This window comes from Schistocerca gregaria, chromosome 7 (genome assembly GCF_023897955.1).
Source record: "Schistocerca gregaria isolate iqSchGreg1 chromosome 7, iqSchGreg1.2, whole genome shotgun sequence".
Classification (NCBI taxonomy): Eukaryota; Metazoa; Arthropoda; class Insecta; order Orthoptera; family Acrididae; genus Schistocerca; species Schistocerca gregaria.
The window spans coordinates 532,217,250-532,505,607 of NC_064926.1; the positions used below are offsets into that span (position 1 = coordinate 532,217,250).

Sequence of the window (288,358 nt, forward strand, 5' to 3'; positions counted from 1 at the left end):
CTTTTCTTAAATAATTATAACCATAAAAAAATAATGATCATTCTTCATTGAACAGCACTCATATTTCTTGCACTAATTTAATCTTATGATCTTTTGTTAGCTTAATTTGCATCAAACATGCTGTAATAGTTTCACTGTTGGGACTCTTGGTTCCTGCCTGTGAGAGGCAGGCAAGGTAAGACAATATCGCCTACTGCTGCAATGGAGGTAACATGCGATTAACAATATGTGGCTTTGAAATTCTGATTTTGTCTCAACAAATCAATTGCCCATTCATGTAGTTCAGCAAAGTAGAGGCAGTTTTTATCAGTAATGTCACCTGCAACCTAGCCAAATTCGGACCCGTCATGAGCCACCTCAACTAGAGCTGCAATGCTTAAGTGGGAGACATCATCACTACCTTGTCATTGCAGTCCTTGTACAAATGACTGAAGGAGGAGCTAATCTGGAGCAATTCATCATTGAAGGAACAATTCATGCATTAGTTGCTACACCAACAGGAACACAGCAGCAGGAGACCATACCAGTTCCTGTGACATCTGCACAGGCTCCCACAGTCAGGCATAGTCTCAGACTCACTGTTGCATGCAATCATAGTGTGCAACCTACCAGCTCAAGTTCAAGCAGTCATTGCAGTGCAGACAGAAATGCAGGTGGCTGCTGTTCCTGACCAGTCCAACTTGGTGCACGACTTGCTGGCAACAGCACACAGTAATGTAGCTGCAGCAGCTTACAAAGCTCCAGGTGTAGCAATTTTCACTCCATGGTGACACACGCCTTCTACACCTCCAACCTCAGATGTTGATCTGCACCACCTAATCCAGATTCTGGCTCTGCAGATGGCAGCACTCACATTGTACGTAGACCAGTTGGTATACTCTTTGAGAGGTCTCAGCAGACTCTAGCAGCAACCGATCCAGCTACCAGTGACCCGGCTTATGCAAACAGCAACACAACACCATCTATTGTAGCAATACTTCGCCAATGTCAGAGCAGCAGCCAAGTGATTTTTGCTCACACTATGCCTGCTTCGACAATCACATTGCTAAGTGTTGGCTGCCCAGCATGCACCCAAATGCCAGCTGCAACTGCGCGTATTTGTAGCACTATGTCAAAGTGTGTCTTCTTGGCAGAATGGGCTGGCAGTGTCAAATAACTTGTTAACAGGGGTTCTACCCTCTCAATATTCTGGAAATCCAAGCTGAGGGATGCAAGACATTCGAGGCACTATCTCTTGTAACTGCAAACAATTCAACCATCAAAATGTGTGGCCTATATCACTGAATTTTTACTTCAGACTACACTGCACATCCGCACAGACTTCCACTGTGGCTGATGCTTTTGAGTTCATCCAGTGTGCAAATTTCTTTGGCCACTGCAAGCTGCTAACCAATATCGCAAACACCCAGCTGGTCAATTTGATAACAGGTTTGAAGACAGTAGGACAGCAACAGCAGAATGCTTCCTTCAGTGTTGAACCCATGACAACAAACTATTGTATCTGCCCCAGCAGCAATTTCACAGGGTGCCAAATACATACTCTTGAAGAAAATAACATTGTTTCACGTAGCACCTAGCATCCAGGACAAGGTGGTCTTTCAATTGTTCATATGATTTTGAAAAGCATCCCTGTCAGTTTTTGAACATGTTTGAACACATTCTAATTTGATTTACTGACAAATCCTAAGTTGATTTTTGAATGTGTGCATAATGTGCATGATGTCTCTGCCAGGAGACTCCCCATCGCATTTAGAAACGATAAAACTTTGCCCCAGACAAAAAGAGATGCAGCTATACAAGCTGGGCCAAATAAATCTGAAAGGGTGAATACCAATCATGGTTTGTTTATGTGGTTGATTGGGTATGTGAATGATCACCATTGTTATAATTACGAGCGAAATCCAGAGATTCAGACAACCAGAGTGCAACTAAATGACTAACAGGATTAACAGGTAAGAAAGATTATATATTTTATACTAAGTATATCCCAGAAAATTAAATTTTGACAGAAAATTTTTGCCAGATCGCTACACTATTAAGGGCCAGTTGTACAGTCCCCAGTTAGCAGTTGCTGAAGTTCTATTCTCGGAATAGCGCCTTTTACGAACATACAATAATGCCTAACTAGAAATAATCACAGGGTAACTTAACCTGTCATTCTGGCAGGGTTAGTAACGTTAACTGGAGAATAAGTTTTGATAATTGCAGGAACAGTTACAGATTTAGTGATTACAAGATTGCTTGTTAACACGAGCAAGGAGAAGAAACAGGGATATTAAAAAAATTATACAGAAGCATATGACAATTTCAAATTTATATACAAATTTTGTACTGCTACTACTTTTTGATCTCATGCTTGAGAAACTGTAGCATACTAATGAAATATGAAACTATTTTGTTACATAAAACATTTTGCTTGTAGTAGAACTAATAGGCATTTGATATTGGTACTTCATGAATTATATTCTCTCATGTTATTTAGGTAAATAAAAATGATCATTCTTGCAAAAACATTCTCACTTATTTGGCCTGTATTATAAGTGCTGCAAAATTAGAAAGGCCAATTTCGTTTTATCTAGCAGACAGTGACAAAATAGACATGATCAAATCGAGAAACCATCCCCGTATCGGGTATTGTTCGTATTAACAGCTTTTTCAGTATTAGACAATGATAGTTTGATTTTTCACACAGAAAAACAGCTGAACTTTGATGAGGTAATAAACTCCTTTGCAGAAAGGGAAGCATGGCATGTAAAGGTGTACCAAGATTAGACAGAAAAAATGTTGAGTCTTAAGGATTGAAGAAATGTGTGCTGTCTTGCTTGTCTCTTGTCTTTACTGCTTTTATGTTTCCTACATTTAATTTTATATCACACAAAAGACAAAGTTACTAGCTAAAAGGCAATAAAGAGTGCAAATTTTCTGAAGAGTTCTTATTCTCCTGGTCACAAACAATGCCACACAGTATTAATTGTGAGGCCTTTTTTTCTTTTCTTCAAGAGGTTAGCATGTCAGACCATCCAACTAGGAGCAGGAGAGGCACCACAGGACATTTTAATTTCTGCTTTCCTGAATAAAGATTTTATGGCTTCCATTGCAAAATATACACATTTCAATATGACAGAGCAAAGTACAGTGACGTGTAATAGAAGCGTGCTGAGTGAAGAGGTATGGCACTGCACTTCGGCACACTTAAGACCAAATAACTTGTCTAACTCTTCAGAAAGATGTGTGCTACAAAATGAACATACTTGAGAAAAATCAGTTCTTTTTTTAAATTTTTGACATCCCATCTCAAACGCTCAAGGGGGAAGGGGGGCTACCACTATCAAGTTTTTGCCCCAGTTCAGAAATATTATAGATCTGGGCCTGATGGTGGACCACTTCACTTTCTCACCAAAGGTGATGCCTATAGCCAAGACCATTGTCACTGCCTTTGTTGAAACCTAGATGGTGCGTTTCAGTTGCCAACCCACAGCTGACCACATTCATCTGTGCTGTTCACACATGTTGCCTGGCTGTGAGGTGTACAGTTGCACAGAACTACCAGCTACCACCCAGCATCTAATCGCATGGCCAAGCGACTCCATCAAGCACTGAAAGTCTCGCTAACATGCCATGACAACCTGGATGAAAGCACTCCCACTGGTACTCTACGAGTAACACTGAAAGCCAAGAAAAGGTATTGGTGTCTACCCTGTTAACCTCATCTATGGATAACATCTGACCATCCCTGGTGATTTTGTGGAGGTGGTACAACTACCTCATGATGTCTCGGACCCACCAGTGACAGAACATCTGCGCACACACAAATGGCCTCCCTCCCCCATTATGCAGTGATACAGCATGGCACGAGCAAAGTGTTTGTACACACCAAACTACCGCACTGTATACATGTCATGTTATGCACAAAGTGGTACAGCCATCACTTTGGCCACCCTGCTCAGGGCCACACCATTCCATCACCCAGGGCGAGAGAATTCTAGACATCAAGTGCAATGGCAAGCTGTCCGAGATGTCAGTCAACAGAGTCAAGCCAGCTTACATCTTAATTGCTCCAGTTGCCATTCATTTCTTCAAAATGGTGGACGACCTGTCAGTGAACAATGTTTCCTCTGCCACCATTCAGGCAGAGCCCATGCCCATGGCCACCAATGACGCACATATCCTGCCAGCTGTCATCACACTGCCATATGTGCCTCAGCCCTATCTCAACTTGTCTCTCCAGCTAGCACAGCCACGCAGACTGCACCCACCACAGGTGCTTGGGGCACCTCCACATCAGCCATCAGTGGACTATGTCATTTGTGCCAGCTGCTGTGTTCACTTCACATGCCTGTGCAGTCTAGGAACACCGTCCCGCCATACAATGTAGTCCACATGTGCCATAGCCAAACAATGGGTTACAATCTGATGCCACAGCCATTGCCTGCTGTAGAGACCATACCTCCAGTGGGCCATCTAGTCATCTCCAGTCGAGCTCTGGGCACCACCACCCGCAGCTCCTGTATGTGCATTCATCTCCCTGTGCCTTCGCTGCATTGGACATCAAGGTTGGATCTACTTCCACACTGGTTTCCATGTTCTGTCCCATGGAGCTCTGAACATTTCCCTCTACAGTGCCAGGCTTATCCGTCACACTCTGAGGATCCACATTAGAATTCCAATGAAACCATACTCACATTAGTATATATACTTTGTGTAGTCTCTGTGCCTCCACTGTGTTGAAGCATCATGGCTGGATCAATCCCATGCCATGCTTCCGCAACCGAGTGTGTCAGTGGACTCTGAATAGTATGATTCGTCAATGCAGAAATACCCATGTTATTTTGTGTCATCCTGAACAATGCACCTGTTAAACAGTTTATCTCATTATCTTGTATTAACTATCAAAGCATCAATGTTCTTCGTGGTTACATCTTTTCATGTGACTCTCCATCTTCAGAACAGCCAAACATCATACAGACGTTTTGTAGCCAGCACTGCCTGCAACTGCTGTCACTAGCCAGCTGTGTGAGTACATGCCCACTGGTGGTAGGACACCAGCTTCCATGAGGGTTCAAACAGGTGGCTCCAGTTCCCATCCACACACTACTGTGGTGGACCAGGTGTAACAAACTCAGTACTGATGGTGCTGCCAACCCAGAAGTAACATTTCAATAGTGTGGGTGGCATAAAATCAATGCTTTGTAGAATCACAGAAGAACCATTTGGTACAAGCCCCAGGAATTGTTTCTGAGAAATCTGAGTGTATTAAGTTTCCTCATGCAATCTGCCTTGAGCTGGCATACATGTGTTAATTGTGTTAACTTATTTGCAGATAAGAAGCCTAAATAGTTTGAAGTTTCAACGACTTCCAGTATCTGGTTGCTGAGGTACAGTTCTGGGTGCAGGTGCAAAGTCCTGAGTTTACAAAAGTGCATGACGTGAATTTTCATGGGAGAAAACTGATAACCATGATTCAAATCCCCGTAAAGTACTTTCTGTATAGGCCACTAAAGATGACGTTCAGTGGTGCACAATGAAGTATACCTACAATATAGGAAAAGGTCGTCCTTATATAGGGAAGGTGAGACCGTGGATTCCACTGTAGCCACAGTACTGTTGGTGGCAATGGCAAAGAGGGTTACACTCAAAACTGGTCACTGAGGGACCCCAGTTTCTGTAGATATTAGTTGCAGAGGGCTATCCACACCCGAAACAGTCATAGAGAGTGGAAATTCTGGACAGAGATTGATAAGCAGCACTGGAAGCACTGCTTGTGCTGACTTAATAGGATGTGATGGCACCAAATGGTATCATACACTTTTTACAAATCAAATAACATAGTGAACAGGCATTAGCAATGCACAGAAGTTTTGCACACTGCACATTCCAGATGGACCAGGTGGACTGGAATTCCTGAAAGCCACTTTGAAATTGTGAATAATGTCCTGTACCATCGAGCATCAACACGTCATTGGTTGAACATTGTTTGAAATAATTTACAAAGACTGTTCGTTAAAGGAATTTGTAGATAATTGGACAAAACTGGAAGGTTTTCCCATTTCAGGATAGGAATAATAATCTCCTGCCACAGAAGGGGACTCGTTTTCCTGCCAAATTTAACTGAAAAATCTGAGGGTGTATTTTATGCTGTTGTTGCCAAGATGTTTAAACACTTAATTATTGATTTATCATGCCCTGAGGTTTGTCGCAATACTCTGCTGAGGCACTTCAGATCTCCCCTTAAATAAATAGACATTTTATGATTCAAAGCTTTGTGCACAGAAGGACAAGTAGTCTCACCCTGCTGCATGTCTCCAGCTAAGGAAATTAGGATGGGAGTTACTTCTCATGGAAACTTTGACAAAGTGTGTTGTAAAACATTTAACAATGACGGCAGGATGAGAATAAATGTTGCCACTGAGGGAGATGCCAGGAACTACTGTGGATGGTGGGTGGCTGCAAATTCAGTGGAGTTAGTCTATACTTGAGACAACTGTGTGTGGACTCTCATAGATGATAGATAATATTTCCAACACACTAGCTTTCTCTTCTTTATTAATAATTGGGCCTTCGTGTGAAGTCTCTTGAATGTTATTAAATGTTAATCAGAGGATGTCGTTTTTGTTATGCCCTTCACCACTCTCTGATAACTGGACCAATTTCTTCAGATCACCGTTTTACTGGTATTCAGTTGGAAGGACTGAAGAATAGGGTACTGTTGCTTCGGCAGTGTTTAAAATGACTTCTGGGACAGAGAGGACCATTCTTCCTACGAGCCCAAGGCCTGTGCCTCTGTCAGCCACTGGTTTGTTGTGGACCACATGACCATTTCACTGTGGGAGAGAGGCACTTTGGCATGTGTCCTACTCCCTAATGATACCAGAGAAAGACATGGCGTCTCTGACTGCACTGATGGGGCTGTTACCACTGGTGCTGTGCATTTGAGGCTTGAAGGTTTTTAAGTTCTCTCCTCCAAATGAAAAACAGGCAATGACATACACTAAGCGATCAAAAGAATCCGGACACCTAGCTGAAAATGACTTATAAGTTCATGACGCCCTCCATCGGTAATGCTGGAATTCAATATGGTGTTGGTCCACCCTTAGCCTTGATGACAACTTTCACTTTCACAGGCATATGTTCAATCAGGTGCTGGAATGTTTCTTGGGGAATGGCAGCCCATTCTTCACGGAGTGCTGCACTGAGGAGAGGTATCGATGTCAGTCGGTGAGGCCTGTCACGAAGTCGGCATTCCAAAACATCCCAAAGGTCTTCTATACGATTCAGGTCACAACTCTCTGCAGGCCAGTCCATTAGAAGGATGTTATTGTCATGTAACCACTCGGCCATAGGCCGTACATTGTGAACAGGTGCTCAATCGTGTTGAAAGGTGTAATTGCCACCCCCCCCCCCCCCCAAAATTGATCTTCAACACTTAAGCAGTGGAAGGAAGAAGGTGATTAAAACATCAATGTAGGCCTATGCAGTGATTGGACCATGCAAAACTACAAGGTGTGCAAGCCCCCTCCATGAAAACACGCCCACATCATAACACCACCGCCTTCGAATTTTACTGTTGGCACTACACATGCTGGCAGATGACATTCACTGGGCATTCGCCATAGCTACACCCTGCCATCAGATCACTACATTGTGTCCCATGATTTGCCACTCTACACTACATTTTTCCACTGTTCAGGCATCCAATGTGTACGCTCCTCACACCCAGTGAGGGGTTGTTTGGCATTTACCGGTGTGATGTGTGGCTTATGAGCAGCCGCTTGACCATGAAACCCAAGTTGTCTCACCTCCAACCTAACTGTCATAGTACTTGCAGTGGATCCTGATGCAGTTTGGAATTCCTGTGTGATGGTCTGGATAGATGTCTGCCTATTACACGTTACAACCCTCATCAACTGTCAGTCAACAGATGAGGTCAGCCTGTACACTTTTGTGCTGTATGTGTCCCTTCACGTTTCCACTTCACTATCACATCGGAAACAGTGGATCTAGGGACGTTTAGGAGTGTGGAAATCTCACGTACAGACGTGTGACACAAGTGACAGGCAATCACCTGACCACGTTCAAAATCTGTGAGTTCCACGGAGAGCCCCAGTCTGCTCTCTCACGATGTCTAATGAATACTGAAGTCACTAATATGGAATATCTGGCAGCAGGTGGCAGCACAATGCACCTGTTATGAGAAACATATGTTTTAGGAGGTATCTGTATACTTTTGATTACACAGTGTAAGGCTAGGGCCAGCAGTTGCTGTTTGAAACCTTGTCATCATGTTTTGTATGGATTTTGATGCATTATTTGCAAAATTTGATGTCATATCACTGGGATGGGGTCATTCAGACTTTTCCTTACATCTTGACAAGACAGGCAGTCAAATGTCTTATATTCCTGGATTTCCTTCCCTACCTTAAAAAATGAAAACGTCATGAGTTCCAGTTATATCTTATTCCAAATCAAGCAAGGAAAAATGTCTTAACATGTACATCATAGTATACATCAGAAAACTCATTTTAATGTCACCTCCAACAAGATAAACTGATCAAGAACCATGCAATACGTTATGAATTCTAGAGCTGACTCAGTAGTTTCCTGCCCTTGTGGTGGATTGTAGCAGCTGGGAAATGTATGGACTTTCTGTGGTTTGAGGAAGGGACACACACACACACACAAACACACACACACACACACACACACGTGCGGAGGAAAAAACACGCACGCACGCACGCACGTGTGGAGGAAAAAAAAAAGATTTCTTGCACCTACTTCCTCAGTGATGCATTTGTACACCGCAAAAACAATTTTATTAGTCAGCTAGGATTCCAATGAATCACATGAGTGACTATCTGAATGCACAAATGAGTCAGCACAAGTAACATTACAGTTAATTCTTATGTAGATAATAAACAGCTGTCATAGTGAGAGCGCATCCAAGAATATACACAAAGGAACTACTGTTATGAGATACAAACAAAGAACAGTCCATTACATGGGCTCTATATACATGATTGATAGATACCATTCCGGCATTCACTCTGTGACCCTGCCCACTGCTCTGTTAGGCAGTGGAGTAAGAGACTGTGGAGTGTAATTTTGATACCTCTTATGGTTACAGTGGCTGACTGTTTACATGCGTGTCTTCAATTTTAGGCTGGGTCATTTGATGCTTACCACTCTAAATTTGACACATAGGGTCCAAACTTGCAACATCTGTTGCTGTGACAGCAGGCCTCGTACTGGAATGGATAGCTCTGTGGCATACCCAGTACAGGAGTCGCCTCATGTTCTTACGAGGAGACCACGCCTTCTTATCATCACCTATTTCATCGAGATTTATGGTATATGGAGGGTGTGGCCAGAAATGAAAGACAGAAATGGGAGGTCAGATGCATTTTTGGCATGGATCAGGTGAGGCATTAGCCACTTACGTTAGTGTACTTACCATACAGACAGCAGTTGGCCACTGCAGAAAAGGGTACAGAATGGTGATCTGAGGTTCATGGGGTCGAGTCCCTATGCGGAAACTTCTTAAATTCAGTTTTTACATTACTTACACTGAGAACCATGCATCCATGGACCTTGCCATTGGTGGGGAGGATTGTGTGCCTCGGCGATACAGATAACCATTCTGTAGGTGCAACCACAATGGAGGGGCATCTGTTGAGAGCTCAGATAAGTGTGTCCTTCCTGAAGAGGGGCAGCAGCCTTCTCAGTAGTTGCAGAGGCAATACTCTGGATGATTGACTGATCTGGCCTTGTAACATCCACCAAAATGGCTTTGCTGTGCTGGTACTGTTAACAGCTGAAAGCATGGGGAAACTACAGTCGCAATTTTTCCAAAGGGCATGCAGCTTTATTGTATGGTTAAATGATGATGACATCCTCTTGGGTAAAATATTTCGGAGGTAAAATAGTCCCCCATCCAGATCTCTGGGCGGGGACTACTCAGGAGTACGTCATTATCAGGAGAAACCAAACTGTCATTCTAGGGATCAGAGCGTGGAATGTCAGATCCCTTAACCAGGCAAGTAGGTTAGAAAATTTGAAAAGGGAAATGCATAGGTTAAAGTCAGACATAGTGGGAATTAGTGAAGTTTGGTGGGAGGAGAAACAAGACTTCTGGTCAGGTGAATACAGAGTTATAAATAATAAAACAAATAATGGTAATGCAGGAGTGGGTTTAATAGTGATCAAAAAAATAGGAACGTGGACAAATAGGAACGTGGACAAGCTACTACCAACAGCATAGTGAACGCATTATTGTAGCCAAGATAGACACGAAGTCTATGTCTACCACAGCAGTACAAGTTTATATGTCAACTAGCTCTGCAGATGCTGACGAGATTGAAGAAATGTATTATCCAGTAAAATAAATTAGTCAGATAGTTAATGGAGATGAAAATTTAACAGTCTGGGGGAATGGAATGTGACTGTAGGAAAGGAAGAGAAGGAGAAGTAGTAGGTGAATATGGACTGGGGGCAAGGAATGAAAGGGTAAGCCACCTGATTTAATTTTGCATGGAGCATAACTATGTCACAGCTTTCACTTGGTTTAAGAATCAAGAAACAAGGTTGTATGCATGGAAGAAGCCTGGAGACGCTGGAAAGTTTCAGATAGGTAATATAATGGTAAGGCAGATATTTAGGAACCAAGTTTTAAATTGTAAGACATACCTGGGACAGATGTGGATTCTGACCGCAATTTAATGGTTATGAACTGTAGATTATAGCTGAAGAAACTCCAAAAAGGTAGAAATTTAAGGAGATGGGACCTGGATAAACTGAATAAACCAGAGGTTGTACAGAGTTTCAGAGACAGAATTAGGGAACGATTGACAAGAAAAAGGGAAAGAAAAACAGTAGAAGAATGGGTAGCTTTGAGAGATGAAATAGTGAAGACAGCAGAAGATCAAGTATGTAAAAAGATGAGACCTAGCAGAAATCCTCGAGTAACAGAAGTGCTATGGAAATTTAATTGATGAAAGGAGGAGATATAAAAATGCAGTAAATGAAGCAGGATAAAATGAATACAAATGTCTTAAAAATGAGATTGACGGAAAGTGCAAAATGGCTAAGCAAGGATGGTTATAGGACAAATGTATGGATGTAGAAGCGTGTATCACTAGGGGTAAGATAGATACGGCCTACAGGAAAATTAAAGAGATCTTTGAAGAAAAGAGAACCACCTATATGAATATCAAGAGCTCAGATGGAAAACCCATCCTAAGCAAAGAAGAAAAATTAGAAATGTGGAAGGAGTATAAAGAGGCTCTACACAAGGTACTTGAGGGAAATATTAGTGAATGGAAGGGGACATAGATGAAGATGAAATGGAAGATATGATACTGTGTGAAGAATTTGACACAGCACTGAAAGACCCAAGTCGAAAAATGGCCCCGGGAATAGACAACATTCCATTACAACTACTGATAGCCCCAGGAGAGGCAGCCATGACAAAACTCTTCAATCTTGTGAGCGAGATGTATGAGACAGGTGAAATACCCTCAGACTTCGAGAAGAATATAATAATTCCAATCCTAAAGAAAGCAAGTGTTGACAGATGTGAAAATTACCGATCTATCAGCTTAATAAGTCACAGTTGCAAAATACTGACACAAATTCTTTACAAAAGAATGGAATAACTGGTAGAAGCCGACTTCAGGGATTCCAAAGAAATGTTGGAACATGCGAGGCAATACTGATCCAATGACTTATCTAAGGAGATAGGTTAAGGAAAGGCAAAATTACATTTCTAGCATTTGTAGACTTAGAGAAAGCTTTTGACAATGTTGACTGGAATACTCTCTTTCAAATTTTGAAGCTGACAGGAGTCAAATATAGAGAGCAAAAGGCTATTTACAAATTGTACAGAAATCACATGGCAGTTGTAAGAGTCTGGGGTGATTAAAGGACAGCAGTGGTTGAGAAGGGAGTGGGACAGAGTTGTAGCCTATCCCTGATGTTATTCAATCTGTATATTAGCAAGCGGTAAAGGAAACAAAAGAAAAAATTGCAGTAGGAATTAAAATCAATGGAGAAGAAATAAAAACTTTGAGGTTTGCTGACGATACTGTAATTCTGTCAGAGACAGCAAAGGACCTGGAAGAGCAGCTGAACGATATGGAGTGTCTTGAAAAGATGAACATCAACAAAAGCAAAACGAGAATAATGGAATGAAGTCAAATTAAATCAGGTGATGCTGAGGGTACTAGATTAGGAAATGAGACACTTAAAATGGTAAATGAGTGTTGCTATTTGGGGAGCAAAGTAACTGATGATGGCTGAAGTAGAAAGGATATAAAATGTAGACTAGCTACGGCAGGTAAAGTGTTTCTGAAAAGGAGCAATTTGTTAACATCAATTTAAGCGTCAGGAAGTCTGTTCAGGAAGTCTGTATGTAGTGTAGCCGTGTATGGAAGTGAGACATGGGCAATAAACAGTTTAGACAAGAAGGAAATAGAAGCTTTCGAAATGTGGTGCTACAGAAGAATTCTGAAGATTAGATGGATAGATCATGTAATTAATGAAGTGGTACTAAACAGAATTGGGGAGAAGCACAATTTGTGGTACAACTTGACTAGAATAAGGGATCGATTGGTAATACACATTCTGAGGCATCAAGGGATCATCAATTTAGTACTGGAGAGAAGCGTGGAGGGTAAAAATCATAGACGGAGACCAAGAGGTGAATGCATTAAGCTGATTCAGAAGGATGTAGCTTGCAGTAGTTACTTGGAGTTGTTGAGGCTTGCGCAAGATAGAGTATCGTGGAGAGCTGCATCAAACCAATCCCTGGACTGAAGACACCAACACTGAGAATAAACTGAAAATACTCAACATATTGCATTTATTAATATTTTTGTAAAAGGCTTCGAAAGGAAAGGTCAACAAAAATAATAATTCATCACAAAAACAAGTGAAGCAGAAATTTTTTGTCGCAACTTGCGTATGTTACGAATGCTGCATTTCAACAATTTCATGGTGGTTTGGGAGTTTCTATAGAAAAACCAACATGGTTAACATTAGTAAAGGGTTCTCTCCCATCACACAGTGTGGCTGCAAACAATGCATACTTCATTTCACCAAATACTGGCAATGGTATGTATTTTGACCTAGTCTTCCTGATTTCTTTCTCTCTCTCAGTGAGATGGGATAGGAGCAGTTTTTAAGCTTTCTCATCAAATTCTTTATCTAAAAATAGTCACCACACGGTTGCACTAGCAAGTGTGTTTAGAATGGGGGTTTGGGAGAGTGGGGGAATTACTTTACTACTCCATATAGCAATCCTACAGCTTTACCAAATTTTCCTTGGTCTTTCCTTTTAATGTCTTTTCTGAAAATAAAATTAAATACAATATACTGAACATTATTTCAGTTCATTTGTAGTGTAAGTAGCAAAAAAATGAAAATTTTAAAAAAATTTCTGCCTCACTATTTGACACTACAGCTCTTGGCGTTCTGTTCTCTTTCTGCTATGCCAACAGCTGCATGCAAAATACGCTGCCACAAAATGCTCATGCCTCATAAATCCAAGCCTAAAATAAAACAATCAAAAATCAAGGATGGAATGTCACAAAATTATGAAAAGGAAAGTTGCTACTCACCATATAGCGGAGATGCTTATTCGCAGCTAGGCACAACAAAAGGACTCACAATTGAAACTTTTGGCCATTAAAATCTTCGTCAAAAATAGACAAATAGACAACAGATACACACACACATATACACACAGCCACACACTGCAAACACATCACACACATGACTGCAGTCTGACAACTGAGTGGCAATGCGATTTAGTTGTCCGAGACTGCAGTTGTGTATGTGACCTGACAGAGAGAGAGAGAGAGAGAGAGAGAGAGAGAGAGAAGAGGGGGAGGGGCTGAAAGCTTGGATTGTTAGAGTCTTTTTGTTGCGCCTATCTGCGACTCAGTATCCAGGCCCTGTACATACCATAAATTTGCATTAAATTGGTGACAAGGAGTAGGTACAGATATCTTGCTTCAGCAACATCTGCTTTTGGGGTAACGTTTGTGCTCAAGCATCTCAATGTAAACTCTACAGTTAAAAAGCCAGGTAGTCAGCTGCCCCTTCATTATCGACAGGTCTGCAGCACTTGGTGAGCAACAGATACGAATATAGCTGCTGCACCTTACAGGCAGGCCAGTACTGATTTCCATTGTGGTTGCTGATGCTCGCAGTGAATGCTACTCGGGCACTTCTGCTCTCCCATCCAAGTTAGGAGATTCAGGTGACATTGCTGAGCACAATATCATTGATACATTTGGCTTGAAAGTAAGACAGTTTTGAAGACAGTCTATGTGCTGTTTTTGCATTCCACCTGTTGTTGTTGTTGTGGTCTTCAGTCCTGAGACTGGTTTGATGCAGCTCTCCATGCTACTCTATCCTGTGCAAGCTTCTTCTCATATCCCAGTACCTACTGCAACCTACATCCTTCTGAATCTGTTTGGTGTATTCATCTCTTGGTCTCCCTCTACGATTTTTACCCTCCACGATGCCCTCCAGTACTAAATTGGTGATCCATTGATGCCTCAGAACATGTCCTACCAACCAATTCCTCCTTCTAGTCACGTTGTGCCACAAAGTTGGTTGGTTTGTGGGGGTTAAAGGGACCAGACTACTTAGGTCATCGGTCCCTTGTTCCACGACCATAATAATACACGAAGAAAAGTCCAACAAGCAATAAACACATAACGGAGACGACAAGGGACGACACAGTACAAGAAAGACATAGACGAAGACCAGAGAAAAGAGATTAAAAGACACACAGAGTGCGACGGTCATTGGCCGACCATGAAAATAAAACTGGAAAGGCCAACAACCAAGGGACACATTAAAACACCACAAACTAAAACCCCAGGCCAAAAGCCACAGTCGACACTAAAAAAAAATAAAAAGGGACTCTCATATTGAATGATAAAAACCCCTGCTCGAATAAAACGGAGAACTAAGTCAGCCATAGTAGAGTCATCGGTTAAAAGAGCAGGGAGTGTATCAGGCAGCGCGAACGTCTGCCTGAGGGCAGTTAAAAGTGGGCAGTCTAGTAAGACGTGTACCACGGTCAGGGCCAATCCGCAGCGACAGAGAGGCGGGTCGTCACGGCACAAGAGATACGCGTGCGTGAGCCGGGTATGTCCTATGCGGAGCCGGCAGAGGACGACAGCGTCCTTGCGAGACCCCCGCATGGAGGAGCGCCACACACTGGTTGTCTCCTTGACTGCCCGAAGTTTGTTGGGAGAGGGCAGGGTGCGCCACTCATCACGCCAAGCAGCAAGGACCTTCTGCCGCAATACGGATCGGACGTCACTCTCTAAAAGACCGATCTCCATGGCCGGGGAACTGACCGCCTGTTTCGCCAGTTCGTCAACCCGCTCGTTACCCGGGATGCCGACGTGACCCGGGGACCAAACAAAGGTGACAGAGCGGCCGCAACGGACGAGAGTATGGAGGGACTCCTGGATGGCCATCACCAGACGGGAACGAGGGAAACACTGGTCAAGAGCTCGTAAACCGCTCAGGGAGTCACTACAGATGACAAATGACTCACCTGAGTGGGAGCGGAGAAACTCTAGGGCACGATAGATGGCAACCAACTCGGCAGTGTATACACTGGAGCCAGCTGCCAATGACCGTTGCTCACAATAATCCCGTAGAGTGAGAGCGTAACCAGTGTGACCAGAGACCACCGAACCGTCGGTGTAGGCCACCGCCGCGTTCGGAAACTCGGCCAGGATGGAAAGAAAGCGGCGGCGGAGGGCCTCCGGAGGCACTGAGACCTTCGGACCCTGTGCCAAGTCGAGCCGAAGGCACGGTCGGGGCACACTCCACGGGGGCAGACGGAGATTGGCCCGGAAAACAGGCGGCAGAGGAAAAAAGTCAAGGCCACGGAGAAGGTCCCGGAGGCGAACCGCAATGGGACACCCTGACCGGGGCCGCCTGTCTGGAACATGGACGATCGAGCGCGGGAACAGGAGACGGTAGTTTGGATGCCCTGGCATGCCATAAACGTGCGCGGCATAGGCGGCCAGAAGGCGGTCACGCCGGAACCGCAATGGAGGGACACCAGCCTCCACAAGTATGCTGTCGACGGGGCTTGTCCGGAACGCTCCCGTGGCGAGGCGGATCCCGCAGTGGTGTATGGGATCCAGCAATCGCAATGCTGAAGGCGAGGCAGAACCGTACGCCACACACCCATAATCAAGGCGGGACTGGATCAGCGCTTGATATAGGTGGAGGAGGGTGGACCGGTCGGCACCCCACCTGGTGTGGCTTAAGCAACGGAGAGCGTTTAAGTGCCGCCAGCATGTTTGCTTCAGCTGCCTAATATGGGGCAGCCAAGTCAACCGGGTATCGAACACCAGTCCCAAGAACCGATGCGTCGCGACCACAGCAAGAGGTTCACCGTCAAGGTAAAGGCGCGGCTCAGGGTGAACCGTGCGACGCCGGCAGAAATGCATAACGCAGGTCTTCGCGGCCGAAAACTGGAAGCCGTGCGCTACAGCCCATGACTGCGCCTTGCGGATGGCACCTTGCAGCTGCCGTTCAGCAGCGGCGATGCCACTGGAGCTGTAATATAGGCAGAAGTCGTCCGCATATAAAGAAGCCGCGACGAACGACCCCACCGCCTCAACGAGCCCATTGATGGCAATTAAAAACAGGGACACACTGAGGACAGACCCCTGTGGGACCCCGTTCTCCTGGACCCGGGAGGAACTATGCGACGCAGCTACTTGTACGCGGAAGGAACGATACGAAAGAAAATTCTGAATAAAAATCGGGAGCGGGCCCCTAAGGCCCCACCCATGAAGTGTGGCCAGGATGTGATGGCGCCAAGTCGTATCGTATGCCTTCCGCATGTCGAAGAAGACGGCAACCAGATGTTGGCAGCACGCAAAGGCTGTACAGATGGCAGACTCCAGGGAGACCAGATTATTGACGGCAGAGCGGCCTTTACGGAACCCACCCTGAGACGGGGCCAGAAGGCCCCGAGACTCGAGGAGCCAACTCAACCTTCGGCTCACCATACGTTCCAGCAACTTGCAAGGAACGTTGGTGAGGCTTATGGGGCGATAGCTGTCCACCTCCAGCGGGTTCTTGCCAGGTTTCAATACGGGGAGGACTATGCTTTCCCGCCATTGAGACGGGAAAACACCCTCGACCCAGACGCGATTGAAAAGATCTAGGAGGCGTCGCTGGCAAGGCACTGAGAGGTGTTTCAGCATCTGGCTGTGAATGCGGTCTGGTCCGGGAGCCGTATCAGGGCAAGCAGAAAGTGCGCTCTGGAATTCCCATTCGCTGAAAGGAGCATTGTACGACTCCACGTGGCGCGTGTGAAAGGAAAGCCTCCGACTTTCCAACCGCTCTTTCCGGGAGCGGAAGGCCAACGGGTAGTTCGTTGACGCGGAACACTGAGCAAAATGCTCTGCTAACCGGTCCGCAATCGTGTCGGAGTCGGTGCACACTGCTCCATTCAGCGAAAGCCCAGGGACAGAGACAGGTGGCCGATAGCCTTGGAGTCGCCGAATCTTGGCCCAAACCTGCGATGCAGAGGAACGGACGCCAATGGTGAAAACATAACGTTCCCAGCACTCCTGCTTCCGTTGGCGAATAAGGCGTCGGGCTCGGGCGCGGAACTGTTTAAAAGCAATGAGGGTCTCCAACGACGGGTGCCGCTTATGGCGCTGAAGAGCCCGCCGGCGATCTCGAATCGCCTCTGCGATCTCGGGCGACCACCACGGCACAGTCCTCCGCCGAGGTGACCCGGATGTACAGGGAATCGCAGATGCCGCCGCAGAAACGATGCTGGTGGTGACCGACTGAACCACCGCATCAATCGGATCAGTGGAAGGAGGTGCGATCACTGCGACAGATGTAAATAAGTCCCAATCAGCCTTATTCAGAGCCCATCTGGAGGGGCGTTCAGAAGAGTGACACTGTGGCAGTGACAGAAAGACGGGGAAATGGTCACTACCACATAAGTCGTCATGGACCCTCCAGTGGATGGATGGTGAAAGTCCGGGGCTGCAAATAGAAAGGTCAATGGCCGAAAACGAGCCATGGACCGCACTAAAGTGGGTCGCCTCTCCCGTGTTTAAAAGGCAGAGGTCAAGCTGTGACAGAAGAGTCTCGACATCTCTGCCCCGGCCAGTAATCGCGGCGCTACCCCACAAGGGGTTATGGGCGTTAAAGTCGCCCAGCAACACAAAGGGAGGCGGCAGTTGTCCTATCAATGCAGCCAACACATGACGAGAGACATCACCATCCGGCGGAAGGTACAAACTGCAGACAGTAATAGGCTGAGGCGTCCACATCCTTACAGCGACAGCCTCTAAGGGTGTATGAAGAGGCACACACTCGCTTTAGATAGAGTTAAGGAAGTAGACGCAGACTCCACCAGACACCCTCTCATAAGCTGCCCGGTTCTTATAATAACCCCGATACCCTCGTAGGGCAGGGGTCCGCATTGCCGGAAACCACGTTTCCTGGAGGGCAATGCAGAAGAAAGGGTGACTGCTGACGAGTTGGCGGAGCTCAGCAAGGTGGTGGAAAAAACCGCTGCAGTTCCACTGGAGAATCACTTTGTCCATGGGCGAAATAGGCGTGAAGGGACCGAGGAGGCAGATCACGTCACTGGGTCACCTGCTGTCACCGATCGAGGACCAGTACAATCGGCGTCCTTGGCGTCTGAGGGTATGGCGAGATCCAGGTCCTCAGCGGACACCAGGATCTCCACCTCATCCCCAGACGCAGAGCCTGTATGGAGCGGTGGGGTGGATGCCACCGCGCGTTCCTTGACCTGAGAGGCCTTCTTCTTCTTCGTCTTCTCTCTCTGCTCCTTGGGCTTTACTGGCTGGGAGGGCTCCACCGAGGCAGTCTCCGGGACGGAGGAGGAGCGGGAAGCCCTGCGACCAGCCGCTGGCCTGCTTTTCAGCCATTGGCTGACGTCACCCTTCCCAGAGGTGGAAACCTGGGAAGGGAGGGACCCGAGGGATCCCTTGCGAGAGAGAGTCGCCGAAGAAGTTGGACGCTTCTCCGGCTTAGAGTTGGGGACTTGTGTCCCCGATGGTTGGGGGGTCGTTGCTCCTGAGGTAGGTGGTGCAGGAGCAACAGATGGGGAAGTGCCCCCCACCATCAAGGGGGCAGGTGTAGTATTCCGGCTCAGAGTGTTCAGTGGAATCGGTGCAGCAGATGACAAAACTACTGTTTTGGCAGCGGTGGCATAGGAGCTGGTCAGAGCCACAGGATGTAGCCTCTCGTATTTCCGCTTAGCCTCAGTATAGGTCATGCGGTCCAGGGCCTTATATTCCATGATCCTTCGTTCTTTCAGTAAAACCTTGCAGTCTGGCGAGCAAGGGGAATGGTGTTCGCCGCAGTTCACACAGATGGGAGGCGGCGCACATGCAGTATTAGGATGTGAAGGGCGTCCACAATCTCTGCATGTCATGCTGGAAGTACACCGAGATGACATGTGGCCGAACTTCCAGCATTTGAAACACCTCATCGGGGGAGGGATATAGGGCTTCACATCACATCGGTAGACCATCACCTTGACCTTTTCGGGTAGGACGTCACCCTCGAAGGCCAAGATGAAGGCACCGGTGGCTACCTGATTATCCCTCGGACCCCGATGGACGCGCCGGACGAAGTGAACACCCCGCCGTTCTAAATTGGCGCGTAGCTCGTCGTCTGACTGCAAGAGTAGGTCCCTATGGAATATAATGCCCTGGACCATGTTGAGACTCTTATGGGGTGTGATCGTGACGGAAACATCCCCCAACTTGTCACAAGCGAGTAACCGCCGTGACTGTGCAGAGGATGCCGTTTTGATCAATACTGCCCCAGAGCGCATTTTGGACAAGCCCTCCACCTCCCCAAACTTGTCCTCCAAGTGCTCGACAAAAAACTGAGGCTTGGTCGCCATAAACGATTCCCCATCGACTCGTGTACAGACTAAATAGCGAGGTGAATAAGGTTCGCTGCCAACCGTAGCCTTTCGTTCCTCCCATGGTGTGGCCAGGGAGGAGAACGATTGTGGATCATATGCCTGAGCGTTGTATTGAGGCCGAGAACGCTTAGAGACTGCTGGCGGCTGACCGCCAGCAAGAGATGATGTACCACGCTTCATCGCGGGTCATCCGCCCTGATGCCACCTACTCCGACCAAGGGCCCTCCCCACGGGCGCCACCCAGCCTCAGCAACGACCACCTGGCGGGATGGCCATTGCCGGGAGTCCCGATGCCCCACGGAGACAGGCATCTACTCCTTGGCATACGCGGGGAGTTAACGGCGCAGGCATCAGTAGAGCGATCCCTGTGTTGTCAGGGGGCTACAACCGACAGGGTACATGGCGGCCCCACCACAACGGACTGGCTACCGTGCTGGATTTCAGGTGAAATGTAGCCCATGATCGTCATTGGCGCATAAAGCGACACAGCAGAGCAGACTGCAAAAACCGCACCCAAGAACAAAGCCACGCCCTAGAGATGGTGAGTGGGCGGGACAGCTATGCGACGACGACCAACCAAGCTAGAGATGGTAATGAGCGATGGACACATTGCACCTTGTAAGGCGCCCTTCCCCAATCAGCTCGCTCTTCGGAAGAATTTAGAAGATGGAGGTCAAACCCGGTAGGGGACCATCACATAAGGCCGAAACGTTTGAGACTCCTTTTAGTCGCCTCTTACGACAGGCAGGAATACCGTGGGCCTATTCTTACCCCCGAACCCACAGGGGGGTTGTGCCACAAACTTCTCTTCTCTCCAATCCTATTCAATACCTCCTAATTAGTTATGTGATCTACCCATCTAATCTTCAGCATTCTTCTGTAGCACCACATTTCGAACGCTTCTATTCTCTTCTTGTCCAATCTAGTTATCGTCCATGTTTCACTCCCATACATGGCTATGCTCCATACAAATACTTTCAGAAACGACTTCCTGACACTTAAATCTATACCTGATGTTAACATTATTTCTCTTCTACAGAAACGCTTTCCTTGCCATTGCCAGTCTACATTTTATATCCTCTCTACTTCGACCATCATCAGTTATTTTGCTCCCCAAATAGCAAAACTCGTTTACTACATTAAGTGCCTCATTTCCTAATCTAATCCCCACAGCATCACCTGACTTAATTCGACTACATTCCATTAACCTCATTTTGCTTTTGTTGATGTTCAACTTATACCCTACTTTCAAGACACTGTCCATTCTATTCAACTGCTCTTCCAAGTCCTTTGCTGTCTCTGACAGAATTACAAGGTCATCGGCGAACCTCAACATTTTTATTTCTTCTCCGTGGATTTTAATATCTACTCCAAATTTTTCTTTTGTTTCCTTTACTGCATGCTCAATATACAGATTGAATAACATCGGGGACAGGCTACAACCCTGTCTCACTCCCTTCACAACCGCTGCTTCCCTTTCATGCCTCTCGACTATTATAACTGCCATCTGGTTTCTGTACAAATTGTAAATAGTCTTTTGCTCCCTGCATTTTACCCCTGCCACCTTTAGAATTTGAAAGAGAGTATTCCAGTCAACATTGTCAAAAGCTTTCTCTAAGTCTACAAATGCTAGAAATGTAGGTTTGCCTTTCCTTAATCTTTCTTCTAAGATAAGTCGTAGGGTCAGTATTGCCTCACGTGTTCCAATATTTCTGCGGAATCCAAACAGATCTTCACCGAGGTCGGCTTCTACCAGTTTCTCCATTCGTCTTTAAGTAATTCGTGTTAGTATTTTGCAGCTGTGACTTATAAAACTGATAGTTCGGTAATTTTCACATCTGTCAACACCTGCTTTCTTTGGGATTGGAATTACCATATTCTTCTCTAAGTCTGAGGGTATTTCAGCTGTTTCATACATCTTGCCCACCAGATGGTAGAGTTTCGTCAGGACTGGCCGTCCCAAGGCTGTCAGTAGTTCTAATGGAATGTTGTCTACTCCCAGGGCCTTGTTTCGACTCAGATCTTTCAGTGAAAACTCTTCACGCAGTATCGTATCTCCCATTTCATCTTCATCTACATCCTCTTCCATTTCCATAATATTGTCGTCAAGTACATCGCCCTTGTATAGACCCTGTATATACTCCTTCCACCTTTCTGCTTTCCCTTCTTTGCTTAGAACTGGGTTTCCATCTGAGCTCCTGATATTCATACAAGTGGCTCTCTTTTCTCCAAAGGTCTCTCTAATTTTACTGTAGGCAGTATCTATCTTACCCCTTGTGAGATAAGCCTCCACATCCATACATTTGTCCTCTAGCCATCCCTGCTTAGCCATTTTGCACTTCCTGTCGATCTAATTTTTGAGACGTTTGTATTCCCTTTTGCCTGCTTCATTTACTGCATTTTTATATTTTCTCCTTTCATCAATTAAATTCAATATTTCTTCTGTTACCCAAGGATTTCTACTAGCCCTCATCTTTTTACCTACTTGATCCTCTGCTTCACTACTTCATCCCTCGGAGCTACCCATTCTTCTTCTAATTTCTTTCCCCCATTCCTGTCAATTGTTCCCTTATGCTCTCCTTGAAACTCTTTACAACCTCCGGTTTAGTCAATTTATCCAGGTCCCATCTCCTTAAATTCCCACCTTTTTGCAATTTCTTCAGTTTTAATCTACAGTTCATAACCAATAGATTGTGGTCAGAGTCCACATCTGCCCCTGGAAATGTCTTACAATTTAAAACCTGGTTCCTAAATCTCTGTCTTGCCATTATATAATCTATCTGATACCTTCTAGTATCTCCAGGATTCTTCCATGTATACAACCTTCTTTTATGATTCTTGAACGAAGTGTTAACTATGAAGGTGCATTATCTAATAAAAACCGCTGATATAAGTGGAGCTGATAACTGTCTCGGAAGTGCGAATGTTGACTCGATTTCATGTCATAATCAATGTTTCTGAAAGCCTTCAGCTGTCATTCATTATTTAAATAATGAAATACTGCTCTATTTACATACTTTTTCACGCTTAGCATGACACGATTCAAAAATTTTTTGTCGTCAGGTGTAAAAATCTACATAAGTATTTTGTATGGTGTTTGAATGTGTGTTATCCTGCATCTCTTGGACTGTAGTTGTCTTTTTGAGGTTATCAGGTACTGTGCCTCCTCAGTTATGTAGAAAATGATACACACACACACACACAAACTATCTCTCACATTGTTTGTGTAACATCACAAAAAATATGTATGTAAATACTGCACCTAACAACAAGAATAAATTCTTGAAACATGCTTTGCTCAGCATGAATACAATATGTAACCGGCACTGTCTCTACAAAAAAAAAATTGAGCAACACAAAGTGAATGACTGTGTAAACTAGCACTCCACGTGGCCATACACCGAAATACACCCATAAGGTGCGACAAAGGTGTCATGATAATCGCAACAGTCACGAAATTGCATTTGCGCAACAGAGACAGTTTGGAAATGGTTGCGATTGATCACGATATCTTCATTCGAATGAACCTAGTTCCTCCCATCAGCCACCATGCCAAGTGGAGCTTGGCAGCGGCGGGAAATACGACACGAATTGTTACAACTTTTGCTCATTTACTGGTTCAAATTCAATGAGGAGAGTGCCCTGGCATCAAGAAACTTAACCACGTAATATTTGTAAACTCTACTGGACAGCCAACTTCATGCCAGCATCATATTTTCTCCACAAACATTTTTTCATAATGCATAAATCGTTGGAAAATTATAAATGTGCTGATGCAAAATCATGGGCAAATTAACATTGTGGGCATAGGAAATTTCACGGGATCAATAAAAAAATGTCGTAAACGGCAGGAAAACGTTAATTCCAGAAACGTAAAAGCGGGGTTATACTGTATTCTTTCCTCACTGATTCGGCAAACAGCCTCCTCATTCCTTACCTCACAGTCCACCTAATTTTCAACATTCTTCTGTAGCATCAGATGTCAAATGGCTTGATTCTCTTCTGTTCCAGTTTCCCCACAGTCCATGTTTTACTATCATATAATTCTGTGCTCCAAACGTCCTTTCTCAGAAATTTCTTTCTCACATTCAGGCCATGTTTGATATCAGTATACTTCTCTTGGGGAGGAATGCCCTTTTGGCCAGTGTCAGTCTCATTTTTGTCCACTTTGCTTCATCTGTCATGGGTTATTTTGGCGTCTAGGTAAAAGGATTCCTTAACTTCATCCACTCATGACCGCCAATTTTCATGTTAAGTTTCTCACTGTTCTCCTTTCTGCTACTTGTCATTACTTGTCCTTCAATTTCTCTCAATCCACATTCTGTACTCATTACTCTGTTCATTCCATTCAACAGATTCTGTAATAATTCTTCACTTTCATTGGGGATAGCAATGTCATCAGCAAATCTTTTCACTGTTATCCCTTCACCTTGAATTTTAATCCCACTCTTGAACCTTTTATTTCTGCCATTGCTTTTTCTATTTATAAATTGAACAGTAGGCAAAAATACTGCCTTGTCTTATATCCTTTATAATCCAAGCACTTCATTTTTGGTCTTCCAGTCTTATTGTCATCTCTTGGTTCGTGTACATTACTCATCTTTCCCAATAATTAACCCTATTTTTTTCAGAAATTTACACCATTTTACTCTGTCAAACTCTCTTTCCAGGTCGAAAAATCTATTGAATGTGTCTTGATTTTTCTTTAGTCTCACTTCATTTATCGAACGCAATGTCACAACTGCCTCTTTGGTGCCTATACCTTTCCTAAAGCCAAACTGATTGCCTCCTAACAAGTCCTCAATTTTCTTTTCCATTCTTCTGAATTTATTCTTATAAGCAATTTGGATGCATGTCTGTGTAATAATTCTTGACTTGTCAGCTCTTTCAGCCTTTGGAACAATGTGGATGACATTTTTCAGAAATGTCTGTGACTATATTGAAAGTCTCATACATTTACACATCAATGTGAATATGTTTCATTGCCACTTCCATCAATGTTTTTAAAAATTCCAATGGAATGTTATCTGTCCCTTCTGCCTTATACGATCTTAAGTCTTCCGAGGCTATTTTAAATTGTGATTCTAATACTGAATCCACTATCTCTTCCATTCCGATTCCCGTTTCTTCTTCTTGTCATCAGACAAGTCTCGTAATCCTTCCACCTATTCGCTCTCTCTTATGCATCCTTAATATTACACACCTTGCTTGTAATTCCACCTAAGGTTGTTTCAACTTTCCTGTATGTCAAGTGAGTCCTTCCAACAATCACTTCTGTTCCTATTTCTTCACATTTTTCATGTAGCCATTTCACATTAGCTTCCCTACACATCCTATTTATGACATTCCCAAGATCCTTGCATTTCTATATTCCTGAATTTCTCTGAACATTTTTATACTTCCTCCTTTTGTTGCGGAGTATTTCTTCAGTTTTCTATGCTTTCTTTGCACTTACCTTCCTAGTACCATTTCTCTTTCCAACTTCTGCGTTTTCTCTTTTTTCAGATGTACATTTCCATTTCTCTTAAACTGAACTACCTACTGAGCTATTTGTTATCGCAGTACCTATAGCCTAAGAGAACTTTAAGCATATCTCATCATCCCTTAGTGCTTCTGCAGCACATTTCTTTGCACAATGATTCTTCTTGGTATGTCTCCTAAGATTCAGCTTTTTCTTTAGCATTACTAATTTGTGATCCATGTCTATAACTGTTCCTGGGCATACCTTACAATCCAAAATCTGAAATTTTCCCATACCTCCCGGTCTTTTACAAGTGTATCACCTGCTCTTGTGATTCCTGAGCAGTGTTCGCTGTTGCCATTCAAAATTTATTGCAGAACTCAGTTGGTCTTTCTCCTCTCTCATTCCTACTACCAAGCCCATATTCTCCCTTCAACCTTTCCTCTACTCCTCCTCCTATAACTGCATTCCAAGCCCCCATGGGCATCAGATTTTCATCTTCCTTAATGTATTGAATTATCTGTTCACTATCCTCACATACTTACTCTTTCTCTTCAGCTTCTGCTTGGGACAATGGCACATACAGCTAAACTATTGTTGTCAGTGTCAGTTTGCTGTAGAATCTGATGAGAACAACCCTATCACTGAACTGTCCGAAGTAGCTCACACTCTACTCTTTCTTCCTGTTCATAACAAATCCTACAGCCGTTATACTATTTTCTGTGGCTGTTGATATTCCTGACATCCATCCAACTAGAAATCTGTTTTCCTTCCATTTCTCTTCAGTAACCCCCACTGCAGCTAAACTGAGTCTTTGCATTTCCCTTTTCAGATTTTCTGTCTTCCCTACCATGTTCAAACTTCTGATGTTCCATGCCCAGACTCTTAGAATGTTACTCTTTCATTGGTTACTCGATCTCTTTTTCATGGTCACCTCCCTCTTGGCACTCCCTTCCTAAAGATCTGAACAGATAACTAGTCTGGAATCTTTTGCTAATGGAGAGCATCAAGACATTTTTGCAACTACAGGCCATATGTCCAGTGGAACACAAAATGTCTCTAATGCAGTGGTTTCCATTGCCTTCTCCATTCTCATGCCATTGATCACTGCTGGTTCTTCCATCTTTTAGGGACAGTTTCCCACCATAAGAGCAAGGCAGTGCCCTGAACCTGTGCCCCATCTTCTGCACTCTTTGACAAGGCCGTTGGCAGAACGAGGGTAACTTCTTATGCCAGAAGTCTGGAAATTTGCCTTTACTTTTTGTCCTATTACATGTTCAGGATATCTCGGTTTTTATTTATACATACCACAATAAGAATAATACGACTAGCATTTGGATAAGGGAGGAAATGTGCATTTTAACAGAGCAAATGCAATAATTTTATGCACATACATTTTCATGAACAAACCGTGTGGTTTGTGAGCCAAATAAGGTGGACAGTTGTCACGGGAGAATGCATAGAGCAAAATTTTGATAACCACTCCTCTCGTGCACAAATGGCACTGTTTGTCATAATGCTAGATTTCTCATGTGTGGATCTCCAAGTTAGCTGCTTCATGTCATGTGACAAAAGCTTAGGTGTTTGTGTTAAGTTATTTAATTGGTGTGTAAATTAAAATGTACATTTTTTTAACTTTTCACTTTATTAGTGAGGATGTTATTCTTGTGCTGCTGCATTCTCAGACAAATACTCTAATCAATATGTCAAATGCAAATTAAACGTGTTCAATACTAGATGAAGGTGAAATTTTCTAAATGCATATTCTTTAGATTGGATGTTGATATCATGAATATTAAATCGAAAATAATCGGAACTTTCACTTATACATTATTACAATTAGTACCTGAATGACAATTTTGCTTAAAAATTTACTCTAGGTGTTATTAAAAAAATCGTAGCAGTTCTAGAAATACTGACATCATAATAGTTGATTACATTTGTTTATTAGAACTTAAGCATAACAGTGTAACAAAAATTAAACACTTAGTTACTTACAAAAGCAATTATATGATAAGTCTTTTAAACTGACTGTAATTCAGTAACCACTCAGCAAGAGTAATTAATATTTTGAGTGTGGTATAAATATGTTAAAAACTGTTGAAAAGCTTTCTTCTCTGAAATGCAATGGAAAGAAAGGAGGAAAAAAAAAACTTAAATTAACAAAATGTTAACAACGACCACGGTCCTGGACACGTTTGCGGGGTGCAGCTTTTATGATATTGTCCACTCTAAGAATCATCTCTGCAGCCTCAGATGCAGAAAGAACAACTTGACGCTTCACAACAAAAGATTCTGTAATACCCAGAGCTTTCATGCAACCAATTCTTCCATTTTCCATATCTGTGAAAAGAAATTCATTCTGTAAAAGATGTACTTAGGTTTTACAATGCAAATTGTCTAAACATCAGGTGTTAAGCTCACAATCTATGATTGTTTTTAAAAGAAATGCTGATGTTAACAGCAAATATAGTGGTTAAAAGGAGCTTTATTAGATCTAGAGGAAAATTCTACTGAGATAATTATACACTTACAAGATGGGATACTTGGCCGGGACTTTCTTACAGGAGGTAAAAGTCTTAGTACTGCTTACAAGCAAAAATGGAATTACAAGAAATTATCCTAGATTCTGAAACTATTACTTCTTTTCTTTGTGGGAAGGAAGGGTAGATGAAAGGGCCTCTTAAAAGGATGAAGTGAGGAAAAAAAAAAAAAAAAACAGTATGTTGGTAAGCACTCCAGTCCATAAATGGTGAGGACACACTTGAGAACTAGAAAACTTTATTTCTAGTTGAAGTATTTTGACAATACTGAACAATGGAAAATCCAGGATGGAATAATGACAATATTATGAAAAGGATAGATTTCTACTCACAATATAGTAGAGATATTGAGTCACAGACAGGCACAACAAAAAGACTACTGAACCCCTTAAGCTTTTGGTCAGAAGGCCTTCTACTGAAACGCGCGCACTCGCTCGCACGCACACACGCACACACACACACAGAGGCAAATGCAGCTCTCACACGCATGACCACTGTCTCTGGTTGGCATCAGCACCCTTTTTGTTGTGCCTGTCTGTGACTCGACATCTCTGCTAAAAAAAATGGTGTGTAGCAATCTACCTTTTTCATAATACTGTCATTAAACAATGTACCGATAATTAAATGACCCATTTCTGTCCAGCGTTTGTCAGGCACTGGACACTAGGCCATATTGTATTGACTGCTACTTTGCACACTTTGATATGTAGTATGTTACCTGCTCCACTTTGACAGAGACATCCGTTAACAATGATGAAATCAGACAGGCCCAGAGGGACTGCAAATACCATCTTCTCCAATTATTTCCCTACTGCAATAGGATTCTTGTGACTGGAGTTATTTTTTACAAAAATTTTAAAAACTGATACAGTGACCTGTTCAATCTCTGAATAAGAAAAGGAAGCATTCCTCAAAGCATTAATGAACTGCCAGTCTTAAAAAAAACTACACATCTGCTCACCAGTCTCCTTTCTCTTAAAACAATTAACACTAACCAATCAACAGCTACCATAAAACTGAAAGGAACAGCTCAAGCCCTACCTAATGTGTGTGCATGGTTACAGAGTTGATTCAAAAATAAAAAGGAGTAAACTAAAGTGGATTAAATTTGAATAATTTGGCCCCTCTGTGGGCTGAGTATGTGTATCACTTTATAATAAGATGACTCGTCTTGTGCCCAACTAAACATGGAAATATCTCTCCCCCCCCCCCCCCCCCCCCACACCCTCTTTTACTCACCAAGACCCATTGTATGAGATCCCTGGCTGTGTGCAGCCCTCAGCTCTGAAATCAGCTGCGCCGAATCATAGCCTGCATTATCAGCTATTGCTGTAGGCAAAGTCTGTAGTGCACGGGCAAATGCCTCCATTGCCACAGCCTCTTTGCCAGGTGTTTTTGAAGCAGCTGTCATCACTTCACCAGCCATAAGCATTTCACTGCAACCTACCCACATACAAATAAAAGAATATTATATCAATTATGCTCAATATAATGTTTGATACTCAACAATAATATAGTTTCCATGAGTCACTAACACAAAATGGCTTAAAACCAATGTAGGAAATGTCATTGTTTACCTCCCCCATAGACTGTGTGAGATTCTTTGACTGTTGCTGCAAGTACACACAATGCATCATGAAGAGATCTGTCAGCTTCATCAAGGATTTGCTGAGTCGCTCCACGGATCACAATGCTGCATGCTTCACCCAGAGCAACACCTCCGAAGTGCAGCAGTGTGTCTTCACCAATCATGACCTATTATAAGAGCAAAACATTTTCACATAGATTTTAGCTAATTAGCTAAAAATATTAAAAATACAGAATCATAGTTGCTGTTAAAAATCTCCACCATAAAATAGTAATCAGCCTCTGACAGTTTATAATGTAACTGTTAGTCATAGAGTTTCTCTGAAGTGTTTCTTTAGAAATTAATAAGAATGACATGAGTACCCACACAGAAAATATTCTTGTTAATTCATACTACTAATTCTGTCCGTACTAAAATGGCAATCAGTTCCTTATTACAGAAGTTTTGCATGAGAATAATGCTCCTCTAGTGTAAGTGTTTTTACTTTTTAGCATTACACTGGGCATTTATTACACAACATGAACACAAATCGAGCTTTCGCAACCGGCGGCTGCTTCGTCAGGAAAGAGGGAAGGAAAAGGAAAGATGAAAGGATGTGGGTTTTAAGGGAGAGGGTAAGGAGTCATTCCAATCCCGGGAGCGGACACACCCACACCCACACCCACACCCACACCCACACCCACACCCACACACACACACACACACACACACACACACACACACACATGTCTGCGCTCATGAGTATATACCTATCCTTTTTTCCCCCCTAAGGTAAGTCTTTCCGCTCCCGGGATTGAAATGACTCCTTACCCTCTCCCTTAAAACCCATATCCTTTCATCTTTCCTTTTCCTTCCCTCTTTCCTGACGAAGCAGCCGCCCGTTGCGAAAGCTCGAAATTTTGTGTGTGTGTGTTTGTGTGTTATTTTATTGTGCCTGTCTACCGGCGCTTTTCCGCTTGGTAAGTCTTGGAATCTTTGTTTTTAATATATTTTTTCCATGTGGAAGTTTCTTTCTATTTTATTTACATCGAAATATTAAATTTGTTACACCGGTTCAGTAAAAAAGAAAATAATAGGGCTGCTTGTAAATGAGCAACTTCCATGAAAGAAATGTCTGATGTAACATTAAATTCTTCAGGCATTTCCTGCTCTCTTGCCTTTTACCTGGTAGATCACAACCAGGATAATGTGCTCTTTATGAAGACTTATCTCACCCTATTCACAAAATATTTCTCTGTTCTGAAAGAACAGCCACCTCAGTTGCCTTCCACTCTTGTGCAATGTGATTGCATTCTTTTTAAATTTTATAATAATAATGAACAACAACAACAACAATAATAATAATAATAATAATAATAATAATAATAATAATAATAAATAATAAATAATATAATAGTGAAAAACATATTTCCTATGCTCCATTTTGTTGTAGAAAAGGCAGATGCAAGCTAAGACTCATTAGAATTCTAGTGGAATGTAATACGCCCACAGGAACTGTTGTACTGCCAATTTTTGAGTACATCTCGTCAGTCTGGGATACCTACCAGAGATGTTTAATACAAAATGTGGAGGAGCTCAGATCTGAATCTGTGTATTTCCTTAAGGGTTCGTTAGACGAGCACAAGATGTTCAACCAATAGCAGTGGCAGACACTGCAAAAGAGGTACTGCGAATCTCATTGCAATATTCTATCAATATTCAGAAGACGCACATTCTAAGAAGAATCAAACAATATAATTATTATTTCCTCCATGACCACAGCAGTAAAATAAGAGAAATTCGAGCTCATATAGAAGCTTTTAGGCAGTTCTTCTTCTTCTATTATTGCCAAAAATTTAAAGTGACGCGGACCTTGATCAAGCGTGACTTCCTTTTAACTGTACGGTATATGTTACATTGCATTTAGGAACTTTCGGGTAATTGAACGTGTATCAATAATTACAGATTTCTGTATATATATATATATATATATATATATATATATATATATATATATATATATATATATATATATTAAAAACAAAGATTCCAAGACTTACCAAGCGGGAAAGTGCCGGCAGACAGGCACATGAACAAAACACACAAACACACACACAGAATTACGAGCTTTCGCAACTGGCAGTTGCTTCGTCAGGAAAGAGGGAAGGAGAGGGAAAAATGAAAGGATGTGGGTTTTAAGGGAGAGGGTAAGGAGTCATTCCAATCCCGGGAGCGGAAAGACTTCCCTTAGGGGAAAAAAAAGGAGGAAAAAAAGGACAGGTGTACACTCGCACACACACACACACATATCCATCCGCACATACACAGACACAAGCAGACATATTTAAAGGCAAAGAGTAAGGGCAGAGATGTCAGTCGAGGCGGAAGTACAGAGACAAAGAAGTTGTTGAAAGACAGGTGAGGTATGAGCGGCGGCAACTTGAAATTAGCGGAGGTTGAGGCCTGGCGGATATCGAGAAGAGAGGATATACCGAAGGGCGAGTTCCCATCTCCGGAGTTCGGATAGGTTGGTGTTGGTGGGAAGTTCTTTCTATTTTATTTACATTATATATATTAAAAACAAAGATTGCAAGACTTACCAAGCGGGAAAGCGCCGGAGACAGGCACATGAACAAAACACACAAACACACACACAGAATTACTAGCTTTCGCAACCGATGGTTGCTTCCTCAGGAAGGAGAGGGAAAGACGAAAGGATGTGGGTTTTAAGGGAGAGGGTATGGAGTCATTCCAATCCCGGGAGCGGAAAGACTTCCCTTAGGGGGAAAAAAGGACAGGTGTACACTCGCACACACACACACACACACACACACACACACATATCCATCCGCACATATCTGCTTGTGTCTGTGTATGTGCGGATGGATATGTGTGTGTGTGTGTGTGTGTGTGTGTGTGTGTGTGTGTGTGTGTGTGTGTGTGTGCGCGCGCGCGCGCGAGTGTACACCTGTCCTTTTTTCCCCCTAAGGGAAGTCTTTCCGCTCCCGGGATTGGAATGACTCCTTACCCTCTCCCTTAAAACCCACATCCTTTCATTTTTCCCTCTCCTTCCCTCTTTCCTGACGAAGCAACTGCCAGTTGCGAAAGCTCGTAATTCTGTGTGTGTGTTTGTGTGTTTTGTTCATGTGCCTGTCTGCCGGCGCTTTCCCGCTTGGTAAGTCTTGGAATCTTTGTTTTTAATACATTTTTCCCATGTTGTTGTTGTTGTCTTCAGTCCTGAGACTGGTTTGATGCAGCTCTCCATGCTACTCTATCCTGTGCAAGCTGCTTCATCTCCCAGTACCTACTGCAACCTACATCCTTCTGAATCTGCTTAGTGTACTCATCTCTCGGTCTCCCTCTCCGATTTTTACCCTCCACGCTGCCCTCCAATGCTAAATTTGTGATCCCTTGATGCCTCAAAACATGTCCTACCAACCGATCCCTTCTTCGAGTCAAGTTGTGCCACAAACTTCTCTTCTCCCCAATCCTATTCAATACCTCCTCATTAGTTACGTGATCTATCCACCTTATCTTCAGTATTCTTCTGTAGCACCACATTTCGAAAGCTTGTATTCTCTTCTTGTCCAAACTAGTTATCGTCCATGTTTCACTTCCATACATGGCTACACTCCAAACAAATACTTTCAGAAACGACTTCCTGATACATAAATCTATATTCGATGTTAACAAATTTCTCTTCTTCAGAAAGGCTTTCCTTGCCATTACCAGTCTACATTTTATATCCTCTCTACTTCGACCATCATCAGTTATTTTACTTCCCAAATAGCAAAACTCCTTTACTACTTTAAGTGTCTCATTTCCTAATCTAATTCCCTCAGCATCACCCGATTTAATTTGACTACATTCCATTATCCTCGTTTTGCTTTTGTTAATGTTCATCTTATATCCTTCTTTCAAGACACTGTCCATTCCGTTCAAATGCTCTTCCAGGTCCTTTGCTGTCTCTGACAGAATTACAATGTCATCGGCGAACCTCAAAGTTTTTACTTCTTCTCCATGAATTTTAATACCTACTCCGAATTTTTCTTTTGTTTCCTTTACTGCTTGCTCAATATACAGATTGAATAACATCGGGGAGAGGCTACAACCCTGCCTCACTCCTTTCCCAACCACTGCTTCCCTTTCATGCCCCTCGACTCTTATTACTGCCATCTGGTTTCTGTACAGATTATAAATAGCCTTTCGCTCCCTGTATTTTATCCCTGCCACCTTTAGAATTTGAAAAAGAGTATTCCAGTCAACATTGTCAAAAGCTTTCTGTAAGTCTACAAATGCTAGAAACGTAGGTTTGCCTTTTCTTAATCTTTCTTCTAAGATAAGTCGTAAGGTCAGTATTGCCTCACGTGTTCCAACATTTCGACGGAATCCAAACTGATCCTCCCCGAGGTCTGCATCTACCAGTTTTTCCATTCGTCTGTAAAGAATTCGCGTTAGTATTTTGCAGCCGTGGCTTATTAAACTGATAGTTCGGTAATTTTCACATCTGTCAGCACCTGCTTTCTTTGGGATTGGAATTATTATATTCTTCTTGAAGTCTGAGGGTATTTCGCCTGTCTCATACATCTTGCTCACGAGCTGGTAGAGTTTTGTCATGACTGGCTCTCCCAAGGCCGTCAGTAGTTCTAATGGAATGTTGTCTACTCCGGGGGCCTTGTTCCGACTCAGGTCTTTCAGTGCTCTGTCAAACTCTTCACGCAGTATTGTATCTCCCATTTCATCTTCATCTACATCCTCTTCTATTTCCATAATATTGTCCTCAAGTACATCGCCCTTGTATAAACCTTCTATATACTCCTTCCACCTTTCTGCCTTCCCTTCTTTGCTTAGAACTGGGCTGCCATCTGAGCTCTTGATATTCATACACGTGGTTCTCTTCTCTCCAAAGGTCTCTTTAATTTTCCTGTAGGCAGTATCTATCTTACCCCTAGTGAGATAAGCTTCTATATCCTTACATTTGTCCTCTAGCCATCCCTGTTTAGCCATTTTGCACTTCCTGTCGATCTCATTTTTGAGACGTTTGTATTCCTTTTTGCCTGCTTCATTTACTGCATTTTTATATTTTCTCCTTTCATCAATTAAATTCAATATTTCTTCTGTTACCCAAGGATTTCTAGCAGCCCTCGTCTTTGTACCTACTTTATCCTCTGCTGCCTTCACTACTACATCCCTCAGATCTACCCATTCTTCTTCTACTGTATTTCTTTCCCCTATTCCTGTCAATTGTTCCCTTATGCTCTCTCTGAAACTCTGTACAACCTCTGGTTCTTTCAGTTTATCCAGGTCCCATCTCCTTAATTTCCCATATTTTTGCAGTTTCTTCAGTTTTAATCTACAGGTCATAACCAATAGATTGTGGTCAGAGTTCACATCTGCCCCTGGAAATGTCTTACAACTTAAAACCTGGTTTCTAAATCTCTGTCTTACCATTATATAATCTATCTGATACCTTTTAGTATCTCCAGGGTTCTTCCACGTATACAACCTTCTTTCATGATTCTTAAACCAAGTGTTAGCTATGATTAAGTTGTGCTCTGTGCAAAATTCTACTAGGCGGCTTCCTCTTTCATTTCTTAGCCCCAATCCATATTCACCTACTATGTTTCCTTCTCTCCCTTTTCCTACACTCGAATTCCAGTCACCCATTACTATTAAATTTTCGTCTCCCTTCACTATCTGAATAATTTCTTTTATTTCATCGTATATTTCTTCAATTTCTTCATCATCTGCAGAGCTAGTTGGCATATAAACTTGTACTACTGTAGTAGGTGTGGGCTTCGTATCTATCTTGGCCACAATAATGCGTTCACTATGCTGTTTGTAGTAGCTTACCCGCATTCCTATTTTCCTATTCATTATTAAACCTACTCCTGCATTACCCCTATTTGATTTTGTGTTTATAACCCTGTAGTCACCTGACCAGAAGTCTTGTTCCTCCTGCCACCGAACTTCACTAATTCCCACTATATCTAACTTTAACCTATCCATTTCCCTTTTTAAATTTTCTAACCTACCTGCCCGATTAAGGGATCTGACATTCCACGCTCCGATCCGTAGAACGCCAGTTTTCTTTCTCCTGATAACGACATCCTCCTGAGTAGTCCCCGCCCGGAGATCCGAATGGGGGACTATTTTACCTCCGGAATATTTTACCCAAGAGGATGCCATCATCATTTAATCATACAGTAAAGCTGCATGTCCTCGGGAAAAATTACGGCTGTAGTTTCCCCTTGCTTTCAGCCGTTCGCAGTACCAGCACAGCAAGGCCGTTTTGGTTAATGTTGCAAGGCCAGATCAGTCAATCATCCAGACTGTTGCCCCTGCAACTACTGAAAAGGCTGCTGCCCCTCTTCAGGAACCACACGTTTGTCTGGCCTCTCAACAGATACCCCTCCGTTGTGGTTGCACCTACGGTACGGCCATCTGTATCGCTGAGGCACGCAAGCCTCCCCACCAACGGCAAGGTCCATGGTTCATGGGGGGAAGTTATATTCCAAGACTTACCAAGCGGGAAAGCGCCGGCAGACAGGCACATGAACAAAACACACAAACACACACACAGAATTACTAGCTTTCGCAACCGATGGTTGCTTCTTCAGGAAGGAGAGGGAAAGATGAAAGGATGTGGGTTTTAAGGGAGAGGGTAAGGAATTATTCCAATCCCGGGAGCGGAAAGACTTCCCTTAGGGGAAAAAAAAGGACAGATGTACACTCGCACACACACATATATCCATCCGCACACACACAGACACAAGCATCTTGTATCTATGAGTATAACAGCAATGCCTGGATGGCATTTTAAATCTTTACAAGATTTCTCAGGTACTTAGGTGCCATGATGGGTGCAGCAGACATGAAAATAGCGCTCATTATTTACTGATAAATGTAAATGATGTGATTCTTCAATTTCTCCAGGCGTATTTTATGACCAAATAAATCTCGGGTGAACAGCCTGGTATGAGTATGCATAGGACACAATATTTCGGCAATCGACCACGTTGCCATCATCAGGTGCGCTGATGATGGCAACGTGGTTGATTGCCGAAATATTGTGTCCTATGCACACTCATACCAGGCTCTTCACCCAAGATTTATTTTGTCAATGTAAATGATGTATTCCTTCCACCGAATAGCAAAAATCAGCATCAGTAACTGGGCATAATACACATTGTTAAAGACAAAATTACATTCCCTGAGAGGAAAGAAGTGATGAGAATCAACATTCTGCAGACTATGCATATGGTTGGTGGTGCCTGGAATTGTGCAACACAATCAACTGTGTTAAACTGTCTCCCAAAGGTTAGTTGTGTCACATCAGTTGCTGTTGAGGACGACATTGCTCCTGGAGAAAAATGGAGTAGAATCACAGATGTTCCCAAAAAGGTGGCATTCCAGAACTGTCGTGTGATAACATCCTGACTGCCATACCCTAAATGGAAGTTAAGTGAGATGTGTATAATGCTAGTGAAGGAAAATTTAGGTAAGTGGTGGTGGTGGTGGTGGTGGTGGTGAGGAGGAGGAGGAGGAGGAGGAGGAGGAGGAGGAGGCAGCTGTTGAATCTGATCACCATCCAATTGAATGTGAGTCCAGTGTCTTACCATTGTGCCACTTCACTCAGTCCAGCATAAAGAGACTCCATCAAAGATATGACAATGAACTTGTGATCACAACAATTTACTATAGAACACTAAATGGAACAGAAAAACTTCTCACCTAAATTCTACATACCTGCTCAATAACATCACAATGTCCCAGTTTCACTAGTTCTGGGTTGTCAAAAGTGGAAACAATTTCACCTCCAGTTACAAGTGCTAACCGTTCAATGCCATCGAAATCTGCATGTTCTATAGCCATAACCCCAGCATCTGCAAAGAGCTGTTCTGGGTAGTTATAGATGAGCTGCCTGTAACAAAATGTAGAATATGTAAGTAACTTTTTCTACACTGTTTCAATGCAAACATATAGAAGACACTCAGTTTCTCACCAAAACCAGCGGTATTCTCAACACTACAACTGTAAGTAATTTGAAGTGTATCAACAGCTGTATTAAATCACTGTCAAGTCAGCCTGACTGCAGAACTGCTGATTATTATAGTAATGGTTGCATGCCTCCTGCATGACTATGTCACATTTTATTACAGGTTATATATGCAAATAAGAAAAAAAATTCCCAGATTTCACAGTTAAAAATACTTGTTTCCCAAGTGAGAAAACATTTTTCACTGGTAAAAATACATTTTATTCTGTGTTAAGTAAAAATATATTTCCCCTCAGAGCTGTGAAACTTATCAATCCTTTGAATAGTAAAGGTTTTATACACCAGCACAAAACTTCCTGGCACTTCAGGGAACAAAACACGGCAAAAAATAACATGCTTCGGAAAGATCTTTAATGCATGGAAACATGTAAATTGCATATTTTGTATCGTGAAAGTCTAAATGTGAATTCCATCAAGTACAACATGGTAGCTTCCGAAGCACTGAAATCAAGGTTGCAATGTGATTTTCTCAGTCATTCACATCTGATGTCAGGTGATCTAGCCAGCCAATGACAACAGACATTCAGAGCAGATGACATGTAGTCAAATGAGATGTAGTCAGCAAATAGCAACATCACTGTCAAGTAACACAAACATGCAAATAGGAAAAGTTGGTTTAAATTAATACACATATGGTATAGCTATAACAAAAGCTAAGGTTTCACTTACAGTGTTGATCTTTTTTAGCGTGTATTATCCCTTAAGTTATACCAAACACAAAAAAAAATGTGCCATTAAAATTTTAAATAATGGTATAAATAGCTGGTCTTCTAGGTCCGAAATTTTTCTAGCTGGATGCTTAGTAAAGTGTTAAGTTTTGAATGAGAGTCAAATGATCCGTGAAATTAAGAAATTCATCACACATTCTCACATGTAACATAATTTATCTTGTGTAAAAGGAAATTTACTTTGAGACTTTGAAAGCAATGCTTCTCAAACTACCATTCGCATTATTTTCCTGCTATCTGTTAAGAGCCCACACACTAGTGACGCATGTCAGTGACCCATCAACTGCGGTATCACTTAACTGGTCACTCGCCTTGACACACCAAGCACGAGCAATTTGTGAAGTAATTTTGATCAGTATAATGAACATAATTGAGTCAGGAAATTCTGCTACAGAAAATGAACTATGTTTACCAGCAGTTGCAGCTGATTTCTGTATCCCCATGAATACTTGCAAAACAAATTTAAAATAAAGGAGAATTATAATTTATTAAACATGTTTTGAAATGCTTTTCCTGGGAACTGCAGGTTACTTTACACAATAGGTTACATTTTTTATCAATGACAAATGGGTTGTGCAGATCGTTCCAGTGTGCATAGAGATGTCAATAGCAGCACTACTTATTACTGTAACTCTAGTTATAAATTGTATGAAAAACAATTAGATTAACTGAACAAAAGGGACTTGAGTTCAACTGTATAATATAAGCAGGGACCCAAAAATTACTGGAATCAAAGAGTCGCACACACATGCTTTGCATTTATACGTTGTGCCAGTAGGTGGTGTTAGTTTGGGGTCTCCCATGCCACTCGGTTAACAGGCGTCAGTCATAGTTAAAGTGGTTTGTTTGTGGTGCTCTGTTGATAGTGTTAGTATTTCAACCCTTTGGCGATTAATAATGTGGTCATCAAGAAGGAATAAAGTGACTATTTGAAATTTTGTTTTCTGTTAGGAAAATCTGCAGCCAAGGCTACTGGTATTCTGTGGCAAGCCTTTAATGATGATGCTTTGAGGAAATTGCATGTCTAACAGTGGTTTTCGTATTTCAAATCCAGCATGTCAATTAAAAACATGCGAGGCCCCTGTCCCTCGACAGCAATAAATGACAAAAATATTGGCACAAACATGCAATTGACGAAGATTGTTGAGGGCCTTAATTTCTGAGGAAACAAGAGTGTCATGGAGCACGGTCCAGCAAATTTTAACAGAAGATATGCGCATGAGAAAGGTGTCTGCAAAATTTGTTCCTCACTTGCTCACAGACGACCAAACCAAAGAGACAATCATGTGTATATTTGCATGACTTGAAGAGTGAAACGCAGTGAGAGAAATTTTCTTAAATGAATAGTGAATGGGGTGAGAGTTTGGGCTACAGGTACATTCCACAGGCAAAGCAAGTGGAAAATTAAATCACCACCATGACCCAAGAAAGCACATCAAGTGTGATCCAATGTGAAAAGAATGTTGATCTGTTTTCTGACATCGAAGGCATTGTCCACAGGGAGTCCATTCCTCCAGGACAAACAGTGAAGCAACATTTTTATCTGGATGTGTTACGAAGGTAACAAGTGCATGATGAAAAATGGCCAGAACTGGGGAGAAATGGGAACTGGTTGCTCCAACACAACAATGCTCCAGCCTACATAGCTCTGATGGTCCAATACCTCATGGCAAAAACACAACATGGTGCTTGAGCCTCAAGCCACTCTACTCACCTGATCTGGCTCTGTCTACCTTTTTTTTGTTTCCACAGATGAAAAACTCTGTAAGCAAAGTGATTCAGTGATGTGGATGACATCAAAGAAAACACATTAACTGCTTTGAACAATATCCTGCCTTCCTGTCTCAAGAGTTCCAGAACTGTTTTCAGCAGTGGCAAAAGCATAGGCACAAGTGCTTTAATGCACATGGACAATACTTTGAAAGGGACTACGGTATTGTGAATGTAAAGTTCAATAAAAATACGTAACAACCGAAATTCTGGTTCTTTTTGGATCCCCCTTCGTAGATTTGCCCTGAAGATTTAAATAAAAATGTCCTCTTAACATTACAAGAGGCACGAACATCATTCAGTTTGAAGTTAAAAACTTTAACACAGAGCATAATTATTTCATAAATAATTCAAAACCATTGTAACAAGAATATGAACTTTCCATCAATTCTTCTACAGCACAAGCTTCAAAATGCTAATCACTGCACAATCTATGGGTATATTTTGTTTTGCAACTCTGGCTTCCACTTCACTTCTCTAGGAAGTTCATTGTCCTTACATAACCATGAATTCTAACGTAAATTTCTCACTCAAGTCGGCAATGAGAAATGAAACAAAACTGCGCAATCATGCTTAATAACTAGAGAAACAAGTTACTGTCATACTGCCACACACTACTCTTAACCAGCCAAGCAGCCATTTTGCGTGCTCGAATAGCATGTCTTAGCGATCAAATTGTCTGGGATCATATTATTTGGGATTTCCACACAAACAGCTACTGGTGACCGGTCACTTATTTGCTCACACACAAGCGATCTATGAAGCAATCATTCGCCCATGCGACAGATTGCTGTGATCCATTGCTTGGGCATGGTACCCTTTAGATACATAAATAGCTGTGATGTCTTGCTCATTGAAAGTAGTTTATTAATATGAAGGATTGCATAGTCTTCTTATCAAAGCCTGTGACCCTTTTTGCTGTCAGCAGACACTAATGTGTGCATTGTATTTTGTTGTTGTAAATGGAACACTTTCTTTGCAACTGAAGTTCTGTTTTGGTGTTATTCTCTCATTTATGTACTACTGCTGCAGCAGTGTGCTAAAGTAAAATTTTTTGTTAGAGAATCAGTTCATACCAGTCAAAGTTACAAAGATTTACCTGAAAACAAACAATGAACAGAATTCTAAAAAATTCCTGAGTTTTTCCCAGTTGTCCCAGGGCATATACACATTGTATTAGTAAAGATGTATCTGGAAGTAGACACACATTCTGTTACCCTAACTGGCTGGTATAAGTAAACAACTAAGCTTCTGACATGGTGGTTAGTGGCACCCATTCACTGGTAGTGTAAGAGCGTGTGAGCGTACTGACTGCTCCAAATCTTCTTTTGGTGTTAACGCGATTTGTACAGGAGCATAATTAATTTTTAATAGCAGGCAGTTGGGTTTTTGAGAACTATGTCTCTTTAAGTGTGACACCAACTGCAAAGTGACCATAAATTGTAGTTCAGCCAGGCAGTGATAAGATCCAGTTCCACTGGAGGAACATCAACTTGGTATCTGAGAAAGCAGAGAAGGCAAAAATGGGACCACCAGCACTCATAGACTCAACCTCATGGGGATGGACTGACTGGAGCAGCACAATTTGGCTAAAATTTCAATTTATTATTCTGGTTCCTGTGAGGTTTCAGTTTCTGTTATGATTTTCCTGTCTTGACTTCTAAGACAGGAGAGGACCATTCTTTTCTACAACCTGCAAACTGTGGATCTGTCAGCCACTAACTGATGGTAGACTGCTGGTGTGGGGCACTTTAATAGGTGTTCTCTTCAGAGACGCGAGAGAAGGATGAGGCATCTCCGTCATGATGTCACTCATCTGATTAGAACTCCCCATGGGCACCTCCCCGCCAGAGTAAAGACTACCAGGCACAGTAGCTGTTGCCTTGAGCTCTGATGCCCCAGATTAGACAGGCACCTACTCCTTAATGTACAAGAAGTTACAGCTCAGGTATCTGCAGAGTAATCCCTGTGTTATCCAGAGGCTACACCTATATGACGCCTTCTCCACAATGGATTGGCTACTGCATTGGATTTCATGTACAATCATAAAACCATTATTAGCAGGATACGATATGAACCTTCAACAATGGCAAGTGAAAAATCTTTCATGGGAACCATATGTAATCAAATCAAAATGGTGAAGTGAAATGTAGTGAACTGAGCAAAACAGAAAGATGTACTAATAAAAACTGCGTCATCAATGTAAAATCTTGACTAGATATAACATCTTTTAGATGCTTCCTATAACAGGCAAGGAATAACTGCGGATATATTCTAACTGCTGACACTACAGAGGGTAAAATATAACCAAATACAAAGCAGTCAACAATTTGTGGTGATTGCTATTACCCTTCAATTTGTCTGCAACAATTTAGGCTAACTTCACATACCAGCCTAATTAACATTTTTAGCAGAGCTATACTTAGGAAATTCACACAAACCCATTTTTGGAACCGTAACACACTATTTGTTTTTGTGCCTCTAATTAAATATTTTAAGTAATTTCCATGAGGCGGCAATGCTACACACAGATTTGGAGAGTATCCTCCACCTTAAAAATATTTGTCAGCACTGTGTCCCTGGCTAAAGGAAGGAATAATATCCAAATCTGCAAATAGGTCAACTCTTTCACACCTACCCCACTTCTGCCTTACAGATCTAGCATGGTACTCTCAAATATACTGTCTCATCATTCACATTAAATAGCTCAGAGACACAGGAAACTTAAAATCTGGGTGACAGGATGTGGATTTGGAACATGCTCTTTTCAAACATCAAACCAGTGTCTCAACTTTGTGACAGGCTAAGAGGATGATGTCATGGTGTAAAGTGTAACCATCAGCACATGATGATCATCATAAGTCATCTTGTGCAGAGTGACCCTGTGTATCAAGTGTCTTCATCCCGGAAGGTTACCAGCTTTTCGTAGAGCCTGCTGAAGGAGTAGATCAGGGATTTTGATCTGATCTATCCACCTGCTCACTGTTCTTCCTCTTGTTCTTCCATTCCATAATTATCTTCCTAAATTTTCTCTGTCTCTTCTCACAATATGGCCAATGAACTGGAGAATTATCTGGCTGACATGAGAAGAAAGGTGCCTGGAAATACTGAGTTAATAATGGACACATCTTTTGGTCCATTTTAAGCACAGTATACTGGCCAGCACCAAAGCTCAATTTCATCAATACACTGCTTGCCTCTGATCTTAAGGGTTCATATTTCGTAACCATAAAAGATGGAAAACAAAAAAATGTTTCAACAACACCTTTGTGGTGTTTGTTATTGCTTTGTTCAGCCACATATTGCTAAGCTCCTTCTTAACCATTCACCTTAGCATGATCCATAGTCTTCTCATCTTCACAGCTTGCCATGTTGCTGATGGCTGACCCAGAGCAGGGACGTTTGCGTCTGACGCCACTAGGCCTGCACCAATTGCGTACATTTTGGTATGTGTGTGCTCGGCAGATCAGTCGGCATCCATCCATGACAGTGGGAACATCTCTGCGCGTTAGGTTTTTCCAATATTCATATTTGAAATGTGTACTGCATTCAAAAATCTCACCAGTTGTAAGGTGCGGTCTATGATACAGTTTTTGTGGCGGTCTGTGATACGGTTTTTGTGGCAAAAAAACCTAAGACCCATCGAAATTTATTGTGAACTGTGCGAAGTATATGGACACAACATAATGAGTGAATGTTCTGTCTGCAAATGGTGCATTCGGCTTAAAAATGATCGAAAAATGTTCACGATGAAAAGGAGAGTGGACACCCGAGCACTGTGAGTGACGATCTTGTCTCTAAAGTTGATGAAACTATTCGTGAAAACCGTTGCTTCACAATAACGGAGCTTTTGCTTCCTTTTCCACAAGTTTCACGGACTGTGTTGTTTGAAATTATCACTCAATAGCTAGGCTACCACAAATTGGGCGCCAAAAATGCTTACAGAACACCATAAAGAACAGCAAATTGGGGCAATGTTGACATTTCTGGAGGCCTACCACAAACATGATGATTCATTAGTGGATCGAATCATTACCAGTGACAAGACTTGGGTGAAACACGTCAATTGTGAGACAAAATTAAAGTCCATGGAGTGGGGGCACAGAAGATCCCCCCCAAAAAAGAAGAAAATGTTTGCAAACCTTGTCAGCAAAAAAGTTGATGGTGACAGTGTTTTGGGATAGACAAGGTGTGCTTCTTATTGATTTTCTTGAACGTGCAGCAACCATAAATTCTGCCCAGTACTGTCAAACTTTGCACAGCCTTAGAAGAGCAGTTCAAAACAAATGCCGAGGAAAGCTGATGTAGAAAATTTCGTTTTTGTGCAACAATGCCCGACCTTGGATGACAAACCGCACTAAAGAACTCCTCAATTCATTCAAATGGGAAATTTTCCTTCACCCGCCCTACAGCCCCGATCTTGCACCAAGCGACTTCCACTTGTTTCCCAAGATGAAGAACTGGCTTACAACGCAGTGCTTTGATGACAATGCCGAACTCCAGGTGGGTGTGACTCACTGGCTGAAGTCTCAGGCAGCAGAATTTTACGACAAAGGTATTTCAAATCTTGTCCACCGCTATGATAAGGGCCTCAATGTGTTTGGTGACTATGTAGAAAAGTAGTTTGTCAGTTGTTCTTTCAGAACTACATAATAAAATGTATTTCTTGTACTTATAATTTTTAAATGCCAAAACGTTCCCTACTTTCTGAATAGCTCTCATATATGAAAGAATGCTTGACTTCCAGTTCCCTTAACAGACCAGTGAGTTGAACATGTGCTCTTCTATCAACTATCGTGAGTTTGGACTTGTTGAGACTGATGTCTAATCCACATGATACACTTACATCCTATACTTTTGTTAATAGTTCAGTAAGTTTGTCTTCACGGCTAGCAACAAGCACAGTGCCATGAGCAATCTGCTAGGTCATTAATAGTTTATCACCTATTAGGTTGCCTTTAATCCAACCATCAAGAGCATTCCTAATGACATGTTCCGCATAGATTTTGTACAGTTGGGGGACAGAAGAACCCTGCCCGCCACCTTTTGATACACTGAAGCAATCAGACTTGCCAGCACTTCGTCTTCACAGCTGGAAGGCAATTATTGTACAGACTTCTGATCACAGCAGTCAGGTGTGGTGGGACACTGAACTCTGCCAGCCCTGCCACAACTTTTCCCAGACAAAATAGTCAAACACTTTCCTGTAGTCAACGAAGTAGATAAAACAGGAACTCTTGTGATTTCTCAGTTATTTGTTATGTTGGGAATCTGTTCACAAGTTCCTTTTCCTCAACAACACCTTCTTGTCCTGTTCTTATGTGAGACTGAAAATACAGTTTCAAACACTAGTTCAAAATTTTGCTTGCTTGGGATGTGAGGTAAACAGTTCAGTAGCTAAAGTGGTTCCTGATTGACAATTTCTCAATTAGGGGGTTGAAGATGGACTCCCACCCATCTTCTGGCCACTCCTCAGATTCCCTTATTCTTCTACACAACGAATGCAATACATCAACACATTCCTTACCCATTTCTTTGATCATCTCCCCAGATAAACTGTCTAAACAGGGGATTTATATTTCTTTAGATCTGAAACTGCACTTTCTCTTTCACTGCATGAGACTCTAGGTTACGATGCAGAGTGCTCAAAAGTGTGATTGCTTGTACTGGTGCTAGTTCCAGAATACAATGTTTCACAGGAATGTTTCCACCTCACAACGTACAACCAACAATAAATGAAAAGCACCAGTTTGCTTTTGTTCCACAGTGTTACTTTATTATGTTAACCGGTTTTTGGCTTGCAAGGCCATCTTCAGACATTTACTCAGTACTGTCAGCAAAGAAGTAACAATGTTACGAAGTAGAAAAACTACAACTAAAAACACAGTAATACCTGCTTGCTCACAACACCCCATAGCTCACAAACATACAGCTTTCCACTCAATGGTACACTTCTCATATCTATCCCCGTGTCCAGAGATGGTTTTGAAGCAGAGTAAGGTACAATAAAATGTATTGCCACAACCAATGGCTACAGTCCACAGTTATTACTGACCACATCTTGCACAAGAAACAAAAACAGAAAATTATACCCCTCCTCTATGCCCCAGTTGCTTCCCCATCCTGTGTCTGCAAGAAATGGTGTACACTACCATATCTAGGTGTGGTATCACAGATTGTAGCCAAAGCACTGAAAGCCTACAAGTATAGGCTTTCCTACTACGTTAAGAGCACGGCAGTCCAGTGTATTTTTAATAGCAAAGATAAGATCCAGTTATTAGCCAACAGTGGGGTACACAAATCCACCTGTCCTGATTGTGAAAAATTTTACATTGGTCAGTCAGGCAGAGGCATAGCAACTAGGCTGGCTGAGCATGAACGCAGCTGAAGGTGTCGCAGAGTTCTGACTCCGCATTTGCCGAGCACGTACTGAGTGAGGGTCGCAACTACCACCCAGTGTCCCAAGTACTTCACTTAGCAAGCCAAGGCAATAAACTCAACTTGCTGGAAGCCCTGGAAATTAACAAATGTCTAGCCCACAGTCCAGATCTAATCCTAAATGACCAGACACAGCTCATCACTTCCCTCTCCTAAACTTCAGATAATCATCTCTGGTGTTCTTTACTTCCCACGCTGTCTGTTCCTACATATTCCCATTTTCCTGTATTCATTAAGTTCTTTTGTTTTATTGAAGTTGTCTATGTATTCCATACGTACTGTAGTTTTAATAGTTAGGGCTTTCTTTTAACTGGTACTTGTATTACTGTCCATGTCTAACACCTCTTGTAGTCGTCTCATCAGATATTGTTTACATTTTACTTGGTTCATTTATTTAATGCAAATTGTTACATAGCCACAGTTTTGAATATAATGTTAATGTTGAAATGCAGTACCACCACACTCTCAAAGATTGCATTTACTGTATGTTCCCTCAGACTACTCCACTTCCCAGCATTCATTTATTTCTGTTTACCTTATTGATATGGCTTAAGTTCCTTATGTATTCTGTAGCTATATTGATTATTGTTTCTTCTTTTAATTGGTTTATGTATCACTCTCCGTGCTTTATATCTCCTGATGTAGCCTTGTCAAGTACTAATTTTATTTTATTGGTTTTGTTTATTAATATAAACTGTTATGTAGGCATGCTGTTCCTATTTTGTGTTAAAGTTTTTTTCCCGTTACTCCATTTTTATTTATTTATTGTTCAATTTTCTACTTTTTCGTTGCACTACCACCACACTGTCAAAGATGTTACTTACTTTATGTTTCTGCTTCAATCTAGACATGTTACTTTTCTTCCAATGTTGTTTGCAAACATTGTAACTTCTATGGTGACAATACTCAATAAATGTCTGAAAATGGCCTTGTAAGGCAAAAACCGGTTAACACAATAAAAGTAATACTGTGGAACAAAAGCAAACTGGTGCTTTTAATTTATTATAAGGAACAAAAGCAAACTGGTGCTTTTAATTTATTATAATGTTGTTCCACCAAGAACCGATGCAAGATTCTGTTAACATAATACAACCAACAATGTTTTCACTTGCATTTTTCTCCCAAGAACTTTGGTTCTTGAATATCCTGGTGACATATGACTGACCTCTGTTCAAAAATTAGTGAAGTATTCCAACAGCATATTAGTGGTCTTAACTGGTCCTCTGGCACATTGTCTTTATATGAATCAATGTAGTTCTTGAATATAAAGGAAAATTCACTTGAGAAAACTATTACAAGACAATTGCTGGGCCAGAAGTTACATTCGAGAAGTGAAATTGCAGCACTGCCAATAGATACATTAAAATACATGTCACAGCTTTCGGAGCTAGTATTTCCTTCTGTAGGGAAGAAATAGTGGGGCATCTTTCTAAGGTCTGTGAGGAACCGCATCAGGAACGGATCTTGAGCCTGAAACCTTTGCCATTCACGAGCAAATTCTCTACCAACTGAGCTATACAACACGACTCATTCCCCTCATAGTTCTACTTCCACCATCACCACTCTCTTGCCTTCCCAAATTCATTTAAGTTCCGCATATGTTTGCAGGACTAGCACTCTTTGAAGGAAGGATACTGCAGAGAAATGGCTTGGCCACAACCTCGGGAACTGTTTCCAGAGTGAAAAGTTATGGGTTCGAGTCAGTGTCTGGGAAACAGTTTTAATCTATCATTTTGGTAGTTTGGAACCACAACACCCCAATTCAGTAGTTAACCTTTCCTCCAAACCCCTCTCCCAATCCGAAACCTCTGTCCTATCCAAAGGCCTCACCTTCAGCCCCACTCCCAGGTTCAACCAAACTGCCCTTGTCAAAGATTTACTGTCCTACACTCGTAGTCTCTGCTGGAAATATCACTTTGCCACGAAGAAAAATAATCCTGATCCCACTCCTAATGATCCAACTCCCCAAGACACTATCCAAATTGAACCCTGCCTGGAACAGTTCCGTCCTCCATCACAGCGGGACCCACCTCCTCTTCCTCAAAATCACCCTCTCCAAACCTTCCAGGAATTTCTCACTTCCAGCCTTGCCTCTCTATCTTTCTTGAAAAACCTTAATCCTACTCCCAACATCACCACAGCCAAAGCCCAGGCTATCCGTGATCTGAAAGCTGACAGATCCATCATCATTCTTCCGGCTGACAATGGTTCCATGACTGTGGTACTTGATTGTCGGGAGTATGTGGCTGAGGGACTGCGTCAGCTTTCAGACAACTCTACATACAAAGTTTGCCAAGGTAATCCCATTCCTGAGGTCCAGGCGGAGCTTCAAGGAATCCTCAGAACATTAGGCCCCCTACAAAACCTTTCACCTGACTCCATCAAACTCCTCACCCCACCGACACCTCGCACTCCTACCTTCTACCTACTTCCTAAAATTCACAAACCCAAACATCCTGGCCGCCCCATTGTAGCTGGTTACCAAGCCCCCACAGAACGTATCTCTGCCTATGTAGATCAACACCTTCAACCCATTACATGCAGTCTCCCATCCTTCATCAAAGACACCAACCACTTTCTCGAACGCCTGGAATCCGTACCCAGTCTGTTACCCCCGGAAACCATCCTTGTAACCATTGATGCCACTTCCCTATACACGAATATCCCGCACGTCCAGGGCCTCGCTGCAATGGAGCACTTCCTTTCACGACGATCACCTGCCACCCTACCAAAAACCTCTTTCCTCGTCACCTTAGCCAGCTTCATCCTGACCCATAACTTCTTCACTTTTGAAGGCCACACATACCAACAATTAAAGGGAACAGCCATGGGTACCAGGATGGCCCCCTGTATGCCAACCTATTTATGGGTCACTTAGAGGAAGCCTTCTTGGTTACCCAAGCCTGCCAACCCAAAGTTTGGTACAGATTTATTGATGACATCTTCATGATCTGGACTCACAGTGAAGAACAACTCCAGAATTTCCTCTCCAACCTCAACTCCTTTGGTTCCATCAGATTCACCTGGTCCTTCTCCAAATCCCATGCCACTTTCCTAGACGTTGACCTCCATCTGTCCAATGGCCAGCTGCACACATCTGTCCACATCAAACCCACCAACAAGCAACAGTACCTCCATTATGACAGCTGCCACCCATTCCATATCAAACGGTCCCTTCCCTACAGCCTAGGCCTTAGTGGCAAACGAATCTGCTCCAGACCTGAATCCCTCGACCATTACACCAACAACCTGAAAACAGCTTTCGCATCCCGCAACTACCTTCCCAACCTGGTACAGAAGCAGATAACCAGAGCCACTTCCTCATCCCCTCAAACCCAGAACCTCTCACAGAAGAACCCCAAAAGTGCCCCACTTGTGACAGAATACTTCCCGGGACTGGATCAGACCTTGAATGTGGCTCTCCAGCAGGGATAGGACTTCCTAAAATCTTGCCCCGAAATGAGATCAATCCTTCATGAAATCCTCCCCACTCCACCAAGAGTGTCTTTCCGCCGTCCACCTAACCTTCGTAACCTCTTGGTTCATCCCTATGAAATCCCCAAACCACCTTCCCTACCCTCTGGCTCCTACCCTTGTAACCGCCCCCAGTGTAAAACCTGTCCTATGCACCCTCCCACCACCACCTACTCCAGTCCTGTAACCCGGAAGGTGTACATGATCAAAGGGAGAGCCACGTGTGAAAGCACCCACGTGATTTACCAACTGACCTGCCTGCACTGTGACGCTTTCTATGTGGGAATGACCAGCAACAAACTGTCCATTCGCATGAATGGACACAGGCAGACAGTGTTTGTTGGTAATGAGGATCACCCTGTGGCTAAACATGCCTTGATGCACGGCCAGCACATCTTGGCACAGTGTTACACCGTCCGAGTTATCTGGATACTTCCCACCAACACCAACCTATCTGAACTCCGGAGATGGGAACTCGCCCTTCAGTATATCCTCTCTTCTCGATATCCGCCAGGCCTCAACGTCCGCTAATTTCAAGTTGCCGCCGCTCATACCTCACCTGTCTTTCAACAAATTCTTTGCCTCTGTACTTCTGCCTTGACTGACATCTCTGCCCTTACTCTTTGCCTTTAAATATGTCTGCTTGTGTCTGTGTATGTGCGGATGGATATGTGTGTGTATGTGCGAGTGTACATCTGTCCTTTTTTCCCCCAAGGGAAGTCTTTCCGCTACCGGGATTGGAATGACTCCTTACCCTCTCCCTTAAAACCCACATCCTTTCGTCTTTCCCTCTCCTTCCTGAAGAAGCAACCATCGGTTGCGAAAGCTAGCAATTCTGGGTGTGTGTTTGTGTGTTTTGTTCATATATATATATATATATATTAAAAACAAAGATTCCAAGACTTACCAAGCGGGAAAGCGCCGGCAGACAGGCACATGAACTAAACACACAAACACACACACAGAATTACTAGCTTTCGCAAGCGATGGTTGCTTCTTCAGGAAGGAGAGGGAAAGACGAAAGGATGTGGGTTTTAAGGGAGAGGGTGAGGAGTCATTCCAATCCTGGGAGCGGAAAGACTTCCCGCTTGGTAAGTCTTGGAATCTTTGTTTTTAATATATTTTTCCCATGTGGAAGTTTCTTTCTATTATATATATATATATATATATATATATATATATATATATATATATATATATATACGACCTTAAAAGTCTCAATATCTCTAAAAGGTGCACTGAGATTTTGGTCACTACCTAGACTGGGTAAAGTGGAACTTACATCAATACAAAACATAGTGAAAGACATGAAATAATTATAAATAATATTGCTGTGGATTAAAGAAGTGTTACTCATGAGCTCATTTCTTGAGGATGAACTTTCACATCAGATCACTGAGCACAAGCTTGCCAAGATCAGAATTAATATTTCTGAAATCCACTAGAGAACTTCTCTAATTTAGGAATTATCAGTATAATGAAACATTGTCTCTAAAAATGAAAGCAATGCAAATGTTACCTGTTGATGAACACATTGCAATTGTGTTTCAAGATCTTGGCTACTTTGTCCTTCATTTTTTCTTTCTCAGCAAGTTCCATCTCTGCAACTTTGGCCATAGAATCTACTCGTACCCGTGATCCAAAGACCTTGATTTTGTCTGTGTCCATTGGCGTATTTGCAATAAGTATTCGAGCATTTTCAACACGTTTTGGTTGGTGAAGACCCACTTTCTTGTCCAGTAGAAAACCTGTAACATGTATATTGTTATAGGCTTTGCCGGCATATGATTATTTGAACAATGGAAACTCCACAGTGGAATATTAACAATAAAAAGAAGCTTCGATGGTCTGAGCTACTGGAGATGGCAATTGTGTGTGCGTGTCTCTCTTTATAACAAAATCGTTAGCCAAAAGCGAAACGTGTAACAGTCTTTTCATTGTGCCTGTGCAACTCAGTATGTCATCTTTATGGTGAGTAGCAATCTATCCTTTTCTGTATGATTATTTCAAAATGTTCTTAGATATTTAGCCAGATTACTAATGACTAGGGACAGGAAGCTTTCACATTAACTACAACATGAGGGCAAAAAAACATTTTTAGCAACTTATCACAAAATTAGCTCTTTTTAACAAGCTATTGTGAAATTTGGCATTTTTCCAGTTTCTGTATAAAAATTTCAAAAATATTGGTGCAGCAGTATATTGCTAATGGTAACTGATAAGTTATTTAACACTAAAACTGGATCTTAAGCCTGAAATTCACATAAACTTGAAAAATGACCATTTCTCACAAAAACATCTGATGTCTTACAATTCATTTAAAGTGTCTGATGGAAGACCAAAGAAATCAAGTATACATCTTTGACATTACTTGGAGGACAAAAAACTCCGTTCCTATCACAGTGTAAACTCAATTTAAAACATATATAGTAACCATCGAAAATGATGTTTAATAGGAACTGGTTTGTGTGGACATCACCACGGAAAGTAGTTTGATGACTTTCTGTGCCAAAAATGAATTATTTACAACTATATTTACCAACTGAAAATTCATCTCACTCCAAGATCTCTGGCCATGCAGAACAGTTGCTTTGTCTCACATTTTTGGCCAAATAGTGCACAGTAGTGTCTATTATTTCTTTCTGCTTACTTTGATCTCGTTCACAGAAATAGTTTTCATAATTGTAAAAAAAAGCCAAAGCATGTAGTTACTACCAATGAAAGAACACAGAAGTTTGAAGCTGATGTTCTGTATGCTCCCAATAAATATACAGTATTCTGTAAATACTGCAACAGCAAGATATTTTGGGACAGAAAAGATAATGTACTGAAACATGTGCATAATGAGAAGTACAAATGAAATAGATCCAGGATTTCCAATGTGAAAACAAAGTGCAAGCTTCAATCAGGGGCAGCTTTCAAGTCCCAAGAAAAAGAAAACCTACTGCAAACATCTGGCTTGAAGGACTGTGCAAACATTTTCGAAACTGAACATTGTGCTTCACAAACTGGAAAAATAAAGATTTTCGCCAGTGGATGAATGAATTCATCCAAGGTAATCTGTGTTTACTGATAGAACAGAGCATGATAAACTAGTTTCCAGCTTCATCAGATTACCTTCCATTAGGAATGTGGGTGCACTCAGCGACTCTGATATGATTTATAAATTATAGAGCGCAGCAATCAGTTGTCCTTTATTTGCAGGTTTTATTTGGCAAATCCAGATTTCAGCTAGTGCCTAGTCATTATCAATACACTATTTTCTAGTCTCAAAGCATGTCAGTTCCCTGTTGTTCGGGCACCAGTCAGTATTCAAAGAACTGTGACTGACACTCTAACAAGGAAATCTATTCATCTACATCTACATCTACATGACTACTCTGCAATTCACATTTAAGTGCTTGGCAGAGGGTTCATCAAACCACAATCATACTATCTCTCTACTATTCCACTCCCGAACAGTGAGCGGGAAAAACGAACACCTAAACCTTTCTGTTCGAGCTCTGATTTCTCTTGTTTTATTTTGATGATCATTCCTACCTATGTAGGTTGGGCTCAACAAAATATTTTCGCATTCGGAAGAGAAAGTTGGTGACTGAAATTTCGTAAAAAGGTCTCGCCCCGACGAAAAACGTCTATGCTGTAATGACTTCCATCCCAACTCGTGTATCATATCTGCCACACTCTCTCCCCTATAACGTGATAATACAAAACGAGCTGCCCTTTTTTGCACCCTTTCGATGTCCTCCGTCAATCCCACCTGGTAAGGATCCCACACCGCGCAGCAATATTCTAACAGAGGACGAACGAGTGTAGTGTAAGCTGTCTCTTTAGTGGACTTGTTGCATCTTCTAAGTGTCCTGCCAATGAAACGCAACCTTTGGCTCGCCTTCCCGACAATATTATCTATGTGGTCCTTCCAACTGAAGTTGTTCGTAATTTTAACACCCAGGTACTTAGTTGAATTGACAGCCTTGAGAATTGTACTATTTATCGAGTAATCGAATTCCAACGGATTTCTTTTGGAACTCATGTGGACCATCTCACACTTTTCGTTATTTAGCGTCAACTGCCACCTGACACACCATACAGAAATCTTTTCTAAATCGCTTTGCAACTGATACTGGTCTTCGGATGACCTTACTAGATGGTAAATTACAGCATCATCTGCGAACAGTCTAAGAGAACTGCTCAGATTGTCACCCAGGTCATTTATATAGATCAGGAACAGTAGAGGTCCCAGGACGCTTCCCTGGGGAACACCTGATATCACTTCAGTTTTACTCGATTTGCCGTCTATTACTACGAACTGCGACCTTCCTGACAGGAAATCACGAATCCAGTCGCACAACTGAGACGATACCCCATAGCTCCGCAGCTTGATTAGAAGTCGCTTATGAGGAACGGTGTCAAAAGCTTTCCGGAAATCTAGAAATACGGAATCAACTTGAGATCCCCTGTCTATTGGTTTAATACAGGGTACGGCAGTCAAACCTGCATTTTTAATTAATGTAAAATATGCACGGATGCAGATATCAAAATTTTATTCATACACTCTTATTCTATGTTGAAAAGCATTTAAGAAACATCAAAACATTTTTCTTTGTTTGGAAATAACATCAGCAGGATGACATCCTTCTCGATCACGGCATACTCTCAGGCAATTTACGAAGCAATCCATCACATTACAGAGCATACCCTGAGGAATTCTCTAGATTTCAGGCCCAATTCTTGCTTTGAGATTGCCAACATTATGAGGTCTACCTATGTACACTTTACTCTTAAGGTAACCCCATAAGGGGGGGGGGGGGGGGGGTAGGGGGAAACAAAACGCTGTAAGGTCGGGGGAGAGGGGGGGAGGGGAGGAGGAGGCAAGCAATCACTCCATTCTTGGAAATCACCCAGTTAGGAAAAACTTCATTGAAAACATTGATACTCACATGGGTTGTGTGACATGTTGCTCCATGTGGTTGAAATAATATTTCATTATTCACTGCATATTGACTGACGAAGCTGAGGTATGAAGAATGTTCTCAACATTGTTAAATAGTGCTCAGCATTCATGGTAACAGACTGCCCTCTTTCGTTCTCAAAAAAATAAGGGCCTATTATTCCCAATAAGGACATTGCACACAAAACTGTTACCTTGACTGAGTGGAGGAGTTTTTCATAGAGCTTGAGAGAGTTCTGATCACTCCAATATCTCAAGTTCTGTTTGTTTGCATATCCATTGAGGTGAAACTGTGCCTCGTCACTCATCTAAAGGTTGTGAACAAGCTCCTCGATTTCTTAAATCATTTGCAAAAGACTTTTACAGAAATGCTGTCGGACCACGAAGTCATTATTATTCGAAGTGTTAACCACTTGGATTTAGTATGGGTGGTGATGTAAGTCTAACCTCAAAATCCTTCGGACAGTCCTGTCAGAAATTCCAAGCGCAAAACACTGTCTATGCGCTGATCTCCAGGGCCTTCTTCCCACAGCAGTTCTTACATGTTCCACATTCTCAGGAGTATGCACTGTCTTCGCTCTACCACCTCTTTTCCTTGGCGTTTCACCAACATTTTCAGACTTTTTGACCCAAGTTTTTATAGAGTTAACCAAAGGCACTGGCCTATTACGATTAATCTGAAAATGCACCAGGAAACAACGCTGAGTGGCTACATAGCTACCGCTTTGGTAGAACGCTTTCACTGCAAACGACCATTGCTGCTTAATCCACTACTCCAGGGCTACTGAAATGCTTTGTATTGGGGAACGCAGTGGTCACCTTGGTTACTCGCCCCCCACTACTTCCAATACTTCCGCGCACTAATAATAAATGCAGGTGTAACTGTCATACCCTGTATAAATGTTTTACCTTTTTGTATAATAATATAAATAAATTTGATGTTTAATCTAATATATACAACTGAGAGGTATATTTTCATTCTCAACAAAGTACTGGATTACAATTAAATGAGAAACAACAACAGTTATAAATATTTGTTGGGAAGATTTCTTTTTTGTCCAAAAATTGAAATAAAATTTATTTTTAATGTCTATCAAATTTGATTTAATTGAGAGGTATGTTATCATTTACAATGTAGCGCTGAAATAAGACAAAAATAAAGAAGAAATTTGAAAAATATGCTTTCAGAAAATATTACCGAATGGCAAAAAATAACACTGAAATTGGCTACAAAATCAAACAATTTTTTCCTGAGCCTGCTAATGACTAACAAATCAGGACTGCCTGAAGATGACAGGAAGTCATTCTGTCGAAATATCAGCCAGTCTGGCTGACGTCACTTGCTTGGCCGAATACCTGAACATTTCTGTAAGATATATTAACACCAATACAAGACAAATAGCACAAAAAAGAATTTTAACATACCTTCATCGAGGAATGAGTCTTCAAGGCAACCACCAGTCTTCTTTATAATCTGAATGGCTGAAAGATTTCCTGATCCTTTCAGCCTCAACACAGCAGTAACTGCAAGCTTTGCAAAATGATCCTTATGTTGCGACAGAATTTTAGAACTAAGGGTAGTTGATGCAATATTGTAGAGATCTTGATGAAATTTTGCCTCATCACCACTACAATATAAGAAAAGAAAATCATATTAATGGTTTCCTGGAAAGATGAAACTAATAGCACAATGTGTTAGCTTATGTTCTTAGAACAGTTGCATATTTCAATGGAATGAAATTTGCTCCATACTAACAATGACGCACAGATCATATAGATACAGTTGGTGGAATTTGTTATCTGAATAAAGCCCAAGTTTATGGCTCAGTAAGGTGTGATGGGGGTGCTATCACAGTTTGTTCATGACTTAGAGAATTTTAAAAATATATTTTACTAACTGCATCTATCTAGTGGGAAGAGGATGAATGATGTATACTTGTTATGTCATTCAATACATAAGCTACTTTTCTAATGTCCTCAGTTCAGTTACTGCCTCAATGCCATGAAAAAAATGGGGAATGTAAAACTGTAACTACTTGCCAACCCCAGTTTTCATGTGCCACATATCATTAGACATTTGATAGCAATAATTGTAATTCAGAGAAGTAATGGAAGGAGTAAATTTAACAACTCACCATAGAATTTAGGCTTTCAGTTTTTGATTTCATGTAAACAAGACTGCAAACATTGCTAAGCTTCCAGACAATGTCTACCTTTACAGACAAGCACAGTTTAGCAGTGTTCATAACCACTGTATTTCATATGAATGGCTTTCAGGGCTTCAGTTTTTGCTTTTTCACCATATCAGCAAGCCAATATGTGTTCTTGTGAAACTTTTACTCCTCCTTATGAAATCAAGCTGTGCTGTTACAATGATGTGAAGTCTTCCGCTCACTGAGGTCAAGTTGCTAAGTTTATGATTTCAGCTTCTCACTTGCGAGAGGTGAGGCTCTCTCTTCCGAGTTTGTGCTGCTATCAGCGTATCAACTTTCTGCCTGTATGTCATTTTGATTGGGACATGGGGCATTGAATTGGTTGGTTGATCTGGGAGAGGGGACCAAACAGGAGTGTTAGTCTTCTTTCTGCTAGCCTGGTGTTGGCCGAAGGACACAAAGAAAATTTTACATCTGTCCGCAATACATTTCTGCTGTGTAACAATATTTTGTGGTAACAGGGAATTTGCAAAGAATATTACTTTCCAAAGAAAGGATGAGAACACATTGTGGTGGCAATTTGCAAACCTTCAGCCATACACTGCTCGAGTGTCAGAATTTTGATACAGTTGTCACTGTGCATATATACTGTCTTAAGATGTGTGTTTAATGAAACAAAAAAAAAGGGAAATGCTTGAAGGGCACAGCAGTACTGATTGCAAAGGCAAAAGAACATTCTTTAAAAAGGATAGGACTGCTAACATTAAAAAAAGTTTAACTTGAAAACAGAATAGATTCATGAAATTTTTCATTTAGAGCACACACCACAGAGAAGATGGAAATGAAGCAATCAGAAACATTTCAAAAGCCTGGAAGATCAATGAACATTAGTTGCTACAAGAATGAGACACTGATAAATAAAAAAATCCTTAGCAATGAGTATAACACATCGAAAAGTGAACTGTCTGGCATGTATTACACTAGGATGGTTTGAAAAGTTCTCAGAACCAAATAGGAAAAAAGTACTTACATCACTGAAACTTTTCATATTTTTCAATGTAGTCTCCTTGTAGATTAATGCACTTGGTCCAATGATGTTCCAGTACCTTGATCCCACCTCGGAAATGAGTTTCCTAAAGCCTGCAAAATAGTTGTCAACTCTGGCTATCAATTCTTTGTTTGATGCTAATCTTTGTCCACCAAGAAAAATTTTCAATTTTGGGAAGAGATGAAAGTCTGATGGAGCCATATCAGGTGAATAAGGCGGGTGTGGCAACAATTCACACCTTACTTCATGTAATTCTGCCATGGCGGCGGCACATGTGTGCAGGCACTGGTCAAGAGGCACGGCACCTACCTTGCACATAATTTTTTTCATTTCTATTTCTTCAGTTAAAATGTGATCTACCCTTTCAGATGATATCTGGCAAGCGTGAGCAATTTCACGCACTTTCAGTCGATGATCATCGATGACCATTTTGAGCACTTTTGCTATGATTTCTGGAGTACTGACACATCATGGCCAATCCCTGCACAGATCATCATCTAAGCTCTCCCGACAAAATTTAAATTCATTTGTCCACATGGCAACAGTTATATTTGAAGGAGCAGAGTTCCCCAGTGTATTCTGGAAATCGGCATGAATGTCCTTTGCTTTCACACCTTTCTTTAGAAAGTACTTAGTAACTATTCTCTATTTTTTCCATCTTCGCAAATCACTACACGGGAAGAACAACAGACCCACGTCACCACCACAGCCCTCATCCAAGAGCACTAACATGGCACATGTTTACAGGCAACAGTCCAATGAATATCAAATGAACAACTCATTGCACTAGTGCTGACTTCCCGAGGTGATTCTGAGAACTTTTCGAACCACCCTCATAACATTAGTTGTTACTAAAAACTGTCACTGATGGAATGGCAGAAAAAGAATTGCTGGGGAAGGTTAGCTATATGTACGTAAGACAGTTCAATGATGATGTAGTACACAGTAGTCCTATTGGAATGAAGAAAATAGCTGGCAAACGAAAGGAATGAAGATCTGTATCAAATCAATCTTAGGATTCATAATCATAATAATACTAAACCACCAGAAAGGAACTGCATCATTAACTAAATGAACACTCACTGCTACCATTTTCTTTTCAGGAACAATAAATTACATATCTTGGCAAGGACCAAAGAAAACAAATTGATATTAAGGTTAATTAACAAATGATATACTGTGCTGAATATGACTGTCATACGGCCCTCTCACATTTCAAGCATTCACATTCTCTCAATTTATAGACGCATAATCTGTATCACTTCAGGTGGGGGGGGGGGGGGGGGTTACCTTAATAGTCTCAGATGTTATTGAATTTAGCATATGTTAAAATTCAGGAGTAAGTAATAAACACATATTTTTTTTGTTTTCTCCAAAAAAAATTCCTGTGCTGAGATACAGGCCTCCAAAGATGACACTGCGAACATTTTGAAGATGCAAATATCAGAAAAGATTTTTAAAATGCTGTTATCTCTGTAACAGTTCTAGATATTTTCTTAGAATTGTTTTGTGGTTACAATGGCACCTTTAGACACATCTGTCGAAGTTCTTTTACTGTCACCTTTTGAATCTTTTTCATAATTTAAGATTTTTTTTTTTTCAAAAATGCCAATCCAGAAAAGTTAAAGAGTTTTTTCTGTTGATTAGTACCATGTAGTACTATATTCTCTGTAAAGGAGAGCTTCCCACTTTTAATTTGGACCGGTTTTATTTTAAAAAATATTTTTTTTAACTTCCAAGGGTAATGTATGTATTCACTGAAGTTGTTTCTTACTAATTTTTTTGTTACAATGTTTATTTCTATTGTCTTTGTTCCATTTATTTCTTATCACTTTCTTTGTTGCAGTTATTTCTTTTTACTTTCATTGTTGTAGATATTTCTTAGTTTGCTGTAGTTTGTCAGTTTCTTTGCCATGGTTGCTCATTGCAGGTTTCTGTATTGTAGTTGTTCAGTGATAATTTGTTTACTAAAGAGGCTTCTAAGAAATCTGAGACAATCCAATTAGTTTTGTGTTTTTTGTGAGGAATTTGCCAGTTGACACAGTTGCAGTGTATTTTGTGAAAAGGACTGTTTGAAATGTCTTCTGACTGGGGCCACAAAAGAGTGATGTGTGCTGACTGCATATCCACAGAAGGATAAACAGACTATGTTGAGGTTGGGAATAAGTGTTCTCGTTTGAAGACTCTGTTTCAAAGTTAAGATGTTTCCAGTGATGACTTTTTGTGTTACAAATTTTTTGCCATAACAACAATAATGACGGTATCTGAAGAAGGTGAAGTCTCCCATGGTGCATATGATGCAAATTTTGCATCAATAGAGGAAGAATTAAATACCCTGATTCAGTCAACTGCAGAGGTAGGTATTAGCCCTGTTAAGAAATCGTGGTCAGTGAAGTCGAGTCATAACCTCTATGCATCAACAAACTGCAGAGATATTACTAAAGCTGTGGATAAATATACTACAGCAAAACTGACCACACTCTTTAAAGTAGAAATTCCATCTTCAGAAGAAAATGAACCAAAGCACTCTTGCCAGGAATTTTTCACAAATATCAATTCAGCTGTTGAATATCGTGCATCTTGCAGTGAAAAGGTGCAAGTTTTAACTATTATTCCAGAGACATTTTCAAAGAAAACAATTTTGAACGATGTTCCATCAGTTTTAAAGCACACGGTCAAATCGAGAAATGTGAGATCTGTAAAAGGAGTCTTTGGAAGACCAGATCCCTATTATGGACATCCTGTAGAAGCAGCTCAAGTTCAAACAGTGCAGTCATTTTATGTGGAAGATAAATGGGACTGTTCTCGTCAGAGCGTCAACAAAAAAAGACACTATAGCTGTAACAGTTGAGGTCAAAAAGTCGTGAAAGTGAAGAGGTACGTGACTCTCAGTATTAAAGGAACTTTTGCAATTTATAAGAGCAACTATACAACTTCACATATTGGAAGAACAAAATTATATGCAATACAACCTAATGGGTAGTTCCACACCCACCTAGAGATGTCTGTTTATGTGTGTACTTCGCAAATTTTGAACTTTGTGTGGTAACTTTGAAGAACTTATTGGAGCACGTGACATATGACACCTTGCTTGGGCATGTAAAGTCATTAGCGGTCTGTGACACATAGCGAGAGACTTGCTTGTATCAAGAATGTGGTGACTGTCCTGGAAAGGGAAGACTGTCTTCACAGATACTTGCCCTGGAAGACACAGCAGATAACTCTGCAGAAATATGTGACATGGGAGGAAAATAAACAAATTAAGGAAACTGTTGCCTTTGACAGTTTTATTGATGAACTTGGGAAATGGTCAGTGAAAGCAGTAATACAACACCATCTGAAGAAATTGCAACAACACATTGCAGAAGTGAATGGGTGTGTACAGGCTGAAGACTATGTTTAGTGCTTCACTGTGATTTTGCTGAGATTAGTAGTTTATTGTCAGTGTGGAAGGATATTTTTATGTGGTGTGGTCTGAAGAGATTTGCAAGTTTATATAACACTTTGCCAAGGAATGGAAGACAGACAAGTTTTGGTATTTCTTTCCTGGTTTGTGATGGTGGTTGCTTGAGTTTACTTTGGATTTTTCCATCTAGAGTGTTTATCAAAGAGGCATTATAACCATTATTTTGGGCTATAGATTTAAGTATGTTCATTTCTTTACATGGACCTTCTTCACTGATTGGGGTGCGGAGCATATGGTTTACAGATGACCTGATGAAAGCAGTTTTAAGTTGGTTTGGGTGGCATGAGGTATTATTAATGGTAACATCACTGGTACAGGGTTTTCTGTGTATTTGGAAAGTATGCTTGTTAACATGAGTGAAGATAGTCATGTCAAGGATGTTATTTCATCAGTGGTCTGGTGTTTAACTGTGAATTTAATATTTGGGTGCGTTTTATTTATTTCCTATGCTAGGTTACTTATTTCTTCTTTTGGACCCTTGAAAAGTACTATTGTGTCATCTTCTATAGTACAAAATTTTGTCAGTAAATTATGGGTGTGTTAAGAAATAGTCTTGTTCCAGATTATGTATAAATATGTCAGCAAGCAAGCCTGCAAGGCTGCTACCCATTGCTAGACCGTTGTTTTGCATCTGAAATTTGCCACTGAATGAAAAATAGTTATGTGAGAGGACTAATTCAAGCAACATCTTGAGTTCATAAATTTCTGTATTGCTTAGATTTTTGTATTTGATTAGATTCTTTTGTATTATTACAAGAGTTCCTTTGGAGGGAATATTGGTGTAGAGGTTTATTATGTCAAAGGAGGCAAATGCTGCTGTGTCTGGCACTATTAGATTATGCAGTTGATTATCTCGAAACTGTTTTTCATTGAAAAGCTGGTTTCAAAGGTGTAATTTGTCTTCAGTATATCATGAAGTTTGTATCCTGGACTGTCTATTGTACTGGACATATGGGACAACCAGTTTTGTGAATCTCTATCTGAGACCTTAACCCAGGAGTCTGTGGATTCATTGTAACACAGTACTGAGCTTCATTACTGGTCAGTAGAAAACTGCAGTTTTTAAGTAGTCTTTTCAGCTTCTCTTGGTACTTTTGGGTGGGGTCTGCTTGTAGTTCAGTGACATTATTAGATTCGAAAAATTCAAGGGTTTTGTCACTGTAGTGTCTCTGGTACACAATAACTGCCCTGTTGCTTTAATCTGCTTTTTATTACTAGGGCTTCATAAGATTTTTCTTTATAATTCGGTTTGCTTTATGTGCTATGGCGTTCTGTGTGTTGTGGCTTAGTTTGGCTGTGGCACAGGCCATTTTGGTTCTAATGATTAAATTTTTTATATTTTTCTTATTAAGTTTGAGAGCAATGTCATGCTTGAACCCTTTGTTTAGTAGGCTCATCCAATTACTGTTAAAAGTTATGTCAGTATTATTCACAACTCTATGATGAAATTTATGTGGTGTACAACAAGATCAGATCTGAAACTTTTTTTTTCTTTTGCTTTCACTCTATTTCTAGTTGTACTTTATTAACCTGTGCATCAATACTGTCAAGAAATTGTGTAAGGCGACTTGGGTCGATGACATCACATAGTTCAAAGTGCAAGTCATACAGCTGCTTGGTTAGATTGGTTGATCTGTTTGTAGTGCTTTCCTATTTCTGATCTTAGCCATAAGATTTCACAATTTTTTTTTGTCCTTCTGTGCTGACTTGCTGTTATTGATCTTTACATTAATGTGGTTTGGAATGACGGCTTGGGTGAATTTTATCAGTTTAAACTTTTTGTTCCTGTAGGTGTTCGTTTTACCTGGCGAGGTAGTGGTAATTTCAGTATATCCATTGTGAATGATGAACTGCGACGTATTTAAATTTGTGTTTATCTGGTAATAAATATGCAACCAGTCGCTTTTTTATGATTTGATCATTCATGAACATGTTTTTGAGCCACTGCAGGCTCATCTTCATATGGAGGAGTTACAACACCACAACATAATGCTTGTTTAACATCTCCATCTGAAAGTAAGCCTGCAGTGGCTCGAAAACACGTTCATGGTTGAATAAATTGTGAAAAAGTGACTGGTTGCACATTTATTACCAAACGCCAATAAAACAAAAAAATCATCTTGAACCAATATTGAATTGCATCCATACGAAAGCTCATCGAAAATGCTGAAAAATGTCACATCTCCAACCATTTTAGCTAAATTAGGAGAGTTCCTAAAGCAATTTGAAATTATGGTGATGTAGGGTTTTTCAGTGATTTTTGAAGATTTTACATTGCAGTGTTTTCAAAATGAGTCAATGTATTTTAACGAAATTGGTTACTTTTCTAAATCTATCTGTTTGCTACCTTTGCACCAAGTTTCATCAAGATCTGAGATGGTGCTGATTTAACAAAATTGGGTATTTTTCTCAATCTGTGTGTTTGCTACCTTTGCACCAAGTTTCATCAAAATTTCTGATAGTGAGTAAAATCAGTGTTGATTTGACATGTAATTATCCTGCAACAATGTCTAACATAGCATGCACTACACATTAACACACAGTGAATCCTATTGTTTGCAAACTATTTGCATTTCATATGGTGGCCACATATTTTTGAAACATCACAATAATTAAGACCATTAACGAGAAGATAAGCCAGTTCGCGATGAAGCAGACATATGGGACTCCAAGTAAGGAAAGAAGCAAATTTTTTTCACTGAATAGTTTATTTATAATTGTGAGAGACAGAGTAACTGGCATGCAGGCAACACTGTGGCAAAACAAGTCCTATATCATTGTGAGAGATATAGAGGTGAGTGAGTGAGTGAATGTGCTGAGACTTGCCCCAGTTCACAACCACTAGGGCCACATAAGGTGTGTGTGCTTAGCGTACAAAGGATTGCACCCTAATCTAAGAGTGAGATTAAAAATTAAAATAACTTTTCCAAATTTTGTCAATGTATGCTTCAGTATATTAATGTCAACACTGTTAAGTCTCAGCAATAAAAAGTTACACGACTGAACTTGACTGGAGAACAATATTTTGGTCAAAATCGGTGTTTTTACAAAAAATTGAAGTACTAAATATCAGACGCCGAAAGATCAACATTCGTATGTAGCCTCAGTTTGATATAACAACTTTAACTATGTGACTCCATTACACTACCTCTATTAGTTTTCAAATTATTTGCTAAAAATCAAATTTGGAACAAAAACATCCCTATTTATAATAGATTAACTATCATTTGTATTGTTATAGAAATTTCTAATTTCAGCACTTGATCACATGATGATGTAACACAGCTGTACCAAGTTTCAAAACTTTAGTGTAAATAACAATTATTACAAGGAATCTAAAACAGGCAGCTCAGGGTTTATGTTCTACTGTTCATTCCGTTCCAAAAATTCTAGCCAGCTATGACTTTATGAAACTAAAGCAAACTTAACAGCGTTCATATAAAAATTAATAAGATTATAAATTGTTGCACAACAGAGATATTAATTAATGTGTGTCCAAGAAAGGGGATATATAGATGCTGCATGTAGGACTATCAACAACATAGGGAAAGATAGATTGTTACGTATCATAAAGAAGACATGTTAAGTTGCACACAGGCACAATTAAAAGACATTTACACAAAGTTTTTGGCCAGAGCCCTCAAAAAACAAAAAAACCACAGAGAATGCATTCTGGCCTCAGTTGCCGGTCATGTGTGTGTGAGGTATGATTGCTTATTTTTCTCTGTTTCTCTTTTGCTGGCGAAGGCTATGGCCGAAAGATTTGTGTTTTGATTGTGCCTGTCTTCAACTTACCATGTCTTCTTTATGGCAAGTAGCAATCTATCATTCCCTACATTGTTGTTACTGACTTAATGCACCAACTGATACAAGAGTCATCGTCAATGAGTACTAGGGCTCTCACAGTTAGTAAGCTGTAGGTTCAATTTCCTGTAAATTCAAATGGTGGAACACATTGTTAATATTTTGCAGGTTCAGGGTAGTGCAGGAATGTGTACAATTTGTTCTGTACATAACTTCTGAGTTGCACCACATATTCCATTGAGCATTTTAACAGCTTGGAGAAAGAAATGAGTTGTAAATTGAAACATAATTCACAGGAGACTAGTGTTTACATTGCTGACAATGAACAACTAAAAACACAGCAGTGATCAGCAGCTGTGTTACTTTTTCATGAAATGAAAAGTCCTGTTCAGCTTGGAGGTGGATGAGGTAGTTTCCAAAAATAGCTTAACACACAGTGGGCCCCTTGTAAGAGAACTATTCACAGGCTGTATGATCAGTTTGTACAGAAAGATTTACTATAGATATGAAGCAACCTCAGCTGTTTGTTCCCAGAGAATACTGAAGCAATGCAAGTTGCTCTAGCATCCATTTGAAGTGATCCAATGAGGGTTGCTTGACCATTTTTAAATATTTTGATTATTTTATGTATCATTAAGCTATAATTGAGAAGTTCAAAACAGTTTACAATTACCTTGCACCATTACTGAATGGTGGCTATTTTTATCTCTAAGTGCACAACGGTTTTTCAATTTGGAGAAATCTGCATCAATTTGAAAATCTCTGCACTGAGTTAAGCTACAACATTGCAATTGACATGACTGAAGTCTCCTCTACAACATCGTTTATTACCCAAAACACCTTAAATTCAAAAATAACCAGTCAAAATTATCTCCAAGTTTGGTACTGAAAGTTTAGAAAATACACTTTTTAAACCCAAAAATAACAACCAAGGAGTGATTTATCAGTGTGAATATTTTTTACTCTAATTAGATATAATTAACAACTCGCCTCATATAGAGCAAGAACACTGACAAATGTTTTCTTAATTTTTTTTTAATTTTGAAAAGCTCTATTTTTGTGAAGTTTGGGGCTAGTTAACTCTGGTGGGACTGAATATAAAAAAATTGATTTTTGCACACTTCATACACCTATATGATAGCGAAGTGCTTTAAAAATTTCGTCATTGATATTTGACTGTGAACAGAGATACGAATTTTTGAAAATAAGGAAATAATTCACATTACACTACAACTGATGTGATGTTGTTGCCTATTTAATTGCCTTATTGTTTCATTGTAATAAAATTTAGCTGTAACCTACATTTAGTTAACACTATCACCCTATATTTAGGTAGTATTATTTATTTCAATGGTAAAATATTAAACAATAGGAGCTTTTGCTTTAGTTTTGTTAAAAAAATGCCCTTTGATATCCAGGTTTTTTCTCATTACAACATTATTACAAGTTCAAAATAATAAAAATTTAAAAAGATAGACACGTGGAATTTCTCTATTGCGGGAGAAGGCTACAGCTTCGTGAATGAGTTTAGTCCTCAGGACAAGTGTGTACAGGGGCTCAGTGGACAAGGCAACAAGTCTGCATAGGAGCTCAGTAGTGAGTGACAAGTCTGTACAAGAACTGTGTACCCCACTACACTCATTTGGTATGGCATTGTTGTAGTAGGTCTGTTCAGAAACAGTGGATGTACATACTTCATTGGGAGTGTAGAATATTTTGTGTGGTTTTGGTGTGAGTGTAATTTTTAATTAACTAAATCGATTTTAAAATTAAACATTAAATAAATTTGAAAGACTAATTGTGATGCAATAAAATGGATGAACAGTGCTCTAGCAGACAGATACTAATTTAAGTGTGTCACAAAACATTTTATTGTTTAGATTCAAAAATCTTAAAAAATGTTGACTTCAATGAAGACAGACAAACTTTGTTTAAATTACAAGTTCTTCTCTATCATCAGTTCATGAGTATCTTGAGGGGGGGGGGGGGGGGAGAAATTCTGAAGTACAATCATATTTTTGGAAAAAAGGCTCTGATCCACTCAAAGCTGAAATACTAAACACCTTTTTCCAAAGCTGTTTCACAGAGGAAGACCGCACTGTAGTTCCTTCTCTAAATCCTCACATGAACGAAAAAATGGCTGACATCAATATAAATGTCCAAGGAATAGAAAAGCAACTGAAATCACTCAACAGAGGAAAGTCCACTGGACCTGACGGGATACCAATTTGATTCTACAAAGAGTACGTGAAAGAACTTCCCCCCTTCCAACAGCCGTGTACCGCAAGTCTCTAGAGCAACGGTAGGTTGCAAATGATTTGAAAAGAGCACAGGTAGTTCCAGTTTTCAAGAAGGGTCGTCGAGTAGATGCGCAAAACTATAGAGCTATATCTCTGACGTCGATGTGTTGTAGAATTTTAGAACAAGTTTTTTGCTCGAGTATCATGTCGTTTTTCGAAACCCAGAATCTTCTTTGTAGGAATGAACATGGGTTCCGGAAACAGCGATCGTGTGATACCCAACTCGATTTATTTGCTCATGAGACCCAGAAAATATTAGATACAGGCTCCCAGGTAGATTCTATTTTCCCTGATTTCCGGAAGGCGTTCGATAGAGTTCCGCGCTGTCGCCTGATAAACCAAGTAACAGCCTACAGAATATCAGACCAGCTGTGTGGCTGGATTGCACAGTTTTTTAGCAAACATAACACAGAATGTTGTTGTCAATGGAGAGACGTCTACAAACAAAGTAACCTCTGGTGTGCCACAGGGGAGCATTATGGGACCATTGCTTTTCTCAACATATATAAATGACCTAGTAGATAGTGTTGGAAGTTCCATGTGGCTTTTTGCAGATGATTCTGTAGTATACAGAGAAGTTGCAGTATTAGAAAATTGCAGCGGAATGCAGGAATATCTGCAGCGGATAGGTACTTGTTGCAGGGAGTGGCAACTGACCCTTGACATAGACAAATGTAATATATTGTGAATACATAGAAAGAAGGATCCTTTATTGTATGATTATATGATAGCGGAACAAACACTGGTAGCAGTTACTTCTGTAAAATACCTGGGAGTATGCGTATGGAACGATTTGAAGTGGAGGAGGTGGCTTACAAAACATGCATTCGACCTATACTTGGAGTATTGCTCATCAGTGTGAGATCCGTGCCAGGTCGGGTTGACAGAGGAGATACAGAAGATCCAAAGAAGCGTGGCGCATTTCGTCACATGGTTATTTGGTAAGCGTGATAGCGTTACGGAGATGTTTAGCAAACTCAAGTGGCAGACTCTGCAAGAGAGGCGCTCTGCATCGCGGTGTAGCTTGCTGTCCAGGTTTCGAGAGGGTGCGTTTCTGGATGAGGTATCGAATATATTGCTTCCCACTACTTATACCTCCCGAGGAGATCACGAATGTAAAATTAGAGAGATTCGAGCACGCAAGGAGGCTCTCCGGCAGCCATTCTTCCCGCGAACCATACGCGACTGGAACAGGAAAGGAAGGTAATGCAGAGGCATGTAAAATGCCCTCCGCCACACACCATTGGGTGGCTTGTGGAGTATAAATGTAGATGTAGAAAGCTCATAAAAGCCAGTTAAAAAAGGTTTGAGGAAAATAAAACTTGAACATTTGTCCTTGATAAGCGTGTCCAGAGTAAAACTTGATGCGATTCCTGGAAGTTCCTTTGCCCCAATTGTTACTCAAAAATAATTTTCATGATCCAGAATCTGCAACCTTGATAATGACATTTATATTATTAGTGAGGAAGATATTAGTAAATTTGATTTTTCTAATTTAGAGGTATCTCCCACTTCGAAAATAAGAAAACAGTAGCAGAAAAAAAGCAGCTACTGTAAGAAAGATACAACGAATTTCAGATAAAATTAGAAGAGACTTAGAATCATGCTTCAATAATGCAGATACCAACAGCATTTCTAAAAAAGAAGAAAACCTACCTCTAGAATAATCCAGCACTGAATACTTAAGCTTAAATGATAAATTTAAAAAATAAGTGTTCAGTGACACCTAAAGAAAAAATAGTTAAAATTTTAAGTTTGCTCCCTGTCTCATAGTCAAGAGAAAAAAGTAGTTCACAAGTTCAACATTTCTAATCATTCAATTACACTAACCTGGAAATTAGTAACAGAGCAGAACATTCTACCAGTTTTAGGAAAGGAGAAAGGAGTAAGGAGTAGCTTAAAGTGAAGCAACAACTGAAGATCTAGCACCTTCTTGAAGACGATGAAAACAGCAGAATGTGCTGGGGTAGCAAAGATAGCAAAAGAGTTGTTACAAATGGAGTTAAATTAAGAAAGCAGAAATTACTACAAAGTGGAGTTAAAGATGTGAATGGCCTACCCGATCACCAGATCTCACTTCGTGTGACTTTTTTCTGTGAAGAAATATTAAAGATCTGGTGTATGTACTGCCTCTACCACGTGATGCAGCAGAGCTCCAGGAGAGAATGCGAGAAGCGACTGCTACAGTTCATGATGCTATGCCGGGATGGGTATGGCAAGAATTCAATTACCATATTGATGTCTGCCGGATCACTCATGGTTTCGCATATCGAATTTTTGTAAAAAAAACTTTCAGAGTTTCTCTTCAAAATGCAATATGTATGACAACTGTAGAATATTTAGTTCTTGTGCAATAAATAAAGTGTTCCCGGATTTTATGTACACCGCGCGCGCGCGCGCGCGCGCGCGCGCGCGCGCGCGCGTGCGTGCGTGCGTGCGTGTGTGTGTGTGTGTGTGTGTGTGGTGATCATGTCAAATGCAATTTTGTAACTTAACCCAGTGCAGAGATATTCACATTGATGCTTATGTCTCCAAAATAAAGAACCATTGTGCATCTACAAATAAAAATGGCCACCATTCAATAACAGTGCAAGGCAATTTTTTTTTAATCTGTTTCCGACTTCTCAACTGTAGGTTAATGATGTATATAAAACCCAAAATATTTGAAAATGGTCAAGCAACAGACTTAATTTTTATTGAATCACTTGACTTGGATGGACCCTCTAAAGAGCAGCCCCGACAAAATGTGCAGAAAATTAGCAGTGCAAGTGGGCATACCTAGACACTCAGTTCAAAGGACTGTTAAAAGTGGTCTTGGGATGTACCCATGCAATACGACCTCTGCTCAGAGGCTAAATGCATAACACAACCGGCCGAGTCTCCTAAGATTAGCTTGGAACTTACTGAAAAGTTTAATGTCATCTGATGCTAGCATCTGCCCATGAACCAATACCTAACATTTTGAGACTCATGGGTTCTGGACATGTACTGGACCAGATATATTTGTGATGGTGGTCATACAGGTTGACAATTTAATGTTTCATTTCAATATATTTAATGTTGACTTTAGTGACACTAAGTTGCCACAGGACTTCGGATTTATACAACTTTTAAATAAAGAATAGGTATCTGCAAGCACCTGTTTGCATATACACAAACTCAACTGAACTTGTCACTTTTCAAATGGCTCTGAGCACTATGGGACTTAAAACCTGAGGTCATCAGTCCCCTTGCGACTTTTCACATGTTTAGATAGCACTCCACTTGTATTCATTCTTTGAAACTGGGTGAAATGATGGTCTGAATGAAAATTTATCATATTTTGTGCCACTTACTATAACCATAACTACTGAATCATATTTGTGTAATTCTTTGTAATTTGCAAATGTGTCATAATTGAATCAACCATATAACTTGTAAAAACACATTATTTTAGGTAGAACAGCTGTAGGATATAAATTTAACAATGTGAGAGCCACCCCCTGCCCCCAACAACATAAATGAGTTACTGTACTTCTATGACAACATAAATGAGTTACTGCAATTCTGGGTTGTAAATCTGCTCACCCTGCATTTACAAATTTATGGTTGCTCTCGTTTGTGAGAGGTATCCCAGTAACAAGCACAGCTGTTGCTCTTTCAAAGATATGTAATTCCACAGAAAAATTTCCAACATCACATTTCTAATATTTCTCACACGAATAGAAGTAAAAGCCTTTTGTTAACTCAAAACCCTTTATATACCACTTAAAGCTACTGTCTATGAAGCTCCATAATAAAATATACAACAAAATTTCATTTCTTCCAATATATTTTTAATTTCAAGCACTTGATCAGTTGAATAAATACTTGACAGTAAGAGAACAAAACGAATGGAAAACTGGATACACAGCTTACCTGTTATCCATGGCTGCAGCTGAAAGAGCATCAACTGCAACCTGGAGTGCCTTTCGCCAACCAGCAATAATTATCTGCGGATGGATCTTCTGGTCAATAAGTTTTTCAGCTTCACGTAACAACTCAGCAGCTATAACAGAAATTAACTTATTTCTTAACTATTAACAGGATCTAAGGAAGGTCTTCAAGCACTCTATATGCAAGAGAAATTATATGAATAATACAATTAAAAACAGACAAACACACACACACACACACACACACAAAACTCACACACACACACAAAACACACACACACACACACACACACAAAACACACACACACACACAAAACACACACACACACACAAAACACACACACACACACACACACACAAAACACACACACACACACACACTCAGAGGGAGAGAGATGCTGTGGCTGCTATACATACCAAGAACTGTAACGGAAGTAGTTCCATCTCCAACTTCATCATCCTGGACACGTGACATGTCAACAAGGATCTTGGCAGCTGGATTATCAACACCTACAGCTTTCAATATTGTTGCACCATCATTTGTAATTTCCACCTGACCTTCATTACGGCCCATTGAAACAAGTATTTTGTCCATACCTTTTGGCCCAAGAGTGCTCTTTACTAAATCACCAATAGTAATTGCACCAATAAAGCTTGACATTCGTGCAGTCTCTGCTTTTTCCTCCTCCGCCTCATGCTTGAGTATCCTTTGAGGATTTAATGACACCTAGGAAAAAGTAGGAAAAGATAATGACACTATTCACAAATAATTCAATGATGTGGGATATAGCAATGCAAACCACATGAAGCAATACAGTAACTTCACAATAGCTAACCTAGCAAATGGAACCGTACTGACAGATACAAATTATGAAAAAAATATGTAATTATAAACTGCCCTCTTGAAAAGAAAAAGATGTGGGTAATAAGTTGCAAACACAGGAAAGGAAAAGTTCCTCTAAATCAGCTTGGAAAGAGAAATGAAACAGGTAACTAGTCCGAAACAAAAATAGTTTACAAGGACCAAATTATGAACTATTAACACAGAGCTACAGGTAATTAATAAATCAAAGGTACCAGTGACAGTTTAATAATGAAATGTAATTATGAGAAGCATATGAATGCAAAAGACGAAAGCACACAAAATAGGGACAATGGTTGGGGAGAGGAGGTTAAATGGAAAAAAGCACTAACTGCAGAATTTGTGTGTGGTGTGTATGTGTATTAATATACTGAGAGTTGCCATTTACTATATGTTAAAGGTTCAAAGAAAACACTAATGAAATACAATTGATCAGTCAATCGTCAAATGGGGCGGCAGCTAATTTCCATATACTGGCACATCATGACATCCGAGAAATATGATCCAGAGTTTGGATATTTGGGAATATGGAAGTGTCCAATTCCACCCGTCTGCTTTGACCCATGACAACATCAATAGGGTGGAAATGGCTATTCTAAGCGTCTCCGATATGGCACCTATGGTATCACTACACACACAGGGCAACATACACGAAAATATGTATAAATAAGACAATAACATCACCCTCCTAAAACACAATTAAACTAACAGGACACAACTCGAGAAAATAGAGGCAAAAAAAAAAACAATTACTTACCACCTACAAATTTCGGCCGACCATCCCAAACACACACACACACACACACACACACACCTACACACACACACCTACACACACACAGGATGCCATGAAACACAACAAGACGACATCTACAAACACAACCAACCCAAACACCGCGCCGTAATGACGCACACATAACAACACGCTTACGTCATGGGTCAAAGACAGGTGGAATCCTACACTTCCGTTGAGGCTGCACTCAGATATTTGAAACAACTGTTTATTTCCTTCACCTCACTTTTTTTATACTGCAGGTACCACTAACTCTGATCCCTAATCACATAAAATGCTGACATGTGAGATAACTAATTCAGCACAAAGAACAGAAACGACACTTAAATATGTAATTACTATTAATGGAAAAACAATGAATAAGGTAACAATAGTAAGTAACTAGTATAGCATTTGCCAGGAATAATTATACAGGCAGTTTGGGAAAAACCACCAAAAAATGCAAAGGCCAGATGAGATACCCATAGTTAAATGGGTCTCATGTCACTGGCTGGTTGGTTAATCTGGGGATCTGGGGGAGGAAACCAAACTGCGAGGTCACTGGTCCCATCGGATAAGGAAAGGAAGTCGGCCGTGCCCTTTCAAAGGAACTATCCCAGCATTTGCCTGGAGCAATTTACGGAAATCACAGAAAACCTCAATCAGGTCGCAGGTTTTCACTGTTGTCCTCCCACTGCGAGTCCAGTGTGCTAACCACTGTGCCACCTCAGCCGTTAATATTAATGCAGGAAACAATAATACTCTCGTTCATCAAGGGAAAACCCTACACTTCTGACACTGTAAAAACATTTCTATGTAATAAAATTAGATGCAAACTTTATTAGCAAAATAAACTGTCCAAGGGAAAATTACAGAAACTCCACAGCACACCTGATATTTTAAACCACTAATGAAAAGGGAGTTCATCTTCAGCTATGTGATAGTGTAAAGAAAATTCTGCGTTTCCAATCACTTAAAAGCTGAATGTAAACTTGCGACTTTCCTAAAATTTCTTAACACTATTTCATTTAGAAATATACCACAGTCTACACATTCATAAAACTTCTTTTCTTTTTAAATTATCTAATGCTCGCATCAAATTGACGTGTTAACTGAGAAACCATGTAGTGCAATATAAATTGAATGTATGGGCCTGGCTCAGAAATCACAACTGTGATAGTCATGATAACAAAAAGCAGACTCCAGTTAAAATATATATTAGAAACAAAGATTCCAAGACTTACCAAGCGGGAAAGCGCCGGTAGACGGGGGAAAAAGGACAGGTGTACACTCGCGCGCGCACACATCCATGCGCACATACACAGACACAAGCAGACATTTGTAGTAGGTAATGTCTTTCCACTCCCGGGATTGGAATGACTCCTTACCCTCTCCCTTAAAACCCACATCCTTTCGTCTTTCCCTCTCCTTCCCTCTTTCCTAAAGAAGCAACCGTTGGTTGCGAAAGCTAGAAATTTTGTGTGTGTGTTTGTGTGTTATTTTATTGTGCCTGTCTACCGGCACTTTCCCGCTATACATTTGCTACATTGCATTACCCACGCACACCTCATGGGCAGACACAAAATTAAACTTATTTCAAAAAATGGCTCTAAGCACTATGGGACTTAACTTCTGAGGTCATCAGTCCCCTAGAATTTAGAACAACTTAAACCTAACTAACCTAAGGACATCACACACATCCATGCCCAAGGTAGGATTCGAACCTGCGACCGTAGCAGTTGCGCGGATCCAGACTGTAGCGTCTAGAACCGCTCGGCCACTCTGGCCGGCCAACTTGTCATTTGTTTCAAGAATATAACATTCTTGATTAATGATGAAAGCATCTACACAATTACTGAGAGGTGGTTTTAGCAGTCAATCACACCTGGCAGACACCAGAGACCCTGTCAAACACTTTAGGCTCAATCACAGCAGTGTCAGAGCCCTTGCATGTCAGAATTATCAAGGTATGCTTTTCAATGAATGAATGGCATGTACGACAACATTAACATGGGGATAACATTAAACTGATATAGGCGTGATGCACAGAAATCTCTAGGGATCTGAGAGATGGTAAGAAATTTCTCAAGAATAGCAGTAAAATGATCTTGGGAGGATAAGGAAAGAGTAGGGATGGGGTAAGGTGTTCTTTTATAGAGCAGGTACATCTGAAAAGGGGGAGGTGAAACAATGTGGACATTAAAATGATTTGAAAGGCTGTCACATTGTGTGCAGCAAATAAGTTACATCTCACGTTTCCACCAACTAAATTACGGCGCCCTGGCGTAGTTCGAAACATTTTTATGTGGGGAAACTATGTTTACTGGGAAATTAAATGATAAAATGTGCTGTGATTAGACCAGGATAATTCATACTTGACACTGCGTCCCTGGTTACATTCCGAATATCAGGTAACTACTACGTAAGCTGTGTGTTTTGTACACTGCAGCGTAAATAATCACAACCAAAATAATCAAACTTTATACGTTGAAAATTACAACCTATTAAGTACCGTTCCTATCATCTGACGAAAACCAGGGTCTGCCCCGTTTGCATGCTCTTTTCTTGCTCATGGAACACGCCCGCCCACATCTTTTTACACCTTTCCAGTTTATCACAACACCATTCAATTTAAACCGTGAAATATACCCAATGTAGTTTGGTGAGGTCTTTGAACTTTATTTCAATACCTTAGGAAACTTCATACAGAATCAAATTGTTCACATTTATTTTACATTGTGCACTAACTAGAATTTGCTGTTTCTTAGTGTTGACATAGCACATTAGTGAAGAACAAACTGTTTAACACAATAACAATTAGGAACCTGCCTTACATTCTTATTTGTGAGGAAACTACTTATGTAAAAATTACCATTTTGTTTCGTTCTAGACGTCTACGACCGCTTCCTAAGTCCGAACTTGCACGTTTTTGGCGTAGCGACACTACCAACCAAACATAGTTAGTTCAGAAGATACTACATTTCACACACTCCACAAAGATATTTACACAATTTATTTTGAGCACAGTGTTTCAACATGTGATTTGCCTTCTTTGAAATATTGTGTTTGTTTCTTGGCGCGAGTGTAAGCGTAGTTGAATGAATGGTATCGTTGCATCGTTCGTCGTATTAAAGAAGAATAGAGAATGAATGTCATTGTTATCGAATCTAGCTTGTACGTGACGAACAATGGGGATGGGGGCAATATTGCAGAGTGACGCTGGGTAGTATAGTTGTTATAGTTTGTAGTGCAACTTACACCAGCTCATTTTGACGCTGTTTCTACTGATACGTATTTTATAGAAATTCGAGAAAAAATAAACTGATGTTCACCAGCGTTAACGAAGTGATTCCGTAGTTGTAAGGTACAGTTTTGTTTACAATTGCTTATCCTGCAAATCAATATGTAGCTTTTGATGTGTAAGTATTCCTTACTGTTGCCAGAAAATCCATAAAGAAATAGCATACTAATCATTAGCTGTTCACGCAGCTTTAATCCATAGTTACAAAAGGAAAAATATATTACTCTGCTAAAAAAAAACTTGGGATAATTGACTTTCTCGTATAACTTGCCGTAAAGTCGGGAAATAATTACTAGATTTATCATATGCAGCTGCAAAATTCACCGAAAATGGATGGGAAGTAAGATTTTATATTCTTGTAATTGATGATTCTCTACAACGTAAGTGCTATCGGATCTTACTAGCGGGTGCTGGATTGCGCCTGAAAACCTTGGCCATTATTTAGTGAGCATCTCTGTCAACGAAGCACAACTCATAGTTGAACCGAAAGCAAAAGAATAAAATTCTGGACCGGATGAAATTTGAAATAAATCCCAGTGTTAACAGTTTTGGTTTCAGTTGCCACATACATAATCAGCAAATCACTGCAAAGTGCGTGGCAAGCGTTTCTTCCCATACCATTCACAGATGATCAGGCAGAACGACTGCTTAAATACCCACGTGCTCCATATAATTAATTCAACCGTCTTGTGTACAGGAGCAGTACGTATGGGGCTGTTACTTCTTTGATTTATCATGCCTTGAAACATAGTAACTAGAATTTTGCGAGTTATTTGAGGTCTATCTTCAAATGTCTGGTATTTAACCATTTTTGTGACACAAACCCATTAGTCCTATTTGGTACAAGTCCCACACCTTTAAGCAGACTTCTAATGAGTGTTCTACATGAGTTACCGTCTCTAATGACCTCGTTGTCGACGGGACGTTAAACACTAATCTCATCCTCCTCTACATGAGTTTGGTGAGCAGTCTCCATTGTAACGTGGTTGAATTTTCCCAGTATTCTACCAATGAACAGAAGTCTGCCAATTACTTTACCTACGATTCTAACAGTCTTTCTTCATCTGTAATCTGCAAACCACTGAAGTGCATGGGATAGGATAGCTTGAGCTGTTAATTCTGGTCATGTCTTCGCAATGTGAGAGCGGTAAGCAGGCAGCTGTTATATATTCCGGCATTAGGGAATCGTCCTTTTCCATCCGTCTGCTGTGCCGCATGACGTAATCAGTATTATGGAAATGCCTACATCCTGCTTGTAGAAAATGGCGTTGATATTTTCACTACATGTACATGCAACAAAGGTGAATAAAAGAATGACTCACTCGGACAGTACAACGAAATGGGAACCTAAAGCGGCAACAAGCTAAATTCAGCTCTTGACATAGTGCTACAGCTACAAAACAAACAGGAATGGTACACGTTACTCGACCTATACAGCTCACACCAAGCACGCGATTCCAAAAAAAATAACATTTGCAATTCTGAAAAGCAGAATCGGACATTTCCCTTGACCTATATAGTTCAAATGAAGCCCTCGATGCCAAAAACCCATCACCCACAACTCCAAAACACAAAAAGGGCAATCAAAAACTTCATACTTCACAATCAACCACCAAAAACGAAAACTCGACAACTCAATTACGAAAAAAAATAAAAAAATAAAAAATAAAAAAATAAAAAAAAACATATTTGATAGGTTAATTAAAACAGGACTGAAATACCATAAATATAAAACAGACAAAACATCAAAATTACTATAGAATAAAAACAAAACAAAAGCCACACACACACAAAAAAGCGCCACACACAAACCAAATGAAAAAAACCACTACAAAAAAGTGTCATAAAATACGATCTCTACAAACATGAACCAAATCAAAAACAATGTGCCATAGTGATGTCGCACTACATCACAGGTCAAAGCAGAAGCATGGAATCAGACACTTCCAATGGCTCTATATTCCTAGATATATTACTTAAAATTGGTTCTATAAACTTTCTAAGTAAATTTTCATGGGATAGTTTGTGTCTGTCTTTTAAGTGCCTGGCTCTAGTTATTTCAGCATCTTCATGAGAATCTTTGCACCACTATGAAACATATCAACATAGAGCTGAATGTTTGTACAGTTTTTTACAGATAGTTTATCTGTAACTTAAGGGCAACTGATCATTTGATAGATTCTAGAGGTGCTATTAATATTGCCTTCCAGGCCATTAGGCCTAATACACAATCTGAACAAGGGTGTCCCTGGGGTGCATCTGTAGTTACTTTTATGACCGATATTGTGATATTACACTCTAGGCCGATGATGGCAGATATATATGCCTCACTAAATGAACAACAGATGATGTCACCAGTAACAAGAAAAATAAGAACCTAACAAAGTTTCGGGACCACCATGTGTATATGGGGATTTGGGGGAGGATGTACCTGTTATTAAGCTATGAAAATAGAGGATGTTGTCAGGGACAAATGTAACTGGAACACACAATATATATAAAAAAAAGGATTATCACGACACATTCATTGAATTTGTTGCTGACATACAACCAAACTCACTCCTTCCAGCTTAACTTAGGCATCGCACTAGTATACAGCTCAGTCTGACTAAGTTAAGATTTTACTCATGAACTTACCAATGCCACCAGTCTGCTTTGATGCATGACATCATTAAACTGGCAGAATAAATGCCTCATATGTGTAACATATGTTCCATTACTTGACTTATAGTTATTTTCATGACGTCACATTCAGTTTCTTCACTAACTCGCAACCAAACTGCCAGCTTTCAGCCTAACTTAGACTAAAGGCTACGCTAAAGATCAATATGTCACAACAGCCTACATTTCAAAACATAATGTAGATGTAAACCAAATATTGTCAGTTTTGTGTTCTCTTTCTGTTTCCACACGCATGATATCACATGCAACATCACACCTTTATGTCATGTCAAAACCAGTTATATGTAGGTTTCATTGACTCATTCAGAATAATAGACGAAGTCATCAGCTATGAGTTGTAAGTGATTATTAACAAAATTTTCGAGAGGATAGATTGCGACTCATATAGCAGAGATGGTCACGGATAGGCACAACAAAAAGACTACTGGAGATGTGAGCTTTCCACCAAAAGGCCTTCTAAAGTAGACAACACACACACTTTCTCACAAGCACAGCTCACACACACGACCACTGTCTCTGACCAGAGTCTGTCCTTGGTGGCCAGAGGCAGTGGTCATATGTGTGTGAGAGCTGTGCCTATTTAAATTCATGTGTGTTGTCTACTTGAAAAGAAGGCCTTCTGGCCAGAAGTTCAAGCAGTATACTCTTGTGCCTGCCCGTGACTGAACATCTCCTCTGTACGATGAGTAGCAATCTATCCTTTTCATGATACTGTCATTACTCCATCTTGAGTTTCCCATTGTTTTAAATTATTAACAAAACTCAACTGAAACTTAAGTGAAAACGTCCTCCACATCGTCCACATATCATATGACATCACACTCCAAAAAATGTAGAAGTGTTGACTAGATTGAATAACTTTCCTCTCAAGATAACATGCAGTATACTCCCTTCCGATAAATCTTTAATCTTGTGTTCTCTTTCTGTTTCCACGCACATGATATCGCATGCAACATCACACCATTATGTCATGTCAAAACCAGTTATATGTAGGTTTCATTGACTCATTCTGAATAATAGACTAAGTCATCAGCTATGGCTTGTAAGTGATTATTAACAAAATTTTCGAGAGGATAGATTGCGACTCATAGCAGAGATGGTCACGGATAGGCACAACAGAAAGACTACTGGAGATGTGAGCTTTCCATCAAAAGGCCTTCTAAAGTAGACAACACACACACTTTCTCACAAGCATAGCTCACACACATGACCACTGTCTCTGACCAGAGTCTGTCCTTGGTGGCCAGAGGCAGTGGTCAGAAATTTCATTTGCTACTCCGCATGACTATTTTTGTTAACGGCATTGATGTGGAAATTGAGTTAAATGTTTTTTTTTGATACTCAGGAAGTACTGTATCTCCATATTTATACTGATCAATGGTTTTCAAGGTGTCATGTAAGAAAAACAGTTTGAGATACATATACATGTGTGAGGTCAGGATATGTTATAAGTTTCGTGTAACTTCCATAAATATCAAAGTAAATGGCCTGAATGTTCGATTTAGTCATCAGCCCCATTGGAAATTTGGCGCCCGCGCGCGCCCACCCACACACACACACACACACACACACACACACACACACACAACAGGTCACTGGGATGCCACTTTTTTCTCATCTGTTTTGAGAACATTCAGGTTTGTCAGCATCAGCTCTGTATTCAGAAGTGTTATTTACATCTGCAGTCTCTCTCTCTCCCTCTCTGTCATGTAAGTAGGGAAATAACCTGTTGGTTAGTAACTATTCGTTTTGTTTTAATTTTGTTGTTGTTATACTCTGTATAATGGGGAGTGGAATTCAATAGTAGGAAAAGGAGGAGAAGTTTTTTTGTGGGGGGGGGGGGGGGGGGGGATGAAAAAGGAAGCTGGCCCAGTAGAATCATCTACATAAATAATTCAGTCATCACTAACACTTGGTTTAAGAATCATTAAAGGAGGTTGTGAATGTGAAAGAGACCTGGATACACCAGAAGGTTTCAGATTGATTACGTAATGGTTAAACAGAGATTTAGGAGCCAGATTTTAAATTGTAAGGAATTTCCAGGGGCAAATGTGGAGTCTGGCCACAATTTATTGGTATTGAACTGTATATTGAAATTGAAGAGTTTGGGATGTGGTAGGAAATTAAGGAGATGGGACATGGATTAGCTGTAAGAACTAGGGGTTGTTGAGAGCTTCAGAGAGAGCATTATACAATAGGTGACTAGAAAATGGGATAGAAATACAGTAGGTCAGCTTTAAGAGATGAAATAGAGAAGGCAGCAGAGGATCAAACAGGTAAAAAGACAAAGCTCAATAGGAATCCTTGGATACATGAGCGGTATTGAATGTAATTGATGAAAGGAGAAAATTTAAAAATGCAGCGCATGAAGTAGGTGAAAGGAATACAAATGTTTTAAAAAATGAGATTTGTAGGATGTACAAAGCTGCTAAGCAGGAATGGCTAGAGGACAAATGTAAGGATTTAGAAGCATTTTCGCTTAGTGAAAGAGATAGATACAGCCTACAGCAAAATTAAAGAGACCCTTGGGAAAAGAATAGTAACTTTATGAAAATCAAGAGATCAAATGGTAAACCAATTCTAAGCAAAGAAGGGAAACCTGGAAGGTGGAAGGAGTATGTAGAGGGTCTATACTGGGAATGTGAATTTAAAAGCATTATTATAGAAAGGGAAGTGGACATAGATGATACTGTGAGAACAGTTTGACATAGCTCTGAAAGATCTAAGTCGAAACAAGGCTTGATAGTAGATGATATTCTGCCAGAACGACTGATTGCTTTGGGAAGGCCAAACCTAATAAAACTCTTCCATTTTATGTGCAAGATGTATGAGACAGGGAAATACCCGCACAATTCAAGAAGAATGTAGTGATTCAATTTCCAAAGAAAGCAGTTGCTGACAGGTGTGAAAATTACTGAACAGTCTGTTCAATAAGTCATGGTTGCAAAATACTAAAGCGAATTCTTTACAGAAGAATGGAAAAACTTCTAGAAGCAGACCTCATGGAGGATAAATTTGTTTCCGGAGAACTGTAGGAACACGCAAGGCAATACTGACCCTACAAACTTATCTTAGAGGATAGGTTAAGGAAAGGAAAACTTATATTTATAGCATTTGTGGACTTGGAGGAAGCTTCTGACAATGTAGACGGGAATACCCTCTTGGAAATTCTGTAGGTAGCAGGGGCAAAATACAGGGAACAAAATGCTAGTCACAAGTTTACAGAAACCAGGCAGCAATTATAAGAGTCAAGGGGCATCGAAGGGAGGCAGTGGTTGAGAGGGAAGTGAGACGGGTTTGTATTCTCTCCCTGGTTTTCTTCAATATACATTGAACAAGCAGTAAAGGAAACCAAAGAAAAATTTGGAGTAGAAATTAAAGTTCAGGGAGAAGAAATAAAAAGTTTAAGGTTCCCCGATGATATTGTAGTTCTATCAGAAACACCAAAGGGCTGGAAGAGCAGTTGTATGGAATGGACAGTGTCTTGAAAGGAGCATGTAAGATGAACATCAACAACAGCAAAACAAGGATAAATGACTGTAGTCGAATTAAATCAGATGATGCTAAGGGAATTAGATTAGGAAACGGGACACTTCAAATAGTAAAGGAATTTTGCTATTTGGTCAGTAGAATAACTGATGATGACCAAAGTAGAATGTAGACTGCGAAAGGCAAGAGAAGCATTTCTGAAGAAGAGAAATTTGTCAACATCAAATATTGATGTGAAGTTTTTTCTGAAGGTATTTGTCCGGGGAGTGTAGCCATGTATGGAATTGAAACATGGACGATAAACTGTTTAGATAAAAAGAGAATAGAAGCTTTCAAGATGTGGTACAGAAGACTGGCTGAAGATTGGATGGGTAAATCTTGTCATTAATGAGGAGGTACTAAATAGAAGTAGGGAGACAAGGAATTTGTGGCTCAGCTTGACCAAAAAAATGGATCATTTGATAGGACACATTATGAGACATGACGGCATCACCAACTGATGATCCTGTAGTCCCTTTATACCCCCAAACCTAAACGAAAGGTTGGAGGAAAGAGTGGGTGGTAAAAAGTCTTAGGGAGAGACCACAAGATGAATACATTAAGCAGGTGCAAAAAGATGTAGGTTGCAGTAATTATTTGGAGATGAAGAGGCTCGCACAAGATAGAGTGGCATGGAGAGCTGCATGAAATCAGACTTCAGACTGAAGACCACGATATGTCACATGTAACACTTCTATTGACCCATTCCACATCTGACCAACATGGACCCATGAAATATTTACAGGGCTAACAGTAAATAAAAATATAAATAAAATACTAGTATTATATTTGTGACACTGAATATACTCCAAAATAAATATGAATCTATGGAATATTCAGGATGGCATGTGAAAATATCATGAAAAGGATAGTTACTACTCACTATATAGCGGAGATGTTGAGTTGCAGATACTCATAACAAAAATACTGTTAGAAAGTGAGCTTTTGGCCAAGAAGGCCTTCATCGGAAGTATACACACACAAACAAATGTAACACACACATGATCACTGTCTCCAGTTGATGAGGACAGATTGTGAGTAGCTGTGCTTGATGGGAGAAGCAAACGGGTGGAATGCGACATTCTTCATTTCAATGACTACTTCACAGCCTGTGCCATCTGGATCCTTCCCAACAACACCAGCTTTTCTGAATTACACGAGTTGGAATCTCGCTGAAACATATCCTACAATATTATAACCCTCCTGGCCTCAATCTTTATAAGTTACTGTTCTTATCCATTTAGCCCCTTCTCTGTTACCATTCCAGCACTGCAAAGCCCTCTGTGCCACCAACACATCCATAGTCTTTTTACTTCTCGCCTTCCCCGCTACGCTGCCCCCTGCCCTCGTTCTAACCTCCCGACTGCATCTAGCTGTACTACCCCTTTCTCTATCTTGTCCCTTTATGCTCCCACAAGCTGCAATTCACCATCTCCCAGTGCTAACCTGCAATGTCTCCCTCTCCAGACCCAAGTCTCCTCATTACATCCGCTGTCCGCTTGCTTCTCACATCATGCACTGCTGCTCCCAGTCTGACCACAGCAGCTGGAGACAGTAGTTGCGTGCACACGTGTGTGTGTGTGTGTGTGTGTGTGTGTGTGTGTGTGTGTGTGTGTGTGTGTGTGTTTTCGTTCCTATCTGCGACTCAGCATCTCTGCTTTATGGTGAGTAACATCTATCTTTTTTCTAAATAAATATGATAATTTGTGACTTTTATGAGAACCTGATTGCTGTGCAAATTACATTAACCCAAGCATAATCAAACAGTGGAAGAATGATCAATTGATGAAGTATGGGAAACAAGAAGCAACCTGAGATTAACCTAGATATCTTATATATATTTGAAAGCTACAATATTGACTCAATCTGGTTTAGCTTTTTGAGGCCAGAATCACATTGTGTAAAGATCATCTCCTCATATGCAGCAGTTCTCCATAGCTTGTTGCTAAACTGTGGGGGTAATTGATCATCTTTCCCAGTTATATTCTGTATTGGATTGTAAGAAGGGTAATTTATTTGTCTAATATCTGATATTCTACTGATATGTGTGTGAAAGAGGACTGATTTGTGCTGATTATATCGACTGAAAACACAAGGGCTTTATAAGAGTTGTTATTTTACATAGTACTATATTATAATGCAGTTAAGATCAGTTACATAACATAATTTTTTCTTTCGTACATGGACTAAGCAGAACACAGTTTATGATCACCCATACTGTCATTGGCACAGAGCTTGGGAACAAACTGGTGGTCCCATTGGTCAGTTATGGCAGAATTTGTAAAGTGAGCAGCTAGTCAGAAGTAAAGTCCAGAGAGTAGCAAAAGTCATTGCAAGTGTGCACAAACAGTTCACTGAGAAATGCAAATATAGGTGAGATCAATCACTTTACGATCAGTCAGTGGAAAATCCAGGAAGGAATGACAATAACATTATAGAAAGGGTAAATTGCTACTCACCATATAGAAGAGATGTTGAGTTGCAGACAGGCACAACAATTATGAAAAGGTCCATAATATTGATTTTACGATCAGTGGCACATATCAAAGGGTTCAGAGAATAGTGAGAACTGCCAGACAAGTGCTGTGTGCGATATTTATGGACACTGTTGTATCAGTAGAGGGCCAATGTGGCATGTCCATTGTGATGCACTCCACAGGAGCAAGCTGCAGTCCTAGTTTGAAGCACGAGTATCTCTGATCTTCCCTCCAAATTGATACTCAGGTTCGTTGTGGAATTCAAATCAGTGCTGAATACTAAAATAAACATCTAAATTAACTACTTTCAGCTGGTGTCACTTGGATGTGGTAGCTATATCCTGAATGTTAAAAGGTACTTTATGTTGGGAGACAGTATTCAAACTGATAATTTTCACAGGTCATAACAAGTAATTTAATAAAGATATGAAATATATTATGACCTTGGCGGTGCAGTTTAATAAAATTATGGTTGTGTTTAGATGGTTTAGAAACCCAAGCAGTTTGTTAAGCTTTCCAATACTTTTAATTAATATTTCATCAACACAACGATGATATACTACTGCATAAAGAAACTTGAAATTTCCATGCTTGCTTTATCCTGTTGTTCTCAAAAATTAGTATTTCACTTTAATTGTGGAGAATGACACTAATTAAGCCCATTGTGACTTTTAGTGATATCTTCCTGAACAATGAAACAGAAGCTGTGATTTATGTAATTTAATCCAATGTCGAATTGCTCAGTTGGAATATTGAAGATAACTTCATATTTAACGTAAGAAGTATTTTGCCAAAGCCTACATTGGCGAATCAAGAGCTCCTTCAGCGAGCCTTTGTGGTCATTCGTTTAATGGATCATTAATAATCCTTTCACCCAAACTAGCAAGTCTTCCAATTTGCATATGCTCTTCTGCATTTCATCATTGTGCAATACTGTATGTATATCTGTGGTACAAGCTGGCTGAATTTCAGCTCACTTGTTACACTGTTATAAAATATTGATCTAAAATGAGTATTTTGTGACTTTGAATTCTCTTATAATGCATTTTGCACACCACCTGACTTATGGAAATTAACTGCTAACACACAGACACATATCGAGATTGATAATCCTGAGTCAACCCAAATCCCTAGGCTAGTAAGTTTTTGCCTGTTGTAGCTGATGTTTCTAAGAGAGAAGAACTGAATATCACATTAAAATAAAAATCATTGTTATTCATCATTTGTATTAGCTACTTTACAATTCTTCTCATATTTCATTTTTTATTTTAATTTCAGACTTATCTTTATTTTTGAGAAACTGGAAAATAGTAACAGACATGGCTTCAAACGCTATGCGCCAGTTGGAGGAGAGGCATGTTGCCAGTAAAATTGAGCGTATGGTGTGGTCCAACAAAATGGATCTTCTAGCATTGTCCAATGTTAGAGGTCAGTATTTGTATTCAATTAATTTCAGCAGCAGTTTTCTACCTTAGATATTGGATTTGCGACTGATGTTAACTAAACATTTGCTCTTGAAAATAAAATGGTGTTAATAATATTTGTTACAGATGAGGAGATGTCTCCTGGCAGACATAAAAAAATTAAATTATATTTGAATGTCCATCTTTCATAAGTTTCAAACATTACTTTATCTGGGTAAAGACAGCAGGCATGTTACAGAAACTGTATATCATGTGTGCTGAAGGAAGAAAAAGTTTCTCCAATCCATCTCATCAGAGACAAAGTGTGTAGGAAATGATTAGGAAGTAAAATGAACAAACGGCTCGTATGAGAGAGCAATATTTTTAGATATCTTGACAACAGAGAGACTACATGTGAAATAATATTAACATATATAATGGAAGTATCTGTTGCAATTCCACTGTAGTGAAAGCAGTTACTAAATGCACAATTTGCGAAGAAGGCAAGCAGGGCTTCAATGGTTTCTGCAACAGATGAGCTATCACTGACATGTTAAATTTGCAAAACAAAAATAGAATGTTTAGAGGGTGTTCCACACACATACAGACAGGTTGTGGTCCAATTCTTAACATGCTATCTGCCAGCTTCTGTAGAAATGAGACCTAATTAACTTGATAATGGATAAAACAAATCCACATTTGTTTAATAATTTGTAAAACTGAGGTCATGCACTCTCAGTACAAACGGGATCAGAGCCAAGAGGTAGAACCTAACAAAACCTCACGCATCAAGAAGAGAGCCTTTTGTGATACATATAGTGTCCACAATTGCAATTTTCCAGAGAAACACAGAAAATTATTATCTTATGTTGAACTGCTTTGCTAATTAAAAACTTGTACATAAGCTATCATGGTAGAATTTGTTACTGAAAATATCTTTTTTCATAATTGATTTTATAAAATTATTCAATAATTGCACCACTTGACTGCTGCACAAAGACCAAAGTAGATAGCATAGAAGCAACCAGTTGCAATGTTGAAAGTTCTTAAAACTGTTGAAAATATGTAAGACATCAGGCCATGAGGGAATTTCTCTCATATTATACACAATGTATGTTCCAGTTAACTGTCTTCTTAGCTGAGATTTATTGGTAATCATAGAACAAACAGTCGTATTGGAGAAGTGATAATTATTTCTGTGAAAATGCAGAAGTATAGTGTAGTCTCATTAACATCTGTGTACTCCAGGATTCAAAATCATACTGTTAGCCAGGATGTAATGGCCTATTGAGAGAGAGAAACCTTTGTGACACATGGTGAGTAATCTACACTCACATGAAACATAATTCACATATTTGAACAAGATATCTCACAAAGTATGGTTGCTAACAAACAGATGCTTTCTACATAACTAAACTTCTCAAGACGATCAACATCGTGACACAACTTCAGCTGATAGATACTACTGGAAAAGAAATTAGTACACCCATTTAGAGATTTCCAATTCACTCAAGATTTAATTGTTGCAACAGTGCATATGGAGTTCATGAAATAAGTACATTTACAGATCAATATCATAAGCAGTTTTGAGATACCAAATAAGGACTCATGCTGAAACACCCATGTTAGTACATAATGTAGCCTCCACAGGCAACAATGCAGGCACTGATTCTGGCATCTAGTCGACCTCATAGGTGGCAAATACTGTCATAGGATACATTATGCCATGTGAGCTCAACCTGTTTGCATATTTCTGTTAGAATTGTTGGCTGCACACATCACTTCTCGTCCCATAATATCCCACAAATACTCAACTGGAGACAAGTCCAGAGATTGTGCTAGACAGGACAGCTGCTGCACATCTTGCGGAGCACATTGAGTTTCATGAGCAGTGTATGGATGAACATTATCTTGTTGGAATAACACATCACCTCCCTGTTGTAAGACCAGCAGAAGAATGGCTCTAACAGCATTTTGTATGTACCGACTGCCAGTTAGTATCCCCTCCAGAAACACCGACGATTAAGAGGTGTAGCTTATTGCACCCCAGACCATCAGGTCTAGGGTGGGGCCAAGATAAGGCATTGGGTGGGGCCAGTATTTCTTGGACAAATGCACTCTATGAGACAATGCTCACCAGGTTTAGGTGTTCGTTTTTCCCGCTCGCTGTTCGGGAGTGGAATAGTAGAGAGATAGTATGATTGTGGTTCGATGAACCCTCTGCCAAGCACTTAAATGTGAATTGCAGAGTAGTCATGTAGATGTAGATGTCTATGTTGTATGTGCCAACAACCATCACTTCCATGCAGGAAAAATCTGCTTTCATCACTGAACACCACAGCGTGCCATTCCGTCTTCCAAGTGATCCTCTGATAGAACCAGTTGACCTGTGCAGGTCAATGCTGTGGCATGAGCAGAAGACAGGCTAGAATTGTGCATGTCTGTAATCTCACTGCTAATAAACCGTTCACAGTAGTTCATGCCGACACGTCGGAGCTCACAAGCCCTCTTATCTGTGCTGTGTTAACTGTACGATCTGCCACTGCTGCCCATAACAATTCGATGATCTTGGCAGGCACGTGTTCTGTGTGGATGTCCAGAACCTCGTCTACAGATGTGAGTGTGTTCACATGACCACTGATACGAGCATTACACTGCTGATGCATAATGTCCAGCTTGTGTGGCAATTCTCCAAAAGGCCCATTCCACTTCATGGAAAGCCATAATTTGGCCCCAGATGACACTCTGGTATGTGTGCCACTACGTTGTCTGTTGTCAAATGAGTGTTGAAACCATTATCAGTCCATCTACTAACCCCCAGGTGGCATATGGCATCTTCAGATCAAAATCCATGCCATGTTCCCAGATGTAATATTTTTTTTTTTTCTAGCAGTATATGATGTATGAGCACATACAGGTCATATGGAAATATTTTGAACCATAAAGCTCTTTTCTCCACTATTCAGTGCAGCCCATCATTGTAAATTTTCAATTTACCTACCTAATATTCCACATTCTTCTGTAATACCACATTTCAAAAGTGTCTGTTCTCTTCTTGTATTGTTTTTCCTTCTCTTTACCCTCTGGACATGGTTATATTAAAAAAAAAAAGAAGTACTTTTCAGAAAAGATTTCTTACTTTTAAATGTATATTTGATGTTAGTACAGTTTTAGTTTTCAGAAGTGCTTTTCGTATTATTGCAGCTACATTTTATGTTCTTTTAAATCTGCCATTTCTTTTTGCTCAGTGTACAGACTGAATAACGTTGAGGATAGGCTAGGACTCTCATCTCTCAACTTCTGCTCCACTTACGTGTTCGAGTAGTCTTAAAACGGCAGTCTTCTGGTTCAGAGCAAGCCTTAGACGGCCTTTCTCTCTGTGTACTTTATCTGTAATAATTTCAGAATTTAAGAGAATGTGTTTGAGTTGACATGAGGTTGTACAGAGTTTCAGGGAGAGCATAAGGGAACAATTGACAGGAATGGAGGAAAGAAATACAGTAGAAGACGAATGGGTAGCTCTGAGGGATGAAGTAGTGAAGGCAGCAGAGGATCATGTAGGTAAAGAGATGAGGGCTAGTAGAGACCCTTGGGTAACAGAAGAAATATTGAATTTAATTGATGAAAGGAGAAAATATAAAAATGCAGTAAATGAAGCAGGCAAAAAGGAATACAAACGTCTCAAAAATGAGATCGACAGGAAGTGCAAAATGGCTAGGCAGGCATGGCTAAAGGACAAATGTAAGGATGTGGCGGCTTAACTCACTAGGGGTAAGATAGATACAGCCTACAGGAAAATTAAAGAGACCTTTAGAGAAAAGAGAGCCACTTGTATGAATATCAAGAGCTCAGATGGAAACCCGGTTCTAAGCAAAAAGGGAAAAACAGAAAGGTGGAAGGAGTATATAGAGGGTCTATACAAGGGTGATGTTCTTGAGGAGAATATTATGGAAATGGAAGAGGATGTAGATGAAATAGGAGGTACGATACTGCACGAAGAATTTGACAGAGCACTGAAAGACCTGAGTCGAAACAAGGCCCCCGGAGTAGACAACATTCCATTACAACTACTGACGGCCTTGGTAGAGCCAGTCCTGACAAAACTCTTCCATCTGGTGAGCAAGATGTACGAGACAGGCGAAATACCCTCAGACTTCAAGAAGAATATAATAATTCGAATATCAAAGAAAGCCGGTGTTGACAGATGTGAAAATTACCAAACTATCAGTTTAATAAGACACAGCTGCAAAATACTAACACGAATTATTTACAGACGAATGGAAAAACTGATAGAAGCCGACCTCGGGGAAGATCAGTTTGGATTCCGTAGAAATGTTGGAACACGTGAGGCAATACTGACCTTATGACTTACCTTAGAAGAAAGATTAAGGAGATGCAAACCTACGTTTCTAGCATTTGTAGACTTAGAGAAAGCTTTTGACAATGTTGACTGGGATACTCTCTTTCAAATTCTAAAGGTGGCAGGGGTAAAATACAGGGAGCAAAAGTCTATTAACAATTTAAACAGAAACCAAATGACAGTTATAAGAGTCGAGGGACATGAAAGGGAAGCAGTGGTTGGGAAGGGAGTGAGACAGGGTTGTAGCTTTTCCCCGATGTTGTTCAATCTGCATATTGAGCAAGCAGTAAAGGAAACAAAAGAAAAATTCGGAGTTGGTGTTAAAATCCATGGAGAAGAAATAAAAACTTTGAGGTTCGCCGATGACATTGTAATTCTGTCAGAGACAGCAAAGGACTTGGAAGAGCAGTTGAATGGAATGGACAGTGTCTTGAAAGGACGATATAAGATGAACGTCAACAAAAGCAAAACAAGGGTAATGGAATGTAGTCGAACTAAGTCGGGTGATGCTGAGGGAATTAGATTAGGAAGTGAGACACTTAAAGTAGTAAATGAATTTTGATATTTGGGGAGCAAAATAACTGATGATGGTCGAAGTAGAGAGGATATAAAATGTAGACTGGCAATGGCAAGGAAAGCGTTTCTGAAGAAGAGAAATTTGTTAACATTGAGTATAGATTTAAGTGTCAGGAAATCTTTTCGGAAAGTATTTGTATGGAGTGTAGCCATGTATGGAAGTGAAACATGGATGATAAATAGTTGGGACAAGAAGAGAATAGAAGCTTTTGAAATGTGGTGTTACAGAAGAATGCTGAAGATTAGATGGGTAGATCACATAACTAATGAGGAAGTATTGAATAGGATTGGGGAGAAGAGACCTTTTGTGGAACAACTTGACCAGAAGAAGGGATCGGTTGGTAGGACATGTTCTGAGGCATCAAGGAATCACCAATTTAGCATTGGAGGGCAGTGTGGAGGGTAAAAATCGTAGAGGGAGACCAAGAGATGACTATACTAAGCAGATTCAGAAGGATGTAGGTTGCAGTAGGTACTGGGAGATGAAGAAGCTTGCATTAGATAGAGTAGCATGGAGAGCTGCATCCAACCAGACTCAGGACTGAAGACCACAACAACATTGGAAAAGAACAATATTAAAAATGACAGATAGGAGCCCATACATCAATGGTTTGATCTGTTTAACAAGTGACCAAACTACTTAGAACATGAAAAAGGATTGATTTTAATAATAAATTAAAATATTTTCTCATAGAAAAATATTTATATTCATTCAATGGATTCTAAGACGCTGCTCATGATACACCATAAAGTAAAGTAATAACAGTATAAAATAGATGCAACACTGTATTATGTAACATATTTTGTAAATGTAGTTGTTGTTGAGTTATTATTTCTGACTTATGCAAAACCCATATTGTACTGGCTCCATGCAAAGAAAATGTAAATAAATAAATAATAAAAGTATGACTGACCTTAACTCGTAAGTTGATCTAAACATTGGCAAGATGGAGATGAAGGGTTTATATGACCTCTGTGGTACAGCATTGCATTGTCCAAAAAAAAGAAGTGCCCCATTCTGTTACTCTAGTTAGTACTGTTCGAAACAAACTAAAAAAAGTGTTGTAAATATATATGGAAATAATACTGGAGATGCAGCCTGTTCTTATCGATATTCAATCATCATCCTATATTTTACATCAGACAATCTGCATGTATCATTTTGAAGTTGTACTGGCATTACAACAATATTAATGGCTATATTGTGAGTGAACAGTTTTAACAGTGAAGTGCAGTCCTGTTATTCCCTGCAGAAAGACATTCGCCTGACTTTAATCCCAAATAATTCTGGCCATGGGGGAGTTTAAAGGCATTGTATTTACCATATATGTTGACAGTGTGCACACATTACAGTACCATTTGCCGCATGCCAGTAATCAAATACGAGAGCACCCAGCCCTGTTTGCATGAGTTTGTGAGTCATTGAAGAGGAGGGCTGAAAGATGAGTATGAGTGAGTGGTTACCTTGGCATTGTTTATTTTCCCCGCAAAGTTTTATTTTGATTTTCAAACGTATTCTGTATTTTCAGGTGAAGTTGCATTGCACAGATTAACATGGCAGAAGGTTTGGTCATTTCCACCTCCGTCAGAAGGATTGTCTGTGAAGGGAATGGCATGGAGACCAGATGGGAAGGTGATTGCTATTGGCTACAGCAATGGTATGTTAAAACAGAATCCCATTACCTTTCAGTAGAGGCATAAAAACACATGCACACACACGATGAAGTCCACCTAAAATACAGGGTGTTTATAAATGAATAACACTTTATAATATTTATTATATTAAACTTACAGTTATAAATGATATGTCAAATGAAAGAGCAACTCAAACAGTTTTACCAAGAACCTTATAAATGTTCAATGTGAGCACCATTTGTCACACGGCACACATCAAGTCTATAGCTGAGTTCTTCCCAAACATTGATAAGTGTGTCTTCAGTGATTGTAGCAACATCTGCTTCAATCTGGTTTCTTAATTCAGCGAGTTCTGCTGGTAGCACAGGCACGTACACACGATCCTTGGTGAAGCCCCAAACTAAAAAATTGTATGGTGTTAGGTCGGGGGAATGTGGAGGCCATGCAAAGCAAGTCCTGTCATTGGGCCCCTTGCAGCCTCTTCAATGCACGGGTACAGTGAAGTTCAACCGATTGCATACTTCCCTCTACCAGTGAGGTGGTGCACCATCTTGCTGGAAAATGAAGTTCTCTGGCTCATCTTCTTCCAACTGAAAGAAGAGTCATTGCTCTAATGTATCAAGGTAAGAAGTGCCCGTTACAGTAGGTTCACCAAAAAAGAAAGGCCCATAGACTTTCCAGCAGGGTACGTCACAAAAAACAGTCACTTTAGGGGAATTTCGTTGCATTTGTACCACCTCGTGCGGATTTTCTGAGCCCCAGATGCGCACATTGTGAGTGTTAACATGTCCACTAAGGTGAAAGGTCGATTCATCACTGAAGACAACATGATCCCGAAAATCTTCATAGTCATGAAACAACGTTTCGTTTGCACATAATCCATGGTCTGTCAGCTTTAGAGCCTGTAATAATTGTAAATGGTAAGGACGTAGTTGTACGTGTTTTCTTAAAACTTTCCAAGCAGTCGACATGGGAGCTTGTAATTCACAACTAGCCTTCCGAACTGACACTAACTCTTGGTCGTCCTGTGCTCTTCCGTTTACAAAGGCAGCCGGTATCTTCAAATTGATGATACCATCTACGAATTTTATCATCACTTGGAGGATCACAATTGAACTTCAGGTGGAATGTACGTTGCACAGTAACTACAGATTCTGTCTTAGCAAATTGCAAAACAAAATGCTTCCTGTTCACTAGTCACCTCTACGCTACTATCGCTGTCTAACAGATTGCGGCAGAAACATTGCACACTGGTGCCAAACACAACTGTTTGAGTTGCTCTTTCATTGGACATATCATTTATAACTGTGAGTTTAATGTAATAAATATTATAAAGCGTTGAAACTTCGATATTCCTGTATAAACACCCTGTATTAATCAAATTAAACAAAGAAATGTGGAAATCTGTAATACATTTTTTTTTTCAAGTAATTGAGTCTTTACATGCTGGTTAATTAGTCATTGTTTGGTGTTTTAAGTTAATGAAGAACTAAAATTAAGTGTACCATATGGTTATTAGTTGTCATCTAGCTACTGAAGAACCATAGAATAAGCTTAAAACATGGTCGTGTATCTGCCTGTGTTTAAAATAGTGTGAACCTAATCTAAGAACTTAATAGATGTACGAGAACTGTGCATAGAGGCAAAATTTGAAATTATAGGCCAAAACAGGAAGATGTTGTTTCTTTGGGATACTGCGCCGCCGCCCCCCCCCCCCCCCCCACTATGGGAGAAACAAATTGAATTCAATAAAATGGTATAAACCTGCTGTGGAACCAAATTGTGGAAGAAGAATGGTGGAAAGACCGAGTAAAGTGGTAAAGTACCATTGGTACCCCAACCCGACTAGATGTTGGATATAGGGGTAACAAAGATGATGATGAAAATGGTATAAAATAATAACCAGTGCCGATGCTAGCAAATTGACCAAAACATTTATAGACCTGTTAATTAAAAATGTTGAAGCATATTTCCCTAGCTGCTACAAGAAACCTCCCAAGCAGTCACTGTACAGAACCACAAAATCCAAAAATTAGTACACCCAACATCTAAGCAGAATTAGAATTATGATGCTACTATATCATGGTATGGTTGGGAAGGGAGTAAGACAGGGCTGTAGCCTCTCCCTGATGTTATTCAATCTGTATATTGAGCAAGCAGTAAAGGAAACAAAACAAAAATTCAGAGTAGGTATTAAAATCCATGGAGATGAAATAAAAACTTTGAGGTACACTAGTGAGATTGTATTTCTGTCAGAGACAGCAAAGGACTTGGAAGAGCAGTTGAACAGAAAGGAGGGTATAAGATGAACATCAACAAAAGCAAAACGAGGACAATGGAATGTAGTTGAATTAAATCGGATGATGTTGAGGGAATTAGATTAGGAAATGAGACACTTAAAGTAGTAAAGGAGTTTTGCTATTTGGGGAGCAAAATAACTGATGATGGTCGAAGTAGAGATGATATAAAATGTAGAGTGGCAATGCCAATGAAAGCGTTTCGAAGAAGAGAAATTTGTTATCATCAAGTATAGATTTAAGTGTCAGGAAGTCGTTTCAGAAAGTATTTGTATGGAGTGTAGCCATTCATGGAAGTCAAACATGGACGGTAAATAGTTTGGACAAGAAGAGAATAGAAGCTTTCGAAATGTGGTGCTACAGAAGAATGCTGAAGAAGATTAGATGGATGGATCACATAACTAATGAGGAGATATTGAATAGGATTGGAGAGAAGAGAAGTTTGTGGCACAACTTGACTAGAAGAAGTGACCGGTTGGTAGGAAATGTTTCCGAGGCATCAAGGGATGACCATTTTAGTATTGGAGGGCAGCGTGGAGGGTAAAAATCGTAGAGGGAGATCTAGAGGTGAATACACTAAGCAGATTCAGAAGGATGTAGGTTGCAGTACATTCTGAGAGATGAAGCAGCTTGCACAAGGTAGAGAAGCATGGAGAGTTGCATTAAACCAGTCTCAGAAGTGAAGACCATATCAACAACAGTATCATGATAGGTCAGAATGTTGCAGTGGCGGATACAGAAAAACCACAAGGAGGGGGCATTAAAGATATTTTGATCTACCTTTACTTTTACCATGATAAAAAATAATCAAGTTACATGCAGTGTTTAAGAAAGTTTTATTTAAACGGATTATACACATATACAAGTCAATGCCATCTTATGAAATAAAAAAAAGTTACAATTGTAGTTCTCTTTCTTAAATGATGTGTTAACTATCTATATGCCAGGCAGAAACATATAAAATGTGATGACACGGATGCACGTGCTACGTAGGAAGGTACAACTACTCAATAACTCATTCAGTCGAGTCGACTGACGAAAGAAATTAATGAATAGCGTGTGGGCTGACTGGAAGGGGCGGCACGGGTGGCAATGCAGGTGGCCTTACGCGCCCCCTCATGTGTATCCACCACTGGAATGTTGTAATGCTAATGTGTGTGAAAGTGAAAAAGCTTTACAGGTCTGATATCAGGGCAGCAAAGTGCTAAGCAAATGATAAATGTATAATGAATAAATGAATAGTGAATAAATGCAAAGCTGCAGGAGAAATTGTTAACACAGAAATAAATCATGAAGATACCAATTTCACCAAACACTAAAAGCAAATTTTGTCAGTGCTCACCCATTGAAAATATTGTGGTCAATGTATGTCAGGCAGGGGCGCAACTGCCAGGAATAAATAGTAAATTAACAGAAACTTCTCACTAAACTGCAGTATCAGAGAAGGTGGTTATTGAATCAATAACTAAATGTAATTTATTATCATTATAATCTTATCAGTTTTTTTGTGCTGTATATGTGTGTAAAAAAAAATGTCTGTTTGATAATTTTTGACACAGGTGAAATACTTTTGGTGGATGTGGAGAACAAAGAAATATTACATTCCACACAGACTCAGAAAGAGGTTACATGTATTTCATGGGTCCAGGAGAGAGAGAAATCCAAAGATGTCAGAAGGAAGGGAACTGATGACAGCACAACTCCTCACTCTTCTACCATTAAACATTGCAGTCCATTCCTGCCAAAACTGCCCTCTCTTTCCCGCAGCTTTGGCCCTGGTACTGGTTGTGTGGTAGACGATAATCCTGAGGACTGCAAAAAGGTTATATGTTACTACTTCTTTACTAGCATGTCATATACGAGACGCATCCAGAAAGTAAGTTTCCCAATGTTGTACCCTTTAAAGCAGATATATTCAGCCAGGAAAATTGTGTGTGCACAACAGATCTATGACATGTCAATCAAATGCTGGCCAGACAGGTTAGCCTGGTGTCAGTACCGTCGCTGCAGTGCCCTGAAATGGCGTCTCTTATTCATTCTCCCACCTCCTGTGAGGTTTGGTCAGTGATAAGGTTCCATTATGCACAAAATATAGGGCCCATCAAAATTCATCGCCAGTTCTGTCAGATCTGTAGGCAGAACATCATGAGCAAACAGATGGTGCGTTGCTGGTGTAGGCTTTTTTGTGAAGGTCGTCAGTGTGTCCATGATGAAAAGTGTAGTGGGTGACCGTCCTTCATCAGTGATCATCTGGTTGAGCTGGTGCAGCATTGCAACCTGGAGAACTGTCACTTCATGATTATGGATCTCAGCAGCCATATTCCACGGGTATTGTGAGTCTTGTTGCATGAAATTGTCACTAAGCACCTGCTGTTCAAGAAATTGTTTGCCGGACACCTGAGCACAAATTGAAATGGTTTGGGAGCAGCACTGGCATTTCTGCAGCAGTATTATGATGATGGCAATGAATTCTTTGATGATATTGTCACAGGCAATGAGACATGAATTTCTCACTTGACATCGGAAACCAAACAGCAGTAAATGCATTGCCATCACAGTGGATTTCTGTTCAAGATGAAATTCCAACAGACTGTGTCAGTGCAGAAAGTGATGTGCTTGATGTTTTGGGATAGGAAGGGCATTCTGCTCGTTCACTTCCGGTCCAGAGGTGAAACGGTGAAGCTGACCATTAGTGTGAAACAATGTGGAAACTGTGATGTGCCATTCAGAATAAAAGGCGAGGAATGCGTACTGCAGGTGTCATGCTGCTCCATGACTATGCTCGTCCCCATGCGGCTCAGCGTACAGCAACTGTTTTGCAGATGTTTGGCTGGTAGCAGTTTGATCGTCCAGCATACAGTCCTGATCTTGCTCCCAACAATCTTTTCTTGCACCTCAACAAAAACCTGTCCTCTCGCCAGCATTTTGCCAACAACAAAGAGCTGAAGATGACTGTCACACACTGGTTCCATTCGCAGGCAGCAGACTTCTGCAACACAGGAATACAAAAATTGAGCTCATGATATGACAAGTATCTCAATTCGTTTGGTGACTACATTGAAAAATAGCTCAAATATTGCCGTACCTGTTGCCAATAAAGTTTTCATGTAACTATGTTGTCTTTGTTTTTCAAAAATGGGGAAACCTACTTTCTGGATGCACCTTGTAACAGGTTAATGCCACTGATATCTTTTAAATGGTTGAGATTGTGGATAAAAATATGTTTCCTATACAAGAGCAAACACTCAAACACAAGTGATATTCTGTGTGACATATTCCAGGCAGTGCTTGGCTGGACATTAAAAGAAGTTGAAATCTTAATCATTTTATTGGCTGTGATCCAGCAACCGTACACTGTTTAATTACAGAACACATACACAGCCACTTCGGTTGCACAAAATTTAGTTGGTTGACCATGGTTTCAGTTGCACTAGGGCAATCTTCATCAGAATAAAAAGTTACATGGAATACATGTAATCGCAGCATGGTGCTCAGACATTTTAAACAATGGTGTGATTCCATGTAACTTTTTACTCTGATGAAGATTACCCTACTCCAGTCGAAACTGTGGTCAACTGACAAAATTCTGTGCAACTGAAGTGGCTGTATATACATTTTGTAATTAAAAGAACTGACTGCTAAAGCACAGGCTGTGTTTGCAAACCCATGTCACTTTTCATTTATCCCCAAATCTTTTGTGAAATAGAAGGTTTGTACTTGTCAGCAGGGTAAATTTGAGGTAAATAATATTGTAATAAAATTTGTGCAGATAAATGCAGCTACTTTGAAGCTTAATCATCATAAGCTCCAGTAATGGAGTTATTTTAAGCAGTGGAATGTCACTCAGTGTTTTAAATGTAGGATAGGCAATGTATTTCAGCTATGTCATTGGCTTTTCCTTTGGCTTACCTACCCACAGAGTTGTATTCAATGAAGATAATACTAAGCACCTTATTGATGAGTGCTTGCCATTCTTCTACCAGAAAAACAATCAATGGAAATGAAAATGCTGAGGTAGATATAAACAGACTACACTAAGTGGAGTGGATGTATTGTAATCTTGAATTCCAGGACTGTATCCAAGCAGTTCTGAACCAAGTTGCAATAGTTTGTACCATGATACACTCCCCTAGAACTCTTTGTTAGCTTATATGGTAAACAACATGTGTTGGGAATGATGTTGAGCAGATTCAAGTTCAATGCATTTGTATAGAACATTTGGCTGGCAAACTGTCACTTAATTTGTATTGGCAAGTAATGGGAGAAGGCTGTAGTCCATTCCAAATTCTGTTATATTTGACAAGGAATCTTTCAGGCCATACAGATGATGCTTTTTGTCCTTATGCAGTGTTCAGATACTTCTTCTACCAACTGAAAAATATTGTTATTACATTTACTTGAAAATTTCTTTGTAAGGAATTTCATGTCATTTTACATTTTTGGTTGAGAGACTATGTTGGAGAGAATTCAAGGTGATCCCCTTGTTACCATTGCTGCCTGGACAGCTGCCACAATTCTGATACATGATAATCACCTGGAGACTTGGACAATGTTACTTGCCATGTTCAAGAAGTATATCTCAAACAAAATTTGTCTTCTATTTAATAGGAAAAAAATGTACATGAGCAAAGTAACTCAGTGAAGTTCAAACAGTGCAGACAGTGTCATCATCATGAGTGTTCTGCCTAAAGGCAGGTTTTTACATGGTAGTTCTCCAGGCTGTCCGGTCTTCTGCCATCCTCTTCAGGTCTGCACAATTTCCTCTTCCCTTCATGTCGTCTATCACCTTGTATCTCCTTCTTCCTCTCAGTCTTCTTCCACAAACCAATCCTTCCAAAGCATCTACTAGCAAGCACTCCCTTCTCAATGAATGTCCCAACCAGTTCTTTTTCCTTTCTCTTACAACCTTTAGCAAACATCTTCTCTCACCAACACTTCCCAATACTCTTTCATTACTCACTCTTTCCACCCAGCTTATTCTCTCCATTCTCCTCCACATCCACATCTCAAATGCTTCTAACCTTTTTTCATCCTCTCGTCTCAGTGTCCAAGTTTCTGCCCCATATAGTGCCACATTCCAGACAAAACATTTGCCAAGCCTTTTCCTTAGTCCTTTATCTAATTTGCCACGTAAGAGTCTCCTCTTTCTCTTGAATGCCTCCTTCACTATGGCAATGCGAGTTTTCACCTCCTGGTGACATCTCAAGTCTTCAGTTATTGTGCTTCCGAGATATTTAAATTCACTTACTTGGCTAATGGTAGATTGTCCTATTTTAATATTGGACAGTCTGCGTCTTGTACTGATGACCATACTCTTTGTTTTTGCTGTGTTTATTTGCATCCCATATTCCACACAAGCTTTGAGCATGTTATTCACTGTCCGCTCACTTTCTGCCACTAATACCATGTCATCAGCAAATCTTATACATTCTATTCTCATTCCACCAATACATATTCCTCTTTTCCCATCTAAGCTTTTCACACTAATCTCTTCAAGGTATATGTTAAACAACAGTGGGGAAAGGCAACAACCCTGTCTAACACCTCATCCAATGCTGCTTCCTTCTGACATTTCATTTCCAATCCTTATCCTTACTTTCTGGTGTAAATATAAATTCTGTATCAGTCATCTCTCTTTCCAATCTACCCCTTTCCTCTTCAAAATATCCATCAGCTTGTTCCACTGAACTCTGTCCAAATCCTTTTCTAAATCTATAAAAACAGCAAACATTTCTCTACCCTATCCATATATCTTTCCCCTATAGTTCTTAGCAGGCCAATAGCATCTCTTGTTCCTTTTCCTCTTCTAAATCCGAACAGCTCCTGTGCAATCCCTCTATCCAGCTTGCCATATAACCTTTTATTCAACACTCTCAGCAAGACTTTAGCTACATGAGAAATTAAACTGATGGTCCGGTGCTCTTCACATTTTTTAGTGTTTCTCTTTTTCTCTATTGGTATCATAACTGTTGCAGCAAAGTCCTCAGGCCATTCCCCTTCATCAAATATCTCGTTACAGAGGTAGACTATTTCTTGTCTTGCCTTGTTTCCCAGACTCTTCAACAGTTCTGCTGGCAAATCATCTATTCCACATGCCTTGCTATTCTTCATCTCCTTCTGCGCCTTTTCTACTTCTGCTTCCAAGATGGTAAATCGCTTTCCATCTTCCGGCACATATTGCTCCTCTTTAACCTTAATTTCGCTTTGCATTTCATCCCCATTATACAGACATTCAATATATTCTTGCCATCTGTTCAAAACCTCCTGTGGTTCTTCTGCTAGAGTACCATCCCCTCTTTCTATTTCCAAGTTACTCCTCTTTCTTTTACGTTCAAAAACTATTTCACTAGTCAGTTTATACATCATTTCATACTTTCCCTCTCTCTGCATTTTCTCTATTTTGTCGCATTTCTGTTTCATCCATTTTTCTCTTGCTTCTTCAGTTTCTCTTCTTAATTCATTTTTCAGTTTCTAGTACCTCTTTTTGCCTTCTTCAGTTTCTACACTTTTCTACTTTCTGCGCTCTTCCATCTTTTTCAACATGTTTTCTGTTATCCATTCTTTCTTGGTGCTTTGGGATACTCTAATTCCTAGTACCTCTTTGGCAGAGTCCAAGAGTCCTTCCCTCATTTTTATCCACTTGTCATTAACACTTTCATCAACACTACCTCTTCCCCATTTTTCCATAAATCTGTTCTCCCAATCTGATGCCTTTCCTACCACTTTTAGTCTTTCTATGTTTAGTCCTTCCTTTGCTTTACCTCTCCAGACTTTTTTCAACTTCACTTGTATTTCTCCCATCACTAGGTTGTGGTCTGAATTTATATCCACTCCTGGATAAGCTTTAGCATTCTTCAAACAGTTCCTGAACCTTTTTTGTATCAGGATGTAGTCCAGCTGATACCTTTCCCTATTCAAATTTGATATCCATATGTAACGTCTCCTTTTGTGGTGTTTAAATAATGTGTTACCCACTGCTAATGAATTTTCTTTACAAAAACTAATTAGTCGTTCACCTCTCTCATTTCCTATTCCTAATCCAAATTTTCCTACTGTATCTTCATCTCTTCCTTCACCCATCACTGCATTCCAGTCCCCCATGATGATAATGCAGGCATTTCTATTTTCCTTCTCGATGAGTTCTTGTATTTTCTATAATATTCTTCCACTTCCTCATCTCTGTGCTGGCTGGTTGGCATATATACCTGTATTAATACCAGATCTTTTGAACTACCCTTCAGTCGTATCATCATCAGTCTTCCATCAATATATTGTACCTTCATTACCTTATTTTTCAACTTTTGCCCTATCTATATTCCTACTCTGTTTTCACCACTCTTGATTTCCCCTGAGTAAAAGAGTTTATAATCTCCACTTTCTATCTCCCCATTCTCTCCCCATCTCATTTCACACAAACAGAGGGCATCTGATCTGTTCCTTTTCATCTCCTGTTTTGCATTCTCTAGCTTTCCTGCTTGCAGAAGTGTCCTCACATTCCATGTTCCAATCCGTATCTTTCCTCCCTTCACTTTCCCTTTCTTCCTTTCAAATACACTCCTGGAAATGGAAAAAAGAACACATTGACACCGGTGTGTCAGACCCACCATACTTGCTCCGGACACTGCGAGAGGGCTGTACAAGCAATGATCACACGCACGGCACAGCGGACACAGCAGGAACCGCGGTGTTGGCCGTCGAATGGCGCTAGCTGCGCAGCATTTGTGCACCGCCGCCGTCAGTGTCAGCCAGTTTGCCGTGGCATACGGAGCTCCATCGCAGTCTTTAACACTGGTAGCATGCCGCGACAGCGTGGACGTGAACCGTATGTGCAGTTGACGGACTTTGAGCGAGGGCTTATAGTGGGCATGCGGGAGGCCGGGTGGAGGTACCGCCGAATTGCTCAACACGTGGGGCGTGAGGTCTCCACAGTACATCGATGTTGTCGCCAGTGGTCGGCGGAAGATGCACGTGCCCGTCGACCTGGGACCGGACTGCAGCGACGCACGGATGCACGCCAAGACCGTAGGATCACACGCAGTGCCGTAGGGGACCGCACCGCCACTTCCCAACAAATTAGGGACACTGTTGCTCCTGGGGTATCGGCAAGGACCATTCGCAACCGTCTCCATGAAGCTGGGCTACGGTCCCGCACACCGTTAGGCCGTCTTCCGCTCACGCCCCAACATCGTGCAGCCCGCCTCCAGTGGTGTCGCGACAGGCGTGAATGGAGGGACGAATGGAGACGTGTCGTCTTCAGCGATGAGAGTCGCTTCTGCCTTGGTGCCAATGATGGTCGTATACGTGTTTGGTGCCGTGCAGGTGAGCGCCACAATCAGGACTGCATACGACTGAGGCACACAGGGCCAACACCCGGCATCATGGTGTGGGAAGCGATCTCCTACACTGGCCATACACCTCTGGTGATCGTCGAGAGGACACTGAATAGTGCACGGTACATCCAAACCGTCATCGAACCCATCGTTCTACCATTCCTAGACCGGCAAGGGAACTTGTGTTCCTACAGGACAATGCACGTCCGCATGTATCCCGTGCCACCCAACGTGCTCTAGAAGGTGTAAGTCAACTACCCTGGCCAGCAAGATCTCCGGATCTGTCCCCCATTGAGCATGTTTGGGACTGGATGAAGCGTTGTCTCACGCGGTCTGCACGTCCAGCACAAACGCTGGTCCAACTGAGGCGCCAGGTGGAAATGGCATGGCAAGCCGTTCCACAGGACTACATCCAGCATCTCTACGATCGTCTCCATGGGAGAATAGCAGCCTGCATTGCTGGGAAAGGTGGATATACACTGTACTAGTGCCGACATTGTGCATGCTCTGTTGCCTGTGTCTATGTGCCTGTGGTTCTGTCAGTGTGATCATGTGATGTATCTGACCCCAGGAATGTGTCAATAAAGTTTCCCCTTCCTGGGACAATGAGTTCACGGTGTTCTTATTTCAATTTCCAGGAGTGTATGTCTACTCTCAATGTGTTTCCCTCCCGGAGATCCGAATGAGGGGAAGTTTTAACTCCGGAATCTTTCACATCGAGAGACATACCATGTACTGCTTGGGAATGTAATGTGGTAGATTCCTGTTACTTTCCACATAGGCAGTAGGATGCCCAGCCTAAAGTCAGCCGCTCACCATGAGTCAGACACTGTCTGTAGCCCCTCTGGGGTTCAGTCGTTACTTGTACTCTTTTTGTACCCAAAGAGAAAAGGCGCCTCTTCCGCCAGCTCCGCCGTACCGAAGCCCATCTTCTCCGCCTTCGCTGCCATTGAGGTCTTCACCGTATTCCTGGCAAGGGGCCCTCACCACGTACTATCACCCAGGCCAGGTGAATCAAGGTTTTTTTAATGAGGTGTTACTCCTCCCCCTCCTTTCTCAACCGGGCTTGGGACCGGCTATGGCGGTATAATCAAATTTTAAATAATTTGACATGTAATTTCATTTTATATATTACGCTATATTCCCATTTCTTGCACATTGTAAATAAGCTGAATACAGGCATGCATATCACAAGATGTCATTTTCAATTAAAAGTCTTCAGACATAAAAGTAACTTCAGGCATATGCCAAGGGAGAGTTATAGGACCACAACTTTTCAGTACATGTATAAATGGCCTAGGAGACAACATCAAAAGTTTCATAAGGATTTTTACTGAGTATGCTGTAATAGACAGAAGAATCACAATGCTAGAAATTGAAATGTTGGAGGCTAGATTTTGGACAATGAGCCCAAAATTCTTTTAGTGGGACCACAATAATCAGCTACAGCAGGGCTTCAGTATTTTGGGAAGCATATATAAGATGGATGAGGAGGGAAATAGATTCAGGAGAGAGAAGATACCAATCACTTCCTTCACCGACTCTCCTCCATCCCCCCACCCCTGCACCTCCTGGATCCCTACTCATCACTGTTGATGCCATTTTTGTATACACCAACATTCCTCTTGTCCAAGGTCTTGTCACTATTGAACACTGCCTCTCCCAATGTCCTTCAGGCTCCAAAACCACAGCCTCATTCCTCATACACTGAACTAACTATGTCCTTACAAGAAGAGAAAGTTCACAAACAAATTCATGGTGCAGCCATGTGCACCCTCATGGCATTCTCTTATGCCATACTATTTATCAGCTGTCTAGAGCAAACCTTCCTAGCCACTCAAAACCCCAAACTCCTGGTCTGGTTCAGGTTCATTGATTATATCTTCATGATCTGGATCCAGGGCCAGGACACCCTACCCCCATTACTTCACAACCTCAATGCCTTCTGACCCATCCACTTCACGTGGTCCTCCTCAACCCTGTGTGCCACCTCTCTGAGGCTCCATTCACACTTCTGTCTCCATTAAGCCTACCAACCACCAACAGTACTGCATTTCAACAGATGCCGTCCCTTCCACACACAAAAATCCCTCCCGTACACCCTGGCAATTTGGGGATGGCTTATCTGCAGTGATTGAAGGGCCTTTGCTAAGTACGCTGGAGGTCTCACAAAGGCCTTCACTGACAGACACTATCTCCCAGACCTAGTCTGCAGGCAGATATCTTGTGCCATATCCCAACACTCCCCAAGCCTCCCATCACTTCTAAGAACCAGTTACAACAAAGTGCCCCTTTTGTCACTGAATACTACTCCAGACTGGAAAGCTGAACCACATTCTTTTCCATGATTTTGGTTACCTATCATCATGCCCTGAAATTAGGGACAGCCGACCCAAGATCCTTCCCATACCTCTTCCGGTGGTGTTCCATTGTCCACCCTACCTCCACAACATCCTAGTCCATCCCTTTGCCATGCCCAACCCAAATCCCTTGCCACAGGGATCAGGAGCAAGACCTGCCCACTCCACCCACCCAGCACTTCCTGTTCCAGTCCTTTTTCAGGCTTCTCATACGCTATCAGAGGCCAGGTCACCTGTGAAAACAGCCATGTTATATAACATCTCTGCTGCAGTCATTGTTCAGCTTTTTATACCAGTATGTCTACCAAACAGCTGTCCACGATGATGAGTGGCCTCCGCCAAACTGTGACCAAGAGCAAAGTGGAGCACCCGGTGGCACAACATGCAGCTGTACATAACATACTTTATTTCAGTGTCTGCTTCACAAACTGAGTCATGTAACCTACAGTCTCCCCCCCCCCCCCCCAGTCCCCCCACTGTCCAACCAATTGTTTCTGCCCCCTCTGTCCTGCCACTTCCTAAGAATTCGCCGCTCATCAACATCACTGTGCTCTCTGCTGGTGCATGCACCTGTCTTTTTCCCCTTCTCTGCTCCTCTCCTCTCCTCTCATTTCCACTCCCAATATCCCCCCCCCCCTTCCCCTCATCTCCGTCCTTCACCGCCTCTTAACACAGCACCTGTCAATCCTGTCCCGCCACCTGTAATCCCTGCATGCTCTGCCAGGCAGTGTTGAACCCTCTTCCCTCATCCATACTGTTTTGTTATCCCTCCTCCTTGCCCACCCCACTCCAGATTGTTGCTATCATTTGAGATGCAGAGTGTGTGTGTGTGTGTGTGTGTGTGTGTGTGTGTGTGTGTGTGTGTGTGTGTGTGTGTTTCTATTTTCTGTAGAAATTTAGCACAATGCATTTCAGCAGCATGTTGCGATTATCAGGTGCATTATACAGTTACTTATACATCACCTGATAGGTTATGTACATTAGCTGTGTGTGCCAGTGGGGTTAAGAATTGAAAAATAAACCTGCGTGAAAGGATAAATCTGTTACAGTGTGTACATTATGTGAGTGGCATGATTAGGTAATATATATTGATACATTTACTTACATTTCTGTTGGCGATTTCATTTTCTGGCACACAGAGCACAGTAACAGGTAAATCACAACTTAGCATTTTCACAAATGTCTGTTTACTTCTTTCCAAAGAGTTTTAAAATCTAAGATAAACTACTTACAATTTCAAAGACTGTTTACGACTTTCAAGAGAGCTATAAAATTTAAGCTAGTTTACTTACAATTTCAAAGACAGTAATATATACCTGTAGTGAAGATGAAAACTTTTATTTAGATGTATTGGCAATATGGAGAATGTTACAGGGGTACATAATGAAAACTATTCTGTCAATGAAATAAACATTTAATGTTGGAGAAGGTTTTGAAGAAGTTAACATTATTACTTTCAAACTTATCATTTAATAATACATCTCCATGTACTGTGTCAAGAATGAAGATTTTCAGTTCTTCATATAAGTTCATTTGGTGTCCCTTATCCTTTGTGCAATATCATTGAATGGGTGGCCTGTGTCTTTTATGTGAGTGACTGTTGCTAATCTGTTGTAACTGTTAGTGTCGTAAGCATTTGCGTGTTCATTATATCTTGTTTGGAAGTCTCTCCCAGTTTGGCCTATATAAAGAGATCTGCAGGTATTACGTACTTTTTATTAATGCCTGATTGTGAGTGTTTATCAGTCTGCATGTGTATATTGTGTCTCAGTGTGTGTTGCAGTTTGTTGTGTGTTGTAATGTCGTGTGGTCTGGGAAAGTTGTAAACAGACATTTGTGAAAATGCTAAGTTGTGATTTACTGTTACTGTGCTCCGTGTGCCAGAAAATGAAATCGCCAACAAAAATGTAAGTAAACATATTAATATATATTACCTAATCATGCTATTCACATAATGTACACACTGTAACAGATTTATCCTTCCACGCAGGTTTATTTTTCGATTCTTAACCCCACTGGCACACACAGCTAATGTACATAACCTATCAGCTGATGTATAAGTAACTGTATAATGCGCTTGATGATGGCAGCATGCTGCTGAAATGCATTGTGCTAGTAAAATATTAGTTAAAAAATGACTGCAGCAGTATAAAATTATTCCACATAATCTTATAATACAGTTGCAGACCTCAAACAACATCCATATAACATTGATAAAAAGTATTTTCATCATACCTGTCTGCAACTCAACATGTCATCTTTATTGTAAGTAGCAATCCATCTTTTCGTAATATTGTTGTAAATAAATAAAATATTGAGTTAATAAGGTTGCTATTATTTTGCACCACAGGAAGGTGGTTGTTATTTTCCACCACAGAACTTACTGGTTTCTAAATAAAAATTTTCCTATGGAATAGGGGCTCATTTCAAACTTTTTGTGTGATTTGTGTGTTTGATGTCATTAGGAGCACATGATTTATATAAATTTTAGTGTTGCATAAAAACTATTTTGAAATGATGTAACACAGTACAGTCTTATTAATACAGCTACAGGAAAAGACAAATTGCTATTACTTTGTGATTAGAGTTACAAGAACAGCTTAAGCAAAGAATATTTTGTCTTTGGTTTTTGATACACTATGTAATTTATTCTCACAGTCTCAATATCCCTGTTCATGTTCTCAAAAATTAACATTATAAATGCTTTAATAATAGCCAGAAGATGGCAGCTTTCTTTCAGTTTGCAATCTTGTGACTTGTGTGAATGTTAAAATGTTCTGTTTTCAATGCAAGTTTTGTTTTATAAAATTGATGATGTTTTTTTGTTACCTGTTTGCGGTTTCTTGTGTCATTAATAGTGTATCTTGCTGTAGGTACTTGATCAGGAGCACATTAACCTCCTGTTGGTGGGTCTGGAAGGAGGGCAGTTGCACATGAGTGTCTTTGGGCTGTTTCCCTGTGGTCATCTGGACATGCAGGAGAGTGTAACCGGAGGAAAACCATGCACAGTTCTGTCAGCGGATGTTTCTGATGACCTTCGCCTGTTGTTTGTAGTGCTTGGTGGACCTGTGAATGATTTAGGATTTACTGAAATTAGTGTTGCAGTCTTTGACATTTCTGTGAGTAAATTATGTACTTAATAATTTACTTCATTTTTTCACACATTTCAAATTTCATTATGTATGAAATGCCAATTGTGCCACTGTGTACCACTAGCTACTGATAATTATGTTTGTTCATAATTTTGGTCATATCACATTTTGGAAAAGCCATATCATGTAACAGTCATGGTGATGACTTTTGTTTAGTCAATTCTAACCCCTGAGACTCATTCCATATCAGTTCATCCAAAAACTAGGCATTTTCCCAACCATCATCTCGTTTTGATGAAATTTAATTATTTTCTGCCGGCCGGTGTGGCTAAGTGGTTCTACGCACTTCAGTCTGGAACCACGTGAGTGCTACCGTCGCAGGTTTGACTCCTGCTTCAGGCATGGATGTGTGTGATGTCCTTAGGTTAGTTTAAGTAGTTCTAAGTTCTAGGGGACCGATGACCTCAGATGTTAAGTCTCATAGTGCTCATAGCCATTTTTGATTATTTTCTGCCTACAGAGACATGTAACCAAAACATTTTTTCCAGTTAATCATTTTCTGTTCATATCCACCTAAAGGAAAATTCACTCATCAAAACTATAAAGTTATAAGTAGGGACCATAAAATGTAGCATCTGTTTTACCAAACGAAAGCGTGGGTATGTTTGGAATGACTCCTTACCCTCTCCCTTAGACCCCACATCCTTGCGTCTGTACCTCTCCTTCCCTCTTTCCTGGTGAATCAACCATGGGTTGCGAAAGCTGGAATTTTGTTTGTGTGTTTATGTTTGTTTGTGTGTCTATCAACATACCAATGCTTTCGTTTGGTAAGTTGCATCATCTTTGTTTTTAGATATATTTTTCCCACGTGGAATGTTTCCCTCTATTATATTCATATATCAGTGCTATCAATAGAACCGACAAGGCACTTAGTGTAGGAGTCGAGCTGGAAATAACTGAATTCACACGTTAGGGGAAGAATTCCGTTGAGGTCGAAATAGAGTGACAAGTTTTATATTTCAGTTGCTATAATGCATGTTCAGACACTGTATACTGGCAGACAGCCTCAGGTGTTGATAAATTAGAACTTGATTACCAGAAGGAAGAGGAGCAGTGCGAGGAAACTATCCCATCTCCCTCTTGCATGGCAGCAGCCTACATCTGTGTTCTCAAAAGCAGAAATGACACTTTACCACAGGATTCACTGATACCTTCTGATGTTGTGGGGGCTATAATCAAAATCTCTGATCATTCAGTGGCCCACAGTTGGCATGACACCTGAGCTTTGAGCATATAGATACATTATTGCATTCATGCACATTTTTTAAAGCATGTTCTTATGCTCATTACCTTTTCATAATGGGCTTCATCAAGTGACGTGTAGTGTCAGTAACCAAAAACTGGTTCTGTTTTCGATATTATGCAGAAAATAAAACAGTTTCTAACTGTTACTGACAAAAAAGTTCATCGATATACAAATCACTATGAAACAGTTGGAAATAGACAGTTTTGCATTTTGAAGCAGAGTTCGCATCCGTATTTGCATTTATTGCAGAACGCCAATTTTTCTATTCCGAATTATGAAAGACAATTGCTAACCCTTATTATCATTAATAGGTGAAAAATCAGTACTACCAAAAGTCGCATTTAAAATTTGTGAAACTATCCTAGCTTTCATAAGTAGTAGTTCCCCTTCGAAGCTATTGGTATTTGTCCAGTTGCTCATGTTTCAACTCGCCTCCGAAGGTGCACCAGCATTTGATTACTGCAGGACTGTTGTCAGCAAACAATTTCAGTCCTTTCTGTGGCAGCTCTTGCAGCGTTCAGGTTGTAGAGCATGGTGAAACCAGTCAAAGCAAAATTCAGTACTGAAAGGCTGAATGACCGAAGATTTGTGGACATCAGGGCCCACAAGACGTCAGAGTTCCTTGCATTATATACACGATGCAGCCTGTCTTTCACTCTCAGCAACATGAGGAAGATGGCCCTCATCAGCCAAGTGGAAGGAGCTAAGCACTCCCAGGCAGTCACATCATTCAGGAAAACAGCTGACATTCATATTTTTCATAATTCTCAGTAAGTGAAGTGCTATGATCAATTAGTGATACATAGACTCATATCAGCTGCCTGTGTAACACAATGCCTAGGGTCAGTGAATGCGAAACAAGTTCGGAAAAACAGGAAGCACCATTGTGAAGCTGGTATTTGAACCCAGGACAGACTTGAGGATGTATCTTGAGTATACTTGTCACCTCGCTTTGCCCTGTGTTTGTGTATCCCCTCACAATCTAAGGGTTTCTTAAACCAGCACTAGAATTTTTTCCCCCAGTGCTCTTTATACCCTAACAGGATTTAATTTTCAATGGTTATGTTGTTTATACCCTGCTGTTTTGGTGACGTGTTATGTCATTGAAAGGGGATTATTCACCAGATGTTCCTGTTCTCCTCACTTAAGTTTTAAAGCATTATGCTTTAGAATGTAATTGAGGAGAACAGGGACGTCTAGTGAGCTGGGAACTTAAAGTGAAGGTCATAATTGAATTCTATGATGGACGAGCATTAGTCTGTTCTCTCATTGGAAAATAAGAAAAGAAAACAAAACAACGAACATTACACAAAACACAATACAGTCAGTAACGGCTATCAAGCAATTACTTGCTTAGGTTGGTAGTGTCATAAACTTGGTGGTTCAGACCCAACCTGTACCACCGTTTGATGGAACCACAGTTCAAAACAAGAGCTCCCTAAAACTTTGACCATTATATATGTATGCATGATACCAATTTTTGAACTTAAGCTAGCAGACAAATGTATATGTTTCTTTGTTCAAAGATGCTAGGTCCCACAGTTGAGTACTACATTGCATTGCGTGGTATATATTTTATACACACCATTCAACAGCCCACAACTAATATGGCACCACAGCATTGTTTGCGTTGCGTTCTTGTACTTTTTATTTTGCAGACATATTCTTATGCTCATTAGCTTTCCAAATTGGGCTTCACAAGATGATGCTGTGCAGTACAGTAAGTGAAAATTTATTGCATTTTCGATTTTCATGTGCAGTAAATAAAGTTATTTCAGTTTATCTCTGATAAAATAATTAATCTGGATGCAGTTCACTATGAAATAGTGTCTATTAGAAAATTCTGCTTTTTTTCACATTTTAAGATGAATTCACATCTGTATTCAAATTTATTTCAAAATACGAATTTTTGAGGCACCTACTCATGACTTTCAGGCAACACATGGGAAGTTAGAGAGAATGTTCTCAACAAGCCATAACATAGTGCCCATGAACATGTATGCAAAGATGATGATAACATCCACAAGAATGAAAGACTTAAGACCCTTAAATAGAGGTGCAAAGTCAATTCACAAGCTGTCCCTTGTCTGATCTGAAATAGGCCATGAAGAGAAATAGTGTGCCACATCACGTTAATTTCACATGCGTGTTTGGTAAGTATGGACTGTCTGCTTATTGTCAACATTAATATCCAGTCACTTATATATGAAGCCTTGTCAGTGCCTTCATCTGCGACTTCCCTCAGTCTGCTTCATGTAACTCACTGATGTGAGGCCAGAGTGCAGCCAGGATCAAAACCCGGTACTCAAGACTGTTCTGTGGCCAGTAGAAGTACCCCCAGATTAAACAATCACTCGTGCATAAAAAAAGAGGTCTAGCTTCAGTTCTATGGATTGTAGCAAATACTCCACCCAAACAAACTGCACTGATTGTACTACATTGCGGAGTGTGGGTTCATGATTTGCTAGTCTACTCACTTCCCAAGCCATCACAGAGAAATAATGTCTTCAGCTAGCAGGAAACAAAATAATCTTGCTTGTTGAACTAGTGATCAGGACCCATCAGTAGACATAATATGGAGATGGTGTCTTGATGAGTGAATCAATAGCGGATCTCATAATGATAACGCACAAAAATAGCTCTCAGTGCTGTAATTGTTCTGACGCGTTGTGATATAAGTTTGCTTGAAAGCCAAAAAATGAAATTAGCAATTTGTCCATGGCCTGGTAGAATTTTGTTCCATATAAGAAAATATGGAGTAATTGATATTATAAATGGTAGTCAGTGCCTATAATTACCTGTGCCACAGGTGCAATCAGTTGTTCCATGCTGTCAGGTTAATTACATGATAAAACCACGACCTCCCAATTCAGATGAAACAGTTGCTGAAAGGTTTGTAGAAAACTTGAGTTTGATTTCAAACGTGTACCCAACGCATATGATAATAGTTGGTGGTGACTTTAATTTACCCTCAATATGTTGGCAAAAATACATGTTCAATTCCGGAGGTACACAAAATATAAACCGAATTGTGAAAATTATTTCGAACAATTAGTTCATGAGCCCACACGAATAGTAAATGGTTGTGAAAACACGCTTGACCTCTTAGCAGTGGTGACCAGATGTGGCTTAAATTCAAAGAAATAGTGTCAGCAGCAATTGAGAGATTTATACAAAATAAATTAACAAACGACAGAGCTGATCCTCCTTGGTACACAAAACGGGTTAGAACACTGTTGCAGAAACAATGAAACAAACATGCCAAATTTAATCAGATGCATAATCCCCAAGAATTAGGTTCCTTTCGGAGTATGCTGATGCAATAGCTCCATACTTAACAATCATATACAACCATTCGCTCGACGAAAGATCCGTACCCAAAGACTGGAAGGTTGCAGAGGTCAAGAAAGGCAATAGGAATAATCCATTAAATTACAGGCCCATATAGTTAATGTTGATATGCAGCAGGATGTTAGAACATATATTGTGTTCAAACATTGTGAATTACCTCGAAGAAAATGGTCTATTGACACACAGTCAACATGGGTTTAGAAAACATCGTTCCTGTGACACTCAACTTGCTCTTTGTTGACATAAAGTGTTGAGTGCTATTGACAAGCGATTTCAGATCAATTCTGTATTTCTGGATTTCCGGAAGGCTTTTGACTCGGTACCACACAAGCAGCTTGTAGTGAAATTGCGTGCTTATGGAATATCGTCTCAGTTATGTGACTGGATTTGTGATTCCCTGTCAGAGAGGTCACAGTTCGCAGCTGTTGATGGAAAGTCATCAAGTAAAACCGAAGTGATTTCTGACATTCCCCAAGGTAGCTTTTGCTGTTCCTTATCTATAACTACACAATTTGGAAGACAATCTGAGAAGCTGTCTTTGGTTGTTTGCAGATGATGCTGTCATTTATCGACTAATAAAGTCAAGCTGCAAAATGATTTAGGAAAGATATCTGATTGGTGCAAAAAGTGGCAGTTGACCCTAAATAATGAAAAGTTTGAGGTCATCCACATGAATGCTAAAAGGAACTCGTTAAACTTCGGTTACAGGATAAGTGAGTCTAATCTAAAAGCCATAAATTCAACTAAATACCTAGGTATTACAATTACGAACAACTTAAATTGGAAGGAACACATAGAAAATGTTGCGGAGAAGACTAACCAAAGACTGTGTTTTATTGGCAAGACACTTAGAAAATGTAACAGACCGACTAAGGAGACTGCCTACACTTCACTTGTCTGTCCTCTATATTGCGCAGTGTGGGATCTTTACCAGATATGACTGACAGAGTACATTGAAAAAGTTCAAAGAAAGGCAGCATGTTTTGTATTATTGCGAAATATGAGAGCGACTGTCACAGAAATGATACAGGATTTGGGCTGGAAATCATTAAAAGAAAGGCATTTTTCATTGAGACGGAATCTTTTCACGAAATTCCAATAACCAATATTCTCCTCCGAATGTGAAAATATTTTGTTGATACCTACATAGCGTGGAAGGATCACCATGATAAAATAAGGGAAATCCGAGCTCGTACAGAAAGATACAGGTGTTCATTCTTTCTGCATGCTATACGAGATTGGAATAATATAGAATTGTGAAGGTGGTTCAATGAACCCTCTGCCAGGCACTTAAATGTGATTTGGAGATTATCCATGTAGATGTAGATGTAGATAGAATTCTTGATGTGCTGCTCCCGGGTAGACCCAGTGACTATATTGTCATCTAAATAGTTCACAGCTTGTGGTACCCTGTTGCTGTAAGGGTTCTTGAATTACTGCATGATTGCTCGTAACACCTAAAGGTAGCTTATTATATAGATATAAAGCAAAGGACGCATTGATTACCACAGAGCACTTTCATTCTGCGTAAGGTAGTTGCAAGTATGTGACAGCTAAATATTTCTTAAAACAGAACTGCCCTCCTGATGACCTAGCCAACTTCTCTGCTGTACACAGGACTGAATAAACATCTGCCTTAGATTGAGTGCTAATTGATGCTCTAAAATTGTCAAATTATGTAAGTAGGCCTCTAATTGCCTTCATGGGCTTTTCCTATTGGCTTGATGTTGGAAACACGACACTTCACTGCAGGGAATATTATTAGATGTGAAATGTAGGAAGGGGGAAGAATGGGTGAGAAATCGTGACAGATAGCTGCACATGGTGTTGTGATAATGCAGTGGCAGAAGTTGAGAATTTGTGCTGGACTGGGACTCAAACCCTGATTTACCACTTCTAATGAGCAGTCACCTTAACTGCTTGGGTCATCCGGACACAGTCAGTGACTGACTCAAATTTACAACTTATCACACAGTGCAGTGCAGCATCGCTCATCCATTAAACTCTCTGCTTGCAAATTCTAATTCCCATAAGAGTTTAGACAATATTTGTGCAGTCACACTAAAACAAACATCAAGGAGCCATCTGAACTATCTGACAGAACAGACACTAATCAGATATATACACTTATGAAAAAGAGGTTAACAGCTCCTCAATGTTTGTTCCAGTGCCAATGCACAAATATTGTCCAGACTACCACGGGAACCAAGATGTGCAAGTATAGTGTTTAACAGGCAAGGGACTGTGCATTGCAGCTTGCAGTAAGTTGGAAATTTGAATCAGTCGGGGATCTTGTCCAGCTGGCTGAAGCAGTTAAGGCAGTTGCTCATTAGAAGTGGTAAATCTAGGTTCGAGTCCTGGTCCAGCACAAATTTTCATCTTCCGCCGTTGCGTTACCACAGTGCCTCATTCCGGGAAACTCGACAAGCCTGACATGTTTTTTGGCTTTGAAAAAAAGGTAGCAGTAGCCGACTGAGATGCAGCAACAGATAAGTAAACCGCTTTTGTGACATTTACGAGTTCCTAACCAGGAGCGAATTTTATTGTATCATCTGTGTGCTTTAATTGTTTAGTTTCTTGAGTTTCTGCGTGTGGATTTAAAATCTAATAGCCACAGTTCTCGCGTTTTCATTTGCGTCAGAAAGTAAACCGATTTTGTGACATATTACAAGTTCCTTATCAGGGGCAAATTATTTAGTTTCACCTGAGTGCTTCAGTAGTTAGGTATTTTAATATCTGCGTTTTACTAGACACAGTTCGTGTGTTTTCGTCAGTGTCTACAATAGAGTTGCGCAGCACATGCCGATAGTCCGTTTATCTGCATAGTTTAGTTTTCCATGGTCTTTAGTATGGACAGGGACTGCGATTGTAGTGTGCCCATGCGAGCCAAGTTGGTGACACTTCGCTCTCAGCTTCAGGCTGTGATGGCTTCGGTTACACAGCTTGAGGCTGCAGTGGATGGACATCACTGTTTTTGGCCGGCCGTGGGGGCCCAACAGACATCCAGCGCTTCAGAGTCCTCCGATCGGTCCTCACCGGTGGCCAACCCAGCTACTGCTCACACTGACCTGCAGGCAAGTGGGAGGTCACCCCGGGGCAAAGCAGGCTGCGAAAGACTTCGCAGGCTGCTGCACGTAAGGCCTCCCCGATTTGACTGACAAACAGGTTCCAGGTTCTGTCTGTTGCTGATACTGTCACTGAGCCAGATGTCGTCGCCTGTCCTGTTTCAGAGGAAACCACTCAGCTTGCAAAATCCGGGCAATCGCAGATGGTGGGATTATTGGTAGTTGGGAGCTCCAACGTTAGGCACGTTATGGGGTCCCTTAGGGACTTGGCTGAGAAGAAGTGTAAGAAAACTGATGTGCAATCTGTGTGCGTACCGAGTGGAAACATTCCAGATGTGGAAAGAGCCCTCCCGGATGCCATGAAGAGCACAGGGTGCAACCAACTGCATGTGGTTGCTGACATCAGTACCAATGGTGTGTGTCACTTTGGATCTGAAGAGATTCTCTCTGGTTTCGAGTGCCTAACAGAAGTGGTAAAGGCTGTCAGTCTTGCTTGCAAGATGGAAACATAGCTGACCATTTACAGCATAGTCGACAGGACCGATTGCGGACCTCTGGTACAGAGCCAATAGGGGGTCTGAATCAGAGGCTCAGATGGTTCTGCGATCATGTAGGCTGCAGATTCCTCGACTTGCGCCAGAGGGTGGTTGGGTTTCGGGTTCTGCTAAATAGGTCAGTGTCCACTATATGCAGAAGGCGGCTATACAGGTAGCAGGGGCTATGTGGTGTCGACTGGGCGGTCTTTTAAGTTAGAGGGTCTCAGGGAAAACACAAGAAGGGCTTCAGTCACAAAGGGAGCAGGCTGAACACAGGAAGAACGTAGAGACAAAAACCTTTGGTATAACAGTTGTAAATTGTTGTAGCCGTGTTGGGAAAGTACCAGAGCTCCAAGTGCTAATCGAAAGCACTGATGCTCAAATCGTTATACGCACTGAAAGCTGGCTAAAGCCAGATATAAGCTGAGCTGAAATTTTTGCGAAGAACTTAACAGTGTTTCGAAAGGATAGGCTAAACACGGTTGGCGGGGGAGTTTTTGTTGCTGTCAGAAGGAGTTTAACTTGTCGCGAAATTGAAGTAGATACTTCCTGTGAGTTAGTATGGGCAGAGGTCATTGTTGGCAAGCGGAATAATATAATAATTTGATCCTTTTACCGACCTCCCAATTCAGATGATACAGTTGCTTAAAGGTTTGTAGAAAACTTGAGTTTGATTTCAAACGCGTACCCGACTCATACAATAATAGTTGGTGGTGACTTTAATTTACCATTGATATGTTGGCAGAAATACATGTTTAATTCCAGAGGTATGCTTAAAATATCATCCAAAATTAGGCTAAACGCATTCTCTGAAAATTATTTTGAGCAGTTAGTTCATGAGCCCACGCGAATAGTAAACGGTTGTGAAAACACACTTGACCTCTTAGCAACAAATAATCTTGAGTTAATAACGAGCAACAAAACTGAGTCAGGGATTAGTGAACACAGTGTTGTTGTAGCGAGAATGAATATTGTAATCCCCAAATCCCCGAAAAATAAGCGAAAAATATACCTATTCAAAAAAGCAGATAAAAATTCACTTGACGCCTTCCTCAGAGACAATCTACATTCATTCCAAATTAATAATATAAGTGTAGACCAGATGTGTCTTAAATGAAAAGAAATAGTATCGGGAGCAATAGAGAGATTTATACCAAATAAAGTAACAAACGACGGAGGTACATAAAACGTGTTAGAACACTGTTGCAGAAACAATGGAACAAACATGCCAAATTTAAACAGATTCATAATCCCCAAGATTGGCAATCTTTTACAGAAGCTCGAAATTTACCGTGGACTTCAGTGCGAGACGCCTATAACGGTTTCCACAGCAAAATGTTGTCTCAAATCGTCAGAAAATTCAAAGAGATTCTGGTCGTATGTGAAGTATGTTAGCGACAAGAAACAATAAATGCCTTCTGTGCGCGATAGCAATGGAGATACTATCGAAGACAGTGCTGCCTAATCAGAGTTACTAAACACAGCCTTCAGATAAGAAGACGAAGTGAATATTCCAGAATTAGAATCGAGAACAGCTGCCAACATGAGTAACGTAGAAGTAAATATCCTCGGAGTAGTGAAGCAACTTAAATCGCTTAATAAAAGCAAGTCTTTTGGTCCAGACTGTATACCAATTAGGTTCGTTTCGGAGTATGCTGATGCAGTAGCTCCATACTTAACAATCATATACAACCGTTCGCTCGACGAAAGATCCGTACCCAAAGACTGGAAAGTTGCACAGGTCACACCAATATTCAAGAAAGGTAGTATGAGTAATCCACTAAGTTACAGGCCCATATTGTTAACGTCGATATGTAGCATGATTTTAGAACATATATTGTGTTATAACATTATGAATTGCCTCGAAGAAAACTGTCTATTGACACACAGTCAACATGGGTTTAGAAAACATTGTTCCTGTGAAACACAACTAGTTCATAGATGTTCAGCAGCAAACTGTTATAGCAGTATGCTGAATTTTTGCCCACAAGGTATTAATGAGGATTGTTGTTGTTGTGGTCTTCAGTCCTGAGACTGATGCAACTCTCCATGCTACTCTATCCTGTGCAAGCTTCTTCATCTCCTAGTAGCTACTGCAACTTACATCCTTCTGAATCTGCTTAGTGTATTCATCTCTACGATGTTTATCCTCCATGTTGCCCTCCAATACTAAATTGGTGATCCCTTGATGCCTCAAAATAAGTTCTACCAACCGATCCCTTCTTCTAGTCAAGTTGTGAAACTAACTCCTCTTCTCCCCAATCATATTCAGTACCTCCTCATTAGTTATGTGATCTACCCACCTAATCTTCAACATTCTTCTCTAGCACCACATTTCAAAAGCTTCTATTCTCTTCTTGTCCAAACTATTTATTGTCCATGTTTCACTTCCATACATGGCTACACTCCATACAAATACTTTCAGAAACGATTTCCTGACACTTACATCTATACTCTATGTTAACAAATTTCTCTTCTTCAGAAATGCTTTCCGTGCCATTGGCAGTCTACATTTTATATCCTCTCTACTTCGACCATCATCAGTTATTTTGCTCCCCAAATAGCAAAACTCCTTTACTACTTTAAGTGTCTCATTTCCTAATCTAATTCCCTCAGCATCACCCAACTTAATTCGACTACATTCCATTATCCTTGTTTTGCTTTTGTTGATGTTAATCTTATATTCTCCTTTCAAGACACTGTCGATTCCATTCAACTGCTCTTCCAAGTCCTTTGCTGTCTCTGAAAGAATTACAATGTCATCGGCGAACCTCAAAGTTTTTATTTCTTCTCCATGGATTTTAATACCTACTCCGAATTTTTCTTTTGTTTACTTTACTGCTTGCTCAATATACAGATTGAATAACATTCGGGAGAGGCTACAACCCTGTCTCACTCCCTTCCCAACCACTGCTTCCCTTTCGTGCCCCTCGACTCTTATAACTGCCATCTGGATTCTGTACAAATTGTAAATTGTCACTCCCTGGATTTGACCCCAGCCGCCTTCAGAATTTGAAAGAGAGTATTCCAGTCAACATTGTCAAAAGCTTTCTCTAAGTCTACAAATGCTAGTAAGTCGTAGGGTCAGTATTGCCTCACGTGTTCCGATATTTCTACGGAATCCAAACTGATCTTCCCCGAGGTTGGCTTCTCTAGTTTAAGGAAAGGCTAACTTACCTTTCTAGCATTTGTAGACTTAGAGAAAGCTTTTGACAATGTTGACTGGAATACTCTCTTTCAAATTCTAAAGGTGGCAGGGGTAAAATACAGAGAGCGAAAGGCTATTTACAATTTGTACAGAAACCAGATGGCAGTTATAAGAGTCGAGGGACATGAAAGGGAAGCAGTGGTTGGGAAGGGAGTGAGGCAGGGTTGTAGCCTCTCCCCGATGTTATTCAATCTGTGTATTGAGCAAGCAGTAAAGGAAACAAAACAAAAATTCGGAGTAGGTATTAAAATCCATGGAGAAGATATAAAAACTTTGAGGTTCGCCGATGACATTGTAATTCTGTCAGAGACAGCAAAGGACTTGGAAGAGCAGTTGAATGGAATCGACAGTGTCTTGAAAGGAGAATATAAGATTAACATCAACAAAAGCAAAACGAGGATAATGGAATGTAGTTGAATTAGGTTGGGTGATGCTGAGGGAATTAGATTAGGAAATGAGACACTTAAAGTAGTAAAGGAGTTTAGCTATTTGGGGAGCAAAATAACTGATGATGGTCGAAGTAGAGAGGATATAAAATGTAGACTGGCAATGGCAAGGAAAGCGTTTCTGAAGAAGAGAAATTTGTTAACATCGAGTATAGATTTAAGTGTCAGGAAATCTTTTCTGAAAGTATTTGTATGGAGTGTAGCCATGTATGGAAGTGAAACATGGATGATAAATAGTTTGGACAAGAAGAGAATAGAAGCTTTTGAAATGTGGTGTTACAGAAGAATGCTGAAGATTAGATGGGTAGATCACATAACTAATGAGGAAGTATTGAATAGGATTGGGGAGAAGAGACGTTTGTGGAACAACTTGACCAGAAGAAGGGATCGGTTGATAGGACATGTTCTGAGGCATCAAGGAATCACCAATTTAGCATTGGAGGGCAGTGTGGAGGGTAAAAATCGTAGAGGGAGACCAAGAGATGAATACACTAGGCAGATTCAGAAGGACGTAGGTTGCAGTAGTTACTGGGAGACGAAGAAACTTGCACAGGATAGAGTAGCATGGAGAGCTGCATCAAACCAGTCTCAGGACTGAAGACCACAACAACAAAAACCCTGTATTCACCTGACACTATTTTCAAAAATACAGTAGTGACGAGACAGTATGAATGCAAGAAAGGTGAACTGAAATCTGTATCAGTGAACTAACTAAACCCCAATCTTGTTAAAAGTAACAGACAATCACAGAGAGTTCCAAGTCCAGTTCAGGTCTAGAGCACAAAGTAACAGGTGTAGTGGAGAAACAGCATATGGAGGCTTCAGTAAGAGATTTGAACGACCTGTCCACTCTCTAAAGGGCAGGTATTTAAAGGGCCAATGGTCATCCATGTGTGGTGTGTTTGCCAAGACCTGTGGAGTTGCAGCAACAACAAAAATGGAACTATGTGCCACAAAAATATTATTGTATTGTACTGTACTGTATCACCAACATTCTCTAGACTAAGACTGGAATGGTAGTACATCATATTTCTAGCCCTTCTGGTTTAGACACTCTAACTAGTACAAGGGCAAGGCAGAGATGTAAACCTCACTGAAAAGTAGTGCCCCTATTGTAGTGGAGAGTGAATGGACTTGGAACACATGCAGAAATTGAAACTGTTGTCATAAGGAAGATGTCTGTGTTTGTGTCCACAGTGGACACATTTTAATCCTGCTGACATTTGTTCATGACTGAATTGTTGAGCTTTGTGTGAACAGGATGAAAGATGAAGTGTCCATTTATGGGAGCAAGACGTACCATACCTACATAAATGTGCAAGTAATAGTGGGTTAATGTTGAAACACAGTTCTTCAAAATATTTTAGTAAGTGGATGATGATTTCATAAAATGCCTGATTTATTATGTACCATTGAGGTCTGGTGCTGACTAAACAAGCCCATTATGAATTTCACAGTTCTTGAATTCTCTCTCTCTTTCTCTGCTCCAGTAATCTAACTTAGTAATGGCACTAAATGAATTTAGTTGATTGTAACAATAGTGTAAACATTCAAGTGTTCAGATTTGCTTTAACATTGTAGTTTCCCCATATTGTAACCTGCAAAACAGATTCTCAGATGTGTAGATGGTTGAGTTTGTCCTGCTGGCAGAGTATTTTATCTCAGTGCTTTAGTGTCATAGCTTACAGTCACCATGAGATGTTATCAGTGCTTGTGAGATGCCAAGAAAATACTTATATACTCTGATCGTTGCTTTCCTTGTGACTTTTTCCATATTAATTCAATCCTGTGTTACATTGGAACATCCCCTGTGGACTTTAGTTCTGTATTCAGTTCATTCCTGTAAATTCACTTATTTTGCTCCCATAGATGACAATGGGTGCACAGATATTAATTTTCTGGTTTTCTCCAAAGCTTCCTGGGATCTCTGGGAGGTTTGCTCTCACTATAGGTGCAGCCACCCGCATAATCTAGAGCACTCTGTCCAATCCAGTCCTGTTGTTTGCTCAGAGCCCCAAGTGTTACGTAATATGCTCACTCCTAACACTCGTAAATGTTGGTACTGCGGGGTAAAAGCATACACGGATGCTCGCAAAGTATTCCAGTTTTATTTCCAGATACAAAATGGCACTGAATGAACTGTGTGTCTCAAAAGATGGTTGTAACATTCGCCTGCTTTATTTCATCATCGATTGTCCTCAGTATCGACATACTGTGTTGCTATACTGGATGAAAAGGGGGGTGTAAGTTCAACACTGACTGCTTTAAATGATGTAGCCAACAGGTGCACATTTGCATTTCACAGTTCTTTAATTTCACTGTTCACAAACCCCAGTAATACACAGTTAATTGGCCAGAGCACTACTGTTTAGCTTTTGATAAGCCTCATTAATAATTTGCTGGCAAACATCAACATACTGCTACAATAGTTTACTGCTGAACGTCTACAAGCAGTAAAAACCTAAATATATATTTCAAAGTCTTTCAAATAAATTGAACAAACAGTCATTGCTTTAATACATGGCCTGTTGTGTAACACTTATTTCATGGTCAAGCTGATGCATTGTTGTTGTTTTAACCAACACAGGTTTCTTGTCTTAAACTCGGTCATGGACTGTCTGTCTCATGACCAAAAACTGGGCCTTTATATATCAGCACAATAATAGATGCTGAAACAACACATTGTTTGATGTTTAATTTACAGAAATTACAATTAAAACATAATTCGTTCAATCAACTGAATACATCAAAAAATTGCGTCTTTTTAACAGTTTCTTCTACTGCAAGAGTTAGGCCGAATTACTTGTTTAAATGATGAAACTAAACAGATATCGTTATGGAAGCAATACTTTTGACAAAACTATTAATTAGTTTGGAATTAATTAAGGGCTGGTTTTGCTAACATGTTTTCGAATAGAGCCAAATACATTCTTTAAGAATACTATTAGTTGTTCCTCCAAATGTTTATAATTAGTACAGAATTTATATTTGTTTATGAGTCAACAATAGAATTTAAGTTATGAAACAATTACTGATTTCACACTATAACAAAGGATACTAACTAGGAATAGTCAAAATAAATCAGGAAATTAATGCACGCACAAAATTAAGCACAAAATTAGATCTGGTTGTATATTCTTTAAAACTGAAGACTATCCTTTCTCTTTTATGAAAATGTAGATTATACTCGCATATGTTAATGGTAATTAGTCAGAAATGAAAAAATGAATTTTATGGAGGCAGATGGTAAAACAAGAGGGGGGAGTAAAAAAATATCACAGCTTGCTTCGTCACATGGTCAGTGAATCAATTTTGGTTGCTGTGTCATCAAACTTGTTTATACAAATAAAAATGAGAAGCTTTGGCAGAGATATTGCTTCTTTCCGCCCAACTCTTATGAGTCACTATTATGTTTTTAGTGTGCAGGTGGAGTTAAAAAAATTACTGACCATAGAGTATCACTTTTACAGAGAATTTATTGTATTACGAAACAGCAAACCAATGGAAAACATTTGTGAGCTGCAGTGCTAATGCCACAATTCATGTGAGTAGAAACGAAACAAAACTGAAAATAATGCAAATATGTGCATGTTATATAAGTTAGCCTGTAAATTTTGTGGCTGAAGGAATGATGAGAAAGTTTTTGGCTGAAACTCTCATCTTTTTATTGTAAGTGAACAGAACACCATGAGCTTTTATGTTTCCTTGTTGTGTTAACTGCTGGCTTTTTCTTATACTTTTAACACTTTCAAGGAAAGCCCATCTCATATTAACTATCTAGCCGCCACTGTATTGAGTTGTGGCGAGGGGGCTGCTTTAACTTATTTGTATCTTGATTTTAAACAGAAATGTAACCCATGTTTTGTTCTTCAAGCAGAGTATCAATGAAGTTTAAACATGACCAACAAATCTGATAAATGCTTAAATGTTTCATGAATTTAAATGAAAATTTCTTTGGAAGGTGATGGTTGCACATCATACTGTATACTGATACAATGAAATATGTAAGTTCTCACAAAACTCTAGCTAGAGGTTAATTGTTTGTTTAATGTACATTTTTGGTACTATGTGTAGTAATGGAAACACATGTGAAAACACGTTATTTCATTGTAGGTACTTGCTGAACGGTCAACTGAGCTCCATGACGTGGCTTTGAAGCATGCTGTTATTGACAGTCTTCTGACATACACAGGACTTACAGTCCAGTCTATTGCAGAAGCCTGGGAGAATATTTTGCTTGAAATGGACTCAAAGTTAGCCTCCTATGCTGATACAGTCCCTGAAGGTTCTGTGTCAGCAGACTTCCTTGATCTCCTGATGTTTGGAACAACATCACTTGAATTGGAAAAGTGAGTAATATTGATATGTACAAGATCATGATTACTGTGTAATAAGTACTGCATAAATCAATAAATAACTTATTGCTGACTATTAAAGATATAGCATTATTCAACATTTTATTACTTCACAAGGGTACTGTAAATAATTATACCAGGCATAAGTGGATTGTGACATAACAATGTGAAACCTTTGTCAAACAACAACATGATATGTGCAAGCAGAATAATAGCTAGCTGGTTACATGGTGGTTTTCTTTATTTATGAGGGGTAAGTCAGCAGATGCCAGATGACGAGCAGCTGGCCAACATTTACTTTTGATTGGGCAAGTGGTGCCTCACATTACCCCAGGAGGAATGATCATATAAAGTTGATCGTCGGTAAAGCAGATGCCAGACTGAGATTCATTGGAAGAATCCTAAGGAAATGCAATCCGACAACAAAGGAAGTAGGTTACAGTACGCTTGTTCGCCCACTGCTTGAATACTGCTCAGCAGTGTGGGATCCGCACCAGATAGGGTTGATAGAAGAGATAGAGAAGATCCAACGGAGAGCAGCGCGCTTCGTTACAGGATCATTTAGTAATCGCGAAAGCGTTACGGAGATGATAGATAAACTCTAGTGGAAGACTGCAGGAGAGACACTCAGTAGCTCGGTACGGGCTTTTGTTAAAGTTTCGAGAACATACCTTCACCGAAGAGTTAAGCAGTATATTGCTCCCTCCTACGTATATCTCGCGAGGAGACCATGAGGATAAAATCAGAGAGATTACAGCCCACACAGAAGCATACCGACAATCCTTCTTTCCACATACAATACGAGACTGGAATAGAAGGGAGAACCGATAGAGGTACTCAGGGTACCCTCTGCCACACGCCGTCGGGTGGCTTGCGGAGTATGGATGTAGATGTAGATGTAGAGGAGGAAAATCCTGTCTATTGTGAACCATATGTGCTGTCCAATCACAGAAAAGTGGTGGTATGCAGACTGACTGTAAAAACAGTATCACAACATTTTGCATTGTTCAGATTAGTCGTGATACATCGTGAAGGAATAGCATTATCGGAAGGCAAAAATGGAAGATTAAAAGATGATGATGTAGTAACTCAAGGCAAGACAGATCAGTAGCTCATGCAAAAGTCCAGTCTCAGTTTAAAAATAAATGTATAACTTCACTTATATTTTTTAAAATCCCACAGTAAGTCTCACTTCACCAGTTTGTTTATTTATTTATTGTGATCCAACTTACTGGTTATGAACAGTTAGTATATTAAATTATTTAAACAAATTTCTGCAGGACTCCCTCGCACATCTTATCTGTAGGTTAAGTACACTTTCCATATTACCTTTACTGCTTGGCCCTCGTACCTCTATCCCATAGCTGAGATGGGACTCAAATAGTGCAAAATGTATTTGCCTCAGGGTGGTAATGTTTACAAAAAGGTGTCAGTTTTCTAGGAGCATGTATGCTAGTAGATAGCTTTTTGCACATGTCATTTACATGATCAGACCAGAAATTTAGTCAAGTATTCTTTTTTATGTATTCATCACCACTAAAATTTGGTTTTCAGGAGTTTAAGCCTCCAAAGATCAAATTCAGTATGTTGTTGTGGTCTTCAGTCCAGAGACTGGTTTGGTGCAGCTCTCCGAGACTGGTTTGATGCAGCTCTCCATGCTACTCTATCCTGTGCAAGCTCCATCATCTCCAAGTAACTACTGCAGCCTAAATCCTTTTGAATCTGCTTAGTGTATTCATCTCTTGGTCTTTCTCTATGATTTTTACCCTCCACACTTCCCTTCATCACTAAGTTGGTGATCCCTTGATGCCTCAGAACATGCCCTACCAACGAGTCCCGTATTCTAGTCAAGTTGTGCCGCAAATTCCTCTTCTCCCCGATTCTATTCAGGACCTCCTCATTAGTTACGTGATCTACCATCTAATCTTCAGCATTCTTCTGTAGCACTACATTTCGAAAGCTTTTATTCTCTTCTTGTCTAAACTATTTATCGTCCATGTTTCACATCCATACATGGCTACACTCCATACAAGTACTTTTAGAAAACACTTCCTAACACTAAAATCTATACTCGTTGTTAACAAATTTCTCTTCTTCAGAAACGCTTTTCTTGCCATTGCTAGTCTAAATTTTATATCCTCTCTACTTCGCACATCATCAGTTACTTTGCTTCCCAAATAGCAAAACTCATTTACTACGTTAAGTGTCTCATTTCCTAATCTAATACCCTGAGCATCACCTGATTTAATTAGACTACATTCCATTACCCTCATTTTGCTTTTGTTGATGTTCATCTTATGTCTGCCTTTCAAGACATTGTCCATTCCATTTAATTGCTCTTCCAGTTCCTTTGCTGTCTCTGACAGAATTACAATGTCATTGGCAAACCTCAAAGTTATTATTTCTTCTCCATGGATTTTAATTCCTTCTCCAAATTTTTCTTTTGTTTCCTTTACTGCTTGCTCATATACATATTGAATAACAGCGGGGATACGCTACAATCCTGTCTCACTCCCTTCCCAATCACTGCTTCCCTTTCATGCCCCTCGATTCTTATAACTGCCATCTGGTTCTTGTAAAAATTGTAAATAGCCAGTTGCTCCCTGTATTTTACCCCAGCCACCTTCAGAATTTGAAAGAAAGTATTCCAGTCAACCTTGTCAAAAGCTTTCTGTAAGTCTACAAATGCGAGAAAAGTAGGTTTGCCTTTCCTTAACCTGTGTTCTTAGGTAAGTCGTAAGGTCAGTATTGCCTCACGTGTTCCAACATTACTACAGAATCCGTACTGATCTTCCCCAAGGTTGGCTTCTACCAGTTTTTCCATTCGTCTGTAAAGAATTTGTGTAAGTATTTTGCAGCTTTGACTTATTAAACTGATAGTTCGGTAATTTTCATACCTGTCAACACCTGCCTTCTTGCAGCCGTGACATATGAAACTGATGGTTGGGTAATTTTCACACCTACTTTCTTTGGGATTGGAATTATTATATTCTTCTTGAAGTCTGTCTCATACATCGTGTTCACCAGATGGTAGAGTTTTGTCTTAGCTGGCTGTCCCAGGGCTATCTGTTGTTCTAATGGAATGTTGTCTACTCCAGGGGCCTTGTTTCAACTTAGGTCTTTCAGTGCTCTGTCAAATTCTTCACGCAGTATCACATCTCCCATTTCATCTTCACTTACATCCTCTTCCATTTCCATAACATTGCCCTCAAGTACATCGCTCTTGTATAGACCCTCTATATACACCTTCCACCTTCTTCTTTCCCTTCTTTGCTTGGATCTGGTTTTCCATCTGAGCTTTTGATATTCATACAAGTGGCTCTCTTTTCTCCATAGGTCTCTTTAATTTTCCTGTAGGTAGCATCTATCTTACCCCTACTGATATATGCGTCTACATCCTTACATTTGTCCTCCAGTCGCCCTGCTTAGCCATTTTGCACTTCCTGCCGATCTCATTTTTGAGACATTTGTATTCCTTTTTGCCTGCCTCATTTACTTCATTTTTATATTTTCTCCTTTCATCAATTAAATTCAGTATCTCTTCCATTACCCAAGGATTTCTACTAGCCCTCATGTTTTTACCTGCTTGATCCTCTGCTGCCTTTACTATTTCATCTCTTAAAGCTACCCATTCTTCTTTTACCGTATTTCTTTCCCCTGTTCCTGTCCGTTGTTCCCTAATGCTTTCTCTGAAACACTCTGCAACCTCTGGTTCTTTCAGTTTATCCAGGTCCCATCTTCTTAAATTTCCACCTCTTTGCAGTTTCTTCAGTTTTACTCTACAGTTCATAACCAATAGATTGTGGTCAGAGTACACATCTGCCCTTGGAAATGTATTACAATTTAAAACCTGGTTCCTGAATCTCTGTCTTACCATTATATAATCTATCTGACACCTTCCAGTATCTTCAGGCTTCTTCCATGTATACAACCTTCTTTCATGATTCTTGAACCAAGTGTAGCTATGATTAAGTTTTGATCTGTGAAAAATTCTACCTGGCTGCTTCCTCTTTCAGTTCTTACTCCCATTCCAGATTCACCTACTACGTTTCCTTCACTTCCTTTTCCTACTACCGAGTTCCAGCCCCCATGACTATTAAATTTTCATCTCCCTTCACTATCTGAATAATTTTTTTTATCTCATCATACATGTCTTAAGTCTCTTCATCATCTGTGTAGCTAGTTGGCATATAAACTTGTACTACTGTGGTAGGTGTGGGCTTTGTGTCTATCTTGACTACAATAATGCGTTCACAATGCTGTTCGTAGTAGCTGACCCCTGTTCCTATTTTTTTATTGATTATTAAACCTACTCCTGCATTACTGTTATTTGATTTTGTATTTAGAACCCTGTATTCACCTTACATGAAGCCTTGTTCCTCCTGCCAACGAACTTCTCTAATTCCCACTATATCTAACTTTAACCTATCCATTTCCCTTTTTAAATTTTCTAACTTACCTACCTGATTAAGGGATCTTACATTCCATGTTCCAATCCGTAGAACGCCAGTTTTCTTTCTCCTGGTGACATCCTCCTGAGTAGTCCCCTCCTAGCCATCTGAATGGGGGACTATTTTACCTCTGAAATATTTTACCCAAGAGAACGCCATCATCATTTAACTATACAGTGAAGCTGCATGCCTTTAGGAAAAATTACAGCTGTAGTTTACCCTTGCTTTCAGCCGTTTGCAGTACGAGTACAGCAAGGCCGTTTTGATTAATGTTACAAGGCCAGGTCAGTCAGTCATACAGACTGTTGCCCCTGTAGCTGTCAAGTACTTGCTCTGCGTAGAAAGAAATGTTCCACTGAATCAAGTTGAATGTAGCACGTATAAGGTGAAGTTAATGGAACTAGCTATGTTGTACAAGCCAAAAACTACATGTCACCTGGTTGACAAAGTAGCTGATGCTAAAGGACATAGTTTAATGAGGCTACCTTCATATCATGGTCATTTAAATCCAGTTGAAAATATATGCTCCTACATGAAAAGTAAGAAGGGCAAAAAAAAAATTATGTTCAGTGAAGTTCAAATACTGACAAAAGAAGACACTGCAAATGTTACACCACATGACTGGTCTTGAGTTGTCAGCCATACCAAGAAGGTAGTTGAGGGATTCATGAAGGACTGTGACAAGTTTTGAGTAATACATAACTTCTCTTGTTGTCATGTTAAATATGCTTCTTTGCCAAAATACAGCAGAGTGGCACAGAGTTAAAAATTTTGCAACACAGTCCTGAAACAGTGTAATATTAAACTAGCAACTGAGGGTAAGATAAGTCAATAGTTTATGAAAAAGCCTATTCTCATATAAAAATGAACATGTAAATTCTTCTCTGACATTGTTGCAAAACAAACAGCAATTCTTGTTTTACCAGCTATCGATCGTGCTTAAAAATCACATTATTTCATTGAAAAAAATCTGTATTTGTTTGAATATTGTGATATATACAGAAGTTTCACGCATTAATTGGCAAAATACTCTCTTCTTTGTATGCTATCATTTGCCAAAATCTTGTTCCGATATCTCATACTGTTTAAGAGATACAAGGGGTTTGTGAATATTTAATTCTGGTTGTTTCACTGGCGTGTGCGTTCATGACACAGCGCTCTTTACATAGACTCCATTTTCTTGAGACTGGAGACAGATAATGATATCCTTCCAAGTTTAAATAATAAAGCAGACTTTAACCTAATATCAAAAATTCACAATAACTATGACCATTAGCAGTATGATAGGCAGTTCTTCACGAAGTTGATTAACTATAAGGTGTGTGAGAATGAGAGTTTATAACCGAATAGTTTCTTTAATATCATTTTAGAAAGATCACAGATCAGTCAGCTTGCGCGGCTTGCTTTTCACGCAGACGAGAGAGCTTGTCAGGTACCGTGCACAGTAGGCCCTGTTGACGTGTTCAGTACACACTGGCAACTGCGCTTCTCTCCACTCGCAATGTACTCAACTGTCAAAACTTGCAACAAATTTACACACACTATAGTTGCTTGAATATCATCTGGAAGTTTTGCATAATAATCACTTGGAAAAATACTCTCCTATTTGTGAAATCTTGTTTCTATGTATCAGATCTTTTATGAGATATGAAGGATTTATGAACATTTCATTCTCGCTTTTTCGTTGGCACACACGTTCAGGACAGAACACTTTACATACATTCCATTTTCTTGAGATTGGAAACCGATAGCATAGCCTTCGAAGCTTAAAGAATAATTCAGTATGTTATATGTATTTATATGCAGCAACCTATGACCTAACACACACCAAACACAGATTCATAGAGACCTCTAATGCTCCACTGCAACTTTAACAATTTTTTGCAGTCGTTTACCTAATCACTAAATATGACAATAACTATGACCATTAATAAAATGTTAGGCAGGCCATCATGAAGCTGATGAATGAAACAAAGCTGTACGAGAATCAATTTTTTTTTTTTACCAAGCAGTTTCTTTAAAATCATTGAAAGATCGCAGATCGGCCGGCAGATGCATGGCATTATTTTTTGTATTGATGGTAACTGGTGTTGTCTGAGAATTCCCACTCTGTAAGCTGTGACATCAGATAGCACTTAACAAGGAGAATAGCGTTGGAACTATCATCAAAACATTCACAGCTTGTTAGCAGATGACATAGCTTGTAAGGGAGCCATTGTGCGAGTCACCAAATAAGTGCACAGCGATCATTACTCCATGTAAGACTGGCTTTAATGTCAATATTTAGTAAAGTTATTGATGTTACAGTTTGCACAGTTGCAAATAAGACTCAAAAATTATTTTCAAGTAGGCTTTGCCCCCTTGCCTGTGGTTCAGAGTTCAGTTATGAAATTATGCAAAGCTATTCAACTGGCTCCCATCTAACATAAAGAAAGAAATTGTGAATCCCTTTCTGTTCAAAGTAAAATTAAAAAGATGCCCCATTAGTCTCTCTTTCTGCTAATTATCTGATTACGTAGATTCAAGGATTGCAAGTATGTGTTAGATACACAGCAAGCAGCATGTTCATGGCAGAACTGCGTGGTGTGGTAGTGTAATGTAAACAAGCTTCTGTTATTATAAATGTAGGCAACTTTCAAAAATACTATTATGATCAAGTAAAATTATGCTGCTAACAGGAGATAAATAGCGGCTCTTAAATGTAACTTGGAAGCAGCAGCTTTTACTGAACAATGGCCTTGTGTCATAAGACATAAAACTGAGTTACTAGGCTACATTTAGCTGCTATAAACATTGGTTTTAACAGTACAGTGATACTTGGTTATTAACACAGTGTCCAGCATATGTTTTTATGAGTTTCTTCTCAGTTGTTAATCTGTGCCTTGACTTATTCCACATACCTGAAGGTACTTCTGCTTAGTATCTACACAACACGATGAATAAAAGAAGAAAATTAATTAACTGATATTAACAAATTATGAAACAGAATTTGTAGCCAAGATGTACCTTCAGGGAATGAAATACTTAATACTGCCAATAGACACATACTAAACTACACATAAGCAGGGCCGGTTTAAGGCACCAGGCTGAGAGGGGCCACAGAGGCGATCCTAGTGATAAATTTGTACCATGATTAGTATTGAAAACAATCCATTTCCGCACTCACAAGGTTTAGGGTTACTTTTATAGGTCTTACTAAGCGCTCACGCAACTCCAGTTAATGTATGCACGAGGGAGCAAAGGAGCATCATCAAGTTATGTCACTTTTTTTGGAATAATGGAGGGTGGGGGTGCCAAATGATAAGTCACTTATTTGAAGAAATGGTAAGAATGAAAGTAAATACTGGCCAATAATTCCATCTCATAATTTTATAGAATTGTGTGTGTGTGTGTGTGTGTGTGTGTGTGTGTGTGTGTGTGTGTGTGTGTGTCCCTTCCTCTTTTTTTTTTTACTGATATAGTTCCAAATTTGTCATGTTTGTGGCAAGCATTTGAAATTAAGTTTTATATGTAAGAACTAGTTACATACCATTGTCTCTCTTCTCCAGATTTCTTCTTCATGACCTGACAGAAAAAGGGTTGAAGAAACTTGGACATTCTATTGAACTTAGTTACTCAAATATTCAAAAACTTGTACTGAAACATCTGAATACAGTTGGACAGAGTCTAGCATATCATTTGGCAGAAGTACGTGGAATGTCACGGCTAGAAGACCGCTACAAAGTATTGGGACTGGAAGAAGCTGCCGTCACAAAAGCCATTGCTGCCACTGGAGCATTTCTGGTTAAAGCAACAGAAATACAGCAAGTTATTGACAGCTCCATGAAGAATTACAAGGTGTGTTGAATTCACTTGATGCTCCACCTGAATGTGTTGAGCTTGCTTCAGTAATTTTTCTTCTCATCTTCCATCTTTTACCAAGGTTTTTTTTCTTATGCTGGTCGGGATCTGATACATTGTGTCATTCACCAGTATTTTGTTTATGATTATTTTCTTTCAGTAACACCTAGCACTTAATATAAGTATTGCTGTTGGATCTTACTGGATATTTTCTGACTAAAATAACTTAAAAAGGCAGGGCCATTAGTCAAAGCTGCCATGTAGTCTCCCAATTTCGGTGCAAACTATGCAGTGTTCTACATGAGCACGATCGCTAACGAGCTGTCTGCGCTGTTCTGACTACAAACCCAACAAAACGCACAGCTGTAAAAGAGACAAAATTTATTAGGTCACGGAGTGACATCCACAAGAATACAATGAAAGTAGTTTACACATTTCATACACATCCAACAATTGAGGGAGGAAGGCTAGGCATTGCCATCCACCATGCCTTGTTTGAAGCCCATTGCAGTGGGCAGCAGAAAAAAGTGCAATAAGTTCCCGATCCACCCAGACTGGTATGCACAGACAAAAGGGATTAGTATGACAGCAACCCCATCACTCATCAACCCTGGGGCGACTGGTGGACAGGAGCCACCTGAATGTCAGAATCCATGACAAGGGGTGCAAACCTAGGCTAAGACAGCAGCAGATTTGAGAGAAGAGGCTCTGGCAATAGACCTGACCTGTGTCTCCACTAATGACATTGCCTGCTTAGTGCAGTGGGAGACCCTGGCACAAGTTACACGAAACAAACCTGCTGTTGATGCTGACAAAGCCCTGACCATCTGGGATAGGTTGACACGACCAGGCCTGCCCGATCCGCAGAGGGACCAGGGCCAACAAGGAATAAGGCAGCAGGCCCACAACCCAGGTAGGGGCCTCAGTGTCCATCTTAGGATGCAACTGGTTCTGATGGCATGTCACAAGTCAATCCTTGGTGCGAATCTTGAACACACTGCGACCGCACTGGCTATGGACCAAGGCCTGAATCCAGTGAGGTTGCCATCTAAACGACATGGCCCAGTGCCCAGTATCAGGTGCCGGGGGGTCTGGTGTTGCTGGGAGACATCTACCTGGCAGCAAGAGGTTGTGCAGCATCCATGGCTTATGGTCACGCAGTATGTCAGCTCAAATTGGCATCGATCTACAAGGGCTTAAAAAAAACAGGAGAACCTCCTCGGCTGGGAAATCTTCTATGTACTTATGCATTAGCATCTTAAATGTTCAGACAAAAGGTTCCACCTTGCCATATAGCTGCAGATTGAATGGCAAATGCCATTGTATGTACAGAAGTCCTTGAAAGAATGCGCCAAGAACTGAGGACCATTATCTGAAAACCGAGTGCAAGGCAAGACTTCTAAGGAGAATATCGTCAACACATCCTTGACAGTCACATATGCTGTTGCAGACTGGCTATGAATGACATAAGGAAAACGATAAAGGACACCAGTTGCCAATAACCAGAAAGAGTATTAAAAAAAACATTGAGATCAATGTGGACTCTTTCCCCAGGTTTTATAGGGGCTGGCCCTGGCAAAAAAACAGTGAACAGCACTGCCTGCTGATCTGAACTCCTGCAGCAAGCCCCAACAAGGTGCTCGACTCCACCCAGCCAAAACACATGGCAGCACACTAGCAGTTTTGTGCGAGAGATCTCTCAGTGACTCTGATGTAATAAAGCAGAAGACCTCCTGTCATGGAGCTGCTGGAACCAGAACGTGGGGAGTAAACCCTTCTGTCAGCAGGAGAATAATGCCATCCAAGAGGGAGAGGCAGTGGTGCAACACAAAATTTCTGAAGCAGGCCCAATGTCTGGCCTGACGAACAGTCGGTCTACCTGTGTTGTATCATGCGTATGATCTTCTGGAGCACTGAATACGCAACCGCAGCAGAGGCAATATGGGAACTGGTGATTGGGAAGCCATCCTTCATGTGTCTCACCTCCATATTCAGTTACCAAAAAAGCAGACCCTCCTCATTGAACAACAGATCAGGACCCATGGGGACTGGGGTAAAGCATTCATGTTTGCATGTTGCAACATGGGCCGAAGGTGGGTCCCATAATTGTACTGGGCACAGAGCCCATCATTGAAGACAATGAGTAGTTTTGTCTAGTAAGGACACCAACGGGCTAAATGGGGAAACCAAGAGCTCATGGTCAGTAATTAAATGGGATGTTGCACCAAGAAGAACAAATGATTTCTTTCAGGCAAAGACAGTAGCAAGAGCTTCTTTTTCCACCCGAGAATAATTTTGCAGAAACAAGTTTAGCGTTTTCGTTGCAAAGGCAATAGGTTGTGCAGAGCCTCTGAATGACGCTGGGCCAAGATCGCCCCTTACTGGGATTTGTCCATGGCTAGGACCAAACGCTTGCGGGATTGAAATGTTGCAAGGTACGGTGCAGAGCAAAGACTATCCTTAAGCTGCACAAAATCATGCTCACAGTCTGCAGACCAGACGAAAGGAGCACTTTTCCAAAACAACAGATGTAACGGGTGGGCAATAGTAGTCATTAAGGGAATAAACTTGTGATAGTGTGCCACTTTTCTAAGAAAAGCCTGAAGTTCTTGTAGATTAAACAGATGGGACAAACCCATAATGGTGGCAACATGTTGTTCCCTGGGGTGCACACCCTGTCAGAAAATTGCATAACCGAAATGAACAATGGAAGACTGGAAAAGTGAGATTTAGGGAGATCACATGTGAAGCCCATGGCCTGTAAAATGGTAAACAAAGGATAGATGTTACTTAGGTGATCCTCTCTAGTAGCACGTGTCAAGATGATATCATCGAGATAATCAGTTTTAAGAAAGATGTCAGGCTCCTAGTGACCCCAAACATTAGCCGTTGATATTGATAGAGGCCAAAACACATATTAAGCACAAGCAACTGCTTTAATGCCTCGTCTAATGGAATCTGAAGGTAGGCTTTGGCCCAGTCAATTTTCGGAAAGAATAGTCCCCCAGCTAACTCTGTGAGCTACTCATCCAGGTATAGAAGGGGACAAATGTCTAACTGCCTACGTGTTAATAGCAACCTTCAAGTTGCCACAGAGCCAAAGCTGATTGATCACCTTCTTTACAGTCACTAAGGGTTTAGGCCATTCACGTAAAGAAATCGAGCTAATGACTCCCAATGGTGTTAAGTGATCCTGCTCCATCTTAATGTGGTTGCATAAATTTACTGGCACTGGCTGTGCCCAGAAAAAGTGAAGACAGGCAGAAGGTTTGAAGTTGATGCATGCCGTCAAATTGTGTGCACAGGGTAACCCTGGGCCAAGCAGATTTGAAAAACTCAACACAAGGAGTCCAGTTCATGATAAGGCATGTGGTCTGACATCAGGTGCAACACATGAACAATAGGTAAACAAAAAGTAGCAAAGGCATCTCCCGAACAAATTTTGACTAACCGCATCGTTAACCACCAAGTGATTAATTGAATGGACAGCTGACTTGTAAACTGTGTCAGCCGTTAATAGGAATAGGGTGTTGTTAATAGGTTACCAGCTGATTCTCAGTGTGTGCAAATGGTGGGGACCCTAGCCTGACATACATCTTTGAGCTGAGTAGGGATGCTGTAGGTTCTATGTTGATTTGTAGGATTGCTTCACCTGCACTTCAATGAAAAGTTTGTTCTGGGCTGCAGACAACAGCGAACCAAATGACGCAACAGTATGAATATCGATATCCATTGATTCCTGCAATTACTCATCAGGGAGGGGATTGATATGCAGCTGCTAAGCGACCCCCTTTTTACTTTTCTTTTTAAATTACTTAATTATAAAAAAAGGCAAGAGGTCCACAGCTTGGGGCAGACTGCCATTTCATGCTGTAGAAAACAAGAGGGACATGAAAGAAGGAAGTGATGTTTGCCGTACCAACTGACGCGTTTGTCCACATCGGCCTAGCGGTGTTTGTACTGCCGCTATCTCCTCTTCACCAGGACATTAGGCCTGATGCACTGGGCTGCACGCTTACAGACATCTATACTGACTGCCTGGAACACCATGAAATGTTAGAGAAGTGGTTTCGTGTAAGCATCCTAGACTTCCATGGATCCATAATATGGGGGGGGGGGGGGGGGGGGGGGGCAATGGTGGTGTGTGAACAACCGTTGGCTGAGCCTGGGTCAGCAAAGTCAACAATTGTTCTGACAGTCTCATGCATCTACTGCTGTAGCAGAAGTGTTTATGGGAGAACCAAATGGCAGAAAACCACAGAATCTGAAACACACAAAAATTTGTCCATCGGTGTCACCACTTGTGTTCTAACTAGGGTCACAAGGAATCAAACCTGTAAAAGAAATATAATTTATTGGGTCATGAATTGACATCCGCAAGAATATAAAGAAAATAGTTTACACACCTCAAACAAATTTAACAGCCTAGGGCACAGAGGCCTCTGCATGCCCTTATAAAGAAGTTATCCATGCCACATGTCACTGGTGTAGTGCTGCACTTACATGACAGACCTGGTGACAGTTGTCAGTGACAGGGCAGCCCCTGGTGGCTGTCTAGTGCAGTTGCGGGTGTGCCATTTGAATGCCGGCATGCACTACACTTGCTGTAGTGGCACAAAATGCTCACTGTGGGCTGTAGATGTAGTAAGCGACAGGTTACTACATGTCCGCATGAATAACCACGGCCAAACTGTAGCAGTTGACAGTTAGACCACCCAATTGCCAAGCATGCCACACAACACTGTGTACTTTAGTACAGTGACTGCGTCACACCTGGATCCTTCACACCAACAACAGTTTTTCTGAATTTCACAGTTGTAAATTGTCTCTCACTATGCATCTCTCATTCCTTTAACCTCCCTGGCTCAACCTGCCTCTGTCCTCTTCCCTGAACCCACTTCAGCTTCAATCAAGCCTGCCATACTCCCAGCACATCTGCCTAATCCTTTCCCTTCTTGCTTCACTCATTGGGAGATGATGTAGTGAAGAATCATATGCCACAACTGCAATGGTCTGGTGCCCAACCACAGGAATATAATGTGGAACAAGTGACACTTCTGCAGCTGGGTGTTGTAAAAGTATCTTATTGCTATGGGGATGAAGAAAACAGAAATAGAAAATACTAAAAAAATTTTGAGACATGACGGCACCAGTAATATAAGATGGCAGCTGACGGTAAACAATTTGTTTGGTTACAGCTAAATACTCCAAATGTTATGTCAATCAGTGGGAAAATGAAAGTAATAGATCCAGGTCAGAAAATTACTGGGAATTTTTATTGTTAAAGCAGGTGACCATTCATAGTTAAGAAATAGTGATTCAGTCCTGTACAGGTGTACTGTAATACAACACACAGCTTATTGCCCTGTAATAGCTCTGAGACTGCTAAGCATAATGCCTGCTTGTACAGATGGATGACTGTCAACAATATCTAGGAAATTATTTTTTAAAAGCTGTAGATTTTCAAATTGTTTACAAAACAACATTATCCCCTTCAAAATATTCCCCATTACATCTAATACATTTCTCCTGCAGGAGCTTCCACTGTTCAAAACATTTTTTGTAGTCATCTTTTGAAATGACTTACAGGTCTTCCCTTTTCTTGAGTTCTTTAGTGGTGTCAAATTGGTGTCCTTTCATGTGTGGAAATAATGAAGTCACACAGAGCCAGGTCATACGAGTAAGGTGTGTGGGGCAGCAGAACTGTGCCATTTTTAACCAAAAGCAGTCTAACAGAGATGGCTGTGTTGTTGTTGTTGTTGTTGTTGTTGTTGTGGTCTTCAGTCCAGAGATTGGTTTGATACAGCTCTCCATGCTACTCTATCCTGTGCTAGCTTCTTTATCTCCCAGTACCTACTGCAACCTACATCTTTCTGAATCTGTTTAGTGTATTCATCTCTTGGTCTCCCTCTACGATTTTTACCCTCTACGCTTCCCTTGATGCCTCAGAACATGTCGTACCAACTAATCCGTTCTTATAGTCAAGTTGTGCCACAAACTTCTCTTCTCTCCAATCCTATTCAATACTTCCTCATTAGTTATGTGATCTACCCATCTAATCTTCAGCATTCTTCTGTAACACCACATTTCAAAAGCTTCTATTCTCTTCTTGTCCAAACTATTTATCATCCATGTTTCACTTCCATACATGGCTACACTCCATACAAATACTTTCAGAAAAGATTTCCTGACACTTAAATCTATACTCGATGTTAACAAATTTCTCTTCTTCAGAAACGCTTTCCTTGCCATTGCCAGTCTACATTTTATATCCTCTCTACTTCGACCATCATCAGTTATTTTGCTCCCCAAATATCAAAATTCATTTACTACTTTAAGTGTCTCATTTCCTAATCTAATTCCCTCAGCATCACCCAACCTAATTCAACTACATTCCATTATCCTCGTTTTGCTTTTGTTGATGTTCATCTTATATCCCTCTTTCAAGACACTATCCATTCCGTTCAGCTGCTCTTCTAAGTCCTTTGCTGTCTCTGACAGAATTACAATGTCATTGGCGAACCTCAAAATTTTTATTTCTTCTCCATGGATTTTAATACCTACTCCGAATTTTTCTTTTGTTTCCTTCACTGCTTGCTCAATATACAGATTGAATAACATTGGGAAGAGGCTACAACCCTGTCTCACTCCCTTCCCAACCACTGCTTCCCTTTCATGTCCCTCGAATCTTATAACTGCCATCTGGTTACAGTACAAAGTGTAAATAGCCTTTCACTTCTTGTATTTTACCCCTGCCACCTTCAGAATTTGAAAGAGAGTATTCTGGTCAACATTGTCAAAAGCTTTCTCTAAGTCTACAAATGCTAGAAATGTAGGTTTGCCTTTCCTTAATCTATCTTCTAAGATAAGTCGTAGGGTCAGTATTGCCTCACGTGTTCCAATATTTCTATGGAATCCAAGCTCATCTTCCCCGAGGTCAGCTTCTACCAGTTTTTCCATTCATCTATAAAGAATTCGCATTAGTATTTTGCATCCGTGACTTACTAAACTTATTGTTCGGTAATTTTCACATCTGCCAGCACCTGCTTTCTTTGGGATTGAAATTATTATATTCTTCTTGAAGTCTGAGGGTATTTCTCCTGTCTCATACATCTTGCTCACAAGTTTTGTTGGGACTGGCTCTCCCAAGGCCGTCAGTAGTTCCAATGGAATGTTGTCTACTCCCGGGGCCTTGTTTCGACTCAGGTCTTTCAGTGCTCTGTCAAACTCTTCACGCAGTATTGTATCTCCCATTTCATCTTCATCTACATCCTCTTCCATTTCCATAACATTGACCTCAAGTACGTTGCCCTTGTATTGACCCTCTATATACTCCTTCCACCTTTCTGCTTTCCCTTCTTTGCTTAGAACTGGGTTTGCATCTGAGCTCTTGATATTCATACAAGTGATTCTCTTTTCTCCAAAGGTCTCTTTAATTTTCCTGTAGGCCTAGTGAGATAAGCCTCTACATCCTTACATTTGTCCTCTAGCCATCCCTGCTTAGCCATTTTGCACTTCCTGGTGATCTCATTTTTGAGATGTTTGCATTCTTTGTTGCCTGCTTCATTTACTGCATTTTTATACTTTCTCCTTTCATCAATTATGCAGGTGCATTTCTTGGTGGAAGAACCAGTCTCCTGTCTGCCACAAATCAGGTCTTTTTTGATGACAAGACAACTCACTAATCTCTGACAGTTGATCAATAGTCTGTTGACAGTCTCTGAACACAAGCTCTCGAATTTTTTCAATATTTTCGTCGATTTGGATGTCCAGAACGAGTTTGTCATCAGTCGACATGCTGCCATTTTTAAATTTAGCAAACCATCTGTACACTTGAGTATTTCCTGTAGCATCATCCTGGTAAACTGTTTTCAACATTAAAACAGTTTCAGTGGCATTTTTACTGAGTAGAAAACAAAATTTCACAGCTGCACATTGTTCACTTAAAATTGCCATCATAAAAAATGAAATAAAAAAAAGAATCACTGCTGATGAAGACAACAAGCCAGGTCGACAACACAAGCGGCACTTAACTGGCAATGAGATGTGCTATACACATCTAGTGGCAGAAATGTGTAATACAAAGGCTTTGCCCATGGCAATATTGTTCTGTTTTTTGGGTACCCCCTCGCACAATGTGGAAAGGTCTGAAACCTGTTGTTAAGCCAGGGCACTGCACACAGTCTGATGATTAGGAGCTTTATCACTATGTCTCCTATCACTGTCAGGCACCAGGACTCGAATAAGCTTCCTCTGAGTCAAGTGCCACTGCCCTAGTGTGTGTTGACAGCCTTGGATTCAGAAGATGATAGCTACGAGATATGGTATGATGTTGGATGTTGCTTCTGTGGTTAAAAAGATCAGCTTATTTTGTATTTAAAGAACTGATTGGGAGGGGGGCAAATGTTATGCTACAGCTACTCCATAACAGAGTAAACTCAGCTTGCAGGAAAGTACTAGAAAGCTAAGAATTATGGTAGGTATGACCCATCGGAAACTATGAAGTAGTGCATGGTCAGACCTTATATCACAAAAAAGTTATGTATTTACATAACATAATCTTGTTGCTTGAGGCTATAAAAATGATATGTAAATTTTCAACAATGTAGGAAAGGCAGATTGGTATTCACCACAAAGAGAAGGAAATTAATTGCAGACAGACACAATGAAAAGGAATACCAGAAATATTTTCAGATTTTGGACGAAGTTCTCCTTCAAAAGTAGAACTTTCACACATTCACACAACAGTAACTCACATACACATGGCCACTGCCACCAGGCACTAAGATCTGAGTGCACCACCCAAACTGCAGTCAGGCCTCAACACCTGTTGATAATAGCAATTTGTGTGTGAGTTCCTGTTGTGTTAATGTGTGAGAGTTCTACTTCTGGAGCTAAAAATATTTCTAGTGTTCTTTTTCATTGTGCCTGTCTGCAGTTCAATGTCTCCAGTGTGTGGTGGGTATCAGTTTATCATTTCAAAATTGTTGTTATTTCACCCTGGACTTTGTATTGTTTGATATGCAAATTTTCTCCATTTTAGAGATAATATTTCAAAACTGTTGAAGTCAAATGTTATATATAACACTGAGGAAGAAATGGTGTTTGTGTTGGTGTGCAGATGTCCAGGACTTGAAAACTTTGTTAAACCCCACTCTCTCAAAACACAGTTAGTCAACTGCCGCTAATACCATATTTAACCAAATCTAAGCCGCACTTTTTTCTGGTTTTTGTAATCCAAAAAACAGTCTGCGGCTTAGAATCAAGTGCAAAGCAAGCGGAAGTTCTGAAAAATGTTAGTAGGTGCCGCCACAACTAACTTCTGTTGTCGAATATATTTAGCACCACACAGGCATGCTTTGTAGGCACAAAGATAAATACTGGAGCCAAAACCTCTGCGTCAGTAAATAAATTTTAAAAAAAGAAAATGTAGAGGACGGTTTTTTTTTTCTCCGCCCCGAGTTTCGACCACTGCATTTTCATACATTATCCAACGAAGTAAATACAAATTCTGTATTGTTCATCTTCAAATGTAGCAGAATTTCAATATACTATGAAAATCCGACTGGCAAGACTGTTTGGGATGTTTGTCAATACGGCCAACTCCACGTTCTGAATTTTTTCGTACCTGTGAGAAGAGATGGTTGCTAATAGGAACATGATTAAATGTGAATCACATACAGTATTCTCTTCACCATAAGAATAATATGAATATAAACATTTACCAAGTATTCTTTCGTGTTTGCTGCTATCTCATTTAAATCCTGTCTGCCTAGTAAACTACGAAACTAGAGTGAGACAACAGCAAACGCAGAAGAATATACATATCGTGTCATGTTTATATTTGTATTATTCTTATGCCTAATAGTGATACAGTCAGAAATGAAGCACGGCAACTGACTAGATTTTTAAATCTAAGATGATTCTAATTTCTGTGCAGAATTTGATGTACTAAAGAAGTGGCTGCAAAGATTTTCAAACGGAGAAAAATTTTCGCCTAACTCTCGTTCAGAACATGTTCTATCATATGCAGTCTATTATTTGGTTCTTGTTGATCATTATCAAAGAAAGCAGCAGTGTAAGTAACAACAAATAGCAGTCTTTTGCCATTGTTTCGCTAATGAGACGATTCCTCTCTCTCTCTCTCTCTCTCTCTCTCTCTCTCTCTCTCTCTCTCTCTCTCTTTTTAATTGTAAGCGGTGGTAGTGCGCACAAAACCAAGCCCTGCCGCAAGTGGCGACAGACCATAAACACGCGCTATCAGAATGCGACAAACAATGCATGACACAGTACAGTAATGCATTTTCAGCTTAGAGTGACGTAAACTCCTATAACAAAGAAAACGGCACATATCAGATCAAAGCAAAATAAGCAATCGATTCAAACCAGACGAAGCACGTGAAAAAGGAAGGGTACCCGTATAAATACGGATGGAGCGCCTGATGCCTAGCAATGGCTACCTGGTAAAGCTTAACTGCTAAGCTTACGACTCGAACCGAACTACTGTAGGTGTATCGTCATTCATTCGACCTAAATTGTGTCTCATATTACAATGGACCAACTTTGTTTCGATTTGGAGGTGCTGCCTAAAACTCTTCTCTCTCCTTGAATTTCAAGTCTCAAATTTCAGGTGCGGCTTAGATTCGGGAAATTTTTTTTTAGATTCGAGTGCGGCTTAGATCCGAGTAAATACAGTACCTCTGAGATACTGATAAATCACTGTATATATTTTATAACTCATTGAAATATTCTGAATTTGTTTTTCAATGTCTAGTGTTGTGTTGCCTGATTTCCTATTCTTAAATTTTTCCCCTGCTATATTATTGTTGTTGTTGTTGTTGTTGTTGTTGTTACTGTCACCTCACAATTAGTACACTTGAACAGTTGAGCAGCATTTATGCCAGGATGTGGAAGATACACAATAATAACAAATACTAATAAATAGAACAAAAGTTTGTTGTAGATTGTATTTTATTGGTCCTGTTGTCTACATAGCAGCTTATGCATAAGACATTGGACAAGTCAAGTTATAAATATACAGGCTGAAAGTAATTTCAAGGCATACATATTTAAGCTTACAATAATACACTTTACACGTAAGTAAGTATTTATATAACACATTTCATAAATTTAAATATTCTTCAATGGAGTAAAAGCAGTGATGCTGTAAATATGACTTTAGAGATTTTCCAAATGTATTGACCTCAGTGATAGCTTTTATGTTTTCAGGAAGTTTGTTATAAAGCTCAACTCCCATGTGAAAAGTACGTTTTTGGCACAGTGCTGTGCTGATTTGATTCATATGTAAGTTTCTGTTTTGTCTGGTAAAGTGCTCATGTATATCACAGTTCTTTTGTAGTCTCCGGTCCTTGCCTATTACATTTAATTTAAAGGACAAAAGGGTTTCCATATTGTGTACACATGGTAATGGGGGAATACCAGATTTCTTAAACAGGGGTTTACGAGAGTCTCTAGGCCTGCACCCAAACAAGATTCTAATGGCCCTTTTTTGTAGTTTAAAAGTCCTATTAGCTGTTTTAGAGTTTCCCCAGAAGGTTACCCCATATCTAAGATGAGAAAGAAAGTACGCATGATATGCATTCAATACTGTTTTCTCACTACAGCATGATTTTAATGAACAAAGAAGATAACAAGTTTTTTTTTTCTCAGTTCAGCATTGAGATATTCAATATGCTTATTCCATCTGATGTTACTCTGCAGCCAAAGTCCTAAGAATTTGGTTTCAGTACTGTTACCAACTGGCTCGTCATTGATAGAGACTGATGGGATAAACATGTCCTTGTTAGGAACATTGTGGAATTTTAGAGCAACGGTTTTCTTACTGTTTATTACAAGCTGATTACTCTGTGCCCAGCTACTAAGTTGTTTCGTGACCATGTTTACTGTCTGCTGTAACTGTTCATCGCTGCCTCCTTTTAGTAGACTCGTGGTGTCATCTGCAAATATGATTGTTCTGTGTGCATCAATATTTAAGCTTAGATCATTTATGTACAGAAGAAACAGAAGGGGTCCCAATACGGATCCTTGGTGTACACCACATTTTATTTGTTTATAGTCAGATAAGTGATTAGATACAGTTTTTAGTTCAATATTTGTGTGCTTGATGCACACTGCCTGCATACGATTTGTCAGGAAGGAACTGATCCACTTGTTGGACAGACCTCGAATACCATATCTTTCTGTCTTTGATAGCAGAATTTTATGGTCCAAAAGCTTTTGACAAGTCAATAAAGACTCCTATTGTTTCCTTTTTTTGTCCATCAGATTTAGGATGGAATTGATGCACTCATAGATAGCAGTTGTTGTTGACCTCTTATTTCTGAATCCATGTTGTTCATTACATAGGATGCTGTATTTATTAATAAATTTCATAAGTTTCTCATACATCACTTTTTCCAGTACTTTAGAGGTGCAGGAGGAAATTGTGATGGGTCTGTAGTTATTTACATTGTCTTTATCCCCTTTTTTATATACAGGAATAACTTTTGATGTTTTCAACACTTCAGGGAAAGTGCCTGTCTGAAGTGAGCAGTTGCATAAATGTGTGAGTACTTCAATCAGCTTTGATGCGCTCTTCTTTAACATTGTTGCAGGTATACCATCAATACCTGCCGATTTGAAATTTTTTAGTCCTTTTATTGCTTTAGCTACTTCATCTTGTGAAACAGAACTGATGTACATTGATCCTCTACATGCACTTATTTTATATTCATTTGCCTGGGTGCTCTTAAAGTTTGATTGTAACATATTTTCAGCAACACCTGTGAAAAAGTTGTTAAATGTGTTGGCTACTTCTAAGGGGTTTGTTACTTTTTTATTTTTATGTGATAGTGTTATATTTTTCCAAGGTTGTCTGTATTCTCCACATTCTTTTTTTTATAACACTCCACATAGCCTTTGATTTATTAGCTGAATTATAAATGATTTCATCATTATGCATTATTTTTGCTGCTTTTATTACGTTTCTTAATATTTTGGAGTATTTTTTTATAGTATGCGCGTACTACAGGTGAGGAATTTTTTGAGTTACATATTTCATGAAGTAGTCTTTTCTTCTGGCATGAAACTCTTATTCCCTTTGTGACCAGCTGTTTGTTCTAGAGTTTCCCCGTATGGTTAATGTTTTCAGTGGGAATGCAAGTTCAAAGAAATGGATTAATACATCAATGAAAGTGTTGAATTTTTCATTTATATCGTTCATTTTGTACGCTCCTAGCCATTTTTCTTTCTGTAATAAGTTGTTGAAGTAGTTCACATTATGCTGATTATAACTTTGATATGCTTTTCTGAAAGACATGTTGTTAATAATACTGCCTTGTACTTTTATGCTTAATATTTGAGCAAGATGATCACTAAAACCTGCATTGAAAATTCTTAGTGAAGTGTTGTGTAAACTCTTCTTGACTAGAAACTGATCAAGAGCTGTTTGGCAAGTTTCTGATACTCGGGTAGCTGCTTTTACTTCAGCCTTTAAATTGTAGGACGTTGCAAGGTTCAAAATGGTCTCCCTATTTCCACTATTCGTGAGGAAGTCAGTATTGAAGTCACCACAGATTATCAATTCACAATCCATTTTATTTACTTTATTTAGCAGTGACTCCATTTTGATATGGAGTAGCTACTCTTTGACAAAGGAAAAATCAAAGTATTTTTGGTCTTTAGAGAATTGTCTATACAAAGATTCTAGTTTATACATCTGAGAAGTAAATATCTCTAAATTACAAGGTAACTGTTCATTTTCATCCAGGCATTCTTTCGCTGGCTGTATCTTGCTATTCTGAGACTGTCTGAAGAGCGCATCCCACCTGAAATATCTAAAATATCACAGCAAGAACTAGCATTTATAGCAGATTTCTTGTATAACCTTGATGATCCATCAGAAAAACCTGGAAGCCCTACTGCTACACCAGGAGGCTCAAAACGAAAACACAGGTATTGTTGATAATAATCGATATAATTTTCTTTCATTTAACAAACTTTGTTTTCTTTGTGTAATTTAATACAATTTTGGCAGTATATCACAATTCAGATATTTTTGTCCTCTGTATTGTAATTATTTTAATAACCATTCTTATGAAGCTGATCGTTATTCGTAATCTCACTATAATTAAGGAGTGAGGCACATTGGTGATTGACTGTAAGAAATGAAAGATGTGTGTATATCTTCACACGGTACCCAAATGGCCCACTTTTGTAGAATGAAGACTTCTACTTAGCTGCAATGCCTCAGGAAATAAAAAGAAATAGAAAAAGTACCCAAGGTAACGCCTTTACCTACAAGTCAATGGCAGATACCAGTAGTTGAGCTTTCTTTTTCCCATGAAAGATGCCTATCCTCATAGTTCAAATTTAATCTGTGTTTCGTCTGTAGACTTTTATCTAATTTACCAGTGTCTAAAATCAGACATTTCCATAACATGTGCTCTTCTCCTGTCCTCTTGGGACTTTTCTCTTTCCATTACAGATTCCTCTCCTGTGCTGATCTCGTCATCTCAGAATAGCACTTGTGACCCACAACCTCTGTTACTTGGTGAGTGTATTCCAATCTCTGTCTTCCTCAATAGTTTTTGCCGTTCACAGATCCCTCTAGTACCATGGAAGTTATTCTGTGATATCTCAATTGACAGTATTTTCTGCATGTTATTTTCTTCCTCGGTTTTGCAGGAAACCATTTCATTCCTTACATTATCAGTTCACCTAATTTTCAACATTCTTCTGTATCACCACATCTCAAATGCTTTGATTCTCTTCTGTTCCAGTTTTCCCACAGTCTGTGTTTCATTACCATACAATGGTGTGCTACAAATGCACATTCTCAGAAATTTCTTCCTCAAATTAATGCCTATGTTTCATGCTAGTAGACTTCTCTTGGCTAGGTAAGCCTTTCTTGCCAGTGCTGTTCCACTTTTTAGGTCATCCTTGCTCCATCCATCATGGGTTATTTTGCTGCCAATGTAGCAGAATTTGTTAACTTTGTCTACTTCATGATCCCAATTCTGTTGTTAAGTTTCACGGTGTTCTCATTTCTGCTGTTTCTGATTAATAGTTTTCAGGCAAACTCCACATACTGCTACCATAGTTTTCTATTGGATATTTATTAGCAGTAAAAACCTAACCACAAAGTTTACAGTTCTTGAAGAATAGCAAGGTATGTATGGAGCAGACATTGTCATTGTTTAAACACATGGCCTTATTGTGTAACACTTATTTAACAGATGCATTGTTGTTGTTCTAACCAACACAGGTTTCTCGTCTGAAACTCGGCTGTAGATTGACTATCACGGTACCAAAAATCGGGCCCTTATATATCCTCACAATAATAGGTGCTGAAACTACACATTATTCGAAGTTTAATTTACAGAAATTACAATACACTCGCACACACACACATATCCATCCGCACATACACAGACACAAGCATGTCTGCTTGTGTCTGTGTATGTGCGGGATTGGAATGACTCCTTACCCTCTCCCTTAAAACCCACATCCTTTCGTCTTTCCCTCTCCTTCCCTCTTTCCTGAAGAAGCAACTATCGGTTGCGAAAGCTAGTAATTCTGTGTGTGTGTTTGTGTGTTTTGTTCATTGTGCCTGTCTGCCGGCGCTTTCCCACTTGGTAAGTCTTGGAATCTTTGTTTTTAATATATTTTTCCCATGTGGAAGTTTCTTTCTATTTTATTTACAAAATATTTATAAACATTTACAAAAGGTATTTAAGTTGGGTTAAAAATTAGACAAAATTTAATTTTCTTGATTTTTTTTTATGTTCACTCACATATTGCTTGGAAAAAAAGTTTATAATATGTTTAATTACAGGTTTTGAGTTTTAAATTCTATTTTCCATCAGTAACACAGTCTTATTATACAAAAATACTTTCTTTTAATGTAGTCTCTTTTTTTTTTGACACGTGTATACAACTGGTAGTAAGGGTTATTTATGTACTGTATTTTCAGCTCTTTTTACCAAGATCTGGACAAATGGGGTAAAACAGACAAAACATAAATCCATCCTGAGACACAAGAAGCATAGTTCATGCTTACTAACGAAGGTACATTTTCACTCTGTAGAGTTTTTAAAATGACAGCATTGTAATTATTTCAATGTTGTCTTCAGAAAGATTGTGCTGCCTATCTGTCAATACTTCGTTATAGTTTGAAAACAGCCGCCCGCTGTCAACATTGGAACATGGGAACAAAACAACTTTCAATGGTGCAGCTGTAAATTCCTGATTGTCAACTGCACACATTTCACTATGACAACATGTCCCGGCTGCATTGACATTTGCTTTTGAACCAAATTCTGGAGGGATTGATACCCCTTCAGAGTATCTGCAGTCCTAAGAACAGTCATGACAGGTACACGCTGTAAAATCTTGGCCATTTCAGAGTTAATAGGATTGAGAATTAGTGTCCTTTGATCAAAACAAGAATCCAAGGCTTTGAAAATTGATTTACTTGGATCTGTGGCCATGAGAGCTGACAATCTTGTTTGGAGGTGCAGTCTAGTTTTCTTCAGTCCCTCCTTAATTTCTGCCTGAAGCACTTTCCTCCTTATGGTTTTTAAAATCTCACTGGTTTCATTGCCAAATATTCATTTTCCCACAATACTGAAGCATACTTCAAAATGCTTCAACTTTGAATAATGTTCATGTGAAGTTGGATGCTTTGAAGTCTCTAAGAAGACAGCCATGCTCATCAAGTCTCTGGCTTGTTCTTTAACAAACAGGTCCTCTGCTAGAATCGTAGTTACATTATTATCTGGCAGTGAAATAATATACTCAATGCCTGCATTCGATAGCTCTCTCGTATCATCACTGTGGAAGAATTCAATTATTACCTCAAAATATTGTGCTACGTAAATGGCTGTGGAGAGCCAAGAATTCCTTCGCGCTGAAACTGGAAGAGGAAAAATCTTTGGATTTCTATTTTTCTCTCCAAGAAACTGCAAATATAAATGTCTTTCTGCTGTTTAAAAAGCATTCTTCAAGTAACTGATTGTGGAATTTAACTTATAAAGTTCCTTGGAATAAATATTAGCAGTTAGATTAATTTTGTGTGCCCAACGTTGATCATGGTTTAATTTATCACCTGTTATTGTTTTCAAGGAGTCACACATTTGTTCATATACCTAGCACTGTCACTCACTGCTGCTTTAATGCAGTCATACTGTGTATTATAGGTTTGAAGAGTCCCCAAAATAGCACGAGCACATTGTGTCGAGTTTGCTGCATAGAGAATTTTCACACTTGCCACAAAAAGTTTCTGCTCATTCCAAACTTCAATAGTTCTCAACAAAACAGCAAAAATACAACAGGCTCTTCTGTCAGTGGTCTCGTTGGCTAATATAACATCATCTTTCTCAGCTAGTTGTTCCATAACCAGTTTTCCTTTGCTGTTTTATTGAAGTCACAATAGTCTCTCTCATTGTTTCAACATATGTGATGTTACCAGCACCTAAAGAGAAAAGTCTGTTTTAATATGATACTGTGCAAGATCAAAATAGGGGGAACGGGAGTAATTGGAATACCGGGTTATTAGAACAATGACCTGTAAATAGTAAACCAAGGAAGTTGAAGGTACTAAGAAGTTGATGTGGATTTATAACAATCAGCTTTTGTGCCAAAATTAATACAGTTATTTAAGATTTGCTAATTAGACTTTGGTGAAAATTCCATGGTATGTAGTTCTGAGGTTAGGTACATCCCTAAGAGCTCAGCAAAACAAAGTCTGAGCATTAATATAAATTTTAACTGAAATATCTAGGTTGCTTTGTTTCGAAGTTTTGCAAGTATTTAAAGAATATATAACAATACCAGAGAAGGAAAGTTGCTACTCACCATATAGCGGAGATGCTGAGTCGCGATAGACACAGGTGACGTTGTGCCTATCGCAACTCAGCATCTCCGCTATATGGTGAGTAGCAACTTTCCTTCTCTTGTATTGTTATATTCCATCCTGGATTTTCCATTGTTTAAAGAATATATGTTAATTTCTGTTCTAATTGCCCCAGTCCCCCCTCTATTTTTATCAAAGATGAGAGGTACAGACTGCACAGTTGTTAACAGATTGAGAGTACACGTAAAGAGAAGATTTACCAAAATAATAAATAAAAGAAGTAACACCACTGCTGACCTTCAATGAACTTGTTCATCCACTGCGGAAAGTCTTAGTTCTTCAGTTTGTGGAGTGGAATGTTGGCCTTCAAAAATGTTTCCATAGTCCTTTGTGCCAGATATTCACAATTTCACTTCTTTTTTGCAGCTTCAAAGCTGCTGCTGATTGTAGACTGCTGCTTTATTGACAAACTAGCCTGCTTCAGATTGTTGCCCTTACATTTTTCGGTCTGTACAAGTTTCACTATAGAATATTTATGCTCCCATGAAGCTCTGATAATGCAGAATTGACAAAATACTATTAACTTATCGGGAGCATATAAACAATAGATTTCAAATTCTTGCACCCTTTCATGAGTGTTTACTGTAGGTTTCGGCATTTTCACAGTACACACATGTTCGTTGGCGAGTCTAGAATAAGAATACAATGAAAAAATAAAATAAAATAAAGCCAACAGATGATAAAAATGAGAATGCAAAAGCAGGAACTGCAAAAGGTTTGAAACAGTTGGAAAATGCACCACAAACAAACACGAGTCAAGTTAAGTGTACCCCCACTCTAAATCAGAGAACGATGTGCATGCGCGAATCTGGCAGCATCAGAAAAATTTTTCCAGTTAGATTCTGGTTTCTTTCTCTCACTGCTCATACACCAAACAGCCACACTCCAAGTAGCCAGAAGTGGGAGTTGGCACTGGTTATATGCAATTTTAGCTCTTGGCACGTGTGGCAAGCTGTCTGGTAACTGCTTAAACGAACCCTATTTCAACAAAATTTGAAAACAATCATATCAATATTAACAAGGCTTACGTGCTATCACAGAGTAAACCGTTTTCTTTGCTCGGATGATTTGAGAATGGGTTCTAATTCATGAAACTAGTCATCAATTAAACAAAAGCAACTGAATTTTACAACTTTGCTTCTCTTCTACATCAAACTTAAGTTGCTGTTCTGTTATTAATCCAGCGTGCTGGAAATCCAAAATGATGAATTTTATAGCTGCTTGTTTCTGTCGCAGAAGTTAATGCTGTCCTGTAAGATACCTGCCTCACCAACCATTCAGAACTCATCACATATTCAGAAATAAACATACAAATACTTATTTCATTACTCGATATCTAATCAGTTGGAACTTTAACATCATTTATTGCAGAACATACCTGTATTACAATTTCGGATTTTTTCCTTTACTTTTACTGAAAAAGTGGTTGAGTCATAATCTCAGTGATTGATGACAGTGTTGGCAGTGTTCGCGCCCACCTCCTTCCAGATACTTGCATTACATTCATAACAAAAGACCCAGACTGTGTTGATAATGCTAAGATGGAAAAAAAATAAAGTAAATAAAAAAATGCATGCAGCGGGACACAAACATACATCCATTCATATCATACAGCACGAATCTATCTGTCATGTTATGGCTTGCTTTTTTGGCTATTATCTCAAGTCTCAATGATCACATTTCTTCAAGCCTTATATTGTTGCTGCATTATTAACTGCATTTAATAAGCAGGACGATGTGTCTGTGAGATTTTCATTGCGCCATTGCCTGCGGCACATATGCTACAAAAGATATAAATAATCGAAATTCTCACAGTGGTTGTTCATACACACTCGCAAAAGTTGATAGGCAAAAGGCCACTAATGAGTCACAACTGCAAAAAGTAGTGTGACAGTTGAACATGGAACATTTCAACATTAAATATTTCACTGACATCGTTCGATTTATGACACTTCTTACAAGGACACTGAGAAATTTTGTTGAAAAACACCAATTTCGCTTTACTTGCTTAAAAATTACAGAATTTGCGTTACTTCCTTAAAAACTACTGAATTCGCATTAATCCCTTAAAAACCACCAAATTCATGTTATTGTTTAAACGAGTTTTTCCTGTCCCTACCTATAGCTTACCCCTGTTCTTCTCAGAATTTCGAACATCTTGCACCATTTGACATTGTCGAATGCTATCTCCAGGTAGCCTAATCCTATGAACATGTCTTGATTTTTCTTTACTCTTGCTTTCATTATCATCTGCAGTGTCAGAATTACCGTTCCTCATGCCTTGACCTTTTCTAAAGCCAATAATTATCTTAGTTCTCTTTTGATACAAGAGTTTTAAATTAACCATGCCAATGTGAAATTGTACCAACAATAATATTTTTCAGTTTGTTTCATTCTAAAAAAGTCATCAAATGTCCAGTACATTTGTTAGTGTCATAACATACCATATCCTTTGTACCAGTTACACAGATGGTAAAATTACTGCCATGCAGCTTTATGCTTTCTAAGTGCAGATCTATGACTTTTTTCTTGTTTCACCATACTGCTAATTGTTTACATTTTGTGGAGTATTAGATAACTTACTTCCATGGTGTCTGAAAGCAAATGTATGCTGATTTTTTTTATTTATTTCATGTTCCGTAGATCCAGTTAGTGAGTCAATCATGAGGATATGGAATGTGTCAAATTGTACAGGTTTCAATTTAAACTTACAATAAATACAAGGGCAATTCAAAGCCAAATTGCACATAGATTAAGTAAGACATACTATAAATACAGTAATAGATACGGGGTGTTTCAAAAATGACCGGTATATTTGAAACGGCAATAAAAACTAAACGAGCAGCGATGGAAATACACCGTTTGTTGCAATCTGCTTGGGACAACAGTACATTTTCAGGCGGACAAACTTTCGAAATTGCAGTAGTTACAATTTTCAACAACAGATGGGGCTGCAAGTGATGTGAAAGATATAGAAGACAACGCAGTCTGTGGGTGCACCATTCTGTACGTCGTCTTTCTGCTGTAAGCGTGTGCTGTTCACAACGTGCAAGTGTGCTGTGGACAACATGGTTTATTCCTTAGAACAGAGGATTTTTCTGGTGTTGGAATTCCACCGCCTAGAACACAGTGTTGTTGCAACAAGACGAAGTTTTCAACTGAGGTTTAATGTAACCAAAGGACCGAAAAGCATTCAATAAAGGATCTGTTTCAAAAATTTCAACAGACTGGGAACGTGACGGATGAACGTGCTGGAAAGGTAGGGCGACCACGTACGGCAACCACAGAGGGCAACGCGCAGCTAGTGCAGCAGGTGATCCAACAGCGGCCTCGGGTGGGCAGCATTTGGTTTACTGACGAAGCGTATTTTTACCTTCGTCAATAAACAGAACTGGCACATATGGAGAACCGAAAAGCCCCATGTTGCAGTCCCATCGTCCCTGCATCCTCAAAAAGTACTGGTCTGGGCCGCCATTTCTTCCAAAGGAATCATTGGCCCATTTTTCAGATCCGAAACGATTACTGCATCACGCTATCTGGACATTTTTCGTGAATTTGTGGCGGTACAAACTGCCTTAGACGACACTGCGAACACCTCGTGGTTTATGCAAGATGGTGCCCGGCCACATCGCACGGCCAACGTCTTTAATTTCCTGAATGAATATTTCGATGATCGTGTGATTGCTTTGGGCTATCTGAAACATACAGGAGGCGGCGTGGATTGGCCTCCCTATTCGTCAGACATGAAGCCCTGTGACTTCTTTCTGTGGGAACAGTTGAAAGACCAGGTGTTCCGCCAGAATCCAGAAACAATTGAACAGCTGAAGCAGTACATCTCATCTGCATGTGAAGCCATTCCGCCAGACAAGTTGTCAAAGGTTTCAGGTAATTTCATTCAGAGACTATGCCATATTATTGTTACGCATGGTGGATATGTGGAAAATATCGTACTATAGAGTTTCCCAGACCGCAGCGCCATCTGTTGTTGACAATTGTAACTACTGTAATTTCGAAAGTTTGTCTGCCTGAAAATGTACTGTTGTCCCAAGCATATTGCAACAAACTGTGTATTTCTATCGCTGCTCGTTTAGTTTGTATTGCCATTTCAAATATACCGGTCATTTTTGAAACACCCTGTACAATGTCAGCTAGATAACATAACAACCATTTAAGAGAAAAAGGAGTTTCAAATAAAAAGGTTAAAGATAAGAGCACAAAGTTAAATCAGATAGTAGGCCTACAAGAGTAAATACAGGTACAGCCAATTTGTTCTTACAAAAAGTATGCTAATGCTCAAATGCACAATAAAATCAATTGAACTACTTCTAGACACAATAAGTTTAGTGATGGTATACATTTTCTTTCAGATATTCATCCACGGTATAAAAGGATTTCTCTGTCAGGTAATCTTTGAGAACTTGTTTAAATTTGGGCAGTTCTGTATGAACACATTTGATATGTAGTGGTACAGCATTGAACAGCTTAATGCTGGAGTAGTAAACTCCTTTTTGTACTAGAGTGAGACATTTCATTTCAAAATGTAGATTGTTTTTGTTTCTGGTGTTATAGCCATGGAATTTACTGTTGTCTTGGTAGATAGAATAATTTTTTGCACACAAAGGTCAGCAAGGAAAAAATATACTGTGGGGCAGTTGTTAGGATATTTTTTTTTTTTTATGATGGTGAAAACTTTTTTTTGCAAGTGGTTGGTTCCCCCAGAATATGATAGCATGTGACATCAATGAGTGGAAGTAGCCAAAGTAGGCAACCTTAATGGTGTCAACTTCAGCCACTGAAGAAATTACCTGTAATGCAAATGTTGCCGAGCTAAGTATTTTACATAGATGAAGAATGTGAACTGACCAATTACATTTGCTGTCTATGTAAGCACCCAGGAATTTTGTATCTTCAACTTTCTGTATTGGTTGATCTCTACATTTTATGTTAATTTAATATAGGTTGATTCTTACAAAGAAGAAAACAGCAACCAGCCACTATTAATACTGCTATTTATTTAAGTGAATAGCGCCGTAACCGGTTTCGAACTGAAAAGTTCATCTTCAGACGGCTGTTCACAATATTTATAAGACGCACTTTACATAATTATCAGTTTTTGATATTTATGCTTCCACTGCAGCGAAATATTCTTGGTGTGTTGGTGCCCTACGGTAGAAAACAGTGTTATATGCGCCCTATGTGAACATACTAACCTCCAAACGATGAAATACAGAGTAAACAAATATGTGAGGTTAAGTGGTTACAGTACTTACATCGAGAATTCTGCGAAAATTTTTTGCGAAGGTGCAGGATTGCATTTTTTCAAATATTGTATAATATATGCGGCACTTATTTGATTTGCAAATGACCATATTGTGCAAAGCAACACACACACACACACACACACACACACACACACACACACCAAAAAGTATTTGCCCATGTGTTGACACAAAGATTGGAGGTTTACAAACACAACAGTGCCAGAGATGTTCTCTATCAGAGATATTTCAGTATACAGATTGTTTGATTTCACAGTATGTTATTAAAGAACAGACATAACATAATGAAAATTGAAACACAAGGAGCTTCTATTACAATATAAACATTGCTTAAATTTGACAGTGGACACATGGTTGTTGTTTTTTTTCCCCCTAAAAGAATCAAGGTAACAGTACAGGTATTTACATTGTGAGCATACCATATTCTGTGAGCGTTAATAACAATTAGATTGGAAAAATGTGGTGGCAAGTTCATATAAATGTTACTTACATGGTATTGTATAAATACTATGCCATAAACAGGCAACAACAACATATACATGAGGTACATGAATAATATGACAGTAGAAATTATATTAATGTAGTACGGCATACCACTTTTTTTTCCAATCAGTTCTAAAGTTGCAGTAATGTGTGATGGACAGGCAGCTGTATTGTGATGTAATACTTTGGAATATTGATTGCGTGTTGTTGTTAAAAGGAGCAGTGTTTATTTATGTTTTAAACTGGACAGTTGATGAGTGAAATTTTGTAGGAAGGTTGCATTGGCTAGCTCTGTCTGTTCATTGAGGATATGATGTGGTGATTTGCTTTTATGTGTATATATTTATATCTCTTCAAGCAGATTCATGAGGCTACCTTTCTCAGCATGATGCAGTATTTGGATGTGGTCTTCAATGTTTTTTACTTCATGTTTACTGATGGTTGTGTGCATTGCAAATGCAGATTTTGAAGGATTGTTCAAGCGTATGGCATCTAAATGTTCTTTGAATCGAATCTCAAAGTTTCTACCAGTCTGTCCAATATAGAAGGAGGGGCAATTTTGGCATCTGAGTTTATATGTACCTGATCTTTTGTATGGGGGGTTGTTATTTTTTATGTTGTGAATGGTTAGCTGCTGAAGTTTATGGTTTGTGTGGAAACTTACATTTATGTTTGTTTTTCTGAAAAGATTACTTATTTTATGGGATATGCTCCCTAGAAAAGGAAGTGAGACATATTTACTGCTGCTTTCCACAGACTTTTGTGCTGACTGCATAGGTGTCTGATGTGAGGCTTTGATTTCTGCTGTTTTTTGGATTTTTTGTGATAATTTATCAATCATGTGAGGGTTATATCCATTGTTTAGAGCTATGGCTTTGATGATATTGGTTTCTTTATGTTGTTCAACTGATTCCAATGGAATTTTATGAAGGCGACTAAGCATGGACCTGAAGTATGCCATCTTATGTTGGTGTGGATGGCAAGATGAGCTGTTGATGCACACATCTGTGGCTGTTTGCTTTCTGTAAATTTCAAAGTGATGTTTCTTGTTTTTGCTGGAAATTTTTAAATCTAAGAAATTGATGCTGTTATTGGATTCATGTTCAACAGTGAATTTGATGTTACTGTGCATGCTACTCAGCTTGGTTGCTAATGTGTCAATTTCTTCATTAGTGCCATCAAAAAGAATAACTGTATCACCTACATATCTTTTATAGTAGATGATTTTGCTGTTGATGTGACTGTTAGTTTTGAAAAATGTGTGCTCTAAGTGGTTAATGTAAATGGCTGCTAACTTCCCAGCTAGGCTGCTACCCATTGCCAACCCATCATTCTGTTTGTAAATTTTGTTATTAAAACTTTCTTAAGTTTGGCCTGAAATTTAGAAGTTGGATCAAAGGCTAATTCAATTATGTTACATAAGACGGGACTAACAAATTTATAACAGTGTTTCAGTATTTTACTAGAAATATTGTCCACACCAGCAGAATTTTTATTTTTTAATGCTCTAATTACTCTTATGACTTCACTTACAGTAACTGGAGGTAAAGATAACTGTGGAATTCTGTTGCTAATACCTTTCTATAGCAGGGACAATGATTCTTCCTTAGAACTATTACAGCCTGTCTTCTCTGCTGCTGTCAAAAAGTGGTTATTAAATATTTTTGCAACCAACTCCGGTTTCTTTATGATACTGTCCCCTGTTTTAATCTCTGCCTGAGACATGTTCCCTGTCGCCCTGCAAGTTTCTCTCTTTATTACATTCCATATATTTTTAATTTTATTTTCTGAGCTTTCAATTTCTGATTTTATGCACATACTTTTAGATTTATTTATAACCTTCTGGAGAATGCTACAGTAAAGTTTGTAGTGTTGTCGTTTCTTTGGATCATTAAAAGTCCTGAGAGAACTGTATAACATCTTCTTTGTTCTACAAGATGTTATTATCCCTATAGTGAGCCAAGACTTCTTGGCATTGCTTATATGACTATTTCTAACTATTTTTTTGGGAACGTTGGACTCAAATACAGACATGAATTCATTTGAAAATGAATTGTACTTTTTGTTTACATCTGTTTCCCTATAAACTGGGCTCCAATCTATCTCTTATAGGCTGTCATTGAATTTTTTAAGGCCCTGTTCATTTATTATCCTAAAAAATTTCCAAGAATGCTCGGAACTGTTGCACACACTGATGTAATTGAGCCTAAGCAATTGACCACCTTGATCAGAAAGGCCAAGGATTGGACGTACAGTGATCTCATTGCATTTAGATTTATCTATAAATATATTATCTATCAGACTTTTACTGTTAACAGTAACCCTAGTTGGGAAATCTACTATTGCCATCAGATTATAAGACTCCATTAAAGGTACTAAATCAGCTTTACTATTGCTCTCATTTAGGAAATCAACATTAAAGTCACCAGTAATTATCAAGTTTTTGGACTTTGAGTACAGTATGGACAATAAAGAATCTAAGTGCTTAAGAAATACATTCAAATTCTCCGAGGAAGATCTATACAGTACTAACACTACAGCCGTGAAGTCATTTACAGTAATCTCAACACCACATACTTTAATTTGTTGCTCTATGCAATGGCTCTTTAAATCTAATGCATTGTAAGATACGTTGTTTTTTTACATAAATTACCACTCCACCTACCTGACAGTAACCACTTAGCTCTTAACCTTTCAATATCTTTCACATGATGTTCACTAAAACATAATACATCTGTATCTTTTAGTCCTTGTGGTTCCTCTAACAGAACAGTAATGTCATTTACTTTATTACCAAGTCCTCCCACTTTTTGGTGAAAAATCGTCATTTCTTTGGAATTAGAGACAGATGTAAACTTTTGCCTAAAATATTACCTGTAGCTACACACACAGTACGTTCATTACTAACAATTTCCTGAAACATTTGAGTTTGAAACTGAGTCTGACTTGATGGCTGGAGCCATTTAAGTGCGAATGGTTCCAACTTTGGGGTACATTTGTGGACTTCTTCCAATATTTTTGTTTTTAAGGCGGTACCTAATGCTTCTCCCCCCCCCCCCCCCCCCCCCCCCTTGGATTTGTTCAGGTGCATACCGTGTATTGTAAATATGTCTCGTCCAAAACTGCTTATATCTACGACACAGGTATTGTTAAAATGCTTACACAACTTTGCTAACTTACAGTTCGTTTGCGAGATAGCCTCATTTACACAGGACTGTGGGATTAAGTCATGTTGAACTTTGTCATAGCAGATTTTTAACTGCAGTTTCCATCTTCTTGATGCTGTTCACAGGATTTGTGAACCTTGATTTTTTTTCCCTATTCCATTCTAAAAGTTCACTGTATTTCATAACCAAAGATTAGTTGTTGTCAATTATCATTGGTTGTTCTGTCATATGGATTGCTGTATTTTTCTTTTGTGAACTATTTTGTTTTTGTATCAGTTCACTGTTTACAAAGTTTATTATCCTTCTTATTACTTATTAACAGGACACTGCATCTGTTTTTACCCACTAAATAAATGATTTTTATCCAACCTGCTGTTTTTTAACAACTATTTCCACTGTAATCATATTTACACTGCAGATCTGTCTTTCAGAAAATTTAACCCACAAAGGACATATAATGAAGATACTGAAAATCTCTGAGAGATGACAGATACTCTTAAATTTCAGTAATACAGATAGTAGAAGCATTGAGTATCAATAGGCATACACAAAAAAGTAAAAGATTGTATAATTCACTATCTTTTGGATGAGTTGAATTCCTTAACAAGCTGGAACGACGATACTTTGCCGCCATTGCAACTGGAATTCCCCATCACTCCAGATGTGGTTGAAGAAGGCACGGAGGTGGTGCTGGTAATCCACTGACAGATGTTTAAGCATTGGTGAATGGATACGTTCTGGGACAGGGGAGAGTTCGCGTCGGTGCTTCCCTCAATACGCCCCATATGCAAGAGAATGGGGTCCCTCAGCACTCTGTTGTGAGTGTCCCACTATTTTTAATTGACATAAGAGTCCTCAGTATCTCACCTCTTAGATGCTGATGATTTTTTGTATCCTTGTTCTCCTCTTCTATTGTTGTGGCTGAGCACCGGCTACAGGGAATCATACAGAAGGCACAGTCATAGGACCTCACTCATGGCCTTCAGGTTTTGGTTGCCAAAACTTGCATCATGCACTGTTGTCATATTGTCCAACCCCATCCAGAACTTTATCTCAGTGACCAACTATTTGATGTAGTGGAGACTTACTGCTTTTTGGGACTGGTCTTTGACGTGTGCTTAACTGGACTTCCCCATCTTTGTCACATTAAGGACAAGTGCTGGCAGCATCTTAATATTATTCAATGCCTGAGTCACACCAACTGGGGTGCTGATTGTCCTACACTGCTGCAACTGTACAAAGCCCTCATACAGTACTGTATTGACTATGGGAGCTTGGTGTATGGTTCAGCATCACTCTCCACACTGCATCTGCTGGATCCTATCCACCACTGTGGGGTTCATCTCGTGACAGGAACTTTCAAATGAATCCAATGAACATCTTCCTCATGGAAGCTGGCATTTCTCCTTTGCGGCTCTGGCGGAAACTACTGCTTGCAAATTATACTGTCCACATTCATAGTTTGCGTCGCCATCCAAATTATTATCTTCTTTTCCCTAACACAGCGATCCATCTCTCGCAACAGCGGCCCAGAACTGGGAATCCCCTTGCCGCCCGTGTCCGGCTGCTTCTCACTGAACTCGACAATTTCCCTCTATCACCTTTCCTGTGGGTCCTTTCACATACTCTCTATGATTGATACCTTGACCACAGCTTCGTCTGGACGTATCACAAGGCCAAAAGATTTAGTTCCACCTGAGGCCCTCTGCCGGCATTATTTCTCTCTTCTCAATGAGTTCCAGGGCTCAGAAATAGTCTACACTGAGGGATCAATGTTCAGTGGTCTTGTTGGCTTCGCTTACACTCACGTTGGACATACTGAACAGTGCTTCTTGCCAGATGGGTGCAGTGTTTTCACTGCAGAGCTGATAGCCATCTAACACACTCTTGAACATATCCGCTCCTGCACTGGTGAGTCCTTCATCATCTGTAGTGACTCCTTAAGCCATCTACAAGCTCTCAACCAGTGCTTCCCTCGACTATCCAGGTGTCTATTTATGCCATCGACAGCAGTGGACATTCAATGACCTTCATTTGGACCCCGGGACAGGTCGGGGTGCCATGCAATGAACTTGCTGACAGTCTGGCCAAACAGGCTGGGTCTTCCCCCTTAAAACTTTTCACGATCTGGGGTACTGAATGGCACACCCTCAGTACACCAAATTCACTCCGTGTTATCAAGGAGACAACGAATGTGTGGCGGTCATCCATGTGAGCCACTCGCAGAGTCTCTTGTTCTTTGCCAGCTCCACATTGGCCATACTTAGCTAACACATGGTCACCTCCTCCGTCGCGAGGACACACCTCGGTGTCACTGTGGCTCCCACATGACTGTTATCCACATCTTGTTAGACTGCCCAATTTTAGGCGCTCTGCGGTGGACTTTTAACATTCGGGCGACAGTGTTTCATCGGCTGATTTAGCTTCACGTTTTATTTCTGAGGGGGATTTTTATCATACAATCTATGGGTGGACAAATGCCCGTCTCACCCAGGCCTCAACCCTCCTTCCATTTTACCTCTTCGTCACTCCTTCTTTGCATTTTGTTTGTCTTGGTGTTTCTCTTTTTTCTATGTGCGTTCATCTCACCTTGTCCTTTAGGCTGGAGATTTTAGTGTGTTGCAGAGTGACTGGCTCGTCCATTTTTATTCTTTTGATCAGCCAGCCCTGGCCATCTGCTATATGATTTTAATACCTTCCTGTACTTTTCCTTTTAGCATACATTTTCCCCTTTTAGTTCACTTCTTTTGTTTTCTCTTTTGGTGTGGTTTCCCGTTAGATTTACACCCTTTTTTCCCCCCAACTCCTTTTGGGAATTGATTTACCATGAGACTTGTTTGCATGAGGAAAAAGGGACTGGTGACCCTGTAGTTTGACCCCAAAGCAACCAACACACACACACACACACACACACACACACACACACACACCTGGTTCATGCATTGTGCTGGCTGAACACATGACTGTAGTTCAGCAGTTGGCCTGAGGTTAGGTGAGGGTTTGTGTCCTGTGTGTTGGATTGAGGGACAACTGAGGTGGAAGAGAGGGTTGAGGAGTTGTGGTTGACAGCTGATGGCTCAGAGGGAGAGAGCAGATGTATGGGATAGCAGTGTAGGAGGAAGAGGCAGCAGGTGTAAAGCACGTGATGATGATGATGATTATGATGATGATGATGATGGGGAGGAGTGGATCGGGAAGGGGTGCAAAAGAGAGGAAGGAAAGAGATGGGTAGACAGCATGGGTAATTGGAGGTAGAGGCCAGAAGGATTATAGGAGTAGGAGTAAATGCTGTGTTGCAAGAATAATTCCCATCTACATAGTACAGAAAATTCGATGCGGGAAGGAAGGATCTAGATGGCATAGGTTGTGAAGCCGCTGTTAAACACAACCATATTGTGCTTAGCATCATGTTCAGTCAATAGGTGGTCAACTCTACTCTTTGCATTCCTATCAGATACAACTGCTTCCTCTCTCTCCAACATTCATATACCATCCGCCTGTTGTCTTTCTCCGAGTCATCAGCCACCCCTCCCCAAACCTAACTCCTGCCTCCTTTCTCCCTGTACCAGCCCATCTGACACAACCCCTCGCCGTTGTCTTCCTGTCAAACTGCAATCGTGTGTTCAGCTGGCACAAAGTAGTGGCATATGCATGGGGGAGGGGGGGGGGGGGCATGCAAAGTTGTCTCCTTCACATTTAAAAGCACATTCCACAAATTTTTCTTCCAAGTCATTATAATACTGTGTTTCAGCTACTAAATTTTGATTCTTCTTCCAAGTTTTAACTGTGATCCATCAATAAGATACCAATTACAGAAGATACTTTTATGTCTACAGCTACAGTTAGTTAGTTAGTTAGTTAGTTATATTACTTGTTCCATGGATCAAGAACACGATTCTTTTGTAATGATGTGGAACGTGTCAAAGTACACAAGATTCATTTATCCCAAATAATCATTGTTAGTCTTATATATGGTACAATTGTTAATGCTTATTGTATTTCTTTGGCCTATGTCTAAAAATTCATCTATGGAGTAGAAGGAGTTGTCATTCAGGAATTCCCTTAACTTACTTTTGAATGCCGATTGGTTGTCTGTCAGACTTTTGATATTGTTTGGCAATTGACCAAAAATCTTTGTGGCAGTATAATTCACCACCTTTTGTGCCAATGTCAAATTCAATGAACGGTAGTGAAGGTCACCCTGTCTCCTAGTATTGTAGCTGTCTCCTAGTATTGTAGCTGTGGACTGTGCTATTAATTCTGAAGTGATCTGGGTTACTAACAACAAATTTCATTAGGCTGTATATACACTCCTGGAAATGGAAAAAAGAACACATTGACCCCGGTGTGTCAGACCCACCATACTTGCTCCGGACACTGCGGGAGGGCTGTACAAGCAATGATCACACGCACGGCACAGCGGACACACCAGGAACCGCGGTGTTGGCCGTCGAATGGCGCTAGCTGCGCAGCATTTGTGCACCGCCGCCGTCAGTGTCAGCCAGTTTGCCGTGTCATACGGAGCTCCATCGCAGTCTTTAACACTGGTAGCATGCCGCGACAGTGTGGACGTGAACCGTATGTGCAGTTGACGGACTTTGAGCGAGGGCGTATAGTGGGCATGCGGGAGGCCGGGTGGACATACCACCATATTGCTCAACATGTGGGGCTTGAGGTCTCCACAGTACATCGATGTTGTCGCCAGTGGTCGGCGGAAGGTGCACGTGCCCGTCGACCTGGGACCGGACCGCAGCGACGCACGGATGCACGCCAAGACCGTAGGATCCTACGCAGTGCCGTAGGGGATCGCACCGCCACTTCCCAGCAAATTAGGGACACTGTTGCTCATGGGGTATCGGCGAGGACCATTCGCAACCGTCTCCATGAAGCTGGGCTACGGTCCCGCACACCGTTAGGCCGTCTTCCGCTCACGCCCCAACATCGTGCAGCACGCCTCCAGTGGTGTCGCGACAGGCGTCAATGGAGGGACGAATGGAGACGTGTCGTCTTCAGCAATGAGAGTCGCTTCTGCCTTGGTGCCAATGATGGTCGTATGCGTGTTTGGCGCCGTGCAGGTGAGCGCCACAATCAGGACTGCATACGACCGAGGCACACAGGGCCAACACCCGGCATCATGGTGTGGGAAGCGATCTCCTACACTGGCCGTACACCTCTGGTGATCATCGAGGGGACACTGAATAGTGCACGGTACATCCAAACCGTCATCGAACCCATCGTTCTACCATTCCTAGACCGGCAAGGGAACTTGCTGTTCCAACAGGACAATGCACGTCCGCATGTATCCTGTGCCACCCAACGTGCTCTAGAAGGTGTAAGTCAACTACCCTGGCCAGCAAGATCTCCGGATCTGTCCCCCATTGAGCATGTTTGGGACTGGATGAGGTGTCGTCTCACGCGGTCTGCACGTCCGCACGAACGCTGGTCCAACTGAGGCGCCAGGTGGAAATGGCATGGCAAGCCGTTCCACAGGACTACATCCAGCATCTCTACGATCGTCTCCATGGGAGAATAGCAGCCTGCATTGCTGCGAAAGGTGGATATACACTGTACTAGTGCCGACATTGTGCATGCTCTGTTGCCTGTGTCTATGTGCCTGTGGTTCTGTCAGTGTGATCATGTGATGTATCTGACCCCAGGAATGTGTCAATAAAGTTTCCCCTTCCTGGGACAATGAATTCACGGTGTTCTTATTTCAATTTCCAGGAGTGTATATTGTGAAGCTACTGGCAATATCCCTAATTCTTTAAATAATTGTCTACAAGATGATCTTGGATGAGCCCCAGACATTATTCTGATAACACGTTTTTGTGCAATAAATACCTTCTTTCTTAGTGATGAATTGCCCCAAAAGATGATTCCGTAAGAAAGCAACGAATGAAAATATGCATGATAAGCTAACTTACTGATGTGCTTGTCTCCAAAATTTGCAATGACACTAATAGCATAGGTAGCTGAGCTCAATCGTTTCAGTAGATTGTCAATGTGTGTCTTCCAGTTTAAATTCTGATCAATACAGACGCCCAGAAATTTTGAACAATCTGCTTTAGCTAAAGATTTTCCCCCACACTCTATATTTATTTCCGGTATTATGCCTTTCCCTGTACTGAACTGTAAGTACAGTGTTTTTTCAAAGTTCAATGAAAGTCCATTTGCGGAAAACCACCTAATAACTCTTTGAAAAACATTATTTGCATTTTCCTCAGCTGATTCTTGCTTTTTGGCTTGATTACAATACTTGTGTCATCTGCAAAGAGAACCAAGTTTGCATCTTCATGAATATAATTAGGCAAGTCATTAACATATATTAAAAACAATAAAGGCCCCAAGACAGAACCCTGTGGTACCCCATTCTTGATACATCCCCAGTCTGAATAATCTGCTGCCCTTTGTGTACTATGTGGGTTTACTGTTTCAACCTTCTGCATTCTACCAGTTAAATATGATGTGAACCATCTGTGTACTGAACCATTCATTCCATAGTACTTCAGCTTATCTAAGAGAGATACATAGCAGGCTTAGTAGAATGATACAGTACTAATGGAGTACTTCACATCTGATATGTCTTAGAATGCTCAAATCATTAATAGAGTCTACCTTCCACCACAAATATTTTAATTTTTTTTTCACTGAAAGAAGTAGTGCTTACATAAAATTTGTATACTCTTGCAATTAAAACTCTTTTTCAGATCATCTGATGCCCACCAAATTGCTACATATTTATTTCTATTTCAAGTTTTCCACTTTGTAATGTTTCCCTGTCAGAATGAGTGAACAGAACTTGTTAGAACAATTGGAGCATAATAACTGTTAATTATAAAATATGAATTTTCATATCTTCTGTGACTTGGATTTAACTGCAGTTTATTTTTGTTTGTAGTATTGTTACTTATATCAACTTAAACATACTCTGTAGGTTCAACTTAGAGCGTCTGGGACAGTATCTGGTAGACTCTGAGCTGACATGCCCACCACCAGCAGAAGCAACTGCATGGGCAAGATTTCTTGCTGGAAATCCTGTAGTAGCTGAACACCCATCAGTTAGTATATATTTAAATAAATAATCTTATCAGTCTTTCACTGGTATAGTAAGTAAAAGCAGGACAAACATAATTATTAAAATGCTTAAGAAATTGAAATTCATTGTAGTTTGCAATTTCTTCCTCAGTTTTGTTTTAGATGTTGTTACAGAGGTAATACTTTAGCCGTCTGATTTTTTATTGCTTTTACTGTAACATTCTAAGGCTGTATTTTTCAAGCAATTATAATATATCTGAATGACTGTTAACCATGTTGTTTATATTGTTAGTGATATTGGGAGCCAACAGGGACTATATTTTAATATAAAGAAAGAAACTTCATTCAAAATTGATCATATAGAATGAACATATAGATTTTTGGATTGTAAAGTCCTGATGCATGGTAGTTTGAATGTATTGCAGGCAAATATGTTGATGTCATGGTAAGCACTTGGTATGTAAGTTGTTACATATTTATACTTTCAAAATCTTCAATGCTGTAAAAATAGTTGTTACAGGGAGGGGGTGGGGACAAAAACATAACACAACCAAGGCATTAGTGGAAAAATGTTAAAATCAGTAGTGAATCAGTTTTTCAACATGTTGCAAAATATTTTGAACATGACAAATGTCGCTGCATGCTGCTTCCACAACTGCTCACACTGATTTGTAAAGTTCCCCAAACCGAGGTGGCAGATGAGATATTGCAGCTGTATCAGGCCAATCCAAATAACTTCTTTAGCTGTCTAATCACCATGGATGAATGCTGTGTGCATCACTGTTACCATAAGACAAGGAAGCAAAACAAGCAGTGGAAACATGTGACTCATTGCAACTGTGAAAGGGAATGGTGAAATTACCATTGGGCAAGATTGTGCTGAATGTTTTTTGCAACTGTAATGGTGTGTTGCTAACAGGCTATTTTTGTAAAGGGGAAACCACAGAAGCAAACTTTCCTGATGAGGTCATTTGTAGTATTCAAGGATATGCATCACCTTAAGTTGTCTGTGTGGGTTTTATTGCTACATGACAATGCCCCAGTGCAGGACACAGTCACATGTGCTGCTGCTTTGGACTATCAGATTTTGCCTCACCCCCTATGCTCCTGGTGTGCACCCAGTGACTTATTCCTTTCTCCTCAGGTGAAGAGACATTGTGAGGTAGCCATTTCCAGAAAGACAGCAAGATAATTTTTGAGGTGAAACTTATACTAAACAGCAAAAATGTATACTTGTACAAGGATGGTTTGATAAGTCTGGTAAATTTTCATGAAAGAATGGAACATTTCTGTTGCACCCTCATTGTTGGTAAGCTTCATTATTCCAAGGATTGTATAAAAAATTTCAACAGTGTACAGCATACAGTTCATTGTTGATATCCATATGACTTGACCATTATCTAGAATGTGAGTGAAAATGGAGAAAACTGAGTTTTGTGCTGTTATTAAAAATTTTATTTAAATGATTGGACTGCCGCACTAATCAAAACAGAATTAGATGAGGTTCACACGGACTGTGCACCTTCATTAGAGAACATTTACTTTTGGATTAATGAATATAAACATGGGAGAACAAGCACAAAAGACAAAGCATGCTCCAGCCATCCAATTGAGTTCACCACATGGGAAATCATTGAAAAAACACAGTATATGGTAATGCAAGGTTGCCAAATAAAAATTTTTGAGACAGCTGAGACTGTAGGCATCTCAGATGAGTGAGTGCATAAAATCCTGCATGGAGAATTATCTGTGAGGAAGTTGTTTGTGAGGTGGGTGTCGCAATTACTCACAGTCAACCAAAAGCACATCTGACACGGCACTTCAACACAATGTCTGGCGATATTTAATCGGAGACTGCAAAACGTTTTGTGTCAATTTCTGATTGTTGATGAAACCTGGGTCCATCGTTACATGCCAGAGCCAAAACAGTGGACAAAACTGGTGAAAGTGCACCGAAGAAGACAAAGATCATTTTGTTAGCTGGTTATGTGATGGCCACAGTTTTTTGGAATTTCCAAGGAATAATCCTCAGAGATTACTCGAAAAAAGACAGCCATAACTGGACCCTAGAGATGCTTCGTTGTTGGGTTGCTTGAAACTTGTGTTGGCTGAAAAAAGATGAAGGTTGGCACAGGAAAAATTCGTCTCACCAGAATAATGCACTATCCCACAAATGAGTGATAACAGTGGTGAAAGTGCATGAATTGGTCTTTGAATTGGTTCCTCGTCCACCCTATTCACCAGACATAGCCTCAAGTGACTTCATTCTGTTCCCTAATGTGAACTTTGGATGTGTGGAAGAAATTTTCATCAAATGAAAAAGTGACAGTGACAGTCAGTGATTTTTCTGTGTAGTGTGACACAGCCTATTTTTCCATCCCTGGCCCAAGCGTATATGCCTCAAATGATACTATGTCGAGATGTAAGGTGAGTTGTTTACAAAACAAAACATTTTTCCTTGCCTTTTCACCAAACTTACCAAATCACCCTCGTACATCCAAGGTCTATTCCAAGTCGTATATAATTATATATGACGGTAGTATCTGTTCCCAAAAGTACAGTTACCGTAGATGACCATGCAGCTTTGCTAGAAATGAGATGATAATTAAGTGGACACCCTAGCTGCAAACAGATGTTGAAAAACTGATTCATTGCTGATTTTAACATGTTGAAATGTGTGCCCCGACCAAGACTCGAACCCAGAATCTCCTGCTTACATGCCAGATGCTCTACCCATCTGAGCCACTGAGGGCACAGAGGATAGTGTGCCTGCAGGGATTTATCCCTTGCACGCTCCCCGTGAGATCTACATTACCAACATGTCCGCACCACTGCATTTGTAGTGTGCCTAATAGATGTTTGCCCATCATACTCATTACTCGTGGCAGATTATTCTACCAAGTACCGTACGAGTTCGGACATAGCGTATGTGTTTGCACAAGGAGGACAATGGCCGGGAAGCCATATTTTAACTATATATGATCGCAGTATCTGTTCCTGAAAGAACACTTAGTGTAGATGACCATGCAGCTTTGCTAGAAATGAAATGATAACTCGTACGGGACTTGGTAGATTAATCTGCCGCGAGTAATGAGTATGATGGGCAAACACCTATTATGCACATGACGAATGCAGTGGTGTGGACATGTTGGGAATGTAGGTCTCACAGGGAGCCTGCAAGGGATAAGTCCGTGCAGGCGCACTGTCCTCTGTGCCCTCGGTGGCTCAGATGGATAGAGCATCTGCCATGTAAGCATGAGATCCCGAGTTCGAGTCCCGGTCAGGGCACACATTTTCAATATGTCCCCAATGTAGTACATCAGCGCCTGCAGCTAGAGTGTCCACTTAATTATCATTTCATATATAATTGCTAAACATGTATTGTACTGGAGGGTCAATATGTATAGAAGAAGTAACATCATCACCCATTTCTTATTTGATTACCTTTATGTAGTTAGTTAGGACAGTTACATCACATTTAGGATATTGATGAACAAAACAGAAATAAGGAATCAGGCTCTGAACTAACTCATTCCTCACCATTGTGTAACTAATGGGACACTATATTGTAGTAGAACTTAAAACTAAATTAAAGAAATATCTCGTTGGCAACTCTTACCACTCCACTTATTATTAGCTTCGCAGAAACTTAAACAGTTAGAGGTTTAGTGTATATTATAATTAAGAGTAGCACTATAATACAATGAAATTCCAAAGCTTTAAGTCATTTATTGTATTATGCTTGATGTAATTTCTGGAGTTCGTCACACATGAGACCCCTTTCTATAGGATCTATGTACTATTCCTAATGTAATGTAAGAAAGATTTCATAGTTCATACAAAATATTCTCTTTATTCACATTCTGCGTGTGCATGAGAAAGAGAGAGACAGATTCTCATCATGCTCTCTGTTAAACACCAAGAAAGAATTTAGTCCCTCAGACATGGATCTGTGTGTTTCCTTAGCGTAAAGTAGTTTTTCTGTGTGTTTCCTTAGCGTAAAGTAGTTTAAGTTAGATTAAGTAGTGTGTAAGCTTAGGGAGCTTTAATTGTGAGAGTCTTTTTGTTGTGCCTATCTACGACTCAGCATCTCGACTATATGGTGAGTAGCAACTTTCCTTCTCATAATATTGTTACATTCCATCCTGGATTTTCCATTGGCCAGTTACTTATATAGTTTATTTGCTTTTGCTCCTTTTTAAAAATTTTATAAGCATTTATTGATGTGTATTGGGTGTTGACTTGGTAAGCAGAAGTTTTCGCTATCATTATATGATTGTAGTCTTAGTTTTTAAATTCATTTCTATATTATTTTTAAGACACCTGCTTACCATTTTTATTTATTTCTGAATAATACAGACAGTGCTTTGGTAAATCACTTATTGATATTTTATTAGTGTGAAAGAATTATTAAACAGATTCTGTGACAAAAAATTGTGACTTTACAGATTGTGTCCCACAATCGTACGTTTTCACTTGTCCAACAACATGCAGAGATGGTTAAAGTTCTGGGCACTGCATTTGGAGAGCCTGAGAAAACACTTACTACAGCCATGAAGTTGGCTCATTCAGTGTGTGGGCTGGATGTTTCTGGCAAGACGGCTGGGGCATCAGGTCTTCGAATTGCTCACACAACATTGCAAGATCCTGTAAAATTGCTTGTTGTGTTCACTGATTCACCACCACCAGCAACTGGCATTTATATGCTTCAGGTAAAAGGAAGAAGTAAACAGCAGAAAACAATGATAGTCATATTTGAAATAGGCTTGCTGTTGTTATTGTTTCTACTGTGACCACTACTACTACTACTACTACTACTTCGCCTTCTCCTCCCTCCTCCTCCTGAAACATTTCTGCTCATGCAGTTCATTCAAAAAGCCTCTTCTAATCTTCTCTTTTCTCTCACAGTCCTACCATTCCACATTTTCTCCCATTGTGGTCCTCACCAATTCCCATTGTTCTTCACATAGTCTTGTTTGTGGCCTTCCATTTGTGTGTGTGTGTGTGTGTGTGTGTGTGTGTGTGTGTGTGTGTGTAAGGTATTGATATGAAGCATGTTACAACTCAAACACACATGACCACAGGCTCCAGCTATGAGAGACAGTGGTCGTGTGTGTGTGTGTGTGTGTGAGAGAGAGAGAGAGAGAGAGAGAGAGAGAGAGAGAGAGAGAGAGAGAGAGAGAGAGAGAGAGAGCGGGGGGGGGGGGGGGGTCTATTTTTGACAAAGGCTTCTTGGTCAAAAGCTAATTTCCTGACAGTCTTTTTGTTGTGCCTTTCTGTGACTCAGAATCTCCACTATTTGGTGAGTAGCATCTACTATATAGTTACATTCCATCCTGGATTTTCCATTGTTTAAAAGTACATATACCACAGACACAACCACACAGACACCGAAATGCACACACTAGTTGCTGCTGTGTTGGTAACGTCTTTTGTGTACGCCATATGTGTCAGAAAATGATCACAGAAAATCTAGATCTGCCTTTGGTGTTTGTTGATTTAGAAAAAGCCTAAAATTCTGTCCCAAGGAAGTTACTGTGAACAGCGTTGAAAAATGTTGGAGCATTACTAGAGTTGGTGAATGATTGTGTAACGGGCGATCAAAAAGTTTTCATTTGGGGGCATTACTGCAGTGTATATGCAATGTAGAGCAAGGAAGAGCACCAGTATACATCCATTGTAGAGTCAAGAATGAGTATGGGGCAGCACGTGTGTCAAAAACCACTGTTGTGCTCTTAAGTTCTGTGCTGGTCAGTCTGTAAGGGTGGCCTCGCCATTATGGAGAAGTGGGAGACATTTGAGCAGCCACCCTATAGTCCTGATCTCTTCCCATGCAATTATCACCCCTTTGGTCCATAAAAGAGGCCTTGAAAAGTTATTTCCTGTCAGACAAGGATGTGCAGCAGGCAGTTACTAACTTTTTGATGCAGCAGGATTTTACCAAAAATTTATCTTCATCCTGTTGCGTCAGTAGGGTGATAGCCTCAATGCTCACTGTGATTTTGCCTGATTGGAATACAAATTCTGGATTTTAGAGCCTTTGAGTGGAAACTTTTTGATATTTACTTCTACCACCATTGCGAGGCAGTTATGAAGTATGGTGGTAAGATGTCAGAAAGTTTTAAAACAAGTAAGGTTAAAACAAGAATGTTTTATGGCACCAACCTTATTTAGGTTGTATTTAGAAATTGGTCTTACTTACTGAAATAGACAGATCAGATGTTCAGATATGGCAGTATGGCACCAACCTTGACCCTCTTTACTGTTTGCTGACAATCAAGTAGTTATAACTCTGGATAAGATGTATCAGATGAGAAAGTTAGTAGGTGCTTATAAGAAAAGGGACTAACAGTCAGTATGGATAAATCAAAATATCTTGTTGATGGAAATGGGCAAGGTGAGCATTTGAATTTTGAGTTTGGCTTGATCAGAAATGTTGATGTGTTTAAGTATCTGGCTTCACTAACTGATAACACTGGCCAGTGGGACGTGGACATACTCCACATGATAAGTCAAGCTAGGCTAGGTATCACACCATTAAATGGTATCTTTTGAAGTCTGCACATATCCATATGAACAAAGGACGTAGTGCAATGTGTTGTGGTTGAAGAGCATTCCGACATATGGTTTAGAGTGTTGGACATTGACAAGAGATGAAGGGGGAAAACTGAAGCTGCCAAAATGGCTAGGTAATGGTGGAGCATAAGAGTAACCTGCCTGAATCAACTGAGGAATTAATACAAGGCTGAGAAACTAAATATCTCGAACACACCAAAACAAATATTCTAGATGAAAAAGAGGACATCTGTCTGTGCTGCAACTGGTCACCTCCTTCATGGGCGGAGTGAACTTTGTTTTTCCAAATGGGAACCTCTCATTTTTGTTCCATATTTGGATTATATGCCAAAAAGTAAGTACAGTTTACTTGAACCATTGTTTTCCATTTATAGTATATGGCACTGTAATCAACAAATATAAAATATGCCTACTTTTGCAATTAATAAGTGACACATTTTATTCTACATTTCTTTTATGTTGTAATTGTGGTAAACTTTTGTGTTCTAATGGTTGGTATTTACATTCAAAATTTACTTTGGTGTTGCAAATTTGATTGTATATTGCAGTATGGTCGGCCATTTCAGTGTCTGGTTAGAGACTATGTTTAGGTATTTACTATGGATCAAGTTTAAAAGAATAGTTAACAATTCACTGGATAGATATGTACCCAGTAGAACATTACATAATGGGAGGGAACCTCCATGGTATACTATAAAGAAACACAGATTACTGTATAATAGGTGTAAAACAGAGCATAGGGCTATAGATAGAGAGGTGCTGAATGAAACATGTTTGGCTGTTAAGACAGTAATGTATGATGCTTTCAGTAACTACTGTAACAGAATATTGTCAAATGATATTTCATAAAACCCTAAAAAATTCTGAAAGTATGCAAAGGCTGTTAGTGGCACCAGAGGTAGTGTTCAGTACCTAGCAAATGAAACGGGATGGAAATTGATGGTAGCAGTGCAAAAGCTGGAACACTTAATTCCATTTTCAAATGTTCCTTTACAATGGAAAACTGATGAAAACCACTGAAAAGATGAGTGAAATAAGTATTAGTGTCTGTGGTGTTGAAAAATAGCTGAAATTGTTAAAACTGAATAAAGGTCCAAGGCCTGATGGAATCCCTGTCTGATTCTATACTGAATTTGCAGCTGAGTTAGCCCCTCCTCTAACCATAACACATCATAGATCCCTCAAACAAAAAACAGTGCCCAGTCCACTTTACTCACGTTCGGGAGGACGATGGTTCAATCTCGTGTCCAGCCATCCTGATTTAGGTTTTCTGTGATTTCCCTGAATTGCTCCAGGCAAATGCTGGGATGGTTCCTCTGAAAGGGCACGGCCGGCTTCCTTCCCTGTCCTTCCCTGATCCAATAAGACCGATGACCTTGCAGTTTGGTCTCTTCCCACAAACAACCCAATTCAACCCAGTGCCCAGTCCTCAGAAAAAGATAGGTCACACCTGTCTTTGGAAAGGTTAGTAGAAGTGATACACAAAACTTCCATCCAACATCTTTGACATCGGTTTGTTGTAGAATTTTAGAACATATTCTGAGCTCATATGTAATGATATATCATAAGCAAAATGACTTCCTCAGTGCCAAACAGCATTAATTCCAGAAACATCCATCAAATGAAAATAACTCGTGCTTTTCTCACGTGACATACTGAAAGCTTCATATCAAGGCAGTCAGGTACATGCAGTATTTCTTTATTTCCAAAAATCATTTGACTTTGTACTACACCTAATTGTCAAAAGTACAATCATATGGGATATCAAGTGAAAGTTGTGACTGGATTGTGGATCTTTCGGTAAGGGGGATGCAGAATATTATTGTGGATGGAAAGTCATCATCAGATGTAAAACTAATTTCAGGTGTGACTGAGGGAACTGTGTTGGAACCCTTGTTGGTCATGTTATACAGGGTGTTTCAAAAAGAACGCACTATATGATCAAAAGTATCCATACACCCCCAAAATCATGTGTTTTTCATATTAGGTGCATTGTGCTGTCACCTAATGCCAGGTACTTCATATCATTGACCTCAGATGTCATTAGACATCATGAGATTGTAGAATGGGAAACTCATGGACTTCGCACGTGGTCATGTGATTGTATGTCACTTGTGTCATACGTCTGTACATGAGATTTCCACACTCCTAAACATCCGTAGGTCCACTGTTTGTGATGTGATGTGATAGTGAAGTGGAAACATAAAGGGACACACGTACAGCACAATAGCATACATGCCAACCTCGTCTGTTGACTGACAGAGACCGCCGCCAGTTGAAAAGGGTCATAATCTATAATAGGCAGACATCTATCCAGACCATCACATAGAAATTCCCAACTGCATCAGGATCCACAGCAAGTTCTATGGCAGTTAGGTGGGAGGTGAGAAAACTTGGATTTCATGTTTGAATGGCTTCTTATAAGCTACACATCACACCAGTAAATGATGCCTCGCTTGGTGTAAGGAGTATAAATATTGGACGATTGAACAGTGGAAAAACGTTGTGTGGAGTGGCAAATCACAGTACACAATGTAGTGATAAGATGGCAGGGTGTGGGTATGGCGAATGCCCGGTGAACATCTGCGATGTGTGTAGTGACAACAGTAAAATTCAAAGGTGGTGGTGTTACAGTGTGGTCGTGTTTTTCATGGAGGGGGCCTACACCCCTTGTTGTTTGGCATGGCACTATCACAGCACAGACCTACATTGATGTGTTGAGCACATTCTTGCTACCCACTGTTGAAGAGCAATTTGGGGATGGAGATTGCATCTTTCAACAAGACCGAGCACTTGTTCATAATGCAGTGCCTGTGGTGGAGTGGTTATACAACAATAACATCCCTGTAATGGACTGGGCTACACGGAGTCCTGACATGAATCCTATGGAATAACTTTGGGATGTTTTGTAATGCAGACTTTGTGCCAGGCCTCACTGACCGACATTGATACCTCCCCTCAGTGCAGCACTCCATGAAGAATGGGCTGCCATTCCCCAAGAAACCTTCCAGTACATAATTGAACTTATGCCTGTGAGAGTGGAAGCTGTCATCAAGGCTAAGGGTGGGCCAACACCATATTGAATTCAAGCAATACTGATGGAGGGCACCACGAACTTGGAAGTCATTTTCAGCCAGGTGTCAGGATACTTTTGATTACATAATATATGTTAAACTACATATCCCTTCCCTTAGACAAATGATACTGCCACATCTATAAAAATCATAAGGAAATAACTGTGAATTAACATATGTACTTTTTAATTCATCAATTTTAAATTGCACTATTAACTGTATTTTTATCATAAAGTGTTGTATTGATTATTTGTTCAAACTAAATTCAATAAAGATCAGTTCCTTTTATGACTGTAATGTTAGCTAACTTTGTCTGCAAGCTAGTAGGGTATTACTACATCTTGGACAGTACTGTGAGAATAGGTGGAAGTATACAGATAAGAGAAGGATTTGCACATTGGAACTTTTGAATTTGGAAAGGAGGAGGATAGAATGCTACTTCTTATCATGTACCATCTCTACTACGCTGCAAAAGTTATCTCCATAAAGACACCTACGGTGTGGCTAATGGATGTACATTACTTCGTAGAGATGATCATGATGTCCCCTTCTTGATGCTGCTGAGTCAGCGTTGTCCATGTGGCTCCTTCTTGTCTAGGCGATGGTTCCTCTGCTCCTCTGGGTGCAAGAAAGCGGCGGATGTTAATTATCGCTAGCCTAATGAAATCATGATGTAGGATTCCACGGTTTGCTTTAACAAAAAAAAAAATAAATAAATAAATAAATAAAATAATGCCAGAACTTGATAACAACTACCCCCCACTGCAGCCAAAACTCAATTGGCCGAAATCCCGTTGCTCGCCAAAGATCACAGTCATAGCGACAAAGAATATACATTTTATGTATCAATTATTGATTGCAACCCCTACCCTAAAATCATACAAAGTAAATGCTTTTCAAAACAATTTTAATTAGTGTATAACATAACAAATTTTGTAAGTATGAAGATGCGAACAAAATTCTGACTCCAGAATAATGGAACTGGCAAGAATATGATTTTAAAGAAATTAAAATTTTTTATAGGACTCTGTTCTTTGAATTTTGCTTTCTGCCCATAGCATTTGGCATGACATTAGGTTTAAGACTGAAATTGTGTTACACAAAGTACAAGAAAACATACAATTGTTCATTGTAAGGTAAATGAAATACAAAAGATGATTTACAATTTTCACTTAGTTGAGTCTATAATGTTGTAGCACTTCACATTGAATCATTGAAAGGTTGTAACTTTTGAGTATTGGTTTGTTTTACTTTCTTTTGTGGACCACTTTACAGGCTACTCACAGTAATGTCCCACATTGTCCATCTGCAGTTAGCTGACCTCCCTTAATAGGTTTGATTTCTGCTTGTACTGAAGCAAGACCATTTCCACAGCTTAGCTGTTTGTATTGCTTCATTGATTATAGTGCCGTGTTATCAAAAAATCAAATACAGAGATCACCTTTTGGTTACATAATGTTTATATGTAAGTACATGGTTAGGATACGTATTTCTCCTTCTGGTAATGTTTTATCTAGTGGGAGAGGTTTACAGGATCTGTCAGAGTAATACTACATGGGTATGGACAGGTCCAAAAAGGATCCTGTAACTAACAATAAATTCAGTAAACTTGTAACACAAATGCATTGACATATTGGATGTAAAATGTCTTATCACAAACTATAGCACTTACACCGAGGATAAACAAAAAATTGAATTGTTTTTAAAAGTAAAGCTAGTGTCAGTCTGCTACAGCCTGGGTTCATATTCACAGCGAAAGTGCAATGGTAGAATCATGGTTGTTTGAAAGTTTTGGGATGATATGTATACATCAAAATTAGAAAAATATTACTGCCTATGCTTTGCAGTGGTTGAAAAACAAATATACAGTAATTCATGTTATTTACTTAAAACAATTCCCTTCTTGTTTTGTTGGATATTTCAACAACTTGGTGTGTAGTAATTAAGACTCTGCCTTGAAGACTAAAAAATATTTTTAAAAAACTGTTAATTGTTGTGAGACAGATTTAGTGCTGATTAGTGGTTTACATTTTAAATGATGTCTCAGTGGGTGTGGTGTGAGAATGTTACACAAGCTAAAATTACACACATTATCAAATATTATTCAAATTACATAAATATATAGAAATATCAAGAACTAACATGATGAGCATATTACGCAAAGAAAATTCGTTGCAAACACTTCATACAGCAAATACATTTTAATGAAATAATAAACGTTTTCAAGGACACAAAACTGTATCATAAAATCATCAATTTTTACACACAACATTTCATAATTTCCAGTGAAAAACTTTTGTTGAGTCACCTTTTAACTTTCTCGGTATAGTCTCCCCCCCCCCCCTTTTTTCCCAACAAAACACTATACCTTAGCTCGAGAACTTTCCTGGATTTAGGATACACCAACCTGTATGCGTTAGGGTGAGGATTTTCCACAATCTCGAATGGATCCATGTAGATACCAAAGAATTTCTTTATTTCAGAAGTTAACATTTTTGATTTCTCATGTGATTTTACTAAAACATAATCTCCAACTTGGTTGCTTTGATCTTGCTATCATGTCGTCTTTTTCTAATTTCCTCATTTTATCATGGTTTCGTTGCCTATGGCTTCACATTCACACGTACTCATCATTGTGTATGGTGGGAATTCTAGAAGTTCAGTGATAATGTCTGGTTTTAGATGAAACATAATTTCATAAGGTGAAAATCCTGTGGAAGTATGTTGCAAGGTGTTCATGGCATCTTCAAACTCTAGTACTGGGCCATACCATATAGGATGTTTAGACTGCAATATGTATGATGTAAGCAACCAATCTCGCGCATACACCTCTCAGCTGGCTTTGACGACAGATTATATACAGATATTTGAACATGTTTGATTCCCGATTTATCGACAAAGGTTTTGCAAACTTTTGATAAAAACTGCGAACCACTATCTGACAGATCACTTTTGGTTTTCCAGCATTTAAGAAATAGTCTTTTTCAACTTTTGTAAATATCTATTTACCTGTAGCTTTTCTGACAGCCCCCTGTGAGTCAGGGGGTTAGAATAGGCCCGAGGTATTCGTGCCTGTCGTAAGAGGTGACTAACAGGAGTTTCACATGTTTCGGCCTTTATGTGATGGTCCCCTGCAGGGTCTGACCTCTTTTCTTCAAAATTTTCCCGAAGAGCGAGTCAATTGGGGAAGGGCGCCTTACATGGTGGATCATGTCCATTGTGCATTGAGATCTTTAGCCCACTTTCTAGCAGCCATTAATATAAACTAGACTATGTATTGGTTTCTCCAATAGCTGAGCCGAGGTGCAGCGATCAATAATTTGGACAAAATAATACTTTGTAATACATATATTCTTTTTGAAACACTCTGTGTATTAATGACCTTTCAGATGGTGCAGTTATCTATGATGAAGTACTGCCTGAAAGATAATGTCTTGATAAGTTTTCAGAGTGGTGCAAAGATGGCAACTTGCTTGTTCAGAAATGTAAAACTGTACACTTCACGAAGTGAAAAAACATAGTGTCCTATGACTATAACATCAATGAGTCATTGTGGGAATCAGCCAACTGATACAAATATCTGTGTGTAACACTTTGTAGGGATGTGAAATGGATTATCACATAGGCTCAGTTGTGGGTAAATCAGTTGGTAGTCTTCAGTTTATTGGTAAAATACTGGAGAAGCAATCAGTCTACAAAGGAGTTTGCTTGCAAATCACTCATACAACCAGTTCTAGAATATTGCTCAAGTGCATGGTACCTTTACCGAATAGGATTAACGTGAGATACTGAACATATAAAGAGAAGGGCAGTATGAATCTTCATAATTTTGTTTGCTCCATGGGAAAGTGTCACAGAAATACTGAAGGAAATGAATTGGAGGACTCTTGAAGATAGACGTAAACTATCCCAAGAAAATCTGCTAACAAAGTTTCAAGAACCGGCTTTAAATAATGCCTGTAGGAATTTACTGCAACCTCCTGCATAGCGTATACATAAAGATTGTAAGGATAAAGTTAGAACAATTACAGCATGCACAGAGGTATTCATTCTCCCCGCACTCCATAAACTTCATAAACTTTTTTCTTTCGTCAGGAAAGAGGGAAGGATAAGGAAAGATGAAAGGATGTGGGTTTTAAGGGAGAGGGTAAGGAGTCATTCCAATCCCGGGAGTAGAAAGACTTACCTTAGGGGGAAAAAGGATAGATATATACTCACACACACACACACACACACACACACACACACACACACACACATCCATCCGCACATACACAGACACATGTGTGTCTAAGTTTTCACTTAGAATGTACTGTTTTGTACTTCACCGTTTTCAAGATGTTTAGTTATTTCAAGTAAAACAAACACCCTGTAAGAATGGAGGAGTATGTGGATGAACCAGTCACAGATAGGATTAATGCTCAAACACTGTAATGGTATGAACAAGTTTGATGGATGAAGAAACAACAACGGTCACAATGTCTGCTCCACTAGTCTTTACCGGGGTGGAGGAGCCAAGGGCAACATGGAGGGGAAGGAAAAGGGGAAATAAAGCCAAAGCAATGGAAAGGAGAGGTTTTTCAAAAGAGGATTAGCAGGATAGAAATTTGTGACAGCTGTGAACAGGTAATTTATGGTCAATAGAAATACCTGCCAAGTAAGGTAAGCAACTCAAGCTTGATACCTGTTTACAAAGTACCATATCAGCAATAGTCAGACTAATACTGATAGACAGAAAGAAAGATGAAACTAACTTCCAGAACATACTAATTAAGTTGAATGTCAGGAGAAGAAGAGATACGGGATATAGGAGAGGTAACTGAAAGATGAGGTGGAAGATGATAAATCAATGACAGAAGGAAAAAAAAATTGCAATTCAAGAGAGGAGAGGGATAAAATGTAGTCAGTATGGGAAAGCGACAGTAGATTAACATCCAAAATCTTAGTTCTAAAGTGCTGTTACTAATGAGAAGCTGGGGATAAGTGGTACAATGATGTGTGCTGAAAATGATGGAAATCACAGATCAAGACAAAAACATTGCACACAATATAGTGAAAATGGAGGAAACAGATAAAATAAACAAAAAAAACAAAAAAAACTATTGAAAGGCTATACAGAAAGAAATGAAGTGGTAATCAATGGCCACTAGTATACTATTTGGACCGTACTATAAAAATTTTTCTGACCTTTTTTTCTGATCTATAAATGAAGGATTTGAGTATACATATTATCCCAATAATAAGATCCTTTACACTAAATGGCAAAAGTCATGGGATAGAGATATCGGCATGCATACAGATGGCAGCAGTATCGCATACGCAATGTATAAAAGGGAAGTATGTTGGTGGAACTGTCATTTATACACGTGCGATTCATATGAAAAGATTTCTGGAGTGATGTGGCTGCACGACAAGAATTAACAGACTTTGAACGCAGAATTGTAGCTGGAGTTGGATACATGAGACATTCCAATTCAGAAATCATTAGAGAATTCATTATTCAGAGATCCAGAGTGTCAACAATATGTCGAGAATACCAAATTTCAGGCCTTACCTGTCACCTGTTTGTGTAGAGTTGTTAGTGCTAACAGAAAAGCAACTTCGCATGAAATAATTGCAGAAATCAATGTGAGATACACAGTGAACATATCCTGCAGCATCTCTCCTAGGCTTGTGTCCATAGTGACTGGAAAACCATGCCCTGGTCAGATGAGTACCAATTTCAGTTGGTAAGAATTTATGGTAGGGCCCAAGTTAGGTGGAGACCGCTCAAAGCTCTGGACCCAAGCTGTCAACAAGGCACTGTGTGAGCTGGTGGTGTCTCCAAATGGTTGTGCTGTGTTTACATGGAATGGACTGCGTCCTCTGGTCCAACTGAACTGATCATTGACTGGAAATGGTTCTGTCCGGCTACTTGGAGACCATTTGCAGCCATTCATAGACTTTATGTTCCCAAACAACAATGGAATGTTTATGGATGACAACACACCATGTCACTGGGCCACAATTGTTCTCTCTTGGTTCAAAGAACATTCTGGACAAATTGAGATAATGGTTTAGCCACCCACATCGCTCAACAGGAATTCCATCATGCATTTATGGGATACAACCGAGATATCAGTTTGTGCACAAAATCCTGCACTGGTAACACTTTCACAATTATGGATGGCTATAGAATCAGCATGGCTCAATATTTCTGCAGTGGACTTCCAACAACTTGTTGTGTCCATGCCACGTCGAGTTCTGCATTACGCTGGGCAAAAAGTGATCCAACATGATATTAGGAGGTATCCCATGATATTTGTCACCTCTGTGTACTATCTACACCTTACTATAAAATATTCTGATGCCTTGTCTTCTTATTTTATATAAGTGAATTATATAATTTCCCATAATTCTCTCAATAAACTGACATTGACCATTCACCCCCCTACCACAATTCTTACATGCTTGTTCCATTTCATATCACTTTGCAGTGTTACAGCCAGATATTTAAATGACATGACGGTGTAGCAAGACACTACCAATGTTGTATCTGAACATTACAGGTTTGTTTTTCCTACTCATTGGCATTAACTTGCATTTTTCTGCAATTAGAGCTAGCTGCCATTCATCACACCGACTAGAGGTTTTGTCTAAGTCTTCTTGTACCCTCCTGCAGTGAATCAACTTGGACATCTTCCTGAACACCACAGCATTGTCAGCAAACAAATACAGATTGCTGCTCATACTGTCTGCCAGATCATTTATGTCTATACTAAATAATAGCAGTCATATCTGACCTTTGTCTCTGAGAAAAGATCAAGCTGATTTTCACATGAACAATTTTTCCCAAAACCAAGCTGATTTGTGGATATAAGCTTTTCAGTCTCAAGATGATTTATTATATTCAAACTGAGAATATGTTCAAGGATTCCGCAGCAAACCAATGTTAGGGATATGGGTCTGTAATTTTGCAAGACTGTTCTTTTGCTCTTCTTATATGCAAGAGTCACCTGCACTTTTTTGGTCGCTTGGAACTATGCATTGGGAGAGAGACTCACAATAAATGCTAGATAGATAAGGGGCCAATTTCTACAGTACTCTTTGTAAAACCAAATTGAGATTCCATCCAGACATTGTGACTTATTTATTCTCAGCTCTTTCTGTTGTTTCTCTACAACAGGAATGCTTACTACTATGTCGTCCATACAGAAGTCTGTTTGATGGTCAAACACTGGTATGTTTGTATGGTTCTCGTGTGTGAATGATTTCTTAAATGCAAAATTTAAAACTTCAGCCTTTATTTTGCTACCATCAGCTGCCACATTGACTGGTCAACAAGTGACTGGATGGGAGCAATGCAATTGCTTAGCAATTTTACATAGGACCAGAATTTGTTTGTATTTAGTGTCAAATCTGCTGCTAAGGTGTGATGGTGGTAGTTGTTGTATGCTTCACACACATATATCTTTCCAAAAATGCATGAATCTATACAAACTTCGCCTGCCATAATTTGCATGTTCTCTTTTGAACTGAGAGTGCAATAGCCTCTGCTTCCTCAGCATTTCCCGAATTTTGTTGTTAAACAGTGGTGGGTCTTTTCCATCCCTAATTCATTTACTAGGTACATAGTTCTCCAGCTCATGATTTACAGTCTACTTAAAGTTGGTCCATAATTCTTCTGTGTCCATCTTATGAGAACTGAGTGATGTCAGTTCACTGTGTGAGTGAGATTCTAACAAATTCTTATTTACTCTTTCTAAAAAAAACGCTCTTCTAGCTTTCTTGACTGATTTATTAACTTTCATAACCATAGCTGCTATAACATCATCACGTTCACTAATCCCCACCTCTGTGCTGATGATGTCGATAAGTTACAGCCTGTGTGTAGCTACAAGGTCTTAGATATTTCCATTGCTGCCGAACTATCTGCTCAAGGCAGTTTTTAGGAAATGTGTTCAAAAGTACTCCGCATGTCTGTGTGTGTCTGTACTCCCCGCACTGAGTAACCTGACAGTTATTACCAGTCCATACATGTATAAATATATAGACACAACTTATCATAAAAATAGTCTCATTATTTTCACAAAATGCACCTGTATTCTTTCTATGTGCACTTGACATTGCTTCATTAATTCTTTTCACAACATAGTCCTGCAATATTCCTTATCAAGAGACTTTGATGTTATTTGTATCTCTTAATCCAAGAAAACTGTATCATTTTTACACACTCATCCACCATCAAAATTTTAGAGTACCATCCACCTTTGCCCACTTCAGCAACTTTCGACCTCACCTTCATAGTTGTACTGTATTGCTACATACATGTGTGAACTATTAAAAATGAAAAGAAATCTGTATGGAAAAGATATAGATATATGTTACAAATTTCTGATCTGGCTCTGGGAATTAGCCAGACTTTGCTTGTTTTCTTATATTGTTAATTTTAAGCCTCTGCATACATTAAAACACTAATACTTTTCTTCCTGTTCATTTTGTAGGTACCAACGGCGAATATGAACTTAGAGCCATCTCAGTGTGTGAAACTTCATTTCCAAAAGCCTGGTGAAGGAACGCTGCTTGTACTTGATGTGCAGTTCTATCTGCCAGAGACATTGTCAGTGTTGTTAAAGCGTGCGAATGGGGAGGCAGCATATGCACAAGTGCCCTCGAGAATCGCTTCAGGATCAGCTCTGCAGCTGACAGACCAGGAAAATCGTGCAGGGTCTCGGGTGCTTGATGCTGTTCCCACAGTTGAGGTTGTTGCCCTTCTTGAGGCAGGCGCCCTTCGTGATCTCGAGAATATGGCAGCACTGAATTTTGCTGTATCTGGCTCACGCAAGGTATTACATATGTGTGTTTCTGTGAAATTAAGCAATATGATTATTCATTTTTATGCAACAAAGTAATAGAATTTTAGTCGTGATCTTTCACTTCAAAATATTATTTGTATGATGCATGAGACTCTATAAAAACTGCTTATATCTCACTAGGTAGCTTCTTGGTGATAATCCCACAATTAAGTAACAATATCTAACCTTGTTTGAGAATATCTGAAATTAACTTTTGCAGCTAAGTGAAGAATGTAAAGATATTCTTCAGCTCCATACCTACCACTTCCGTAGGGATTATTAGATGTGGTTAGACTACTTACAGTGTATACAGAGGCATTCTTCCTGCAGTCCAGACATGAATATAATGGGAAGATGTGATAACATACTCACTACCCTCTGCCATGAACATCACAGTGGTTTGGAGAGTACATATGTAGATAGATTTGTTCCTTAGCTCTGGCATTAACTCATTTGTGATATTAAATAGACTTTTCCTGTATAAAATGAAGAAATGCAAAAGAGATGTACAGCAGAGGAAGATCACTTTTACATCCTTGTACGTATATAAAACAAAAGATAGTGTAGAGTGGACTATAGACGCAAGTGTAAACACACGTAACACACGGAGGGAGAATGACATATGAAGCATAGTGTTAGACCGAAGTAAGTATTTTGATATGACTGCTCTGGCTACAACATATATGTCACTGTGCTTTTGTAAACATTTGAACATCATAAAAACATCAGCCAACATTGACTCCTCTTACACAACACAGATCATCATCATCATCATCATATCAACAGCAACAACAGAATCATCAGTAAGGTTTAGGTTTCTTGAGATTGTTTTGTCTTCTGATGACTTTACTAGATAGTAAATTACAGCACCATCTGCAAATAACGTAAGAGGGCTACTCAGATTGTCTCCGAAATTGCTTATATAGATGAGGAATTGCAGATGGCCTGCAATGCTTTCTTTGGTGATGACAGATCTCAGTTCTGTTTTACTTGATAATCTTCTGTTGATTACTGTGCAGTGTGACCTTTCTGCCAGGAAACCTGCTCAGCTTATCCTTTGCCAAATTGTTTCTATTGAAAAACACTCCACAGTTACAGATCCTTGTGCTAAGGCAAACTTAACTCTAATTACTGATCAGACAAAATTATCACTTAGAAAAACTATTATCTCATTGTATTCCATCAAATTGCTGGAGATTTCACCCTGGAAGGTGATATATATGCAACTCTGGCTTATTCTTTCCACACATTACTCCAGGAAACTATGTTTAAAGTTGTAATTCCTTAATGTTAAAAAAGGCTATACCATGAGACACTTCTGTCAGTTGATAGTTATCTCAATATGCTGACAGCATTGAACACAAACACTTCTACCATACCACTATTAATGTTAAGACCAAGTATTCAAGATGGTTTTTACTGCATATTGCCCCTGATGCTGCACCAAATTATACTAATTTCACACTTGAGCTGATTACTTCAGATGTTAATTGTCCTCCACATACACTGACACCTTTCGTTTTCTGTTTACCTTACCTCTTTTACAGACATTCCTTAGCCGTGACACCAATTTACTGTCTTCCATCCTCTTACTCCCTTACTTATCACTAACATAACATAAATAGATAATACTGGAGAAACCTTTTCTAAAATATTTCTTTACTTAAGTATCCTGCTGTACAAAATCACATGAAAGTAGAAGATAGAATGTTTCTGATTCACTTATAAACTACTGATAGGATAGGAGAAGAGTTTGACTGCCTCAGGAAACACGAACCTGAGACAGACATCTGGGGTAAGCATTGTCGCCATGTAATGAATCCAACACAGAATGTCGAACCCCTACTTGCTTGTAGGTCTTACTTTTGGTTCAATGCATATTATAGTAAGTTCCTCCTCTCTTTTTACAGGATAAACATTGCTACCCACACCGTCATTCAACATCTCACTACAATTAGAATTTACACGTATCTTACTATTATAATTTACATTACCCTTACCTGTGATTACAGCAAATTTATATACAAGTGGCTCATCATAACTACCTGCTCTAGTGCGAGCCAAAACTGGAGCATTATCTACTTTAAACGGTTTGATCCAGAATTAAAATCATCTCCTCCATTTCCTTTACTTGAATTTCTCCTACCATTTCGTGTCCATTCTGGTTATCCTCCACCCAACCATTCCTTGAATTTCTACTGTAATTAGTCCTGTTCATCCTCTCTACATGAAATTCTCTCCCCCATTGATAATTGTCATCAAAATTCCTCCTACAGTGTTCCACTAAGGGCTTCACCTTCTCCACTCTATCAACATAATTCAAAAAATCACTAAAGTTATGCCTGGGGCAGGTACAAGCAGTTCTCTAATTTTCTGAAGCAACTTAGTTTCTAAACCCATAATTATTGATTCACTATCTAGCTCTTTGTCCAAATATTTCAGTTTGTGTATCCAAAGATGACAGAAATCTTTCACATTGACCTTCCTAGAGTCATATCTCTCTCCTCCCCAAAATTCACTCAAAATTCTCTGCTGCTTATCTTTGGACCACTATTCATATAAACATGCTTTCTCAAAGGTTTGCCATGAAGTACAGCTATCAGCTACCTGAGATGCCCATCCGTAAGTGTTCCCTTTCAAAAAGCCTCTCACAAATGACATTTTCTCTTTGTCATTCCGTGTTTCCGGCAAATCATGAAGTTCCCTAATGAAATCCATTGGATGCACTTCCCCTTATGGTTCAAAATTATTAAATTTCTTACAACTAACACATGAAGGACTGTTTGGGACACTACATGTTCTATGATTTAGATTTTGTACCTCTTCCATCTTTTTCTCTATTTCAGCCAGTTTTGAATGTACATTTTTATTTACTTTTTCCAGTTTTTCCTCTACCACTACTGCACACCTGCTTTCTACTTGTTTCAAAACCATTTTTAATCTGACCAATTTGGTTCTCAAGTTTAATCTTATTTGCAGAACACAATTTCCTGGCAGCTTTTACTTCATCTTTACACCGTTTCTCGGAAGTTTTCACCTTCCTACTATATTCAGCACAACATTTCTTTCTCTCTTCTACACATTTACTACCCATCAATGTTAATTTCTCATTAGTGTTATGTGCTACTTTCTTTATCTTTTCATCACAATCTTTAGCTACTGTCTCAACCTTGTTGTTTAATTCTGAAAGATCAGAGCTGAGTACCTTAATCTCCTTTTAATTTCTTTCTTCACTTCATCCTTTAAGCTAACTATGTCAGTTCTGATACTGTCAGTTTTCTTCTCCACGCTATTAATGTATTCTTTCATACTATTTTACATCCTATTAATGTCTTCTTTCATACTACTGTCTTCTGTCATACTCATATTCCTCAAACTACTCATAATTTGCCTTAACATCACTTCCACTTTTCTATCTGCCATAAATGTTTGCCCTTGCTGACTTTTGCTACCAGATTACTTCTCCTTAGCCTTAGATTTCATCCTCGTCAGTACTGTTTTTGTCCATTTCACTCATCTCACCCATACACTGCAGACAACACTTTTATCATTTCATCTACAATAGGACTTTCGTCCCCATCATTCAAAGTTACATTCATGTCTGATTAATAACCACTATTGTCTACTGAACCAGTCACATGTTGTCCCTTGTCTCCCATCACAGTCTTTTTCGTTAAGGCCATTCATTATGTATTACTTAATATGAAACAGCTTTTGCTATGAAATTACCTTATTCTTATTCACCTGCCTGCTATTTCAGTTATCATCTTGATTCATCGTCTGCACAGCTAAACCCATGCACTGATTGGCTGTTGCACTTCCTTCGTTTGTTCTTGAGTTCATTATTCAAAATTTGCGAGTCCTAGTTTATTGTGCCAACATACAAAATTCCTCATTCGCAAGGGCACCATATGTGACGTTTGCCTGCTTTGTTTCTTCGTTGATGGTCCTCGGAGTTGATGTAGTGTGTTGTTATACTGGCTGAAAAATAGGGGTGGGGGTGTGGAAGTTCAACACTGACTACTTTCAATGATGTATCCGACAGTTGCACAGTTGCCTTTCATAGTTCTTTACTTTCACTGTTCACAACCCCCCCCCCCCCCCCCACACACACACACACACACACACACACACAGTCAATATGGCCAGTGCACTACTGGTTAATTTTCGAGAAGCCTCATTAATAGTTTGCAGGTATATGTCAACATAGTGCTACGATAGTTTACTGTTGAACATCTATGAGCAGTATAAACCTAACCATACAGTTCACAGTTCTTGCAGAATAAAATGGTTTGTATTGAACAGACACTGTCATTGTTTTAACACATAGCCTAATTGTGTTACACTTATTTCACAGATGCATTTTTGGTGATCTAACCATTACGGATTTCTTGTTTGAAAATTGGCTGTGGACTGACCAAGGCACCAAAATATTGTGCCCTTATATATCATCACAATAAAAGGCACTGAAATTGCACATTGTTCGATGTTTAATTTACAGACTTCACAATTAAAACATACCTCATTCAGTTAACTGCATATATGGAAAAATTGTTTCTTTTTAACAATTTCTTCTTCCACAAGAGTTGTATAATGATGAAATTAACAGATATAGTTATGAAAACAATACTTTGGACAAAACTGGTAATTACTTTGGAATTAATTAAGGGCTGGCTTCGCTAACATGTTTTTGAATAGAGCCAAATAAATAGTTAAAGAATACTATTAGTTGTTCCACCTCCAAATGTTTATAATTAGTACAGAATTTGTATTTGTTTATAGGTTAACAATAGAATTTAAGTTACAAAACAATTACTGATTTCACCCTATAACAAAAGTTATTAACTAGTAACAGTCAAAATAAATTATAAAATCAATTACATACCTAAAACTAAGCACAAAATTAGACCCGGTGTTATATTCTTTAAAACTGAGGGCCAACCTTTCTCTTTTATGAAAATGCAGATTATACTCACGTATGTTAAAGGTAATTAGTTAAAAGTGAAAAAAATGAATTTTAAAAAGGCAGATGGCAAAACAAGAGGGGAAGTAAAAATATCCCAACTTGCTTTCTCACACATTTATGATAACTTTACAGCTCTGTTATTCAGAAATCAGGTGACATATATCACTAAAAGTAAATTTTTTTTTTTAACTCTGTACCAACAGTACACACGTACCAAATTTTAAGAAAATCTGAGACAGTGAGGTAGAAAATAGTCTTTTTCTGTGTCGATCTGACATGGAATAACCCTTCTGGCCAAATCCCTTCTTCAGCAAAGAAAGCACACACACATTCACACAAGCAAGCACACCTCACACACACCTGATGACTTACACCCACAGTTCCGACTGGAAAGCCAAAAACTGTGTGTAACAGTGTTTTTGTTATGCTTGTCTGCAAGTCAGTGAGCCATCCTTACATTGTATAGCAATCTACTCATTTCTTAATACTGTCCAAAACATACAGTGTTTACTAGTGATGCATTAAGGACTCAAACTGAACGAAACCTGACACAGACCAGATTACAATCCCACAGGCCTGCAACTGGTTGAAAGTAGTGTATCTTAAGCTCACCATGGCTCGTATTACGAAATTTCAGACAGATAAAACTGATCTGCTGCTATTATAAGTAAAGATTATGTGTGAAATTCCTTGTAGTCCCACGGAATAAGAAGGAAAAATGGGGTATGCAGTAGATAATCAAGCGTTTCAGTTTGGCATGTTTTACGCTCATAAGGAAAATACGTTGCTAGTGACCCATAACAGGTGATCTTTTTGCTAATGCGGCCAGATATACTGATCACCATACTAAAATAAAATATGCTGAATGGATGATTTGAACAGACATTTCATGCAAGGCTTCCACATAGGTATGACCCACTTTGTTGGTTGTTGTGATTAGGAGAGGCCTCCAAATTTTGAGCCTTGATCTCTGCTAGTCCTTGTCTTCTACTTAACTGTACATACTGTTTAGTTTTATGCTCTTGTTGCCATCCTTTTTCGATATGATTTACACACATCCTTCTTTCCCTCTCTTATGTTATTTTATAAGCTCATGTACGTACCTTGCAACTGTCCTCAGGCTCCATCCATATTGTGTCCTCATTGCACATTGTTTTCTTAGCAGTTTCCTTACGTCTGCTCCCAAGCCGTTTCTAGCACCCCTGTGTGCATCGTTCATGACACAAAATTCAAAGTACTGTTGATTGGGCTCATAAAAGTAGAAACAACTATCCCAGGTTTTGTGAAATGTTAGTGTTTTCCTCTGGGAGGAAGAAAGTTAGGAATGGGGGTAGTTTAAGGAGGAGAGGGGCAGGTCACTCAAATTTCAGATTGAGAGGGACCCATCTGCTGTCAAGATAAGGGAAGACTAATAAAGAGAGATGTATCAGAAGATTTAGAGATCAAAGATAGTACACTGGCAAGCACTGTGCTAGTTTCAGTCCACAGATTTTGGGAGAGGGAGGACTGAGTAAGTTTAAGATAAATGTGAAGTGAAGTGAATAGTGCATTTAAAAGAAGTAGGAGGAAAATGGAGAAAAACAAAGATAGAGAGGAAACTAATTGATGTGCTTATTCTGGTCTTCAGTCCAAGACTATTCTGTGCAAGACTCTTCATCTCCAAATAAGTACTGCAACCTACAACCTTTTGATCCTGATTACTATATTCATCTCTTGATCTCATTCTACAATTTTTACTCCCCACACTTCCCTCCAGTTCTAAATTGGTGATCCTTTGAGGTCTCAAAATGTGTCCTGTCAACCAATCCCTTCTTTTAGTGAAGTTATCTCACAGTTATCTTTTCTCCCCAGTTCTGTTGAGAACCACCTCATTGGTTATATGTTCTATCTGTCTAATCCTCAACAGTATTCTGTAGCACCACATTTCAAAAACTTCTATTCTCTTCTTGTCTGAACCGTTTATAGTACATGTTTCACTTCAATACAAGACTACACTCTAGACAAATACTTTAAGAAAAAAACTTCCTAACACTTGGATCTATATTCCATAATAACAAATTTCATTTCTTCAGAAAAGCTATACTTGCCATTGCCAATCTACATTTTGCATTGTCTCTTTTTTGGTCTACTTTGGCCATCATCAGTTATTTTACTGACCAATTAGCAAAACTCGTCTACTACTTTTAGTGACTCATTTCTTGATCTAATTGTGTCAGCATCATCTGTTTTAAGTCAACCACATTCTATTACTCTTGTTTTGCTTTTGTTAATGTTCATCTTAGATCCTCTTTTCAAAACACTGTACATTCCATTCAAGTGCTCTTCCAATTTCTTTGCTGTGTCTGACAGATTTACAATGTCACCGGCAAACCTCAGCATTTTTATTTCTTCTCCTTGAAATTTAATTCCTACTCCAATTTTTCTTTGGTTACCTTCACTGCTTGCTCAATGGACAGATTGAATAACATTGGGAATAGGCTACAATCCTGTCTCACTCCCTCCTCAATCACTGCTTCCATGTCATGCCATTCAACTCGTATAACTACCATATGGTTTCTGTACTAGTTGTGATCAGCTTTTCACTCCCTGTATTTTACCCCTCCTACCTTCATAATTTCAAAGAGAGTACTCCAGTCAGCATTGTCAAAAGCTTTTTAAGTTTACAAATTCTATAAATATAAGTTTACCTTTCCTTAAACCATCTTCTAAGATAAGTTGCAAGTTCAGTATTGCCCCTCAGTTTCCTGCATATCCATACTGATCTTCCCCAGTGTTGCTTTCTACCAGTTTTCCTGTTCTTCTGTAAAGAATTCATTGGTAGTATTTTGCAACCATGACTTATTAAAATTATGGATTTTTTAAACATTTTTATTCCCTTTTTCTTGCTTCCTTTGCTGCATTTTTATATCTCCTCCTTTCGTCAAAAGATAAAAAAGGTTAAAATAACACTATAAATTATTGAGTAAATTAATAAATAGAGAAGTACAGAAAAATGCAAAGGTTGGGGGGTTGTAAGTTAACTAGCAGAAGTCCAGGAGAGTTGTAGGGTGCACGTACATCTTGAAGAAAGATTTTCCATTTCTGTAGTTCAAGGAAGCTATTACCAGTTGGGAGGCCCCAAATGGTCAGTGTAATACTGTAGCCACTCAGGTCCTTCTTGCCAAGCTGTGGAGGATACTAATCTATTGTCTGCTAAATTGTTCCAGGACAGACATTTCTTCTTTGTCCATTAATGCATTCAGCCAGTTCAGTGGTGTTCATTCATATGTACAAAGTAGCCAGCGAACACTTTAGGTGGTGAACAAGAAGTATGGTTTCACATTTCACATTCTAGCTTTAAAGTTTCAGCAATTGCCAGTGGTGATACCAGAGTAGATGGTGGTGGATGGGTGCAAGGGACAGATTTTGTAGTGGAAATTATTGCAGGGGTAAGAACCTCAGGATAAGGATAACAGTCTGGGAATATCTCACAGTTTGACAAGGATGCTACAGAGCTTGATAGAGTGAAGGTGGTAGTCAGTAGTGTGGAGAGGATATCAGGGAGAGATGAACTCATTTCAAGGCTCAGCATTCCCTTTCATATTTCCAGGTGCAGATATGTGGATTCACATCAAATCTCTTTTTGCCCTGGAATGACATCTGGTGCACTTATGCTCTCAGTAACAAACTCTGCACTATCAAGGTGACTACTGCAGTTTGGCACTCTTCCTTTCACTCCTCGCTGAAGGAGTCCACTGTCTTATGCCATCTGCGCATCATTCATACTAGGCAGACCCATTGATTTATCTTGCGCAGTGAGCCAACTGCACAATGTGGGTGTGGAGCCAGACTGACTGTCTCCGATATATTGGTGAAATGACCCCGTCTTTTGGCCTTTCGTATTAATTATAGCCTTCCAGATTCCTTGTTGTTAATATTACCAGACAATTCATGGATGGTTGAACTGATCTTAAGTTTCCTTCATGAAAATAGTTTTTATTTTCAGTTATAAGGTTTTGCTTTCCTCCTGCAGCGGGGGCAGTGTGGTTGTGCTTGGGGTCTCTCTTCATGTTTTCTGGGCATGGGACTCTTGGCCATTCCCCCTTTTAATGACCACTGTTTTATCCCTCTGTTTTTCCAGTTTTTAGATTTGACCTACCCTTTTATGCCTTCTAATGTTTGTGTTTTTAGCTTCCTCACTTTATAGTTTGACACCTTTGACTGGATCCACTCACTTCTCGCGGATGCCTCTATTTTGCTCACATAACTTTTGAAGTACAGGACTGATGACTTCATTGTTCAGTCCCATAACACCCCCTCCCTCCTTCCCCTAATCAGTCAGTCAAACAAGGCTCAGCTTGAGAAAGTCCTAGTCTGGCAGAGTAATTCATTAACCTCAGGTGCATACCACAGGTATGCATCTGAGATTTTTTGGTATCGGGAATTCTCTTTTTTAGAGTGTAATAGGAGAATATTCCCCAGGAGATTCGTTCATCGAAAGATCTTAGAGGTAGTTGTAGGAGCGAAAAGCCTGATGGAGGTTGTTGGCATAGATGTTGAGCAATTCGAGAGTGAAGCAGATATCTTTGCCATGAATATGTAGAATGCAGGGAAGGGACCTTTTATTGTGAAAGGGCTATTATGGGCTAAAGTGGAGGTTGTTGTTGTTGTTGTGTTGGTGGTGGTGGTGGTGGTGGTGGTGGTGGTGGTGGTCTTCAGTCCTGAGACTGGTTTGATGCAGCTCTCCATGCTACTCTGTCCTGAGCAAGCTTCTTCATCTCTCAGTACTTACTGCAACCTACATCCTTCTGAATCTGCTTGGTGTATTCATCTCTTGGTCTCCCTCTACGATTTTTTCCCTCCACGCTGCCTTCCAATGCTAAATTTGTGATCCCTTGATGCCTCAAAACATGTCCTACCAACCAGTCCCTTCTTTTTGTCAAGTTGTGCCACTAACTCCTCTTCTCCCCAATCCTATTCAATACCACCTCATTAGTAATGCGATCTACCTATCTAATCTTCAGCATTCTTCTGTAGCACCACATTTCGAAAGCTTCTATTCTCTTCTTGTCGAAACTATTTACCGTCCATGTTTCACTTCCATACACGGCTACACTCCATACAAATACTTTCAAAAACGACTTCCTGACACTTAAATCTATACTTGATGTTAACAAATTTCTCTTCTTCAGAAACAATTTCCTTGCCATTGCCAGTCTACATTTTATATCCTCTCTACTTCGACCATCATCAGTTATTTTACTCCCTAAATAGCAAAACTCCTTTACTACTTTAAGTGTCTCATTTCCTAATCTAATTCCCTCAGCATCACCCGATTTAATTTGACTACATTCCATTATCCTCGTTTTGCTTTTGTTGATGTTCATCTTATATCCTCCTTTCAAGACACTATCCATTCCGTTCAATTGCTCTTCCAAGTTCTTTGCTGTCTCTGACAGAATTACAATGTCATCAGCGAACCTCAAAGCTTTTTTTAGAAACGTAGGTTTGCCTTTTCTTAATCTTTCTTCTAAGATAAGTCATAAGGTTAGTATTGCCTCACGTGTTCCAACATTTCTACGGAATCCAAACTGGTCGCTTCCCCCAGGTCCGCTTCTACCAGTTTTTCGATTCGTCTGTAAAGAATTCGCATTAGTATTTTGCAGCTGTGACTTATTAAACTGATAGTTTGGTAATTTTGACACCTGTCAACACCTGCTTTCTTTGGGATTGGAATTATTATATTCTTCTTGAAGTGTGAGGGTATTTCGGCTGTCTCATACGTCTTGCTCATCAGATGGTAGAGTTCTGTCATGACTGGCTCTCCCAAGGCTGTCAGTAGTTCTAATGGAATGTTGTCTACTCCTGGGGCCTTGTTTCGACTTAGGTCTTTCAGTGCCTGTCAAGCTCTTCACGCAGTATTGTATCTCCCATTTCATCTTCATCTACATCCTCTTCCATTTCCATAATATTATCCTCAAGTACATCACCCTTGTATAGACCCTCTATATATTCCTTCCACCTTTCTGCTTTCCCCTCTTTGCTTAGAACTGGGTTTCCATCTGAGCTCTTGATATTCATACAAAAGTGGTTCTCTTCTCTCCAAAGATCTCTTTATTTTTCCTGTAGGCAGTAACTATCTTACCCCTAGTGAGATAACCCTCTACATCGATCTCATTTTTGGGAATTTGTATTCCTTTTTGCCTGCTGCATTTACCGCATTTTTATATTTTCTCCTTTCATCAATTAAATTCAATATTTCTTATGTTACCCAAAGATTTCTACTAGCCCTCGTCTTTTTACCTACTTGATCCTCTGCTGCCTTCACTACTTCATCCTTCAAAGCTACCCATTATTCTTCTACTGTATTTCTTCCCCCCATTCCTATCAATTGTTCCCTTATGCTCTCCCTGAAACTCTCTACAACCTCTGGTTCTTTCAGTTTATCCAGGTCTCATCTCCTTAAATTAGCACCTTTTTGTAGTTTCTTCAGTTTTAACCTACACTTCATAACCAATAGATTGTGGTCAGAGTCCACATCTGCCCCTGGAAATGCCTTACAATTTAAAACCTGATTCCTAAATATCTGTCTTACAATTATATAATCTATCTGATACCTTCTAGTATCTCCAGGATCTTCCATGCATACAACCTTCTTTTATTATTCTTGAACCAAGTATTAGCTATGCTTAAGTTATGCTCTGCGCAAAATTCTACGAGACGGCTTCCTCTTTCATTTCTTCCCCCCAATCCATATTCACCTACTGTGTTTCCTTCTCTCCCTTTTCCTACTACCGAATTCCAGTCACCCATGACTATTAAATTTTATGTCTCCCTTCACTACCTGAATATATTCTTTTATCTCATCATACATGTCATCAATTTCTTCATCATCTGCAGAGCTAGTTGGCATATAAATTTGTACTACTGTAGTAGGTGTGGGCTTTGTGTCTATCTTGGCCACAATAATGCATTCACTATGCTGTTTGTAGTAGCTTACCCGCACTCCTATTTTTTTTACTCTTTATTAGACCTACTCCTGCGTTTCCCCTATTTGATTTTGTATTTATAACCCTGTATTCACCTGACCAAAAGTCTTGTTCCTTCTGCCACCGAACTTCACTAATTCCCACTATATCTAACTTTTACCTATCCATTTCCCTTTTTAAATTTTCTAACCTACCTGTCCGATTAAGGGATGTAACATTCCACGCTCCGATCCGTAGAACGCCAGTTTTCTTTCTCCTGATAACGACATCCTCTTGAGTAGTCCCCGCCCGGAAATCTGAATGGAGGACTATTTTACCTCTGGAATATTTTACCCAAGAGGACGCCATCATCATTTAATCATACAGTAAAGCTGCATGCCCTCGGGAAAAATTACGGCTGTAGTTTCCCCTTGCTTTCAGCCATTCGCAGTACCTGCACAGCGAGGCCGTTTTGGTTAGTGTTACAATGCCAGATCAGTCAATCATCCAGACTGTTGCCCCTGCAACTACTGAAAAGGCTGCTGCCCCCTCTTCAGCAACCAAACGTTTGTCTGGCCTCTCAACAGATACCCCTCCGTTGTGGTTGCACCTACGGTACGGCCATCTGTATCGCTAAGGCACGCAAGCCTCCCCACCAACGGCAAGGTCCATGGTTCATGGGGGGGGGTTATTGTTGCTTATTGGTTGGTTTCTTTCGTGTGGACGGAGATTCAGATGAGAGCTTCAGTGAGATAGAGATACACCAAAAAAAGTGGCTTTGGAAAAGTATTACATGAGTGTCCCAGCTCATATTCACAAGACTGTAGTCAAACAAATACTTTGAGAAAAGTCTTCCAAACACACAAATTTATGTTTGATGTTAACATGTTTCCCATTTTCAGGAAAGCTTTCTGTGTGGTTGCCCTCCCTCCCTCAATAATAGAGGGGCAATCCACTCACCCAGCACTTGCTATTCCAGTCCTGCCACAGGTTTATCCTATCCCATCAGGGGCCGGCCACCTGTCACTTACCAGCTATGCTGCAGTCATTGCACAGCTTTTTATATTGGTATGACTACCGGCCAGCTGTCCACCAGGATGAATGGCCGCCACCAAACTGTGGCCAAGAACAAAGTAGACCATCCTGTGGTACAGTACAACATGCAGCTGAACATAACATATCTGATTTCAGTGGCTGCTTCACTACCTGAGCCACCTGGATCCTCCCCTCCACCACCAGCTTTTCTGAACTGTGCAGATGGGAGTTATCCCTACAACACATTCTCTGCTCCCGTAATCATCCTGGCCTCAACCTATGATCACGTACTGTCCCCACATCCTCCACACAGCAGTTTCCTTCCCCTCTCTCCTGTCATCTCTTCCCCATTCTTGCCTGCCATCCTTTTTATTTGCCGCCCGTTGCCAATGCAAGTACCTACCTTTCCTTGCTCTTCTCCATTTTTCCCCACCTCCCTGCCCCATAACCTCCATATGCTGCACCTGTTGGCATTCTAGTCCCTGGACACTCCAGCGTTTGTCTCTCTCTCCCTGACCCCTCCAGTTTTCTGCTCGCATCTTTGTTACGGTAAGTAGCAATCTGTCTTTTCCTACATTGTTGATATATCTCCCCACTCTCTCCCCCCTCCCCCCCCCCCCCCCGCCCTTTTCCCCTCTCCCACTTCCTCCCCTCCTCCTCTCCCTCTTCTTCTCCCTCTCCCTCTCTCCACTTGCAGTTTCTGTAATTTAAATTATTTAGATAACTATGGAATCACAATGTATGTATTTATGTGGTTTTTTTCCTAGATAGTTTAAGTTATTTGTGATCAATATTAACAGTTGGACCTGTACCATCAATATAATTTTGTTTCAGGTTGCAGTAATCCTCTCAGAGAGTCGAAGAAATGTTCGCTTGTATGAAATGGAAGTGGAGGAAGAAGAAGAAGAGGAAGACGGTATGGATGGTGCAGCAGGAACCACCGATTCCCTTACTCTAGATACTAGCCAAGGTTCAGAAGTTGGGTTTGACTGACTGAGACCAAGCAATGTGCTCCAATCACTGTGCTCAAATAGTTAATGGTGTTTACTGCTGTTATTTAGCATTAAACGTATTGTATAAAGGCTGTAATATTTTTTGTCTGGCAAGGAACCTTCAATTTCCATTGACTCCATCTGGGAAAAACTGTGAGCCCTGTGTGGGTGATGTATAATTTTCTTCCTCATTGTTCAAGTCCATGTCATTTATTTAATTATTTATTTATTTTAAGAAATATATTGTATCCCAACAAAGAGGAAGCATTTTGTGATACATGAAAATTTGGATGCTGGATACATTTCTCCCCTGATTTCATAAAGTTTTTCATTTTTTGTAATATATTTGTTTTATTTTTTTGTAGACCTTTACATTTGTAGGGCAAATTCAGTGTTGATATGAGTTGGAGGTAGTTTGAAACAACATAATGGAAAGGATAGTTGCTACTCACTATGCTGAGTCGCTGCGTAGTTTCTGCAGATTATTCTGTGATTGGGTCCAGAAGATTACACAGTGCCAACCAGTTAACCTTCTGCATAGGGCATTAGCAGGTGGCAGTCTTGAAGAAGCAGATGATTAGCACACCAGCATGTATCTCATGAATGCCAGCTTATGAAACCAGATCCCCTAGTTCCCTTTTGGTAGAGATTCAGTTGTCTTCGCTGGTCTAATTAAGCCCAGCTCCATTTGACCTACCAACGAGAAACACTATTAGTGATGGAGATTGAACACAGATTCCCTGTACAGCAGGCTTGTCAAACTTGGTGCCTCCTCAGGAACACTGGTAGGAAAACTGTAGTTTAACTCGAGTCTACTGTAAATTTATGACAAACATTGCAATTTCATATGAATTGAAAATTAGTTCTGTGACCTGTAGTTCTTGGTGTAGGCATATCAATTGCAGTAAGGCTCTGACTGTACATATGAGAGCAAAACACTAGGATACTGTATACCAGTATTCACCAAACATATGAAGCTTCTGAGGTACTATATTGTTTTGAATCCTGCTGTGAGCTCCCAAAAGAAACTAGGACAGAAATAATTTTAAAAAATAATAATTATACTTTTTGTATTGCTTATAAAATTACATTGCCAATAAATATGAATGAATTTTAATTAAACTGTATGTAAGGAAAAGAAATTGACATCACACTGTAGTTAAGAAAGTAACTGAGGTATCATTAGAAATAAATTACAAATGTTAGAATAAATTCTTTTTCCGGACTTTTTAACTTTTAATGAGAATGATGGCACTCTTTTAGTGTCGCCGACCTCATTCGAATGCTGTCATTCGAATAACCAGCTGGTCAGTCAGTCAGTTCCTGTACTTGTTGTGTATACTGAAAAAGAAGAAAATTGCCATCACTTTGAGATAAACTGGACCAAAATTGTGTATTCTTCTTCAGGTGCAAGAAGCCAAATAGTTTCTGAGCTTCAAGAAAGTGATTTTAAAAATAAATAATTTTTAAAACCAATCAGTTACAAATCCAGTGGAGCATTGTCTTCTTGAAAATCAAAATGTTCTGTGGCACAAGTAACTAACTTTGTAGCATCAATCTCTATAAAAGGTGATTTGACAACAATTCAAATGCTTTTGAATTCTTGGAATCATTTGTGGAATTGACTTCTCACATCAGAAAGAATTTAAATATATTGTTTACTATTAAGGAGGCTTTCAAGGGCCTTGCTTCTCAAGGATTTGTGTCAGACAGGCAAAGTGTTAGTATTCATCTTGGATGAGACCTTTTTTTAGGGGGGGGGGGGGGGTATGAATTAAGCAGCATCTGAAATTGTCCCACCAATATCTTTATCCTTATCTTAGGGCTTTAAGTTATGAATATTTATCTTTTCCAAGTTATGGATATTTAACTTTTCGGTGATGTCTGCAAGGAAAGCAAAATCCTGCATCCCAAGGTGTTTCTAGTTCACAGGAGGATTCACCTTGTTCTTTCAAATATTCTAGTGAGAAAGGAAGAAGCTCTTTTAAACATTGTAAATCTCTGCCTCTTCTGTATGAAGCAGTAGATCACCATACTGGTAATCTAGTTCAAAAAGTAGCACTGTGAACAAACCTTTGTGAATTGCATGTGCTCTAGCTTTGTTCACTACAAACAATGGAAAGACCAGTTTAGAATATCAACAATATTATGAAAAAGTCAGACTGTTACCCACCATAAGGTCAACACATTGAGTTGCATACAGGCACAAAAAAGACTGTTACAAATTGAGCTTCTGGCCAAAGCCTTATTTGGAAAGGAAACAAGCACATCTTCACATCATCCTTCCCAGGATGGATAGGATGTGTGACTGCTATGTACAGACGCAGGAGGAGCTGGCCACTGTTCGCGAACAGCTGAACATACTGATGGCCATTGTCAGCCATCTTCAGGCTGCTGCCTCGGAGTGTAGTGGTAGTGGGGAGTCTGGTGTGTCACATGGTACACCCCAGGTGTTATACGCTTCACTCACAGTCCCTGCTGTCGAGACATCTTCGCGGGTACCGGATGCGGTTGTGCCACCCTCTCCTCAAGGGGAGTGGCTGATTCAACGACGTTTGCATCGCACGAGGTGAAGGGTGGAGGCCGGCCATATGGCATAGCCTGCTCTGCCTGTGAGTGGACATGTGGTCACTCCTTCAGCAAGGTCTGAGAAGGCACACGGGGGGAGGGGTTTATTAGTGATTGGGAGCTCCAATGTTAATCGGGTGATGGAGCCCCTTAGGGAAACAGCAAAAAGGTCGGAGAAGAAGGCCAGTGTTCACTCTGTCTGCTTGCTGGGGGGTCTCATCCGAGATGTGGAGGCGGCCATGCCGGCAGTGCACTGGGTGCACCTGACTGCAAATTGTTGCTCATGTCGGCAACAATGACTCCTGCATTCTGGGTTCAGAGGTCATCCTCAGTTCGTACAGGCGGTTGGCGGAGTTGGTGAAGGTGGAAAGCCTCGCTCGCGGGGTGGAATCAGAGCTAACTATTTGTAGTATCGTTCCGAGAACCGATCGCGGTCCTCTGGTTTGGAGCCGAGTGGAAGGCTTAAACCAGAGGCTCAGACGATTCTGCGGAGAGCTGGGGTGCAAATTTCTCGACCTCCGCTATCGGGTGGAGAAATGTATGGTCCCCCTGAATAGGTCAGGCGTGCACTACACGCCGGAAGCGGCTACGAGGGTAGCGGAGTACGTGTGGAGTGCACATGGGGTTTTTTTAGGTTAGAGAATTCCCTCCCTAGGCCCGACAAGACGCCTCCTGAGACGCGGCAAGGCAGGAGTAGGCAAAATGCAACAAGGAATAACAATATTAATGTGCTAATAGTAAACTGCAGAAGCGTCTATAGAAAGGTCCCAGAACTGCTCTCATTAATAAACGGTCACAACGCCCATATAGTACTAGGAACAGAAAGTTGGCTGAAACCAGACGTAAACAGTAATGAAATCCTAAACTCTGATTGGAATGTATACCGCAGAGATAGGCTGGACAGTGAAGGGGGAGGCGTGTTTATAGCGATAAGAAGTGCAATAGTATCGAAGGAAATTGACGGAGATTCGAATTGTGAAATGATTTGGGTGAAGGTCACAGTTAAAGCAGGCTCAGACATGGTAATTGGATGTCTCTATAGGCCCCCGGGCTCAGCAGCTGTTGTGGCTCAGCACCTGAAGAATAATTTGGAAAATATTTCGAGTAGATTTCCCCACCATGTTATAGTTCTGGGTGGAGATTTTAATTTGCCGGATATAGACTGGGAGACTCAAACGTTCATAACGGGTGGCAGGGACAAAGAATCCAGTGAAATATTTTTAAGTGCTTTATCTGAAAACTACCTTGAGCAGTTAAACAGAAAACCGACTCGTGGCGATAATATATTAGACCTTCTGGTGACAAACAGACCCGAACTATTTGAATCAGTTAATGCAGAACAGGGAATCAGCGATCATAAAGCGGTTACTGCGTCGATGATTTCAGCCGTAAATAGAAATATTAAAAAAGGTAGGAAGATTTTTCTGTTTAGCAAAAGTGACAAAAAGCAGATTACAGAGTACCTGACGGCTCAACACAAAAGTTTTGTCTCAAGTGCAGATAGTGTTGAGGATCAGTGGACAAAGTTCAAAACCATGGTACAATATGCGTTAGATGAGTATGTGCCAAGCAAGATCGTAAGAGATGGAAAAGAGCCACCGTGGTACAACAACCGAGTTAGAAAACTGCTGCGGAAGCAAAGGGAACTTCACAGCAAACATAAACATAGCCAAAGCCTTGCAGACAAACAAAAATTACGCGAAGCGAAATGTAGTGTGAGGAGGGCTATGCGAGAGGCTTTCAATGAATTCGAAAGTAACGTTCTATGTACTGACTTGGCAGAAAATCCTAAGAAATTTTGGTCCTATGTCAAAGCGGTAGGTGGATCAAAACAAAATGTCCAGACACTCTGTGACCAAAATGGTACTGAAACAGAGGATGACAGACTAAAGGCCGAATTACTAAATGTCTTCTTCCAAAGCTGTTTCACAGAGGAAGACTGCACTGTGCTTCCTTCTCTAGATTGTCGCACAGTTGACAAAATGGTAGATATCGAAGTAGACGACAGAGGGATAGAGAAACAATTAAAATCGCTCAAAAGAGGAAAGGCCGCTGGTCCTGATGGGATACCAGTTCGATTTTACACAGAGTACGCGAAGGAACTTGCCCCCCTTCTTGCAGCGGTGTACCGTAGGTCTCTAGAAGAGCGAAGCGTTCCAAAGGATTGGAAAAGGGCACAGGTCATCCCCGTTCTCAAGAAGGGACGTCGAACAGATGTGCAGAACTATAGACCTATATCTCTAACGTCGATCAGTTGCAGAATTTTGGAACACGTATTATGTTCGAGTATAATGTCTTTTCTGGAGACTAGAAATCTACTCTGTAGGAATCAGCATGGGTTTCGAAAAAGACGATCGTGTGAAACCCAGCTCGCGCTATTCGTCCACGAGACTCAGAGGGCCTTAGACACGGGTTCACAGGTAGATGCCGTGTTTCTTGACTTCCGCAAGGCGTTTGACACAGTTCCCCATAGTCGTTTAATGAACAAAGTAAGAGCATACGGACTATCAGATCAATTGTGTGATTGGATTGAGGAGTTCCTAGACAACAGAACGCAGCATTTCATTCTCAATGGAGAGAAGTCTTCCGAAGTAAGAGTGATTTCAGGTGTGCCGCAGGGGAGTGTCATAGGACCGTTGCTATTCACAATATACATAAATGACCTGGTGGATGACATCGGAAGTTCACTGAGGTTTTTTGCAGATGATTCTGTGGTGTATCGAGAGGTTGCAACAATGGAAAATTGTACTGAAATACAGGAGGATCTGCAGCGAATTGACGCATGGTGCACGGAATGGCAATTGAATCTCAATGTAGCGAAGTGTAATGTGATGCGAATACATAGAAAGATAGGTCCCTTATCATTTAGCTACAAAATAGCAGGTCAGCAACTGGAAGCAGTTAATTCCATAAATTATCTGGGAGTACGCATTAGGAGTGATTTAAAATGGAATGATCATATAAAGTTGATCGTCGGTAAATCAGATGCCAGACTGAGATTCATTGGAAGAATCCTAAGGAAATGCAATCCGACAACAAAGGAAGTAGGTTACAGTACGCTTGTTCGCCCAATGCTTGAATACTGCTCAGCAGTGTGGGATCCGCACCAGGTAGGGTTGATAGAAGAGATAGAGAAGATCCAACGGAGAGCAGCGCGCTTCGTTACAGGATCATTTAGTAATTGCGAAAGCGTTACGGAGATGATAGATAAACTCCAGTGGAAGACTCTGCAGGAGAGACGCTCAGTAGCTCGGTACGGGCTTTTGTTGAAGTTTCGAGAACATACCTTCACCGAAGAGTCAAGCAGTATACTGCTCCCTCCTACGTATATCTCGCGAAGAGACCATGAGGATAAAATCAGAGAGATTAGAGCCCACACAGAAGCATACCGACAGTCCTTCTTTCCACGTACAATACGAGACTGGAATAGAAGGGAGAACCGATAGAGGTACTCAGGGTACCCTCCGCCACACATCGTCAGGTGGCTTGCGGAGTACGGATGTAGATGTAGATGTAGATGTAGATGTACTTCCTTTGTTGTCGGATTGCATTTCCATAGGATTCTTCCAATGAATCTCAGTCTGGCATCTGCTTTACCGACGATCAACTTTATATGATCATTCCATTTTAAATCACTGCTAATGCATACTCCCAGATAATTTATGGAATTAACTGCTTCCAGTTGCTGACCTGCTATTTTGTAGCTAAATTATAAGGGACCTATCTTTCTATGTATTCGCATCACATTACACTTGTCTACATTGAGATTCAATTGCCATTCCGTGCACCATGCGTCAATTCACTGCAGATCCTCCTGCATTTCAGTACAATTTTTCATTGTTGCAACCTCTCGACACACCACAGCATCATCTGCAAAAAGCCTCTGTGAACTTCCGATGTCATCCACCAGGTCATTTATGTATATTGTGAATAGTAACGGTCCTATGACACTCCCCTGCGGCGCTGTCTTACTTGTCTCAGTATTTTGGCAACACCGATTCTGGTACACTGCATTGTTGGCAGATGTATCCAATATGGTGGTGATTACGTCATCCAATCTGGTGGCATGTAGACTTGGCAACAGTGCATGATGTCATTCAGGGTGGTGGCTTTTGGCGGGAAAGTGTCACACCCCCTCCCCCAGGAAAAATGTTTGTGTATTCTCAAAAACACTGTTTCAACCTAAGCATCAGCTATTGCAAGAGATATTGCACGGTGCAGATGGTGTTACTTACAGGACATCCAGTGAAAGTGGAGATATCCCTCCACCTGAAACAGCAAAACCAAACACAGTCTTCATATTTGACGATGTTGCTGTGGAAAACCAAGACCAAATTCGAAAATATTTCTATATCAGTCGTCATATGGGTGCTGATGTATTTTATCTAAGTCAAACATACTCCAGAATCCCCAAACAGCTGGCTAGCGATAACGCAAACCTCATTATAGCCTTCAAACAAGACAACCTGAATTTAAAACACATTTACCAGGCACGTATCAGAACAGACATGTCATTCAATGATTTTGTAAAGATATGTGCAGATTGCTGGAATCATTCACACTATAGGTTTCTCGTTATTGATAAAACACGAAAACTGAGTGATGGTAGATAACAATCGAAACATTCAAGACAGAACATTTGCCTGTACTTGGATGCTAAAATTCAAGCTATGGTGCATAAAGTTACAGGTATGCACAGGGAACCATAGACATATTACCAAACTCTTCTGAGAATGGTGATTGCATTAAATGAGTTAGTTAATCAAGTCAATAAAAAAGTAAGCGACTTAACAGAAAAGGTCGCTGCTATTCAGGGGAAAATAGATGTAGACTTCCTTGTTGTTGAGAAGGGCAGTCAGGAACGTAGTAAGAGGAGGAATAAAATGACCGGATATATAAAGCATCACACTGCAGAGATATCTGATTAGTATACACCGAGATTTCGACGAATCAGAAAGTGATTCAGGCGCATAAAGCAGTTCATAAGAAATTATGGCTACTGAGGTTAGGGCATATGAATCGACAGCAAACACTAAGAGAGACCTTTAACCCGGCTACCGAGTCTCTCTGACAGCTCCCAGCTAAAACAAAAACACACAATAACGAGGGTGTTGCCAGTGAAGAGTTCATCATTCGTCACACCTCAGGTACTTCCCCGCGGAATTTGTTGCTTTGGACATAACAGCAAGTCGCTTGTCTGTCCATCCAAATTATTATGATATGCGATGTCTGCTTCAAGCACAGACCCTACATCAGAATCAGCCACAAGACCCATTATTTGTTCACCTAATCCCTTCAATTCGTTTTCGGGTATTGAAACCCACCAATCGGCAGTGGCTGCATCATGGCATGCCCATATAACTAGTTCACACCTAAGTACATAATGTAACTCAAATCAAGGAGTGCGTTAAACTCGACACCCATAAGCAGGTTATTTGCCTTGGCATGCCTGTGAACGCATTGACAAAGTCCCCCATGGATCCCTCGCTCAAAAAATAGATGCATTGCAGCATCCGTCAGAAGTTCAATGCTGTGCCCAATTTTTTTGAGCATAGCGTCCTAGGACAACCCAGGTGCCGTGTAATAAAAGGTGGGGTCCAGAGAGCAAGTGGCCTTACATACACTCAGGAACTTTTCGAAACTATACGTCCATGTCCATGTATAGTCTTACATATTCTTCCAAATTGGGGTTGTTGAATTCCCGCCAGACAGCATTGCCTGTGAGAGTACTGGTAAATGCAGATATGTCGGGAAGCCTGGTTTCATTGAGTTTTGCCATACTATCAACATACTCGTATGGGAAAACTCCTTTCCTAGTTGCAAGTTGGAACTTTTCCTCATCAGGAAATGCAGATCGAGTGATATGCATATCATTCCAAGGTAAAGTTTCAACAAGTTTCTGGAGTGAAGTCTGCATAAAGCGTAAAGAGTCAAGGAAGCGGAGCGTAATTTTTGGCATCATTCATTTTGAGAAAACACTTTCAGATATGACACTAACCTGATCATTCTTCATACCGAAATTAGCCAAATGCTCAATGAGAATATGAGCATCATACCCGCTCAAATTATGAAAAAAGACGGGTATGTGTCTAGGTAACTTATACTTCAAATTGCATATGTTGTGAGCTTCACCGCGGAACTTACCTTTAAGATGACAGTGGTCCCTACAAGGAGTTTCCACATTTGTATAGCCCACAAATATGACAATTAACCGCCTTTTCATTCAATTCATCATCTTCCTTTGATTTGGTCATGGGAATGTTGGTGCCGTAGAGCTTATCAACTTCCCATGAAAGTTTTTCAAGCTCGGTGAGAAGCCAAACTGCAGGAGTGTCCCCTTCATAAGACTTGTAGCAGTTAAGTTTAGAATCATATCCACATACAACTTGGAATGCTGCGGCATAAGGTACGTGTTTTTGTGTGAAGTTTGTGTGTGAGGTAAGAGGTTCCCTTCACAATGAGTAATAGGAGCCAGCAGGCATTCAAAGTTGGCGTACACTACAGAGGGACATCGCTGCTGGTGGTGAGCATTTTGAAATTTAATGAAGTTATTTTCCTCTGTGGGCATAATCACATGTACCAGGTCCTTTGAAGCAGAATCTAATTGATGTATTGCTAATAACTCTTCAGATGAAAAATAATTCAGATACCTTAAACAAATATGTTGTTTATGACCAAATTTATTTAGTTGGGAGGAGAGGAGTCAGGACATGTCTTTGATCCAGACATAGCGATAATTAACACCTTCAGAGAAGAGCAGCATGTTTACATGCAGCTCTCACTCACCTGTAAATTTTAGAAATGGAGAGAACTTACTACAGTGTGCTTGTCTTGCTCATCTGTCTTGTTGTTATTCTTATTCTTCTCCAGACCATAAACGTGAACCAATATTCCGGTAGTCTGCACCTCAAACTTATGTATGTTCTGGATCTTTACGGAGAACTCTGTACCATCAAAGTTATAATATGTCTTCATATCACTGGCCTTGTAAATGCACTTAATGGCATTAAATCTCAGATCGTCTAGGACTTTGAGGAGCTCGGCCTCCAAGACAGTGAGGCATGCCTCTAAAATCCCAACAGGGTCGTGATACCTCCCTCCCCGATTCTCAATCCGCATGAAGGAAATGCACCCCTCAAAAGACCTAGTAACTGCTGAGTATTCCAGAGGGGTCATTATGCCATTATTCTGATCCACTTCACTATCAATAGGACAGGGAAGAGCACTATCACTAGCCACAGGATAATTACTATTACTATTAGTACTGCAGCTAGGTGTCCAGCCAGTCGAAGATGGGGCTGATGATGGCGTTTCATCTGTAGGGAGGGGTATACGGACAGGCACACGCAGTTTTTGTTGGTGGCGGGGGTAAGCTGGCTGAGCAGGAGGCGGAGGCAGTGATTTCCGGCTGGAGCAACCGGGCTGCAGGGATGGCTCATGGGAAGTGATGCTGCCATTACCGACTGGTGGGGTGCGAGACCAATGAACCTGCTGTTCTTCTTCCAAAGACTGAATCCAATGGGCGCCAGAGGGCTTGCGGTGAAGCAGGGGGAGGCTCTGCGGCCGCCTCTCGCACAGCTCTGATGAGGGCTACACATGGCACAGTGTGTCTCTGTGGTTGTGTGCCCCCAATTCCCCCGCCCCCGCAACCACCGCTCTAGGCATATGGCGCATGCCGTGTGATACACCTGTGACATAAATAAGAAAAAAAAATAAGTTTAATGATCTAGATTTAAAAGAGCAATAAATAATGAGGCTAAATAATGGCAATTATTTCCTGTAATCATAAAGTTCAAAAATATTCACCTTCCCCACTCTGGCTCCATGGCTCGAGCAACTCATTGGCACATTCACTGAGGTCTCCACTCACTCAGGAATATTGACCTCTTCCTCTTCTTGTCATCGTCGTTCTGCAGCGGCAACCATCTCATGTACCCAGTCAGGGATTTCACCTGCCTTGCACGCCGTCCTCGGTGCCCCCCTCCCTATGCGTGAAATCATCTAGAAAGAAAAGAAAAGAATATGTCAAAGAAAGCTCAATCTAGACACTTGGAAAACTACTATATGTATTACAGGAAATTATTTCATCTAAGAACTACGTTTTTTACAAATGTACTTACATTCACGCTGTGCTTGAGCCCTCTCAGCCTCTAGCTGCTGGTCTAGCTCAGCCAGCATTTGCAGGATGTATTCTAGAAATATGGAAGAGACTGAGTATAATATCGAGTATGGAAAAAAATCTCTGTAGCGCGCGCGCCCACACACACACACACACACACACACACACACACACACACAATCACTTAAAGGGTGCAGCAATCTGCAAAAACAAACATATAGACATTGAATACAGACACACAGACATAAAATCCGTTAAAGGACACAGCATTCTTGGTAGAATGCGGTGCAAAACCAGATATAACAAAGACATAGAATCCGTTAAAGGATGCAGCATTCTGTATAGAGTGGTCCTAAAATAGATATTTTACACCCATAAAATCCATCAAAGGGAGCAGCAATCTGGATAGAATGCGGCCCAAAACAGATATAACACAGACCCCCCCCCCCCCCATTTTTTCTTTTTTTGTTGTCTCCAACTGACTGCTTTGTTGCGGCCTGCTATGAATTCCTTTCCTGTGCTAACCTCTTCATCTCAGAGTAGCACTTGCAACCTACGTCCTCAATTATTTGCTGTCTTCCTCTACAGTTTTTGCCCTCTACAGCTCCCTCTAGTACGATGGAAGTCATTCCCTCATGTCTTAGCATATGTCATATCATCCTGTCCCTTCTCCTTATCAGTGTTTTCCACATATTCCTTTCCTCTCTGATTCTGCGTAGAACCTCCTCATTCCTTACCTTATCAGTCCACCTAATTTTCAACATTAGTCTATAGCACCACATCTTGAATGCTTTGATTCTCTTCTGTTCCGGTTTTCCCACAGTCCATGTTTCACTACCATACAATGCTGTACTCCAGACGTACATCCTCAGAAATTTCTTCCTCAAATTAAGGCCGGTATTTGATATTAGTAGACTTCTCTTGGCCAGAAATGCCTTTTTTGCCATAGCGAGCCTGCTTTTGATGTCCTCCTTGCTCCGTCCGTCATTGGTTATTTTACTGCCTAGGTAGCAGAATTCCTTAACTTCATTGACTTCGTGACCATCAATCCTGATGTTAAGTTTCTCGCTGTTCTCATTTCTACTATTTCTCATTACCTTCGTCTTTCTCCGATTTACTCTCAAACCATACTGTGTACTCATTAGACTGTTCATTCCACTCAGCAGATCATTTAATTCTTCTTCACTTTCACTCAGGATAGCAATGTCATCAGCGAATCGTATCATTGATATCCTTTCACCTTGTATTTTAATTCCACTTTCTTTTATTTCCATCATTGCTTCCTCGATGTACAGATTGAAGAGTAGGGGCGAAAGGCTACAGCCTTGTCTTACTCCCTTCTTAATACGAGCACTTCGTTCTTGATCGTCCACTCTTATTATTCCCTCTTCGTTGTTGTACATATTGTATATGACCCGTCTCTCCCTATAGCTTACCCCTACTTTTTTCAGAATCTTGAAGAGCTTGCACCATTTTATATTGCCGAACGCTTTTTCCAGGTCGACAAATCCTATGATCATGTCTTGATTTTTCTTTAGCCTTGCTTCCATTATTAGCCATAACGTCAGAATTGCCTCTCTCGTGCCTTTACTTTTCCTAAAGCCAAACTGATCGTCACCTAGCTCATTCTCAATTTTCTTTTCCATTCTTCTGTATATTATTCTTGTAAGCAGCTTCGATGCATGAGCTGTTAAGCTGATTGTGCGATAATTCTCGCACTTGTCAGCTCTTGCCGTCTTCGGAATTGTGTGGATGATGCTTTTCCGAAAGTCAGATGGTATGTCGCCAGACTCATATACTCTACACGCTAATGTGAATAGTCGTTTTGTTGCCACTTCCCCTAATGATTTTAGAAATTCTGATGGAATGTTATCTATCCCTTCTGCCTTATTTGACCGTAAGTCCTCCAAAGATCTTTTAAATTCTGATTCTAATACTGGATCCCCTATCTCTTCTAAATCGACTCCTGTCTCTTCTTCTATCACATCAGACAAATCTTCACCCTCATAGAGGCTTTCAATGTATTCTTTCCACCTATCTGCTCTCTCCTCTGAATTTAACAGTGGAATTCCCGTTGCACTCTTAATGTTACCACCGTTGCTTTTAATGTCACCAAAGGTTGTTTTGACTTTCCTGTATGCTGAGTCTGTCCTTCCAACCAATCATATCTTTTTCGATGTCTTCACATTTTCCCTGCAGCCATTTCGTCTTAGCTTCCCTGCACTTCCTATTTATTTCATTGCTCAGCGACTTGTATTTCTGTATTCCTGATTTTCCCGGAACATGTTTGTACTTCCTCCTTTCATCAATCAACTGAAGTATTTCCTCTGTTACCCAGGGTTTCTTCGCAGCTACCTTCTTTGTACCTATGTTTTCCTTCCCAACTTCTGTGATGGCCCTTTTTAGAGACGTCCATTCCTCTTCAACTGTGTTGCCCACTGCACTATTCCTTATTGCTGTATCTATAGCATTAGAGAACTTCAAACATATCTCGTCATTCCTTAGAACTTCCGTATCCCACTTCTTAGCATATTAATTCTTCCTGACTAATGTCTTGAACTTCAGCCTACTCTTCATCATTACTATATTGTTATCTGAGTCTATGTCTGATCCTGGGTATGCCTTACAAACCAGTATCCGATTTCGGAATCTCTGTCTGACCATGATGTAATCTAATTGAAATCTTCCCATATCTCCCGGCCTTTTCCAAGTATACCTCCTCCTCTTGTGATTCTTGAAGAGGCTATTCGCTATTACTAGCTGAAACTTGTTACAGAACTCAATTAGTCTTTCTCCTCTTTCATTCCTTGTCCCAAGTCCATATTCTCCTGTGACCTTTTCTTCTACTCCTTCCCCTACAACTGCATTCCAGTCGCCCATGACTATTATATTTTCGTCCCCCTTTACATACTGTATTACCCTTTCAATATCCTCATACACTTTCTCTATCTGTTCATCTTCAGCTTGCGACGTCGGCATGTATACCTGAACTATCATTGTCGGTGTTGGTCTGCTGTCGATTCTGATTAGAACAACCCGGTCACTGAACTGTTCACAGTAACACACCCTCTGCCGTATCTTCCTATTCATAACGAATCCTACACCTGTTATACCATTTTCTGCTGCTGTTGATATTACCTGATACTCATCTGACCAGAAATCCTTATCTTCCTTCCATTTCACTTCACTGACCCCTACTATATCTTGATTGAGCCTTTGCATTTCCCTTTTCAGATTTTCTAGTTTCCCTACCTAGTCCAAGCTTCTGACATTCCACACCCCGACTCGTAGAACATTATCCTTTCGTTGATTATTCAATCTGTTTCTCATGGTAACCTCCCCCTTGGCAGTCCCCTCCCGGAGATCCGAAAGGGGGACTATTCCAGAATATTTTGCCAATGGAGAGATCGTCATGACACTTCTTCAACTACAGGCCACATGTCCTGTGGATACATGTTACGTGTCTTTAATGTAGTGGTTTCCATTGCCTTCTGCATCCTCATGTCGTGGGTCTAGGGGTAGCGTCTTTGATTCATAATCAAAACGTTTTCGGTCCCGGGTTCGATCCCCGCCACTGCCTAAATTTTGATAAATAATCAGCATTGGCAGCCGAAGACTTCCGGCATAAGAAGTCAGCCTCATTCTGCCAACGGCCTTGTCAAAGAGGGCAGAGGAGCGGATAGAGGTTCAGGGCACTCTCTTGTCCTAGGGATGGGAAATTGCCCCTAAAGGCGGAAGAATCAGCAATGATCAACACAGACATATAATCCGTTAAAGGGCTCAGCAATCTGTGTAGAGTGCAGTCCAAAACAGATATAACACAGACATAACATCGGTTAAAGGGGTCAGCAGTCTGGGTAGAATGCAGTCCAAAAACAGATATAACATAGAGACATGAACACAAAGACATTGAACACACACACACACACACACACACACACACACACACACACACACACACTCTGTTAAAGGACGCAGCATTCCGTATAGAGTGCGGTCCAAAACAGATATTTTACAAACACAAAATCCGTTAAAGGACGCAGCAGCCTGTGTAGAGTGTGGTCCAAAAACAGATATAACATAGAGACATTGAAGACAAAGAAACTGAACACTCACACAATCTGTTAAAGGACGCAGCAGTCTGGGAAGAGTGCAGTCCAAAATAGATATTTTACAAACAGAAAATCCATTAAAGGAGGTCACAGCATTTGGTATAGAGTGCGGTCCAAAACATATATGACACATAACATATACATAGAATTTGTTAAAGGGCTGAGCAGTGTGGGTAGAATGTGGTCCAAAACAGATATAACATAGAAGCATTGAACACACACACACACACACACACACACAATCTGTTAAAGGACAGAGCATTCTGTATAGAGTGTGGTATAAAACAGATATAACATAGAGACAATGAACACACACACACAATCTTTTAAAGGACGCAGCATTCTGTATAGAGTGTGGTCCAAAACAGATATAACAAGAATACAAAGAGTTAAAGGATGCAGCAGTCAGTGGACTGTGGTAAAACAGAATTTGAACACTGAAAATGTACTTACCAGGTAATTGAACTTCATCTATTCGGCATTGCTTGCTACTACTGCTGCCACTGTCGCTGCTGCTGGTGGATCCTGATGGGTTGTGGTTTGGTTTATGTAGGTTCTATGAAGTTGAATCACGTCACTAATGCAGTAGCCAATAGGAGTGCAGCATTCCAGGAGTGGGGGCTGCTACGTCATGAATGAATGAACACTGTGCTCCTATTGGGAAAATGTGGAACTTCTCATTTGATCACTGAATATTCAGATGGTACATTCATTTATTTCACATGATTAAAATTGAGGTGGAATTAAGTACCTAGGTAATTCACACATTAGATGCGTGATGTGGGTGTCACATGTGTGATGTGTTCAGTTACATTCGTTCAGATATTTCCAGAAGACTATCTGTGGTGCCCAGATGACCATGCGGGCTAGAGGCTGTGACGTCAGCAGCCGAGGCTCGCGGGCCAAGAGGCTGTGACGTCAGCAATCACATGCTCGCAGCACACACCGTTATAAACGTGTGAGAGGAAAAGCATTACAGCATCTCTCTCTCTCAGCGCTTGACTACAGGGGTGACGTGTGTTTGATGTATTGTGAGCTACGATCCTGGATTATGTAATGGGATCGTGCAGTGGCTGTGTCCTAGAGCACATGGCGAACAAAATGTATGCAGCCATCTTGAATAACGGTACTTGCGTCATCAGCTGACATCACGGTTGTGCCCTCTGATGCTGGTGATGTGTACTAAGTCAGCTGGAGTCCAGATCTTGGGATGACCACACTGGGTGCCGTCATCTTGGATTACGTCACAGATAAGGACACTCTCTGGTGGTGGTGATGTGTACTAAGTCAATTGGGCACTGGACCTCATGGCGAACACACCTGCATGAAATTATTTAAATAAACACTTGTGTTCAAGTCCTTTTCTCTCACAAATACTTAGGAGGAGGAGGTGGCCGGGCAACCGAGATTAGTACAAGTGTCCTCTCTTTCACGCCATTTTCTTAGCCTATCAGTGAAACCATAAGTGACCTTTGTTTACCGTCAAAATTCAAACTTGGCGCCAGTTCATAGGAGGGAGTTGCAGTTGGGTGACTTAGGTTAGTAGAGGTAGCCCTAGTGGCCTATCTTCCTGTGATTTTCTTTGCTTAGTAGAGATAACCGTGGTGTGGTGCATTATTCTCTTGGAATTTGAACTTCCCGACAGTTTTCTGGGGGATGGAGGGCGTGGAATTTTCCCGCGAAAATTCAAACTTGCTGCCAAAAGCCGCCATCTAGGATGACGTCATCGCTGTCATCTTGGATACATCTGGCAACAATGCAGTGTCTCAGAATCGGTGTTGCCCCAATACTTGTCTCTTGTCTTTACTCATTTTATGTATCCTATATTTAATTTTATGTCACACAAAACAGCAAGTTATTAGCTAATAGGCAGTAAAGACTGCAAATTTTCTGCAGAGTTCTTGTTCTGCCAGTTACAAATAAACCCATCCATCATTGATTGCGAGATTTTTTTAAAGAGGGGCAGGATGTCAAACAGGCCCAATGGGAGCAGGAGAGGCACCACAGGACATTTTAATTTCCATTAGCCTGAATATAGTTTGATGGCACCCATTGCAAAATATTACAGAGAGTGAAATACACAGGCGTGCGATGTACGAATGCTGTGTGAAGAGGCGTGGCACTGCCCTTTGGCACACTTAAGACCAAATAACATCTTACGTTCCCTCGAACATATATGTTTTATGTATCAGACTCTTCAGAGAGATGTGCGCTACAAAATGAAGATTTTTTGAAAAGTTGATTTTTAAAATTTTTGGTGTCCTACCTGTAATGCTCGAGGGAAGGGGAGTGCCACTATTTAATATTGCTCCAGTTTGGAAATATTGTAGATCCGGACCTGATTCACAGAGCAGTCTGAGTTGTAGTGGGGAGGTGACTCATGTTTACGTTAAATGATTTTGCTGCTTCCTCTTCATTTATTGCTCTCACATCAAATGAAAACAGCCGGCCGCTGTGGTCTAGCGGTTCTAGGCGCGCAGTCCAGAACCGCGCGACTGCTGCGATCGCAGGTTCGAATCCTGCCTCGGGCATGGATGTGTGTGATGTCCTTAGGTTAGTTAGGTTTAAGTAATTCTATGTTCTAGGGGACGGATGACCAGCTTAGTTAAGTCCCATAGTGCTCAGAGCCATTTGAACCATTTTTGAAAACAAAACAGATTTTTGTGGCTGATAGTTATCAAGTGAATTAAAATAAATTATGGAAGGATAAAATATTTTATTTTATGTCCACCTTCCTGACAGTCAAGTATTAATCGTCTTGCAGAACAAAAGACATTATTTTTGTCGGTTTGCTACAGAAATTTGGCTTTTATTAATCTTTTCCACTGAGGCAGTCTATTTATTTGAAACGACATGTTTAATTCCACTCTATTGGCTAGTTTCAACTGTTTGCTGTATTTCAAGTTCACATTTTCATCTTTTGGGACCTATGTCATTGTGCCATAATAAAGAACCAAACATGAGATAATACAGTACTGTTACTCCAAGAAAATTTACATCTGAATCTGGACATACAAATCTGCAATTTAATCTGAGTTATGCATTTTAGTATGGTTCACAAAATCCCCATGCTCTTGGAGTATCCTCTAATGTCTTGTTTCTTTTATGGCATACTTTAAGATCTTTTTATGTTTTACACATACGAACGTATGGGCTTCTGAGTCATCGTAGCTGCGCAAGCACGGCGACGCGTGTTATCTGGCTGGCACTCTCTGGCAACTGCTGAAACGAATCTATTTCTAACAGGTCACAGGAAAATATTGTGAATGGTGGTTTGAAAATTGTTACCTTCAAAGTAAATTTACTTTTACGCAAGATGAATTCTGTGCACGAATGTCTGCTGAATATCTTAAATCACAAATCATTTGATTCTCATTCAAAAATCATATCTTTGAGGACAATCATTTAGAATATTTTCGAGCTCAGAAGATCAGACATTTATGTCATTGTTAAAAATTTTACTGGTATTTTTGTGCTGTGTATTAAAGTGTAACACATGTAGAAAAGATCAACATTATGTGTGAAAGCTTAGCTTCTCTTGCAGCTTATTAATCTTAGAGACCAATATCATATGTGAAAGCTTTTATTTTCTTGTAGCAACACTGTGTATTTTAATTTAAACCATTACCTTTTCCTATTTGTGTGTTTGCACTACTTATCAGTGATGTTGCTATTGGCTGACTACATCACAAGTCCTATGCTCTGAATATCCGCTGTCTTCGGCTGGCGAGATCGCTTGAAATGAGCTACAACTAGCTAGCAAAAGTGCATCGCAATCTCAATTTCAATCCTTCAGAAAGTAACATGCGGTGTTTGGTTGAATTGGAATGTATAACTTTGTAATATGAAAATATGCAATGTACATGTTGCTGCACATCAGACATCTTTCCAAAACATGTTTTTTTCCCTGAATTTCGGTGTATAAAGTGCCGGAAAATTCTACGCCGGTGTATAAAACCACAACCATTGAATGGATTGATAAGTTTTACAGTTCTGAGGAAAATATACTGTTACTTAACACAGAAAAAGTGTATTTTCATCTGGGAAAAAGTGTATTTTTAACCAGGAAATCCTGTAATTTTTTTTCTCGGCCTGGTGATGTTCAACTAAAAACTGAGGTAAGAACAAATTGTTATTTTGGAAACTATACAATCATTTGGAAAGCTGCTTGTTTGGGTTCTGCTACTCTGGATAGACTACAGCTATTGACAATAATATGATTACAAAATATTTGATGGTCTAGGGATTCGGGGGAGTTTATGGGACTTTTTTATGCATATGCGTTGGGAATAACCTATTTACAAGTACAATCTTCATATTGAAATTTGTGGTAAATTATCCAAAAATCCTAATTAATGACTAAATCTCTTATGAAGTTTGCCACATTGTGCATAAAAACTAGGTTAGCAAAAGTGTAATGGCAAAGATCGGAATCTAACAAGCACAGAGGCAAAATCTACAATGGAAAATGTGGCTACTTCTGATCTTTCATATTAATTATTTCAGAAGTTAAGTAGTTCCACAGAATTTTAACTATGTTACTGGGCAGAATTCCAGTCTTTATGATGAGTGATGTCATCATTATCAAATGTATGTACTAGCACAATGTTTTCACCATTACATTCTGTAGTAGAATTTTTAGTTAGGCACAATTTCTAGTAAATGTTGTTTTAAACAAAACTAATCATATTTTTGCAATCAGATTATCTGAGACTACAACTGTTATAATGAAATAGAATGAAATTTGACCTAAATAATACATGGAGAGATTTATGCCTATGGCACATATGCATTTACAGGAAGTCACACTTAAAACCAGGAAACGGGGAAAAAGTAATAATTATTAGTAGGGGTGTATCTAGAGCAGGTGAGACAAGTCTGCTTTCTCTTTCCCTATGTCAAATGGTAATATAAGTGTTTAAATTTACAATGTAAGTATAATGAAAAGTAAAATCAAAGGCATAATGCACATTCCTGCAGATGGCCAGTAAACAGGTTGGCATAAGAGAGCACCAACAATTGTGCTGCAAATTTGTTTGGAAACTTTCCCTTTAAACGAAAGTAGTTATGGGGTGGGATTTAGTTGGCAAGTGTATAAGAAAGCAAACACCCTCCACAATTACCTCCTACATGCTCCCCAAAATCCACACCCCACAACAATCCTGGACACTCCATTGCAGCAGGCTTTTGCACTTCCAATTAAAGAATTTCTGCCCTTGCTGACCAACACCTCCAATGAATTGCCCAAAACCTAGCCTCCCTCATCAAAGGTACTAATCACTTCATTCACTGACTTTCCACCATCTGCTCCTTTTACCTCCTGTATCCCAATTCGTCACTGTTGATGCCACCTCCCTATATACCAACAACCCTCATGCCCATGGCCTTGCTGCTATCAAACACTATCTCTACCAATGTCCTTCAGATTCCAAACCCACCACTTCATTTCTAATACACCTTACCACCTACATTCTAAAGTCCTTGCAGTGGCTATCAATCATAAGAACATTAACTTCTTTGTTTCACTTACATTCTCTAGGACTGGTGTCTATTGCTTCGCTCCTGTTTGCGGGTTTTCAAGTGCTTGTTCGTGGTGTTAATGTCTCTAGTGAATAAAAGTTTTCTATGATTAATCGAGTGTTGGTGACTTCTGACTCCCTTATCACACAACTAAGAGATGGAAATTACCACATTGGTGACTGCAGACTTGTTTCATCTCTCCACTCATTATTTTGGTGACAGGTTACTGTGAAGTGCTGCATCTTACAAACAATGAGCCTGCCACCATTCAACTTATCATATCTGGTGTTCTTGCACTACACTGCTCCTTCAAACTGTGAAGCTCAAGTGTATTACCCTGTACAAGCAGCTGTTAAAATGGAACGGGAGCACTCACCTCCTCGCACGACACAACTGAGCTCTCTAACCTCATTGAGTTCACAGTGACATGAACCCAGTGCTTTGTCTTCCATGCTTACACCACATCATACTGACATCGCCACCACACAAGTTCCACTGTCTGATGCTCACGCATGTTTCGGACCAGATCTCACTGTTCAGTGCAGCACAAGTGCATTTCATACTTCACCATCAACCTTCAGTGGCCAGCATACAGTGAACTATTTTGCTCAACATACTACACAAAGAATATGTGCCTCTGATCACTTATTCTACACAACTTCATTAATGACTGTTACAGCCACAGTTGTTCCACCTGTGACAGGAGCCCACACCTCCCCTGCTGCAATAGCCCCTCCCTCTGGTCATTCCGCCTCTGTGGGAATTATAGAGTCCTCAATGCCTTCACCAGTCGATTATCCAATTCCTCATATTCAGGACTTCACTCAACTGCTCAATAGAGTGTAAGTGTTAAGTGTACTTGATTGCTGCAAGGCGAAGTTGACATTCCTAAGAATGTACCAATCACCTCTTTCAGACTGTTTGAGTACTATTTCATGCCATACAGCCTCAAAAACACAGCTAAGACATGGCAATGCTTTAACAATTTGATACTGTTTAACCTCCCCCCCCCCTTTCACTGTTGAGAAACATTAACAGCACCTGGCAGAAGTAACAATGGTGTCAAAATCAAATCCCAGCTAAGTAGTGTCGGTGTGACTGTCCTGGGGCTATAAAATATCACCTGATGGTATTGAACCAACATGTGACTACGTCAAATTTATTTGTAACCTCCCTCTACCCACAGACTACTGCTTACTTTGCAGATTCCTCAACATTATGAACTTCTACCATCGGCATCTCCCCCATGCTGCCTCCATGGAAGCCCCAGTTACTTACACTGTGATCGGGAAAAACATATTGGGTGCAAGGAAAGTGCCATGGACGTATGAGATGCTTCAAGCTTTTGACCCTCTAAAGTCCGCCCCTGCTTGCACTGTCACACTAACTCATCCGATACTGACACCCGCATCATAATCACCACCGATGTGACAGATACATGCATAGGCATAGCACTGCAATAGCATGCCAGTGACGCCACTGAACCCCTTAGAGATTGTTTTCCAAAAAGCTCTCATCTGCCCAACATAAATGGTCAATATAAAACCTTGAACTCCTTGAGGTGTAGGAGGTGGTCAAATACTTCCACAAGGACATAAAGGGGTATGAGTCCACTGTCTTTACCAATCACTGTCATCTTGCTAATGCCATTCACAAGAACAGCAAGTATGTGCACCCGCAGTGCCTGTGCCACATGGATCAAATTTGCCAGTATTCGATGGATGTTTGCTATATACACAGCTCTGACAATGTGGTTGCCAACTGTCTGTACAGGGTGAACATTATCATATCCCCTATTGAAATGAATGAGCCAGTTCATCAAGAGACCAATGACACTGAGTTTGCAGGCAGACTCAAAAACCTGAATTACATATTGACTCTCACCTGTACAGTGTGTGACACCTCGATGGGTAACGTTTGCCAGGTAGTGTCCCCATTTCATCAAAGGACAGTGTTCACAGCCAGATACAATCTAGCCCACCCTCACACCAAAGCCACTACCAAACTGGTCACCAAATGATTCATCTGGCTAGGGATCAAGAGTGACTGCCACAAATGGACTCATGATTGCATTCCCAACCAGTGGAGTAAAGTCAGCAGGGTATGCACTGCCCCCCCCCCCCTCTCCATGAACGTTCAGTACCTCAAAAAGATACCTGTACCACATACACATCAACATTGTTTGCCCATTTTCCCCCTTTGATTGCTTCCACTATATACTCTCCATAGTTAACCAAAATATGAGATGGGTCAAAGCCATCCCACTAACAGATGTCATTGCTGATATTCTTGGACTTCTCACTTCAGTTGCCCCTCCTCTATTACCTCTGACCATGACCATCAATTTGAGTCCTCATTGCCATATTCTGCAGTGTTGCCAAATTCCACTGCCTCTCATCCTCAGAACAGTGACCTTGTAGAGAACTGGCACTGCACCCTTAAAGTGGCACTCAGGTGCCATGGTGGTTCCTGGTCAGAGGCGCTTCAATGGGTCCTCCTCAAGAGTACATGCCACCCACAAAGAAGATTTTTAGGCTTCACTTGCCAATATACTCTAGGGGGAGCCAGAGAATCTCGTACACTGTACTTTTGTCATGCTGCGTGATGACTCTGCCTTTGCCTCTCTCCAGCTTCCCCTACTCAGGCCTGCACAAGGCCCTCAATCAAGGGCAAAATACCTTTGGCATTTTCTTCAACAGCAAGTGTGAAATAGCTTTTGTGAATAGAGTGAAACCAGCCTGGTCATTAATAGAAGCACCCCTCCTGACTGTGCCTATGTTAGCCGCCGTGGTTGAGGACACCTCCCTCTGACAATTCTGTCACCAACTCTCTACGAAATGCAATGCCAGGTGCCTACTATGATATTGCACATTTGTGTGACTCCTCACTCTCTAGGTCACCTACTCCTAACCCCATAGTACTTACTACCGACAGCAGCAATCTCAGCCTGGACGACCTCTCCATCGAGATTCCTGAACACATTGTCTTTATTTTAGGCATCTGTTCATCTATACAACAAGATGCCTCAATGACATCCAACAGGTGGCTGTTGGGCTGCTTTGAGCTCCCTGCAGATGTGACCTTGACCTAATCACAGCCAAGGCCTTAAGCAATGGAACATTCTCAATTGCCATTCCTTGCCAATCCCAGTTTCTGGATCCCACTCCGATCAACAAACCCCCCCCCCCCCCCCGCACCATTCAAGCATCACATTAACTGTGTTGTTTGTCTTAAATTCTCTTGGACTGATATTCTTTGCTTTGTTGCTGTTCACAGGTTTCCTCGTGCTTCTTCATTGTTTTATTGTCTCTAGTGAATTTTCAGTGTCCTATAATAATCAAGTGTTGGTGGTTTCTGACTCCTTTATTCATGACTGAGGGACAGAATTTGCCATATGCTGTTTATAAAAAGTTTGCTTAAGCCATTTGTGTTTGCCAATAATGACATCTTACCATCGGTCACTGACCGTCATGTGGTACTCAGCAGCCAGTTCTGAGCAAAGGTAAGCAAGAATGTATATTGTAAAGATGTACTTATTCAAGGCTAGATATAAAAATTTGTATTTAAATTACTGTGGTGCACCACACAATAACGTGCATTTTTCTTTGTCTGGGGAATATTTTAGTTAAGTCATGTCTGTCTGATGTTTAATAAAATATTTTTATGCTGTCTTTTGCATTAACAACGAATAACTGTGTCATTCTGTCATTTCATCTAACAGTGTAATTACATAGCTATTTTTACTTTACCAATCATTAGCACATATACGGGTGAGTTTCACCAACGTGGTTGTAACGTAATGCGTAAGATGTCTGTTTCGTGAATTGAAAGATGTGAGGGGTGGGTTTGATCCTCGTGTGTGTGTGTGTGTGTGTGTGTGTGTGTTATTCTTTCAGTAACAATGCCTCACTGTTGTGCCATTAATTGTAGCTCAAGGCCAGATCATGCTACTCAAAATCACATAAAGGGAAAGAAATGCAGAGCATCACAGGATGTGGTTGCACAGAAGAGGATGAAACAATCAGTTCTCTTAAGCATCACCTAAAGTGGATGAGGTAAGGAACAACACCTACATAAAATTGTTGTATCCCATCGATGAATGATATCACTTTCCTCCACTGAGCTGAACTGTGATAGAGTTATTGAAGTTAGCAACAATAGAAGTTTAAATATAGGTCCTACAATTAATTACTTTAATTTTTTCTTTTCTCAGCATCATTTTACGCTCAATCAGTTCGAAAATAATCAAATTGATGGTGTTAGAAAGCAAAACCCAAATGCTTTACTATCAATTTTCAGCATCGTCGTGCAAAGAAGGAAAGAAAATCACAGAAAAATAGGAATGCTCAAGTGATTTAGAGGGCACTTTACATGCTGATCTCTAACTAGGTATCTGGTCCCTTCATTCTTGCAAACCAACCTCTAACTAGGTAACATTTAAACATACCAAACAAATTACAAACTTTTTTCTCACTCCTTACAATTTTAGACAATCAGATGTTTATTGTAGCACAACAAATTACTTTTTCTCATATTTTCAGTGAATGAAGTAGATGATGTATTCAGCTGAGATTTTTCATCAGATGGCAGTGGAACAAACTTGAAAAGAACTCCTAAAAACACCTTACAATCAGAACTTGAAGATTTAAAGTGCAAAATACAATTACTACAAAAGATATTGTACAGTGCAAATGAGCAGGCTGTAAGTATGTGTGCTTCGTTGAAGCATTTTATAAATGAAAATCAGTTAACCACACTGGACTAGAAAATAGTGAGGGGAACTAAATGGTCTTTGGAAATTACGAAAAATGCACTGAATTCCATTTAGTCTGCAGAAGCATCAGCTTCAATATAGTGAGGGAACTGGGACAACCACTGCCTGATGAGAGCATGTTCCAAAGGCATATGGGACTACTGCTGTTTACACCTGGTATTTTAGAGGGTATGGTATCTGTATTGAAATTTAAAATGGATGCCCTGAAGTCTCAGGGAAAACAAGAAGCCCTTATGCTAGCTGAGATGAACACACCATCAGGGCTAGAATGTGGACCTCATGCTTCATATGCAACAAGGCTTCCCACATGCTTATTTCAAGTTACAAGGACAAGTATATGATGGAAGCAAGTTGTAGGTATGATTTAATGGGAAAATCTATTTCACCTGTGGCTCTGAAGTCATCCTTGTGGGAGCTTATTAAGATGTATGAAGATAATGGCCTAATGATCTATGTGATTGTCTCCGATATCTATGGACAAAATCAAGCCTTATGGCTTGAATGTGGCTTTATAACTGGTAGATATCAGAAAACAAAAAACTGATGCCAACATCCTTGTTCTTTTGAATGAAAGCTATATGTTATGCACGATGTGTACCACACATTTTGAAGAATTTGATGCATTATCTCACAAATTTAGACGACATGTTACTTACAAATGATATTGTACAGTTCCAGTTGCTTCAGTTCAACCCCTCCATAAATTGTATAATGCTGATGTGAAGAACAAACTAGACATTGTGTGGGACCTATGGGAAAATATGTTAAGAAGAGGGCATTATTAGAAAATGGAAGTTGGCTTAGCTTACACACTCCTGAACAATGGTGTTTTGGTGGCAACATAGTATGCAGCTGAGCAGAAAATACTTTATTATTTTGCTATGACATCACCATAATTCTCAGAAACCATCTCTCATTGGTTGAAGTTAATGACCCCAAAAAAACAGAGAAACTGCTATGTACAATGCAGGAGAGGAGAAACATGATGATTCTGTGCCATTCTTGAAGGATTTTATTGTTTTATTTGAGAATATTAAAATAGACAAAAGAGGTGCTTGGAAACCAGTCCAGTTTGCAGTCATTCTCGCAACTACCATTGCAACTGATCTCCTAGATTATCTTTTAAATGAGAAAGGTTTATGTGCATTTTATTGTGCAGAATGCCATAACATACACTCAAAAAACTTTTTTCAGCACAGTTCATACAAACATACCTGTCCTTAATGCTGTGGCATTCAAAAGTACTTTACACCTTATAGATGTTTCACAATATGTTCGCTTGAGTCAGTTCAGGAATTACAAGAAAGCAGATGTTGAATTTCTTGCAGATCGTCTAGAATACAGGTGTACATCTCATGAAATGAATTGTACAAATGATGCGATGACACTTGAAGTCATAGACATCTGTCACATGGAACACATGTTGCCAGAGGAAGAACTCTCTCTCTATTATCCGATTGGGAGAACTATACAATAAATTAAAGGAGGTATGTCCTGTGGCTAAGCATCCATTACAGCTCTAAGGCTGAGCCTACCAAAACAATTCCAAAATAATTCATCCAAAGTGAAGTTACTGTGATCAGATTATTTGCTCTCATAAAAGCTTTCAAATAACTTACATTTGAACTTCGTATATGCACCTACCCCCGCCTCCCACGAACCATGGACCTTGCCATTGGTGGGGAGGCTTGCGTGCCTCTGCCATACGGATGGCCGTACCGTAGGTGCAACCACAATGGAGTGGTATCTGTTGAGAGGCCAGACAAACGTTTGGTTCCTGAAGAGGGGCAGCAGCCTTTTCAGTAGTTGCAGGGGCAACAGTCTGGATGATTGACTGATGTGGCCTTGTAACAATAACCAAAACGGCCTTGCTGTGCTGGTACTGCGAACAGCTGAAAGCAAGGGGAAACTACAGCTGTAAATTTTCCCGAGGGCATGGAGCTTCACTGTAAAGTTGAATGATGATGGCATCCTCTTGGGTAAAATATTCCGGAGGTAAAATAGTCCCCCATTTGGATCTCCGGGTGGGGACTACTCAAGAGGACGTTGTTATCAGGAGAAAGAAAACTGGCGTTCTACAGATCGGAGCATGGAATGTCCAGTCCAGAGACTGGTTTGATGCAGCTCTCCATGCTACTCTATCCTGTGCAAGTTTCTACATCTCCAAATAACTACTTCAACCTATATCCTTCTGAATCTGCTTAGTGTATTCATCTCTTGGTCTCTCTCTACAATTTTTACCCTCCACACTTCCCTCCAGTACTAAATTAGTGATCCCTTGATGCCTCAGAACATGTCCTAACAACTGATCCAGTGGATACGGTTCTTAAAAACTGGTGTTTGATTTGTTTCTACATCTTGCCAGCAGGTGGATACATCCCTAAGCGGAATGACTAGTTGTACAGCAGTTCCCTAATAGATAGCACTACTTAACTTTGTCTAGCACACTAGCAGCAAACCAGGCTAAATGTGAAACCATTAATTGTTAATATAAGAGTTCATTTAAAACACAAAGAACAAGAAGAGATTCATAATTCATAAAAAATAAATGTGAATACAGTATTGGATGTTGTTGCAAAATGACAGGAAATAACCTATGTATTTTCATTGTTTCTCTGAATAAAATTTATTGGCCTTACATATTTCAAACTCTGGTAGTTTCATAGTGTGTCTGTAGGTTTTCATATAATAGTACTAGGCATGTTTATGGTGAAACCTGGGACATGAATATCATAATTAAAATGTAGGAACTAACAGTTGTGGTTAACTGATTACTGAAGTATATTTCAGTTTGTCCAGTAACATGTGATGTGTCATCATCAATTTGTCTTTTCATTGTGTTGTCAAAAGAAAATCTGTAAGTTGTCTAATATTTAAATCATTACCTTGTAATGAATTATATTGCTGACTACCGCAAACTGCTATGGATGTGTTTATTTCATCAGAAGAGCTATTGAATTTTTCAAGTGAAAACCCTGCATTCTCCTCTTGTCTTTCCTTGGAAGATAAACTCCTAATAAAAGAATGAAAGCTGACACTAAGACAGCCTACTAAGAAGTCTTATTGAAAATTTTAAGATGTTTCTAAACACGATGGTACATTTCAAAACTGTGATTAAGTGGTAGCATTGAAGAAACAAATTTTCTAGTTTTTACTGTGTACTAATTGGAATGGGTAATGATGGTTTTGAGTGGTGTAAGTGAGGAGTAGGCAAAGAGAGTCTTCAAAATTTCCTATCGAAAGCTAAAATGCATAAATGTTCCACTTCACACATCGCAGCAACTGTTAAACATAATCAGCAAGGTACAGAAGGAATGGCCATGTTCTTTTACAAGCGACATGCTTGGAAGTTTTGAAACATAGAGAGAAGGTTGATCTAAACAGAAGTATAATGAAGAGACATTTTGACTACCTGCTTTTTAGCAGGTCTTCAAGGTCATGACAAATCTAAGGTGCCAGTCAATAAAGGAAATTATTTAGAACTTTTGGATTTCTTGCTAGAAGAAGATTCTTACATGAAAGATTATTTAGCATCCGACAGAGTATTTAAAGGGACTTCTTCTGACACACACAATGAAGTAATATCTTGTGTTATGGATGGGTTTAAAGAACAGATTTCAAGTGAGGTTAAAAATAGTCCTTTTATATCAGTAAAAGCTAATGAAACAACAGATGTCTCAACTAAAAGTCAAATGAGTGTAATTTTTTATTTTGCAAATAACAAATAAGGAGAAACACAAGAAAGACTCGTAGGTTTTTTGACCTATCCAAAGGCCGCGGTGATCAAGGCATAACCACTGTGTTGTTGTAAGTGTTAAACAGTTGGAATATTAATAAAAACAAATTAGTATCACAAACATACAACAGCTATTATGCAATAGCAGGGACGAATTATGGTGCCCATTCTGTTGTGAAACAAGCATATCCTCAAGCTCTCTTTATCTCTGGCTATGCACATCAGTTGAACCTAGTGCTTGTAAAACAATTACTCAAAAAGCTTTTGTGGCAAATCTATCAGGATTTCATGCATTTTTTAGCCATTGCAGTAAAAGAAGTGAATGTCTGATAGAAAGGAAGTTTAAACTGCCAAGTCCTTGTGATACAAGTTTCAATTTTCATTCACGTGGAGTACAAACCATTATTCTTCCCTATACAGAACTGAGAGTAGTATTTAATGAGGTGATAAATAAAGAAGGTTGGGATGATAATTCTTTACATCAAGCAATTGGGCTAAATAGTATACTGGGTGATCAAACTTTTCTTTTGCTACTGCAGCTGTACAATTCGATTTTCCAGCATACAGGTATCTTGTTTGACATCTTCCAAAGTAAAAATGTGGGCATAAGATGCGGGTCAACTGAAGAATGGGATACAAACTACCCACTTTGACCAATGTCGTCATAGTTTACCCATAGATATTAATATTTTTATTTTTGATCCATAGATAATAAATAGGTTTTCTTCTGTAGTGAGGTGTCATCATTCTAAATTGAAATATATGAATGTATTTTTAAAAGACAGGGCTAGACACTGTGTGTGATTTTTATTACTTGGATTAATTTGAATTATTTGTTTCTTCCCATTCATTTGGTACTTATTTTCATCCTTAGTAAGTTTGAGATATTTTGGAAGAATTGTTTTTCACTCTGGACAACTTTTACCTTTTGATTTTCATTTGTAGGTATAGATTTATGTATTCCCATGAATATGGATGACTTGAAGTAGGATTCTTCAACTGCAGTACGAAATACAAAATTTACAGTTGTCACTTTTTTTTGCCTTCGGTAACACTAATATTACTATGATATTTTGCAGTCAATACTAGTAGTATCAAAGGCGAAAAGACCGACACGTGAAAAATTTGTATCTTGTACTTCAGTTGACCTATATAAGTCCTAGTATCAGATGAAGAAAAGGATGCTTAGTAGTAGCGGAGGCGAAAATAGCAGCACATGTAAAATTTGTATGCTGTTCTTCAGGTGACTTATTAATGCCAATTAAAGTGAAAAAGTCAACATACACTGAATTTGTATCCTGTACACCAGTTAACCTACACTCTTATATGTCAACTGAGGTATTCCATGCTAATGTTACTTCTGTCCCTTTTTTTCTTTCTTTTTTGCACCAGTATCCCATTCTTCAGTAGAGCTATATTGGGCAGCTGAAGAATAGGATACTAGTACTCAAAGAAGCAAAGTACTTAACATTATGTTCAAAATATGAATGTACATGATATATGTCTACCATCTGTTTTCTGTGTCCAACATTCCTTTGTTCCTCAACATTTGCCTTTGCTGTTAAATCTGTGCAATACAGCATCTCTAGTAACTTCTGACATCATTGGTCAAAGCCGATGGGTTGTCTCCCATTCTTTAGTAATCCCTAAGATGCTATAAACTCGAAACTGAAAACTACTTTAAGGCTGTTGAAAGACTATGTTGTGAGGAAATAATTTTGAAATACTTAGTGGAAGGCAAGAACTTTATAAATTCAGCAAGAGTATTTGAAATTAATTTTAATGAAACAGAAGCAATCTGATGACCTCAGATGTTAAGTCCCATAGTGCTTAAAGCCATTTGAACCTTTTTTTTATAGTGGGCCAAATAATTTCCCAATAGATGAATTTGGAAAACTACTTAAAATATATCCTTTCTTTGACAGTGAAACCTACCTTCACAAGACAATGACCAATGACAGACTGTCAAACTTGGCGATTTTGGCTATAGAGAAGGGAACTGTGAAATCTTCAACCAAATGCTAATTTATAAAAAGACATAAAGCCGTATTACTCTGTGTTGTACTTTTTAAATGTTTAACATTTTTATGCAATTATTTGTAACAATTTTTGTAACAGTGTCAATCTTAGTATGAATATATAGCTAAGTTACTTTTGCAATGTTTCTATTTTACAAGTTTGTTTTACGATCTTTTTTTTCTTTTTTCGGATTTAGTAATTGTCATCTGGTCCATGCTTCACCACTGGGTATGTCATATGATAGGAATGTGAGGGACCATTTTATGCAAGAGGATCAGAATGTGAAGAAATCTGTATATTAACTGAGCTTAAAACTATGCTGTCAGTGACCATTTAATGAATGCTTCAGAATTGGTTTTCAACATGTTGAAAGTGGTGGATATTTTTGGTGTGAATGAAAAACTACTTCTTGGCTCTCCATTGTCCACAAGTGTATTAGAGACTGGCACTATCTCCGCTACAAAGAACTTTGCTCACAATATATTGTTCTGTCATTCTTCTGTAGACAAAATTGTTCATGTATTCATTACAGCAAGGATACATATACTTCTCAAGAAGTATAATCAATTTGTTCTGATAACAACAAAATCACAATACATTAGCAATAGTATGAGCATGAAAAATGCAAAATGAGATTACCCATGAAAGGTAAAGGCCCCTAGTTTGAGTCTTGGCCCAGCTCATAGTTTTAATCTGTCAGCAAGTTTCAAGATTGTAAATAATTGTAAATGTGATTGGTAACTGCCAGAGCAGTAAACGTCATGATAAGTGCCATAACATTAAAATAATTATTTGTTATTATATTTCTTTCTTTTTATTAGTTTATTGTTGTTGTTGTTGTCTTCAGTCCCGAGACTGGTTTGATACAGCTCTCCATGCTACTCTATCCTGTGCAAGCATCTTCATCTCCCAGTACTTACTGCAACCTACATCCTTCTGAATCTGCTTAGTGTATTCATCTCTTGGTCTCCCTCTACGATTTTTACCCTCCACGCTGCCCTCCAATACTAAATTGGTGATCCCTTGATGCCTCAGAACATGTCCTACCAACCGATCCCTTCTTCTGGTCAAGTTGTGCCACAAACTTCTCTTCTCCCCAATCCTATTCAATACTTCCTCATTAGTTACGTGGTCTACCCATCTAATCTCCAGCATTCTTTTGTAGCACCACATTTCGAAAGCTTCTATTCTCTTCTTGTCCAAACTATTTATCGTCCATGTTTCACTTCCATACATGGCTACACTCCAAACAAATACTTTCAGAAACGACTTCCTGATACATAAATCTATATTCGATGTTAACAAATTTCTCTTCTTCAGAAATGCTTTCCTTGCCATTGCCAGTCTACATTTTATATCCTCTCTACTTCGACCATCATCAGTTATTTTGCTCCCCAAATAGCAAAACTCCTTTACTACTTTAAGTGTCTCATTTCCTAATCTAATTCCCTCAACATCACCCGATTTAATTTGACTACATTCCATTATCCTCATTTTGTTTTTGTTGATGTTCATCTTATATCCTCCTTTCAAGACACTGTCCATTCCGTTCAACTGCTCTTCCAAGTCCTTTGCCGTCTCTTACAGAATTACAATGTCATCGGCGAACCTCAAAGTTTTTACTTCTTCTCCATGAATTTTAATACCTACTCCGAATTTTTCTTTTGTTTCCTTTACTGCTTGCTCAATATACAGATTGAATAATATCGGGGATAGGATACAACCCTGTCTCACTCCCTTCCCAACCACTGCTTCCCTTTCATGTCCCTCGACTCTTATAACTGCCATCTGGTTTCTGCACAAATTGTAAATAGCCTTTCGCTCCCTGTATTTTACCCCTGCCACCTTCAGAATTTGAAAGAGAGTATTCCAGTCAACATTGTCAAAAGCTTTCTCTAAGTCTACAAATGCTAGAAACATATGTTTGCCTTTCCTTATACAGATAAGTCGTAGGGTCAGTATTGCCTCACGTGTTCCAACATGTCTACGGAATCCAAATAGATCTTCCCTGAGGTCGGCTTCTATCAGTTTTTCCATTCGTCTGTAAAGAATTTGCATTAGTATTTTGCAGCTGGGACTTATTAAACTGATAGTTCGGTAATTTTCACATCTGCCAGCACCTGCTTTCTTTGGGATTGGAATTATTATATTCTTCTTGAAGTCTGAGGGTATTTCGCCTGTCTCGTACATCTTGCTCACCAGATGGTAGAGTTTTGTCAGGACTGGCTCTCCCAAGGCTGTCAGTAGTTCTAATGGAATGTTGTCTACTCCAAGGTCCTTGTTTCCACTCTATATACTCCTTCCACCTTTCTGCCTTCCTTCTTTGCTTAGAACTGGGTTGCCATCTGAGCTCTTGATATTCATACACGTGGTTCTCTTCTCTCCAAAGATCTCTTCAATTGTCCTGTAGGCAGTATCTATCTTACACCCATAGTGAGATAAGCTTCTACATCCTTACATTTGTCCTCCAGCCATCCCTGCTTAGCCATTTTGCACTTCCTGTCGATCTCATTTTTGGGATGTTTGTATTCCTTATTGCCTGCTTCATTTACTGCATTTTTATATTTTCTCCTTTCATCAATTAAATTCAATATTTCTTCTGTTACCCAAAGATTTCTAGCAGCCCTAGTCTTTTTACCTACTTTATCCTCTGCTGCCTTCACTATTTCATCCCTCAGAGCTACCCATTCTTCTTCTACTGTGTTTCTTTCCCCCATTCCTGTCAATTGTTCCCTTATGCTCTCCTTGAAACTCTGTATAACCTCTGGTTCTTTCAGCTTATCCAGATCCCATGTCCTTAAATTGCCACCTTTTTGCAGTTTCTTCAGTTTTAATCTACAGGTCATAACCAAGAGATTGTGGTCAGAGTCCACATCTGCCCCTGGAAATGTCTTACAATTTAAAACCTGGTTCCTAAATCTCTGTCTTGCCATTATATAAACTATCTGATACCTTTTAGTGTCTCCAAGATTCTTCCATGTATACAACCTTCTTTTATGATTCTTGAACCATGTGTTAACTATGATTAAGTTATACTCTGTGCAAAATTCTACCAGACGGCTTCCTCTTTCATTTCTTAGGCCCAATCCATAATCACCTACTATGTTTCCTTCTCTCCCTTTTCCTACTGACGAATTCCATTCACCCATGACTATTAAATTTTTGTCTCCCTTCACTACCTGAATAATTTCTTTTATCTCATCATACATTTCTTCAATTTCTTCCTCATCTGCAGAGCTAGTTGGCATATAAACTTGTACTACTGTAGTAGGCATGGGCTTTGTGTCTATCTTGGCCACAATAATGCGTTCACTATGCTGTTTGTAGTAGCTTACCTGCACTCCTATTTTTTTATTCATTATTAAACCTACTCCTGCATTACCCCTATTTGATTTTGTATTTATAACCCTGTATTCACCTGACCAAAAGTCTTGTTCCTCCTGCCACCGAACTTCACTAATTCCCACTATATCTAACTTTAACCTATCCATTTCCCTTTTTAAATTTTCTAACCTACCTGCCCGATTAAGGGATCTGACATTCCACACTCCGATCCCTAGAACGCCAGTTTTATTTCTCCTGATAACGACGTCCTCCGGAGTAGTCCCCACCCGGAGATCCGAATGGGGGACCATTTTACCTCCGGAATATTTTACCCAAGAGGACGCCATCACCATTTAATCATACAGTAAAGCTGCATGTCCTCGGGAAAAATTACGGCTGTAGTTTCCCCTTGCTTTCAGCCGTTCGCAGTACCAGCACAGCAAGGCCGTTTTGGTTAATGTTGCAAGGCCAGATCAGTCAATCATCCAGACTGTTGCCCCTGCAACTACTGAAAAGGCTGCTGCCCCTCTTCAGGAACCACATGTTTGTCTGGCCTCTCAACAGATACCCTCCGTTGTGGTTGCACCTACGGTACAGCCATCTGTATCACTGAGGCACGCAAGCCTCCCCACCAACGGCAAGGTCCATGGTTCATGGGGGGATTAGTTTATTAGGAATAACATATGTAAACATTTATATAGTTCTCATTTGAAACTTTCACTCTGATTCTGCAGTGACACATTTGTCAAAAACTTACAGTTCCATAAGAGTTATATTACTGCACATTATTTCAAAGTAATTGTAAATGCTTGTCCAAAAATTTCTGAAACTGTTTAGAGAACATATTTAATATTTCTTTGGACTAAAATTTATTATTATTTCATTCCTACCAACATGGAAATGAAAACCTGTGTTTAAGAACTTACTCTGCCAGAAAGATTACAGATTCCGTAGTGTTGACTGCTTCTATCTGTAGTTGTGGCATTTAATTATGCAAAACTGTAATGCAGTGCATATTTTAACTACTACACTATCATTTCCACTTTCAGATCCATTGTAAACTGCTTATAAAATCATTGTAAAGCAGTGGGCCTTTGTTATGCTAAAGGAGACCCAGAAATGGAGTTAGTGTTACTTTATATATACAGGGCTCAATTATATCCTGACCCACAACAATTTATCCTTTGAAGGGAGGATTTACAAACAAATCCACAGAAGAGCTGTGGGCACCCTCCTATGCCAACCTGTTTATTGGCTGTCCATAAGAAACCTTCCTAGTCTCCCCAAACTCCCGACACCTAATCTGGTTCAGGTTCATTGATGTATTTATGATCTTGGCTCAGGGCCAAGACACCCTACCCATCTTCCTTCACAACCTCAATCACTCTACTCCCACCCTCTTCACATGGTCTTCCTCTACCTGACTTGCTTCATTCCTGGACGTTGACCTCCACCTGTCTGATGGCTCCAGCCACACCCCTCTCCACATTAAACACACTCACTGCCAGCAGTACCTGAATTTTGACAGCTGCAATCTCTTCAACACCACAAATCCTTCCCATATAGCCTAGTCACCCACAGACTGTGTAACTGCAGTAATGAGAACTCCCTTGCCCACATTGCTGAAGTCCTCACAAAGGTCTTATCCACAGAGAGGCAATACCCTCCAAACTAGTCCACAAACAAATATCCCATGCCGAATTCTCATGCACTTCCAATCCTCCCACCACCTATGAGACTCAGCTACAAATTAATACCCCCTCACCACACAATATCACCCTGGACTGCAACAACTGGACTGTATCCTTCGCTTGGGGTTGGACTTTCTCTCATCCTGCACTTAAATGAAGAATACCCTACCCAAGATCTTTCCCATCTCTCCACACCACTTATGGTGTTCCATTACCCATCCAACACAACATCCTAAACCATCCCTATGCAACTCCCCCACCCACTCCCTTGCCATAGGGATATGATCCCTGTGGCAAACCAAGGAGTAAAACATGCCCAATCCACCCACCCACCCACGCTCTACTCCAGTTGTGTCACAGGCCTATCCTACCCCAGGTCAGTTGCTAAAGAAGCAATGTCATACGCTAACTGTGTTGCAAATATTGGACAGCTTTTTATGTTGGTATGACTATCAACAAGTTGTTCAACAATATGAATGTCCACTGCCAAACTGTTGCAAAGAACAAACTTGACCATCCTGTGACACAACACACAACCGAGCACAACATACTCAGTTTCAATGGCTGCTTCACATCCTAAGCCATCTGGATCCTTCACTCCACCACAAGCTTCTCTGAACTACACAGATGGGAATTAACCTTACAATGCTTCCAGGATGATTAAGGAATCATCCTAGCCTCAGTCTCAGATAACTCAGTGCCCCCACAACCTTCCTCCATCCTGTCACCTCCTCCAAAGTCACATCCCCGTGTTGCCTTCAATGTGTACTGCTTCTCACTGGCTGCTACAATCATACCACCCCAAATATCTGTCACCACTCCCTCCTATATTCCTAGCTAGCAAACCAGGTGCTTCACTCCGAGCTAAAAGCCACCCAAACCCAGCCCCTCTCCTTGCTTTCCACCCCATGTGCCACTGCCCAACCGCAACCAACCCACCTATTGGTAAATAGTATTGGCACTGTTAGTTCAGCTGACACCATGTAGGGGCATACGCGAGCACGCCCGCGCGCGCTTGTGTGTGTGTGTGTGTGTGTGTGTGTGTGTGTGTGTGTGTTTGTGTGTGTGTCCTGCAGGAACTTTCCTACAACATTCAGACTTTATTTTTTCATCTTCAGTTCATGCAGTGTGAAACAATAATGTAATTGATACTGTTATACTTAATTTGGAAATATCCAGCTGTGATGTGCAGCGAGAAGAAAAATTTTAAGACAAAATGAAGAAAGATTACAACTCAAGGGATTTTCCAAAAGAAGACATTAACAACTAATGAATAATTTAATTAAGCATAATAATTCAGAGAAAGTTCAGAATTAGACTCTGGGCTTTGTAAGGGGTGAGTTAGTGATGTCAGGGAATCATCCAGGAACTGCCAAAGGAAGCTGAAGATTTTTTTTCACATTACTTACTCATCTGCCAGTTACTTGATACATTGATTTCTACAAGCACTAAACAAACAACATCTCTACAAAAATAACTGTCTGGAGTGGTGGCTGGTTGAGCTACAGGTGCATGCAGTCTCATGCAAAAGTGGACCCACCAATTTGTTTCTACCTGGTGGCCCACACAGCAATGATGCAGCTTGCAAAACTCACCTTGAGTGAGAAAGAAAGATAGAGAAGTGAAGTGAATAGAGCAAAGGGATAGTGTATGATGGAGAGAGAGAAAGAGAGAGAAAGGAGGTAGATAAAATGTAATAAAGAAAATAATTTAGGATAAAATATACGATAATATAAAGTTTATTTTAATCAAAACTCACCACATGATTTATTCAGTTTTGGCAGTATAGCCCATAAATATTTCTTTGTTGAAGGTTGCATCACAAGTTGCTAGGAGTCAACATTTCATTGAGGCTCCTACTAGAGGACTATGATAATAACTAGTTTGTCAAAACTGGTATAGCCATTAAACAATTTATGTGAGCATCACTGACACAAATTAAAAAGTAATGCATCACTGTTGCTGTCTGCAAATAACATAGCAAATACAAATATACAGTGAAGACCAAAGAAACTGGTCTATGCATGCACATCCAAATATAGAGATATGTAAACAGGCAGAATACGGCACTGTGGTTGGCGACGCCTGTATAAGACAACAAGTGTCTGGCGTAGTTGTTAGATCAGTTACTACTGCTACAGTGGCAGATTATCAAAATGTAAATGAGTTTGAATGTGGTGTTATAGTTGGTGCACAAATGATGGGACACAGCATCTCCAAGGTAGCAATGAAGTGGGGATTTTCCTGTACAACCATTTCACGAGTGTACCATGAGTGTCAGGAATCCAGTGAAACATCAAATCTCTGACATTGCTGTAGCCAGAAAAATTACCTGCAAGAACAGGACCGATGACAACAGAAGAGAATCATTTGATGCAATAGAAGTGCAAACCTTCCACAAATTGCTGCAGATTTCAATGCTGGACCATCAACAAGTGTCAGCATGCAAACCATTCAACAAAGCATCATTGATATGAGTTTTCAAAGCTGAAGCCCCACTCGTGTACCCTTGAAGATTGCATGACACAATGCTTTATGCCTTGTCTGGGCCCATCAACACTGAAATTTGGCTGTTGATGACTGGAAACATGTTACCTGGTCAGAAGAGTCACGTTTCAAATTGTACCATGCAGATGGATGTGCATGGGTATGGAGACAACCTCATGAATCCATGGAACCTGCATGTCAGCAGGGGACTGTTCAAGCTCGTGGAGGCTTCGTAATGGTGTGGGGCATCTGTGGCTGGAGTGATAGGGGACACATGTCCAGATATGACTCTGAAAGGTGACATTTATGTAAGCATCCTGCCTGATCACCTGCATCCATTCAATCTTTGTACATCAATAGTTGAAATGGAGGACAGTGGGATGTCAGCTGGTATAAATTTATATTAAAAATTAGGAAATTCCTCCAGCTGAATTTAAGGTTTCGATTTCATTTTGGCAACTAGTTTCAACGTTGTGACATCATCATCTTCAGGCCCATAAACTTGTATGGGCTCCGTGTGGAAGGTGGTTACTAACCATCTTCCACACAGAGCACGTCTGTATCTCACCACTGACTTCTAGTATCAGCTGCACGCAGCTGTCCGCAATATCACTCAGACGAGCGTACGCGTAACCGACACAACGCGGGTGATTGTTGATGACGCGGAGGCCGAATGATCGAACGAAAGTTCTTACGCTCGTCACACATACAGATATCTGGTAATAGTCTTCCTTGACACTAGTAATGATATAACACTGTTCGTAAAGTTAATTTTTCAGTTCCTAGTTCTCACGTGTATGAGCATGCGCATAACCGTCGCAGCGCGGCTGATTGTTGATAATATGGAAACACGATGATCAAACGCATGTCCTCACGCTCGCCACAAGACACCGGCACTTGACAGCACTCTTTTATGGTGACTAATTTCTACAGATTCACAACAGTTCATTCTGGGAGACCGAACACGGCAGGGATGATTGATACAGTATGGTACGACACGCAACAAGAGGGTACACAAATACGTTATCATCAGCACTGCTCAATTTTAAATTACTTTTTGACACACTTTCCTCTGAATTATGTACTTATTTTATCACTTTACTGTAATAGCACTTGTAGCAACACTTCAACTTTCATGCTAGCAATGTCTCTCACATGCAGAGCTACACACTACACAATATAACAGTTTCGTGTCCCACGCTCGACAATACAGATGCGGCTGCCCACAAAGATACTCCATAACCAAGCCAGTGATATGACAGTATGCTTACAAGTGTATAATAATAATAAATGTTGTAGGAATGTTTGGGATGGACATTAGGTCCTGGAGGATTATGAGATTAAAGGATAGCTCCATCTATGGAGTGCAGGGACACTAGTACATTATGAAAAAATCCAAATAACCCATGTGGTGCAACAGCCCCTCAGGTTCCCTGAGTCATGCGGCAGAGTGTGCTCAGCTATTAGTTACTTGGTATTCCCAAGATGGGACATGCTCATTCGTGTGGTCAGCCTGTTTGGCAGTGGTCAGTCCAACATAAAGCACTGTGCAGTGAACATATTTAAGTTAGTTAGGAGCTTGTGTGGTGGAAGGCTACAGTGAGTTATGTGCTTAGGATATCTGAGAGAGATGATCTCATTTATGGGCTTGACTTGAGAAAGTCGTAGCCTTGATGAAGTAAAATATTCTGACATTTGAGCTTTGAGTAGTATTGGATGACAAGGAGATGGTACTTCTATTCGCATAGGAAGTAAGTGTGGGTGATGTTGTTGAGGGACTCGGTGGTGAAACAAATATATTTACCATGGCTTTAGGGGAGGGAGTACACAATGTGGAAGGGCTGGGAGCAGTCACAATGCAGGTTGGTTGTTTATTGATGTATTTTATACTGATTCAGGTTTGGATGTGAGCATTAGTGAATGGGAGGTCATTGACAAGAAATGTAGCTTTGATGAATCATATTGTTTGTGTGTGTCCGCAAATAAACAGTATAATAAGCAGACTTGTTTTTGTGTATACAGACAATAAATGCACAAGGACTGGCTTCCAAATTTTTTGTGTGAAAACTTTTAAAGCTTTTTAAATAGAATAAACATTATTAAGATTCTAAATCTCTATTTTTAATGCCTGCAAAGTTATTTCTCAACTGTCACCCTGGCAACTAACACATTTCTCCCAACAAGACTGGTTTGTTGATGTCATCGCTGTAGAATGTTCGATTTTTTTGATAGACCCACAATTGCACCTCTACTTGCACTACTTCATCTTTATCAAAGTTAAGCACTCAAATATGTTCAGTAAGACTTGGAAACAGATGAAAATTGGATTGGGACAAGTAAAAATAGTGATTCCAGCTTTTAGCACCTATCACAATGATGTTAAGGAAACTATCACCCACATGCTCAAAACATAAAATAAATTGCTAACAGGTGTCCTATCTCCTCTATTTCATGTCAGGATTAAGCATTCGAGACACCTACCATGCATACAGTTTTCTGTGCCACAGTTCCAAATTGATGGCTCTTACATGATCTCATAATGTGCCACATTTGTGTGAAAGCTGTGTCTGTGTTACTCAATGATTTTCTCTACTGAGTTCATCGAACTGATTCTGATGAATCTTATCGGTTGCTGTACATGGTCATCCATTCCGAGTTCTGTCGCACACATTGAGGTTAGCACCACCGTTTCTTTCATTATAATCATGAAAAACACAAAATTGCACATTACTGATGACAAGACAATCGTCACTACACATAGCTCTCATTTTTTATGGATTCCAGTTGGAGGCATGTTTTCTGTGATTAAAAACTCAATTACAGCATGCTATTTCTCATGTGTCAACATAGTTATGTTACACACTGCCACATTATTCACTACAGTCTGGATCCCTCTAGCAACAGAAGGCTGGAACTTGCATCAGCAAAGCTGGGAAATTCAACTAAGTAACATGCTTAACATGTGATACATTAACCAATGTTGTGAAGAGAATAAAAAATTCAAAACCATTACTTTTCAGCACACCTTCATAGTTGGAAAGTTCTGGTAGAATGTAAATAATTGAGGAGAAAAGATCACTCACTGAATAACCACTGGGCACCCCGTTATGTTTCCAGGAGGCACAGTGTGTGTGTTAATGTCATTCATCATCTTCATACAGGCCACAAGACACCATAAATAGAAAATGTAGCTTTGAATTTGAAAATGTGCCAGGTGACTTTGAGTTGGTAAAAAGAGTTAAGGTGTAGCATGAAGTGAAGGAGTTGTACTTCACTGTGAACCCAGACCACATAGATACCGTCTGTAAATCTGTAAGAAGCCAAGGGGACAGTTTCTGGGTCTTAAGGAATGTCTCTTCCAGGTGTCCCATCGAAAGATTAGCATAAAATGAGATGTTTATGGTTCCCCCGATCTATTTCTATGTCTGACCCTAAAATGTTACATAGTTATAGGTAAAGATGAAGTTGACTTAGGTGACAGTAAATGAGGTTTTTGGGAGACTTTCAGATGGCTGTTGGAGAGGTAGTGTTCTAGGGATGATAAACTGTGTGTATATGGTATTTTTGTGTAGAGTAAGATCACATCAGTAACAGCAAGGAGTGTTCCAGTTTGAAGAGGAGTGGAAATTGATTTGGGACATTCCTAGATGTTATTGGTGTCTTTTATTTAGAATGAGAAGCTCTGGGTGATGGGTTTGAGTTTCTGGACAACCAGAGCTGAATTCTGTTTGGTGGAGGTTTTAAAACCAGTTATAATGAGGCAACCAGGATGATTGATTTTGTGAAGTGGGTAGGTGTGCTTGTGTGAATATGGAGGGATAAGGAGTTGTATGGAAGCAGTTTTGAGTCGTTGTGATGGGCTTAGCATTTTAATAATGTTATGCAGCTTAGTCTTCGTGAAATGAATGAGTTAAGATCTACTGTAGTGGAGCCTTTGTCCAAAGGGAGGATGATGGTATAGTGGCCTGCTTTCTGTAATGGACAGCTCAGAATTAATTGTGGTTAAGGTCTGGGTTTCAATGATACTTTTTCAGGCAGGATTAGGAGGATACGCTAGATGTGAAGAAGGGACGGCTTGAAGAGCGTGAGGATCCCTTTGGAATTTGGGATGGAACTGTTTTAGGTAGGATTCATTGAAACTGAGTGGGGAAGTATTATTTCCAATTAAGATTATGATAATTGATTAGGACAAGTGTGATTGAAATGGACTATGGGACTGAAAATTAGGCCTTTGCAACTGGTGATTCAGGACCGGTGAGGGCTCTGGATGAGAAGTTTAGGACAAAATGCAAGCCATGATTATGAGATGTTAGTGTTTGATACTGACTATGGCTGGGTTTGATAGATTACATACAGAAGCCAGACTTGCTTGTTGGCTTGGAAGATGAAGAACGAAGGGAGGGGGGAAGGAAAGTTGTTGTTGTTTGTGGTGGTGGTGGTGGTGGTGTTGGTGTTGGTGGTAGTAGCGGCAGCGGAAGCAGCAGTGGGGGAGGTGGCGGTGAGTTGTTGTGAGAGACATAGAGGGCACCACTTTTTGACGTACTTGATCAACTGGTTATGTGGAGAATTGTTCTGAGTGCACTAGCAGATTCAGGGACTGAAAGGTGGAGGGTTTTAAAGAGGCATAAATCATTGGGTGTTGTGGTTGACAGAGATAGTGAATTACTCAAAGACAAGGTGACCAAGGGGGAAGGATTAGACAGTTTGAAATTTAAGGAGGGATTGATCAAAAGCTGGATTACAGGTGAAAGATGGGAGATTTTAGTCTGAAGCCTTTAGGGACAATATCTGAATACAGGAAGACTAGAGTAAAAGTCTGCCAGAGTGTTGTCTGACCATGGTGAGCTCATATTTGTGGAAGGACAGAAAATAACAACATGAAATAATCATTAAATACACTGTAAAGATTGTTGAAAATCAGATAAGGCTGCAAAGAAATGGCAGGAAATTTCTGAATAGAGAAAAACAGTATCCAATTTAGGAATAATTCATTAATAAACAAAGAACAACTTTTTTATAATTTATTTTAAATCTGAAACATATGTATGCAATGCTTTTACAGATTACATTGATTGAATCTTGCCATTAGTGAAGCATAGCAGCTGTGTCAGAAGAAGTATCGGCAAATGCAGAGTGTATTTTCCCTAAGAGGCCTCAGATTTAATTACAATGAAAAGAACAGCAAATGCCCACCAATATTTTGAAATTTAGGTAAAATCAAACAATGGAAAATCAAGGATGAAATAATGACAATATTATGAAAAATTCTTAGCGGTTACTTGAGTCTCCAGCTTTGTACATTGTTGTCTTCTTCATAATCTTACATTAAAAAATTATAATGTTTGAAACCATGTATAATGCATAAGTACCAGTGTTTTGGAATGCTGTAAGTGAAATACACTGTAATGTAAGAAATCAAAAACTGGAGGTCATTTGTATAATTAACATGTGCAATGTACAGTGTTTGAAGCATAATATTTTGTGTCTGTTAAAATAGTATTGTATAGCTTTAATTTGTTTAGCATTCATTTATGAAATTTTTTCCTTACGTGTACGGATAAGAGTCATGTAAAGATTAACTTTTTCTGCAAAAATGGGGAAGCATCTTAAAAATATAGTACAGTGATAGTCATTTTCGATAGCAAGTCTGTCCCCCATGTTTTATTTCACTTGTTGACATGGTAAGCCATGTTGAGTAATGCATATGCTCCATTCAGCACCTGCAAGATGAAATAATTGTATCAAATTCCAATAAAGACACAATATTATGGTGAAACATATTTTGGGCTTTTACAACACTAATAATAGTATGTTTACCAATCACAGCTGCTCACTTTGATATTTTATGAGAAAGGTGCACTAGTAACATTGACTCAGTAATTTTAAATTGATTATGACAATTATAGACTACAAATAGCAAGCATGAGTTGTAAAGAGAAGCAGTACTTGGGTCACAGCTGATGGAGAGACTCTTTAATTGCAACAAAATACAATAATGCAGTTTTTTGTCAGCAATTCTGTTTGCCCTAACATTCCATTTTTCTACAACAGTGTGATGGTTAGCAAAATGGAGGATAATAAAACTATAGGTGAATAAGAATCTCTCATGGATAGCACATATACACAGCACAATCCACTTCAGCCAAGATTTTACTACACTCCTGGAAATGGAAAAAAGAACACATTGACACCGGTGTGTCAGACCCACCATACTTGCTCCGGACACTGCGAGAGGGCTGTACAAGCAATGATCACACGCACGGCACAGCGGACACACTAGGAACCGCAGCGACGCACGGATGCATGCCAAGACCGTAGGATCCTACGCAGTGCCGTAGGGGACCGCACCGCCACTTCCCAGCAAATTATGGACACTGTTGCTCCTGGGGTATCGGCGAGGACCATTCGCAACCGTCTCCATGAAGCTGGGCTATGGTCCTGCACACCATTAGGCCGTCTTCTGCTCACGCCCCAACATCGTGCAGCCCGCCTCCAGTGGTGTCGCGACAGGCGTGAATGGAGGGACGAATGGAGATGTGTCGTCTTCAGCGATGAGAGTCACTTCTGCCTTGGTGCCAATGATGGTCGTATGCGTGTTTGGCACCGTGCAGGTGAGCGCCACAATCAGGACTGCATACGACCGAGGCACACAGGGCCAACACCCGGCATCATGGTGTGGGGTGCGATCTCCTACACTGGCCGTACACCTCTGGTGATCATCGAGGGGTCACTGAATAGTGCACGGTACATCCAAACCGTCATCGAACCAATCGTTCTACCATTCCTAGACCGGCAAGGGAACTTGCTGTTCCAACAGGACAATGCACGTCCGCATGTATCCCATGCCACCCAACGTGCTCTAGAAGGTGTAAGTCAACTACCCTGGCCATCAAGATCTCCGGATCTGTTCCCCATTGAGCATGTTTGGGACTGGATGAAGCGTCGTCTCACGCGGTCTGCACGTCCAGCACGAACACTGGTCCAACTGAGGTGCCAGGTGGAAATGGCATGGCAAGCCGTTCCACAGGACTACATCCAGCATCTCTACGATCGTCTCCATCTGAGAATAGCAGCCTGCATTGCTGCGAAAGGTGGATATACACTGTACTAGTGCATCCTCTGTTGCCTGTGTCTATGTGCCTGTGGTTCTGTCAGTGTGATCATGTGATGTATCTGACCCCAGGAATGTGTCAATAAAGTTTCCCCTTCCTGGGACAATGAATTCACGGTGTTCTTATTTCAATTTCCAGGAGTGTATACATTGACAGTGCTGCAACCTGTCTCCACTGTTGTTCATATTATTTATGGATCATATGTTGAAAACAATAGACTGGCTGGGTGAGATTAAGATATGTGAACACAAAATAAGCTGTCTTGCATATGCGGATGACTTAGTTGTGATGGCAGATTAGATTGAAAGTTTACAAAGTAATATTTCAGAGCTAGATCAGAAATGTAAGGACTATGGTATGAAGATTAGCATCTCCAAAACGAAAGTAATGTCAGTGGGAAAGAAATATAAACGGGTTGAGTGCCAAATAGGAGGAACAAAGTTAGAACAGGTGGATGGTTTCAAGTACTTAGGATGCATATTCTCACAGAATGGCAACATAGTGAAAGAACTGGGAGCGAGGTGTAGCAAAACTAATGCAGTGAGTGCTCAGCTATGATCTATTCTCTTCTGCAAGAAGGAAGTCAGTACCAAGACTAAGTTATCTGTGCACCGTTCAATCTTTCGACCAACTTTGTTGTATGGGAGCGAAAGCTGTGTGGATTCAGGTTACCTTATCAACAAGGTTGAGGTTACGGATATGAAAGTAGCTAGGATGATTGCAGGTACTAGCAGTTGGGAACAATGGTAGGAGAGTGTCCACAATGAGGAAATCAAAGAAAAACTGGGAATGAACTCTATAGATGTAGCAGTCAGGGCAAACAGGCTTTAGATGGTGGGGTCATGTTACACGCATGGGAGAACAGTGCACTTTGTTTCACAACTTTGGTGGGTGAAACTTGATGGTATTGACTGATAGTGTATAAATACTATTTCTCATTTTCTATATTCCTAATGTTCTTAATTACAGCCTCTAGTGATGGCTGTGACTGCAGCAGGTTCTGAAATAATACAAACTAATCACTGACTGGTGTAGACTGCACTATTTGTAAAAGTTCATAAGGGTCATAGTTTCATTCTGGGAATTTATTTTCTTTGTCAGTGTGATATTGTCCACAATCAGCACCAGTAGTACACTGAAACATTTGTTTCATGTACACTGATTCTTTGACAACATATGGATAATAAATTGACACTGACTGCAAAATGTGACACTTAATTACATCTTAGTGATGATAAAGGAATATAACCAAAGTAGTTGCCATTGTTTAGTTCAGATGTTCCTGCTGAACAGCTGTTAATATTCATAAGGTACAATTTGATGCATCACTTTATGCAGAACAAATGAGGAGCATAGTACTAAAGAAAACCAAGTTCTGAAGTTTGCTTATAGTATTTTCCACACCAAATCAGATGGTAGCCTCACTGAATGTCAAAAATGCACAAAAATAATTTAAAAAGCTGTTTAAAAGTGTGGCTTTGCTTCAGAAATGGCTAAGCCGTAGCAGGTGTTGTTTCAAAAGTGGCCAACTCCATCAGTAGCAAACATGACACAGGGCTCAGTACATGGCACCCACCTCATTCTGTTTACTTGTATACTGTTTAAGAGTTAGAGCTGTTTGTTATTGTGATTTTATTCAGGATTGTATCAGTTTTTTCTTCTGTAAAATGGAAATGAATGTCATAAGTCCTCCAAACGAGTCATGCAAAAGATAATGTAATTGTTTGAAATGCATTAAGTATGTATCTTTTTTATTTAAGACCAATCAGTGCTGAAATTCAAGTGAATACAACTTTTTCCCATTTCTGTGTTGTATGTTTATTTTGTATGAGCTGTCAGTTGGGTAATTCTTAAAACAAAAGTGTGTAAGGCATGTACTGCTAACTATCTTTTAAAAAAGTTATTGCAAAAGCTAATCTGAGAAATATGTGTGTATATTTTGGTTTAGTTTCAAAAGCACAAATCCAGTAGTTGATATCAAAGCCAGCCAAGTCCAGCTTTTAACCCATTTTTACAACTTAACTATTGATTTTTGCCATGTTTTTTTACTTAAAGTCATTTGTTTGACATGAAAGAGAGCAGACAAAAAATTTCACAAGTATGAGCAGTTTTCTGCCTCTCTTGTAAAAAAGTTGAAAGTGGACTTGGCCATCTTTGATATTAGGCTCCTCAAATGTGGATGACCTGCACATTGAACTATAGTGCTCACACTGTGGTGAGTCAGTGCCTCCTTCCCTCTAGACTGGATGTACACAAAGACTGATCTTTCGCAGGAGAGCTTCTGTAAAGTTTGGAAGGTAGGAGACGAGATACTGGCAGAAGTAAAGCTGTGAGTACCGGGTCTCGGTTGGGCACACAGTTTTAATCTGCCGGGAAGTTTCACTGAATGACTGATAATTAACATTGATGTGAATCACCTGCTGCCAAATAATCAGTGCCTGGACTGGCTTTGTTGATTCCAGGGTCTTGAGATTTAGAAGCAGTCAAGCCAAGTCTGAAACTGCTCAGATTATAGCTGTACTGAGGCTTAGCACTATTTCCAAGACTTGCCAAACTTTTCATTATCTGTCAGAATAATATATCATGGGTAGTGTTATCGTATCCTAAGTGGCACTTTTACGAGGTTCATTCAAGTTCTAAGGCCTCCGATTTTTTTTCTCCGGACTGGAAAGAGATAGAAACATGCGCATTGTTTTAAAATGAGGCCGCGTTCATTGTCAATATGTCCCAGAGATGGCAGCACCATACGGCAGATTTTACCACCAGCGGCGAGAATGAGAACTGTTTTAATTACTTAAAATGGCGACATTTTCCTTACTTGAACAGCATGCTATCATACATTTTCTGAATTTGAGTGGTGTGAAACTAATTGAAATTCATGTACAGTTGAAGGAGACATGTGGTGATGGAGTTATGGATGTGTCAAAAGTGCGTTTGTGGGTGCGACAGTTTAATGAAGGCAGAACATCGTGTGACAACAAACCGAAACAACCTCGGGCTCGCACAAGCCAGTCTGATGACATGATCGAGAAAGTGGAGAGAATTGTTTTGAGGGATCGCCGAATGACTGTTGAACAGATCTCCTCCAGAGTTGGCATTTCTGTGGGTTCTGTGCACACAATTCTTCATGACAACTTGAAAATGCGAAAAGTATCATCCAGGTGGGTGCCACGAATGCTGAAGATGACCACATGGCTGCCCGTGCGGCATGTTGCCAAGCAATGTTGACGCTCAATGAGAGCATGAATAGGACTTTCTTTTCATCGGTTGTGACAATGGATGAGACATGGATGCCATTTTTCAATCCAGAAACAAAGCGCCAGTCAGCTCAATGGAAGCACACAGATTCACCACCACCAAAAAAATTTCGGGTAACCTCCAGTGCTGAAAAAATGATGGTGTCCATGTTCTGGGACAGTGAGGGCGTAATCCTTACCCATTGTGTTCCAAAGGGCACTACGGTAACAGGTGCATCCTACGAAAATGTTTTGAAGAACAAATTCCTTCCTGCACTGCAACAAAAACGTCCGGGAAGGGCTGCGCGTGTGCTGTTTCACCAAGACAACACACCTGCACATTGAGCTAACGTTACACAACAGTTTCTTTGTGATAACAACTTTGAAGTGATTTCTCATGCTCCCTACTAACCTGACCTGGCTCCTAGTGACTTTTGGCTTTTTCCAACAATGAAATGTCTTTCATTTTCCAGTGGTCAAAACAGACTCCTAAAGAAGCCTTCGCCGCTGCCATGGAATCATGGCGTCAGCGTTGTGAAAAATGTGTACGTCTGCAGGGCTATTATGTTGAGAAGTAATGACAGTTTCATCGATTTTGTATGAGTAGTTAATTAGAAAAAAAATCGAAGGCCTTAGAACTTGAATGCACCTCGTAAGTTCCTGAGCCACAAGTACTCTGTCCTGGTTGAAGGAATTTGGAAGCAGTGGGATGAAGATATAGGTTAGTGGAGTTGAAAGAGGAATTAAATCTGGTAGAGTTATGAGAAGTGTTCCAAAAAATGAATACCAGGTAGAATTAAAAATATACCAAAAGTTGTGTTGCATAAAAATAGAGCAGAGAGCAAATTGAGAAGTAAGATTAGGTGTAAAGAAAAATATTAAAAACAGTATTACAAATTTTAGAGCATGTAACAGAAAATAAGCAAGTCTTCTTTTAAACATAAAAAGTGATATTTGATGGAAATCATTCTAGTTTATATATATCTAGGTGCTGAAATTCTACAAAGAGCTGCAGATATTCGTGAAGGACTAAAATAAAGGGTAACTGGCAATTGTAATGTGTTGCATCCAAGCACAGATTCTATCACCGACTTGGTTGAAGGTGTGATCTGAGCAGTACAACAAGAACACTGATGACAATGTAGACTCAGGTCTACTAAATCACATTTAATGGAGTGAGAGGGAGAAAGTCTCCAAGAATGCTCAGCGCTGGTGATTCTAGAATGGAGAGGACAGTTGTGATTCATAGTGAGTGACTAAGGGTGCAAACACTAAAGGATTCAGTTCAAGACCAGTTTATTTTCCCAGTAGTTAAAATTTATTCTGAGAGGTGTCTTATAGCGGCAGTATATCTTTGGAAATGAGTACAGCCTGCTGCCCTAGATGTTAGGCCTCTCCGGTAATTCCTGGTTCCTGAGTATTACCTTCTGCTCTCAGAGATGAGTGCTCTGCTTGTAACTCATTCTGACAATAAACAATCAAATACCTTAACCAAAATTGAAGACAAGTGTGAGACAGTACTTGCTATTCTTTATATTCTGACAGGCAGAAAATGCACAATTAAAGACTAGTGCGAGACAGTACTTGCTTCTCTTTATATTCTGACAGGCAGAAAATGTTAAGTATTACTCATTGAGACTTACACAGATAGATATGTTTTTACACGAAGAGACAAGTGTGAGAAAGCGTTTGTTCCTCCCTATATTCTGACACACAGAATATGTCAGCTATTACTCGTTGTTACTTGAGACAAATTCTGTATTGCTTCTTCTTCTTCTTCTTTAACAGGCAAAAATGCAAGATAATAACTGTCGCTGGATACAAAAATAGTTATCCTACCATGAATGTGTACAGTCTTTCTGGGGTCTTACTTCAGCAACATCAAAGTGTCACTCTATAGTGACTTAAATGCATGACAGTGGTATTGCTGCCAACTGCTAATTGTGACAGTTTCCTGATAAAGACTGCTTCTAAATGAAGGTAATGACTTTTACTGCAAATGCCAGATGTTTGCTGAGAGTGCTAAAATATGTCTGTCATTAACACATTCTGATTGTAATAGTAGTAGTGGTAGTAGTAGTAGCAGTAGTAGTAGTAGTAGTAGTAGTAGTAGTTGTTGTTGTTGCTTTTGTTTTATTCATCTGTGAATCACTTTTAGAATGACACTAGACATGTTTGGGTATTACAGTTTAAGATCAAAAAATGTAATTCATATGTAGAATCACTTACATACTTGCAAGTCTAGTTTGACAAGGATAAGACAGGAAGTTCGCTATGGTCTATTGAAGAAACCATCCCATCCTTTACTGAAGTAATTTAGGGAAACCATGAGAAACCTAAATTAGTGTGGCTGCATGTACACTGGAGACTCCATCTTCCATAATACAGCATCAGTCTGTTTAAAACATTGCAACCTCATTCTATTTATCCCTACCGTATAATAGTGCTTTGTTTATACTTTTTTCCCAGAAAGTTATTTGAAAATATAAAAGGCTAGCGCAATGGCATTCATTCAATTCTCAACATCATCACTGAACACACTATCAGCTGATGTCAGGACCATGATGGTAATGTTTTATTTCAACTTTATGTACCGCATCCCCTTATTTGCTGGCCTGAAAAAATGGCATGAGCATCCCTCCGTAATAAGTGGGATTTTAAGCTCAGAAAGGGAATAAAATTTTGGTATTATTCATTGCAGAGCTTTGGTTTAATATTTGTAATGAAATAATTAGAGCTTGAAAGTGGGCACTTTGTTATTATTTACTTTTGACACATTTGTGGCAAATCTATTTTCTTTATTATCTTTCTCTGCGTAGAATATATTCTTAATAGGTACTTTCTAACTGCATTTTTAAATAAATTTGTTTCGGTAAGCACTTTAAACTCCTTAAAAAATTCACTGACAGTTTTATTTCCTTGCAGAAAATATTGTTTGGAATTCTACATCTATTCTTTCTCAGCAAATAAAAATTTACTCTAGATTTTGTTCCATGATCATGGACAGAGATGTTTGTGTGCACTAATTGTAAAGGTTACTTTTTGTATGCATATCTGAATGATAATGTATTGATGATGATGTTAAAATCCTCAGTGTTTTGATCAGACTTTTACTATGAATCTGATTACTGTTGGTATTTATTCTTGTGACTCTTTTTTATAATTTGAAAACTGTTGTCATTCTTTATACAATTATTCCCTGGATAAGAATTCCGCAAGTAATACAGGTGGTGGATAAAAATATGGTAACACCAGAAACAACTTTACCATACCTTACAAGGTGTAGGAAAACATTGGCATTCAGAACAGCTTCCAGTTGTCTCAGAATGGATAAATATGGGTCCTGCATGATTTTCAAGGGCACCTTATACCATTCATCCAGGAAAATAGTGGCAAGTTCAGGTAACAAGAATGGAGTGAATAACTATCACACACCCACCTCCTCAATGTAGATCACAAAGTTTCAATATTATTGAGATCTGGTAATGTGACAGTTCATCCTCATGGTCGCAAAACCAGTCCTGCATAGTGTGAGCCATATGAACAGAGACCCTGTTCCCTTGGAACGCAGTATGAAGATTGGGGAACACATATTGGACCATGAGATGTACCTCTGCTTTTCCTGTATGCAGTATGCGCAAATATTCTATATTGTGCCTCTTGAAACTCCAAATGCTTCATCTACATTGGTTACGAAAGCACCAACAATTTTCCCATGTTCAAATTCACTTTGCTCTGACATAATGCACATGTAACTACACAGAACAATGTTCCGACCATGACACAGTTGCTACATATTGCGTACATTGCACAGGTGCTGTTCATGGTCAAATTCAGCAAGCTTGGCTAAACACTCCATCTTCAGGCCACAAGTGGCCCATGGACACCATCCGACCGCCATGTCATCCTCAGTTGAGGATGCGGATAGGAGGGGCGTGTGGTCAGCACACTGCTCTCCCAGTCGGTATGATGGTTTTCTTTGACCAGAGCCACTACTATTCGGTCGAGTAGCTCCTCAGTTGGCATCACGAGGCTGAGTGCACCCTGGAAAATGACAACAGCGCATGGCGGCTGATGGTCACCCATCCAAGTGTCGGCCACGCCCGACACCGCTTAACTTTGGTGATCTCACGGGAACCAGTGTATCTACTGTGGCAAGGCCGTTGCCAAGCTTGGCTAGAATCTGTATTTATGTTCAAGCTAGCATTTCTCATGGTATTTCCATAATTTTGTCCGACCCTGTAATTGAGTGTAGACATGAATAGTACTGGCTGTTATACACTGATGATGTGACCCTGATGGCCTAACATATTGGTGACATTCTGTTTGCAAATATTTTTGTATATTCCAACCACTTCATCTGAAAATCAATATTCATTCCTACAGTGGAAAATCCACAATGGAATGTAAGGATATTATGAAAAGGATAGTTGCTACTCACCATATGGTGGAGATGCTGTGTCACGGATAGGCACAAAAAAAAGATTGTTAGAAAATGAGTTTCTAACCACCAAGGCCTTCATTGACACACACACACACACACACACACACACACAGACACACAGACACACACACACACACACACACACACACACACACACACACACACACACACACACACACACGACCGCAGTCTCTGGCTGCTGAGGCCACATGCGTGTTGTTGTGTGTGTGTGTGTGTTTTCTATCTCTGACAAAGGCCTTGTTGGCTGAAAGCTCATTTTCTGATAGTCTTTTGGTTCTGCCTATCTGCAACTCAGCATCTTTGCTGTATGGTGAGTAGGAGCTATCCTTTTCATAATATTCATTCATAGATTTTTTTAAATTTTTAACACAGTCTATAGAGGTACCATCTACTTTAATTTATGAGTGTCATTTTCTCTCTTCAAACTGAAATTCATGATAATTTTATACAAGCAATGTAACTTGCATATCGACCAAGTGTAAACTTCCTTGAGCGTTTCATTAGTTTTCTTTGTAAGGAGTTCTCTTGTTTTTTCAGTGATTGTTGTTTTGCTCTCATCATCAAAGAGAGTCATGTTTTACCAAGACTAACAGTAGAAGGAAATTCGTTTGAGTTTATCAGGAACAGTACTGGGCTTAGTATGCTACCATAAGGAACTCTTATATTAATCTGTTTTGGTTCTGATAAGCGTTACACTAAAAGTTTTGCCTTATTTTGACTCTTTGTACCCTATCTGATAGTTATGACCAGAACCAGTCATTTGATACACCTGTTATTCTTAATTCTTCCCAAGTAAGTTGGAGCAAATTGAAGTTGATTAACATTATGATGTTCCTTTTGATCCCTGCACCTGTCTGAAAAAATACACAGTTCCTCCATTGAAGACAGAATATCATTCTGAATGTAATGAAGCAGAAACAAGCATACTTCATTTGGAGATTTATGGCCGGTGCCTTCATGATATGAATAGAAGTATACCGAATTGTCTTCTTAAGATTCTGAATGGCAAGTATGTTCACCCACAGCTGTCTATAATAAATGATTTCATGCACTGGTGTATTTGCCAAAGAAGGTTCTGCATAAAACTGAAACACATTCCAAGAACATCATCTCATTCTAAATGTTTTTTATGAATTTCTTGATTGAATTTTACAATAAAATTCCATACTGCAACATTTATTAACCGTAAGTCATCCAGTAGCTGCTCTCTTGGCACATTCATACTAATCTTAACTTTTTATTTTAACCCCTAACTCCTCACACTTGCCGCACGCATCCAATTTGGCTGGCCAAAGTTCAGTGAAAAATTTTCACAAAAGTAGTTTAAATCAAACTTTTATTTCACTCCACTATTCACGTACTTTGCAATAAAGAGGCCATACATTATTTTTACACTGAGATGAGCATCTGAATACTTTACTGTTTTGCTGCTGTAGTATATATCTTTAGATGTGACAGACTGGATATGTTTCTGAATCAGCTGTAATTTTTCTCATGTTATAGTATTCCATTTTTCATTCTGTCCTCCCCATCTGTCTTTTGGGGATTCTCTATGATAGAGCACAACACACAAGTGCTCAATGTGTTTCTTCTCTGTACCATACAGACAAACAAATCCTTTCTGACATACTTCTGCCTTTCTACTGTCATTTGTATGAGAAAGAACTTGCTCCTCTTCTTGTGACAGTGTGCCATAGATCGCTGGAGAAGGGAAGTGTTCATTGTGATTGGAGAAAGGTGCAGGTCATTCCTATTTCCGAGAAGGGTCATTAAACACACAGATAATACTATAGGCCTAGATCTCTTGACATTGGGTTTGTTGTAGTATGTTAGAATGTTTTGTATGCTTGTGTATTACAAGATTTCTGGAGACCAAAAATCTTATTTCTAAGAGGCAACATATGTTCCAAAAACAACCATTGTCCATGAGACCCACAAAACGCAGATACCAGCACCCAGGTTAATAACATGTTTTTTGACTTCTAAAAGGCATTCAATACAGTTCTGCAGTCCAACCTAGTGAACAAAATATGAACATAAAGAATATGTGACCAGCCATGTCATTGGTTTGAAGGTTTTCTGGCAAACAGAACACAGCATGTCATTCTTAACTGCAAGAAATCTTCAGATGTAAAAATAAATTCATGCTTATTTCAGTGGAGTGTTATAGGACTGTTACTTTCCACAGTATATATAAATGACCTAGCAGATAACATTGGAAGTTCCAAGAAGTCTTATGCAGATAATACTTTTAGATACAGAGAGGTTGCACTGCTAGAAAATTGTAGGGAAAGTTAGGAGGACATAGAGAGGATTGATTTCTGTTGCAGGGATTAGTAGTTGACTCTCAATATAAACAAATGTAACATATTGCGCACAAATAGGCAGGGAGACCCATTATTGTATTATTACTTGATTTCAGAACAATCACTTGAAGCTATCACATCCATAAAATATCTTGGAGTATGCACATGCACACAGAGCGATTAAAAGGGAATGATCACTTAAAACAAATTGCAGTTAAGGTAGATGCCAGATTTTTTGGAAGAATGTGGTCCACCCATAAAGGAAGTAGCTTACAAAGCCCTCGTTTGGCCATTAACTGAATACTGCTCATCAGTCTGATATCTGTAATGACAGGACTGGTAGAGGAAGTAGAGAAGATCCAAAGAAGAGCTGTGCATTTTGTTACAAATTCTTGTAGTAACTGCGAAAATGTCATGGAGATGTTCATCTTGGTGTGGTTTACTGTTAATTTTCTGAAAGCATATCTTTCCAGATGAGTCAATCAGTACATTGCTTCATCATACATACATCTTGCCAAAAGACCATGAATGTATAAGTAGAGAGATTCCAGCACACACGGAAACTTACAAAAATCGATTTTCCCACAAATCATTTGCAAATGGAACAGGAAAGGGAGAAGTGTCAATGGTACAATAGTGCCCTCTGCCACACACCAAAGGATGGCTTGTGTAATTCAGATTTAGATGACATGGTATTTATAAAAACCTTTGCATAAAATTGCACTCAATGACTTTGGTCATCTCAATTTAGGTTTTTGGAGATCTTCCAATCTTCACAAGTGAATTTCTTATTCATTTTTGTTAGCAAATTTCTTATTCTCTTTTGTTACCAAACAAGTTCATTATTGTAATTACATGCATGAATTCATCATTTCATTCGTGTATTGACTATTAGTTAATTAGTTACTCTTTCTTTCTTCTTCTTATTCTTCTTCCCTTTCTTTTTCCCAGATCAGTACAGACCTTCCAACCCAGTTGACTTGTTGCATACTGTTCACCTTCTGTTTTTGATTGTATTTGTGGAATAATCACTTTCATTAAACTTAAGTGTACTACTAATCAAACATTTTTTCTGTGAATTATTTGCTAAATCCAGTTTATTCAAGATTTTACCAGAACCTGACCATCATGTGTGTGTCCTTCAGTTACTTCAGTGCATAAAAGGGACAAGTCACTGAGTTATTCCATTTCTGAAATGACCTGGTTTCCTGTGGTAGTCTGCTCTACATTTAAATTCAACATACTTGCCTCATTCCTGCACAAGAATGTGCATACAGGGTCAAAGAAAGCTATGGCGATCTCAACTCAGTTCTGTGATTTTCTTGATTTATCCCCTTTCTGCAGTAGCTGATTAATTTATTAACAGTACTAGGAAAAGGATAGATTGCTACCCTCCATAAACATGACACATTGAGTTGCATACAGGCACAACAAAAAGACTGTTACACATTATAGTTTTTGGCCAAAGCCTTCTTCAGCAAAGAAAATGCACACACATTCAAGCAAGCAGGCACACCTCGTGCACATATGACAGCTACCACTGGCAGCTCCAGTCAGAATGCAACAGTTACACGAATAGCAGAAAAATGGGGAACAGGAAAGGAGTGGAGCAAGGAAGGGGAAATGATGGGCAGGTACATTGGCAGAGGGTGGCACACAAATAGAATGACGGAATCTGAAAGGGAGGATTCCCTCACTCTCTTTGTGAGCTGCTCTCTGCCAATGTAACTGCCCCTCCTTCCGCCTTCCCTGCTCCTCTCCTTTTTCACTCTCTGTGGTTCCCCACACACCCCACCTCCTGATGCAGTGCCTGGCAGTCTCTAGTCTGTACACGCCGCGCCAAACAGTGCTCTTCTCTCTCCCAACCCATACCCTGCTATCCCTCTCTCTTCCCTTCCACACACCAAATTGCTATTCATGTGTCAGTCACATTCTGGTTGTAGTTGCCAGTGGTAACGGTCATGTGTGCGTGAGGTGTGCTTGCTTGTGTGAGTGTGTATGTGTTTTCTTTGCTGGAGAAGGCTTTGGCCAAGGATGTGTAACAGTCTTTTTGCTGTGCCTGTCCTCTACTCAAAGGGTCCATCTTTACAGTGAGTAACAATCTATCCTTTTCCTAATATTGTTGATATTCCAACCTGCAGTTTTCAATTTTTGATTCATTTATTACTTTGCCCCCATCCTTTATCTGTATTTTATTATGCTTTTATTTTTCTTTCCCTGTTGCCTGTTGTATGGCATCTCAGACACCTTTGCTTTTTTCTCTGCACTGCATATTATTTGTCATTACATGACTTTTTTGTACCTTTCAGCACCCTTGTATAAATCTAGTTGTACTTGCAGAATTTTATCGGACACAGTATGTTTCCCAACACATGAAGTGAGTTTCACTGGCCAGTTTCAATTTCAGTGGAAGACAGCACCTCAAACGTGTTGGTTAGGAGCATGGGTATAACGCCCTAAGCTCTCACTCAAAGGTCTCACTCGTCCCTGTGCACTTAGCAGTATCACTGACACACCACTCACCGTCAAGTCGATGAGTAGTGAGAGATCCAAAGTACATGCAGAGGATACAGCATCCACAGGAGAGGACAGTACTTGAGGTACCCTTGGTATCTCTAGTACACAACTCTCAGGAGACCTCTAGACACACCCATTTGCAGCATCTTCCAATCAGCTGACTATAGTCAGAGGGATTTCCAGCTGCTTATGAATAGCAACTAACTTTTTCCATACCTGAGAACGGTATGCACAGTGGGACTGCATTGTGGCTGGTGCAGTATTTTGCAGAATAATTGGCAAATACCTTTAAACTAAGCTTTCTGATTCTCTTTAAGTTTATGAGTCTGATATGCTACAAGTATTACCAGCAGTCTTTTAGAACTCAATCAGTTAACAGGCAAATCAGGCTGTCTATTATGACAACAACAAAAACCTTGTAGAAAATTTACTATTTCTGTGAAACGTTTTTGAGGTTATGGTCACTAACAGATTTGAAAATATCATTCATTTACAATAAATGAACACAGTATACACTCCTGTCAATTGAGAAAATTAATGTGACACAATATGCTACTTTTTATAGTAACTGTTTACAGTAACTGCAATGGCCATGGCTGTTGGCTTGCCATATCTACAAATATTACTGGCAAATTTGAACAATTTACTATTTTTAGTTGGGTTACCAGAATATCAAAATGTAGAAAGTAGTTTTGATCTACCCTGTGATGACTAGAAATAAATTTGTATTTAGTCACAGAATAAGGGAGAATTTTCAAGAACAGAATGGGAAGAATTTTTCTTTACATTGTCATTTACCCATCGGAAAGTATTACTTCATTCCTGGTCATCTGAATATTTGCATAAAACTTGTGTCCATGAACATTTACCTCTATTTGTACATAAAATTTGTCAGCATAATGTAATATTTCCAAGTTTTTACTTGCATTTAAATTGCTCTTATTGAGCCTTGCAGGAGGCAAATTTTCACTCAAAGATACACCCAGGAGGCAAATTTTCACTCAAAAATACCCATGTGTTCTCAGTGTGCTATGCTGCAACTCCTACCAGTTTGAGAAATTTAATATTTAGAGCAATAATGAAAACAATACAGTAAGTGTCAGTTCTATCTGACTATTAGTAGTTTTTTGAAGTGTTGTAAATTGTATGCAAATGACACAATTTGAACCAGCCTAGAAATTTAATAGTTTCAACTGTTTTTGAGGAAGTAAACTGATTAGTAAATTGTTGAGTACCATCTGATAAGCATGACTGTCTGTAAAATTAGTGTGTTACTGGTCACACAAACACCAAATTTTTGATATATATCTAACCTGAAGGAAGGTCTGCCTGGACAGTGACATTGTTTTTCCAACTGTAATCTTTAGTGGACATGTTACTCTCAGCATGAGGATGAATGATACATTCCTGAAGTGACTATCACACTCATACCAGCCACAGTTGTAGGCTGACTGCAACAACTTCTCACTCTGTAAGATATTGCATGATTATTATTATTATTATAGTCAATATTTATTATTGTAATTATGATAGATTAAGATTTACACAGAACTCAAAGGATACAAATCATTAAAAAACTCCAAAACTTCTCAATTTGTACTAATGCTACTACTAATAATAAAATATTAAATTGCCAATGCAGTGTTTCCTATTTCTTTGAGTATGTAATGTAATCATACCAGCAAGGTGTAGTAGATGCCAATTAAACTTCCATGTTTTGCTTATTATGTATTGGATTTGAATGCTCCATGTTGTGTGATTTATTCATGAGACATTCCCTGGCTGCTCTTGGTCTAACAGCTAGCACTGCTACCTCTAGATCCTGGGTCCCGGGTTCAATACCCAGCTGGGTTGGAGACTTTGTCTGCTTAGGGACTGGGTGTTTGTGTTGTTGTCATCTTTTCATTGTTGACACACAAGTGCCCTAAGTGGCATCAAATAGAAAGATGTGCACTAAGTGGTCAAACTACCCCACTTGGGATTTTCCAGTCAATAATGCCATATGATCATTTCATTTCATTTTGTGGCTCCTGTTTTGTAACACCTTCATCAAAATTAGACAACAAACACGCACATATGCACTCATACAAATGCAACTCACACACACACATGACTGCAGTTCCAGGCGACTGAGGCCACACGGTGAGCAGCAGCATCACCTGTGCATGATGGGAGAGGTGACTGGGTGGGGGTAAGGAGGAGAATGGGGTGGGGAGGGGAAGGGATAGTAGGGTAGGGGTGGCGGACAGTGACATGCTGTTGTGGAACATGCAGTAACGATGTGGAAAGAGGGTAGGCAAGCTATGCACAGTTGGGAGGTTAGCCGGAGGGAAGTGGAAATGTGCGTGCACGGGAGGGGGGGGGGGGGGGGGGATAGCAGAAAAGGAAAGAAGTAAAAAGACTGGATGCAAAGGAGGAATGGGAGCTGTGTAGTGCTGGAATGGAAACAGAGAACTGGTTGGATGGGAGAGGACAATGACTAACAAAGGTTGAAGCCAAGAGGATTACAAGAACTTTGGATTTAGACTAGATTAGAATCAGTGTTTCTGAATAAATATGTTGCCATTCAGTTAAAACTATGTATTCAGTTTTGTTTTGTGTTCTAACTCACTAAAATCAGTTCCTCTGTCCTGAGTAATTTGATAACAATTATTACACTACACAACTAAAACAAACTAAATTTTGATGTTTGTGATTACTTACCAGCACTGTCCTGCCGTAAAAAGGTCTTAGTTTAAATATTATTTCATGCTGCATTCCACCATGTAGCTTGTTTAAATTGTTCTAGGTAAAACTAATGGTTCCCTTTCACAAAACTTTCACTGAGTTATCACGTACTTGCAGTGATTACCATAGCTACTTGCTATAATCTATGTGTATGTGCCTAAATGCAATGTAGCTGTGCTGGTACATTTCTGTAAGTGAATGAGTTTCTTCTCTTTACAGTCACTGCTTTGAAGGTAATGTTTCTTAAAACATACAGTGGCCTGTTATTTTGTGCCTTTGTCTTTTTCTTCGAGTGTTCCAAAATCAGTTAGTATGTATTTTGGGAGGAAATTATGTCATTTTTCATTGTGTGCAGTTATGTAATGACATTCTGAGCACCCACACAGACAGACACTTAAGAATTTACCATGGGTATGATGCACCTCTGTGTGTTCTGCTGCGTTGTCATTTCCTTTTTATAAATTCATAAATGTATGAAATGGAAAAACAACTCAGTAGAACATCCATTAATCAATCACACTGATAAAAACTGAAACGTAAGGGGTTAGTGAGGTTATGAGAGCTAGGAGAGGTGGATGTGCATGGTTTTTAATGGCAGCAGCAATACAGTAATTAAATTAGGTGAGAAGAGAGAGAATGGGAGTGTGTATGTGTGGGGGGAGGGAAGGGGGGGGGGTGAGGGAAGGGGGGGGGGGGAGAGAGGGGGGGGCTGAGGGAGGAGAGATGCATAAGAATCATAAATACAGTGTCAGGGCACAGCAATGGATAGGGTAAAAAATTACCAGAAAGGTTGAGGGAGTGAGAAGTTGACAGCCAAGAGTACTGGAAGCTTAGGACAGAGGATTGCAAGAATTTCTTGATTAATAATTTCAAAATTACATTCATAGTTTTCAAAGAATAACATTTATATACATGCCATAATACTAAAGGTCTGTTTGCAATGTATATTATTTGTCATACAGCTAATTAGAGTTTTCTGTCCAAGAATTTAGTTAATCATATCTTTTATAGGAAGAAGAGCTACTCAGGAATGTTTTTAACTTTCTTCTAAATTGATAATGATTCAACATTGTGAAAAGGATAAACTGCTACTCACCACATAGTAGAGTAGCAAATATATATGTCTGCTTGTGTCTGTGAATGTATGGATGGATGTGTGTGTGTGTGTGTGTGTGTGTGTGTGTGTGTGTGTGTGTGTGTGTGTGTGTGTGTGCGTGCGCGCGCGCGAGTATATACCTATCCTTTTTTCCCCCTAAGGTAAGTCTTTCTGCTCCCGGGATTGGAATGACCCCTTACCCTCTCCTTTAAAACCCACATCCTTTCATCTTTCCTTTTCCTTCCCTCTTTCCTGACGAAGTAGCCGCCGGTTGCGAAAGCTCAAATTCTGTGTGTGTGTTTGTGTGTTTTATTTTTTTTATTCATTGTGCCTATCTACCAGCGCTTTCCCACTTGGTAAGTCTTGGAATCTTTGTTTTTAATATAAAATAGAAAGAAACTTCCACATGGGAAAAATATATTAAAAACAAAGATTCCAAGACTTACCAAGCGGGAAAGCGCCGGCAGACAGGCACAATGAACAAAACACACAAACACACACACAGAATTACTAGCTTTCGCAAGCAATGGTTGCTTCTTCAGGAAAGAGGGAAGGAGAGGGAAAGACGAAAGGATGTGGATTTTAAGGGAGAGGGTAAGGAGTCATTCCAATCCCGGGAGCTGAAAGACTTCCCTTAGGGGGGAAAAAAAGGACAGGTGTACACTCGCACACACACACACACACACATATCCATCTGCACATACACAGCCCTGCCTCATGTCATAAGAATATTTTATGTACAAATTAAATGTCTCATCTACTGTGTTCCCATTTAGTCTTTCTGTGAATTCTTCCTGAATAGTACAACTGAGTCAGCAATTACAAATCAGTCAAATTTTAGTTTTCCCTTTTTGGTTGAACCTGATTCATGAGGATGGTTTATCACTGCTATTTGACCGTTATCACATCACAGCCATGATCAGATAAACCATTTATTATGGGTCTCATATCCTTATTGTGAAATACAGTTAGATTTAGAAATAAATTATTAATTGCTGTTGCACTACATCATTCTGTTAACAAAATATAAAAATGCAGCCAATGGAGCAGGCAAAAGTGAATGCAATGTCTAAAAAATAGGATTGGCGGAAAATGCAAGGTGTATAAGCAGGAATAGCTGAAGGGGCAAATTCAAGGCTTTAGATGAAAGATACATACTGTCTATAGGAAAATTAAAAAGGCCTTTAGAGAACTAAGAAAGAACAGTATGAACATCAAAAGCTCAGATGGAAAACCAGTATTAAGCAAAGAAGGGAAAGCTGAAAGTTAGAAGGAGTATGTAGAGAAGCTATAAAAGAGTAATGCACTTGAAGGGAATATTATAGGAAGGGAAGAAGAAGTAGATGAAGATGAAATACTATGAGAAGAATTTGATAGAATAGTGAAAGACGTAAGTCAAAACAAGCCACCTGGGATAGACAACATTCCCTTAGAGCTACTGATAACCTTGGAAGAACCAGCCATGACCCAACCATTCCAATGTATGAGAAACGCGAAATATCCTCAGACTACAAAAAGAATTTAATAGTTCCAATTACAAAGAAAGCAGGTGCAGACAGATGTGAATATTACTAAACCATCAGTTTACTAAGTCATAGTTGCAATATATTGACACGAATAATTTACAGAAGAATAGAAACCTGGCAGAAGCCAACTACACGGAAGATCGGTTTGGACTCCAGAGAAAAACTGATACATGTGAGTCTATACTGACCCTAAGACTTCTTTCAGAAGAAAGGTTAAGGGAAAGCTAACCTATGTTTATAGTCATTGCAGACTTAGAGAAAACTTTTAACAGTGATAACTGTAATGACCTCTTTGGAATTCTGAAGGCAGCAGGAGAAAAAAAGGGGTGTATTTACTACTTGTACAGAAAACAGACAGCAGCTATAAGTGTAGAAGGACATGGAAGGTAAGTAGTGGTTTGAATGGAGGATATAAGATGAGCATCAACAAAAATGAAACCATGGTGATGAAATGTAGTCAAATTAAATCAGCTGATACTGAGAGAATTAGGAAACACCATGTCAAAGGGATGTTATAAAGAGGTTTAGGCATAAGTATTACCTTGGAAAAGGTATTTCTTGATCCACATGTTTATGGCAAAGCACATCACATGCCATTTGGTCAGACAGAGGAGCAACAATGCCAGGTGCATTGATAACAGCTGATATCTGTGGACCTTTCAATGAATCTTTTCAGAACAATAGATATATGTTTGTGTTCAAAGACAGATACATGGAATTTTGGTACTGATATAATGTAAGTCAAAACTCTGAAGTTAATGATGCTTTGAAACATGTTCTTCAACATTCAAAGATGCTGGATCATATAGTCAAAGAGCTGGTAAGTGACAATGGTGGAGAATTTGACAATAAGGAAATTCAGGACATACTGCATGCAGAAAGTGTTCTCAGAAGCTGAGAAAACCCTATACATCACAGCCAAATGGTGGAAGTGAGCATGAGATGGCAAGACCCTGCAAGTACTCAAATAAAGAAGCTATTTTTCCAGCAGCTGTGTGGACAGAATTGGTTGAAGTGTCAGTGTACATTCTAAATCAAACTGCAAAATCATCTTTTGCAGGAATTAGTCCAAGCTGTGGTCAGACAAGTGTAAAGAATAATCAATTTACGTATAATAGGCTCTTCATGCTATGCACACATCCTGGTTCAAAGTAGACAGAAAAGGGATAAGAACCTTGTCAAGGGTTATCTCATAGGGGTATGATGGAGACGAGTGATACAGAAGTTGGGTGAAAGAAGGAAACAAACCTATTCTCATCGGAAATGTATTCTTCCATGAAGGGCCTGCAAGTTGTGAAAAATCAGTCAAATTACCATTGCAGGATATTGAGAAAAGTAATTAAGGAAAATATGTAGCCGAAGAACAAGATGAGGCAAACTCCAACAATGCAGAGTCTGGAGAATTAGAGACTGAAGGGGACATTGCTGATACCAGAGAAGGGGAACTCTTTAAGCAGCCTCATCAATAGCTGCAAAATTGCTTAACATTAATGAAACTGTCTTGGCTACATGTCTCTGTAATGCTCACTGAAGAGATGATTAAAGGAACAAATGAAGAGCATGAATCATATGAAGAAGCTGTAAGTAATACACAAAATTTCCATTGGAAGCAAGCTAGGAAAAACAACATGACATCACTACAGGAGAATCTTGTAAAGACTAATCCCAATGGAAGTATCAAGAAATAGAAAATGAGACCAGTCATTAAGGGGAAACTTAGTTGCTCTTTATGCAGACAGTGGGTTACTTATGGCAAGTGATCAGCAGGCTGCAAGAAAGTTTATTGATGAGTTGAAGGCTGGGAATGCCAGATCACTGTGAAACCAGCATCATATTTTCAAAAACTTGAGATAAAGTGCTTTAATGATGGTGAAATCAAGATACGCCAACAAGCTTATGCAAAGAAGATTCTAGAGCATTTTAGTTTTCAAGGCTGCAACCCTGTCTCAACACTAATTGTAAAATAGCCACATACATTACAAGCAGAAAGAAAGAATGCAGGGAAGTGCAACTTTTCCTATTAAGAGGCAGTTGGAGCACTGATCTACCTGATGCTTGGAATGAGACCTTGACCTGCCTTGCAGGGTGAGCTTCTTGTCTTGAACTCTGAACTTGGCGTCTAGAGAAGATGAATTAATACTAAAGCAAGTACTCTGGTATGTAGCTGGTACATGTGATCTGGACACAAACTTTTGTCCAAATTTATGGAGTGGCATATTAGATTGCTACATTGTTGTGGGCTTTGGAGAGTGCAACAATACTGAATGGTTGACATCTGATGTAGATATTGCACATGGAGGTGGTGCTATCTCCGGGCTCAGTCAAAGACAGTCAATAACTGCCACATCTACAAGAGAAGCAGAGCAGGTAGCTGCAACAGTCTGTAGAGACTTTTTAGAGGAATGAGAAAGCTAATGGAAGCTACAGTCATTAAGGTTGACAATCAGTCAACAGTGAAACTAGTACAAAGTCCCAAGTTCCATCCTCACACAAAACTTATACAATATTTTTTTTCATCTGAGAAAAGGTATTGGAAGGTGGGTAAGGCATTCAGCATGTCTCAACTGAGGATCAGTTGGCAGATTTACTGACTGAGTCCCTGGCAAAACCAAGACCTAGTTTTGTGTCATAAAATTAGTCTTCCATCTCTTTTCTCTTAATTAAGTAAGACAAAGTGTTACTGGTATATATTTATACATTTAATTAAGTATTAAAAGAGACTGGCAGCACTTCTGTTATAGATTCTTTATAGAGACAAGAAATGCACCTGTGCTGTTTATCAAAGTATATTTTTGTACAGTGTGAAGTAAACAAAATGATCAGTGTGCTAGTTAAATCTTTCAATAAGTAAATGTAACAATACCATACCAAACCAAGACAATAACAAATTCATTTGTTATTTTCACAAGGAACAGAAGAAAATGTCTGAACTACAGTAATTCCAAATATGTCACATCTTATGGAGAGCAACTGACTGATAATAACAACTTTATCCCCACAGTGGTGATGTTAAGCTGTGGTGAACATTATCTCTCATCAATAAGTATAAATTATATATTGGGGAACTTGTTGTTATAAGTTACAACCATAATTAAGTACTAATACATACCTCATCAGCAATCATTTGGCCAAAAAAGCAGTACATTCCACTTTGGCACAAGATAACTGGGATCATACAAAGTGTCTTCATTGCTGCTACAGGCATATCATTCTTCAGCAGCTGTCAATAATGAAGAGACCATGAGAGTGTTAGTAAACAAAAATGTTAAAAGCAATATTTTTTATTTTTATATCTGTAAAGGATCAATTTAAATGTTGCACTTCCGCACTGTGTGACAAACGACTAAAGACACACTACTAAGCAATCTCTGTGTGTCATTGTAATGTAGCACAACTGAACAACAAGTTCAGAATACTTCGATTCCATGCCAGCTGCAAATCATGATACCACACATTGATTACTGTGCAAGTAAAATACAGTTAGTTATCTGTTTTGAGTTAATAAACTTCACTGTGATAAGTGAACAAAATCATCATGAATGATACTAAGCATATTTATGGTTGTTGTTCATCTTCTGTTCTTTTTTCATCCTATGCTTGGACAATAAAGTTCATTATCGAATACTGAACAATATTTATAGTGAATGTGAGAATAAGATAGAGTTCCCATAATGGTGACCCAAAAAAGGAAAAGGAAAAAGAAACAAAGAATAACAATAAAATGTATTGTCAAGCCACTGATGCAAGCACCAGAAATCTGAGTTGTAACAGAACAAGGCTTCCCACTCTAACATGGATCACCACCCATGACTTTTAATTCTCTACAAAGTGACACAACAGATGTAAATAGAGAGTACAAACACATGACACAGAAATGTTAAGCTCCTGCACTGTGATTGATGCAACCTCAAAAGATTTGTCACAGCTGAAAACATGGTAATTAGACTCCATAAAAAGTGCTCAAAACTTTATGCACATTTGCAAGCCAAGAAATTCTACCTGATGGCTTTGTGAACCGTCCATGCTGTCTTTGCATCACTAACAGAAATATCATTGCAAGATTTAGCAGACACCATTGCAAACAGCTTAAGTGAGGTTTCAGTATGTGCAAAAATTAGCAGCAGTCAAGACAAGGATGCATTAACAGGCAGAGAAGTGGAATCTGATGCCAGTGGTCCTGTAATATACACAAGTACTTCTCACCAACAGTGTACATTGACCAAAACCACCATTGAGCAACTAGTAGCAAAAGAGGCAAAACTAAACATGCAGGCAGCAACACACTACCGTAGCTATGAAGTCGCAGTTTGAAAAATAGGAAGACTGTCACACGACAAGATTCAACAGTATGGTGGTGCTGGCATCATAGGCATTTCAGCAACTCAGCATGTCAATGCACACAACCCTATGATTACCCAAATCTCAAACATGGGTATTAGCATCCATGAGCAACAACACAAATGCCCAGAGCAGAGTGTGGGGAGAAGAAGATATGCAAATGTCATGTTAGCAACAGTCAGTCACATCGATTGTTTATACAGGACCTGTTACCAGGTGACAAGTTTCGTATCAATAGATGTTCAAAAGTCAGTGTCTATCCAAGGGGTGCCAGTGCAACACCAATGGCAACAATGCAACATATATGTACTGAAGCCAATGAATCCAGAATTGCTATCTACGATGAAACATGTTTAACACTATACCTGGATCCAAACTTTTGTGATATCAAATATTCCTCATCACATGATTGGAACAGACTTTTTTCAGCATTATTGGCTTATCCCTGACCTGGTCAACCATCTGTTAGTCCCAGTGCCCACAAAACAAATATTCCCTATTGTGCCTCTTACATTAGGTTTAACACAATACGATTTGCCTGTGGCTTTCTGCACAAAGACATCCAGCACCTCTAATGCATCATCTTTACTGGACTGTATTGATTAATTTCCATACTTACAACAATGCAGTGTGCACATATGTGTCATGCGGGAAGAACCCTGGAAGTTACAACAATTTATGTACTATATGGTGTCATCTGGAGAGTCACTTTTCACATTGTACTACTGGACATTCCAGCACTCCTTGAACCATTTTGTACCACCAGATAACACTCATACAATGATCAGCATCACATCCACATGAGAAGAGGTCAACAAGTTGCATTCCACCTGCAATGTCTGCATACAGGGAAGCTACTTGCACCATGAACGGAGGTCGACTGACTACTGAAAGCAGGTATTGTGACCAGGTGCGAAGTCAGTGGGCCTCCACATTGTTCATAAAAAAGGATAATTTCTTGAGGAAATGTGTAGATTATATTGGCTTAATAGATGCACCATTCCAAACTGCTACTCTCTACACAGCAAAATTGATTTTAACAGCAGTATTAGTAATACAAAAATATTCAGTGTGACAGATGCACCAAGGCATATTCACAAATTCTCATGGAGCCAACTGATATAACAAAAACTTCAGTGACCACACCATGTGGCTTGCATGAGTACCATTTTATAGCATTTGACCTCAGGAATACTGCGTAAACTTGACAACAGATCATGCACTAAGTTCTTAGAGAATTACCATTTGTTTTTTGCTACATAGACAACATTCTTGTATTTTCTGATACAGTAGAACAGCATGCAGTTTTTCAGCTGCTGACAAGAATATAGCATAATTATTAATGTAGAAAAGTGTATATCGTAAAAACACGGAGTTAAGTTCCTGGGATATTTGGTCTTCCTGGCAGGATTGTCACCATTACCTGTGCGGGTCAGATCAGTATGACAAATGCCTCTTCCTACTACAGCTTAAAAGGAACTTTCCAGATTGTTAGGCTAGCTGAACTATTATTGATGGTACCTGCCTCCCTTAGCTGCCATGTAAGATCCACTCATACTATTAATCACCAGCAAGAATACTGCCGCAAATTCTTGTTACTGAAGCAGCTTTCCAGGACCTCAAGAAACATCAAGAACAGGCAACACTGCTGGAACACCCAAGATTGAATGCCCCTGGACACTTAAAGTAGATGCAAGGCAATCACCAGTGGGAGCAGCTTCGTAACAGATAGTCCAACAACAACTGGCAATCACTTGCCTTTCTCTCCAAGAACATGACCTAATATCAGCAATAATAGAGCAGAACTTACCATGAATTGTTGCATCTTCACTCATCCACTGAAGAAAGACATTGAATATAAATAGCGTTAAAACAAATGGAGGAGTCTCTTTTGCACAGACTCATACAGGAGCAATGAATTGCGTTGCACCTCAAGTGCGTGCCAGCCCAGGATATGCCAGATGGTTTTTAGTGTGATGTAGCAAGAGGGAAGTAGTGACTCCACGTACTGGAACAATATGTTTGAAAAGTGTTTGATGTGCTGCATAACTTAGTGCACCCAGGAGTCTGAGCAGCAGCCAAGTTAGTCTCCACTAAAGCCATATGGCCAGAAGTGCACATACATGCCAATGTAATAAGATCACACCTGTTTCACATTTCCCAACTGCAAGATTTTTGCATAAACATTTGGACATCATAGAGCCACTACCATACTTTGCAAGACAAAGTTATTTACTAACAATTATTGATTGTTTCACCAGGTGACCAGAAGTCATCATGATATGAGGTATATCTGCTCTGCACTCAATTGGTCACATAAGTGTTGCTGCATACTTGGTTCTACAGGTTTGATGTACCATGAGACATAACTACAGATCAAGGAAACAGTTTGAAAGCCAACTTTTCAATGAACTTCTCCAGTTGTGTGGCTGCAACCACCTCCGCACTACAAGCTAACATCTATGGAGCAATGGAATGTAGAATGATTCCAACATACACTAAAAATGGCCCTAATGTGCAGTTCATCATCATGGTCAATAACATTGTCACTGGTTCTAATCTGGTTGAGAACAGCAGTGAAGTAGGACATCCAGAGCCTACCAGCACAAATGGTCTATGGTTAGCATTTGAGGATTCTGGGAGAACTGATCTTGCCAGCACCCACACAACCAGTTGTCCTGAAGCTAGGCACCTAGTTTGGACAGCATCTCAGTCTTAGAATGAGTTCCATTCAGAAAAGCTCTCCCATCAGACATGGAGACCAGTTGATGTTTCTGCATAAAGACTTAGCAAGAAAAACCTATGTATGGCTCAGGGATGATACCCTGCCCTGCATCTCCCCTCCCCTCCCCTCCCCTCCCCTCCCCTCCCCTCCCCTCCTCATTTTCCCATTTTGAGGACTACACAGAGTGATCACATGTGGGAGCCACACTTTCAAGATTGAAAAAGAAGGTACACAGGAGACAGTTTCAATGACTCAAGCCTGTGTATACCAACAAGGGTATGTCCCCTTCACATACCATGCCACCACACTCCATTGAGGATGCAGGGCCTTTGTCTTCAGTAGAAGAAACATGAAACTTTTTGGTATGCTAAGGACCTGTGAATAATGTCGTAAACACTCCTGCACAAAGTGCCAAGCTCCTCGGAAATGTCCTCAAGATGCACACCCCAATCTGCTTTCACCATTGCATCCACACAGGAAATTTCATCACACGGCATTCCCAAACATTCACAACCTTTTGTGAACCCTCAACATCACCGACATCATCTCACACTTTTCAGAGCAAGACTTTTTTTTTTGATATGTGGGCTGCATCTCCCCATAGATCCTAATGAGAATAGTGCTCCATAGAAAACGAGTCATACTTCATTGCTCATATGCCATTGATGTATGAAACACAGTGACATCTTCAACAACTAATAGCATTGCCAGACTGTGGAGTTCCTGGCAGATAAGGCCAGGCCAGTTCAAGAAATGTCCACTGCTGGAACAGATATGTTGACTTTACATTTAAAGCTTAATTTGGCTAAGAAATATAGGGACAAAGACTTTCTAATTTGTCCTGGTATTTTTTATTCCTGCTGATACTGTGGTCATTTTTTGGCATTTTTTGTTTTGAAAGAAACGAATCTTTAAAATTATTCAGTTAGAGCTATTCATATAATGAACAACAATACAATGTAGGCTTTCACAGCTGGTATTTACAACATTGCTAACATCTGATTTATGGGAATAAGGTCACAGTCCAAGGCTTAACACTTTGCCTAACATTTCATCTTCCACTACTGCATCAGAGGCTTTAATGAGTCAGAAATCTGTTACAAACTCAAACAAGTTCAGCAAGCCAAACTGTTAGTATGTATATGTTACTTTAAAATGCTGCTGAAATAGGAGCAATCATTCTAAGCTGTATTCTATGTAACTAAATTATTGAAATTGTTTGAAAAGGAAAATTCACTTGAGAGAACAGCCTTCAAGGTATGAAATTTCAAGTAGTGCCAATATATACATTTAAAAAAAGTAATAAAAACAATGCCATGCTTCTGGAATTTCTTTTTCATGAAAGAAAGAAGGATGAATTAGAAAAAGAAGGGACAAGGTACTCATACCTCTGATTAAGAAGTGTCCACCTATTGTTAGGAGAAGGGAAGACAAATACAAAGGGAGAGGTATCAAGAGGGTATATTGGTAAGCACTGTGCTAGCTTCAGCCCAGAGGTGATAGGAGTACAAGCTGAGAAATAATAGTTTTAACTATTTCATTCATTCCATGTTTTAGTTCTGTTCTTAATCCATCTTTAAACTCACCTTTCATCTTCCTCCCCCCCATACCCTCACAACAGGTGGGTCCCTTTCTTGCTGGAATCAAGTTACCTGCCCATCATTTCCAAATTTTTCCAATCTATCCCTCTTTTCACTTTGAAGAAGGAACTTATGCTTCAAAATGTTACATACAGCTTTTTCTATATTTAAATGTGCCTATCAACAATACTTGGAATTTTGTTCCCTGAAAGTAAACACTCACTACCTATTCTGCCTCCTTGTAATATTAAATGTTTCAACAAAATTTTCACGCAGAATGCACATACTTTGTGTGGAAGTTATAGTGCTCTGTTTTATGTGCTCAGTATCATGTTATTGCCAGTTTTCAAGTTTCATGCTTACCTCAGCTGTGCTAAATATAGAACTACATATTTCTATAATGTTAGTGGAAAGCAGTACAAACACTGAAAAGTTCATTGCCTTTTGTGCTGATGCTGTGCACCTGTAAGATACAGAAAGAGTATATTATTATCTGCATTACTTTAAGCACTGAACATTACACTAAAGTGATTTACAGTTAAACCTTATTTTACTATCTATTTCTGCAAACCTTTTCTTAAGTTATCCATTAGCAAATGTTTTTTATTAAAAATGCATATTTAGAAGCTCCAAAGGAACAGACACAAAGATGATAAGCTTAGAAGGGCACAGGCATCATAGGCTAAAGAGAAATATGTCGCAGGAGCATTCCAACCAGAGCCACCCTGTAGAATAAGTTCTAATACCAGAGTTATAAGTAAACAGTTGAATTGCATTCCAAGACAAAGAATTCCCTAACAGTGACTCAGCATGTTGTGTGGCAAGAAGGTATAGAGTACATTCAAGGGAAACACAACACTAACTGTGTACTGCAGAATAAGCCCTGGTGTAGCAAGAAGGTACAGGTGACATTAAAGGTAAACATAGGACTGACTGTGTACTGCAGAGTAAGCCATTTTATGCTCAGACTACAGCCAAAGGCATTGTCCACGAGATGTGGTGAGGGCAACACTGGCAACAACATCTACAATGTTGCACTGGTAGGAAGAAGGATAATATGATTTGATGTACAAAGAAGCAATGGATTTGACATTCAGGGAAAAGAGAAACAATAATGGACTAAGACAGCTGACCAAGTGAAGAAGAGCTTGGGATAGAAGAAGAAGATAAAGTTGCAGATGATAGCAAAGGAAATGCAATACTAACTAGTGAGATTGAAGCATCTATGAAGGACATGAAAAATGGAAAGGTTATGGGAATTGATGAGATTCCTGCAGAACTGTTAAAGTCATTGGAGAAAGAAGGGAAAAGGGAGTTGATTGAACTATGTAATCAAATATACATGACAGGCAAATGGCCAAAATACTTTATAGAAAGTATCTTAATACCTATAGAAAAGAAAAAACAGCAAAAAGTGTGAGGAACATAGAACAGTGAGCCTGATATCACATGCAGCCAAAGTCTTGCTGAGGGCGCTCAATAGAAGGCTGTATGGAAAGCTGAATTGTGTAATAGAAGATGAACAATTTGGTTTCAGGCAGGAGTGGGAACTAGAGATGCTATTGGGCTACTGAGAGTGTTATGGGAGAGGTACATGGAAAAGAAAAGGAAGGTGTATGTTGTGCTAATTGATGTTGAGAAGGTTTTAACTGTGCCATATGTGACAAACTGATGGAAATCCTAAGGAAACATGGAGTTGACTGGAGGGTTAGATGGTTAATTAGACTGGAGGGGTAGACAGCCAATTAGAAATTTATATTTCAACCAGAGAGCAAGAGTAAGAATAGGAGGTGTGACCAGTGAAAAAATTGAACTGGGAAGAGGTGTAAGACAAGGTTGTTGTTTATCACCTACACTGTTCAATACCTGTCTGGCAGAAACTATTAAAGAAAGTTTTGATGGGAGGAGAGGAGTGAGTATAGGGGGTTGGACAGTGGAGTGTATAAGATCTGTAGATGACATGGCTGTGATGGCAGAGAGTGCAAGAGAGATGGACCAAATGTTGTTGTTGTTGTTGTTGTCCTCAGTCCTGAGACTGGTTTGATGCAGCTCTCCATGCTACTCTGTCCTGTGCAAGCTTCTTCATCTCCCAGTACCTACTGCAACCTACATCCTTCTGTATCTGCTTAGTGTATTCATCTCTTGGTCTCCCTCTACAATTTTTATCCTCCACACTGCCCTCCAATGCTAAATTTGTGATCCCTTGATGCCTCAGGATATGTCCTACCAACCGATCCCTTCTTCTAGTCAAGTTGTGCCACAAACTTCTCTTCTCCCCAATCCTATTCAATACCTCCTCATTAGTTACGTGATCTATCCACCTTATCTCCAGCATTCTTCTGTAGCACCATATTTCGAAAGCTTCTATTCTCTTCTTGTCCAAACTATTTATTGTCCATGTTTCACTTCCATACATGGCTACACTCCATACAAATACTTTCAGAAACGACTTCCTGACACTTAAATCTATATTCGATGTTAACAAATTTCTGTTCTTCAGAAACGCTTTCCTTGCCATTGCCAGTCTACATTTTATATCCTCTCTACTTCGACCATCATCAGTTATTTTACTTCATAAATAGCAAAACTCCTTTACTACTTTAAGTGTCTCATTTCCTAATCTAATTCCTTCAGCATCACCCGATTTAATTTGACTACATTCCATTATCCTTGTTTTGCTTTTGTTGATGTTCATCTTATATCCTCCTTTCAAGACACTGTCCATTCCATTCAACTGCTCTTCCAGGTCCTTTGCTGTCTCTGACAGAATTACAATGTCATCAGCGAACCTCAAAGTTTTTACTTCTTCTCCATGAATTTTAATACCTACTCCGAATTTTTCTTTTGTTTCCTTTACTGCTTGCTCAATATACAGCTTGAATAACTTCGGGGAGAGGCTACAACCCTTTCTTACTCCCTTCCCAACAACTGCTTCCCTTTCATGCCCCTCGACTCCTATAACTGCCATCTGGTTTCTGTACAAATTGTAAATAGCCTTTCGCTCCCTGTATTTTACCCCTGCCACCTTCAGAATTTGAAAGAGAGTATTCCAGTCAACATTGTCAAAAGCTTTCTCCAAGTCTACAAATGCTAGAAACGTAGGTTTGCCTTTTCTTAATCTTTCTTCTAAGATAAGTCGTAAGGTCAGTATTGCCTCACGTGTTCCAAATGTTAGATAATCTAAACACAAAATTAGAAGAATATGGAATGAAGATTAACAAGAAGAAAACAAAAAGCATGGTAATTGGAGGAAAGGGGAGAAAATTCCATATGGAAATAGGGGGAGAGGAAATAGAGCAAGTGAATAACTTCAATTACTTTGGGAGTGAAATAATGGATTATATGTATTGCTCAACAGAAATTAGGAAAAGAATTGCAATGGCAAAAGAAGGATTCATGAGGAAACAGAAATTACTTTGCAAACCACTGAACAAAGATCTGAAAAAAAGACTTTCCAAATGTTACATCTGGAGTGTTGTACTGTATGGTGCAGAGACCTGGACATTGAGGAAGGGAGATGAAAGAAGACTGGAGGCACTAGATATGTGGATATCGAGAAGAATAAAAAAAGAAAAAAATGGATTGGGAAGACTGATTAAGGAATGAAGAACTATTAAGAAGAGTTGGAGAAGAAAGAAACATGCTGAAAGTCATCAGAAAGAGAAAACGGAACTGGATTGGATATTGTTTATTGAAGGAAGGAATAGAAGGAATGGTACAGGGAAAAAGGGGAAGAGGAGAGATATCAAATGATGGACAATATCTGAGGAGACAAATATTCAGAAATGAAAAGACTAGCTATGGATAGACAAAAGTGGAAGAGGCTTAACCCATGACAAGACCTGCCAGAAGGCAGAATACCATACCACTACTACAACTGCACCGGTAGCCCCTCAGTGATGCACAAACAGTTGCAAGCCTTATATTGCTGTCTGGCAGGGATGCCAAATCTCTTCACACTGTAGTTAGGCCTTAGAAATGAATATAGAATCTGGACCAATTACAAAGAGGAAGAGCTGCTGAGTTCCCCACCACACTCTCCTGCATTGAAGGTGCTGCAGCAGGTAGTTCTGGTAGCTGTTGAACTCCCCTGCAGCAAATGCCAGGGACTATGGTGGAGTTAATGACTGTGTCTCTATTAGAGTCCACATATGCTGTGGTGGGTCATCGCAGTACTGCGGCATGGACAAAGGAGATGGCAGGGTTGGGCAGTGGTGTCATGAGTGCCCTGTTGGTTGGTATGGTTTTCAAGCCACCTGTGGTCTTGACATTGTGCTGGACCCAGTGCAGAGGCATCCTCTGATGGTTGTGGCCTCAACTGGTTCTGGTGGTGCATAAGTGTTGTGCCTTGGCTGCAGCAGAGAACACATGCCATCATCAGTGACTGAAGATCACTGCCAGAATTCATTGAGACCTGGGCTTTAATATCGATGCCTAGGCTGACATCCCAAATTGGAAAAATGGTTTCTTTGTGTCTGTGAGGGATGCAGGAAGTCCAACAAAGAGTAATGGTGGCAGCCATGAAGAATCTTGAATAGGCTGCCTGTTGACTGCTATGAACATGTAGGTAGCTGAGATACTTGTCCATGCTTCATTCTTTGGTATCTTCTGTAGTATGTGTTTCAGCTGTGAGTAATGGTCTTGCAATCAGTCTATGATTTTAATATAGGGTTAAAGGTAACAAAGTGAGGTATTGAATGCCATACCTTTGCAAAAAGTTGCAAATTGGGCTGCTGTAAATTGTGGATCATTATTTGGTGCATTCAGTGGTGAAAATAGCAGCCAGAACTTTGACGGTTGCTGTGACTGTGGTGGATGCCATATGTAAAATTGGACAAGACATCCACCATCAGGAGCTGCGTGGTGCCCAAGAAGGAGCCTGCAAAATCTATGTGGATGCCCTCCCGCAGTTACACTGATACTGGTCACAGTGAGTAATGGTGCTACAACACTATCTGGTTCTGCCAGTAGCTTGCACAGGCACAAACTGTGTTTATAGTTTATGTATCAATACATAGTTGATATGCAGTATATTGGGATAAGTTCTTCATCCATGGCACACCCCGTAAGTGACTGATCAAGCAGGTGCAACACCTGCTGCAGAGTGTCTGTTAGTTGACCACACTACAAGCTGCTGGTTTCCAGCCAACAGGAGAGTGCTACACACTGGACTAATGTGATGTCACAGCAAGTAGAAGCTCCACAGAGACACTGAAAAAGAAATCAGCACAGGTACCCACACTAATGGGACTTTGACAGTAGTGTCCATCACTTCTCTTGATGTCAGACTATAATCATCCACTGATGGTGATAAAGCTGGGTCTAGATGAAGAAAAATTGCTTCAATACTGTCGAAATTGGCATCTGAATCCACTGGAATGCTTCCTAAAGCATCAGCATTCAGCTGCTGTACCTTGGGGCCATTATGAATTGAGTATTGGAAGTTACTAAAGCAATGTGTCCATCTTAAAAATTATTTCACCTTTTTGTGGCAAATATTCTTTTGGACCAGACAGGATACTGGGAGACGAAATTTAATGTCATGTAATAGGACTATGGGATTCTGGATACAAATCATAATATATGTAATAAACAGTTCCCAAGTTTCCTATATACACATACATTTTACCATAAAGACTGATACACATGAACACTGCATCAAGTACAAAGATAGTAATTTTTGTGGTTAATGTGACCTATCGACACCACAGAGATTATACAAGGCGTCAAAAACCTGTTGGCGCAGTGTGGGCAGGAGCAAAGGCCGCAGAATGCTCGTAGAAGAATCACACCACACTTTGTCTGAAATGCCAGGGAACTAAGCCTTAGTAAATTTGAGCAAAGACTGCGGGTCCATGAGCACAACGTGAGTGTCCTTGTCCAAAGCTTGTAGAGTGGGGAGGTCGAATAAATTGATGATACTTCAAACGGCATTGATCCGTGAGAGGAAATCAGCAGGGATGTTCTCTGTGCCTTCAATGTAGTGTACATCCGTAGTAAATTGAGAGACCAGGTCGAATTGGTGGAAAAGTTGTGGGGGGGGGGGATCCTCTGGCTGGTTGCAGAAGGCATCTGCCAGTGGTTTGTGATCAGTAAGAATGAAGAAAGGACAGCCCTCAAGTCAGTGCAGAAACGTTTGACAGCCTCGTACACCACCAAAAGCTCTCTATTTAAAAGCAGAATATATCTTCTGTGTTGTAGACAGTATTTTGGAGAAGAAATGAAGTGGTGAAACTGTGTCGCCTTTGCTCTGTTGTAATACTGCCCCAACCGCAATGTTGCTGGCATCCATAGTGATGAACAAATCGGGAAACAGATCATGGTGGGCGAGTACGACTGCATGACCTAAAGCTGTTTTAAGAGCTCTGAAAGCCTCTAGCATGGGTTCCGTCCAACAGACTGGTTTAACGCGCCAAGTTTGTTTGCCAGAGAGCAAGTCCGTCAGTGGGGCCTCCATGGCAGCGCAGAAGGTAGAGGATGACGGTAGTAATTTATAGTTTCTATGAAATGTCTGAGTTCTTTGTACATAGCTGGGGGTGGCAATGACGTGATAGCCTGCATGTGGGATTTGGGAGGCTGTATTCTGTCTGAGGAGGCAGTGTAACCCAGAAATGTCACAGAAGACTGATGCAATCGGAATTTGTCTTTGTTGATCTCGGCACCATTGGATGCTAAAGTCTGGAGGACCTGGGATAAATGATCTTTGTGGTCTTCAGTCGATTTGCTGAAAATGAGTATGTCATCCAGGTATATGAAGCAGAACTCGAATTGTTGTAAGACTGAATCAATGAAATATTGCCACGTTTGTGCCGCTTTCTTTAAACTGAATAGCATGAAGTTGTACTGGAACAAACCAAGCGACGTGATGATTGCAGTCTTTGGAATGTCTTCTGGTGCTACGGGAATCTGGTGATAAGCATGTTTGCAGTCAATCACACTGAAGATTGTGGCACCCGATAACATATGAGTGAAATTGTTTATGTTTAGCATGGCATAATTGTTCATGACAGGGCAAGCATTTAAACGTCTGTAATCACCACACATTTGAAAAGAACTGTCATATTTGGTGATGAGGTGAATTCGTGAATACCAATTGCTGTCTGATGGCTGTAGAATGCCTGCCTCTGGAGTTCATTAATTTGCTGCAAGGCCATGTGCAACTTAATGGGGTTGAGACATCTAACCTTGTGTCTAATAGGAGGGCCAGCAATGGTAATTATCTTTTGTGTCATTCTGTCAGTGACGGAAGAGACTGAGAACTGCACATGAGGCTGAGTAATGTTCTGACGTGCAGTTTTGGGATGAGTGGGACGCGATGAGGCATAGCCGTTAGCGCGAGTGGGAAAAGGCAGCGCGAAAGTCACATGCCTATTACGCAAGTTTGGCGTGCGCTTGTTTGTAGAGGTTGGCTGCACAAGCAGCACACAGAGCGACTGTCTGTTGTTAACTTTGCCTTGGGTAACCGGCACAGGCGAGAGAGGTGCTGTCGTCGCGTGAGGAACAGCGATGGCCGCCTATTTGCTTGATTGGCCCACGGAAAAGGGGGAATGTTTATCCACAAGGGGGGTGGCTGCCTGTATAGTGGGCATGGTTGTGCTGCTTGAGCGACCTTTATTAGAGATACTGTTTGAAACATGAGGCACCGCATTTAGTGGGCACTTGGACAGTGTGGAGCACACTGAAAGTGAATCATCACATGCAATGAATGTTTTTGAACTAACCTGATGAGTGTTCAAACTGATGCTAGGTGATTAAGTTCGATCTGGTGAAGGAAGTATGGATTGCAGTTTCATCAGCGAGGTGCAGGCCACAGCAAGCTCATTGTAATTGTGAGCACTGCATTGTTTCAGCTCATCATACTCCCAGCGGAGGTTCATCGCTGAGTCATATTCTGAAAGTAGGTTAGTGACGCAGGTCACAATCTTGCCCACAAGGGTGGAACACTCGCAGACTAAATCCCATTTTGCAGTGGAAACAGAACAAGGAATATGGGTGCCGGAGCATGGTATCTGAGTGTGAGACAGGTGGTGTAACACTGAACACTGGACTATGTTTGGGGAGAACTTCTAATGGCACAAAAAATCCATACCGAGAATTGGTTCATTGATGTGAAGTTTCCAGGAGGGCTCGGTGTCACTTAGTTCCTGCAGTCGGCGTTTGGGTGTTGGCAAGGTAACCTGTATTTCTTGGCTTCAGCCCCAAAAATCTTGTGGTACCAACTGTATGGATGAGCTGGATGTGGCGGTGGTGGTGACTGTGATAGCGGGGGAGGCTTGTCCTCATTGATCTCTTTTGGGACGTAAACCAGGATGTATGGAGTGTGGGCGAGTCTTGAGTGCCCGGAAAAAGGAGAGAGCGAATGAGTACTGCCTTGTTGCGTAGAAGGCGTGGAATTAGAACGGGACCTGTTCCTGCCTGCAGACGACCAGTAAACAGGAGGTGTAGTGTCACACAGCGATGGGGAATGAGCTGGGTGTTTCTGGCGTAGGAGCGCATACAGCTGATCTGTGATGTATAGGCTAGAACCAATAGACTCAAAAGAGTGTGGCAGTAGATGTATCTGAAGGTCAGTAGGTAACTTTGCAGACCATACCACCCAGAGAGTGACGTCTGGCATCATCTGTTCACTCACGAGTAACCTGAGGTGGTGCCAAAGTTGTGACGGAATGCAGTCCCCCTGGTGCTCCTTGTACAGAATCTGGATTATCAATTCCTGTGGTGAGCAGTCAAGTCAGTCCAATGTCGTTTTCTTGGTGAACTCGTACTTCGGTGGCAGTGGAGGCGAAAGTAGTAGATCACAAATTTAATCCGAGTGGTCGTGAAGGTGTGTGACCAAACATAGGAACTTGGAGTTGTCATCAGTCACTTGATGCAACTCTTGTGCTCCACCATTGCAAACCATGAAGCTGGATTGTCCTCTTACAGGGGAGGTAGCTTGGGTAGCCGGCCTGGAGGTGGAGACAAAGGTGGCTTCAGTATGTCTTGGAAGGCCTGCGGTTCCGCTGCGCAAGATTTCATTCTGGGATCCAGCATCACTGGAGTGGAAATGTTACTAGCACACATGTTTAGAACAATGGATAGTTGTAATGTCTCTGAAGATGCCCGAAAACATTATGCGGCATGCACAGCCGGTAGTGTAGGAGCGAATAGGAGAGTGTCGCGAAATGAGGGCCTGTAAACTGGACCAGAAGTTGCAAGAATAGCACTGACGTTGTTCAACTCAGAAATGACGTGGAAGGTCAGTGCGGCAGATGCCATCCAAGGATGAAAGGGGGGGGGGGGGGGGGAGTTGGGGGGGTTGGCCTGGAGCTTAAAGTTTCAACAACAAGAGTTTTCTGCACACACTGGCCATGCACCATTTGTGGTAGGACCATAAAACACTGGTGAAACCTGTTGGTGGTCACACTGTCGTAGTACAACATTGCTGGGTGAAGAGGCTATGTTGGGTGCACTCGTACCCACATGGTCGCAAAACTGGGCCGGCGATTCGGTGGTTTGTTCTAGTGAACTGGATGCATAAAAATGTCTGTAACTGATTTGTGAGGAAGGTGAGGCTGGCATAGCTTGGTAATAGTTGACTGGGTGTGCATTTTGCACAAATGGTGGCATTGCACATGGCACTACTGTAATCGATGTCGTGGTGGGTAAAGGATCAAAGCACATGTGCAAATTTCGGTCCCTTTGAACTTCATACGAGTGATCAATCGTCACACTATTTAGTAGATTGACCACTTCACTTTTCATTTATTGTTGGGTGCAATCTGGTGAAACAGAGCCTGAGTCCATTGTCTCAGGTAACTGTGTAACACTCGGTCATTGTGGAGTTGCTAAAGTAGAGGTTATCCTCATCTAACATCATAGATCATTGTCCATTACCTATGAAATAACCGATGGCACAGGCTTGTGTTGGCCTGTTCGTAAGAGCTGGGCCTCCAAATCTTCGTAAAGAATGTTCGGTGATGTAGCCATGGTTGTTGTTGTTGTGGTCTTCAGTCCTGAGACTGGTTTGATGCAGCTCTCCATTCTACTCTATCCTGTGCCAGCTTCTTCATCTCGCAGTACCTCCTGCAGCCTGCATCCTTCTGAATCTGCTTAGTGTATTCATCTCTTGGTCTCCCTATATGGTTTTTACCCTCCATGCTGCCCTCCAATACTAAATTGGTGATCCCTTGATGCCTCAGAACATGTCCAACCAACCAATCCCTTCTTCTAGTCAAGTTGTGCCACAAACTCCTCTTCTCCCCAATCCTATTCAGTACCTCCTCATTAGTTATGTGATCTACCCATCTAATCTTCAGCATTCTTCTGTAGCACCACATTTCGAAAGCTTCTATTCTCTTCTTGTCCAAACTAGCAGAGCTAGTTGGCATATAAACTTGTACTACTGTAGTAGGCATGGGTTCCATGTCTATCTTGGCCACAATAATGAGTTCACTATGCTGTTGGTAGTAGCTTACCCACACTCCTATTTTTTTATTCATTATTAAACCTTCTCCTGCATTACCCCTCTTTGATTTTGTATTTATAACCCTGTATTCACCTGACAAAAAGTCTTGTTCCTCCTGCCACCGAACTTCACTAATTACCACTATATCTAACTTTAACCTATTCATTTCCCTTTTTAAATTTTCTAGCCTACCTGCCCGATTAAGGGACCTGACATTCCATGCTCTGATCCTTATAACGCCAGTTTTCTTTCTCCTGATAACGACGTCCTCTTGAGTAGTCCCTGCCCGGAGATCCAAATGGGGGACTATTTTACCTCCAGAATACTTGCCATGGTGTTGGACGTGAAATCTGTTGATTCTATATGACCAGCACGGAAGTTGTGGAAGATGTAGAACTTTTTGTCCTGGTTCACCAGTATGGGACTCTGGATATGGGTCATAATTTACGTACACATATATTTTACCATAATGATTGATACACATGAACACTGCAAGAAGTACAAAGGCAGACTGAATGAAACATGGCAGCTCACCAGGGCAGTTAATTTTCCAAAGATTGTAATTTGTGTGGTTGATGTGACCTATCAACACCACAGGGCTTTGAATCTTTGAATTTTTGAGCACATTAAATGATGGCTGAAACCTCTTTTTTGTATTTGAGAATAACTAATTCGTGCTGTTGTTAAAGTTTTTGATGGATATGCTATTATTTTTTTCTGAGTCATCTTCATTTTTGTGTGAAGGAACTGCTTTGATATTGTGGTGGGATTAATCTTTCACCAAAACCAAATTTTTCTTTAAATTATATGTGACTGGACAAAAGAAAGCTTGAGAAATACTTTCAGACACTTGTGGGACCATAAAAATTTGGCAATCTTTTTCTTAGAAGATTTAGAGGATAACAAAACTGGGAAATTTTGGGTATGAATTTTCCATTCTAATTAACTTGGTCCAAAAGTTATTGTAGCCCCTTTGTAGATTTTTAGGAGCAAGAAGTTTGCAATAGCCTTGGCTTGCTGTTGTCTCGGTCTCATTCCACTTTTGTTTAATATGTATGTGTCCAAGTATCCTACTGCTTAGCTTACTTTCCCAGAATCAACCAGTTAGGTAGTTCACATACTAGGGAACATTGTGTATTAATTATTCTAAATAGCACCAACATATTGCTGGAGTGCTGAACAGTGAGAGGTTATATTGACAGAGGCTCTCCTTATATGACTTGGACTTGTGGGGTATCAGTGCCAGCAGTACTGATGATCAGAGAGTTTCCACAATTATGTGGAGTATCAGTGACCATGATAGGAAGACAGTTGCTTCTAGAACCCAATATAATGTGTCTGTATTGTCTTGTGCCCTGTGTTAAGAAGGGCATATTACACTATATTGCTTTTTTCCCCATTTGTGGTACATCTCCTAATACTGATTAGGAAAACATACCATACACTAGATTATTTAGCATGGAATTTCTTTGCGACAGATGATGGTGTCTTGATCTCAGAAAAGTTCACTAGACTCCTACAGAAACATGGCACCCAGTGTGTTTTGCTCCCATCATACGTAGTCTTCTTTGTAATGTTAAGAATGATCTAGCACTTAAAAGCTGGGAGTGTACTGCACTCCATATGAACATGGCATGTCTTACATGGGGAAGATTATTAGAACAATTGGGAAGAGTTGCAAGGAAGGCAAAGGTCCTGAGTTCGGCACACAGTTTTAATCTGCCAGGTAGTTTCAGGTGCAAGGAACCTCAGTGACACACATGATTAAACCAACCAAGCAAATAGCTGTTGTCAAGCTCTGCTTTACATATATCCATGAAATAGTGGTGTAAATCCCAAGTTTCTGGGACAGCATAATTACGAAATGTTCTGAAATAAAAATACTCGAAAATATAATGAATCAGAATGTCAGTTAAAATTTAAACAAGGCTCGGCATCCAGCACTCAAATTAATAAGATTTAACCAGCTGTCTCATCCACTAGAGTAGGAAAATACAGAAGGAATTTGATTTTCATGGACTAACAATGTGAATTCTCAAAAACAAAGAAAATGAAAGGATATAGGAGCACTTGGAGTCTAACTTGGTTATGAATAGTGGTTTCACGCCAAAAATTCTTCAGTCTGGTTGGAGTCAAGCAGTGGGTTTGCATAATATAGCTTGCAGTACCTAAAGAAGATGACTGGATCAGTTGTCGACTAGTTTCATGGGAAGCTATAACAAATATGTTGCACAACTGAAATAAGAACTAGCATTTGGAATGGACACTATGAATATCCCTCAGGTCCCTAAATACCAACCCTACAGAGAGTGTGAAGATAAAATTTGACTAATAATAGTTTACAAAAAGGCAAGCAAACACTCATTTCCCTACATTGATACTAATAGAATAAGAATAAGCCTTAACACGTAGTACACTCAATAATCATTTCTTCTACAGTTGATTTGGATACATTCTTCATTTGTGAAGCTATGATCACATTTTACAATTTCTTTTGTTTAAAACACTGTACTGCACTTTTTTGATGAAAGACACTCTGAGTATAAAATACCAATAAAAGAAGAAGAATAACTGACATTACGTACATTAACTTTCAGTATACACAGTGGCGTCTCATACCTAAAATTAGTGGGGGTGCTGCTCCCAAAAAATTTTTGCCTTTCTTTTAAAATTGTGAAAAAAGAAAAAACAAGTATAATGAGAAAATTTATTCAGAAACATGATAAAATCCTAAAAGAAAAAAATCAAACATTTTTTACCCACTTTGACATAAATTTTAACAGTTCAAGGTTGATATATTCATTTAAAAATGAAATCCATTCTTCTTGTTTTAATTTGTGTGAAAGGTCAATAATTTTATTTTTTATCTCTGGTAAGGAAATTTTTCCATTGAAAACACTGCAAGTGAATTTAGTTTTTCTGAATACATTGTGCTTCTAAGGAAAGTTTTTATTCTTTTCACTTGTGACAAGTGGTATTCTGCTTCTAATGTAGTCATGGGGACTGTCAAAATGATTTTTATGTTTCACAATTTCATCAACAACATCATGCAGACTATTTTCCAAGATAAATTTCAGCAAATAGAGAGAGAGAGAAGAGAGAGAGAGAGAGAGAGAGAGAGAGAGAGAGAGAGAGAGAGAGAGAAAGAGAAACTTCCACATGGGAAAAATATATTAAAAACAAAGATTCCAAGACTTACCAAGCGGGAAAGTGCCGGCAGAGAGGCACAATGAACAAAACACACACACAGAATTACTAGCTTTCGCAACTGATGGTTGCTTCTTCAGGAAAGAGGGAAGGAGAGGGAAAGACAAAAGGATGTGGGTTTTAAGGGAGAGGGTAAGGAGTCATTCCAATCCCGGGAGCGGAAAGACTTCCCTTAGGGGGAAAAAAGGACAGGAGTACACTCGCGCACACACACACATATCCATCCGCACATACACAGACACAAGCAGACATATTTAAAGGCAAAGAGTAAGGGCAGAGATGTCAGTCGAGGCGGAAGTACAGCGGCAAAGAAGTTGTTGAAAGACAGGTGAGGTATGAGCGGCGGCAACTTGAAATTAGCGGAGGTTGAGGCCTGGCGGATATCGAGAAGAGAGGATATACTCAAGGGCGAGTTCCCATCTCCGGAGTTCGGATACGTTGGTGTTGGTGGGAAGTATCCAGATAACTCGGACGGTGTAACACTGTGCCAAGATGTGCTGGCCGTGCACCAAGGCATGTTTAGCCACAGGGTGATCCTCATTACCAAGGCTAAACGTGCCTTGGTGCACGACCAGCACATCTTGGCACAGTGTTACACCGTCCGAGTTATCTGGATACTTCCCACCAACACCAACCTATCCGAACTCCGGAGATGGGAACTCGCCCTGCAGTATATCCTCTCTTCTCGATATCCGCCAGGCCTCAGCCTGCGCTAATTTCAAGTTGCCGCCGCTAATACCTCACCTGTCTTTCAACAACTTCTTTGCCTCTGTACTTCCACCTCGACTGACATCTCTGCCCTTACACTTTGCCTTTAAATATGTCTGCTTGTGTCTGTGTATGTGCAGATGGATATGTGTGTGTGTGTGCGAGTGTACACCTGTCCTTTTTTCCCCCTAAGGGAAGTCTTTCCGCTCCCGGGACTGGAATGTCTCCTTACCCTCTCCCTTAAAACCCACATCCTTTCGTCTTTCCCTCTCCTTCCCTCTTTCCTGAAGAAGCAACCATCGGTTGCGAAAGCTAGTAATTCTGTATGTGTGTTTGTGTGTTTTGTTCATTGTGCCTGTCTGCCGGCACTTTCCCGCTTGGTAAGTGTTGGAATATATGTGTGTTTGTTTGTGTGTTTTGTTCATTGTGCCTGTCTGCCGGCACTTTCCCGCTTGGTAAGTCTTGGAATCTTTGTTTTTAATATATTTTTCGCATGTGGAAGTTTCTTTCTAGTACTTTTAGCTCAGTTTCAGAAGTCTCTTTGTCAGTCATAGGATATGCTTCAGTGTAAGGGAGTGGGGAGGGAGAGGCAAGATACGGGGTGTAGTCTTTATTCTGAAGACTGGTTTGTTGCAGCTTTCTGTGCTATGCTAACCTGTGAAAGCCTCATCATGTCCAAGAAACTACTGCATCCTACATCCTTCTGAATCTGCTTTCTGTATTCAGCTTGTGCTCTTCCTCTATTATTTATATGCCCCAGACTTGTCACCAATACTAAATTGGTGATCCCTTGATGTCTCAGAATGTATCCTACCAATCAATGCTTCTAGTCATGTTATGCCACAAATTTCTGTTCTCCCCAATTCTGTTCAGTACCTCCTTATTATGTGATCTGCCCATCTAATCTTCAGCATTCTTTCATAGCACCACATTTCATAAGCTTCTATTGTCTTCTTGTCCAAACTAGTTATCGTCTATGTTTCATTTCTATACATGGCTACACTCCATACAAATACTTTCAGAAACGACTTCCTGACACTTAAATCTATACTCGATATTAACAAATTTCTCTTCTTCAGAAACGCTTTCCTTTCCATAGCCAGTCTACATTTTATATCCTCTCTACTTCGACCATCATCAGTTATTTTACTTCATAAATAGCAAAACTCCTTTACTACTTTAAGTGTCTCATTTCCTAATCTAATTCCCTCAGCATCACCCGACTTAATTCAGCTAAATTCCATTAGCCTCGTTTTGCTTTTGTTGATGTTCATCTTATATCCTCCTTTCAAGACACTGTCCATTCCGTTCAACTGCTCTTCCAAGTCCTTTGGTGCCCTTGACAGAATTACAATGTCATCGGCAAACCTTAAAGTTTTTTATCTCTTCTACATGGATTTTAATGCCTACTCTGAACTTTTCTTTTGTTTCCTTTACTGCTTGCTCAATATAAAGATTGAATAGCATCGGGGAGAGGCTACAACCCTGTCTCACTCCCTTCCCAACCACTGCTTCCCTTTCATGTCCCTCGACTCTTATAACTGCCATCTGCTTTCTATATAAATTATAAATAGCCTTTCGCTCCCTGTATTTTACCCCTGCCACCTTCAGAATTTGAAAGAGAGTATTCCAGTCAACATTGTCAACTGCTTTCTCTAAGTCTACAAATGCTATAAACATAGCATGGTCACCGATGGTATCTTTTCTTTCGGAGTTGTCTGAAAGAATAGATACCATCTTAGTATATATAATAGTTCTGTAAATAAAGTAGAAAGATACTTCCACATGGGAAAAATATATTAAAAACAAAGATTCCAAGACTTACCAAGTGGAAAAGC

The 288,358-nt window shown here is 40.0% G+C and overlaps 2 protein-coding genes across 3 annotated transcripts; one reads left to right on the top strand and one right to left on the bottom strand.

The window, feature by feature from the left end:
* Positions 1–27,357: 27,357 nt before the first annotated feature.
* LOC126281229 (T-complex protein 1 subunit beta) lies at positions 27,358–76,282 on the bottom strand. Its single transcript, XM_049979996.1, has 9 exons — positions 76,152–76,282; positions 72,063–72,372; positions 71,629–71,758; positions 56,386–56,588; positions 51,529–51,757; positions 37,290–37,464; positions 29,551–29,728; positions 29,213–29,416; positions 27,358–27,773 (listed from the first exon to the last, which is right to left on the bottom strand). The coding sequence occupies exons 1-9, from the start codon at positions 76,152–76,154 to the stop codon at positions 27,601–27,603; spliced, it is 1,605 nt and encodes a 534-aa protein (XP_049835953.1). The 5' UTR covers positions 76,155–76,282; the 3' UTR covers positions 27,358–27,600.
* Positions 76,283–76,325: 43 nt separating this feature from the next.
* On the top strand, positions 76,326–200,521 carry LOC126281228 (anaphase-promoting complex subunit 4-like). Of its 2 annotated transcripts, XM_049979993.1 has the most exons (12): positions 76,326–76,643; positions 86,546–86,695; positions 93,136–93,264; positions 97,098–97,360; positions 109,102–109,347; positions 125,346–125,581; positions 133,587–133,875; positions 147,647–147,831; positions 167,656–167,779; positions 172,205–172,468; positions 185,890–186,231; positions 200,023–200,521. In XM_049979993.1, the coding sequence occupies exons 2-12, from the start codon at positions 86,587–86,589 to the stop codon at positions 200,179–200,181; spliced, it is 2,346 nt and encodes a 781-aa protein (XP_049835950.1). In that variant the 5' UTR covers positions 76,326–76,643; positions 86,546–86,586; the 3' UTR covers positions 200,182–200,521. The 2 variants fall into 2 exon arrangements, with proteins under 2 accessions (XP_049835950.1, XP_049835951.1); XM_049979994.1 differs by lacking the exon at positions 172,205–172,468 and having other exon boundaries at positions 76,344–76,643.
* Positions 200,522–288,358: the final 87,837 nt, after the last annotated feature.

What these genes read in the sequence shown, in the direction of transcription:
- LOC126281229 (XM_049979996.1), bottom strand. An exon ending in GCTGCAGCCATGGATAACAG is followed by an intron (nt 56,589 to 71,628) that starts GTAAGCTGTGTA and finishes CTTATATTGTAG; the next exon opens with TGGTGATGAGGCAAAATTTC. An exon ending in ATTGTGATGTTATTGAGCAG is followed by an intron (nt 29,729 to 37,289) that starts GTATGTAGAATT and finishes CTCTTATAATAG; the next exon opens with GTCATGATTGGTGAAGACAC.
- LOC126281228 (XM_049979993.1), top strand. Translation starts at nt 86,587, where the DNA reads ATGGCTTCAAACGCTATGCGCCAGTTGGAGGAGAGGCATGTTGCCAGT. An exon ending in ACATCACTTGAATTGGAAAA is followed by an intron (nt 125,582 to 133,586) that starts GTGAGTAATATT and finishes TCTCTTCTCCAG; the next exon opens with ATTTCTTCTTCATGACCTGA. An exon ending in TAGTAGCTGAACACCCATCA is followed by an intron (nt 167,780 to 172,204) that starts GTTAGTATATAT and finishes GTGACTTTACAG; the next exon opens with ATTGTGTCCCACAATCGTAC.